The 288,358-nt window shown below is 39.9% G+C and overlaps 6 protein-coding genes and 1 non-coding gene across 52 annotated transcripts; 2 read left to right on the forward strand and 5 right to left on the reverse strand.

Annotated features, from left to right (window-relative positions):
• Positions 1 to 828: 828 nt before the first annotated feature.
• On the reverse strand, positions 829 to 83,035 carry GKAP1 (G kinase anchoring protein 1). 3 transcript variants are annotated; one of them, XM_015117971.3, is made up of 13 exons: positions 82,481 to 82,783; positions 82,245 to 82,376; positions 71,341 to 71,599; positions 65,967 to 66,110; positions 55,379 to 55,456; positions 51,226 to 51,349; positions 46,930 to 46,952; positions 30,356 to 30,508; positions 14,602 to 14,703; positions 9,691 to 9,754; positions 3,935 to 4,005; positions 3,352 to 3,429; positions 829 to 1,151 (listed from the first exon to the last, which is right to left on the reverse strand). In XM_015117971.3, the coding sequence occupies exons 3-13, from the start codon at positions 71,554 to 71,556 to the stop codon at positions 1,104 to 1,106; spliced, it is 1,101 nt and encodes a 366-aa protein (XP_014973457.1). In that variant the 5' UTR covers positions 71,557 to 71,599; positions 82,245 to 82,376; positions 82,481 to 82,783; the 3' UTR covers positions 829 to 1,103. The 3 variants fall into 3 exon arrangements, with proteins under 3 accessions (XP_014973457.1, XP_014973458.1, NP_001253388.1); NM_001266459.1 differs by having other exon boundaries at positions 913 to 1,151; positions 82,783 to 82,827; XM_015117972.3 differs by lacking the exon at positions 30,356 to 30,508 and having other exon boundaries at positions 82,783 to 83,035.
• An 87-nt stretch (positions 83,036 to 83,122) lies between these two features.
• Positions 83,123 to 111,595, forward strand: LOC114672829 (uncharacterized). 17 transcript variants are annotated; one of them, XR_013404912.1, is made up of 7 exons: positions 83,157 to 85,121; positions 85,559 to 85,687; positions 96,190 to 96,239; positions 96,352 to 96,473; positions 105,841 to 105,918; positions 107,378 to 107,905; positions 109,154 to 111,595. XR_013404912.1 is itself a non-coding variant. In XM_077966280.1 (6 exons), the coding sequence occupies exons 1-6, from the start codon at positions 83,535 to 83,537 to the stop codon at positions 109,194 to 109,196; spliced, it is 435 nt and encodes a 144-aa protein (XP_077822406.1). In that variant the 5' UTR covers positions 83,299 to 83,534; the 3' UTR covers positions 109,197 to 111,595. The 17 variants fall into 17 exon arrangements, 2 of the variants coding, with proteins under 2 accessions (XP_077822406.1, XP_077822407.1); XR_013404905.1 differs by having other exon boundaries at positions 83,294 to 83,582; positions 107,216 to 107,905; XR_013404906.1 differs by having other exon boundaries at positions 83,299 to 83,582.
• KIF27 (kinesin family member 27) lies at positions 98,522 to 185,569 on the reverse strand. 2 transcript variants are annotated; one of them, XM_015118008.3, is made up of 18 exons: positions 185,369 to 185,569; positions 178,134 to 178,514; positions 170,340 to 170,540; positions 166,715 to 167,673; positions 160,677 to 160,820; positions 151,423 to 151,629; positions 149,169 to 149,338; positions 148,570 to 148,673; positions 146,545 to 146,700; positions 143,373 to 143,578; positions 139,988 to 140,185; positions 130,133 to 130,246; positions 127,327 to 127,503; positions 122,169 to 122,384; positions 116,396 to 116,602; positions 113,156 to 113,354; positions 106,970 to 107,134; positions 98,522 to 101,896 (listed from the first exon to the last, which is right to left on the reverse strand). In XM_015118008.3, the coding sequence occupies exons 2-18, from the start codon at positions 178,429 to 178,431 to the stop codon at positions 101,412 to 101,414; spliced, it is 4,206 nt and encodes a 1,401-aa protein (XP_014973494.3). In that variant the 5' UTR covers positions 178,432 to 178,514; positions 185,369 to 185,569; the 3' UTR covers positions 98,522 to 101,411. The 2 variants fall into 2 exon arrangements, with proteins under 2 accessions (XP_014973494.3, XP_077822405.1); XM_077966279.1 differs by having other exon boundaries at positions 101,298 to 101,896; positions 167,587 to 167,673; positions 185,369 to 185,512.
• A 17,068-nt stretch (positions 185,570 to 202,637) lies between these two features.
• Positions 202,638 to 218,465, reverse strand: QNG1 (Q-nucleotide N-glycosylase 1). Its single transcript, NM_001260888.1, is given in 4 exon segments — positions 202,638 to 203,044; positions 208,004 to 208,199; positions 217,246 to 217,505; positions 218,027 to 218,465. Coding segments are annotated over 4 exon segments (1,026 nt in total). The 5' UTR covers positions 218,364 to 218,465; the 3' UTR covers positions 202,638 to 202,811.
• A 12,347-nt stretch (positions 218,466 to 230,812) lies between these two features.
• On the reverse strand, positions 230,813 to 243,395 carry HNRNPK (heterogeneous nuclear ribonucleoprotein K). Of its 24 annotated transcripts, none has more exons than XM_028834331.2 (17): positions 243,299 to 243,395; positions 241,179 to 241,258; positions 240,996 to 241,080; positions 240,506 to 240,603; positions 239,800 to 239,856; positions 238,269 to 238,312; positions 237,323 to 237,395; positions 236,718 to 236,789; positions 236,102 to 236,215; positions 235,667 to 235,795; positions 234,708 to 235,015; positions 234,517 to 234,571; positions 233,998 to 234,081; positions 233,617 to 233,632; positions 233,457 to 233,524; positions 232,892 to 233,061; positions 230,813 to 232,110 (listed from the first exon to the last, which is right to left on the reverse strand). In XM_028834331.2, exons 3-17 carry the CDS (start codon positions 241,051 to 241,053, stop codon positions 232,080 to 232,082), a joined length of 1,377 nt encoding a protein of 458 aa, XP_028690164.1. In that variant the 5' UTR covers positions 241,054 to 241,080; positions 241,179 to 241,258; positions 243,299 to 243,395; the 3' UTR covers positions 230,813 to 232,079. The 24 variants fall into 24 exon arrangements, with proteins under 24 accessions (XP_028690164.1, XP_077821419.1, XP_014973462.1 ...); XM_077965293.1 differs by having other exon boundaries at positions 230,813 to 232,170; XM_015117976.3 differs by having other exon boundaries at positions 233,457 to 233,539.
• MIR7-1 (microRNA mir-7-1) lies at positions 232,478 to 232,587 on the reverse strand. Its single transcript, NR_032363.1, has one exon. It is a non-coding gene; the product is annotated as a microRNA mir-7-1 (primary transcript).
• A 92-nt stretch (positions 243,396 to 243,487) lies between the features above and the next one.
• Positions 243,488 to 267,649, forward strand: RMI1 (RecQ mediated genome instability 1). Of its 4 annotated transcripts, XM_077965441.1 has the most exons (4): positions 243,537 to 243,687; positions 250,793 to 250,826; positions 262,978 to 263,066; positions 264,546 to 267,649. In XM_077965441.1, exon 4 carries the CDS (start codon positions 264,582 to 264,584, stop codon positions 266,457 to 266,459), a length of 1,878 nt encoding a protein of 625 aa, XP_077821567.1. In that variant the 5' UTR covers positions 243,537 to 243,687; positions 250,793 to 250,826; positions 262,978 to 263,066; positions 264,546 to 264,581; the 3' UTR covers positions 266,460 to 267,649.
• Positions 267,650 to 288,358: the final 20,709 nt, after the last annotated feature.

Genomic DNA, 288,358 nt, shown 5'->3' on the forward strand with positions numbered 1-288,358 from the left:
GTGCATAGCTGGGGCTACAGGCATGTGCCACCATGCCTGGCTAATTTTGTCTTTAGAGACAGGATCTTACCATGTTGCCCAGGCTTGTCTCGAACTCCTCGGCTCAAGAGATCCTCATACCTCTGCCTCCTAAAGTGCTGGGATTACAGACATGAGCCACCATTCCCAGCCCACAGACTGTTTTTCATTCTGCCTGCCTGGAATGCCTGTCAATAAATTTACAGAAAAAGTATCTACCCTCTAAAAGTTATTTCATGCAAGTTTTTTCAATCTCCAAACAATGTGATTTCATACTCTAGTATCTATGGTAATTATTTTTTGCTCTTGTTTTACCCACCCCCACCTTTTTTTTTTTTTTTTTTTTTTTTTTTGAGACAGATCCTCTCTGTGTCGCCCAGCTCACTATAACCTCCGCCTCCCAGGTTCAAGCAATTCTCCTGCCTCAGCCTCCCGAGTAGCTGGGATTACAGGCGTGCACCACCATGCCTGGTTAATTTTTATATTTTTAGTAGAGATGGGGTTTCACCATGTTGGCCAGGCTGGCCTAAAACTCCTGGCCTCAAGTGATCTGCCCACCAAGGCCTCCCAAAGCGCTGGGATTACAGATGTTAGCCACTGCACCTGGCCTACCCACTCCCACCTTCTATTTCCCCTAAGCATAAGCTACTTGAGGGTATCAGCCATATTTCCTCTTGCATGTCCTGTAGGGTTTAGTGTGCAGAAAGTGCTGAGAAAATATTCACTAAACTGAAAGGACCCAACTGACTGGCTATGCTATAAGCAAAAATACTTTCATGTTTCTGAAACTTAACAAATCAAACGTATTAGTGGAAGAGTAAATTAATTTTATTGATTGATGAAAAACTAAAGTGATAAGAAGTATGGATAGTAAACAATAACCACTGAATTCTGCTGGAATTCTCTATTTCTTCTTTTTCACTTTAAGCCAAAAGAAATAAAATTATAGACCATTAGTGAGCTAGTTGCTTTTAGTTCCTTCAACAAAAACTGCATAGTTTAGCAGTTGCACGGCATTAAATATATACAATTTTGCAAAATCCTGAAAGTTTTAAACTTTGTGTTGACTTCAAAGGCTAATTTAATCACCTACACTGGTCGGATTCAGAGTTTCTTTTCCCTTTTCTGCCACCCTGTAAAAAAAAAAAAAAATAGGGCAAATTATTTACGACATACCATTTTGGGGCCACTTCATTTTAAAAATATAGACCAAAGGCATCTTGGGGTACGAGAAGGAAGCAATTTCTTTTTTGATTTTGTTGTAAATTTGAGTCTACATACCGCTACATTATTTTAATATAGTTATTTTTTATAAATGGTTAAAGTCGGTTTTAGAAAAGTTACTTCTATTTGAATAAGAGTTGTGCCTTAGTAAGGTCACCGATATTTTATTTTTTTAGAACTCATTTTGACTATTCCAGAATTAAAGTTTTTGATCAATACTAAAATAAATGATACACTTAATTTGTTCCATATGATCAGTAAATTTAGTAATTCAGTTCATTACCTTTTGGGTAATTCAATTTATAGTTCAAGTTCTGTTGAGTTTTGCTCATATTAGCATTAGAAATTTGATTGTGTTCATTAGTGGATTGAAATCTAGGTTATGGTTTTCATATTGCTCAGTTGCATATATAAATTTATATTTAATTTGCTCCATATGAAACATCACTTATGGTATCTGACTTGAGCCAAGGAAAAGGAAAGGCAGCATAAAGGACAAGAAGAGTTTTACATAAATATTTTAACATAACATAAACATAGTATTTTCTGTTTTATTCTGATTTAAAAAGCAAATGCTCATTGTAGGAATATGGAAAGTACAAACATGCAAAGAATAAAATTAAAATCATCAATGGCTACTCTACCCCCTTCAATTTAACCATAAATAATGGTTTGATGTATTTACCTTATCATAGTTGTATGTACAGTTTTTCCCATTTTTATAAACTATGGCAATGGTATCCAAACTTAGTTGATCATCAGAATTACCTAAGCAGTAATATTTTTAGAATTCTGACATCTAGGCTTTGTCCCACACCTATTTAATTGGCTAACAATCTTTAATTCAAAGTTTCCAAGTGATCCCAATGATCAGCCAAGTTCGGGAACTATTTTTTCTGTGGAAGTGCATCTCTGAAAGAGAGGTGGTTGTATCAGGGGCATATGGAGCCCAGGCTCATTTGATAATGATGGCAGTTTCTCTTTATTTCTTTCATTCTTTTTCTGACTATAACTATTTCTACATCAACATTATAAAACAAAATGAAACAATACTCGAGCATAAGAATGCTGTCATTCACTCGTGACCACATAAAAAGTTTGCAAAGATTTTATTCAGAGAAAAACAGTATGAATAGGTTTTTTGGAACATGAGATGTGTAATGACAAGTATCAAAAACAAGATTTATTTCCTGTTAGCAGAAAAATGAAAATAAATTTAGCAAAAATATTTTTTGAAGTAGATACCCACTATACATAAAACTCCTACCATGCTTCTCGATGAGATTTCTTAAAAATCCAAAACAGCAAACACACAAGAATCCTTGTCAAGGTCTCCCAGGTAAAGGGAATTCTCCTTCTGGTACTGATTCAATTTTAAAGCCAGGGCTAATCAACTGCTATGTTCTCCACACCATCAGTGGCTTTTGAGCTTTTTTGGCTATGATTCCAGTTAATGTATTTTATATTATGATTTAGAAGCACACATATATATATACACACAAATATATATCACACACACACACACACACACACACACACACACAAGAAGTACTGGTATTTTTAATTGCTTCATCCTGGAACAAACTGCTCAATGCTAGCTTGTAAATGCAGAAGAAATGACAGAATTAGAAAATCACTATTTTGCAATCATAAAAAAAAGACACAAATATCAATGGATGCTAAAGCCACTAGGTGAAAAGGACAGTCATACAATCTCAAAGTATCACCTCACATATTAATTATAAAAGGGAAAATATATATTTACAATGGAGATATCTGGAAGATATCGCTGTACCCAAGTGATCAACCTTATAAACAGGACAACTGTCCTTTTGTGCCTTTCCCCAGTATGATTCAATGGCATGCATGCTGTATCATCTATGTAGTCCCAAGGATTTTCCTGAATTATGCTAGTTATTGCTGTATATACCAATGTGCAGAATAACGTTAACATCTTCTACATTGTAAATTATATGACCAATGACAAAATTGTCAATATATTTAGTGAATAAATTTTGGCCTATGAACAAAATACTGCATTTATTCTACACAGTATCTACTCCAAATGTATTATTTGTGATAAAAACCCTTATAAATATAAAAGCATACCTGGTATTTGGCTAATTCTGCTTGTAATACTTTCACTTTAGATCTTTCTTGTTCTAATGCAGCATGAAGTGAAGTCACCTGTAACCAAATATTCAATAAGAAAAAGACATTTTGGGGTTTTTGGCAAATACTCTAATTCTTAACATATTCACAATGATAGGTTTTTGACAACTAAATGGATGAGTAACAGAGGAGAAACTCCCCCCATAATTTCCATTTGGTATTGTACACAGCTCTATATTAAAGATGGGGCAAAGTGTCCTGAGAGAAGAAGACAATAACGATGTGAAGGGGAGAAAAATCAAGCCCAGATACAGGGTAAGTTCTATCTGTCCTTTCTGTCTCTAAATTCATGGTTCATTAAAATACAACCTCATCATCCCCCATTCTTCAGTGGGAAGGACATACCTACCTCCTTTAGTGTTGTAAACAGAATCTTCATTCATGTGCTATTACATAATAATAAAGTACAATTTACACTTCCTTACAGTGCTGATGGGCTGTATTTGTTTAGTCAAGTTTAATAACTCAAGACTAAAGACAGCTTAAGAAAACCAGTCATGTATGCTCCACAGTTCCTTACCTGAATAGTGAGCTCATTCTTGATACTTTGTGATTCATCAACTTGAAGAAGTATTTCTGCCTTATCTTTCACTGACAAAAAAGGAAAAACAGCAGTATAGATTTCCCAGTCACTCAAATACTTTAACAATACTTCAGGGAACTAAGACATAGTAGTGCAATTAGAACAATGATTTCTTGTCATACTTAAAGAATGTACTTCTTGACCTTGCATAGCTCTTACTTTTCACTGGTAAATTCTTTTTTGTTTGTTTGTTTTACATTTTCACCAGTAAATTCTGATCATTATCACCACAGCATTTTTTTCTTAGAAATTTTACATTTTCTGTGGTGTTAAAATATTTATTGCTGGGCATGGTGGCTCACACCTATAATCCCAGCACTTTGGGAGGCCGAGGTGGGCAGATCACTTGCCAGGAGTTGGAGACCAACCTGGCCAACATGGCGAAACCCTGTCTCTACTAAAAAATATTATACAAAAATTAGCCAGGTGTGGTGGCACATGACTGTAATCCCAGCTACCTGGGAGGCTGAGGCATAAGGATCCCTTGAACTGGGGATGTGGTGGTTGCTGTGAGCTGAGATGGTGCCACTGCACTCCAGCCTGGGCGACAGAGTGAGACTCTGTCAATAAAAAAAAAATATATTTTTTTAACTGCACAAATATGGTGCAAGATTAATTTTTACATCTACTCTAAATAGGACAAGGATACAAGAAAAAAAATTCACACATGGAAAAAATTTTAAATACCTTGACTAATTTTAAAGCAAGATTTTAAAAACAATTACGGTAGCTCACGCCTGTAATCCTAGCACTTTGGGAGGCTGAGGCAGGCGGATCACCTGAGGTCAGGGGTTCGAAATCAGCCTGGCAAACATGGTGAAATCCTGTCTCTAGTAAAAATACAAAAATTAGCCGGGCATGGTGGTGCATTCCCGTAATCCCAGCTACTCAGGAGGCTGAGGCAGGAGAATCACTTGAACCCATGAGGCGGAGGTTGCAGTAAGCCAAGATCGTGCCACTGCACTCCAGCCTGCGTGACAGAGTGAGACTTGTCTCAAAATAAATAAAAACAACATAGAGTGCTTTTTTGTTGGATTGTTGGGGTGAGCATACTATAATGCCAACAAAATTATTATTCTCTGACTTTTCATACCAATAAAGCAATGTCAACTAAATGTAGCTCATATGATCACAAATGATCATATGACATGTGTGGTCTCTTAGAACTATTCATTATTTTTTAGGGGCTTTTCTCTCTTGGTGGAAGCAAGAGAGCTATAGTTTGGCCCTGTGTTTCCTAAGCTTCAGAAAGTTTCACATGGCTGAGAACTTCCTTAACTCATGGTAATGGCTAACATATGAAAAACTAACTCCTCACTTTGAAAACAAACTATGAGAGACTAGAGAGGTAAAATTGTAGTAAAATTAGCAAAGGAGGAAATGTTCAAATATATGAGTACTGATATCACCACAGCTCTGCCAATGTAAGATTGTAGTTCAAATTTATTTTCATAGTTTAATATGATAAGATGAAACAACCTATCAAGAATCAATTCAGTCTCTCAAGAATCAACTTGGGAACTTTTACAAATTATGCTTTCTACTCCTCCATCCCCAGGATTATAAACACTTGCTGAAAACTAGTGATTTTAAATAGTTATGTAACATTTCAATTACAGTCAGTCATCCTATAATGCTTGTTTTGAAAACACAAATTTGTTTCAATGAGGTTGATGTATTAGGTAACAACCTGAACATATCACAAATTTTCAATCCACTTAAGTACAATTTTATGAACAGAGAAAACCACACCCACATGTACTCCTTGAATATCTACCAGCTACCTTGGTTCACTGTGTGTTAGGAATCACACCCATCTGGCCTGACAACTTTCCATCCTTCCACCATGTAGCAGTAACACACAAGCTGTAACCCTTCTGAGACCTATTTCCCCACAAGCAAACTTTAGGTTTTCTTCAAGGTAAAGTGCTGTATTTATGTTAATATTTATGTATTTAACCATTTTAGCATGTGTAAAACTGTGTTACTGTTTTTAGTTTCCCATGTTTTTTTCATGTGTCACTGACAACGTTTTTAAGTGTTGTGCTTCTAACCTCCCTTTTTCTCATAAGTATTGTGGGTTTTTTTGTTTTTTTGAGACGGGTGTATTAGTTCATTCTCACACTACTATAAACAACTGCCTGAGAATGGGTAATTTATAAAGAAAAGGTTTAATTGACTAATAGTTCCACATGGCTGGGGAGGCCTCAGGAAACTTATAACCATAGAAGAAGGCACCGCTTCACAGGGTGGCAGGAGAGAGAATAAGTGCTGAGCGAAGGCAGAAGCCTCTTATAACACCATCAGATCTTGTGAGAACTCACTATCATGAGAATAGCATGGGGGAAAGCACCCCCATGATTCAATTATCTCCATCTCGTCCCACTCTTGACATGCGAGGATTATTACAATTCAAGGCGAGATTTGGGTGGAGACACAGAGCCAAACCTTATCAACAGGGTCTCACTCTGTTGCCCAGGCTGGAGTGCAGCGGCATGATTACAGCAGTCTCAGCCTCCTGGGCTCATGCAATCCTCCCACCTTAGCCTCCTAAGTAGCTGGGACCACAGGCATGCACCACCATGCCAGGCTAATTTTTTTTCTTTTTTTTTTTTTTTGAGACAAAGTTTTGCCATGTTGCCCAGGCTGGTCTCAAACTCTTGGGCTCAAGCGATCCACCTGTCTCAACCTCCCAAAGCTGGGATTACAGGTGTGAGCCACCGTGCCTGGCTATCTCGTGTGATTTTGCAGAGACTAGTGATTTTTAGGAACACATGCTGCATTATTACAGAATGACCATATTTACATTTACATTATAAGTGTTACAAGTATTTTCATGTAGTGATCCTATATAAAATTCTACCTGGATTACTTATACTATGGACACTGTTGTTACTGATAGAGATTCTTAATCTATTTTTGAGAGCAAGTTTTTATCAGTTAACTTTCTCAATTTCCACAGTATTTTATGAGGAAATATTATTTTATTTTTACATATTTAGAATTTATACATCCAATACACAATGATACTCTTCATTTCTGCACTTAGAAATACATCTTCTAAATAACTTACTTTTTTATTTTCATAATTTTGTTCTTTAAAAGACCCACATGGAGATCAATAACATGCACAGGTCTAAATTAATCTCAGGATGTAGACATTTAAATGTCCAAATAATGTCTTTCCCCATAATTTTTTTTTTTGAGACAAAGTCTCACTCTGTCAGCCAGGATGGAGTGCAGTGGCATGATCTTGGCTTACTGCAACCTCTGCCTCCTGTGTTCAAGTGATTCTTGTGCCTCAGCCTCCCAAGTAGCTGGGATTATAGGCACGCACCACCACACCTGGCTAATTTTTGTATTTTTAGTAGAAACAGGGTTTCACCATGTTGGCCAGGGTAGTTTCAAACTCCTAACCTCAGATGAGGAACACCTCTGCCTCCTAAAGTGCTGAGATTACAGGCATAAGCCACTGCGCCTGGCCTCCCCCTATAATTCTTTAACTTCTATTTGTATAATAATTAAGTTATAAAAAACATAAGGTTGAATCTCCTTCAAGAGTATTCATGTTCTGTTCAACTGGACATGATTTCTGATTTTTACTCATTGTTTGACAACTATTTTGTAATACAGTTTAAATTTTGTTTGGACAGTTCTATTCCAAGTATAGTCATCCCTTGGTAAACAATTGCTTTCAAGACCTCCCAAGGATACCAAAATCTAAAGATGCTCAAGTCCCTGATATAAAATGGTATATATCTGCATAAAACCTATGAATAGCCTCCCATATCCTTTGAATCATCTCCAGATTACCGGCCGGGTGCGGTGGCTCACGCCTGTAATCCCAGCACTTTGGAAGGCCAAGGCAGGTGGATCACGAGTTCAGGAGATCAAGACCATCCTGGCCAACATGGTGAAACCCCATCTCTACTAAAAATACAAAAAAATTAGCCGGGTGTGGTGGTGGGCTCCTGTAGTCCCAGCTACTCTGGAGGCTGAGGCAGGAGAAGGGCGTGAACCCGGGAAGCGGAGCTTGCAGTGAGCTGAGATCGCGCCACTGTGCTCCAGTCTGGGCGACAGAGCGAGACTCCATCTCAAAACAATAAATAAATAAAAATAAAACAAATCATCTCTAGATTACCTATAATACCTAATATGGCATAAATGCTATGTAAATAGCTGTTACACTGTATTGTTTAGGGAGTAATGTCAAGAAAAAAGTCTGCACATGTACAATTTCAAAAAATATATTTTTGATCCACAACTGACTGATCCACAGATAGGGAACCCACGGATATGGAGGGCTGACTGTACCTTCACAGCTGAAAACAATTTTTGGTATTTTTTCATTTTTCAAGGTGAATTTCACAATTTCTTAAGAGCTACACAATATTCACAGGAGCTATCTTTGGAGTTTCATTAGCATTTATTAATAGGAAAATTGTTGATTACATTTCATTTTGTCTATTCAGAGAAAGATTTTCTCCTTTATGTCTTAATCTCTGTTTCTTTTATGGTTTATAATTTCCTTTGCCTAAGTCTCATATTTAAAAATTAACACATATTTCCTTTTTTATTATGAATGGAAAATTTTCATAAAACTTTCAGGATAAATGTCACTAGGTATATGCATAGTGAGAAATGCAACTGATTTGGTGGGCTTTTGTATATCAGCTTCACTAGTCTTATAATCTGTAATCATTTTTTGGATTGATTTCCTTGGCTTCCTGCCGGTAACCTCTTGTCAAAAGTTTACAGAGTAGCAGCAAAAGTATGAAGAGCAGTGGCGAGGGGAGAAGGAAAGAAGAAAACAAAAAAGAAAACCTAAAGTGATGACAGGCTGCCTCCTTCAAGAGCTGAAAAGCAGAATCCTAAGCAAATGTTAGGCTTGTTTTCCCTCTAAATATAGTTCAGTAAGCTATAAGAATTGAATTTTAAGAGTTTCTTTTACCCGAATAGTTATAAACTGGTATAAAAGTAAGGTGCTGTAAGAGTGATCTAATAATAACTTTATGAGCAGCTATCCAGCTTCTTTTTTTTTTTTTCTTTTTAGACAGTCTCGCTCTGCTCCCCAGGCTGCAAGTACAGCAGTGCAATCTCGACTCACTGCAACCTCTGCCTCCCGGGTTCACAATTCTCGTGCCTCAGTTTCCCAAGTAGCTGGGATTATAGATGTGCACCACCACGTCTGGCTACTTTTTGTATTTTTAGTAGAGATGGGGGTTCACCATGTTGGCCAGTCTGGTCTCAAACTCTTGGCCTCAAGTGATCTGCCCACCTTGGCCTCCCAAAGTGCTAGGATTACAGATGAGCCACCATTCCTGGCCAACTCTCTATCTTGTATCATTCTGTGAAGCCTTTCTACTTTGTTGAGTCCCTTTTTCAATTTTTTTTATTGGCACATAATAATCATATATATTTATGGGGTGCATGTGATATTTTGATACAGGTATACAAAGTGTACTGATCAAATAGGTATTTAAGATATCCAGTAATTCAAACATTTATCATTTCTTTGTGTTGGGGGCACTTCAAATCTTCTAGGCATTTTGAAATATACAAATTATTAACTATAGTAACCCTATTGTGCTACCAAACACTTTTGTTCAGTTGGTAAATCACACATTTGAAAAAGTACCTTCAGATATTATTTAAGATAAACTTTTAATTACAAAAACATAAAATCCACTTACTTTCACCTTCCTGAAGCATTTTCAATAATTGTGCATTTCTTGCCTTTACTTCCTTATACTTTGCCTAATAGTCAAAGAAAAAAGATTTAGTTTTTTTTTTTAAGTAAGTGATATAATAATTACTTACTGTCAACTTACAGAGCTCTGAATTCTAGGCTTGCTCAAAGATATAATTATTTTTGAAACAAACAGGATGGAGGAAAATGTATTCGGAACTATCTACAACTTAAATTAAATCCCTGGCACAATTAAATCCCTGGCACAATAATATATATCAATATTATATGTGATTGAAAATTAAAGAAGAGAAGGATAAAAGTGGAGAAAACTCAATTTTCCTAAAGAATCTTCTTTTCTTCCTCAGATAAAACCCTTATACAATTCAAAATAATTTAAATGAAAACCAAAAGGAAAATGAGCCACAGTTCTAAAGCAGTACTGTCCGGCAATACACTAGGACTTTCTACATCTGCTCTGTATTTGCCGCTGTCCAATACGCGACTACTGAAAGAACACTAGCAATGTGGCTGGTGTGACTGAGAAAAATTAATTTTTAAACTTTAAATTTAACATGCAATAGACTTGTAGTGGATACTGAATTTTATAGGGCAGTTCTATACCTTCTCAGTTGAGGATTCACTAATCATTTGTTACTTCACTGACTAAATAATCACTGTTACAATTTTTGGTTGACATGAATTAGTACTTTATCCAAATATCTTTCAACTCTTTTTCAATTTCTTTTTCCAGATGGCTTCTTCTCACATTACATGATGATACAAGTATACATTTATGAACAAGAAGGATTGTGTTCCCACATTCGCATCCATATTTTAGGCAATTTTACCCCATGCTACCCTTATTCAACACATCTTATAACACTCTCTGTATCACTTATTTACTTTTTTTTTTTTTTTTTTGAGATGGAGTCTTGCTTTGCCGCCCACGATGGAGTGCAATAGCGCTATCTCGGCTCACTGCAACCTTTGCCTCCTGGGTTCAAGTGATTTTCCTGCCTCAGCCTCCCTAGCAGCTGGTACTACAGGTATGCACCACCATGTCTGGCTGATTTTTGTATTTTTAGTAGAGATGGGGTTTCACCATGTAGGCCAGGCTGGTCTTGAACTCCTGGCCTCAAGTGATCCACCCACCTTGGTCTCCCAAAGTGCTGGGATTACAGGCATGAGGCCACTGCGCCCAGGCCTGAATCATTTATAAAGATTTAATACATTAATACATTAGAGAAAACAATGCATTTAACATATATAGAAAAACAAAAACCTAAAGAAAACATTAATATAAGAAAAATCATTTTTTCCTCTCAACATATACATAGATATGTATAGTAGTTACCAGATTCAAATCTTTGTTAAAAAACAAATTAAAAAGTGTTTTAAGTCCAATAAAGATGGCTTTTACTAAATATTACTCTGTCCATTAAATCGCTGATAAGTAAATAATGTTTACTGAATAATACTACAGTCAATACAATAAAACAAAGTAAGCGCTGTACTGAATATAAAGGTAGGAGGACTGCTGAGAAGCTCAGAAATGAACAAGGGAGGCCAGTCAAATGGAAACATAAAAATATAACGGGGGAAAACACATATACTCAACTACAACTATATTCGCTATGAATATAGAAATAGTCATTGTGAATATGAAACTACACTCACTACGAAATTCCCAGCCTCAGGGCTTCAACCTATGTTAGTATTTCACCAAACTATCTCTGGCTCAAGCCTTTGTTCAAGGTCCAGATCAGTCTTCATGGAGGTACCTCTTACTCAAGGTTTAGGGTCTAAAATATCTCACAAAGCAAAAATTGCAAATCAGCATGATTACCTGTGACAATTGTTTGCACTGCTTAAAAACTGCATATATAAAAATATAAATGTATAAAATACCACTAACATGCAGCTTATAAGAAAGAGCACATATGAAATACATAACATTTTTGCTAGTATATTTAATTTCATGACAGAAAGCATACAAAGATGATAAAATTAAATACACATGTATTGTTGCTGCGCTGTGTCTAAAAAAAGTAGCCATTTAAAACGCAACATGTCCAAAATGAAATCTATTAGTTCCCATTCCCCAAACCAGTTAAAGATGTGCTCCTCCTCTTACACTCTATACTTATCCATTGTTTTAGCAGGCTGTCTTCACTCCAAGCCTCAGCAACATGCATTATCATCCCAAGTATCTTCCCAATACCATCCCACAGCAGCTGCGTCATTTTACATTCCCACCAGCAGTGAACAGGTTCCAATTTCTTGACATCCTTGCCAGCACTTGTTATGTATACATTTTATTTTAAACCACAAATCTTAACTCCTCCCTTAGGCTTTTTAAAAAATCGATTTTTAAATCTATTATTCATCTCAAGTATTCTTTTTTGACTAATATTAACTCACATAAAAATTACTTATTCAATGCCTGTAACGTGCCAGGTACCTAATAATCATCATGTCACTTCCCTTCTAAAGATCTTTAATGCTATTTTATTTTATTTTATTTTATTTTATTGAGATGGAGTCTTGCTCTGTCACGCAGGCTGCAGTGCATGGCGTTATCTTAGCTCACTGCAACCTCCGCCTTCCAGGTTCAAGCAATTCTTCTGCCTCAGCCTTCCAAGTAGCTGGGACTACAGGTGCGCGCCACCACGTCCGGCTAATGTTTTGCATTTTTAGTAGAGACGAGGTTTCACCGTGTTAACCAGGATGGTCTCGATCTCCTGACCTCGTGATCTGCCCGCCCCGGCCTCCCAAAGTGCTGGAATTACAGGTGTGAGCCACCGTGCTCGGCCTAATAACCTCTCTAAAATCCAAATGCCTTCGAATTCTGACCCCAACTCATACCTGCAATCTCAACTTCTAGTTTCCCATTTCTCTGAATGTCAGCCACAATGTACTTTCCATCATATTCCCATACTTTTGTACACACAATTCTCTCTACCTGGAAAAATCATCTTTTCTATGAGATCCTTACCAATTTTTGATAGCAGCAACTCATTCACTCCTCTGTCTGTTCTTCTGGAGCACTCTGTCATATCCTACACTGTACTGCAACTATTTACATGTTTATCTTCCCCCATTAATCTATAAGCTTCTTGTTAACTCATCTTTGTATTCCCTGTGCCTAGTACAACAAAAACGAAGAGAAATGTAAATGAAAAGCTAAGGTAAATGAGTGGGTGCAGTCAAAAAAAGTTTTAGTAGGGATGATTCTTAAAGGCATGAGTAGAAGGAGGAGGTAAATTTAAGAACCATCAGGGCTGGAACTTGATTTATTTTTTTTCACTACCACATACACAGGGTGCAAAAAGTATCTGGCACATTATAGGCACTCAATAAATAATTGTTGAGTGAATTCATATTAGTCAAAAAAGAATGATACTTGATATGAATAACAGATTTAAAAAAATTGTTTTTTTAAAAAAAACCTAAGGAGAGAGGTAAGATTTGTAGTTAAAAATACATTGTATACATCACAAGTGCTGGAAAGGATGTGGAGAAACTGGAACCCTCGTTCACTCCTGGTGGGAAGGTAAAATGACGCGGGTGCCATGGAAAAGTTTGGCAGTTCCTCGAAAAGTTAAATGTGGAATTATATAGTCCAGCAATTCCACTCTTAGGTGTGTACATACCCAAAAGAACTGAAAGCAAGGACTCAGATACTTATGCACCAGTAAACAAAATATATACACACAATGAAAAATTATTCAGCTATAATAAGGGATGAAATTCTGACACATGCTACAACGTGGATGAACCTTAAAAACATTATGCTAGGCCAGGTACGGTGGCTCACACCTGTAATCCCAACACCTTGAGAGGCCGAGGCGAGCGGATCACGAGGTCAGGAGTTTGAGACCAGCCTGGTCAACATAGTGAAACCCCGTCTCTACTGAAAATGCAAAAATTAGCCAGGCATGGTGGTGCATGTCTGTAGTCCCAGCTACTCAGGAGGCTGAGGCAGGAGAATTGCTTGAACCTGGGAGGCGGAGGTTGTGGTGAGCCAAGATTGTGCCACTGCACTCCAGCCTGGGCAGCAGAGCAAGACTGTCTCACAAAACAAACAAACAAACACACACATTATGCTAAGTGAATATGCCACACATAAGAGGATAAACACTGTATGATTCCACTTACATGAGGTACCTAGAATGGGCAAATTCATAGAAATTAGAGGTTACCGGGGTGTGGAAAATGAGAATGGGGAGTTCTCTGTGGGTAAGAGTTTCTGCCTGGGATGATGAAAAAGTTCTGGAAATAGACAGTGGTGATGATTAACAATGCTGTGTAAAGATACTTAATGCCCCACTGAATTATACAGTTTAAATGGTTATATGTATTTTACAACAACAAAAATACATTTTATACTATGTGTAAACTATACCACAATAAAGTTGATTTTTAAAAAACAAAATACGACCAGGCATGGTGGCTCATGCCTGTAATCCCAGCACTTTAGGAAGCTGGAGTGGGCGGATCTCTTGAGGCCAGGAGTTCGTGGATAGACTGGCCAACACGGTGAAACCCTGTCTCTACTAAAAACACAAAAATTAGCCAGGTATGGCGGCTCATGCCTATAATCCTAGCTACTCAGGAGCCTGAGGCAGGAGAATCGCTTGAACCAAGGCAGAGGTTGTACTGAGCTGAGATCATGCCATTGCACTCCAGCCTGGGCAACAGAATGAGACTCAAAAAACAACAACAACAACAACAATAAATAAATAAATAATCAATCATTCAGATTTTAAACCATTAATCAAAGAGTTTAAGAACATAAAAAATAGAATGACTATTCCCATGAATTGCATATTAAACATATTTACATATAAGAAAAACAAAATGTGAAAATGTATAGAATTATTTTTTTTAGCAACAGTAAATGGACACAAACCTCCCACTGAGTGATTACATTTTTCAGCTTCTGGATTTCAGCATCTTTCCTTTCTAGCTCTAACTTTAGTCTTTCAATTCTTCCATCTTTCAGAACCACTTCCTGAAAAGAGAGAAACAACATTTTAGGACTTTGATTATTCTGCTAATCCTGGTTTATAATATCCTTTGTGAAAAGTTTAAGAGGAAAAATTCTGACCTTAATTTTCTGAGGCCATCTTATGCTGTTGACTACATTTCCATTTTCACTCAATTATATAATCTTAATACATACAATGCAAGCAAGGAAGTATTTATAATTAACCCAAACATACTGACAAACAATATCAGGGCTTTCAAAGGATATTTCCATCCTGGAACAAACATATTAAAAAGTGCTCTGTGACAAGTTGTTGTTATTAGTCTATCTTAAAAATTCAAAAATTCAAAAAAATGACTAAAAATACAAAATAAATAAAAAATATAAAAACTAAAATAAATAGCTTTTCTCTGTATTAGCAATTAACAGGTAGAAGACATAACTAGAAAAATAATTTCCTCACAACAGCAAGAAAACCTAACCAGAAGAATAACACTAAGAAGTGATTAGGACCAACACTAAGAAAATTATAAAATCTTGAAAATGACACAAAGTATGGTTTGTAAATAGGAAGGCTACAGGTTACTTTGTAAGTTCAATTAACATTTGAATAGAAATTCCAATAGGATGTTGTTCTTTGGAACTTATAAAGATAGTAAAGACTTCATCTGGGAGAATTCAGGATGGAAGCAAAACAAAAAGTTAATCTGATGAAGAAAGATTTGCCTATCAATTATATAAGGCAAAATAAATAAAATCATGGCACCTAGGTTGACAGAACAATGTACCAGAAAACAAAGTCCAGAAAGAGACTTGAGATATAAGAATTTATTGTAAGGATGATACTTTTAAAAAGTGAGAAAATGCTGAATTACAGAATAATGGTAGGTTATAGGACAAATGGCTAACTGGGAAAAATCAGGTTAAATCGCTGTCATCTTGCACCATATACCAAAATAAACAAATTTAGTGTAAAAAAAAATCACCCCAAAGTCATATTTTTGATGAGAATATAAATGGTTCTGTTTATCTAAGGAGTAATGTGGCAACATCAACGTAGTACTCTACAAATACTCACTGAGCATCTAACTTCTAGGAGCTGGGTACACCATGGTGAACCGAACCGAAAAGATTCTGTGCTTCTTTTCTAGATTAGTAAAGCTCTTTAAAGTGGTGACACTTAAATTGAACCTTGTGTGATGGGTAGGAATTGGCTAAGTAAAAAGGGGAAGTGAGAGCTTTCCAGGTAGAAAGAACAGTATGTTTAAAGGCCTTGCAGGAAGGAAGGGCCTGGAGAATTTGAAGAAAAAAATAAGCCAGTATGGTAAGATAGTGAGGGGGAAGATGGTCCAAGATGACTTTGGAAAAGCCAGTAGAGACCTGATCCTGGAGGACCTTGTAAGCCATAAGAACAGTCTGCACATTATTCTGAATAAAACAGAAAGCAGTGAAGGACTGCTAGGTTAGATTTGATTGTGTGAGACTTATGTTTGTAAAGGATCCCTTTTCATGCTGTGTGGAAATGAAATGGAGTGAGGTAAGACAGGTAGAAAGATCCTTTAATAGCTACTATAACCCCAGGTCAAATAAGATTATACTTTGGATTAGGGTGAAAGCAGTATAAATACAGAGAAGTATATTTGAGAAATAATTTGGAGGTAGCATTTGATGAAAGGTTGAAAGAATGTGGCAGGTGAGGAAGAAGATGGACACTACAATCTAAGTTTCTAGTTTAAGTAATGAGGTGAGTAGGTCAAAATTAGAAATATACTACTATTAAGTTCCAGAATCTCACTTTTAGGAATTTATCTCCAAAAGATAAATGAGGTAGCGAAGTATCTATGAAAAGTGTTCATTGTAGATTTATCACAACACAAAACTGGACATCAATTTAAATGTCAAATAATAGAATATAGGTTAAATATATAGTAAATTCAAAAACTGAAAACTAAGTCACTAAAAATGCTGATATAGAGCTATAAAATAATATCTGCATGATTCCAAAATTGTAGTGTGTGCAAAGAAAAAATTCTGGAAGAACATACACCAAAACTTTAAATTATAACTGTGTGAACATGGGATTATGATTTTACTTTATTTTTAAAAATTTCCTTTTATCAAAATTATTTTATACTGAGTAAATAATCATGGAATAATACTGTTTTACTTTTGAATAAAAATAAACCATTATGTATTTTTAGAAATCTTGATGAATATGATTATCTTTGAATAAGAAGCCCTTCTGAAACTGACATAAAAAAAGAGGAAAAATGGAAAAGATTCATAGATGTGATTTGATGAAAGATCTCAGAAAAAAATAAAACACTGTAACAAAATAAAAAGGTAAAGGAAAAACAGAAAATGCCACCAATATGATAGACATATGACCAACAAACATGAAAAAAAGTACAATCTCGCTAGTAAGCAAAGCCAGGTTTTATCAAACTAGTACTTTTTTTTTTCCTTCTTCTTGAGACAAAGTTCTCGATCTTATCTCCCAGGGTAGAGTACAGTGGTGTGATCTCAGCTCACTGCAACCTCGCCTCCCAGGTTCAAGCAATTCTCCTGCCTCAGTCTCCCAAGTAGCTGGGATTACAGGTGCCTGCCACCACTCCTGGCTAATTTTTGTATTTTTAGTAGAGACAGGGTTTCACCATGTTGGCCAGGCTGGTCTTGAACTCCTGATCTCAGGCGATCCACCTGCCTCGGCCTCCCAAAGTGCTGGGATTACAGGCGTGACCCACCGCACCAGGCCAAACTGGTACATTAAAAAAATTTTTTTTCTTAGTATAAGTAATTGGAGGCAATTTATCTATAAACTGAATTATTCCATGTATAAGAATTAATGTCCCAGGCACAGTGGCTCACGCCTGTAATCTCAGCACTTTGGGAGGCAGAGGTGAGCAGATCACCTGAGGTCGGGAGTTCGAGACCAGCGTGGCCAACATGGTGACCCTCTACTAAAAATACAGAAACTAGCTGGGAGTGGTGGCACATGCCTGTAATCCCAGCTACTCGAGAGGCTGAGGCACAGGGATGGCTTGAACCTGAAGGGCAAAAGTTGCAGTGCGCTGAGATTTCGCCACTGCACTCCACCCTGGGTGACAGAGTGAGACTCCATCTCAAAAAAAAAAAATTAAAAAAAAAAAAATCAATGTCCTGAAATGCTCACCATTTGCGTTTAACTGAAAAAGTGGTCCATCTAACAGTTTCTGCATTGATGAGGGAAAAAGTATATATCCATAGAAAAGTAAGACCACACCAAAATATCAGTACCCTAGCTGTTTTCTCTAGGTGAATGAGATTAGGGTCATTTTTCTCCCACTACAACTGAAAATTGGGGATGATAATGATATCTACCAACTTCATAGTTAGTTGTTAATAATCAAATGAGATCATACATTTTAAGTACTTAACACAGTGCCTGGCATATACATAGCAAACCCTCAAATATTTATTTTTGCCATTATCATTTCTTCATTTTACTTGTCGGTAGTTCCCAAAATTTCTACAAGAGATACTACTTTTTAAAGCAAAGTCGTATTGTTTTAATGTATACTCATTTTTAATGAAGTCCTACATTTCAATAAAAACCTTTTAAAAAGTATCTTCTAAGTAAAAAATATTATACTAAAATGAGGATGAAAAGATGTACAAGATAAAGCCTATGCCTACAAGGGATCTGTAATCTATTAAAAATGACAGGGAAAATGTGTGATGTGAAATGTGCCATAAGAAAAACAAAATGCTATGGGGTATAGAAAAAGGAAAATTATATCCAGGTTTTCTGTGTCTCGGGTTTGGGGTTCGGCTGAGGCAGTGAGAGAGAGCTTCTGGGAGGAGATGGCATGTGAAATGAATGAAATGAACCTTGAATAAAGCTGGGACGCACCCAGCATTCTGTGACAGGAGTGGTCTGCTCCAGCTAGAAGAAAAATTGGAAGAGTACAAACAGCTAAAGATAATTAAGGATATCCTGTATAAGAAGGTTTTCAAACTTATTTGACAGTGCCCTATGATAGGAATGTTTTACATAGACACACAGACACATGCACACATAGAAACAACTTTCACAAAATATAAATAGGTGTCACATACTCTGACATTTTCTCCTTTCCCATTTTTTGGTAGCAACCTACTAAACTGATTTTAGGACCTACTGAATGGGTTGGGAAACTCAGTTTGAAAAGCATAGCGGCCGGGCGCAGTGGCTCAAGCCTGTAATCCCAGCACTTTGGGAGGCCGAGACGGGCGGATCACGAGGTCAGGAGTTTGAGACCATCCTGGCTAACACGGTGAAACCCCGTCTCTACTAAAAAATACAAAAAAAAAACTAGCCGGGCGAGGTGGCGGGCGCCTGTAGTCCTGGCTACTCGGGAGGCTGAGGCAGGAGAATGGCGTAAAAACCCGGGAGGCAGAGCTTGCAGTGAGCTGAGATCCGGCCACTGCACTCCAGCCTGGGCGACACAGCGAGACTCCGTCTCAAAAAAAAAAAAAAAAAAAAAGAAAAGAAAAGCATAGCCTAAGGACTTTAGGTGTCAGGTCAAGGACACTGTACTTAATTCAACAGACACTGAAGTTTAAGGGCACAGCATGGCATGATGGAAGTAATGATTTATAAAAAGGCATTTGTTAGCAGGGTGTAACACATTATCTGGCATTAAAGGCAAGAAGCATGAAGATTGGTTAGATTACTGAAATAATGCCAGTAAGAGATAATGAGAGGCTAAATTAGAGAATGTTGGTAAGAATGGAAACAAAGACAGATCTGAAAAACATTTCAAAGATTTAAAACTCTAAAAATCTTGAAAAACAGAAAAGTGAAAACAACAACAACAACAACAACAACAACAAACACACACTGTAGAATCTGGATACCTAGGTAAAATGAGGAAACCAAAAACTGAAATGACAGAAGTCAAGCCAAATGCTCGGTGTGGAGAGGAAGATGATGAGCCCGGGTTTGAACACAGTGAGAGTAAGGTATGCATCAAACAACAGGATGGAATATGCCACAAAGATAATTAATAAAACAGAGCCCCGAAGGCCACAAGAGGGGATGGGATCAGGGATGACTGATCTACCTAGTGCTGGTGCCGTTGTGGAGAAATTAGTAAGCTCACATCCTGCTGCTAGAAGACAGTATGTTGAATGCACCAAGAGCAACACAGAGGCTTATATCCTTTGATTCAATTACTATCTAAAACAATCTACTCCAAGGAAACAATTCACCAAAAAATTAAATGTATGATCAGTGAATATCAAGCCATCAATTCTAAACAATGTTCAATAATAGGGCAAGTACTAAGCAACTTACAGCATGTTGATTTGGCAGGATATAACACCTGGTTTACAAAAGGGGTTAGAAAACTAGATTCATTATTGTTATAATTATTTTAAAATACCTATGCATCTAGGCATTTTCCTAGAAAAACACTATTAACAAATGAAACTAGGCTGGGCATGGTGGCTCATGCCTATAATCTCAGTAATTTGTGAGGCTGAGGTGGGCAGATCACTTGAGGTCAGGAGTTCGAGACCAGCCTGGCCAACATAGCAAAACCCTGTCTCTAGTTAAAAAAAAAAAAAATACAAAAATTAGCTGGGTGTGGTGGTGCACGCCAGTAATCCCAGCTACTTGGGAGGGTGAGGCAGAAGCATTGCTTGAACCCAGGAGGTGAAGGTTGTACTGAGCCAAAATAGTGCTACAGAACTCCCGCCAGGTGACAGAGTGAGACTCCGTCTCCAAAAAAAAAAAAAAAAAAGAAACTAAATGTCATGTTAAGAATGACAGACTTAGGGTTGATTTACTTTTCACCTTTAAAAATGCCTAGTATATCAATGTATACACAGTTAAAAAGGATTTTAACCTTGGAAAGTGGAAGAGTTTTCTTTCTCTGAGAAAGAAGCACAATGGGTAGAGGAAAGAGGTATACACAGAAAGAGAAGTGGATAATTCTTTAAATGGCATGAATCCTCTTTTCTCTCCTTTACACTTAATGAAATGCTATGAAAAATTCTAATTTTTTCACTTAGGAAAAACTTCACATATGCAAAAGAATTTTATGTATGACACATTAGGTAAAAAGAAAAATAAACCAAAAAGCAGATTAAGAATTTGAACATTACCAATACCTTACCAATACCATATGCCTCTCTCCAATTATACCCCTTTTCCCTCCTCTCCTGAGGATATCCATGATTACAGATTATGTCATTCTTTTCCTTTGTTAAAGTCTTTTACTACACGTATATGAAGCCCTGAATAATGTATTACATTTCTATTTTTAATTTTTATTTATTTGAGACAGGGTCTTGCTTCAATGACCAGGTTGAAAGACAGTGGCATGATCACAGCTCCCTGCAGCCTTGACTTAACAGGTTCAATCAATCCTCCCACGTCAGTCTTCTGAGTAGCTGAGACTACAGGTGCATGCCAACACACCTGGATAATTTTTTTTTTTGTAGAGACAGGGCTATTTAAAAAAATTTATATGAATGTCATCAAATTATTATTTGGTGACCTGTGTTTTTCATTAAATGCTATGCTCTTGATATGCATCCATGTTGCTATGTATAACTACAACTTACTCACTTCTCTTATTCTTTTGCTATTACAAACAACTGAGTTTTGAACACTTTTTTTGGACATGTCTTCAAGGTTTAATCTAGGCATAGAATTTCTAGACCATAACGTCATGCCCATTATCTTCAACTTTAAAAGTGAATATCAAATTGTTTTCCAAAATGGTTATACCAATTTACATTCCCACTAGTGGTATGTTAATGCTGTTCTATATCCTTACTAATAATTAGTAGTCTTTACCTTCCTTCGGTTTTTTCCTAGGCACTGCAGTGAAATTAATATTACTGTAATAAACTTTGCTTTCTGCTCAAAAACCTTCAAAAATTCTTTAATGTCTGCTGACTAAATTATAAATCAGCCTTTAAATTCGCTACAATCTTTTCCAACTTAACTTACCAAATTTATATTACATTCCTCTATAAACCTTCTATTTTAATGAAACTGGTTTATACTTCATTACCTCCATACTTTTACTCAAGGCATCCCAGTTTCTTCTTCATCTCTGCATGTTCAAATTCTATTGTCTTTATAGAATGGCTGAATGGATTAAGAAATAAGACCCAATGATCTGTTGCCTATAAGAAACACATTTCACCTATGAAGACATACATAGACAGAAAATAAAGGGAAGAAAAAAGATATTCCGTGCCAAGGGAAACCAAAAAAGAGCAGAAGTAGCTATATTAACATCAGACAAAATAGATTTCAAGACAAGAACTATAATAAGAAACAAAGAAGGTCACTATATAAAGATAAAGGGGTCAGTTCAGCAAGAGGACGTAACAATTTTAAATACATATACACCCAACACTGGAGCACTCAGATAAATAAAGCAAATATTATTAGAGCTAAAGAGAGAGATGGGCCCCAATACAATAATAGCTGGTGATTTCAACACTCCACTTTCAGCACTGGACAGATCTTCTAGAAACAAAATCAGCAAAGAAACACTGGACTTAATCTGCACTATAAACCAAAAGGACCAACAGATATTGACAGAACTTTTCATCCAACAGCTGCAGAACACACATTCTTTTCTTCAACACACAGATAATTCTGAAGGATAGACCCTATGTTAGGTCACAAAACAAGTCCTAAAACATTTAAAAAATTGAAATAATATCAAGCATCTTTTCTGACCGCAATGTAATAAAACTACAAATCAAGGACAAAAGGAATTTTAGAAACTATACAAATACATGGAAATTAAACAATATCCTCCTGAATGATCAGTGGCTCAACAAAGAAATTAGGAAGGAAACTGAAACATTTCTTGAAACAAATGATAATGGAAAAAACACACCAAAAGCTATGGGACACAATAAAGGCAATACTAAGAGGAAAATTTATAGCTATAAGTGCCTACATCAAAAAAGAAGAAAAACTTCAAATAACCTAACAATTAATGTTAAAGAACTAGAAAAGCAAGAGCAAACCAAACACAAAATTTGAAGAAAAGAAATAATAAACATCAGAGCAGAAATAAATGAAACTAAAATGAAATCAATATAAAAGAAATAAATGAAACTGAAATGAAGAATACAAAAGTTGATTTTTTGAAAAATTAAACAAAATTGAAAAAAATTTAAAAATTAAAACAAAAAACAAAAGAAAAATTAAAATTGACAAACCTTTAACCACATCAAGAAAAAGAGAAGTTCCAAATAAAACACAGATTAAAAAAAGGGACATTACAACTAACACTACAGAAATTCAAAGGATCATTAGTGGCTACTATGAGCAACTATATGCCAATAAATTGAAAAATCTAGAGGAAATGGACAAATTCCTAGACACATACAACCTAAAAAGATTGAACCATGAAGAAACCCAAAATCTGAACAGACCAATAATAAGATTGAAGCCATAATAAAAAGTCTTCCAATAAAGAAAAGCCCAGGATCCAATGGCTTTACTGCTGAGTTCTACCAAACACTTAAGGAATTAATACCAATCCTACTCAAACTATTTTGAGAAAAGACGAGGAGGGAATACTTCCAAACTCCTTCTATGAGGCCCTGATACCAAAACCAGACAAAGAAACATCAAAAAAAGAAAACTAGAGGTCAATATCTGATGAATATCGATGCAAAAAACCCTGAAAAAAATACTGAATTCAACAACAGATTGAAACAGAATGAAGGGCAAAAACCACATGATCATTTCAATTGATGCTGAAAAAGCATTTGATAAAATTCAACATCCCTTCATGATAAAAACCGTCAAAAAACTGGGTATAGAAGGAACATACCTCAACATAAAAAAAGCCATACACAATAAACTCACAGCAAGTAATATACTGGATGGGGAAAAACTGAAAGCCTTTCCTCTAAGATCTAGAACAAGACAAGGATGCCCACTTTCACCCTGTTATTCATTGTAGTACAGGAAGTCCTAGCTAGAGCAATCAGACAAGAGAAAGAAATAAAGGGCATCTGAAATAGAAAGGAAGAAGTCAAATTATCCTTGTTTGCAGATGATATCACTTTATATTTGGAAAAATCTAAAGGCTCCACAAAAAAACTATTAGAACTGATCAACTTAGTAAAGTGGCAGGATACAAAATCAACCTTGAAAAATCAGCAGCATTTCTACAGGCCACAGAGAACAATCCGAAAAAAATCAAAAAATGTAATCCCATTTACAATAGCCATAAATAAAAGTAAATACCTAGGAATTAACCAAACAAGATCTCTATAATGAAATCTATAAAACACCGATGAACGAAACTGAAGAAGAGATGACAAAATGGAAAGATATTCCATGTTCATGGGTTAGAAGAATCAATATTGTTAAAATGTCCATACCACCCAAAGCAATCTACAGATTCAATGTAATCCCTATCAAAATACCAATGACATTCTTCACAGAAATAGAAAAAACAACCCTAAAATATACATGAAACCACAAAAGACATAGAATAGCCAAAGATACCCTAAGCAAAAAGAAGAAAACTGAAAGAATCATGTTACCTGACTTCAAATTACACTACAGAGTTATAGTAACCAAATACCAAGGTACTGGCATAAACACACACACACACACATAGACCACTGGAACAGAACAGAGAACCCAGAAACAAATCCACACACCTACAGTGAACTCATTTTTGGCAAAGGTGTCAAGAACATACACTGGGGGAAAATGTCTATTCAATAAACGGCACTAGGAAAATTGGATATCCATATGCAGAAGAATGAAACTAGACACCTATCTCTTCCAAAAACCAAATAAAGCTGGAGTTGCCACATGATCCCACAATCCTGCTGGGTATATACTCAAAGGAAATCAGTATACTGAAGAGGTATCTGCACTCCCATGTTTATCACAGCACTGTTTATAATAGCCAAGATTTGGAAGCAACCTAAGTGTACATCAACACATGAATGAATAAAGAAAATGTGGTATTTATACATGATGGAGTACTCTTTATCCATAAAAAAATTGTTATCTGCAACAACATGGGTGGAACTGGAGGTCATACGCTAAGTGAAATAAGCCAGGCACAGAAAGGCAAACATCACATGTTTTCACTTACTTGTGAGATCTAAAATTCAGAACAACTGAACCAATGGAATTACAAAGTAGAAGGATGGTTACTAGAGGCTGGGAAAGGCAGCGAGGGGGTGGGCAGGAGGTGAGGATAGTTAATCTGTACCAAAAAATTAGAAAGAATGAATAAGACCTAATATGTGATAGCACAACAGGGTGACTATAGTCAATAATTTAATTGTACATTTAAAAATAACTAAAATAGCATAATTGGATTGTTTGTAACACAAAGGATAAATGCTTACAAGATGTGCTTATGTAAGCATTGCATGCCTGTATCAAAATATCTCCTGGAACCCATAAATATATATACCTACTATGTAGCCACAAAAAATAATTAAAAAAAAAAAACAAAACGCAAAGAAAACCCAAATCCTACTCTAAGTTCCTAATTCAAATGCTATTTTCTCCTCACAAAGCCATCTCTGATCCCCTTTCCTGTGAATTACTATAGCATTTTAACAGTGTATCTTTTCTGGGGCTTACCATTTTTTGCCTGTACAAAAATAATTATCTATTAAGTACATACTGGTGGAAAACATGTTCTGCTAAACATTTTAAATCATAATCTATAACTTCCCTAATAGTGTAAGAATGGCAGGTAATTTCATCCCAATGTAATACAATTGATAAAACTGTTTGATTTCAAAGTTTGTTCTCTTTCCACTATGTCACACTATCACTTTGGTTTTATATCATACTGCTACTTAAGTATTTAAACGCGTTAATATCAAGTTATATACCCAACTTCTTTCTATAAAGGCCTTGAGGAACCTAATTATGTGCTGAAATATACAAATATCATTCCTTCTATCCAAAAATGATCTCAGGTGGCTTTAAAATTTAAGAAGATACTACAAAGGGGAAAATCATAATGAAAAAGGAAAACCATAATCAATGAAAAAGGAAGAAGTGAATACACTAACCGTAAATGTTAATTAACATGGTTGCTTGGTGATATGGTTTGGCTCTGCCCCCACCCAAATCTCATCTTGAATTATAATAATCCCCAAGTGTCAAGGTGGAATCAGGTGGAGAGGGCGGTTTCCCCCATACTGTTCTTCGGTTAGTGAGTGAGTTCTCATGAGATCTGATGGTTTTATAAGGGGCTTCCCCTCTTTGCTCAGCACTCATTCTCTCTTCTGCCATCCTGTGAAGAGGTGCCTCACACCATGATTGTAAGCCTCCTGAGGCCTCCCTAGCCACACAGAACTTTGAGTCAAACCTCTTTTCTTTATAAATTACCCAATCTCGGGTATTTCTTCACAGCAGTATGTGAACGGACTAATACAGTAAATTGGTACCACAGAGAGTCAGGGGCTGCTATAAAGATACCTGAAAATGTGGATGTGACTTTGGAACTGGGTAACAGGCAGAGGCTGGAACATTTTGGAGGGTTTAGAAGACAGGAAAATGTGGGAAAATCTGGAACTTCCTAGAGACTTCTTGAATAACAATGAAGTCCAGGCTGAGGTGATCTCAGATGGAGATGAGGAACTTGTTGGGAACTGGAGTAAAGGTCATTCTTGCTACGCTTTAGCAAAGAAACTGGTGGCTTTTTGCTGCTGCCCTAGAGATCCGTGTAACTTTGAGCTTCAGAGAGGTGATTTAGGGTACCTGGTGAAAGAAATTTCTAAGCAGCAGAGCATTCAAGAGGTGTCAGAGCATAAAAGTTCAGAAAATTTGCAGCCTGACAATGCAGTAGAAAAGAAAAATCTATTTTCTGGGTAGAAATTCAAATCCACTGCACAAGTAAGGAGGAGCCAAATGCTCATCACCAAGACAATGGGGAAAATTTCTCCAGGGCATGTCAGAGACCTTCACAGAAGCCCCTCCCATCACAGGCCTGGAAGCCTAGGAGGGAAAATTGGTTTTCTGGGCTGGGTCCAGGGCCCCTATGCTGTGTGCAGCCTACAGACTTGGTGCCGTGTGTCCCAGCTGCTCCAGCCGTGGCTAAATGGGGACAAGGTACAGCTCAGGCTTTTGCTTCAGAAGGTGCAAGCCCTAAATCTTGGCAGCTTCTACATGATGTTGGTCCTGTGGGTGCACAGAAGAACTGAGGTTTGGGAACCGCTGCCTAGATTTCAAAGGATGTATGGAAACTCCTGGATGTCCAGGTAGAGGTGTGCTACAGGGGCAGAGCCCTCATGGAGAACCTCTGCTAGGGCAGTGTGGAAGGGAAATGTGGGGTCAGAGCCCCCACACAGAGCCCCTACTGGGGCACTGCCTAGCAGAGCTATGAGAAGAGGGCCACTGTCCTCCAGACCCCAGAATGGTAGATCCGTCGACGGTTTGCACTGGAAAAACCGCAGGCACTCAATGCCATCCGTGAAAGCAGTCAGTTAGTGGGGGTTGTACCCTGCAAAGCCATAGGGACAGAGCTACCCAACGCCGTGGGAGCCTATCTCTTGCATCAGCAAGACCTGGATGTGAGATGTGGAGTCAAAGGAGATCATTTTAGAACTTTAAGATTTAATGACTGCCCTATTGGATTCCAGACTTGCATGGGGCCTGTAGCCCATTTTGGCCAGTTTCTCCAATTTGGAATGGGCGTATTTACCCAATGCCCGTACTCCCACTATATCTAGGAAATAACTAACTTACTTTTGACTTTACAGGCTCAGAGGCAGAAGGGACTTGCCTTGTCTCAGATGAAACTTTAGAGTTGGACTTTTGGGTTAATCCTGGAATGAGTTAAGACTTTGGAAGACTTTTGGGAAGGCATGATTGTGTTTTGAAATGTGAGGACATGAGACTTGGGAGGGGCCTGGGGCAGAATGATATGGTTGGCTGGGCCCATGTGTCAAAGGCGGGACCAGGTGGGAGATAACTGAATTACGGGGATGGTTTCCCCCATACTGTTCTTGTGATAGTGAGTGAATACTCATGAGATCTAATGGTCTATAAGGGGCTTCCCCCTTCACTTGGCACTCATTCTCTCTCCTACCACCCTGTGAAGAGGTGCTTTCCACCATGATTGTAAGTTTCCTCAGGCCTCCCCAGCCAAGTGAACTGTGAGTCAATTAAACCTCTTTCCTTTATAAATTACCCAGTCTTGGCTATTTCTTCATAGCAGCATGAGAATGGACTAACATGTTTGGATTGCACATAAAATTTGGAAGTCAAGGAAAGATAAGAAAACATTAAATTTAATTCAGTGCCAGAAAGAACCTCATGAGTACATCAGGGTAGGCAAGGATTTCCCACTACTAAGTTGAGAATAGATTTTCCATAAGAAATAGTGTTATTTATAAACAAATCTTATTGCTGCTTTAGAGTAAAAAGTTCTTAAAGCTTCTCCTGTATACCATATAACACAAACATTAATAGATGGTGTTAATTTGCTATATGACTGAATTTACCAGTCTTTGCGGTAAACAAAGAGGTAACATCCATTGAAGAGAGGAAAAGATGGAAAACAGATGGGAACCAGATTCCGAATTTGGAATGGCTATTGTAGGAATTTGTCAAAGTTAGAAAGAGATCAATCAAAGGACCATTAAGAAGAAATGAGACTATGGCAAAAGTTACATAGCACTGATTTTCAGATAACATTAGCAGTGTTTTAAAAAATACTTTTTAAACACCTGGTGGCCGGAGAATTAAAATAGGCAAGGTAGACAATATTGTGAGAGCCAATGCTACATACTGGCAAGAAAAGAATCACAGAAAAATTAAGGAAGTAAGGGTAAAGTGTTCATGGGGACATTACTGAAATTACTACAAGTTTCAAGCTGGGAGAAATGATGGATTGGAGGTCAATATAGGGTAAAGAACAGGTTCACAGTTAAGACGAAGTAAGAGACTAGTGGTTATGGTGAGAAAAATAAATGCAGACATAGAGGTCTGAGAGGTAACACACTTTCTCTGTATGATGGAATTTAAGATGTGGCAGTGAGGATCTTGGAGTACGTCTCACCTCTTCCTGGTCCCATATAACCAGGACCAGGGTATGAGGAGAGAAAGCATTTTTTTCTCCTTCAGATAATATATTTTGGGTAACACTGGCATGTAGCAGAGGCTGGCAACTTTTTCTGTAAAGGGTCCAACAACAAACATCTTAGACTTTATGGGTTTTATACAGTCTCTGTCACATATTTTTTGTTGTTGTTGTTGGAGTCTTGCTCTGTTATTCAGGCTAGAGCGCAGCGGTGTGATCATGGCTCACTGCAATCTCCACCTCCTGGGTTCAAATGATTCTCCTGCCTCAGCCTTCCAAGTAGCTGGGACTACAGGCGCCCACAACACTCGATTATTTTTTTTTATTTTTAGTACAGACAGGGTTTCACCACGCTGGCCAGGCTGGTCTCGAACTCCTGACCTCAAGTGATCCGCCTGCCTCAGTCTCCCAAAAGTGCTGGGATTACAGGCATGAGCCACAGCACCCAGCCATATTCTCTCTTTTCTAATTTTTAAAATTATTTAATTTTGAAACACAGTCTTGCTCTGTCACTCAGGCTGGAGTCCAGAGGCACGATCTTGGCTCACTGCAACCCCACCTCCTGGGTTCAAGCAATTGTCATGTCTCAGCCTACCAAGTAGCTGAGATTATAGGCATGTGCCACCATGCCTGGTTAATTTTTGTATTTTTAGTGGAGATGAGGTTTTGCTGTGTTGGCCAGGTTGGTCTTGAACTCCTGGTCTCAAGTGATCTGTCTGCTTCAGCCTCCCAAGCTGCTGGGATTACAGGTATGAGCCACTGTGCCAGGCTCTTTTCTCTTTTTAAAATACTATTTTGAAAATATGAATGCCATTCTTAGCTTACAGTCCTTGTAATAACAGACCACTGACCAGGTTTGATTCATGGGCTATAGCTTACTCTGTTGTATAGGATAAAATTCTAACTTCTTAGTTTCACAGAAAAGACATTTCTGACATAAATCCAATCTATTTCTCCAGTCATGTCATCCCAGACTTGCTTAACCGTAAACTTTTTAGTTGCAGAATTTTTCAGTTTCCTAAATATTTAGTCTAGGGCCTTTTATATTTCAGGACGTCTGTTCTTGCAGCTCCCTTAGACCCAAAGTCTTTCTCTATTTCTCAGCTTATACAGTTCCTCACTATCCATACTCCATCCCAAATGTCACTTTTTATATAACCATCACAATTCACCCAAGCAGTGATCAATTACCTTCAGTATTCAAAACCTCTTTTTTATTGTTCATATCTCCCTTAAAGTCTTCATTTGTGCTGAATGATGATCCTTTTACAGGTCTACCTCTCCATATCCCCACAACTCTGAGTATCTAAGGGAAGAAAGGTCTTATCCATCTTCACGTTTCCACTCACTCCTATGAGTGCCTAACAGTACATGGCTTATGGCACATGCTCAGCAAATAGTCATCAACGAATGAACTAGTTCATATAGTATAAGTATACTTCATACTTTCTAATATAAATATTTGAGTGATAATTACTAAGATCATATCCTAAACTACTACTTTACACAATAATTTGATTCCACTGCTTACTTGTTTAAAAAATAAAAATTACATTTCAATTTACTGTGATTTTAAGAGAATTTTCTACTTTACATGCCTGGTTGTGTTCATGAGCTGTACAATTATCTGTTCCATTATATTCTGTAAGCTGTTCTCTTCGTTTTTCTCTAATAAGAATTTTATGAACATCATCTTCCAGTCTATTGAAGAATCCTCCATCATGTGATAAAGTCTGAGAAGAACTCAATTCCTGTCAAAAATGAATTATGATTTACTATCATTCAACATGCATTGTTATGCATTTAATACACCTAGTCAACCACTAGAAGGGATACGCATTTGGTACACCTAGTCAAGCACTAGAAGGATTAAAAAAAAGAAAGAAAAATGACAGCTACGAGACAATCAACCACTTGGTCCTTCTCCATCTCCAGAAGATAAAACAGTAGAGACACATTTGGAAATTTCCTTTCATCGTATTTTTTGGACTTAGATATTGCTTTTTAAATTTCTGTTATATACTGAACAACTCACCCACTTAATGGGTACAAGACAGTGGTTTTTTAATATATTCAGAGTTGTACAACCATCACCCCAATCAACTGTATGACAATTCCATCACCCCAAAAAGAAACTGTACCCATTAGCAGTCACTCCCCATTTCCTCCTAATACCTGCTGCCTGCCCCAGGCAACACTAATCTATTTACTGTCTCTATAGATTCGCCTATTATGGACATTTTGTATATATGGAATAACCCAATATGTGAACCTTTGACTGGCTCTGACTTAGCAAAATATTTTCAAGATTCATTCATATTATGGCTTGTAGCAGCACTTCATTCCTTTTTATTGCCAAATATCTCATCCTACATTTTATTTCTCCATTCACTGGTTGATAGACATACAGGTTGTTGCTACTTTTTGGTTATTATGAATTATGCTGCTATAATATTCATGCACAAGATTTTGCATGGACATATTTTCAGTTCTCTCGGGTATATACCTAAGAGTAGAACTGCTGGTGACTCTATGTTTAACCTTTTGAGATATCACTAGATAATTTTCCAAAGCAGTCCATCATTTTACAATCCCATCAGCAGTCTAGCGGGTTGCAATTTATCCGCATTCTTATCAACACTTGTTCTGCCTTTTTCATGATAGCCACTGGGTGAGAAGTGCTGTCTCACTGGGGTTTTCAGTTGCATTTCCCTGACAGCGAATGGTGCTGAACATCCCTTTTGTGTGCTTATTGGAAATTTGTATATATTTTTGGAGAAATGTCTTCTTAGATCCTTTGCCCATTTTTAACTGGGTTACTTGTTTTTTTGAGTTGTAACAGTTCTTTATATATTCTACATGTCTATATCTTATTGAATATGATCTGCAATCATTTACTCTCATTTCGTGGGTTGTCTTGGCATATTCTTGATGGTATTCTTTGTATCACAGAAGTTTTTAAAGTTGATGAAATCCAATTTTATCCAAGAAACCACTGCCTAACTCAAAAATTTACTTCTATATTTTCTTCTAAAAGTTTTATAGATTTAGCTCATGTGTTTAGTTCTGTGATCCATTTTGAGTTAATTTTTGTACACGGTGTGAAGAAAGGGTCGAAATTCACTCTTCTGCATGACGATATCTAGCATCATGCGTTGAGAAGACTATTCTTTTGCCCTTTTAACTGTGTTGGGACTCTTGTCCAAAATCAATAGTTTGTTTCTGAACTCCTAATCTTATTCTACCAATCTGTAAATGTCTATTCTTATGCCAGTACCACACTGTCTTGATTATCATAGCTTTATGTTGCTCAATCTTTTACACTGCTTTTTTTTTTTTTGAGACGGATTTTCACTCTTGTTGCCCAGGCTAGAGAGCAATGGCATGATCTTGGCTCACTGCAACCTCTACCTCCTGGGTTCAAGCAATTCTCCCACCTCAGCCTCCTGAGTAGCTGGTATCACAGGCATGTACGTCCAGCTAATTTGTATTTTTAGTAGAGACGGGGTTTCACCATGTTGGCCAGGCTGGTCTCGAACTCCTGACCTCAGGTGATCTGCCCGCCTTGGCCTCCCAAAGTGCTGGGATTACAGGCATGAGTCACTATGCCCAGCCTTACATTGCATTTTAAAATAATTTTTATATAAATTCTACATGCCAATAGAAGATTTGTAAAAGATAAGATTTTTTTATCACTGTCTATCCAATTATATAATAGAAATTTTACATTCTCCAAGAGAAGGAGCATTTCCTCTTCGACATCCTGTTATGAAGACAGAGATTGAAGAAAATATTCCTTTCACTCATTGGTTTCACCTATGTCCCACATTCTCTCTCCCGATCTCGGCTCACTACAACCTTCACCACTCAGGTTCAAGCGATTCTTGTGCCTCAGCCTCCCAAGTAGCTGGGATTACAGGCACATGCCACCACTCCTGGCTATTTTTTTTTTCCAGTAGAGATGGGGTTTCACCCCATTGGCCAGTGGGTCTCAAATTCCCGACCTCAGATGATCCACCCACCTCAGCCTCCCAAAGTGCTGGGATTACAGGTGTAAGCCACCATGCCTGACCCCACATTCTTGAGCTACAGTTATTCACAATTTCACAATTTTACCCATCTCAATTGTATTTGTGGGCAAATGACACCAAGGTTCAATAATTGTTCATACTTGTCACTTCATATTATCTTAGAAAGTAAAGTGTTTGAAAAAAACTTTATTTGTATATCAGTGCTTACTATATGAATGACATTAAAAATGATTGTACAACACTTTATATTTTGCAAAGCACTTAAACAAACATTACCTTATTTGAATTTCATAAACATCATGAGAAGTTGATAGAGCAAGTATTATTTCCCCACCAAGTAATTATGGCCTTAAGAATGCATGTGCAATTGCTAAGGGATACAGGTATAACTCTAAGATTACTGCTTCATAAAATAGTTCCAGTATATTCTTGTAATATTCTATTTTACAGCAATAAATACAGAAATGCTAAAAACACTGCTGAGCTTCTGTGGAAGGAATAACATACTGCTACCAACTAATCAGCCTCTGGATTTCATATCACTAGAGATTATAATTCTAGCCAATGTCCCTGTTTGTTGATAGTTGCTCCTATTACCATCATGCCTATCACAAAGGGTATTCTGTCTCTTAAGTATTTTTGAGTGAGGCATGAAGTTTCTTTCTGATCTAGAGATGGGATTTTTTTCAAAAGATTTACTGATAAAAAAAACTATAGGGGGGAGAAAAGCAAAAATAAATCAACTACTACATCCCACACATATCAGAAAAAAGATAAAAATATGGCAAACATAAGAATATGAAATATTTAACTTAATAAGTCTAGTCAAATTCAATTTCAGTTTAATTCAAATTCTGCACACCTATTTGGTACCAAGCATACAATGAATAAGACACTACGGTGCTTATATAAGTATAGACATACAGATCAATGGAACGGAATTGAGGATCTAGATATAAGCCTTCATATCTATGATCAAATTTACTTTTTAAAAAGATGTCAAGGTATTTTATTAAGGATATAAGAGTGTTGTGCTGGGAGAAGTGTCTATGCATATGCCAAAAGGTAAATTTGGACTTTCTTCACAATTCACAAAAATTAACTCAAAATATGGATCACAGACTTTAAAGGAAGAACTAAAACCATAAAGCCTCTAGAATAAATCATCATGGCTTGTGTTAGGCAAAGATTTATTTATTGAACACAAAAGGCACAATCCATAAAGTGACAAACTAGACTTGATAACAATTTAAAATTTTTGTGCTTCAAAACACACAATTAAAAAACCAAAAAGACATCCCCAAAATATGTACGTCTATTATGTATCAATAAAAAATTAAAAAGAAAAGGCAAGGCACAGCCTGGAAGAAAGTATTTGCAAATCATGTATCTAACAGCGGATTTGTTTCCAGACACATAAGGAAATCATACAAATCAATAAGAAAACACACAAAAATGAACAAAAAATTTGAATAGATATTTCAAGAAGATGTAAGAATGGCTGATAAGCATATGAAAAGATGTCTGAAATCACCAGTTATTAGGAACATGTAAATTAAAACTACAATGAAATACATTACATACCCACTAGAACGGCTATAATCAAAACAAGAGATAATACCAAGTGTTGACAAGGATGCACAGGAACTAGAACTCTCATATATTGCTGGGGGAAGTGAAAAATGGTAGTCATTTTGAAAAACAATTTGACAGACTCTTCAAAAGTTAGACATAAATTCACCATACAACCCAGCCATTTCACTCCTAAGTAACCACCTAAGAGAAATGAAAACATATCCACACACAGACATATGTCAAATGTTCACAGCAAGCCTATAACCGGTGAATAAACAACATTTATACAATGAGATACTATTCAGTGGTATACTGCTGCTGCATGCTACAACATGGATATACCTCAGAAACATTATGCTAAGTGAAAGAAGCCAAACACAAAGACTACACATTCTATGAGTCCATTATAGGTTACAAGAAACTGCAAATCTCTAGAGACAGAAAGTAGATCAGTGGTTGCCAGGGGCTGAAGGTGGGAGTAGGAATTGACTACAAATGGTTATGAGGGAACTTTCTGAGATTATGGATACGTTCCAAAACTAGACTGTGTTTATGGCTGCACAACTATGAGCAAATTACATACTTGCAATGGGTGAATTTTATAGTACTTAAATTATAACTCAATACAGCTGTTAAAAAAAAAAAAAACAAAAAACACCCTTGATCCCACACCATTCTACTTAAAAACTAGAATAATACCTATAGACCTTCTGGCCCATCCATATACTCTTTCCTTAGTCTCATCTTCGTGCCTCCAGGAGGAACCATTACCTCAACTTAGTGTTGATCATTTCCATGTTTCTGTTGTTTTACAGATGCACCACTAAATAATAAAATTTCATTTTGTTTGGTTTCTTAACTTCTTATTATGAAAATTTTCACCCATATATTCTACACTTAGATTTAAGGATTTTCTATATTTGAACCTCCTTTTTGCGCCTAGGTACTTTATACTAAAGTACAGTTATTATGATAGTTCATCTAGAAATTCTTTCACATGCAGCTATAAAACAATTGTCCAATTTAACCATATTATCATTATCATACCTAACAAAAATCATATTTGTTAACATCACCTTATTCCTACTTATTATTATTATTTTGTAGACAGTTTTGCTCTAGGCACGTGCCATCACACCTGGCTAATTTTTCTATTTTTAGTAGAGATGGGGTTTCACCACGTTGGCCAGGCTGGCCTCTGACTTCCTGGCCTCAAGTGATCCACCTACCTCGGCCTCCTGAAGTGCTGGGGAACTGCGCCTGGTCTATACCTAATTTACGTTTAAATTTCAATTGTATAAAAGTCTTTTATTGCTAATCTAATAAAAGCCTACACATATTGCATTTGATATCTCTTTTTCTTTTTGAGACGGTGTCTCGCTCTGTCACCCAGGCTGGAGTGCAGTGGCATGATCCACTGCAAGCTCTGCCTCCCGGGTTCACGCCATTCTCCTGCCTCAGCCTCCTGAGTAGCTGGGACTACAGATGCCTGCCACCACGCCCAGCTAATTTTTTTTTTTTTTTTTTTTTTTTTTTTTTTTTTAGTAGCAACAGGGTTTCACTGTGTTAGCCAGGATGGTCTTGATCTCCTGACTTCGTGATCCACCCACCTCGGCCTCCCAAAGTGCCGGGATTACAGGTGCTACCCACTGCGCACGGCCTGCATTTGATATCTCTTAAATCTTCCTCAATCTAGAGAACCTCATCCACACCCAAACTTTTCTTCTCCGTAACAGTTTCTTGTTGAAGAGACCAGGTCAGTTGTCCTACAAAGTTATCTATCTTCTAAATTTGCCTGATTGTTCCCTTTAGGTATCACTTAACTTGCACTTCTAACTTCTACATCTCCTGTAAAACGGAAATCAGATCTTAAGGTTTGATTTACATATAGATTAAACATTTTTAGCAGGAATACTTAGTTCTGCTGAATTTTAAGTTTTATAAAATTGGTATCACTCTGATGCATTCCTCTGAGACTGGTTCTTCACTCAACATTCTCTTTCGGATTCATCCATGTTGTTACCTTAATATTCATTTGCTTTCACTACTACGTAATCCATTGTGTGATTATACTAAAATTTATCCATTCTACTGAAGATAAACATTTGAATTTTTTTGAATTTGTTTCCTGAGTAGTATGGAGATCATGATGCTGGGCCATTGCACACATAAATATTTCTGTACATGGTTCCTAGGAAATACATGCAATCTTCTCTAAGGCATGTGTACCTACAAGTGAACTGCTAAATCATAATCTGTATCAGAGGTGAACACACTACAGCCCAAAATGCTGCCTCTTTTTCACAAATGAAGTTTTATTGGAACACAGCCATGCATGCTCATTCATTTAAGTATTGTCTATAGCTGTTTTTATACTACAGTGGTAGAACTAAGTAGTTGTGGCAGAGACTGGATGTACCTCAAAGCCTAAAATATTTGCTACCTAGTCCTTCACAGAAAAAAAACTGCTGACTCCTGGGCCATAACGAATATTTGACTTTATATGAACACCAAACTCATGCAAAATATTTGTACTAATTTGCATTCCCACCAATATAAACTGATCCAAAACTCGATTGATCTATAATCTCTGAATCTTTTTGTCTGTACACTTTGTAATTTCTGCCTGCCTGCTGAGTGGAAAAAAACCAGTATCTCAGTGTGATCATAACTGCATTTCTCTGGTTAGCAGCAAAATCGAATATTTTGTATGTTTTTGCTATTCATATTTCCTATTTTGTGAAATGCATAATGTCACTTGTCTATTTTTTATATTTTTATGAGACAGTAATCATTTGATTGGAGTTCTTTATTTGAATACTAATGCTTTATCAGTTCTGTTTTGAAAATAGCTTTTTCGCATTTGTGCCTTGTCTTTTTATATCCATTCTGGTATGTTGAGGAAAATAAGTTATTCATTTTGAGTGACATCTACTTTATCAACCTTTTGTTTTATGGTTAGTGTTTTTGCTAAGTATTCCCCTAACCATATGCCACAAATATATTTTACTGTATTTTATAGTTCTAAAAGTTATAAAATTTGCCTTTCATATATGCATTCAATTTATATAGAACTGATTTTAATGTGTGATAGAAGGCAGAGTTCCAATTCGGATTTTTTTCTAATATGGCTAAGAAAGAGTCCCTTGCTTTTTCATATATAAGACATTACGATGTTAGAATATTTAACACAGTGTAGTATCAGCACAGGAATAAACTCACCAGCAGAACAAAATAGCTCAAAAACAAACACATGCATATATGGAATACTGATAAATGACAGAGTGACATTATATATGGTTCTTCTTTAGGAGTTCTTAGCTACTTTTTGGCAATTGCTTTTCCATATTAGTAACTTGTTGAGTTTTTTTTTTTCTTTTTGACACTCCTGCCTCAACCTCCCGAGTAGCTGGGATTACAGGTGCCTGCCACCAGGCCCAGGTAATTTTTTTTTTATATTTTCAGTAGAGACAGGGTTTAACTGTTAGCCAGGATGGTCTTGATCTCCTGACCTTGTGATCCACCTGCCTCGGCCTCCCAAAGTGCTGGGATTACAGGCGTGAGCCACTGCGCCCGGCCAACTTGTTGAGTTCTTAAAACTCCAGGATTTTCACTGCAACTGCAAAGACCCTATATATCAATTTGAGAAAAACTGTCACTTTCATTACAATACTTTCATATTTCCAAGGGCTCCAAAGTCACCTTCTCAAGGACTAGCCTCTCAGCTTTACAGTTTTAAGATACCTTAATATACAGTAACATGCAAACTTCAAAACGGTCCATGTATATGTGCTATTTCTCTTTTACCACTCTTGAGTGCTTTTAACTTATTTCAAGAGGGAATCCAAATAATGATGTTCTGGCCAGGTATAATAGCTCACACCTATAATCCCAGCACTGTGGAAAGCAGGAGAGTTGCTTAAGTCTAGGAGTTCAAGATCAGCCTGGGCAACATAGCAAGACCCCATCTCTACGAAAAGTAGAAAATATTAGCTGGGTATGGTGGTGTGCACCAGTAGTCCTAGCTACTCAGGAGGATGAGGCAGGAGGATCACTTGAGCTCAGGAGATTGAGGCTGCAGTGAGCTTTGATCACACCACTGCCCTCCAGCCTGAGTGTGACAGAGCAAGACCCTGTCTCAAAAGAAAATGGTATTCTTCCAGTCAGAATGGCTATTATTAAAAATAAAAAAATAACAGATGCTGATGAGGTTGTGGAGAAAAGGCTTTTACACTTTTGGTGGGAGTGTAAATTATTTATTTCAAAGACCTAGAGGCAGAAATATGATTCAACCCAGCAATCCCATTACTGGATAGATACCCAAAGGAATATAAATCATTCTATTATAAAGATACATGCATGCATATGTTCACTGCAGCACTATTCACAATAGCAAAGACATGAGATCAACCCAAATGCCCATCAATGATAGACTAGATAAAGAAAATGTGGTACATATATGCCATGGAATACTGTGCAGCCATGCACAAGGATGGAGCTGGAAGCTATTATCCTCAGAAACTAATTCAGGAACAGAAAACCAAATACTGTTGTGTTCTCACTTATAAGTGGGAACTGAATGGATGAGAACATATAAACACAAGGTGGGGGGGAACAAAACACACTGGGGCCTGTGGAAGAGCGGGGGATGGGGGAAGGGAGAACATCAGGAAACACAGCTAATGGATGCTGGGCTTAATACTTAGGTGATGGGATGATCTGTGCAGCAAATTGCCATGGCACACATTTACCTATGTAACGAACCTGCAAATCTTGCACATGTACCCCTGAACTTAAAAGTTGGAAATTAAAAAAAAAAGAAAGAACACAGTGTTCTTCAATGAGCTATTACATTAAGTATGACATTATATACAAGTTAAGCTTACTTTTTCTCACCCCTAAGATGAACCTGATGGACTCAAATTTTGAACTTGACTTGAAATAATTATTATTAAACTCTTGTTATGCAAATAATACTATGCTCTGCATGGGCTACTCTCATGGAATTCACAGTGTACTGAGAGAGACAACTAGTACATGAAATAGTAACAGACCCAATAATTAAGCACTCTTCTGTACATCAGGGATGGCAAGAATCTGTAAAATATGCACCAACTTCTTCTTTTGTAAATGGCAATATAATTAACTGATAATTGTACTTTTTCTTGCTGAGCAACAACAGTATCAGAATTCTTAACGCAAAGCTCCATAAAAGCCCTAACAATATACTTCAACTGGCAGACAAAATGAAACCTACTATATGCCTGTTATAAATATCATTAAAGGCCGGGCATGGTGGCTCAAGCCTGTAATCCCAGCACTTTGGGAGGCCGAGACGGGCCGATCACGAGGTCAGGAGATTGAGACCATCCTGGCTAACACAGTGAAACCCCGTCTCTACTGAAAAATACAAAAAACTAGCCGGGCAAGGTGGTGGGCGCCTGTAGTCCCAGCTACTCGGGAGGCTGAGGCAGGAGACTGGCGTAAACCCGGGAGGCGGAGCTTGCAGTGAGCTGAGATCCGGCCACTGCACTCCAGCCTGGGCGACAGAGTGAGACTCCGTCTCAAAAAAAAAAAAAAATAAATAAATAAATAAATATCATTAAAATGTACAGGAGAGACAGACCAAACAAGTCTAGGGAAGGTTTTGGTGAGAAGGTAGAACATTTATTCATCAACAACATTCATTTACATTACCTACTATATGCCAGAAATGAGGACTACTGGGGACAAAGTTAACAAAAATAGGCAGTAAGGAAAAGGACTCTCTATTCGATAAAATGTTCAAGGATCGCTGGCTAACCAAATGCAGAAGATTGAACTGGACCCCTACCTATCACCATATACAAAGATTAACTCGAGATGGATTCAAAACTTAAATGTAAGACCTAAAACTACAAGAATCCTAAAATAAAATCTAGGAAATACCAATGCAGACACTGGCCTCGCGAAAGAGTTTATGAACAACTCCTCAAAAGCAACTGCAGGTCGGGCACGGTGGCTCATGCCTGTAGTCCCAGCACTTTGGGAGGTCAAGGTAGGCGGATCACTGGAGCCCCGGAGTTTGAGACCAGCCTGGACAACATGGCGAAACCCTGTCTCTACCAAAAATACAAAAAATTAGCTGGGAGTGGTGGCATGTGCCTGTAGTCCCAGCTACTCAGGAGGCTGTGGTGGGAGGATTGCTTGAGCCTCAGAGGCAGAGGTTGCAGTATGCCGAGACCGTGCCGTTGCACTCCAGCCTGGGTGACAGAGCAAGACCCTGTCTCAAAAAAAAAAAAAGCCAATTGTAACAAAAACAAAAACTGACAAATGGGACCTAGTTAAACTAAAAAGCTTCTGCACAGCAAAAGAAACTATCCACAGAGTAAACAGACAACCCAGACAATTCTTTTTTTTTTTTTTTTTTTTGAGACGGAGTCTCGCTCTGTCGCCCGGGCTGGAGTGCAGTGACCGGATCTCAGCTCACTGTAAGCTCTGCCTCCCGGGTTTACGCCATTCTCCTGCCTCAGCCTCCCGAGTAGCTGGGACTACAGGCACCCGCCACCTCGCCCGGCTAGTTTTTTGTATTTTTTAGTAGAGACAAGGTTTCACTGGGTTAGACAGGATGGTCTCGATCTCCTGACCTCGTGATCCGCCCGTCTCGGCCTCCCAAAGTGCTGGGATTACAGGCTTGAGCCACCACGCCCGGCCTCTTTTTTTTTTTTTTTTTTTTTTGAGAGAGAGTCTTGCTCTCGCTGTGTGGCCAGGTTGGAATTTTTTTTTTTTTTTGAGACAGAGTCTGGCTCTGTTGTCAGGTTGTAGTGCAGTGGCGTGATCTCGGCTCACTGCAACCTGCACCTCCCGGGTTCAGGCGATTCTCCTGCCTCAGCTCCCAAGTAGCTGGGACTACAGGTACACATCACCACACCCAGATAATTTTTGTACTTTTAGTAGAGACGGGATTTCACCATGTTGGTCAGGATGGTCTCGATCTCTTGACCTCATGATCTGCCCACCTCAGCTTCCCAAAGTACTGGGATTACAGGAGTGACCCACCACGCCCAGCCCCCCCTTTTATTTTTAAGTCATGGGGTCTCACTCTGTCGCCCATGCTAGAGTGCAGTGGTGCTATCATAGCTCATCCTGGAATTCCTGGGCTCAAACAATCTTCCTGCCTCAGCATCCAGAGTAGCTGGGACTACAGGTGTGCACCACTGAGCCTAATGTTTTTTACAAAACTTTTTTTTTTTTTTTTTTTTTTTTTGAGATGGAGTCTCGCTCTGTCGCCCAGGCTGGAGTGCGGTGGCCGGATCTCAGCTCACTGCAAGCTCCGCCTCCCGGGTTTGCGCCATTCTCCTGCCTCAGCCTCCCGAGTAGCTGGGACTACAGGCGCCCGCCACCTCGCCCGGCTAGTTTTTTGTATTTTTTTAGTAGAGACGGGGTTTTACCGTGTTAGCCAGGATGGTCTCGATCTCCTGACCTCGTGATCTGCCCGTCTCGGCCTCCCAAAGTGCTGGGATTACAGGCTTGAGCCACCGCGCCCGCCTACAAAACTTTTTAAGAGATGGGATCTCACTATGTTGCCTAGGCTGGTCTGGATCTCCTGGCCTCGAGCATTCCTCTTACCTCAGCCTCTGGAGTAGCTGGCATTACAGGCGAGAGCCACCATGCCTGGCTCTGGGCTCATCTTGTGTACTCCCTGTCATCACCCTAGATACAGCTATTTCTCCAAGGAGTCCTGGTTCCTTTTATTGGAGAATGGTTTTAGAACCAGTAATCAATTTAACATCACAAAAATAACCTCACATTCTATGGCCCCTGATGTGATATGATAGGAAATATATCACACCATCTAGGAAATACTCTTGCCTCTTGACTCAACTCAAGAAAACAACTTGATGGATGACAGAGCCTTGGCAGATGATAAAAAAGGAAAAAAAATTCTTTTTTTTAAAGAAAACAACTTGAGTCAGGCACAGTGGCTCACTCTTGAAATCCCAACACTATGGGAGGCTAAGGCCGGTAGACCACTTGAGGCCAGGAGTTTCAGACTAGCATGGGCAACCCAGCGAAACCCCGTCTCTACTAAAAAGAAAAAATTAACTGGGTGTGGTGGTGGGCGCCTGTAATCCCAGCTACTCGGGAAGCTGAGGCACAAGAATTGCTTGAACCCAGGAGGCAGAGGTTGCAGTGAGCCAAGATCGCGCCACTGCATTCCAGCAAGGACAACACAGAGAGACTCTGTCTCAAAAACAAAACAAAACAAAAAAAAAAGAAACAGAAAAGAAAAAACAGAAAACAGAAAAGAAAACAGAAAAGAAAAAAAAAAAAAAGAAATAAATCTGTCAAATCTCAACAGCTAATTAACGGTTTGTAAGAAATTCTGTAAAGCTATAACCCCAAGATCCCCAAGTAATCATGTGATCTCACTTGCAGTGAAGGAACAGATAGCAGATGAGAGTAGGGAGTGAAATGGAGAGTCCTAAAGCTGTCTAAATGCTTGGATCCAGTCAACTATGAGGTCAACTCTCCCCCTATTCTTCCATGATGTGGTTATATGAACCAAATAACTGTCTCTGTTTTGTTTATGCTGAATTGAGTTGGCCTTCTGTTGCTTACAACCAAAGAGAGCTAACAAATGTAACACACACAAACAAGGAAAGGCTTAGTAACAAGAATGAGCTCAATACACTGAGAAGAATAGAAAATAGGTTGAATCTTTAGGTAAAACCAGATTCTAGGTGAGATTTATTTAAAGCTAGATTAAATTTATTTGCTTTTAAAATTTAACAGTCTAAAAAAAAAACAAGAAACAAAATTAAAAATTTAGGCCAGGTGCAGTGGCTCACACCTGTAATCCTGACACTTTGGGAGGCTGAGGCGGGTGGATCACGAGGTCAAGAGATGGAGACCATCCTGGCCAACATGGTAAAACGCCAACTCTATTAAAATTACAAAAATTAGCTAGGCATGGTGGTGCACGCCTGTAGACCCAGCTACTCAGGAGGCTGAGGCACGAGAATCGCTTGAACCCGGGAGACAGAGGTTGCAGTGAGCACTCCAGCTTAGCAACGGAGCAAGACTCCATCTCAAAAAGAAAAAAAAAAAATTAATAGTCTAATTTTATTACTGCCACACTCCTGTGTGTTGGTAGCATTAACTACAGGGTTCACTATTTGGTGTATTTTTCTTTATTCTTTATTTTCAATCGCACTCTGATCATTTATCATAATTTTAGAAATCAACAGATCCAACATTACTCTTCATAATATAACTAGGGCCTAAAGTGAATAAATTATTTGTCCACACTCATAATCAGCTAAAGGTAGACATGTGGAGCATAGTGCTAAAGCACAGTGCTATAAGAAGGAAGTAGGTTGTAGAGACAGATAGGACTGGGTTTGTCCCCTGGTTCCTTTCTTCACACAGTCCTTTTCATTTTTCATATAATTTTTACATAAGTAGTACATGGACATGAGAGAAAATTCAGAAGCTTATACTATAAAAAGCAGACTATTTCTTGTATCCCTCTGTCTGATATCTACCCCACCGTCGCCTTTGACAACCACTGTTACAGTTTCTTGGGTACTCTTCCAATGATAATGCATTCAAGCATATTGAAGACTTGATCATTTAGACTTCAAGACACATGATGGTCACTACGATTTTTAAAACTAAAACTATACTAGAAGGACCAGAGTTTGGAAGGCCAGAAAAAAGTAGGACTAGAGAGAAATGAGGATCTATGAGATTCCCTTCCTAACAGTTCTGGCATTTAAAAAGCAACATATTAAAACAAAACAACTTCAGTCCAACAGAAAAAGACTAAGAATCAAATACAACTCCTGAAAAGGCATGATTTGTTGAGATTTTATAAAGAGGTATGTACAAGCACCTACTCTAGACAGAAGAAAAAAGAAATAATGAAATTAACCTGAGAACAAGTTTAGTTAACAGTTAGAGGAATATATATGCAGTTCAAGTACACCTCATCAACCCTCAATAAAGTAAAATCTTTTCCCTCCTGAATTTATCCAATAAATATCTGATTTAAGAGGAGGTAGGTAAGAAGAATATTATTCTCCACAGATGTTAAGAACTTTAGAGTAGCCATGAAAAAAAATCCCTTGGCCTAAGTAATATATTAAAGATGGAATGAATTAAGTCAATCATTCAGCATACAATGTTAACAAAACCAGTACATTTGTAGGAGCAAATAACATTTTATTTAAGAGTTCAAATGAAAGTTTCTTTAGGGTTTTTTGGATTCTCTGTGGAAAAAAAAAGATCTTCTAAATTCCTAGATCAATGGTATAACCATTGTAACATTTAAATATTTAAGTCCCAGAAAGTAATACCTCTAATGGAAATGGAACATAATTTTGGCATGCTTTTAACAAGTATCAAAAGGTACACCAGTCAGAATAGCTATTATTAAAAAGTCAAAAAATAACAGATACTGACAGTGTTACAGAGAAAGAAATGCTTATACACCCTTGGTGGGAGTGTAAATTAGTTCAACCATTGTGGAAAGCAGTGTGGCGATTCCTCAAAGAACCAAAAACAGAAATACCATTTGATTCAGCAATCCTATTACTGGGTATACACCCAGAGGAATATAAATGGTTCTGTTATAAAGACACATGCACGTGTATGTTCACTGAAGCATTGTTCACAATAGCAGACACAGAATCAACCTAAATGCCCATCAGTGGTAGACTGGATAAAGAAAATGTGGTACATATACACCATGGAATACTATGCAGCCATAAAAAAGAATGAGATTGTGTCCTCTGCAGGGACATGGATAGAGCTGGATACCATTATCCTTAACAAACTAATGCAGAAACAAAAACCAAATACTGCATGTTCTCACTTATAAGTGGGAACTAAATAATGAAAACACATGGACACACAGAGGGGAACAAGACACACTGGGGCTTACCAGAGGGTGAATGAAGGGTGGAAGGAGGGAGAGGATCAGGAAAAATAACTAATGGGTACTAGACAAAATACCTGGGTGACAAAACAAACCACTGTGACACAAGTTTACCTATATAACAAACCTACACATGTACCCCTGAACTTAAAAGTTAAAAAACAAAAACAAAAAAAAAGGTAATGTGAATTACGTATTATTATAACCAATTTCTTAATTTAGTTATAAGGGAAATAAATTATAATTAGACTGTATTAACAAATGTGGAACTTAATCATCAGAAATCTTCAAAATGAATGTTATGTATCAGGTAATTTAACAAGACAGAACACAGTTCTAAAATTATAAGGAAATACAAAATATATTATTCTACATACAGAAGCTTGTTTAAATACAACTCATCTTTAATAATTAAATAGGATCTTGTCAGTTTGCATTTTTTGTCTTCTTTCAAATCAGGAAAGAAGAAAAGGCAAGCATCAAACAGTTTATAGAGTTATCTTGCACTATTGTAGAATAATGCATTACACAATGTATACCTGCTTTCTTATTTGTGTAACACTATCCCCCAAATAAATCAATGGACAAAAATAAATTGGAATCAGTTCAAAAGTATGTTTGCCACTTTCAAACATGGAATTAATATTCAGTCCATATATGTAGTCATTTAAATTTTAATCTAAGAAATGACGACAATGGTTTGCAAATAACTTTAAAAAAAATCAACCATCTGTTTTAACAACAAATCAATTCTGTGTTTGCATGCATAGTAGTTAGGAACTAAATTAATAATATAATCACAGAATTATTTAGATGTGATTTTTTTAAGAGAGAGATTTCATTTTCCTAGCCTGTCAAGCAAATGTCTGAAATAAACAAAAAAATGGTCAGAAGCCATATATATAAGTGAAATCAAGGACCATCTGACCATAAAAAAAAATTAAACAATGGAATTACTAATAAGAACACATATATAATAGAAGAATAAAACTTTGAAATTATTACCTTAAAAGATAAAAATAATTTCAACATTTTGTTAGTATCTTCCTCAATGTTAGAGGATTTTTAAAATAGCAGAATTTCCCAACTAAAAGATTTGGAGAGGCTGTACTACAGTATTTAAATAACAGAAACAAAAAACCCCAAATCCCCAACACCAGGAAGTGTAGGCGACACTGGCAGTGGATGGTAAGAGAAGTATATAATCAGGTTACTCTACCCATGAGTACATTTAAAGAATCACAGTTCATTTCAAATTTCCATAATTCCAAAATACTATGAGACATCTTCTCAGGATAAGTTTTTAATAAAGATTAAAATACAAAGTGGGAGATTAAACCACTTTTCTCTGAGATTTTAAGCTTGGCACACACAAAGTAACCTTTGGCTCATACACACATATACACAAATTAGGATGATAAAGCCAAATGATATTATGCTTCATGCAAATAATCTTGTTTTTATTCTCTAGTAATGCATTTTACATCTTTATATAATGGCAGAAACATGATTGGGTTCACTCAAGACAAACCTATGGGTTGTCCTTTAAATGATCATGTCTCCAAAAAGACTTACTGCTAAATAGTAAAAGTATTATTCTTAAAATCATCAGTGTTTTCTACAAGATGGCTACAATAAGACTTACCTCAGTCTTTTTACTAATGTGATCTGTAAATGAAAAAGAAATAAAGATGAAACTTTATTGAAGGAATTTAACATATAAAAATGTTTTAACATGTAAAAAAAAAAACAAAAAAAACACCAAACGGACAGAATTTCAAAATTATCTCATATGAGTTACAGAATTCATTTAAGAGTTTTCTGATTCTCATCTGATTTACTTTTCTAGGTTTAAGATGTTAAAATTCAGTATATAATTACTAATTTACTCAGCTTAAGGATCAAGTCTTATTATCCTAGTAAATGACACCCATATCAAGGCATATTATTGCATTTTAAGCATATGAGTTCCACAGTTCCACATAATTTAGTTTTTTGATCCACATAATTTGGGAGGTGGCGGGAGCAAGTTAAGGGGACACAAATATGTCCGAAATCAAATTACAGGCTACTACAACTACAAAAAATGTTCAGATTGCTGCTTTTGTGTAACGAAAAGGTAGAATAGTAATTTATGTCCTTTAAAACTATTAGCTATTTTATTTTAAAAACATACATCAAGGTGATTTAATAGTACTATAAAAAAACCTAAAACTTGATATATATTTATACAATTAACACAAAAAATAACCCATAACAAATATATCTAGATGAAAGAAATTACTGGCCTAGAAACAACACAGCATTTCTGGAAAGCAATTACCAAGAGCAGAATGAGGAAAGCGTAAGGGAATTTAAAGTACAAATAAGGCCAGGGGCGATGGCTCACACCTGTAATCCCAGCACTTTGGGAGGTCCAAGCAGGCGGACCACCTGAGGCCAGGAGTTTGAGACCAGGCTGGCCAACATGGTGAAACTCTATCTCTACTAAAAATACAAAAAATTAGCTAGGCACGGTGGTACATGCTTGTAATCCCAACTACTTGGGAGACTGAGGCATGAGAATCGCTTAAACACAGGAGGCAGAAGCTGCACAGAGCCAGGATCGTGCTATTGCACTCCGGCCTGAGCGACAGAGCAAGACTCTGTCTCTAAATAAAGTACAAATAGTGAGCAAGTATTCTTATTTAAATTGGAGATGATCAGGATATCTAATACTTAACAATGCTTCTTGTCTACAGCAGAACTTTTCTATTCTCAAGGACCAAAAATAATACAACTTTCTTACGACTCAGAATCTAAAAGTTGGTCCAGTTCTCTAAAGAATTTCTTGATCAGAACAGTGTCCATAAACACAGTAAATGCCAAAATCACCAACTTCAGATCAAACTACCAAATCTTGGTAAGTTACACAGTCACTCTTCTAGCATGTTCTATTTAGCATACAATGTGAAGCCAGAACCTAAGGAAGAACCTCAACTGTGTTAATCATGACTTGAAAAAGCTGTGTAGCTTCCCTTTAATAACATATTGATAACTCGGGAGGCTGAGGCAGGAGAATGGCGTAAACCCGGGAGGCGGAGCTTGCAACGAGCTGAGATCCAGCCACTGCACTCCAGTCTCGGCGACAGAGCGAGACTGTCTCAAAAAGAAAAAAAAAAAAAAAGAACAACAACAACAAAAAACATACTGATATTTTTCTTTTTTTTTTTTTTTTTTTGAGATAGAGTCTCGCTCTGTCCCCCAGCCTGGAGTGCAGTGGCACAATCTAGGCTCACTGCAAGCTCCACCTCCCGGGTTCACGCCATTCTCCTGCCTCAGTCACCCGAGTAGCTGGGACTACAGGCGCCCACCATCCCCAGCTAATTTTTTGTAGTTTTAGTAGATACGGGGTTTCACCGTGTTAGTCAGGATGGTCTCGATCCCCTGACCTCGTGATCCGCCCACCTCGGCCTCCCAAAGTGGTGAGATTACAGGCGTGAGCCACCGTGCCTGGCCATACTGATGTTTTTCTAAAATTCACATACTACCTAAGAAATTAAATATGGAAAACAGGAGTTTTAGAAAGCATTAGTTGCATGTTTCTGCCTAGTTTTTAATAAAATGTCTTTTTTTTTTTTTCTGAGACAGAGTCTCCCTCTGTCGCCCAGGCTGGAGTGCAGTGGCGCGATCTCAGCTCACTGCAACCTCTGCCTCCCGGGTTCAAGCGATTCTCCTTTCTCAGCTTCCCGAGTAGCTGGAGCTACAGGCACATGCCACCATGCCCCGCTAATTTTTTGTATTCTTAGTAGAGATAGGGTTTCACTGTGTTAGCTAGGATGGTCTTGAACTCCTAACCTCGTGATCCGCCCACCTTGGCCTCCCAAAGTGCTGGGATTACAGGTGTGAGCCACCGCGCCCGGCCATATTTGTTTTTTTAACTCCCAAAGCAAAGCAACTTAATCACTGGCAGCCTACAGGGAAAAACTTTCTTGATCCTCAAAGGAAAACAATACAATCTTCTAAATATATTCTCTGATTTTCAAAGAAAGGCTTATTTCTGAAAGCAGTATTTTAGGTTTTCTCTTTTTGAAATTATTGCTAAGGTAGGCCGGGCGCAGTGGCTCAAGCCTGTAATCCCAGCACTTTGGGAGGCCGAGACGGGCGGATCATGAGGTCAGGAGATCGAGACCATCCTGGCTAACACGGTGAAACCCCATCTCTACTAAAAAGTACAAAAAACTAGCCGGGCGAGGTGGCGGGTGCCTGTAGTCCCAGCTACTTGGGAGGCTGAGGCAGGAGAATGGTGTAAACCCGGGAGGTGGAGCTTGCAGTGAGCTGAGATCCGGCCACTGCACTCCAGCCTGGGCGACAGAGCGAGACTCCGTCTCAAAAAAAAAAAAAAAAAAAATTATTGCTAAGGTAATATTTATCCTCACAGAACAATGCCCAATGTACTAAGGCTGAATTCATATGAATCAAATAAAATGCTCTGTCAATGAACAAACAGCTGTCCATACGGTGAGCAACTATTCTGACTGGTATAGACAAAGCGCTGTTCAATAAAATTTTCTGTGATGATAGTAATGTTCTATAGCTGGACTAACATGGAAGCCACTAGTCATATGTGACTACTGAGCACTTGAAATATGGCTAGTGCAATTAAGAAGCTACATTTTCATTTTAATTTTTACTTAAATTGCCACACATGAATAGCAGCTACCATACTGTACGGCACAGGCTAAGTATTTTTTAACATTTCCCACATTAAAAATAATGTGCTTTGTGGTTTTTCTTCAAAAGTTTAGTGGATAGTAAAATTCCTTCTGTCTTCTCCATTTGCTAAAAAATACAAATGATATTATAAACACTTTTCTGGTAATAAGTCTTGTCCTAAAATTTGTATTTTAATTTTTTAAGATGCAGTTCCAGATAACTTGAAGACATTGACCAATAATGGCTGAAATATGAAAACATTATTCCTGGCTTAGTGTAAGCAAAATCAGTTCATGTATAAGGAAAATAATATGTTTCAAGATGACTCAAACTACAAATGTCAATTTTTATTTTCAGTAAGTTTTAGAACAGAGACAAACTCAAAAATACAAAAAGATAAATTCTTACTAAAGTTTTATGGGGTTTTAATGACTGATTTTAAATTACTTTAAAACCCCAAATGGTTTTAGTTTATTTCCCAACAGTTTTGTCCCTTCCAAAACTCATGTTGAAATTTAATTGCCACCAGGTGTGGTGGTTCACGCCTGTAATCCCAGCACTTTGGGAGGCCAAGGCGGGCAGATCTCCTGAGCTGAGGAGTTTGAGACCACTCTGTGCAAGATGGTGAAACCTCGTCTCTACTAAAAAATACAAAAGACTAGCTGGGCGTGGTGGCACAGGCCTGTAGTCCCAGCTACTCAGGAGACTGAGGCATAAGAATTGCTTGAGTCACAGAAGCAGAGGTTACAGTGAGCCACAATTGCACCACTGCACTCCAGCTTGGGCTACAGAGTGAGAATCCATCTAAAAAAAAAGAAGAAATTTAATTGCCATTGTAACAATATTAAGAGGTGGGATCTTTAACAGGTAATTAGGCCATCAGAGCTCCACCCTCACAGGTGGGATTGGTTATAAAAGGGCAAATTTGGCCCCCTTTTGCTCTCACTCTTGCCATGTGATGACTTGTCAAGAAGGCCCTCACCCGATGCTGGCATCTTGATACTGGACTTCCCAGCTTCCAGAACTGTGAGCCAATAAACTTCCTTTCATTATAAATGACCCACTCTCAGGTACTCTGTTACAGCAGTACAAAACAAACTAAGACACAGGTTTACATTTTTTACATTCTACATGATACATGAACAACTTTTACTTATTGTTTAAAAATTATAAAGATATTTACAACTGAAATATAAAATAGATGTAGAATAGTTCTTTTAGCATAATAGCATTGTATATATATTACCTTCCGAATGAAAATCTTTTAGTGATACTGTGAGAGGTTTGTCTTTTCCCTGATGATTCTTTCTTTTATCTTTTTTATTCATAACTTTGGACTGAGTTGAAGTATTTTCAGCATTTTCATACTCCTAAAAAGAATTACCAACAATAATTAAGTTCAGTTTACAAACTGTAAAATAAACTCACCAATAGGTAATATGTTTCTTAAAGTTTATTTTTTTAAAAAATAAAAGGCAAATAACCAAAATTTAGGCCAGCCAAATTGTATAAAAGGATACCTCTTTATTCATTTACTCAATCCCTTACATCTTAAACATTAAAATGAAAACAAAAAAAGTTACACCTTGGTCTATAACCCCCTCCTCGTTGCTACCTTCCTCCTTTCAAGACCAAATTTAAGACAATAATCAGCAATTTCCTGCCTCATCCCACTGAAATCTGGCTTCTGCTGGTCTCTGACACTAAAATTAAAGTCAACCTCCTCTTTATCGCCAAATCCAAAACACATTTTTTTTCAAGCATCTCTTGGTTTTCTTAATACATTTCTGACTACTGCTAAGCTTCCTTTGCTGGCTTCTTTTCTCAACCGTCTCAAAAGCGTAGCAGGTGTTCACATTATCCCACTCTTAACCTATTTAACCTTTATACCCACTGCTCTTCAATCTCAAAGTTTAAAGTTCTACCAATAAACTAATTATTTCTCTATAGACAGACAACTGAACTGGAATGTTCAATAAGCATCTCCACATGAAATATATTCTATCTTTCCATCTCACCACCCTGCCTTCCCCACTCGATCCTTTATGAAGTACCTTGTTATGCCGCCACCATCTGCACATCTGTCTAAGTTGGAAACCTCAGAGTATCCTTGCCTACTCTCCTACACACCTTACAGCCAATTAATTACTAGGTCTTGTTTAACTTATCTCCTGAAGATCTCTTAAATTCATTCTCTGTTCTTTGTACATTCAGTCATTTCCCCAACTCCCTTTTGCTTGGATACTGCAACAGTCTCTAATTTTAGCTCCTCAATCCATCTTCTACACTGCTACACATGAGTTTCTAAAATGAAAACCCAAAATCAATCTAAAAGTTAAAATGATTAGGGCCGGGCATGGTGGCTCACGCCTGTAACCCCAGCACTTTGGGAGGCCGAAGTCGGTGGGTCACAAGGTCAGGAGATCAAGACCATCCTGGCTAACATAGTGAAACCCCATCTCTACCAAAAATACAAAAAATTAGCCAGGCGCGATGGCAGGCGCCTGTAGTCCCAGCTACGGGGGAAGCTGAGGCAGGAGAATGGCGTGAACCCGGGAGGCGGAGCTTGCAGTGAGCCAAGATCACACCACTGCACTCCAGCCTGGGCAATAGAGTGAGACTACGTCTCAAAAAAAAACGATTAAACAGCTTTCTGCCAATGGATGTATAAAACCCAGTCTCCTTGCCTAGTACATGAAGTAATTTATGTCCTATCCTTCTGGCTGTATCTCCAGAAGTTCTAGGTCCTTACATGACAGTTTTTCAAATATGCTATATTCTTTCACATGTATACTTCTTATATACTTGCCACTCCTTCCTTCAGAATGCCTACTTTCCTCTTGTCTACCTCATGAACTTCTAATACATCTAATAAGACTCTTTTTAAAGAATCCTTGCCTAAAACCCATCCCCATTAAAGGCACTGAAAAACCTTCTAGTTTTCTGAGTTTCCACTGCACTGAGAACATACATCTTTCAATACTATACACTATGTCTCCCTCCACTACACTCAAGGGGCACATTTTGGCTATTCAATAATTATTTGGTGAATAACTGACAGAACAGAACAGAAAATGCCATCTCAGTCAGGCATGGTGGCTCACTCCTGTAATCCGAGCACTTTGGGAGGCAGAGGTGGGCAGATCACCTGAGGTCAGGAGTTCAAGACCAGCCTGACCAACATGGAGAAACCCCGTCTCTACTAAAAATACAAAGTTAGCCAGGGTGGTGGCGCATGCCTGTAATCCCAGCTACTCAGGAGGCTGAGGCAGAAGAATCGCTTGAACACGGGAGGCGGAGGTTGTAGTGAGCCGAGATTGCGCCATTGCACTCCAGCCTGGGCAACAAGAGTGAAACTCTGTCTCAAAAAAAAAAAAAAAAAAAAGAAAAGAAAAGAAAATGCCATCCTAAACTTTAGTTATCTGTTATAAAAATCCTTAGGCTAAAACAATTGTATTAAGAGTTGTTTTATTGAATATTGACTTTTATCTCAATGACTACACATCAATACAATCCCATCGAACTACCCATTGCATACAAAAGAAGTTCCTCCCTTCTCTTAGTCATTATTATCTGCTAAAACCAGTGATTTTGAGTATTACACCTATGACTGTGCAAAGAACACTGGCTGGGAGTATGACATTTTATCAACACTATTTACTCTATTTCTCCTCTAGGATACAGGTAATCCTTCTAGCTTTAGAATCTAGACATATATCCATAAATCTAACAGCAAGAAGTCACCTTTGTATAATATTCTATTTGATAAATTTTATCTCCTAATTGAGCAAAACAGGATTACTTCTCCAGTGTAACCTGATAGTCCATTTAAATGATTAAATCATAGTAAAACTAGCTGTATCAATTTTTGTAATTTTCCTGCTTTGTGTCTAAATGGCTATGTAACAATAATGGTTATAGTTCATTCTTCGTCATTTGGGGTAACGGAAAGAGGGATATGGAAATGAAACACATATAATATACACAGCCCACTTTATTAGCAACTTTTTTCCTTTTCCCTGGAACTAAGTTCAATAACTAGCAAAAGCAATGCTGTGAATTTTTTTGTTAAGATGGGATCTCCCTTTGTTGCCCAGGCAGGAGGAGTACAGTGGGATGATCATAGCTCACTGCATCCTCTAACTCCTGGGCTCAAGGGGTTCTTCCACCTCAGCCTCCCAAGTGGCTGGGAATACAGGTTCACACCACCATGCCTAGCTAATTTTAAAAAACCATATATTTAGAGACAGGGTCTTGCTGTGTTAACCCAAGCTAGTCTCAAACTCCTGGCCTCAAGCAATCCTCCTGTCTCAGCCTCCTGAGTAGCTGCTGTGAATTTTAATTATTTGATTGTTTTCATTTTGGATGAAGACACTAATGTACAAGGACATGGCCAAAATGTCTTAAGGATGACCAGAGACCATTTAAGATCAACCACTGAGTAATCACAGCTTGAACAAATTTTATAAACCAAAAAATAATCCCAATAAATGTTAAAGAATAAAATGTTAAATGATATTAATATAATGAATACTCACACAACTTAGGAAACCAACACTTCTTTTTACTCAAATCCTCCTACAATAACAAGCTATAGAATGCATTTCAGCACACAACCTAATATCAAAGTTCAGTGACAAATGCTGAGCTTTCAAGGCCAAAATTTCAGAAATGGCCTCCTACTTTATTTGATTGTAGTGCATCTCTGGCAGAGGTCTCTTAAAGAATGCCCGTGTACTATAGTAGCCCATATTAAAATTTTAAATCCACTTATTTTCTATGTTCATTTAAAATTAAAATAATCAGCCAGGCACGGTGGCTCACGCCTGTATTCCCAGCACTTTGGGAGGCCAAGGCAGGTGGATCAGCAGAGCTCAGGAGTTCGAGACCAGCCTGGCCAACATGGTGAAATCCCATCTCTACTAAAAAACAAAATTTAGCTGGGTGTGGTGGCTCACGCCTGTAGTCCCAGCTACTCAGGAGGCTGAGGCGGGATAATTGCTTGAACCTGGGAGGCGGAGGTCGCAGTGAGGTGAGATCATGCCACTGCACTCCAGCCTGGGCAACAGACTGAGACTCGGTCCCAAGAAAAAATAATAATAAAAATAAATTAAAATCATCTGTTGTGAATTTTATTCTCTCTTCCCTTCATCTTGGGTGGGGAAATTCCTTAACTAAACGTTCCAAGTCGCCAGACAAAGCTTTAGTCCAACTGTTTCTGTTCTATCTCAAAAGTTGAGAAGGAATCCTATTATAAACACTTCTTGGTAATATTTTATTACGGTAATGAATTTTTGAATAAACTTTATAGAAGAAATTTTATGTAAAATTCAAATAGGATGATTTTAACTTCACCACTTAAACTTCTAAAATATCTAAATCATTAAGTATGTAAATACCTTTTTGTGTTCTTCATATTCTAATTTACTTAGTAATAATGCCTTCTCAAGATCTGCTTCAAACATTTCAGATGTCAGCTAAAAAAAAAAAAAGTTTCACAATAAACAGACAGTATCATTACATCACACGAGCAAAATAACCACACACATTACTATATATAGAGGAAAAGAAAGCAAACATGTTAAAAAACAATATAGATTCTCCAAAGTTATATAACCATGCCAAACTAGGAAGCCTATACTCTATAGAAGACATCAAAATACAAACTTCCAATTTTGAGATTTTCATTTCTCCTCTTCATTGTTAATTATCTGTTGTATATGATATAATCTTACTTTTTACCTTAATAAAAAAAATCTTACCAAATTATTGGCACTATAATAGATGTCAAAGGCAACATTCAGTTTAGGACACCAAAAATTATGAGTGATTATTACTCAAAAATATAAGAATACAAAAAAAAACTCAATAAGCATTATTGAACACAGTATACCACTTCCTGGATATAGAAAAAACCACAGGTACAGAATAAGGTTGCCAAATGTCCTGGTATATGCCAGGTGTTACAGAATAATTGTTCATAGTGCATCTTTTTACTCTCAAAATGATAAACTATATGGTTGCTTTAAGTCATCTAATAATGATTCTTTGCGATATACATTTGTTCCTCTTTTTCACTAATCAATGTCACTTAACTTTGTTTTTTTTCTGAGACGGAGTCTCGCTCAGTCACCCAGGCTGGAGTGCTGTGGCACGATCTCGTCTCACTGCAAGCTCCGCCTCCTGGGTTCACGCCATTCTCCTGCCTCAGCCTCCCGAGTAGCTGGGACTACAGGCTCCCGCCACCACGCCTGGCTAATTTTTTTTTTTGCATTTTTAGTATAGACGGGGTTTCACCGTGTTAGCCAGGATGGTCTTGATCTCCTGACCTCGTGATCCACCCGCCTCAGCCTCTCAAAGTGCTGGGATTACAGGCGTGAGCCACCGTGCCCGGCTCACCTAACTTTTTAAAATCTAGCTTTCACCATCCTCCAATCCAATTAATCTCTACAGGACTTACTTTTCCTAATTGCCAAACAGAATGCTGCAGTAGTTGGATGGAACTTTGGGTTGTCCACTGCTGGGCATAGGTGAGTGTGTTTGCAGCTGTATATAAGACAGTTGCAACATGACATGTGTAAACATCCTGGATTTGTTTACATGTATGTGTCCATGTGTACAGGGTAACAAAAGCATAAATTTAGTGGGCATCTCTTTTTTTTTTAATCAATCCAGAATCCCTTCCTCCATTCCTTTAAATAACTGCAATTCATTCCAAAGTCCCATGGTCTCAGCAGGACAGCCAGTCACACAATTCTGTACACTAAGCACTGCCATACCACACAAACACCCAAGCTATCATCACCAATGACAAAAGGTGGGGGCAAGTGATCCAATTCCTTTTTCTTCTCCCAGGAATTTTGAGAACAAAGAAAAAGCAGGTGGAGTTTAATTATCTGATGATAACCGTCAAAAAATGACATCTACTAGCTCATGCCTTTGAGCACTCCCAAATTCCTTGGTTTCCAGCTTTCCCAAGACCTAATTATTTAGTTTTTAATTCAAATCTGAGAATCACTCAGTATCCTTCAAAAAAGTTTTCTTTTTACCTAAGTTAATCATAATTATTTCTGTTGCTTAATAATTTTTAAAAATCTAAACTAAAATAGAAACCAACTCCAAAAAGAAGTGATCTGTTTCAAAGAGACACCTTAAAAACTAGAAAAATATTAATACTGGACACTATGAACTAAACATTTCTAAACAAAGTCATCCCTTTGAAAGCATCTCATCTAATCCTATGCTGATACAATAAAAAGAGAGGAAAAATGATTAAGCTTACACAGAAAAACAATCTAACTCAGAAAAATACAATTAGAATTAAAATGGTAAGTAAGGATATATAGGACTAGAAAATCAGATTAAGCCCAGTGTAAATTACACATACTTTATGGAATAACTTAAAAGAAGTGAAAAATTAATCTAAACTAGAAATTAGCAAGAAAAAGTAATAAATTAATCTTTTAGGCTTATTATATACACTTATGTATATGGGTATTCAATGGTTATAAGATAAAAGGAAATTTACATCAATTTCTCCACCTAACCTCATGGCAAACTGATACAAAATGTTTCACTACAGTTAAAGGACAGTAATCATCCTAACAGAAAAAGTAACAAAACTAGGCACAGTGGCTCATGCCTGTAATCCCAGTACTTTAGGAGGTCAAGGTGGGGGGATCACCTGAGGTCAGGAGTTTGAGACAGCCTGGCCAACAGGGTGAAACTCTGTCTCTACTAAAAAAAAAAAAAAAAAAAATCAGCCTGGCATGGTGGTGCATGCCTGTAGTTCCAGCTACTCAGGAGGCTGAGGCAGGAGAATCGCTTGAACCCAGAGGTGGAGGTTGCAGTGGGCTGAGATCGCACCACTGCACTCCAGACTGGGTGGCAGAGTGGGACTCTATCTCAAAAAAAGAAAAAGTAACAAAACTACTTGTTTATTCTGAACAAAGTTGGTTCAATTTGCCAATAAACTTTTAATCCCTATTGATGGCATTTAATTAATATAGAAAGGGCATTTGAGATTATTTTTAATATGTCACATAGTCTGACGATATTCCAGAAATAAGGTAGTGGGCAGAACAGGTTAGGAAGTGGAAGTCTTGTTAGACGTCATTTTTATTTTTCATATTAACTCACAGAATTTAAATATTAAGGCAGCTCATTCTAATAGCTTGATAAAAACTGAACGACATCGAAATTTTAAAGTAAAAAAATATGGCCCTCCCAGCAACTGATTCTAATAGTAGTTCGGACTTTAAATTTACCTTTTAATTGTTAACATAAACTAGTATACGAGAAAATGCAGGTAGACAAAAATGATTTAAATTTAAATTTTTAAAAACTAGAACAAATCTTCCAAAAATTTCACTGTATGATCAATCAGCCACTAAGGATTCATTTAGAGTTTTCTAGGGGCTGTGCCCTCCCTGCCTATGGGGCTTAATTTAAAGAAGCAGCTTAAATTTGGTTGCCCTTGAAGAATTCCTACCCAGTTGAGGATGTAAGATTAACGTGTATGAGCTACAGGAAATAGAATAAGACATTAAAAGAGCTACAGAAGTTGAGAAAAAGATCAACAACAAACGTAATTTTACGTTGGTATTTAAATGTAGATACAATTTGGATAGGCAGAAACAGAATTGCACAAAGAGCCACATTATGTTAATGTTACAATATTAAGGATATACTATGCGATACTAAGGAAAGTCATTCTGACAAAAAGTGAATTTTAAACATTACAAGAAAAAGACGTGGAAAAAACACAGGCTTTGGGAGATCACAGAAATGGATAATTTAAATTCCTATTCCACCCATGCTAATTGTGACTTTGAACAAGTTATATTAACTTCTGTGAATCTCAGAATACTTAAAAAGAACATTGGAATATCAACTGTACAAGGCAGTTTTGAGGATTTAAACTTGTAATACGTATGAAGTACCTAGCACAGTTTCTGGCATAAGAGCAGTACCAAATGAATTAGAATTACCCTCCCATGTTGCAGAATAGTAGAAAATAAGATTGCTTAGTTAGGGCAGCATTAGGTTCCAGACACTTCCTAAAATTTAAGGATATAGGGCAGATAAAAGAGGAATGCTAACATTAAATAAAAGTAATTTTTAAGACATAAACTGGAATATTAGAAGAGCGAGAACCTAGAATCAATGTGTCTGACTAAGCCATTGTAATCTCAGACAGTATATGGGCACCTGGACCAAAATGTAGCAGTGCAGAAAATAAAGAAGAGACTGATCAAGTTTTGGAACACTGACAATATAAAGTGTGAAAGAATCAAAGATAAGGTTTTTGACCTTAGATAATAGGGAGAATGGTAGCACAAGACCAACACATATCAGAAAAGAGAAAGAAAACATGATTTGAAATTCTCTAAACATATCTTTATTCTCTGTCAAAGACTGCTATAAATATAGCTGACAATCTACTTAATCAGTAAATGTACAAGTAAAAGAGAGAGAGAGACAGAGACAGAGACTGGGCCTATAAGACAGGCTCCAGGCAATAAAATGCAAATAAAAACATACTTTTAAAAAAGTACCTTGTTTAAGTTTGCAAATGGTAAGTTCCTTATTATTTTCTTTTTATTTATGGGAGGAGGAGGAAAGGAAGAAAAAGAGGAAACAGTAGGCCTAAAATGCCTACAGAATTCAAGAAGATACTTACATGTGCCCAAGATGGAGTACTTCAGATCCCCTTCCTCTTGACTTCCTCAATGCTTCCTACTCCCCATCTAGTAGTAAAACATTTTTTTTTTCTATTTAAGCAAACCTATAGCTCAATCAGTTAAAGAGTATGAAGAACCAATGAAAAACCTAAAGGACAGTAAATATTTTGGTGCTAACATTTTTTAAAAATTAATTTGTAAGTCTAAGTACCATTACAATTTTACCCATTTAAATCCAAACAAAATAAATTCCAAATGAACAGTCTTCAATTATCATAGGCAACATGGAAATATAGTTATTATAAAACAAAAAAGATCCTCATTCTGAAGATATCTAATACTTACAGCCAACTGATTACACTTAATAGCAGTAGTGCATAGTGGTCCTCTAACCCGTTAGATTTTCAAATTGTAGACTACATATCTTTCAGTAATTTGGAAGGCAAGATTATTTTCCCAGAAATCTTACAGTAGTCTTATTGAACATAATTATTCCAAAGGTTGTCAGAGTTCTACAAAAATGACATGTATCATTCACATTCATGACCACATTCAGTTCATCTCAGCTAATGTATTTTTATGTCTTCTGAGTGCTGTTTGTATTTACTAAGTCTGCATTTTTGTTGTATGCTTTATCGTACCCCCAAGCAATAAAAATGGTTCATGAGTCATGAAAGAATTAAAAGTAGTAATGAAAATAGAACCATAAATAATGCAACTTATAAAAACACAATAAATTTTGAAATTAACAGGACTCCAATACAGTGAATATAGAATATAAATGTGTATGTGTAAGGACAAGAGTGATGTCACAAAAGGAGCAGAAATTTACATTTAAGAGTGATGTCACAAAAGGAGCAGAAATTTACAAATTAAATTGTAAATTTACATTTACATTTAAAGTTATAAATAGAAAATTAAGATAATGAATAAATTTTTCATTTGAGTCATCAATTTTTTGCTTTCAGCTACCTGTCAAGAAATCTGGTCAGAAGACTGGGTGTGGTGGCTCACACCTATAATCCTAGCACCTTGGGAAGCTGTGGTAGGTGGACTGCTTGAGACCAGGAGTTCAAGACCAGCCTGGGCAACATGGCAAAACCCCATCTCTACTAAAAATACAAAAAATTAGCCAGCCGTGGTGCAGTGTGCCTGTAGTCCCAGCTACTTGGGAGGCTGAGGCGGGAGAATCATCTGAGCCTGGGAGTCGAGGCTGCAGTTAGCCATGATTGCACCACTGCATTCCAGCCTGGGCGATGGGAGTGAGACCCCGTCTCAAAAAATACACGAAAATTTTTAAAAAAGAGAGAAAGAAACTTGGGGAGACCAGTGGCCTGAAGATATCACAGTTTTTCTTTCAAACAAAGCCTAGGGACCTGTAGGAGTCTTTCCAGAACAACTACTAAGTAATGCTTTCTAGCATAAAAGTGATTAATTTTGTTGCTAAAGAGCCAAACATACAATGGATTAATTTGAATTTATACCCCTTATAAGGAAACCAGGTAGTCAAACTACTGCCAAGGGATTTATTACACCAGTCACACAGTTAATGATAAATATTACACTCACAAACAAACAAAACCAGAACAAGTTATTGGAAAAAAACCTTTATCAAATGAACTGAAGGATGTCACATAAGAGAGAACTTGCTATTGTGGACATACTAACAGACATTTCACATCAGAGTGAGAAAAATACCAGTCACGTGTAGACTTTGAATCAATACAGTAACAGAAGAAATACACAATAAAATTCGGTCTGTTAATCACTGAAACCCTTAAGAGATTTTTCTACTTATTTTTTAAGTCATGACTTTTTAAAAAAGGTACACTGGAATCAATAATATCAGTGCATCATGAATAAAACAGATTATACCTAAAAAAATCTACACAGAGATTTATTCATAGACAATAGCTGTTGGTGAACAGTATGTTTCTTGATCTTGATTTAATCATTTTAAAAAACAGTGGCTGCGCATGGTGGCTCACACCTGTAATCCCAGCACTTTGGGAGGCTGAGGCCAGGGATCACCTGAGGTCAGGAGTTCAAGACCAGCCTGGCCAAGATAGTAAAATCCTGCCTCTACTAAAAAAAAAAAAAAATACAAAAAATTAGCCAGGCGTGGTGGCACATGCCTGTAATCCCAGCTACTTGGGAGGCTGAGGCAGGAGAATCGCTTGAACCTGGGAGGTGGAGGTTGTAGTGAGCCAAGATCGTGCCACTGCACTCCAGCCTGGGTGACAAGAGCGAAACTCTGTCTCAAAAAAAAAATTTTTTTTTAAGTGAAAATTATGCATACAACCAAGTCAAAACCATGACTTACATGTTTTTTTGAAAAACAGCTTTACTGGGATATAATTTACATATCATTTTATACATCATATATCATATGATACCCATTTCAATTAAGAAACATAAACACCTTTTGATATATACATCTAAGCAAATAAATGGGTAGCGAATATAAGACCACTCTTCCACAATGAAGTGTGCTGGGATAGATACAAGTTAGCTACTACTTAGAGTTAATTATTTATTGAACCAGCTTACTCACCATTAGTGTTTTAATTGTACTCTTCATTTAGATTTCCTTTTTAATTGGCAAGAGCACATCTCAGAAAAATTTGCAGAAAGGATAATGGTGGTATACTCTCTCAGTTATTGTTATGTCTGAGAGTGTCTTTTTTCTTTTTTTTTTTGAGATAGGGTCTCGCTCTGTCACCCAGGCTGAAGTGCACTGGCGTGATCACGGCTCACTGTAGCCTGAGTAGCTGGGACTACAGGCATGCGCTACCACATCCAGTGAATTTTTGCATTTTTTTTGTAGAGATGGGGATTTGCCATATTGCCTAGACTGGTCTCGAGCTCCTGGGCTCAAGTGATCTGCCTACCTTGGTCTCCTAAAGTGCTGGGATTACAGGCATGACCTGCTGCACTGGGCCTGAGTGTGTTTCTTTCACATTCACACAAATGACTTCTAAGCTAGATGTGGAATTCTTGGTCCTAACATTTTGGTTCTAGTATTTAAAGTAGCCAGCCTGATTCTTCATCCTGTGTAGGCAACCAGTTTTCTCCTGTGCATATATTTATACTACTATTTCCTTATTCCTCATTCTTAAAATTAGAATCTAATTCTTAAAAGACTTAAATTTGGTGTTCTTTTCAAGCTTAGATTCAAGTCTTAAGCTTAGGGAAATTTTTATCAAAATAATCTTTTTTCTTTTTTGTAGAGCTGGGGTCTCACTATGTTGCCCAGGCCAGTCTCAAACTCCTGGCCTCAAGCAATATTCCTGCCTCAACCTCCCAAAGTGCTGGGATTATAGGAATGAGCCACTGCACTCGGCCTATCAACATAATCTTTAATACTTGCCTCTGTTCTATTTGTTTCAGGGACATTAATTATGCCTCTGTTGGATTTAAATTCAGTGTTCCAATCTATCATGTCAATTTTATCAGAAAAACTTATCTCCAATTTCCCTTCACACAATTGGCTCAGCTTTGTAGATACTCTGGTCCTTCTAATTAAGTTTTTAATCTGCTATGAGTTTATTTTGCTAAATTTTAAAATTCACCCATATCACTTTTGTTTTGTTTTGTTTGAGACGGAGTTTCACTCTTGTTGCCCAGGCTGGAGTGCAATGGCATGATCTTGGCTCACCACAACCTCCACCTCCCGGGTTCAAGATAGTCTCCTGCCTCAGTCTCCCCCAAGTAGCTGGGATTACAGGCATGCAGCACCACGCCTGGTTAATTTTGTATTTTTAGTACAGACAGGGCTTCTCCATGTTGGTCAGGCTGGTCTCGAACTCCTGACCTCAGGTGATCCACCCACCTAGGCCTCCCTCCCAAAGTGCTGGGATTACAGGTGTGAGCCACTGTGCCCGGTCCTGTCTCAGTTTTAATTCACCCATTTCCCTTTTAATTTCTCTCAGTCACTTTTTCATTTTAGTCCATTATTTTATCTTACCTTGTTATATAACATTACTATCCCCTTGACTTTTATAAAATGTTCTAGCCTCTTGATTTTTATTAAAGCAAAACACAGGTGCTATCTAAAATTGACTTCCGTTTCCTGCAGCAAATCTTTTTCAAGGTGTGCTTTCACTCCAGACACTAAGTACAATGTTCTTTTCCTTCATGTGGCAGAAACTTTTCTTCCATTGACATGAGATCAACTGAGATCTAGTGTTTGCTCATAAATAGGCGAACTGGGTGCTTTCCTACTGTCCATCTGGTTGGGTGTTTAATTCTAGCTCTCAGATTGTATGCTGAGACTTAGTTGATGTAAATTTGCATTATCAATATGGTGATTTAGGATTAGGAAACTTTGTTCCTAGCATAATTTCTATTTTGTGTTTGACATAAGCAGCCAAATAACAGCTAAGTTTTCCACGTCCAGCTTTCTGTCTGGCTCAGCCCTCCATCCCGGAAATTTCTCATACTGTGTCAGGAAGAACACCCACCACACTGTATGCTTTCTGCCTAGTATATAGTCATTGCCTGATCCCTCTAAATGTAGCTACTTTTGAAATCTATTATTAATTTATTAGTAATAATAAAATAGATTCCAAACAGTATATTGTCCATCAGTTGCAAGGCTTGCCCTTATCTCTTCCTCACCTCTCAGCGTAATTATCCCAAGATCTACTCTACTTCCACACATTATTTTCTTCCAAGTGAGGCTCCCACATAAGGTTCTAAGTCTTCCTAAGTGATCCATCAGTAGTATACTCAGCAGAAATTCATCAAAGTTCCTGGGCCTTCAATGGCATCCTTATATAGGATCAGGGCCAAGTTAGACTATTTCCTTTTCATCATTACCTGCTCATTTCAGCAGCAATCAGTAGGAGCAGAAGAAAAGGCAATCAGATATCTGTGATCAAGTTCCCATGTTGCATGGAATTTATTTTGGTGCAAATTTGAGTAGTTTTCCTCCATTAGTTCTCCAGTGCACTTTAGACCACTGGGAGAAATTCTCTCCAATGAAGACACTGGCAAATTCTATTACTGGCTAAACAAGTAGATCATTAAAACATTTATCTTTGTAAACAAGAATCGGTTATAATGAATATTTTATAAGGAAAAAAAGAATCAACCCCTAGAAACAGTACAAGATGATTTATCCAGTATACCAGTGCCTGGAACTGCCATTTGAACAGCACTACTGCATGGCTCTACAGTAATAACTGATGCTCATAATGATGAGCCTGAGGCACTGCAAAATCCTAAAGAAAATGTTATAATTAGCATAGTTTGTGTTAAGAGAATAACTTAGTATAGTCTATTTATTTTAAAACTGATAACCCAAGAATGACAGAAATAGCCACTCTACTAGACCTAATATCTGCTAGAACGATACTCATTCTGAATGTATCAAATGATAGTCTGACAGGCAAATAAATAACTCATCACTTACTATATACATACAGCATCTCCTAGAGTACATTCCACGCTTAGTATGTTATTTTCCTAGACTCCACACACAAAAAAAGATATGTATTGGTCTTAATGAGTTATCTATTTTATTTGGTTTTTAATGACATTTAATAGAGACATAGAAGAACAAAGTATCATGTAAACAGGTTAAAGAAACAACGGTAAAGTTTCCCAAAAGCTTTCTTTTTTAAGCAAAACTGTCACTATTATTTGTTTTGTTTTTTGTTTTGAGACAGGGTCTCATTCTGCTGCCTAGGCTGGAGTGCAGTGACAAAATCACGGCTCACTGCAGCCTCCACCTCCTGAGCTCTGGTGATCTTCCCACCTCAGCCACCTGAGTAGTTGGGATCACAAGTGTGCGCCTCCCTGCCCAGCTAATTTTTCTATTTTTTGCAGACAAAGCGTTTTGCTATGTTGCCCAGGGTGGTCTCAAACTCCTAGGCTCAAGTGATCCACCCGCCTCAGCCTCCCAAATTGCTGGGATTACAGGTGCGAGCCACCACTCCCAGCCTAGTCACTGTGTATTTTTAACAAGAGACCTCTGCCCTACAAATGTGATTTTCTTACTTGGAATAATTTAATACTGTTCCCCTACCTTCCCTGTCTCTCCCTGATTTGTAAAAGGCAGATGATTTTTAAAACCACAAAATAACTGCTTTGTATTGCCAAAACTAACATAAACAACAAATGTAACAATTTTGTTTTTGAGTAGATCAAAAACAGAACCCCTTATTAAAAGCAGCAAATGTGAATTAATCCAATATAAACTGCTTCTCAGAACAGTGGTGACATGAATTCAGAGGCACTGCCATCTGAAAAATCCATAAATTCAATGAATAACAAAACAATTTTATTTACGTAGTTGTACCTGCTCATCTCTTTGTCTCCACTCTTGCCAATTTTCTTCTCGTGAATCCTTCTGTACTGGGTTTGACAATGGAAGATCATGTTGAGCATTACAAACAGCATGGGAGGATTTCTGGGGAATTTTCTTAAAAGCAAGATTCCTGAGCTATAATAAAACAAAGAAAAAATATATTAAATTCAGTTTACCAATCCTGGGATACTAATGATTTTTTTAATTAAAAAAAATGGTATTTTTATACTTCTACTCCACTCGTTTTGCTAACTCACACAACTAAAGTTATTATTTGTGTTTTGTATAATCTTTGTAGAATGTTAATTTTGCCAGCATTTGAGATAATATTGGTAGAGAAATGAAATGATTAAGTGAAAAATGTATTATACTCTATTATACCTCCATTTTAATCATTCTTCTTTACTAAAGAGAAGTTTATAGGAGTAGAAAACAGTAAAACAAGTGTGCTCTTAAAATGCAAAACATAGCCGGGCTCAGCAGCTCACCCCTGTAATCTCAGCCCATTGGAAGGCTGAGCAGGTGGACTGCTTGAGCCCAGGAGATTGAGATCAGCCTCAGAAATGTGGCAAAACCCAGTCTTTACAAAAAATACAACAACAAAAAAAAAACTAGCCGGGTGTGGTGACACGCACCTGTGGTCCCAGCTACCCAGGAGGCTGAGGTGAGAGGATCACCTGAGCCTGGGTAGTTGAAGCTGCAGTGAGCAGTGATCATGCCACCACACTCCAGCCTGGGTGACAGAGTAAGACCCTGTCTCAAAAATAAAAATAAAATAAAATGCAAAACAATATAGCTCAGAAGCATACACATTTAAAAGTTTAAATAGTGAGAGATCGCCTAAACAACTCTGACAACTACTTTGCTAGTGCTAAAAAATACAGGGCCTAGTCCACAAAGTAACATAATCAACTAAAACAGTATGGGCCAAGCCACTCCCAACAATAAAAATAATCTGAGACAAAGTAGTTGAAACAAGAGAGAAAAATACTGAGAGGCTGTTATGAACTGAATTTGTTAAATTAAGTTTCGCCAGCAGACTGGGCGTACTGCCTATGAGCTAGCCCTGCTCTGCAGTTTAGTATAAAGCTGCCTCCTTACTTTTTTTTTTTTTTTTTTTTTTTTTTTTTGGCAGAGTCTCGCTCTGTCGCTAGGTTGGAGAGCAGTGGTGCGATCTCACTCACTGTAACCTCCGCCTCCCAGGTTCAAGCAATTCACCTGCCTCAGCCTCCCAAACAGGTGGGATTACAGTTGGATGCCACCACGCCCAGCTACTTTTTGAACTCCTGACTTCAGGTAATCTTCCCACCTCAGCCTCCTAAAGTGTTGGGATTACAGGTATGAGCCACCGCGCCTGGCCCCCACTGCCTCTTTACATATTTTAAGTTCAACTTGAAAGTTTCTCCATACATAGTGAACTATAACCTAACAATATATAAACAAACTGTAAACTACTTTTGTACCAATCACCCAGTTTTAGCCAATCACAGGTGGCTAACTGTCAAACTATGTTCAAATGAGGCAAAGGTGGAGCTGTAACCAGTCCAGCTGTTTCTGTACCTCACTTCTGTTTTCCGTCCATAAATACTACCTGACCATCTGACAGCCCAGGAGTAGCTCTGAACCTATTCTGGTTCTGGGGGCTGCTGAATTGTGAATTGGTCTTTGCGCATTTGAACTGTTCAATTTAATTTATCTGAAGTTTTTAACAAACTGTATCCTCCCTAAAGATACCTTGAAGCCCTAACCCCCAGTGTCCATGAATGTGACCTTATTTGGAATTTGGGTCTTTACAGATGTAATCAAGTTAAGATGAAGTCATGCTGAATTAGGTTGGGCCCTAATCCAATATGACTGGTGTCCTTATACAAAGAGGTGAAGACACAGATACATAGAGAATGCCACATAACAACACAGGTAGAGATTGGGGTGATGACACAGCAAGCCAAAGGAATGCCATGGATTGACAGCTGCCACCCAGAAGCTAGAAGAGGCACGGAGTCTCAGAGAGAGAATGGCCCTGTTGACGTGTGGATTTGAAACTCTACTAGACTTTAGAACTGTGAAAAATAAATTTCTGTTGTTTTTTTTTTTTTTTTTTTTTGAGGCGGAGTCTTCACTCTGTCGCCCAGGCTGGAGTGCAGTGGCACCATCTCGGCTCACTGCAAGCTCCGCCTCCCGGGTTCGCGCCATTCTCCTGCCTCAGCCTCCCGAGTAGCTGGGACTACAGGCGCCCGCCACCGTGCCCGGCTAATTTTTTGTATTTTAGTAGAGACGGGGTTTCACCGTGTTAGCCAGGGTGGTCTCGATCTCCTGACCTCGTGATCCGCCCGCCTCGGCCTCCCAAAGTGCAGGGATTACAGGCGTGAGCCACCGCGCCCGGCAATTTCTGTTGTTTTAAGCCACCAAGTTTGCGGTATTTTTTTATGGCAGCCCTAAGAAACTAATAAAGAGGCTTTCAATTGTGGATTAACAATTTTAACCGGTAATACCAGGTTGGTGCAAAAGTAATTGCGGTTTTTACCAAGTACATTGTTCTATAAAAGGAAATAAGATAGAAACACCACCAGTAGCTGGTTTCTGACTTGGAAAGGACATTCAGGAGGAGATGCTGCTGGAAATGAAGCACTGGTAGGTTGGCTGCTGTTTGCTTTACAGAAAGTAAAGGCTGATAGAACTGCAAATGGCTGAAGTGCAAAGGGAGGATCCTTCACACTCATTGTTTTACATTTTCTCATTCTCTAATATAAACTCCATTATTGCCTTATTTTCTGTTTCCGCAAATCATCTTAATTCCTAAAAGAAAATAGTGGGCAATCAAAAGTTCTGAAAGATCTGACTTCTGAAAGGTTATCATCTAGTGAGGAAAATGTCTTTCCTTTAAAGTAACTGTGTGGATAGCATTGTAAAGAATATTTAGAAAGCAATGGAGATGGAAATTTAATAGAAAAATATAAAGTGAAAATGCTTTTTTCTAAGTCTTGGGACATTACTATGAGAATAAAACACTTTTACTACTTCTTTCATTAAACAATAATAAGGAAGGTCCTTATATACCCAACTGCTCCTTCTATTAAAACAAAACACATACTAGAGTTGTATTTCAGCATTTCTTTTAAAAACAATGGGCACATTAAATGTTGGTCATATAACTAATGCTAAGGATGTCTAGGAAAAAAAGGCCTTCTATACAGTTTTTACTCTGAAGAAAAGAAATGGGCCGGGTGCAGTGGCTCACACCTGTAATCCCAGCACTTTGGGAGGCCAAGGCGGGTGGATCACGAGGTCAGGAGTTCTTTTTTTTTTTTTTTGAGACGGAGTCTCGCTCTGTCGCCCGGGCTGGAGTGCAGTGGCCGGATCTCAGCTCACTACAAGCTGCGCCTCCGGGGTTTACGCCATTCTCCTGCCTCAGCCTCCCAAGTAACTGGGATTACAGGCGCCCGCCATCTTGCCCGGCTAGTTTTTTGTATTTTTTAGTAGAGACGGGGTTTCACCGTGTTCGCCAGGATGGTCTCGATCTCCTGACCTCGTGATCCACCCATCTCGGCCTCCCAAAGTGCTGGGATTACAGGCTTGAGCCACCACGCCCGGCCACGAGGTCAGGAGTTCTAGACCAGCCTGGCCAATACTGTGAAACCCCGTCACTACTAAAAATATAAAAATTAGCCAGGTGTGGTGGCATGCACCTGTAGTTCCAGCTACTTGGGAGGCGGAGGCAGAAGAATCACTTGAACCCGGGAGGTGGAGGTTGCAGTGAGCTGAGATCATGGCACTGTACTCTAGCTTGGGTGACAATGCAAGACTCCATCTCAGAAAAAAAAAATGACCATCGAATGCATAAAAATGTACATTCAAGGCGAGTCACAGAGGGTCAGAAAGAGAGTTGCACACCTGTAATCTCAGCACTTTGGGAAGCTGAGGCAGATGGATTGCTTGAGGCCGGGAATTTGAGAACAGCCTGGGCAATGTACTGTGACCCTGTCTCTACAAAAAAAAAAAAATTAGCCTAGCTACTTGGGAGGCTGAGGCAAGAGGACTGCTTGAACCCAGGAGTTGGAGGGTACAGTGAGCTTGAGCTATATGCCACTGAACTCCAGTCTGGGCAACAGAGAGAGGCCGGCACGGTGGCTCACACCTATAATCCCAGCACTTTGGGAGGCCAAGGTGGGTGGATCACCTGAGCAACATGATGAACCCTGTCTCTACCAAAAATACAAAAAATTAGCCTGGTGTAGTGGCGTGTGCCTGTGGTCCCAGTTGCTTGGGAGGCTGAGGTGGGAGGATCACTTGAGCCTGGGAGGCAGAGGTTGTAGTGAGCCGAGATCGCACCACTGCATTCCAATCTGGGTAACAACAATGAGACCCCGTCTCAAAAAAACAAAAACAACTAGTCATATGATTTTTGCCTATAACGGTAGAAAACAGGAAACAACCCAAATGCTTATCATGAGTTCAATTAAATAAAGTATGAAATAACCACATAATTAAATATTGTAAACTGTGGATTCATTTAAAATAACAGAGATCTGTATTTACTAATACGGAAAACCGCTCGTGGCTAATATTTTTTAAAAGCCAGTTATGAAAGTCTATTAAATAATCCCATCTTCATTTAAGTATAACACAGATATATATATACATGTATATGAATATACATGAATATGAATATATTATGAATATGAATATGAATATAATACATATGAATATGAATATATTCATATACATGTATATATGTGTACAGAAAACACATACCAAAATATTAATTGGTTATATTTCTGGTCATATCTGTAAGTCACCTTTGCTTCCTTTTAAGACTTTCCTAAACTTTATGCAATGAACACACAAACTTCCAAAGTCAGAAAAAAATGTATTTTAAAAATGTTCAGGCAGGGTGTGGTGGCTCACGCCTGTAATCCCAGCCCTTTGGGAGGCTGAGGCAAGCAGACTGCTTGAGCCCAGGAGTTCAAGACCAGCCTATGCAACATGGCAAAACTCCATCTCTACAAAAAATGCAAAAATTAGCCAGGCATGGCAGTGTGTGCCTGTGGTCCCGGCTACTCAGGAAGCTAAGGTGTGAGGACACCTTGAGCCTAGGAGGTTGAGGCTACAGTGAAGTGTGATCATCCCACTGCACTCCAGCCTAGGTGACAGAGTGAGAGCTTGTCTCAAAAAAAAAAAAAAAAAAAAAAGATCATTACATTTTATTTTAAATATACACAAATTCACATCCATTCATTGAAGTAATATTTACAGAATACCTGCGTAACAAGTACTATGAATACATAGGTGAACAAGCTAGTATCTGTTCTCAGGATGATTATCGTCTATTGGGAAAGCAGACAACACAAATAATTTGAAGTGTTACCTCATTTGCTTCACTCTGTTGCTGTTCCTTCTTTTTTCTTCTTTTCTCTCTTTTTTTCTCATTTGTAGTTGACTTGCTTCCTAAAGTTTGAGACTTTCCAGTATTTCGACCTTTACCTTTTCCAGGTTCTGAATCAGAACCACTGCCACTATCCACTTGTAACAGGGCAAAACGAGAAGCGGTAGTGGGAACAGAACTAAGTACTGCTGAGGCCATTGTAAAGATTTTTCTTTTAAAATACTTCTGTCAAGAACAATTTCTGTGGGGAGGGAGAAGAATAGGCAGATGGGTAAACAAACACTCAGTAAAATCTGTTGTAGATGCTAAAACAACCATATGTATATAAAGTAAATTTCTTCTGACACTGGCTTTAGTAAATTTGGATTAATACCCACAGCACTATTAGCAGTAACATACTTTTATATTTAAGCAAGCAATGTAACATTTTACAATAGAAAAATGACATAAGATTTCACAGATATAATGTGCTCATTTTTCCATGTATACTTTAAAAATGCATGGTTTTCCTCTCTCAATAATTCTGTAATATATACATATTTATAAAGAACATTCTAAATCAATATGGTTTACAGTGGAAAAGAGTATCATTGTTTCATTATACACAAAAAAAGATCTTTAGTCCAACTACATGTTAACTCCCAACTTCCAATAAAAGAAAAAAAGGAGTAAAGACAGAATACCATTTTTATCATATATAAAATACTACCATAAGTTTGATTCCGGAGACTGTGATTTAGAACTGACAGCAAAAATAAAGAGCTTAAATTCTCTCAACCAAAGGAAACTTTTCAAAATGCCTTCTGCATTATGTTTTAGTTCACTAGCTTCCATGCAAGCATAGGTGAGTGTAGCTTCATGTCATGTGCTGTCAGCTTTTCCACAACCGTTTAGACTTAGAAGGGATCTTAGAAGTCCCCCAGTAGCTCCTAATCCAAATCCTTTAGTTATACAGCTAAGGTAAGTGGAGTTTAAGTTGGTTATGTGACTTCCCTTAGTTCTTTCTGGAAGTTAGTGGCTGAGTCTCCACTTGGACCTAGATTTGCTGAACCTTAATCTGAAAGTCCAAATTAAGAAGCCCCGTAACAACCAGAAGACTAAGTACTCTTCCAATTAAAAAAGACACAGACTGTCTTAACAGAACGGCAACTCAGAAATTTGTATTTTGAAATGTTTCAGGTACACAGAAACTGAACAAAGTATTCGGTTTGAAAAAATTAAGATGAACACTCCAAGTAGCCAGCACAAAGGTTAACAAAACGTTAACTGACTCCTATGCTTCTCTCCAATTGCATTCCCCCACTGCACCAGCCAGAGGTAACAAGTATCCCGATTTCTGTATAACTTACTCCTTTGCTTTTCTTTATAGTTTTATCCTATGTCTTGATTCACAGTGCTCATATCTGAATGAACTGCTGTCATTTCCACAATATCCCACTGGTTACATATATATTTCTTACTACATCACATTATCACACAGGTCCACCCTATTCATTGTGGGAAAGGGCTATGTAAAGGTGAATACTAAGAAGTAAGGATCATTAAGATCCATTCTGAAAGCCAACCACACGCTATCGTTTGTATGTTTTCAGGAGGGAAGAAAAGTGAGAAGTACATATTCAATCTTCCACCTTAAGTAACCAGAAAAACATTTGGAAATCTTTCAAGTTTCTGGTACACAACGAAGAAAAATCACAGTGAACTGAGGTCTGAAGATGCTGTCTAGCTGTCATTAAATTATAGCATTTTTTTTTTTTTTTTTTTTTTGAGACGGAGTCTTGCTCTGTGCCCCAGGCTGGAGTGCAGTGGCGCGATCTCGGCTCACTGCAAGCTCCGCCCCGCCGGGTTCACGCCATTCTCCTGCCTCAGCCTCCCGAGTAGCTGGGACTACAGGCGCCCGCCACCTCGCCCGGCTAATTTTCTTGTATTTTTAGTAGAGACAGGGTTTCACCATGTTAGCCAGGATGGTCTCGATCTCCTGACCTCGTGATCCGCCCGTCTCGGCCTCCCAAAGTGCTGGGATTACAGGCTTGAGCCACCGCGCCCGGCCAATTATAGCATTTTTATTACAATATCATGTTAAGACAAATTGCTTCTGTGTCTAGAAATATGCAAATCAAGACAAAATATGACAATGTACAGAGATGATACCACATGATAAATTGTGACAGATTTTTGCTTCCAATCTTTCCTGCAAGCATGGGAATGAAAGTTTCATAAGTTATGACAAAGGAGAAAATGTTTCAAAATGGAAAAGAAATTCCAGAAATATTATGGAAAAGATGAATTCTGCTTCAACCTCAACATGTTTTATTAAAATAATCCTATAGGCCGGGTGCAGTGGCTCACACCTGTAATCCCAGCACTCTGGGAGGCTGAGGTGGGTAGGTCACTGGAGGCCAGGAGTTTGAGACCAGCCTGGGCAACATAGTGAGACCCTGTCCCTACTAAAAATACAAAAAATTAGCTGGGCATGGTGATGCGCACCTGTAATCCCAGCTATTCCAGAGGCTGAGGCATGAGAATCTCTTGAACCCAGGAGGTGGAGGTTGCAGTGAACTGAGATTGCACCACTGACTACAGCCTGAGCAACGGAGTCAGACTCTCTCTCAAAAAAATAGTAACAATCCTATATAAAATGTTACTTTCTTGAGCACTCAAGGTACAATAATCCTATATAATTGTTCAACTATCATTATATTCGATTTTAAATGCTGGGGCTATTAATTGGAAGTGGCAGCTGTATTACTGTTCACAAATATTCACTGTCCCTCCCTGAAGGGGAATTACACTATACATCACTTCTCTGTTGAAGGCAGGCATAACTAGGTAACTTACTATGGCCAGTGAAATATAAACTTTAAAAAGCTTTACAAGTCAGTGTGTGGTTCAACGTGTCCTCTTTTCCTTGCCTCTGTGATTGCAGAAGCATATACTGAGATGGAATCTCTATCAGCCAGATCTAATAAAGTCTGCAACCACAGTGAACAAAGCCCCCTCACTAACCTGTGATGGACAAACAGCTTGAGCAAGAAAGCAACTTTGCTGCTTTCAGCTGCTGAGATTTTCAGATTGCTTATTGAAGCCTTATCATGACTTATAACTTACACAAAGAAATCTCTTTCCATTCTAGGACTGATATGAAAACTGTGAATTTCATATATGGATTATTTGCATGCATTAAATGTTCATAAATTTCTATTCTGAAACATCTCTCCAAGGCTCATAGAAATTTTATTTCTGTAGCATAAGACAGAGCTATCTTACCAGGGTATCCTTAGACAGTTTCCCTTAGGCCTTGGGGCAGCCAGAAACCCCTGAAAAAGTAAGAGCCTCTGTTCCAGTCACTTCCAGATAGAAGCAACCTCATCCGGTGCTCCTCAGTGGGTAGCTCCTGCACATGCCACTCTGGAGTTATGTCAACTATGAAAAGGGAAGTGCTCCAAGTCCTAGTAATCTACCTCATCAGACAACTGCAGAATGCACTGTTACCCATTATTATAGAGAGGCTTGTAAAACTGTTGGAAGATTATGTTCAAGGTGCCTCAACAGCAAGGCACGCAGTAGAATAAGCAGGAAGTCAAGAACGGGGGAGCCCAAAATCTAGGGAGCAAGGTTTCCTTAAAGCAACAGCCTTAAATCTCTGTATTGATTATATTTTTCCCCATTTGCCAGTGACATCCATTTTCAGCAACATCAAATCTAGCTGCAAGGTGACTGCTCAAACAATGCATATGCTTTCTGTCACCTAGAACTTTGTCATTACTTTTAAACACTTGAAATTAGAAAGTCCAATTGAATCTGAAATCTTGTCATTCACTGATTTATTCATTTGTTTATTTTTGAGACAGGGTCTCGCTCTGTCACCCAGGCTGGAGTGCAGCAGCCTGATTATGGCTCACTGCAGCCTTGACTTCCTGGGCTGAAATGATTCTCCCACATCAGCCTCCTGAGTAGCTAGGACTACAGGTGTGTGCCACCATGCCTGGCTAATTTTTTCTACTTTTTATAGAGATGGGGATCTTCCTATGTTGCCTAAGCTGGTCTCAAACTCCTGGGCTCAAGTGATCCTACTGCCTTGGCCTCACAAAGTGCTGGGACATGAGACATGAGCCACCGCAACTGCCCCAAATCCTTTCATATTTATCACAAGAAATTTTCTATTACATTTTTGATGAAAAGAGCTGTTAGATCATTTAAAAATAATTCCAATTGTTGCAAATTACTGAATGCTTAGATAAAAATTGCTTGTTTTTATTACCTCCTCATACAAATGAAGTTTTAATGGACACTCAATCCTAAGAAATCATTATTTAAAAGTCTAGATCAGGAACTGAATATTTTCATTGGTGGATAAACTGATTTTAAAAATGAAAAGTTAATGTTCACAGAAGCAAGTACAATTATCTCATTAGAAACCCTGAAAAGAGTCTGAAGTTTTATAGAAATTCAACATTTAGTATCTTTCCTATTAATTTATATTGTTTTACTTATCCTAATCATATACTATAACAAAAACGTTTTTCACATTTTTTTCCATCTAGTTCAATACAGACACCTTTAAATCTCTTTCCAGTTTTGGGAGAATGAGATGCCTCTGGTTCTTTGTGTCAGTAATGCAAAAAGCAAATGGCAGGGAGCACCAGCACAAGACCACTGACCTGGAGCCAGAATGCCCATCACACCCAACCTGCTACTTACTGTAAGTCCTTGAGCAACCTACTTGATCTCTCTGAGTTGTTGTAAAGACTGAAGAAGTTAATATATGTAAAGTACTTAGAACAGTAGCCAGAAGCACTCAATATAGTCATGCATCACTTAATGATGGGGATACGTTGTGAGAAATGCATCATTAGGTGATTTCATCACCGTGTGAGTATCACACAGTGTACTTACACAAACCTAACTGGTACAGCCTACTATCCACCTAGGCTAGATGGTATGGCCTATTGCTCCTAAGCTACAAATCTGTATAGCATGTGACTGTATCAGAGGCAACTGTAACACAATGGTAAGTATTTGTGTATCTAAAGAAAAAGTACAATAAAAATACTGCTTTGTATGTCCATCATTGACCAAAACAAAACATAGTTAATGCAGCACATGACTATATATGCATTTACGGGTGTTACTATTATTATTAGACTGAAATGTGCCATGAGACACTATGAGACATAGGAGAATTGGTACAAACTATTTAAAAATTTGACTAAGCATGCCTGACTCCACTGCAAAGTGTTTTGAAACTTAAACAACATGTGGCCCCTATACAAGCTAAGGCTTTAATCTTTGAAATGAAAGAAAAATGTTTTTAGGCATTGAGTAGTAGGTGAGTGGTCAGCCAGTGAAAAGAGTTAAAGACCTAAAGATTACACATAACATACTACAGAAGGAAAACACCTATCTACCAGAAACCCAAGAGTCACATTTGAGACTATATCTTAAATAGTGGGCATATAATAGATACTAAATGTTTCTTGAATGAATGAAAAGTAACAAAAGAAAGACAAAGCAAAAAGAAAGTATTATGACAAATACTGTTAATCAAGAAAAAAACCAATGACAAACACTCAAAAGACAAAATTATTTTTCTGGTAAAGCAGCTACCTATGCTACGTCACATCAGCAACTTACGTGTTAACATGTCTTAACTTCCGAAAGGGTAAAATGGAAAGGGGGAAATGCTCCTTTAATGATCCCTTGTTTGATCAGGGTAAGGTGCAAAAAAAAGAGTAAGATAGTGGCAGCCACTTGCCATTATATTATACTTTACCTAACAGTAAATATTAAAGACAAAAAATAATACTACTTAATCTGCAGCTAAGGGGATAGGAGATGAAACAACTGGAAGGGCTCAATCATCTGTGCTATGTTATACTTAAAAAAAAAATAGCCAACGTATCAACACATCATCTACCTCAACAGCCTTGACAGAAATCTACATACTATGTCAAAAGGTATGCTGAGCAGTACTTCAGAAGTGGAAGAGAAGGAAATGTAATTTTAAATGAAAGAAGGGACTAAAACTTAATATGAAAATAATCCCCAATTTCTACATATGTCTATTATTTATACACATACCAAAAAGAAGAAATACATGGGATTACTCACTAATTTTCCTTTCTATAGTTTTTACTATTTCCCCAAATGTTCTATAATGACTATATATATACACACACACACACACACACACACATATATATATATATATATTTTTTTTTTTTTTTTTAACTGAGACAGGGTCTTACTCCCACACCAAGGCTGGAACAGTGGTGTGATCATGGCTCACAGCAGCCTCGACTTCCTGGTCTCAGGTGATTCTCCCACCTCTGCCTCCCGAGTAGCTGAGACTACAAGCATGTGACACCATGCCTGGCTAATTTTTTGCAGAGTCAGGGTTTTGCCATGTTGCCCAGACTGGTCTTGAACTCCTAGGCTCAAGCAATCCCCCTACCTCAGCTTCCCAAAGTGCTGGGATTACAGGAATGAGCCACCATGCCCAGCTCTACAATGATCGTATTACTTCCAAAAAAAAAAAAAAAAAAAACCCAGAAAGAACAAATGGTTATCTATACACAAGTTGAAAAAGTTAAGCATAATGTAATCAATACAATATTGATTTTTTTTGCCCTGTGTCAAAATTTAGAAAGGGCAACTACAGGTCAGAATTGACAATGAGACGCCTTTGGCCATTCATATCAGTGATGCAGAAGTCAAATGACAGACAGCAACTATCGAAGACTAATACGTTGCATACTTTTAAGAGAACATTACTCTCATTAACTAATTTTTCAGAATTTTCAAAAAGATAGTCATGTTATGCAATCCAGGAATTCCTCTGTAACTTTTTTTTTAACCTTGATGAGAAAGAAATAAATAGGGAGACTATGAAAACATTAGGCTTTTAAAAGATACTGTATTTCAGGTCATGGCTAGGTAACGTTAGTATTCCTTCAGTCTTGTGTCCTAAACTTCTGCATCTCCACATACAGCCACATCTAAGAGATGTTAGAATAAACAGATTCAAACACAGCTCTTCTCCCCCCCTCTCTATACTTCTTCAAATACATTTGGTCTTTAAAAGTTAGACGCTTCTATGCTCAGTCATTTATATACACATAATAATTAAGGCATACAATGCAAATGAAAATACACTGGACTGCCAATTAAGTTACATACATTAGTCTATGAATATGGTGGCTAATACTGTATATTAAACATTTGCATATTATTAAAATACTACACAAATCAGGTTTTTGGTGCAGAACTCTAATGATTATTTTATTTATATATTTCCCCTCTTCCCTTGGAGCTCCTTTTAAAAACAATTTCAGGGATATCTGGGCTCAGTGGTGCACACCTGTAATTTCAGCAACTTGGGAGACTGAGGCAGGAGATCACTTAAGTTCAGGAGTTTGGGACAGCCCAGGCAACATAGCAAAACCCTATCTCATAAAATAAATGATAAAACTAATTTCAAGAATAATGTATAGTTGAAGGAAGACAAAATAAATTTACAAGATAATTTTAAAAACAGAAACGCTTCAGGGCAAAATGTGAAATAAACACACATTCTCAATATGCAGGCAGTTCACCATTTATAAATATATATTCTATCTTCCACAATGTAAAGACTACCACTACTAAAAACTATTAATTTATACTTAAGATGGCAGCAGGCCAGGCGTGGTGGTTCATGCCTGTAATCCTGGTACTCTAGAAGGGCTGAGGTGGGCAGACTGCTTGAGCCCAGGAGTTCAAGATCAGTCATGGAAACATGGCAAAACTCCTTCTCTACAAAATGTACAACAGTTAGCAGGCATAGCAGTGCATGACTGTGGTCCCAGGTACTTGGGAGGCTAAGGTGGGAGGATCACCTGAGCCTAGGGGTCGAGGCTGTAGTGAGCAGTGATTGTGCCACTGCACTACAGCTTGGGTGACAACCTGAGACCCTTTGTCAAAAAAGAAAAAAAAAAAAAAAAGATGACAGCAATGTCAAAAGTATAACAAAGTCTCTATTTTACAAATACTTCATACCCAAAAAGCCAATTATTTGACTTATTAAATGTAACAGCATGTTAGCGCTTTCTACGGCAACCCCCCTCTTTCTTCAGATTTTGCATGTACTCCAAGAAAAAACAACTTGAAATTTCTTGAACACACAATTAGTTTACTTGTTCATATCTTTAACTATGCTGTTCTCTTTTGTCTACGATGCCATCTATCTCTTAAACGAAAAACTTCCATTTATTCCTCAAAATCATGCTCAGGTGCTAGCATATCTATGAAGCGTTCTCTGACCTGTTCTAGAAGTCAAACATTCCGCCTCTGTAATATTTCCATATTTTAAACTTACTATTATTGAATGGACTCCAAAAAATTATCTCTTTATTGTTGTGCCTAGTCCCTAAAATCCTGGTTTCAAGATCCTGAAAGACAAAGAGTTTCTATCCCTTACAAACACCACAGGACCTGACACACAGAAGACACATTTATTGAACTTAGTGTTTTCTTCATGTTTACATTCTTCAAGTACACAGCTATCTATGCAGTGAAAGATGTGCTCTACAAGTAGAAAAAGAAAAACATGAAGTACACAATAGACAATCCTCAAGTCCCATAATGCAGATGTGCATGAGCAATTATTAGCAGTTCAAAGTTGTTTCATTATGGTAAGTGCCATTCTAACTAATCACCACAACCAATTTTGTCTAGGAAGCATATCCTGGTTTTAAAGTGTTGATTTAAGCCAGGTGGGCTTGGTGGCTCACGCGTGTAATCCCAGCACTTTGGGAGGCCAAGGTGGGTGGATCACGAGGTCAAGAGATCGAGACCATCCTGGCCAACGCAATGAAACCCCATCTCTACTAAAAATACAAAAACTAGCTGGGCGTGGTGGTGCGTGCCTGTAGTCCGAGCTACTTGGGAGGCTGAGGCAGGAGAATCGCTTGAACCTGGGAGGCAGAGGTTGCAGTGAGCTGAGATTGCGCCACTGTACTCCAGCCTGGCAACAGAGCGACAGACTGTCTCAAAAAAACAAAAAACAAAAGTGTTAATTTAAAAGAATTAGGATGCATTGGTTGCTTAAGTAAACTGCTTCTAAAAATGAATAGCCTAAGCTACAAGCAAGAGAATTTCTTTTTTTTTTTTTCCTCTTTCCGTATACATTGGGTCTCACTATGTTGCCCAGGCTGATCTCGAACTCAAGTAATCCTCCAGCCTCGGCCTTCCATAGTGCTGGGATTACAGGCATGCACCACCACGCCGACCTAAGCAGAAGAATTCCTAAGTAGCTGGTAGTCTTGGCCTCTATCAAGGTTTGGAGGCACACTGCCATTATGACCTTATCCCTCTCCACTATGACCTCACTAGAATCAAGACAGACAGCAGCAGCCATATCTCAGTCCAGAAGACCACAATTAGGGAACTTCAGCACACACACACACACACACACACACATTATATATATAAACTCCTTAAGAACCACAAAATATATCACTTTTTATAAGATGAATGATAGCCATCTTATATTAACACTACCAATTAGCCTGACCAAAAAGGTATCAATGTAGATGCCAATTAGTGTGGCCTCACTGAAACATAACTTAGATCTAAATTAACTGAGCGTAATACGAAATAGTATAACTTAGATCTAAATTAACTGAGCGTAATATGAAATGGCACCAAGTATCACTGATTTAACACCTGGTGAAATAAAAAATTGTGTTATTTCATGTTCTGTTCTTCAAATAACCAGACAGTATCTTTCACTTTGGCTTCTTAAAAATTAGGGTTCACAGGCCGGGTGTGGTGGCTCACACTTGTAATCCCAGCACTTTGGGAGGCCCAGGTGGGCGGATCACGAGGTCAGGAGTTCGAGACCAGCCTGGCCAGCAAGGCGAAATCCTGTCTCTACTACACACACACACACACACACAATTAGCCGGGCGTCTGTAATCCCAGCTACTCAGGAGGCTGAGGCAGGAGAGTTGCTTGAACCTGGAAGGCAGAAGGTGCTGTGAGCCGAGATAGCGCCATTGCACTCCAGCCTGGGCAACAAGAACAAAACTCCGCCTCAGGGAGGAAAAAAAAGGGTTCACAATCAGCAAATGTGAAGTGCATACTAAAACTCTGCTCCAAACACACTGTAAATAAAGTAAACCCAATGGGTATGCCCCAAACTCCATTTTTTCCTCATAGTTAAGTACTGCCATCCCTCTCCAATCTGCAGTTCCCACTTTCTGCACGCCAAGAAAGTTAAAAAATACAAGCAGGTACTGAGTGAGGACCTGAGGGATTCTCCCACGAGTAAAGTACATGTATTTTCATTTGCCCACAATGTTCTTTTGGTCAGCTTCTGGATTTTGCTCTTACTCCAGAATTGAAGCTACTGTAGTGTTATAAATCTGTTGAGAAAAGAAATCTAGATTTCTATGAAGATTTTTAATATTTTAATTAGCCAAAAAGCTTCTCAAATATTTTTATAACTACAAGTCACATTTATTAAATGATTCCAGTTACAATCCCAGGCACATTTACTACACAACAGACAATGCTAAATGGTGAAGACAAGTGTCTCTGGCTTTTTAGTATAAGACAGATGATCTTTCATTAGTCCTTCCAATTAAAGCATTAGCATCAACTCTGAAAAATCTGGTGAAAGAGTGAAAAAGAGGATGAAGAGAAAAGGCAATCAGACAATTTGATAAACTATTTTTGTCATTAGTGTTCAATATTTATGAAGCACCCTAATGCTCGAGATCTGACAAAAATTCGGAAAGGCTGTTCCAAACAATAACAGAAGAAAATAAATCAAGTTCGTTTAGTTTTCAATAGCTGGCGGGGGAGGAGGAGGAGCACTATATTCAAAAAGTAATTCACTATACCTCATTCATGAATGAAAGCCAAATTTCACCCATAGGCTGTTAACCGATGCTCCGAAACTTATTCGCAAAGTACATAGAGAAAGAAATTGCGCTGGGCGAAACCTAACTCGGGCAGAGAAGCGGCTTCAAAACCTGAAAGGGAGAAAACGAGTCAGGTCGTTGCTCCAGAAATTTCCGAGCGCCCAGCTCCCCGGGAGGGAGCGCGGGCGCCAGCGGCGGGGAGGGGACGGTGGCACCTGTCACTCGAGCGGCCCCCGCGGGGTCTCAGGAGGCTCAGCGGCCGCCGGCCTGGGAGTCTGCTGCGAGTCCCTCTCCGCCGCCCGGAGCCTTGCGCCCAGCGTCGGGCCGCGGCCCTTTCCGCGGAGCGGCCCTCCCGTGCCCTCTGCCCAGCGGCTCCGGCCAGTGGGGCCCGTCGCCTCAGGCCGAGTCCCCGCCACCCGAGCCCCGGGGCGCCGAGGGGAGCGCTGTCGAGCCGCTGCCTACGCCTCCGGGGCGCCGAGCGGACCCCCGCGAGGCGGGCCCGCCTCCGCGTACTCACCGGGCCTCCCGGGCCGCCGGCTCGGCCCTCCTCTCCCTCCTCCCCCCGCCGCCGCCTCTCCCGCGGCTCCCCGGGCGGCCACACTGGGCGTTGAGACTGGTCTGGGTCAAGTGTCGGCAGGGCTGGGGGCAGGCTCGCGCCGGGCTGGGGTCGCGGTCGGCCCGCGGGCTGGGCACTAACGGGTCCCGGGGCGCCGGGGCGGACCGCGGCGGTGAGCGCGGCTGCAGGCTGCGGTGAGGGGCGGGGAGAGCGCGGCTGCGAGCAGGCGGGCGGGCGGAGGGTGGAGGGAAGCCCGGGCGGAGGGGGCGGCGTGAGAGCCTCGGGGCGGGGGCGGGGGCGGGGGCGGGGCCTGGCGCGTCCGCCGTGCGCGGGGGTTTGTTTATTTTCGCGGTTGGTGGCGGCGCTGGCGCTGGTTAGAGGTTCGCCGGTGACGTGCGCGCCCGAGTTGGGGGAGAGGACCAGAACCACCTGCTGGAGAAGGGGAGCTACGGGGGCCGGGCAGGGTCCAAACGCCTCACGTAGGCGGCGGCACCACGGTCTTCGGGGTCACAGGGAAGAGAAGGGCTCTCGAGCGGGTGGAAGGAGGGAGGCCTCCCGAGGGAATGAGACTCCAGGCCACTCCCCCGCAGCAAGGCAAGATCACCTGCGTCTCGGAGAGCAGTTAGAGGGCCCTGGAGTGGAAAAGGGCGGTGGGACCTGGTAGCCCGGGTTCCCTGCAACGTGGGGTTCGACCTCCAGGCAGTGAAGTAGGGATGGTCCTACAAGTCAAGATTCCAGTAGCAAGACTGCATCAGCTCTCTGTAAGGAAAATAACTAACATTTCTCCGTTCCCTGTAGAGTTGCAGGGCGCTTTAACGTTATCTCCATCAGGTAGTACTGGTCTACGGGCGAAGTTAAGTGACTTAGCCAAAGCCTCACAGCTAATAAACGGGAGAGCCGGCACCCAGCCGTACTGGCTTCCAATTCTGTGAGCTTACCAGCGCATCACATTATCTCCATAAATCCCCCTGATTCAACTAATAGTAGACGCCCCACAGGTAAGATGCTGCAGAGTTACAGAGGGGAGTTGAAGATATCTTTGCCTTCAAATAACTAAGGAATAAAACAAAGATAAAATAGACAATAAAAGACAAACCATGATAGGTTCCATGTGAAAAGTGGTAGAGTACTGCTGGGAATCAAAGAACCGTGTATATCTGTCTTGGGGATAAAGAAAGAAAGGCAGCATGAAGGAGTAGGCATTTGGGATTGACCTTGAAGGAGACAGAGTTTTACAGCAAGAAGGGATAGCATGAGTATATATACGAAGGCGATTCAGTGAAAGTTGTGTTGGGGAAAGAGCAAAGACTCCAGGGTATGTTGAGAAGTGGCAGAGACAAAGGAGTATGGGGCCTAAGATACCAAATGGATGAATTTGTATTTAATTCAGCATTTTGAGTTTTCATGGTTTAGAAGTTTGGGGGAAGAAAAGGAGGTTTTTTTTCTTTGCAATGTTGATTTATCTGTGAGGGGAAGCAGAAATTAGAGGTGGAAAAACTGACAGTTCTACTGTAGGCCAGGTAAAAGGTAATGATGAGTCTGACCTAAAGGGACAGCCAGGGGAATTTAAAAGAGCATGGTTGAGAGATGATGTGCATGCAGAATCTATAGAATTTGGCAACTGATTGATTAATTGTGGGTGGGAAGAGAGAAATCAAAGAAAGTGGAGGTTTTGAGTTTGTAGATAATTGCAAGATTGAAAAGAGACAATTACAAACAAAGGAAAGGAGGAGCTACTTCTTGAGAGAAGATCAGTTTAGATTTGGACATTTTAAGAATTCAAAGGGTTGTCAAGACAGCCAGAGAGCCATGGACACTAATATGTTAGAAATAAAGGTTTTGTAGTATGAGAAAGAGGACCGAACTAGAAAATAGACTCATTAATAATCAGCCTAGCAGTGATATTGCTGTGAGATAAAAGAAGAAGACAACGGTCAGAATCTTGGAAAACACCCTCTTTAGAGTCTCACTCCTCAAAACGTGGTCAGTGGCCCAGCAGCACTGACATGAGGACGTTAGTTAGAAACTCAGAATCTCAGGGCCCGCCCCAGACCTGCTGAACCAGCATCTTCAACTGAACGAGAATCCGAAGAGATTTGTGCCACATCAAAAAGTTTGAGAAGCTCTGATCTAGGTGAGCGAAGCCAGCAAAGAAAGGGTGTAGAACAGAAAGTGGGAGGAGAATAGGGTAATGCAGAATCATCAGCAAGGTAAATTGGAGTTTCACAAAAGCAGGACTGAAAGGAGTGTTGATCAACAATATCCAAAACCACAGAGGTTGAAAAGCACAAGGAAAGAAGGTATGTTTGCATTTTGTGATTAGGTAGTAGGGTCTTTAAGACCACATGGTTCTCATTGAAAGCCTGGAAAGAAAGATCCCCTTTCTGGTCGAGGTTGGTCTAGGGATCCCATCTTCCTCAGTTCCCACATATATGGGACATACCGAGATACGTAGATAGATTTGACAGTGGGAGAAAGTAGTTTCCCTTCCCATTGCTTCTATTTTCTCAGCAAAATGAGGAACAAGATCATTTCGGCAGACTGCTAATTGTCCATCACAATTTAGTCTCCCCTTCTCCCTGAAAACACAGACTGCTTTTCTCAGCCTGTCTTCCAGTTGCATATGGTCAAGTATTAAGTTATAGGACGTGAGCAGATGTTATGTCTGCCACTGTCAGGCCAAGGCGTTTACTTTGAGAGTACTTGTGCCTCTTTCATGCATTTTCCTTTCTGCCAGCTGGACCGTGGACACAGTGACTCTACTTCAGTTATACAGATGACCACAAGCCTCCGGAGTTGGCAGAGCCACAAGAAAGAAGGTGCCTGGATGAAGGAGAGCTACCCACTGACCTGGACACCCAATTATGTGAGCAAGATATATTTCTATTGAGTTGGAGCCATAACATTTTGCAGTCTATTTGTTATAGTAGTTTAGCCTACTCTAGGTAATGTAGTCCTTAATGGGAAGTAATGAGAAAAGAAGAGAGAAGAAGGGAGGTGAAATCAGAGTTTGAGTGAGGGAGAATGAACTGACTAAAGAACATGGTAAAGTTTCCAGGCATTACTAAGAGCCCCATTGAATAAGTGGTCATGAATTTAGAGTGAGGCTAGCCACTTGGTTATGCAATTTTCTCCAGCCATAATCAGTTGCTTATGTGCAGGCACTGAGTAGGCAGTTTTGGCAGTAACCAGGACTGAGATTTGACCAGGCAAGCATAATGAGGAGCTAAGGGCAGAGTTGGTGATGGTAGAAGCAAAGGAGGCCTTATAATTTCAGAAGTGGTAAGAAGTAAAGTTACGAGAGGAGTGAAGAATGGTAGAAAGATGGTAGAGTGACTGAATTGGTGTTTTTGATTAGGTTGAAGAATTGTTGAAGTTTAGTTACTATATGGAATGACCTTGGAACAATAAGAGATGGTTGGAGAGTGGAGGCTTGAATTAAATTAGAGGAGGGGCTGTAGTTACCCGTAATATTGGAGTGTAAGGAATGCATTTGAGAATGGATAATTGAGGTACCAGAGGGTACAAGATCCTCTGAAGGGAGGTCAAGGAATTGAGATGCAGTAAGGATTTTGAGTGAACATCCACATAGTTATATATATCTATTCTACATACGTACATACATATATACACATACCCCTCACAAAGAATTACCGCAAGAGTAATACCACAATAGTGTTGTAGTAGTGTGTAGTTTTGGAGAGAGTGATAGTAGCCCTAGTACTAAAATCTTTCATCTATGAGTGAGGGGTTGAATTCTCCAAATTAGGCTGCACAGGGACATCAGTGGTTTAATATGTTAAACTCTTACAAATATCACATTTCATTAAACAGATGCTTTCACGTTTTATGTTGCTAAAGTAAGATTTCTAATTGCTTCTCTCCGACCTCTCAAATTACAATGGTAACTGCCTTCTTTTACAGGAAATGCCCATCTGTCTGTATTATAAACCAGACACATGCCAGGTTTTCCAATTTAAATGACAGTGCTTTAAAACTTGTCATAGACTACTCTGTCCTACCTCCAACGTGTATTTCAAGTAGATACATCTACAGTGATGCTAGCTCTGCCACATCAAACAATGCACAGTAAATGTTCAAAATCTACATTAAAAACCTCAGTTATAAAGAGCTAGATACCCTGTTTTACATGATGTGATTATTATTCATTGCATAATCAGAACATCTGTATCAGAACATCTCATATACCCCATAAATATATACACCTGCTGTGTATGCACAAAAATTAAAATTACTATTATTTTTGAGATGGAGTCTTGCTCTGTCAACCAGGCCAGAGTGCAGTGGTGCAGTCTCAGCTCACTGCAACTTCCGCCTCCTGGGTTCAAGCAATTATCCTGCCTCAGCCTCCCAAGTAGCTGGGACTACAGGTGCATGCCACCATGCCTGGCTATTTTTTGTATTTTTAGTAGAGACAGGATTTCACCATGTTGCCAGGCTAGTTACAAACTCTTAATCTCAAGTCATCCACCCACCTCAGCCTTCCAAAGTGCTGAGATTACAGGCATGAGCGACAGCACCTGGGCCAAAACTTAAAATTAAAAATTAAAAAATTAAAATTTCAGTTATAGCTTAAGTTAACAATAAGTGGGGATTGACTAAAGACCTGATAAATTGAAAATAAGATTACTCGTAGCTTGGGAAATGATGTACTATGTTATATAACGTAGGGGCTTTGGACTCAGACTGCTAGGGGTAGAATTATGAGGTTATTGTGAGGATAAGACACGTTACACACACACACACACACACAACCATTCTAAAGACTACAAGTACATATAAGCATTAAGTTAGGTATGGTTATTCTATTATCATACTTATTTCTAATTATTATGGAATTGCTTTGACTGTACATGGACTTTCCCTACTTAGAAAATGTTCATTACATCTGTACATGTTAAAACCCAGTGGCAAGTGGACTTCTGGTTAAGCATAGTTCATTGAACACAAGTTTGTCTCCACTTACTCCAGAGACCTCATTAAAATGACAGTAAAGGAATAAAAAAGATATAAATCTATAAAGAAAAAGCAAACAGGGAAAGAGCTCCCCGCTGAATAAAATGCCAACAAAACTTAGGAACGTGGAAAACAGATGGATGAGTGATCACTGACTTACCAAAGCCTCCAAAGTGACTACTTAAGCTTTTGGGAGGAGGCAGAACCAGCCGTTAAGTGAACCTATCCATGTCACAGCACCCTGGAAAGGCTCTAAAACTAGAGCTGCCTTCTCTTCGAAAGTAGAGGGAGAGCAGGGCTGAAAAGGAGAATTCACTGTGAATGTTTTCTAAAGAGAATGAGATCCTGCCTCCCCTATATTCCCTACTCTATTCCATGCTGCCCAAATTCACCAGAAGATGGGTGGTTTACTTTCTGGAGAGGTTGATTCAGAGCTCTCCTGGGCACCAGGCAGAGCTGAAGATAGGGATGACTCACTACACAGAAAAGCAGAATTAAGTGAACTTGTGCATATTAAATTATAAGGCAGACCCCTTTCCCCCAGCTTCATTCACAAATTCAGATCCTAGAATACTGGGATCCTGTCAAGAGACTAGAAGCTTCCTCTTAGGGGAAAACCAGCTGCTCCAAGAGAAGAGGTCTCCAAATACTGAGGTTTGGGGATCCCATGGTGAAGAGTGTGGCTTGTTGCCTGTCTCCTACGGTCAGCCCAACAGTCAGCAATCCCTGATTGTACCTACAAGGGCTCTCATCAACATTTGATTGCCTCATTCTTTTATTTGAAAAATTTTGGCTGGGCGCACGGGCTAACACCTGTAATCGCAACACTTTAGGAGGCTGAGGTGGGAGGATCACTTGAGCCCAGGAGTTCAAGACCAGCTTGGGCAACATAGTGAGATGCCATCTCTACAGAAAATAATAAAAAATTAGATGGGTCTAGTGGTACACACCTGTAGTCCTAGCTACTTGGGAGGCTGAGGCTTGGAGGAGCATTTGAGCCAGGAGTTTGAGGCTGCAGTGAACTGTGATTGCACCACTGTACTCCGGCCTGGTTGACAGAGTGAGACTCTCTAAAATAATAATACAAATTTTAAAGGTTTTTTAGAGATAGGGTATCTCTGTGTTGCCCAGGCTGGCCTGAAAGTCCTGGCTTCAAATGATCCTCCTGCCTGTATAAATTAGTTCAACCATTGTGGAAGACAATGTGGCAATTCCTCAAGGATCTAGAACTAAATACACTATTTGACTCAGCAATCCCATTACTGGGTCTATATCGAAAGGATTATAAATCATGCTACTATAAAGATACATGCACATGTATGTTTATTGTGGCACTATTCACAATAGCAAAGACTGGGAACCAACCCAAATGTCCATCAGTGACAGACTGGATTAAGAAAATGTGGCACATATACACCATGGAATACTATGCAGCCATAAAAAAGGATGAGTTCATGTCCTTTGCAGGGACATGGGTGAAGCTGGAAACCATTATTCTCTGCAAACTGTCACAAGGACAGAAAACCAAACACCACATGTTCTCACTCATAGGTGGGAATTGAACAATGAGAACACTTGGACACAGGGCGGGGAACATCACACACCGGGGCCTGTTGGGGAGTGGGGGCTGGGGGAGGGATAGCATTAGGAGAAATACCTAATGTAAATGACGAATTGATGGGTGCAGCAGACCAGCATGGCACATGTATACATATGTAACAAACCTGCACGTTGTACACATGTACCCTAGAACTTAAAGTATAATAATAATAACAAAAAAGATCCTCCTGCCTCAGCCTTCCACGTAGCTGGGACTACAGGCATGAGCTACCATGCCCAGCTATCACCTTATTCTTAAATGTGGTGAACAGCTGATTATCTCCATTTATTTGAAGAAACCTCCTTACATGAAAGACATAACCTACAATGAACAAACAAGAAAAGAAAAAAAAAAAAAGAGCTTCAGTGGCCAGGTTTGGTGGCTGACACCTATAATCCCTGCACTTTGGGAGGCCGAGGTGGTTGGATCACTAGAGGTCAAAGGAGGGTGGATCACTAGAGGTCAGGAGTTCGAGACCAGCCTGGCCAACATGGTGAAACACCATCTCTACTAAAGATACAAAAAAGTAGCTGGGCATGGTGGCACACACCTATAATCCCAGCTACTTGGGAGGCTGAGGCAGGAGAATTGCTTGAACCCAGGAGGCAGAGGTTGCAATGAGCTGAGGACAAGCTACTACACTGCAGCCTGGGCAATGAAAGCAAAACTCAGTCTCAAAAAAGAAAGAAAAAAAAAAGGGCTTGGAGGAAATAAAAGCAGTGCAGAAAGCGAGAAAACATGTCAAAATCAAGAAATTCTCAAAAATTTTAGCTTCCATATACTCTTCTCCCTCAGGAAACTGCTGGAAAGAGCACTCCATCCAAGTAAAGGTGTATATCAAGAAACAGAAAAATGTGGCTGGGCACAGTGGCTCACACCTGTAATCTCAGAACTTTGGGAGGCTGAGGCGGGTGGATCACTTTAGGCCAGAAGTTTGAGACCAGGCTGGCCAATATGGTGAAACCACATCTCTACCAAAAATAAATAAAAAAATTAAAAAAAAAAAACAACAAAAACCGATGTGGTGGCACATGCCTGTAATAACAACTACTTGAGAGGCTGAGACAGGAGAATCACTTCAACCTGAGAGGCAGAGGCTGCAGTGAGCTGAGATTATGCCACTATACTCCAGCCTGGGTGACAGAGTGACAGTCTGTCTCAAAAAAGAAAAAGAAACAGAAAAACGTGGGATCTGGTAAACCGGAACTCCAGCAAAGCAGAAAACAAAGAGAATTCCCTAGATCAAGCTTTTCCAACCCGTGGTGTGTGGCCCAGGATGACTTTGAATGTGGCCCAACACAAATTTGTAAACTTTCTTAAAACATACTTTTTTGTGATTTTTTATTTTATTTTTTAGCTCATCAGCTATTGTTAGTGTATTTTATGTGTGGCCCAAGACAATTCATTTTCTTCCAATGTGGTCCAAGAAAGCCAAAAGATTGGACACCCCTGCCCTAGATGAAGGTGAAGAGAGGTTCCAGGAGGTCAGCTGTGTAGCAGGCCTGGAGAGCACACTAGAGGATGGAAGCCTCTAGAAGGGATGTCTCCAAGAAAAGAAAATGGAAATGATGGATTACCTAATATGTCTGAACCTTTTGAACAAAATTTCACAACTCTGGTGGAAAATACGGAGATGTAATTGTGATAGGTATAGAGAAAACTAAGCAACCAGCAGGTGTGGTGGCTCACATCTGTAATCCCAACATTTTGGGAGCTGAGGCGGGAGGATGGCTTGAGCTCAGGAGTTTTAAGACTAGGCCAGGCAACATTTTGAGACTTTGTCTCTACCTTAAAAAAAAAAAAAAAAAAAAAAAAAAGCCAGGCGTACTGGTACACATCTGTAGTCCCAGCTACTCAGGAGGCTGAGGTGGGAGCCTAGGAGATTGAGGCTGCAATGGGCTATCATTGCGTCACTGCACTCCAGCCTTGGTGAAAGAATGAGATCCAGTCTCAAAAAAAGAGAGAGAAAGAGAGAGAGAGAGATAAAACTAAGCTACTTAAGAAAAAGGGAATAGCCAGACACAGTGGCTCACGCCTGTAATCCCAGCACTTTGGGAGGCCTAGGCGGGCAGATCAGGAGTCAGGAGATCGAGACCATCCTGGCTAGCATGGTGAAACCCCGTCTCTACTAAAAATACAAAAAATTAGCTGGGTGTGGTGGCGGGTGCCTGTAGTCCCAGCTACTCAGGAGGCTGAGGCAGGAGAATGGCGTGAACCCGGGAGGCGGAGCTTGCAGTGAGCCAAGATCACACCACTGCACTCCAGCCTGGGCAACAGAGCCAGACTCCGTCAGAAGAAAGAAGAAAGAAGAAGAAAGAAGAAGAAGGAAGAAGGAAGAAGGAAGAAGGAAGAAGGAAGAAGAAGAAGAAGAAGCAGAAGCAGAAGCAGAAGCAGCAGCAGCAGCAGCAGAAGCAGCAGAAGCAGCAGCGGAAGAAGAGGAGAAGAAAAGAAAAGAAGGAGTGGGAGGGGGGAGGAAAGAGAAGGAGGAAGAAGGAGAAAGAAGGAAGGAGGAAGAAGAAGAAAATAATAAACTCCAAGAAAAACAAAATAGTCACAGCCATAAAAAACAACGAAATCATGTCCTTTGCAACAACATGGATGCAGCTGGAGGCCAATTATCCTAAACGAATTAGTGCAGGAACCAGAAAACCAAATACCATGTATTCTCACCCCTAAAAGTTAGATGCCCTTCCTCCATACTCCCACAGTACCCTCTATATTTTTACCAGAGTCATTATATTCCTCTTTACTTTGTGAGCCCTTAAAAGCAGAGACCTGGTCTGTTTTACTCATTGGTATGTCACTACAGTGCCGGGCTCATTGTTTGCATTCAAATGGTTGTTGCATGAACAAATTCAAATGTAACTGCCTGTTTACTTGTCTTTCCTCAACAGGCTGTATGTTCCTTGGCAGATGGATCTGTGGTTTATTAAGCTTTGTTTCTTTTAGCATTTAGCACTCAGCATGAAGACCTAGCGCATAGAAGTTTATTGAATAAATTAACTTTGTCAGCAGTATAATCTTTAAAATACAGTAAATAGCATTGAGGAATATATAGAAAGTATTCTCAAGATACAGAGAGACATGGGTTGCTCAGGATTGTTCCTTTGTGTTTCACTTATAGGAAAAATACATATGAAAGATCTCATACTATAGACTACAAATGCCAAATGACCTACTGTGCTCTTACCACCCTTAGCCTAGAAATAAAATAGAAACAATTCCTAAAGAAATAGTCTTTAAAATAAACAGCTAAAATTTTATCAACAACAACAAAAAAGTAGTTGGGGTTTCTGCTCATTAAATTAGTTTGTATGGTAAGCACCATCTAAGTTTCTTGATTCATGGCATGTGTTCTTAAACCAATTTACTATCCACTAAAAATAAATAGTGATCAATATATAAAAAGCAGTTGTATTTCTTGACACTAGCAATGAACCTTCTGAAAATGAAATTAAGAACACAATTCCACTTACAGTAGCATCAAAAAGAATATTTAGAAATAAATTTAACCAAAGAAGTGTAAGATATGTGCACTGAAAACTAAAAAACATGGTTAAAAGAATGGAAAGACAGCTCAAGTTCATGGATTGGAAGACTGAATATTGCTAAAATGGCAGTACTCCCCAAATTGATCTATAGATTCAATGTAATTCCTATCAAAATTCCATGTCCCTTTTTGTAGAAATCGACAACTGGTCCTCAAATTCATATGGAAACTTAAGGGACCCCAAATAACCAACAAATATTGGAAAAGAAGACAAAGTTCATGGATTCACACTTTGACTTCAGAATTTACTACATAATCAAGATAGTGTGGTTCTTTCATAGGACAGACATATAGACCAGTGGAATAAAATTGAGTGCAGAAATAAACCTGTATGGTCAATTGGTTTTCAACAAATGTATGAAGACAATTTAATGAGGAAAGAATAGTTTTTTTCAACCAATTATATTGACACAACTGGATATCTGCATGCAAAATAATGAAGTTGGACCCCTACCTCATACCATGTACAAAAACTAATTCAAAATTGATCAAAGACCCAAATGTAAGACTTAAAACTGTAAAGTGCTCTTCTTCTTCCATCAAAGCTGGTTGGATGTGATTTCCATGTTCAGATACAATTTATGATACTTGCTCCTTTTGAGCATGCATACATTACAGAAGCATTTTTTGATCAGTATGTTTACATGTAGTTCTTACAGCTTTATGTATATATGAGCTCAGAAACATTATTACCATCTGAAAAAGCACCCCTAATTTTCTATTTCCTTACCCTGATTTACTCTCTCCATAAGTAGTATCACTGGACTATAAGTTCCTTGAGGGATAGGGCTTTTAGTTTTCAACTCTATCAGCAAAAATATAAAGGTTGATAGAAAATATAAAGCAGGGAAATGCCTATAAATTAAAAGCCTGTAGAAATTCCCATCTTTACATTTTAGCATTTACATATAGATGCCATTTTTTAATGTTTTCAGAAAATAAATAACTTTAGCTACCAGCCCACCCTTTGGAAGAGGTACAGATTATTTCCCATGTAAGAACTTAACCCCACAGTGCTGGCCCATGTGTTGAAGGGTGAAGGGCCAACTAAACTCACATAATCAAATGCTTAAACCTAGCTTCCTTTCTCATGGGAGATACTGAATTTTGTAATAAACCTTACTAAGAATACCTCATACCACTTAAGGTAACTCAGGAAAACTGTATGTTAGTATTCTTCTTTTCTGATTTATGTGTTCACAATCAACTAGAATACTTATGATTGTAGGTTCCATTACCCTTAAAGTCTTGACCTTCTCTTTACTTGGCTGCTCAGGTCATAGGTGCTGTGATCTAGAGAAAAAGTATTCCTTACACTGGCAAATACTTGCAAACTAAGGGGAATGAGTTTCCCTCTGAATGTTTATGAAGGACAGGCCACTATGGTAATGTTAAATTTAATTATAATACACTTCTTGTATTTAGGAGCTAAAAGTCTCAGATGCTAAATGAAGACTGATTTGCTTTTTATTTGATCATATACCTATACTTGTGCAAAAAAATTAACTTCTTGTTTTATAGTTTCTTTGGGGGAAAATAGGGTTTAAAATTCATATCAGTTTTAAGAAAAGTTATTTTTCTAGACATAGTTCAACAACTTACAAATGTAACTGTTACTAAAAAAATAATTAATAAATAGCCAAAAACTGGTGGTCAAAGATCCAGTAGAAAACATCCTCTTTCAAACAAAACTCGTAAATCAAAGAAATAGTCATGAAGCATTTCTATGCCTATAAAAATAGATTCAGCAAGTCTTTAAAATATTTTTGCTAGAATTCACATGAATCTTCCCAGAGAATACTCTTATTTATACTGTTGAAACATATATAACTAAAATTGAGAATTTGTTTAGAAGATATATATAACTAAAACTGAGAATTTGTTTAGAAGATGTCTTATGATTTGCATATATATAAAATAAACATCCATGTGTGCCAGTTATCCCATTTTGACATCCAACTGTATAGAAAACCTACTTATAATTTAATCTTAAACATATATGACGCTTCAATTTTCAAAGTGCTTTCATTTGATAAAGCATTTATTTGATAAAGCAAGACTATTTACTATGTAGCAAAAATAGTAATTTCCCTCCTAATTACTGTGTTGCATTTGAAAAATATGATTTTGATTTTAGATGTGGGGTAGTGATTCATAAATAGATTTTTTTTAAAGACTGGTTTAGAAAATATCATTTAATGTACTCTATTAATAAAATTACAGCCTGTGTCATTCTAGTCATGTCTAACAGCTGGTGACACCTGGTGCTAGCCAGGAAAGTATCTGGTGAAACAGATGGGCTTAGCCCCAGGCCTTGAATGGAACAATTCAGATGCTGCCCAACCCTCCCAGGTGATGGAAATTTCAAAAGGAGATTAACTCCTCAGTATTAAAATACCTTGCCCTGTTCTCATTATTCCCATCTAGAAAAAGCATGCTAGAAAGTAACGACAACACTTTGACTTTAATAGTTATAAATTATGAAAATGATCAATTAGTTGAACTCAGATAACTCCTCACTGCTTTTCACTCCTAGAGGATAGGACGGTGAAGTTCAACTACAGCCCACATATGAAAATGAGTAATGTTAATCCAGCCTCTCAAGGCAGGCCAGTAGCTGCTGGCTTGTAATCTTGAATTAAAGTTTTTTATACACAGGTTTTTCGGTAGACAAATTCAGGGATATTTTAGCAGAGGGAAAAAATAAGCAAAATAGTTGAGATATCATTGTTTTGCAAAAATAAATCCCATTTTGCCTACAGCAGTTTTTTGTTTGTTTGTTTTGGCATATCGTTCATGGTTCTTCAAAGGTAAGATCACTTAAGTCCTAACTGCCTTCCTTCAGTGTATGTTGTTAGGTGATTGGAATTTACCACAAACTGCTATTTCTTGTAATTCTCTATTGAATGGCTCCACAATTTATATTCAAATATGATCTAGGATGGCTTCTTTTCATAATATCCTGAGTGAATAGTAAATATAGGAAAAGGAACCAGTATAAAAATATACCAGTATAAAAAATAAAAACCAGTATAAAAAATAGTTGTCTATTTTTAAAGGGCAAAGCCAGTACTAATCAAGAGTATTCTTTAGTGTCTAGAGATAGCCAAAGGTTGAATTTAAGTTTCAGTCCTTATGCCAGAGAAATATATTCTCTCAAAATATTTTTTGAAAATCCTTTGCTTGTCTATGGAATGCTTTCAAATAAACCTCTTTCCCTCCTGTCTCCCTCCCACTCCAGTCATCTGTCTTAGAGCTATTAGAATCCTGGATCATTGTGGGAAATGAAAGGTAAGTACATGCCTATAATTTGTTGTTGGTAAGTGTGGAGTGGGGTCCAAGGAATGGTTCGTTTAAAAATAAGACACTTCAGACCACATAACTTTTTTTTTTTTTTTTTGAGACGGAGTCTGCCTCTGTTGCCTAGTCTGGAGTGCAATGGTGTGATCTTGGCTCACTGCAATGTCTGCCTCATGGGTACAAGCAATTCTCCTGCCTCAGCCTCCCGAGTAGCTGGGACTACAGGTGTGTGCCACCACACTTGGTTAATTTTGTATTTTTAGTAGAGATGGGGTTTCACCATGGCCAGGCTGGTCTTGAACTCCTGACTTCATGATCTGCCTGCCTCGGCCTCCCAAAGTGCTGGGATTACAGGTGTGAGCCATTGTGCCCAGCCAATCACATAACTTCTAACAACATTTACCATATTGGACTTGAAAAATTGTACCTTGCTTTGTATATGTACTGTAGTAAGCTTGAAAACACAATAATACAGTATACAAATAAGGTTTAAAAATACTTCCTTTTGGTCTACTTTAATTATATAATTATTAATAATTTCAAATTTCCAAGAATCATTAAGTATACATTTTAAAAATATATTGAATTTTATCTTTTCTTTTGTGAATGATTTTGTTCCTTAGGCATATAGGGATCTTGCTCTTTATAACAGACTGTAAGATTGTTGTGTTTTTCTTTTTTTTTTTTTGAGACGGAGTCTAGCTCTGTTGCCCAGGCTGGAGTGCAGTGGCACGATTTCAGCTCACTGCAAGCTCCGCCTCCCAGGTTCACGTCCTTCTCTTGCCTCAGCCTTCCGAGTAACTGGGACTACAGGTGCCCGCCACCATGCCCAGCTAATTTTTTGTGTTTTGAGTAAAGACAGGGTTTCACCGTGTTAGCTAGGATGGTCTCGATCTCCTGACCTCATGATCCACCCACCTTGGCCTCCCAAAGTGCTGGGATTACACGCGTGAGCCACAGGGCTGGGCCCTGTATTTTTCTCTTAAAGTACTGTAGATAACTGAATAGAGTTGTGTGTTATAATTAACCAGTAGAACATAATATGTAAGTCTAATTCAATATATTTGGTTTCAATCAAATTACAGTTAGCATTTCAAATAGTGCCAATTCTGTTGACTTACTGTAGAAATTCCTGAAGGAAACATAAAAACAGACAAATGAGAACTATGCAAAATATCAAAAGCTATCATTGTAACATCAACTTTTTCTGAGATTTCTTTTCATAATTTCTTTTGTTCTGATTACCTCCATGTTGAAGTCATGTTGGGGTAGACATGAAAGCCATTATAAAAATCAAACACTATTCCAGTATTTGATGCTTTATCTTTGTATGCTGTACAGTCCAAGGAATGGAAGGAATCGCAGCAGTCAACCTTGGTGTAGGCAATAAGGGATGCATTATTTACAGATAATTTAAAAACAAAAAAACCTATGAAAAGTGAGCCTGCTTTTATCAGCAGCAATGACAGTGATAAAATACTTCTCCTTATTGGGCAGAGGCTCCCCAGTACCCTACCCTTGGTGTACGTCTGCCAACATAAGCTCAAAAGTACTATATGCCCAATGCTTTTGAGATGCTTATTGCAGATGGATCTCATTCTCGCCTTTATTTTCAATTTTTGAAAATATAAATGTAGAAGAATATATTATCAGTGTTAAGGCAGCCTACAATCTGTTATAACTTTAAATGTAAAATATACATAATGAATTTTTTAAAAAAAATTCCAATGAAGTTGAGAGAGGAATTGTGGACATAAGTAACTTTCTACCTGAACTTTTAAATACTGATACCCCACTGTTTGAAAGTCACGACTAGGTGCCTAAGGAAATAAGTGAAAAATCAAAATATGTCATACTTGCATTTAATGTATGAGAATTTGTTTTGACCACAGAACCCAACTCCCACTGAGGATTTTACTCCCTGATAGTCATTCTAAAACTAAGACTTTTATTTTTTTCTATATAAGGAATTTAGTCTCAAATAAGCATTCCTCACTTTATTGGCCTAGACTGAACAAGGCAATGGCTAGTGGCAATCTAGTCCACAATTAATGAAGATCATATTTTTGCTGGCTCCTTGGACCCTGAGTTCATGAAGATATGAAGCACTGAGGCAACAATAAAAAAATACATTAACAAAAATAAAGCACACATTAAAGCACAAAAGCACCTTCATCAATGTTCTCACCACCTGTGGTTCCCACCTTACAGAATTTTCCATCTGTTAGCTATAACACTCTAGAGTTAGGAAAGTAACTAGTACTTTACAAATATTTTTCCTTTCAAATGCTTTATTACTGTTAGAGAAAAAAAGAACGTAATAAAAAAAAGAAAACCACAAACATTTTATATACATGCAAAAAGGCAATAAAGTGACAAAATGTTTAGACAAAGCATGTGAAAAAGAGTAAAATCATTATTAGTAAATGTAAAACAATAATTTTACTTGCCTTGTGTAGGTGTCTGATTTTTTCTTTCCTTTGTGAGAACGCTGACTAAACTAGAATGACCAGAGGTTCATTTCCAGAATATATTATTCATGACATTATTTATATGTGTGTTTGCATATGTGGCATGAAATCTGTCATACTATATAAAGGATGTATGTTTCACCAAAAGGCAGGAAAAACCCATACCTTTGTTATTTAGAAATCAACTCACAGTTGCATAATCAAACCTAATCATTGTTGTTTTCATATAAATTTTGCTTTATTAGTGAGTTGGCTTTGAGGAAATGTGTATTTCCACGGTAAAACAAGTATGTGTTAATTTCTTGAGCAAGTAGGATTCCAGTATCAGAATACATTCTTAAATACATTATTTCTAAATAAGGCATAGCACATTACTTAATCTTACAAGGAACTTATAATTAGGATCTTCATTAATAAATACATATTTATAAATATTGCTATGCTTGTTAAAGGCACTGACCGTTGACCATTATATATTATTTCTATATGTATATATACAAAGTGTATCTATATATAACTATGTATCATTATATGATATGAAATATATAACGAAATAATGTATAATGTATACCCTATATATACAAGTATATATATACTATATATATACACACAAGTGTTTATATACAAGTGTGTATATATATAGACAATGGTAAAAGGTCAGTGCCTTCAACAAAGCACTGCAATAATATATTTAAATAAATATGTATTTATTAATGAAGGTCCTAATGATAAATTCCTTGTAAGATTAAGTAATGTGCTATGCCTTAATTAGAAATAATTAATTTACATATACTTGTTTTACCTGTGGAAATACACATTTCCTTATATACTTGTATATATACAAGTGTGTATATACATATATAAAATATATATATATAAAAAAATGGCAAAAGGTCAGTGCATTTATACATATTTATAATGTGTATGTTTTACTTTTGGTTTATATGACTTATATTTATATATATGAATATACATAAATTTATAAAAATGGAAGACTAGCTGGAAACCAGAATCTGACTTCAATCTGGTAAAAATAAAATTTCCCAGTTAGTTTGTAAATTAGTTTTTTGAAATTTAGAAAATAGTATCTCATTGGACCAATATTAAAAATTGTTTCATTCCCAGGTAAGTCCACAGAAATCTATTTAATTTAAATAAATTTTAGTACCATGCTTAAAAGAGAAACTATTTTCCTTTTTATAAGCTGGTTTTGTTTTGATTTGTTTCCTAAAGGAACTGGTTTTTAGCAAGGAGACCGAGAAACTCTACTCCCTAGGGGCTAGCAATGAGAGAAAGGAAGCCTTAAGTCTTTGAGCACAGGGTGACAGTTTGGGTCCTATGTGAGGTGATCAAGTCCATAGCAACAGAGGGAAGGACAAAAGGAAAAGGTCTGTAGCAGCACTACATCAGAAAAAATGGATTCAGCAAGGAAGTGGGTGACTCTGAGTAAGCATCCATGTCAGAATGGTTTTGCTACAGCCCCCACCCAAACATTAATTTAAGTTTAAGAAACTCAACCTTGGTTGACAAGTGAAAGTTTGGAAAAGTAACAAAGAACAACTTAAGTAACAAAATAATTTCTCAGGTCATTACAATGGATGTTTCCTATAACTGAAAAATATGATTAAAAAGTACAAGCTACATTTGGTGGGTAAACTGTTTAGTTCTTAATTCCAAACTAAATTGTACATTATATAGTAAAATTTTGGCCAGAAAAACTAGGAGATTTTAGTAAAAATTTCATTGACATATTTACAGCCCCAATGTAGTTTGGCCAGTTTGCAAAGCCTGACTAAGGAGGTTGTAGAGAAAAATATCAGACTTAAGCCCATCAGATCATTAAAGATGCTTTGGCGAGACTTCAGGCTTTACAGACATACTCCGTATGACCGGAGATGTCATAACCAGTGTTCTTTCTCTTGAAATGTTACAATGCTTTAGTTTTATTCTATCATTTCCCTATTCCATGGAACAGCATCCACTTCTCCCAATTTTAGTAGCACAGTGAGAGATATATTGAGTGTATAGATCAGGAAAGGCATGAAAACTTATATTGCATAATATTAGTAAACAAAAAATATAACATTATAAATTTTTAAAAATCCAAAAAAATTCCAGAAACAGAATAGTGAGCATGTTTAAAAAGTCAAGACTGACCATTTCTGTGAGCTCTGAGGACTGTAAATGAACCTCAATCTATAAAGCTGCGAGGTTGTCTTAGCCCACATATGCAGCAGGTGACTCCCTCTGACAAAAGCAATATTTAGCTGGATCTTTTAAAAATAACAATATACTTGTATTTGAGAATAACAATAATATAGTTATATTGTAAAATACTTTTATAATATAATGTACATTTATATTATATAATAATACATACTTGATAGATATTTTAGTCTATTATTAGTTTTATTCTTCAAATATGCCTGGAAAAACATTTAAGTGTATTTACAAATGTAAATATTTAAATGTTACCAAGTATTGGAAAACATATTTACTATGGAAATATAAATTAAACTTCCCAAGTATTCTATAGAAGATGTACACATCTATAGTATATAAAAGAATTAGAGATTCCTTCCTCCCCTTCTTCCTTTATTCTGAGGAAAGAGGTGAAATTGAGCTTTAGTTTTTAACAGGTTAGAAAAAGGAATCTTTTTACATATCTACTGAAAGTTCTATTATTAAATATCTAAGTTTTTAAGTCACTTGGTTTCCTAGATACTTCGATGGAATCAGCAGCCATTGATCCAACCCCAACTCCAAGACTGGAACGTCGCAATGATAGTTCTAAGGCGGAAATTTGACGTAATTCTTTTCGACACAGTTTTACCGGTGTAATACCATGAAGTTGTCCCACATTTCCCGCAACCAGAATTTGAGATGATAGTCGACTGTGAGATTTTGTAAACTGATTATCACCTATTTCTGTTTTATCCTCATTACTTAACATATGCCCACTGGGGGGTGCTAAAGAACTATGAATTGGAGGTAATTCTGGGATATCTTCCCAGAGCTTCTGAGGATTTGGCTGTGTTCTTAAGCTGCTTGCTGAACTGTCCATTTCTCTTTCTCTTCCACTTAATTTCATACTTTCAGGTCTGGATGCCCATTTTAATTCTTCTGAAAGCATGCCTCCTTCTTCTGGCTTCAGGACTCCATCTCCAGCCTCATGATCTAAAAATAATCCCCAAACCAAAAAATTAGATATTATTTCCTCAAAATTAGGTGTTTTAATCAAAACATCTTAACATAAATACATTATTATCACCCAATATGCATAATGTTTTTCAACTTTTTTGTTAAATGACTTATTTTAGATGAACAGATGTGTGAATATATTTTTATTTCACTTATAGGCATCTTGCATGTGAATAACTCACAACTTTAATTCATGGAACAAAGTTGAGAAATAGTCTTTCGGGGGTTTGGTACTCCCTGGAAACATAAGAGTGCTTTGGGCGCCTCTTGTGCCTTTCCATGCTTGCCTTCTCTGCTGGTCTTGCTACTAGTGAATTCTAAATCATGGCCAAGTGATGCCAGCACTGGATAATATTGGCTCTGCCCCGTATCTCAAGGGAAAACTCTGGGACTTGGCATTATATGTGTGGAAATCTGGTCTTGGTTGGCACTCCCAGCATGATAGCAGCGTTCTGCTGTCTGAATGTACTATGGGGTGTGCGCCACAATTTCTGTCATCAAAATGGAAATGAGAGAATACGCCCTAGGTGGGGACACCCCACTGGAATTAGAGTGAAGAGATCAAAGCTAGAGGTTCTTAAAGAATATCTGCTATCAAAGACAAAAACTTGCTTAAGGGAAATGCATTATAGGTACTAGACCTAATATGATGAAAAATGCCAACTTTAACATATTGATGCATGCTTAGTATACTTTTCATCCTGCGAAGACGTTTTTCTTTTCTTTTTTTTTTTTTTTTTTTGAGATGGAGTCTCGCTCTGTCGCCCAGGCTGGAGTGCAGTGGCACGATCTCAGCTCACTGCAAGCTCCGCCTCCCGGGTTCACACCATTCTCCTGCCTCAGCCTGCTGAGTAGCCAGGACTACAGGCGCCCACCACCACGCCCGGCTAATTTTTTGTATTTTTAGTAGAGACGGGGTTTCACCGTGTTAGGCAGGATGGTCTCGATCTCCTGACCTCAGGTGATCTGCCCACCTTGGCCTCCCAAAGTGCTGGGATTAAGGCATGAGCCACCGTGCCTGGCCCAGTCCTGCAAAGACAAAGTTTTAAAACACAGGTTGCACATTGGCAGCTCCCAAGACAAATCTGGCCCAGAGACATGTTTTGCTCGGCCTATAATGTTAGTAATACTTGACCCAAAATTTAAAAATTGAAAAGTTTCTTACAAAAATAGAGATTCACAGCTTTTCTAGAAAAACTGTAAGAGTTAACAGTTTCTAAATTGCAACAGCAGCTGGAACACAGTTGCCACTGACCATTTAGATGACTGCTGCAGTCCCCACTGCTCACTCTGGCTTCCCTGGCTCAGGTAAGCATTCTAGTTTGTAACCCCTGGTTTAAAACATAACTGACTCTCTAGTTCTTAAAATTACCTCAAAATCAAATAACCTAAAATAGCAAATGATCTAGATCCTCGTACATGGAACTCATACAAAGTTGACCACAGACAGTGGCTCCCAGACTTTGCTGTACTTCAGAGTCACTGGGAAGCTTTTAAAAATGTTGCACCCTAGCTGGATGCAGTGGTTCATACCTGTAGCCCCAGCTACTCGAGAGGCTGAGGTGGGAGGATTGCTCAAGCCCAGGAGTTTGAGGCTGCAGTGAGCCATGATTGTACCACTACACTCCAGCCTGGGCAACAGAGCAAGACCCCAACTCTTAAAAAAAAACAAAAAAAATTCGTGCTCCCCAGATGACAGTATCTGGGGGAAGGAGTAAGACATCTTATTTTCAAAAGATGATAAGAGGCTCATTGCTGAGGCTCACTCCAAAGCCCAGTTGGATTCTTCACAAGAAAGTTTCCCTTTTCCAGAATTTTATAATTGAGGGAACCAACTAGGGAAAGATTAATTTGCCCAAGGTCAGATGATTAGTGAAAGAAGTAAGGATTCCACCCCAGATCTTTTGACTCTATTATCCTTACACATAGTTTTATAGTGATTTAAATTGATACGAGGATAGGTTTAAATATAAGTAGAGAGAATGCAGGTTCATATAAAACTGATTTTATCCTGTTAGAAAACGTATACACTGTAACATAGGATGACCATCAAGTGACCCAAGATATTTTAGTCAAAAGATGAATTTTTCTGCAATATGAAAATGCCAAAAATATTCAAAGAAAATATAAGTCTTGTAGACAGTCTTCTATCAAAACCCACTGAACCGCCAGGCACGGCGGCTCACGCCTGTAATCCCAGCACTTTGGGAGGCCGAGGTTGGTAGATCACCTGAGGTCAGGGGTTCGAGACCAGCCTGGCCGAAATGGTCTCTACTAAAAATACAAAAAATTAGCCGGGCCTGGTGGTGGCACCTGCAATCCCAGTTACTCGGGGGGCTGAGGCAGGAGAATCGCTTGAACCCAGGAGGTGGAGGTTGCAGTGAGCTGAGATAGCGCCACTGTACTCCAGCCTGGGTAACAAGAATGAAACTCCATCTCACAAACAAAAAATAAACAAACAAAAAAACACTGCACCAAATACCAAGATAGTTATTTATTAACTAGGATACTGATTATTAAGCATGTAAAACATTTTCTGGAACTCAGTTTGATATAAATTGCTACATTTTATAATTCAAACAAACCTTGTTTCATGTCATTATATTAGAGTAGCATTATGAGATAGGATATAGTGTAAACTATATCCCCAATATAGTTGCAACTGTATATTTTAAAGCATGGGGAAAATATGAAAAGAATTATGCTCAAATGTGGGTAGGATTATAACTGATTTGTTTTCTTCATTTTCAGATTTTTCTTTTTTTTTAATTTTAATTTTTTAATTTTTTTGAGACGGAGTCTGGCTCTGTCGCCCAGGCTGGAGTGCGGTGGCCGGATCTCAGCTCACTGCAAGCTCCGCCTCCCGGGTTTACGCCATTCTCCTGCCTCAGCCTCCCGAGTAGCTGGGACTACAGGCGCCGCCACCTCGCCCGGCTAGTTTTTTGTATTTTTTAGTAGAGACGGGGTTTCACCGTGTTAGCCAGGATGGTCTCGATCTCCTGACCTCGTGATCCGCCCGCCTCGGCCTCCCAAAGTGCTGGGATTACAGGCTTGAGCCACCGCGCCCGGCCCAGATTTTTCTATAATGACTATACATTACTTTTTATAGCCAAAAATAGAAGTATTTTAAATGTTTCTAAGTAGAATAGCAAATTAGCTGAAATAGTATCTCCAACGTTATTATCAAGACTAGACTCCTTGGGTTAGTTGGTCAGAACAGTGTTATTCTCATTGTACACTTCTCCAAAATTAACTGTGTTTTAGATTTGTGTGTTTGGTTAAAGAGCAGGATGAAGATCCTGATTTCTTAAACCTGTATATCACATTGTCATTTTAAAGAAATGTCTAGTAGACTCAGTGGCATAAACATGGGCCATTTACAAACTAGATGTCTAATATCAGATACCTCAAATTTGACAGTAGACTTTTTTTAAAAGCTAAAGTGGTCTTATGTTGATTATTCTGTTTCTTACTTGATACCTGTTTACTTTTTAATTTTTGGCAAGTAATGTTTCAAGTTAAAGTGTTAGCTATATATAGCCAGCAGTATTTCAAGTAAATGAGTTTATCGGTAAGTACCTCTGTATTACTATACTGAGAATCAGAAAGTGTCATCTCTTTGGCAGGATTTGTATGTTTGTATCACATCTTTATCCTAAGGCAACTTTTATCCTGGAATACTGAACCAGCAGTAAGAAGATGAGGGACAACATTGACTATGTTATAGTTATTGTTCTGTCCATACGTCACTTGCCTTCTCTAAGCGTCAATGGCCTCATCTGAAAATGCAGTTAGCAGACCTCAGCCTATCCTGAGTTTGGGGGCTAAAGGGAATTATTTTTGAAAATGTCTATACATGATAAATGTCACAAATATAAGTTAGCATTTTTTTGAGACAGACTTTCGCTCTTGTTGCCCAGGTTGGAGTGCAATGGCATGATCTCGGCTCACTGCAACCTCAGCCTCCCAGGTTCAAGTGATTCTCCTGCCTCAGCCTCGTAAGTAGCTGGGATTACAAGCATACACCACCACACCCAGCTAATTCTGTATGTTTTAATAGAGACGGGGTTTCACCATGTTGGTCAGGTTGGTCTTGAACTCCTGACCTCCAGTGATCCGCCCGCCTTGGCCTCCCAAAGTGCTGGGATTACAGGCGTGAGCCACTGCACCTGACCAATTCTACTTCTATTACATATTCAGCATGTATCACTTCATTGCTCATCCATATTATTTTTCACTGGTCTTCTTACATCTTGTGTGCCCATCTTTAAGTAGTTTTCTTTCCAGGTAAAAAATCAGTGTGTGCCTAAAAGATTTTAAAGTCAACTTTTCATAAACCATACTTAAATTACTGAAGTTATTACAATTAAGTTATTAGAATTATTAGCTAATTCTTTTATACAATGTAGACTTTATTATTTTAGAAATATTCATTCCTATATATTCAGCTATCTTAAAGAGGGTATATTTTAATCATAGCAATATATTACCTTCATAGTATTTTTTACTTTTGCAAAGTATAATATTTTGTCATATGTTATCATTTCATTTAGGAATGCGCTAAATCTACGTATCTACATATAATTATACAAGGAAACATCTTTGTCTTAAAAATAGGTTCTATTATATTTTTTAATTTCCAGGGATCATGATATATAAAAAGACCTGATTTATCTTAAAAATACATACTTTTACTCTTATCTACCTTACACCGTTTTAAATGATAATCAGAAGGCTTAATTTACTATAAAATTGAAATACAACAGCTATGTTAGATTATAGAGTTAATTTAGGGATTAAATGAGTTAAGGTCAACAAGCCCCTGGCACATGGCAGACAATCAATAATTGATCATTTCCTTTGAATCTATAAATTTGTTCATTCATCTACTTCTCATGTGGTTCTATCTTAGACAACGATTTTTGTTTACAGAGACAAACAGAAGTACCAATCCTAAGTAACCCAATCAATTGGTAAAGGCTACACTACAAAGCTGGCATGACTTCACCAAATGCTAGAGAAACAGAGTGACAACACTAAAAGTCTTACACTCTGATGGTGCTAGTTGCCGCCGGATTGCTTCCCCTACCAGTTCCTTAAGTTTCTTCTTAAGATCCCGGCTGGTTTTCTTATAGAAATAAAGATCTTTTTCCAACTGCTGGATTTTATCTTCATATGTTTTGAAAGTTTCCATAATGCCTTCTTCATCTTGTTCTATACAACAAAAATTTGCATTTAAAATCAGTTTTAAATAAATGATGCAAAATTATGTTTTTGTTTGTTTGTTTGAGACAGAGTTTCACACTGTTGCCCAAGCTGGAGTGCAGTGGCGCGAGCTGCTCGGCTCACTGCCAGTTCCGCCTCCTGGGTTCACACCATTCTCCTACCTCAGCCTCCCGAGTAGCTGGGACTACAGGTGCCTGGCACCACACCCAGCTAATTTTTTTGTATTTTTAGTAGAGACAGGGTTTCATCGTGTTAGCCAGGATCGTCTCGATCTCCTGACCTCGTGATCCACCTGCCTCGGCTTCCCAAAGTGCTGGGATTACAGACATGAGCCACCATGCCCAGCTGCAAAATTATGTTTTTAACACAGCCCCTGGACTATATAAGCATGTTACACATATCTGTTACCTGAATGGGTTTGTTTTCAGCCACAATTTGGATGTCAGGTATTGATGCCAAGTATTGACTGTGTCTGTGAGGGTGTTGCCAAAGGAGGTTAACATTTGAGTCAGTGGGCTGGGGAAGACACACCCACCCTTAATCTGGTGGGAACCATCTAATCAGCTGCCAGTGAATATAAAGCAGGCAGAAAAACATAAAAAGGCGAGGCTGACCTAGCCTCCCAGCCTACATCTTTCTCCATGCTGGATGCTTCCTGTCCTTGAACATCAGACTCCAGGCTCTTCAGTTTCGAGACTCAGACTGGCTCTTCTTGCTCCTCAAGCTTGCAGACAGCCTACCATGGGACCTTGTGATTGTGTAAGTTAATAATAAACTCCCCTTTATATATATATGTAGACAGATATATTTATATATAGATATATTTATATAGATATCTATATATATTTATATAGTTATCTATATATATATTTATATATATATATGTCTTCTATTAGTTCTGTCCCTTGTCCCTCTAGAGAACCCTGACTAATATAGGTTTTGGTACCAGGAGTGGTTCTAGAGGAACAGAATATTAAGGATGGAGTTCTTTTGTTGGTTTTGGGGTTTCTGGAGTTGGCTGCTTAATCTGATTAGACCCAAAAATGCTAAGGACTCTACTTCTAATAGTGTGGAGAACACTGATAGTCCTTGGCATGAACTGTTTAGGGAATTATGCAAAATAAATGCATTTGACACTCCTGATTCACTGCTCATGAGAGGCAAGGAGTTTAGTGACTCTATACGTAATAAATTTGACCATATGTGGAGAACCACGGAACATAATGAAGCTGGTTGGTTGCTCCTAAGTTCAGTGGACAAAGTGATGAAAGAAAATGATGAACTCTTCTACCTCAGTAAAATTTCTAGGGGTCCAGTGGTGTGGGGCCTGTCGAGATATTCCTTCTAAGGTGAAGGATAAGTTTCTGCATTTGGCCCTTCTACAACCAAGAAAAGAGGCACAACGCCTAGTGGGCCTATTTGGATTTTGAAGGCAGCACATTCCTCATTTGGGTGTGTTACTCTGGCCCATTTATCGAGTGACCTGAAAGGCTGCCAGTTTTGAATGGTGTGCAGAAGAGGAGAAGGCTCTGCAGTAGGTCCAGGCTGCTGTGCAAGCTCCCTGCCCCTTGGGCCATATGACCCAGCAGATCCAATGGTGCTTGAGGTGTCAGTGGCACACAGGGATGCTGTTTGGAGCCTCTGGCTGGTCCCCAAAGGTGAATCACAGCAGAGGCTTCTAGGATTTTGGAGCAAGGCCCTGCCATCTTCTGTAGATAACTACTCTTCTTTTGAGAGACAGCTCTTGGCCTGTTACTGGGCTTTGGTGGAAACTGAATGTTTGACTATGGGTCATCAAGTCACCATGTGACCTGAACTGCCCATCATGAACAGGGTGCTTTCTGACCCATCTAGCTATAAAGTGGGTCGTGCACAGCAGCATTCCATCATCAAATAGAAATGCTATATATGTGATCAGGCTCAAGCAGGTCCTGAAGGCATAAGTTACATGAGGAAGTGGCACAAATGCCCATGGTCTCCACTCACCACCCTGCCTTCTCTCCCCAGCCTGCACCAATGGCCTCATGGGCAGTTTCCTATGACCAGTTGACAGAGGAAGAGAAGACTAGGGCCTGGTTCACAGATGGTTCTGCACGATATGCAGGCACCACCTGAAAGTGGACAGCTGTGGCACTACAGCCCCTTTCTAGGATATACCTGAAGGACACCAGTGAAGGGAGATCTTCCCAGTGGGCAGAAATTCGAGCAGTGCACCTGGTTGTCCACTTTGCATGGAAGAAGAAATGGCCAGATATGCGGTTACATACTGATTCATGGGCTGTAGCCAGTGGTTTCGCTGGATGGTCAGAGACTTGGAAGAAGCATGATTGGAAAACTGGTGACAAAGAATTTTGGGGAAGAGATATGTGGATGGACCTCTCTGAGTAGTCAAAAACTGTGAAGATATTTGTATCCCATGTGAGTGTTCACCAACAGATGACCTCAGCAGACGAGGATTTTAATAATCAAGCGGATACGATAACCCGTTTTGTGGACACCACTCAGCCTCTTTCCTCAGCCACCCCTTTCATTGCCCAATGGGCCCACGAACAAAGTGGCCATGGTGGCAGGGATGTGGGCTCAGCAACATGGATTTCCACTCACCAAGGCTGACCTGACTACAGCCACTGCTGAGTGCCCAATTTGCCAGCAGCAGAGACCATCACTGAGCCCTCAATATGGCACCATTCCTCAGGGTGATCAGCCAGCTACCTGGTGGCAGGTTGATTATATTGGACCTCTTCTGTCATGGAAAGGGCAGAGGTTTGTCCTCACTGGAATAGACACTTAACTCCGGATGTGGGTTTGCCTATCCTGCATGCAGTACTTCTGCCAAGATTACCATCCGTGGACTCACAGAATGCCTTATCCACTGTCATGGTATTCCACACAGCATTGCCTCTGACGAAGTCACTCACTTCATGGCTAAAGAAGTGCGGCAGTGGGCTCATGCTCATGGGATTCACTGGTCATTCACAGGATGAAGGTCCCTATCACCCTGAAGCAGCTAGATTGATAGAACAGTGGAATGGCCTTTTGAAGTCACAATTACAACGCCAACTAGATGATAATACTTTGCAGGGCTGGGACAAAGTTCTCCAGAAGGCCATATATGCTCTGCATCAGCATCCAATACATGATACTGTTTCTCCCATAGCCAGGATTCACGGGTCCAGGGACCAAGGGGTGGAAGTGGAAGTGGCACCACCCACCATCACCCCTAGTGATCCAGTAGCAACATTTTTGCTTTCTGTTCCCGCAGCATTACGTTCTGCTGGCCTAGAGGTCTTTGTTCCAGAGGAAGGAACACAGCCACCAGGAGACACACAATTAAAAGTTAAGATTGCCACCTGGACACTTTGGGCTCCACCTACCTTTAAGTCAACAGGCTAAGAAGGGAGTTACAGTGTTGGCTGGGTGACCTGGACTATCAAGATGAAATCAGTCTACTCCTCCATAACAGAAGTAAGGAAGAGTATGCACGAAATACAGGAGATCCATTAGGGCGTCGCTTAATATTACCATGCTTTGTGATTAAGGTCAATGGGAAACTACAACAGCCCAATCCAGTCAGGACTACAAATGGTCCAGACCCTTCAGGAATGAAGGTTTGAAAGGTCACTCCACTAGGAAAAAAGCCCACAACCTGCTGAGGTGTTTGCTGAAGGCAAAGGGAATACAGAATGGGTAGCAGAAGAAGGTAGTCATCAATACCAGCTATGACCACGTGACCAGCTGCAGAAACGAGGACTGTAACTGTCATATTTCCTCCTTATTTTGTTAAAAACATGTTTGTGCATGTATACACTCGTACAAAGAAAATATCTTCATTTTATTTCCTTTTCCTTTATCACGTGACACAAGATTTATTGACTTCACATCAGCATTTAAGTATTGTTAACTTTCTGTATTAGCGTTTGGGTTGGGGATTGGTGCATTTCCGGTTGTACAAAGGACAGCTGTATTATGTTAGGTGTAATTATAACCTATTATCTTTATTTGAAGATTATGTATTATCTCAGGAGATGTGTATACATGAGTTCAAGTTGACAAGGGATGGACTTGTGATGGTTAATACTGAGTGTCAACTTGATTGGATTGAAGGATGCAAAGTATTGATCCTGGGTGTGTCTGTGAGGGTGTGGCCAAAGGAGGTTAACATTTGAGTCAGTAGGCTGGGGAAGGCAGATCCAACCTTAATCTGGTGCACCATCTAATCAGCTGCCAATGAATATAAAGCAGGCAAAAAACATAAGAAGGTGAGACTGGCCTAGCCTCCCAGCCTATATCTTTCTCCCATGCTGAGTGCTTCCTGTCCTCGAACATCAGACTCCAAGTTCTTTAGTTTTGAGACTTGGGCTGGCTTCCTTGCTCCTCAAGCTTGCAGACAGCCTATTGTGGGACCTTGTGATCGTGTAAGTCAATACAATAAACTCCCCTTTATATTTATATATATATGTCCGATATATATCCTATATATTTTATATATCTCGTGTGTGTGTGTGTGTGTGTGTGTGTGTGTGTATATATCATATTAGTTCTGTACCTTTAGAGATCCTTGATTAATACAGATGGGGTCCTACTATGGTGCCCAGGCTGCTTTCAAGTAAGCCTCCCACCACAACCTTCCAAAATGCTGGGACTATAGGCATGAGCCACTGCACCCAGCCACAACTTTGTTATGAACAATTTGTACAGCTATAGAAATGAATGACTTTTTTACTTTTTTTTTTTTTTTTTTTGAGACAGGGTCTTACTCTGTCACCCAGGCTGGAGTGCAGTGGTGTGACCACAGCCACTGCAGGCTCAACCTCTGGGACTCAGGTGATCCTCCCATCTCAGCCTCCCAAGTAGCTGGGACTACAGGCGCGTGCCACCACGCTTGGCTAGTTTTTTGTATTTTTTGTAGAGATGGGGTTTCACCATGTTGTCCAGGATGGTCTCGAATTTCTGGGCTCAAACGATCCTCTTCACTCAGCCTCCCAAAGTGCTGGGATTACAGGGATGAGCCACCGTGTTTGGCCAAGTTTTTATATATTCTTATTTGGCCATAGCATGAACTTTTGTGGTATAATCCCAGTCACTTAAAAAAATATTAAAACATCAGTTTCAGAACTAAACTAAGGTAAGGAGAGCATGTTTGAATGTAATGATGTGTGAGATCTTGCAAGGAAATCGTCATTAGGCAACTGGTTGCTAATTAACCAGTGACAGAATTAACTTAGAGGCAAATTGCCTCAACACTCAAATTCACAGATTTTTCCAGTTTTCTGCTTACTCAGGTTGCTTCTTCCAGATCCCTTTTGATCTATTTTCAGTTATGGGTTTATGAGAATCAAGACTAAGCAGCTTGAATTGAAGGAGTAACAGTATCACCTAACAATGATTTTGCTGCCATAGTAGCTGTCTGTATACTGGCCATATGCTTAGGTAAAATGAGGCCAGATCACTCTGAGAGTTTTCTATCAGAGTTGGTGGTGAACTACTGCTCACTGATAATGGTACGTGCCCATCAATGGCAGTATAATTTTGACCCAAGATATAACTTTAATGCAGAAAATTTTATAATCAACTGACAATTATAACCAGAAATATAACTAGGAATATGACAGAACCTATCACTTTAATTTTGTGAGTGGAAAATAACTTAAATATAATAGTATTATATCCCTGGGAAATAAAAAAAAATTCAACTGTATACCAAAAAGCCTGAATTAATCCCACATTTCTACATAAAGACTAGACCAACAACAAGCTGACAGGATTGTAGCAGTTCTTATGTGCATACTGGAGGCAGGCAGAAGGGATGGCATTCCAAGCACGAATAGCCCTACAACAAAGTCAACTGTCCCAAAATGCAGCAACCAAAGCATGTAAAGCCCAAAAACTTAGACAAGTAGCAACTATTTAAACATGTTGAGCTTTTAAGTGATCAAATTCTGTCCTGTCTTCCTTCAGTACCCCCACCTACACATCGACTTTACCTAACTGTCAAAAAGGGGAAGTTACCTTTGAAATGATGTAATAGCAACTGCATCTTTTGTTCATGTTCCTTTTGCTGGAGGGTCAGTCTCCGGTCACACTGTAATTTTAGATGGTCCAGTGCAGATTCTAATTCACGAACCATATTATCCCGTTCCAGAACTTTCATTTTCATTTCTTCATTATATAACTGTTGTTTCCGTTCAGCTTCTCGCAAATTCACCACCTAGCAAATACATATTTTGACCTCTTAAGTGTGTCTTAGATAAGCTAATATAATAATCTACTTTTCTTAGGCTACTTAAAGATCAATTTCCTTAATCTCCATAGTGTAAATGATTCCTGCCAGGTATTGGGTCCTTAGGCAAATGCTTTGCAACATATTCACAAAACAACCTAACAGCCTTTTGAATTTGTTGGAATTCAGGCTAGGCACGGTGGCTCATGCCTGTAATCCCAGCACTTTGGGAGGCTGAGGTGGGAGTTTGAGACCAACCTGACCAACATGGTAAAACCCCATCTCTACTAAAAAAAAAAAAATACAAAATTAGCTGGGTGTGGTGGTGCATGCCTGTAATCCCAACTACTTGGGAGGCTGAAGCAGGAGAATGGCTTAAACCCGGGAGGCGGAGGTTGCAGTGGGGCCAAGATCGCCCCATTGCACTCCAGCCTGGGCGACAAGAGCAAAACTCCATCTCGGAAAAACAAAACAAAACAAAACAAAACAAAACAAAAAACAGAATTTGTTGGAATTCTGAATTGATGACACTTTCTATTACTTTTTTTTTTTTTTTTTTTTTTTTGAGACGGAGTTCGCTCTATTGCCCAGGCTGGAGTGCAGTGGCGCGATCTCGGCTCACTGTAAGCTCCACCTCCCAGGTTCACGCTATTCTCCTGCCTCAGTCTCCCAAGTAGCTGGGACTATAGGCGCCCACCACCACGCCCAGCTAATTTTTTGTATTTTTAGTAGAGATGGGGTTTCACCGTGTTAGCCAGGATAGTCTCAATCTCCTGGCCTTGTAATCCACCCGCCTCAGCCTCCCAAAGTGTTGGGATTACAGGCGTGAGCCACCGCGCCCGGCCAACCCTTTCATTTTTAATGTACTGTTGCTCTAATAATCACCCTTCCATAATTTCTTAAATGTAATCTATGTGGTTTATATTTAATAATTCTGTAACTTTATTTCTCTAGTCTAAGTGGATAGTGAGAGGGTAAAGATTCTTGAAACATCTAGACAATTCCAAGTTTAAACTCCAGAATAGATGTTATAAATACGTGACAGTTTGGGTGTTTTGTTGTTGTTGTTGTTAAGATGGAGTCTCACTCTGTCACCTCAGGTTGGAGTGCAGTGGTGTAATCATAGTTCACTGCAGCTTCCAACTCCTGAGATCAAGTGATCCTCCCACCTCAGCCTCCCACATAGCTGGGAGCACAGGTACATGCCATCATGCCTGGCTAATTTTTTTAAAAAATTTTTTCATAGAGACAGGGTCTCACTATGTTGCCCAAGCTAGTCTTGAATTCCTGGCCTCAAGTGATCCTCCTGCCTCAGTGTCCCAAAGCACTGGGATCCTCCTACCTCAGTGTCCCAAAGCCACCACACCCAGCCATGTTATGCATTTTGTCTATTGGATTCTTCCCTGCTGATGTAAAGTAAAAATACTTCAGATAATGTCTACATCACAGAACTTGTTAATAATCTAATGACCTCTCCAGAAAAATAATCATTAATACAAGGGTTCCCAGGATCAGAAAATCCACTGACCTTAATCAGGTTGCCTTGCTTTAAGAGTAGCACAAGGGCCAGGTGGGGTGGCTCACACCTATAATCCCAGCACTTTGGGAGGCTGAGGCAGGAGGGTCACGAGGTCAGGAGTTTGAGACCAGCCTGGCCAACATGGTGAAACCCCATCTCTACTAAAAATACAAACATTAGCCGGGCATGGTAGCACATGCCTGTAATCCTAGCTACTCAGGAGGCTGAGGCAGGAGAATTGCTTGAACCTGGAGGGCGGAGGTTGCAGTGAGCCGAGATCACACCAGCCTGGACAACAGAGTGAGACTCCGTCTCGGGGAAAAAAAAAAAGAGCAGCATAAAGAGTTATCTACATCAAAGGACTCCACCATCTTTCTACCCTCCAAACATGCAACAATAGGATGCACTCTCATCAATAACAGTAACAGCAGCTTACTACTGATGACGATTATCCAAGAGGAGGCTGTGCATAACATTTTTCATTTTTTCTCCTTATTTTACAGAATTATAATTTTATTTAATTTTTTTGAGACAGGCTGTTGCTCTGTTGCCCCAGGCTGAAGTGCAGTAATGATCATAGCTCACTACAAACTCAAATTCCTGGGCTCATGTGATCCTCCTGCCTCAGCCTCCCAACTATCTAGGACTACAAGTGTATGCTACCATACCCGGCTAATTCTGGTATTTTTTGTAGAGACAGGATCTCAAATTCTGGGCTCAAATGATTCTCTTGACTCAGCCTCCCAAAGTGCTGGGATTACAAGCATGAGCCACTGCGCCTGGCCTTAGGACTTAATTTTAAAATATCAGTGTTTCATTTTTCATTAATTGTCAGATATTCCCATAAATTGAATGTACTTTTCAGAGAAAGGGTTATCTCATTGTTTAACACTTCATAATATGTATCTTAAGTGGAAAAGACATTAGAGAAAAGATGGATATAGTTCTCAATGCTATGAAACATCTCTGGATTAGAAAATGGTTTAATCTGTAAAAAATACAACATTTTAATTGATTTAGGCACATTCAGGTTAATAAAATCTATTATTATCTTTGCCACTGATACACCACTTCATCTTCATTTCAACTAATACATTACAAGAAAGTACAGATTCCTCTACCCTATAGCAATGAAGGAAAGGGAATCAAAACTTGGAGGGCCTTTGATTTTTCATGAGTGCCAGGTAGCAACATCCAAATCTAGAAATCATCCAAGAAATAATGAGCAAGGAATATAACTTAAATTCTTTGGTTTTAAAAACTTTCAAAAAGGACTTCTTTTGAAAGACCCTCTAACTTTAAGAACCTCACAAAGTTAGGCCTACATATTTGGATAATCACAAAGCTTTCAGATGACAACATTTAGTTCTATAAAGAGAAATCATGCTTAAATTTGTAGTTACACCATCAAATCTTTGAGTCTTTCAATTTCTTTAAAAATTCAAAATGTAGGATGTAAGCATCTTGACCCATCTGTATAAGAAAAATATTCTGACCCTCAAAAACAAACCTTATTGAAATATCTGAAAAGAATAGCTCTAATCTCAACAGGACTCAGGCAAGCTATTTGTTCCAAGACATTTGCTTCACTACGAGAGAGGTTATGGAATGATGCTCTAAGTGAGTTCCGGCGACGCTGGATACTTTCATTCTTATATTCAATTGCAGCTTCCAAAGCTTCAATCCCTTCTTCAAGTTGGAAAAGAACATGTTCTTCCTAGATATAACAGAAATCACTCATTTTAAATGAAATAGTATAACTTTGACTTTGTCATATACTCAGATCCTACTAAACTATTTGAGTCTAATGGACATTACCACTCTTTTACTAGATTTTAAGAAAATGTTTTTTGAGTGCTTGCTATACCACATAATGCAGAGGTTATGTGTATACACACATGTATACACACACATACACACACACACAACATATTAACATAATCATTAAGCCCTCACAATAAACCTGATGGAATGAAATGGAAAAGACAGAAGTTTAGGTGAGTTCTGAAATGTTCCAAGGTCATACTACAAATGCTGATCATCTAATCCAAGGAATATACTTGAACAAAGCCTAAGCCCACAGGATTAGCAGTATTGTCATGCATCTCCTCCATAGTCCCTAAAGTGCATATTATGTGTCAATATTTCCACTAGTGAGATCCAGAGATTTACTGTTGTCCCTTCAATGATCTATCAAAACAATATACTGCCTAGAGGGAATAACTTACTCTAAATATTTAGAATAAGTTATTAAGAACTAGTAATAAAAAAAGCACAATATGGCATTAAAAAGTAGTGAGGATTTAAGTATCTGACATATTTCATAAGATTCCTATGAAATGTTATTAGAAGGAAAATGTAGGCGTTATAAAATAGGGCAGCGTAGTATTTTTTCACATACCAGAGAAGATCAATGAATCCCTGTCGGAAAACCTACAAGTTTTTTTCTTTTCTTTTTTTTTTTGGACACAGGGTCTCACTATGTTGCCCAGGCTGAACTCAAACTCTTGGCTCAAGCGAACCTCCTACCTTGCCCTCCTGAGTAGCTGGGACTACAGGCACACACTACCATGCCCAGCTCTTCCAGTTCATTGAACTATCCAAATACATGTTATGTTGGTGATACAAATCTCTGGCAAGGAATTACCTCAGATTGGTGAGACTTGGATATATGTTTCCATAGACCTATACCTATTGTGGAGGCCACCTCAATAAGTTCCTGTGGCAGACTGACTTGTCCATCTCCACACCCTTATTGCCCAGCACAGTACCTATCATATAGTTTGAACTCAGTATCTGTTAAGAAAGAGGAGAAAAAAATTTTTCATGTGTCCTTGGTTACAGGACCCATGTTATTTCTCTCCACTCCTCCCCCTAACACCCCAAAGGAAAATAATGTGAATATTTCTTTCTTTCTTTTTTTTTTTTTTTCTTTCTGAGACAGGGTCGTGGTGGGATCTCAGCTCACTGCAACCTCCACCTCTTGGGTTTAAGGATTTAAGCAATTCTCCTGCCTCAGCCTCCCAAGTAGCTGGGATTATAGGTGCATGCCATCACGCCTAGCTAATTTTTGTATTTTTAGTTGAGAAGGGGTTTCGCCACATTGGCCAGGCTGGTCTTGGAACTCCTGACTTCAGGTGATCTGCCTGCCTCAGCCTCCCAACGTGATGGGATTATAGGTGTGAGCCACCATGCCTGGCCAAGAGTGTGAATATTTCTGATCTACCTAAAGAAAAATGCTCATCAGCCATTCTTTTTCTCTGTGCAATCACTAACCATATGGAATTTGATAGTTTGATCACTGCTTCATAAGGAATAAAATAATATTCACCTTTTCAAGAAAAAAAATCCTTAAATACTAAAATGTACTTAGGTGAACAAGTAAGAGGAGCCACAAATAAAAGTGAATTATCCAAAATAGAGTAAGTCCTTATCATCAATAGGTTCTTGGAAACTGTGACTTTAAGAGAAACAATATATAATACAACAGTTTTTTTTTTCCTATTAACTTCATAACAAAAGCAACTATGTTGAAGGAAAACAATGTAATTTGAGGACCTGATGTACATGGTGTCTCTTAAAGTCACAATTTCCAAGAACCTATCCACAATGTTCAGTGAGGACTTTACTGTACTTGACTTTTGAATTCATACTGTGACTATATTTTATCAAAAACAAATGTGAAGAGTTTGCCTTTATACGTGGCTGAGGACAATTTCATATAAATTCAGTTTCTATGGTTTTGGATCTAAGTTAAGGAAGTACTGAGATCATATAAGGTAGTATGAATATAGAAACCCAAGGACAGCCCACTCCAGTGAGGATGCAGCATATCAATGTTTGTAGTTCCCTCTAACTCAGCAATAGGTATAGGTTGACAAGATACGTGGCAATGGGAAACTATCCTGGGATGAAAAATTTGTCACAATACATACCACAGGTTATCAAGAGTTGACTGTTTTATGATCGAGCACTGCTTTTCAACTTTAATGTGTACCGAGGAGCTCACTAGAATTCAGATTCTGATCCAGCAAGTCCAATTGGGGCCTGAGGATCTGCATTTCTAACAAGATCCCAAGTGATGCTGTTGCTGCTGGTCCAGAGACCAAGTAAAATGAAACAAAAAACTAATGATAACTTTTAAGCAAGCACTGCATAGATTTCTCTATAAATTATATGTTCTCAGCAGGGTGCGGTGGCTCATGCCTGTAAACCCAGCACTTTGGGAGGCTGAGGCGGGTGGATCACTTGAGGTCAGGAGTTCGAGACCAGCCTGACCAACATAGCGAAACCTCATCTCTACTAAAAATGCAAAAATTAGGCTGGGCGCGGTGGCTCACGCCTGTAATCCCAGCACTTTGGGAGGCCAAGGTGGGCGGATCACGAGGTCAGGAGATCGAGACCATCTTGGTCAACATGATGAAACCCCATCTCTACTAAAATACAAAAAATTAGCCAGGCGTGATGGCACGTGCCTGTAATCCCAGCTACTTGGGAGATTGCAACAGGGGAATCGCTTGAACCGGGGAGGTGGAGGTTGCAATGAGCTGGGATCATGCCACTGCACTCTAGCCTGGTGACAGAGCAAGACTCTGTCTCGGGAAAAAAAAAAAAAATTAGCTGGGCATGGTGGCGCACGTCTGTAATCCCAGCTACTCGGGAGGCTGAGGCAGGAGAATTGCTTGAACCCAGGAGGCAGAGGCAGTGAGCCGAGATCGCACCACTACACTTCAGCCTGAGCGACAGAGACTCCATTTCCAAAAAAAAATTGTATGTTCTCATAAAATGCGAAATTGAAAGTTTAAAAGATTTTTTTTTTTTTTTTTTTTTTGAGACGGAGTCTCACGCTGTTGCCCAGGCTGGAGTGCAGTGGCGCGATCTCGGCTCACTGCAAGCTCCGCCTCCCAGGTTCCCGCCATTCTCCTGCCTCAGCCTCCTGAGTAGCTGGGACTACAGGCGCCCGCCACCGCGCCCGGCTAATTTTTTGTATTTTTAGTAGAGACGGGGTTTCACTGTGGTCTCGATCTCCTGACCTTGTGATCCGCCCGCCTCGGCCTCCCAAAGTGCTGGGATTACAGGCTTGAGCCACCGCGCCCGGCCCGAAAGTTTAAAAGATTAAATAAAGATAATAGTTCTTATATTTTCCTCCCTACTAAGCAACTACTCTGTATTATTAGAAACCTAAGGTTCAAGTATTCTTTAATTTTAGTTTCTGAATTTTACCAAAAAAAAAAAAAAAAAGAGCAGTGTGACTTGTCTGTAGTAAATTGTTGAGTAATCTTCTATTAGTGTAACGATCTAAAATCTATCAATTTCCATAAAGTAATAAAATTAGGAAAAATATTTTAATTTACTGTGGAAAGAGAAAATAATCCTAAACAAGTTTAAAGACATTAAGATAGCAAACCATTCCAACTAGATTTTATTGATACCTTGTGTCACATCAGAATCTCATGCTCTTGATCATCTGCTAGTGACAGATCTATTTGGGAATATTAACCTTGGCTTTAAAATTGTGGTAAGAGCAGAGCCTCACTTGAGAGCTACACTAAGAAGAACCAACCATGTGGAAGAAAGGGACATAGAAGCTCATGTGACTAATTAGAACTCTACCAGTTGTAGGAGGCTCATCCTTCCCTCAAACCCCAGTCCGGAATAGCTGCAAAATAGGTATCATGCATCATACTATATTTTCACCACAAATCTGTAAATGCTTTTTGTTACAGGATCCCACATGAAATAGAAACCTAAATGTTTCTTGATATTAATGGAACTCTACCCTACTGCAAACGTAATTTGTTAATTCTCATCTCTGTGCCTTATTCAAAGATGTTCTATCTAAAATGGACTTCTCATATCTGCCACTGCATATCATGTTTTTCATAATCTAGCTCAAGATTCTGATCTACTGAGGCTGCCTTGATGAATCTTCCCCCAAATGATCACTTCATTGCTTTGAATAAATAATGTAAGAGGTATAGCTGTAAATACATTATCCACAACTTGATTTTCAATGTCCTTCAGAGTTTAGAGTTTTCTTATATTTTTACCTGTTTTCCCAAATAGAATATTAATTTCTCAAGGGAAACATAATACTTTGGTTTTTTTTGTTTTTTGTTTTTGCTTCTTCTATAGAGCTTAGTTATAGTCACAGGCAGAATTCCTTAAATATTTGAATTCTGCTGTATCTTAGGCTCTCATGTCTTCAAATCTATAAGCCTTGGACTCCAATTTAACACCTTGGGAGGACAACCTGGCTCTCTGTTCCTCTGCACATTTACCCAGCTTAAATTATAAAACAGGGCAATAGAGGTCTATAATGTTCCTTTCAACTGCCACTTAGCCCCCAGTCAAGGATTGATTTGTAAATCAATCCTTTCATCAATTCTCAATGAGCAACAATCTAACGTTATCCTTGCTCCTATTTCTTAACTAGCCCCCTTAACTTCCTGTCACTTGCTCCAAACTAAAACACTACAAGATTCACCAATGTGTGTGATTCTCAGCTATTCACCTTCTCTGAGCAACTTTCCCTTGCTTTGGTAATGATAAGACACCAACAATAAATACCTGGGGAGGCAGTTCCGATTCAAAAATTCATCTTTCTCTGATGAAGTAAGGTACAGGTACCACTGCCAACTGACTGAAAATTTTGAAAAAAGACAAAGTCTGGGGCAATTTGACAGCCTGTAAATGAATCATCTTCTACATAGTTTTTAAAAACTAGAACTAAAACTATAGTTTTAAAAAACTGTAACTGTAACTAAAAGGTCTTTTACTGGGATTGGAATTTTATGCATCTATTTGGCTGGACATAGTATGGACACTGGGCCTTCTCAACCAAGGTTTCATGGAAAGAATTAACCCCTAATTCCTTAGGCATCTGCTGTATGTAATAAATTACCTAGTATCATTCACGAAATATGTATAGAGAAAAGTCAGGTGCCCTCCAAAAGAGTCCCTCAAATCATTTTCTATGTTCTATGATTTCAGACGAGAAACCCCAGCTGAGGAGGCAAATATACTCAAGGAAAGTAATAGTTTCCAAATGCCTGGCAATGCCAGGAAGGGGCCATGTCCATGGACCACTATGTAAGGATATCTCAGTCTCTAGTCAAGCATGGTTTATGGTGCCAAATAAGTGCCAGGTGAATTCACTACATCTGACAAAATCTCAAAACCAAGTTTAACGGATAATATTTATGATTATGTGAAAAAGACTGAGGAAATCACTCAAGTGATCCATCATACAGCACCTCCAGTTCCAAAGAATACTGACTTACTTCAGGTGATAACACTCTGCCATTTTTAAGTTTTTCATCCACACTGTTTCTTCGTTTCTGGAGCTGATCCTTTTCTTTCTGGAGGACTTCAACTTGTTCTGAAATCTTTATTTTCTCCTCAGCTGTGCTAGTCTGGAGCTGCACATTCTTTTCAGACAACTCTTGTTCCAGTAAGTTCAGGCGAGTTGATATTTTCAAATTATCTGTGTTTAAGGCCTAAAAGATACAACCCACCAGACACCAGAAACAGTTACTAGAAATCTAGACTGCATAAAAATTAGGAAAAACAGAGAGAAAATTGCTAAATGAATATATTTTTAGTTTTTACATTATTGAGGGAGGGGGTATTCATTTTCTTTTTTTTGTTTTTGAGATGGAGTTTTGCTCTTGTTCCCCAGGGTAGAGTGCAATGGTGCGACCTCAGCTGACTGCAATCTCCGCTTCCCAGGTTCAAGCGATTTTCCTGCTTCAGCCTCCCGAGTTGCTGGGATTACAGGCGCTTGCCACCTCGCACAGTTAATTTTTTGTATTTTCAGTAGAGACAGGGTTTTACCATGTTGGCCAGGCTGGTCTTGAACTCCTGACCTCAGGTAATCCACCCGCCTCAGCCCCCAAAGTTCTAAGATTACAGACGTGAGACACCGCGCCCACCCGGGGTGTTCATTTTCTAAAATCTTAAGTTGAATGCCTTTTTAAAAAAAACGTTTATTTAAACTCTGAGTTTACTACCAAGAATTGCCTTGACTAGGTTTTCAGAGGCAGTATTTTTCTTTTTTCTTATTTTCTAAACTGAACTTTTCTTTCTTCGCTTACATTCTACATTGTAGAATTATGTTACAATTTACTAGGGGTTGAGCTTTGGTGTGTTTAAACATATGATTGGTTGGCTTAAACATATAATTTGTTTTTACTCTTAATTCATTCTGATCAGAAAATATGGCCAGATTTATGGAGATGTTCATTATGGTCAAATTTCAGGTAATTTGTAAAATATTTTTCACAGTAATTATCTGCATATACTACTATAAGGTTTATTATATAGACACATACTATCATAAGGTTTATAATTTTTTTTTTTTTTTTTTTTTTTTGAGATGGAGTCTCGCTCTGTCGCCCAGGCTGGAGTGCAGTGGCGCAATCTCGGCTCACTGCAAGCTCCGCCTCCCGGGTTCACGCCATTCTCCTGCCTCAGCCTCCCGAGTAGCTGGGACTACAGGCGCCCGCCCCTGCGCCCGGCTAATTTTTTCTATTTTTAGTAGAGACGGGGTTTCACCATGGTCTCGATCTCCTGACCTTGTGATCCGCCCACCTCGGCCTCCCAAAGTGCTGGGATTACAGGCGTGAGCCACCACGCCCGGCCAAGGTTTATAATTTTAAAAAAGCATTCCCCTCCCCCAAGCTTTTAATTGAATCCTACTCCCAGACAGCCACCTTCAGCCTTTTCAGTTGGTTCTTCTGGTGTTTATGTCTATGTTTCTGAATGACATTATCAATTTTAGACATTGTCTATTGACTGTGTATTATGGGAGATAAGGATTTAGCACTCTTATAGCTACTCTACTTCCCAATCTCCTCCATTCTCCCAATATAAGTTACATTACAGTTTTTAGTTCAATCAATATTCATTTTCATTATTATAACTTTGTTATTCATAGGTGAACTATCTAGTGTGAAATGATCATGCTTCTGTTTTGATACAACTTTTTATTGCACCTTATAGCTAATTCTTCTCCAACAGAACTATAAAATTCCTCAACACTTTTTCATTTGATCAAACTTATCAGGAAATCTTTTCAATCTATTCTTTTCTGGAAACATTTTGCCTGGAGCGTCCATCCTGCTCCACCCTGGACCAGTTGTCCTGGGTCTTCCCTTTGGTATTTCCTGAGAATTTCCATGTTGCAGCACATTTTCAGAATCCCGAGTCCTCCTTTTTCATAGTTTGTGCCATTATTTTTGTGGAGCACATTCTCTAGTAGTTTCCTTGGACAGGCTTAATGGGAGATTTTTGGTTTTGTTTTTTATACCTGAAAATGCTTATTATAGCTTCACATTTGATTGACAGTTTGGCTAAGAAGAAAATTATTTATTAGACTTAATTTTCCTCATGAGTTTAAAGATTGCTTCAGATCTTAAACTTGTCATGAGGAAAGCTGAGAAGTCCAATGCCATTCTGATTCTTGCAATTTATAAGTAGTCTTTTTTGTCTAGATGCTTTCAGGACCTTCTTTTTTCCTCAGTGTATCCAAACCTTCACAATGCTATGTTTTGGGTACTCATTTTGCTGGGCCCTTGATGGGCTATTTCAGTCTAGAGTCTCATATTACTGGTGTTGAGAAAAAAAATTTTTTTTTTTTTGAGACGGAGTCTCGCTCTGTCACCCAGGTTAGAGTGCAGTGGCGTGATCTCGGCTCACTGCAAGCTCCGCCTCCCAGATTCACGCCATTCTCCTGCCTCAGCCTCCCGAGTAGCTGGGACTACAGGCACCTGCCACCACGCCTGGCTAATTTTTTTGTAGTTTTAGTAGAGACAGGGTTTCACCGTGTTAGCCAGGATGGTCTCCATCTCCTGACCTCGTGATCTGCCCACCTCAGCCTCCCAAAGTGCTGGGATTACAGGCGTGAGCCACCGTGCCTGGCCAAGAAAATTTTTTATATGATGTCTTTGATAATCTCTTCTGTTTCCTCTGTTGTATCTTTCTGGAATTCCCATTACTTGGATCTTGGGCTTCCTGGATTTATCTGCCAATTAAATTTTTTTCTCTCCTACTTTCTATTGTATTTTTACTTACTTTTGGGGATATTTCCTCAACTTTATCCTCTGACCCTATTTTTTGAGATGGAGTTTTGCTCTTGTTGCCCAGACTGGAGTGCAATGGCACGGTCTTGGCTCATTACAACCTCTGCCTCTCAGGTTCAAGCGATTCTTCTGCCTCACCTCCCAAGTACCTGGGATTACAGGTGCCCACAACCACGCCTGGCTAATTTTTGTATTTTTAGAAGAGACAGGGTTTCACCATGTTGGTCAGGCTGGTGTCGAACTCCTGACCTCCAGTGATCCACCTACCTTGGCCTCCCAAAGTGCTGGGATTACAGCCATGAGCCACCGCACCCTGCCTATCCTCCAACGCTTTTAATTTCCAAGAGTTCATGTTTTTAATAACTTGCAGTTCTTTATAGTCATCTTTTGCCACACTGAGGATATTAAGATTTCTGTGAAGTTTTTTCCGCTTCTTGCTCTATCTCTAATGTCTGTGAGTTTATTTTTTCCTTTTGTTTTGTTTTCTGTCTTTAATAGTGGCATTCCTAAAATGTCCATCATATTTCAGATTCAGGTATCAAAAAGCTGCTAAGATTTGTGGTGATAGCATACATGTGTAGCCACTTAGTTGGCAGCTTCCAAATTTAAGTGTTTTTATATCTTTTTAGATGTTTCAGAAAATATGCTAATCTCCTGCTAGGAAGTATAAATCTGGGCCAGCATTCTTGGATCCAAGTAGAGATTAGGAAATAGATGTTTCACAATTCATATGCAGACTTGCATTCATTCCCTATTTGGAGTTTTTTGACTTATCACAACCTTTGCAGTGCCTGGTTCAATCTTCGGAAAAGAAATCAGTCCCAGAGTGAGAAAAAATAGTTTCATGACTATGCCCTGTTTTCATCTTTATGCTACTCCTGCCTTCTGAAAATCTTGGTCCCTTCATTTCTGAATCTTTTTGATGTTCTATGTGAATTTTATCTCTCTAAAGCTGTTATTTTTTTTAAAAGGAAAACATCTAAAGCATTCCTAAAATGCCCATCACATTTCAGAGTCAGATATTAAAAAGCTGATAAGATGTATGGTGACAGCATATATGTAGGATCTTGGCCTGGTTCTCATTTGTGTCCCTCTAGGTACTTGGACTGCAGCATCTTCTGTTCTGCTAAGTTAATAAGCTCTCATCTATTTGCTTTCCATCTTTTCTTTTTTTGGTAATCTTTTGTCCTCTGTTATCTCCTCTACTGTCTTTTCCTTTTTATGGCTTTTCAAAAAACATAATAGCTTTAATGAGATATAATCTACATACCATACAATTCACCAATTTAAAGTATATAATTCAAATCTGGGCATGGTGGCTCACGCCTGTAATCCCAGCACTTTGGGAGGCCAAGACGGGCTGATCACAAGGTCAGGAGTTTGAGACCAACCTGACCAACATGGTGAAACCCCTCTCTACTAAAAATACAAAAATTAGCTGGGCGTGGTGGCACGCGTCTGCAATCCCAGCTACTTGGGAGGCTGAGGCAGAAGAATCTCTTGAACCGGGAGGCAGAGGTTGCAGTGAGCAGAGATCGTGCCACTGCACTCTAGCCTGGGCGACAGAGCGAGACTCCATCTCAAAAAACAAAAAATAACAATAAAGTATATAATTCAATGGTTTTTTGTATATTCACAGTTATATAACCATCACCACAATCAATTTTACATTTTCATCACCCCCCCAAAAAAAGAAACCCCACACCTATTAGTAGGCATTCTATTTCCTCCCCAGTCCCCCACCAACCCTAGGTAACTACTATTCTACTTTTTTGTCTCTGGACAGAAATGGAATTGCCTATTCTAGAGACTTCATATAAATGGTATTATACAAAGGTGGTCTTTTGTGACTAGTTTCTTTCACTTAACATAGGTTTTCAAGGCTCATCCATGTTGCAGCATATATCAGTACTTCATTCCCTTCTATTGTCAAATAATATGCTATTGTATAGATAATCAGTTTATCCATTCATCACTTGATGAACATTTGTGTTGTTTTCAGTTTTTAGCTATTATGAATAATGTTACTATAAATGTTCATGTTCAAGTTTTTGTGTGGAAACATGCTTTCATTTCTCATGGAGACATACATATAGAAATAGATCTATCTATCCATCCATCCCTAGGAGTGAGATTACTGGGTCACATAGTATGTCTAAGTTGAGCCTTCTGAGGAACTACAAGATGGTTATCCAAAGCAATTACACCATTTTCCAATTTCACAGCAGTGTATGAAGGTCCCAATTTCCCCACCTCCTTCCCCACATTTCTTATTATCTGTTTTTCTGATTATAGTCATCCCAGTGGGGAGTGTAGAGTGGTTTACAACCAGAATCAAATAGTGTATTAAACAGAATACCTGACTAGATCTCAATTTCTTATTTTCCAGGTGACTCTTCTCCTGTAATAGAGCCTCCTTCTTAGAAACTATGGCCTCCCGTTTCTTTAAGTCTTCTTCCAGCTCCTCTAATTCTTGGCGTTGGTTCAGAACTTTCTCTACTTCTTCATCTAACCATTTCTTTTGCTCATCCAATTTCTACATTAAAATTCAAAAAAAGTTACTTGTTTTTCCTTCTGCCATAAAAATTACATGGTAACAATATAATTTCAGATTGGCTGAAATCTCTTAAATGAACATTTAAAAACTATCACTCAGAGTAACTCAGGTTCCCATCTGAAATCCTAAAGACATCAGTGGTTCTAGTCAAGATGTAGCTATGTTGTTTTATAAAGAATTAAAATTTACTCCCCAGATACGTTAAACAGTCTAGGATTTTTTAGCCTGACAAATAAGGGACTGATAATTTTCTATGCCTATATTAAGAACATGCTGGAGTCTTTTACTCTGTTGTAGTGGTGCATATTTCCATCACAGCACTTACACTGGTGGTTGCTCTACTTATCTGTCTCCCCAACTTGAGCTCCTTGATTGACTGCAGGGGCTGTAGTTTTTAACTGTCTATCCACATGGCTGGCATATTGCCTGGGCCACAGTAGGCATTCAGTAAAATGTTAAATGAATGAGTGAATCATTGCCTGATTCAGTCAATCAATGAAGTGAATAAATGAATACACACAGTGGGAGATACAGATGATGGAGTTTGGAAGGAAACCCAATTTGCATTGTAGCTTGTCAACCTCAAATAATTCTTTTTAAAAAAAGAAAAAACAAAAATAAAAAATTGCTGAAAAGATCTCCAAAACAAACATCTGAGTACTCTCTTGAATTAAGGATACCCAGAAACAAATACAAACATAAATATAGATGGAATGTGACTGTTTAAAAGGAACTCTATCAAGTGGACACGGTAATGAAGCACTGCCACCAAAACAATAAATAAATAGGAAAAGAAATCAATATAGTATTATTTCCTAGTCCTTCATGAACCTTCTAGAAACGGTTCCTAGAAATCTATAATACAATGAGACAGTGAATATATATTTAAAAAAGAGCAAAATGGCCAAGGCAAAGAAGATGCATAGCTATTGAGTCTTCCAATAATACCAAGATATAAGCACTATCATGTCCAGATAACACTGGAGCCTAAAATGTCATAGTAGCTCTACAATTATTAGGAACAGAAAGAGCAACTATAAAAATGTTAGTTTTGTCATATCCTTAAATAATCCAGTAGGAGATCCTAGGAAGTCTAGCAAGTAACTTAAATATATTCTACAAACATTCTTAAACTGTGAGTGGGGTTTGAAAGATGAATAAGAGATTCTTTTTAAGCTCCACTTAAAAGTAAAAAACCTAAAAAATTACGACTGGTGATGACATTTCTGGGTGGAATGGGTACACACCCATGTCAGAATGCACTCATGTCACTATTAAATGTCACTAATAAAATGTAATATAAAATTTATGAAGAGAGAATAAATTTAAAGGTAGAGATAATTGCATTCTGGGTATTTTAAATACAGTATTTTTTTCTTACAGAAAATTTAAAATTTCAATTTCTTTGAACTTCAAAATGAGTTTGTGGATTATGACTTTCTTTTTAAAAGATGGCACTAAAATAATGGCTTTTTAATATATAGAGTACATATACAATTTGGCTTTCTTTGAATGTAGAGTTCTGATTTTTAGAAATATACTCGTCTTTGGCCGGGTGCAGTGGCTCACACCTGTAATCCCAGCACTTTGGGAGGCCAAGGCAGGTGGATCACAAGGTCAGGAGATGAAGACCATCCTGGCTAACACAGTGAAACCCCATCTCTACTAAAAATACAAAAAATTAGCCGGACATGGTGGTGGGCGCCTGTAGTCCCCAGACTCAGGAGGCTGAGGCAGGAGAATGGTGTGAACACAGGAGGTGGAGCTTGCAGTGAGCTGAGATCACGCCACTGCACTCTAGCCTGAGCGACAGAGAGAGACTCAGTCTCAAAAAAAAAAAAAAGAAAAAAAAAAAAAAGAAATATACTCATCTTCATGAGATGGGAATAAATACAATCCAGTGAACACAGATTTCATGTTTATATTCTACAACATTCAAATAAACTCATTTCTACTGAAATAAGAATATATTGATTCTGCTGAGAGTAAGATAAAACAAAAATACAGTACATTTCTGGATGAGAAAATAATTTTGTAATAATAAAAGTTTCACTACTTGGGCAATAGGATTATTAGAAGCCCAAATCTTAGCATCACACAATATACCCATATAACAAACCTGAACATGTATCCCTGAATCTAAAATTTAAGAAAATAAAAATAATAAAGTTTCAAAACAAATACTAGAAATTTTGCATTCGGGTGGCATCTAGTGTTTGAAGGTTTTATTCAGAGTCCACCAGTTTTTACATCTATCTATCTATCTATTTGTTGAGAGGGAGTTTCGCTCTTGTTGCCCAGGCTGGAGTGCAGTGGCGTGGTCTCGGCTCACTGCAGCCTCCACCTCCAGGGTTCAAGCGATTCTCCTGCCTCAGCCTCCCAAGTAGCTGGGATTACAGGCACCCGCCACCAAGCCCGGCTAATTTTTGTATTTTTAGTAGAGACGGGGTTTTACCATGTTGAGCAGGCTGGTCTCGAACTCCTGACCTCAGGTGATCCACCCACCTTGGCGTCCCAAATTGCTAGGATTACAGGTGTGAGTTTACCTCTATTTAGACAACCATCAGATTGAAGAGAAACGAGGAAACACTAAATAGAATTGACAAACCTGGAGTTGGTCTATACTTCCAAACGAACCTTTTCTCCTTTTCAAGTTACATGCATCGAGATCCTCAGCTTTTGGTTTTAGACCTTCTTCCTGTCCTGTTTTTAATTGTAATTCCTGTAGAAAAAGAAATTGAAAACACCTTATTGCATTTACACCTGACCATTAAGTATGTTGATGATAATTATTTTCTTTTTTTGGAAACAAGGTCTCGCTCTGTCACCCAGGCTGAAGTGCAGTGGCACAATCACAGCCTCAAACTCCTGGGCTCAAGCCATCCAGTGACATTTTCTTAACATTTACTTCCTTAGTCACAGAAAGAGAAAATGAGTAGATGACAGCTGGGGCTCTATTTGAGAAGAAAATAATGTGGGGATTTTTTTGTTTAAAAAATTTGTTTAGAGATAGCGTCTCACTCTGTAACCTAGACTAGAGTGCAATGGCGTGATCATAGCTCACTGTAAGCTCAAGCTCCTGGGCTCAAGTAATCCTCTCACCTATCTCAGCCTCCCAAGTAGCTAGGACTATAGGTGTGCACCACCACATCCAGCTAATTTTTTTTTTTTAGAGATGGGGTCTTGCTGTGTTGCCCAGGTTGGTCTCCAGTGATCTTCCTGGCCTCCAGTGATCCTCCAGCCCCAATTTCCTGAAGTTCTGGGATTAAAGGCATGAGTCACCATGCTCAGCCTTAATTTTTAATTGACAAATAATAATTGTACATATTCGTGAAGTACATAGTGATTATTTCAATACATATAATGTATAGTGATCAAACCAGGGTAATTAGCATATCTAAGAAGAAAGGAATGTTAGCTCTTACTGAGGCAATAAAATATAACTGCAAAAATTAAGATTTACTAACAAAACTGAGTGTTTTTTTCATTCTTCATGAGTGTTACACATTAGCATAACAAGGATAAGACTCTGAAATTTGTAAGTGGGTTTTTCTCTTCTGCCTTTCTGAGCTCATTACCTTCATAGTTACTCCACCCAAGACATCCATCTGCTGTGAGTATATTAAAATTTATTATAGTAAAAATGCAAAAAAAAAAAAGTAATGTTCAATTTCTGGTGTTCAAAAATGGGAGTTGCAATATAAGAATAGACTTGGAAGACAGATCATGGTCTTATGAAGCGTATTTTCTAAATTTCTTTAGTTTCCATCCACATCTTTTTTTTTTAGACGAAGTCTCACTCTGTCACCCAGGCTGGATGCAATGGCACAATCTCGGCTCACTGCAGCCTCCGTCTCCCAGGTTTCAAGCAATTCTCAAGCCTCAGTCTCCTGAGTAGCGGGTATTATAGGCGTGTGCCCCCACACCTGGCTAATTTTTGTATTTTCTTTTTTTATTTTTGGAGAGATAGGGTTTTACCACGTTGGCCAAGCTGGTCTTGAACTCCTGACCTCAGGTGATCCGCCTGCCTCAACCTCTCAACGTGCTGGGATTACAGGCATGAGCCACCACGCCCAGCCTCCATCCACATCTTAAGGGTCAAGTCAAGAGGTGCGATGTTGGCCAGGCGTGGTGGCTCATGCCTGTAATCCAGCAGTTTGGGAGGCCGAGGCAGGCTGATCACCTGAGGTTAGAAGTTCAAGACAGCCTGGCCAACATGGTGAAACCCCGTCTCTACTAAAAATACAAAAATTAGCTGGGCATGTGCCTGTATTCCGAGCTACTCAGGAGGCTGAGCACAAGAATCGCTTCAACTTGAGAGGCGGAGATTACAGTGAGCTGAGATCGCATCACTGCACTCCAGCCTCGGTGACAGAGTGAGACTCCATCTTAAAACAAAACAAAACAAAACAAAACAAAAGGCACAATGTTCACGGTGCCCTCCAGGGGTTTAGAAATGACGTTGTTCATCACTAAAGCTTCGCAGGACAGGAAGGAGGACATGAGTCAAAGTGGGCCAGTCCACATACTCTCTATTACTGGTCTATGATGGATAAGCATGCAATTGAAAGTGCTGAGATACTTTTATAGCAATTTGACAAAATAATTTTATGTTTGATGACTCTTAACAATTTTTAAAATGGACTTTTATTTGTGTATTTTAAATTTCACTTTGCTACTAATTCATGTTATAAAAGTGTTAGGCTGTGACAAATTTATAACAAAATAAAAACTATACCTTCTCCACAAGTAATTTCAGAAGCACTGATAGAAAGGAAGTAAAAGAAAAGCCTAGGCCGGGCGCAGTGGCTTAGGCCTGTAAGCCCAGCACTTTGGGAGGCCGAAGCGGGCAGATCACGAGGTCAGAAGATCGAGACCATTCTGGCTAACATGGTGATACCCTGTCTCTACTAAAAAATAAAAATAATTAGCTGGGTGTGGTGGCGGGCACCTGTAGTCCCAGCTACTCGGAGGGCTGAGGCAGAAGAATGGTGTGAACCCAGGAAACGGAGTTTGCAGTGAGCCAAGATCGTGCCACTGCACTCCAGCCTGGGCGAGAGAGCGAGACTCTGTCTCAAAAAAAAAAAAAAGAAAAGCCTAGTGCTCTCCAGCCCTGGGAATGGCAGAAAGGAGAAAAGAGACAGTAAGAAAGACTTGTTTCCCAATTGTGCTCTGAGTTTTGGTCCAGAAAGGGGGATGATAAGTAAAGGTATCAGTGGGGACAGAGGGGCCCTTAACCTATTCAGGAGAGAAAATGCAGACTGCAGTGCAGAAGCCCCACACCCATATACAACTGCCCAGCCTTGCTGAAAGAGCAGAGAGGTACAATTAGGAAAGAGACCCTAATTGGACTCCTTGGTCTCATGTGGCATGGATCCTGAGTTGAGAGCTAATGTAGGTACTCATTATGGGGAACTGGCTCCCAAACTAGGTATAAGGACAGGCCACTGGGCTAGCAAGCTAGACAGAATGCCTAGTAGCCTCAGTAGGGGCTAATAATGCTAGTGGGAGATGAGATGAAGGGAAAGCACCCCCATGCTCTAAACCAGAAGCAAGACCAAACTGTGAGTTATACCAGCCAGGGGTTTCATCATCAGGGGCCAGCAGATTAGACAGGGTAAGGTGGACAAGGGAGAACAATTTCCAGCGGCTCACAATCCTCAACTCCAAGGCATAGGATAAAAGAAAGCTATACACCCAACCACAACATACACTGGATGCCATCTTAGGGAGAGAAGCCTAGGGAACAGGAGGCTAAGAGACTAAGCATTCTTATTCAAGAGACCTGAGAATTATTTAAAGGAAGTGTTTACATTTTTAGAACAAGGTTTGAACAGAGAGAACATCTGATTAGTTTCCACCATATTTCCAGCAATAATCATGACATGGATAGAAGAAGAGAGGGGCACTCACAAAGAAGACAGGTGCTATAGACTAAATAAAGAAAAATGTTACACCCATCTGGGTTATGAGTGAATTTAGACCCTATTTTTTTTTTTTACCACCCATAGTTCTTGATACTTCCCTAGCTCTAGTTCATAGCTATAATTTAGCCCTGTCATAGTCCTAGAAATTTCAGGATGATGAAATAAAGCTACCTTAAATAAAGAGACCTTATACTTGGAGTTGACTCTCTACTATTTGTTTGTCCACATACACTTTAAAAGTATACTGAACCTGTAATCCCAGCACTTTGGGAGGTTGAGGTGGGTGGATCACGAGGTCAGGAGATTGAGACCATCCTGGCTAACACAGTGAAACACCGTGTCTACTAAAAAGACAAAAAAAATTAGCCAGGCGTGGTGGCGGGTGCCTGTAGTCCCAGCTACTCAGGCGGCTGAGGCAGGAGAATGGTGTGAACCTGGGAGGTGGAGCTTGCAGTGAGACGAGACCTCACCACTGCACTCCAACCTGGGCGACAGAGAGAGCCTCCATCTCAAAAAAAAAATACTGCAGTAGTTCTAATTCCCTCTTCCACATGTTGCTCCAGACAATGCCTTTTTTCTTATATTGTAATCTTTGTTATACATATTAAAATAACTGTGTACCAGGCACTGTGCTAGGCTTTTTATATCTATTTAGTTATCCCATTTAGCCCTCACAACAATCTTATGATATAGGGGCTATTATAAAATCCATTTTATAGATGAGGAAATGGGTGGTTAAAAAGCTTAAAATCACACCACCACCCACAATTTCAGGAGTTCTCATATCTTTTCTTCAAAGCCTATCCATGGACCTCAGTTAAGAACTGCTGCTCTGAAGAGAACCTACGCAAAAGTTGTACTATTCTTTAGAAATGCTTTAGTCAAGTAGAAAGAGACAGACAGGAGTGTCAGAAAGTTAGCTCCAAGCAGACGACAAATATTCTTTAGGACTGTAAGCAGGTTTTCTGTTTTTGCATTAAGTAGAGGATACATCAACAACATATCTTTGGGAAAGTCTGTTCCTTTTTCTGGAATACCTGCTATCCCCCATAAATGGGTCATTTCACTAGAATTAGAGATCTGGCAAGATGGAATAAAAGTGCCCTAGGTGGCAAGGTGTGGTGGCTTGTGCCTGTAATCCCAGCATTTTGGGAGGCTGAGGCATAAGGACCTCTTGAGCCTAGGAGTTCGAGATCAGCCTGGGCAACATAGTAAGACCTCATCTCTACAAAAAGTTAAAAAATTTGTGAGGTACGCTGGCATGTGCCTGCAGTCCTAGCTACTTGGGAGGCTGAGGGGAGAATTGCTTGAGCCCAGGAGGCCAAGGCTGCAGTGAGCTGTGATCACATCACTGCACTCAAGCCCGATGACAGAGCAAGACCTTGTCTCAAAAAAAAAAAAAAAAAAAAAAAAAAAGTGCCCTAGATAAGAAGGTAAACAGTTTGAGTTACAAGCAGAGTTGCACTTCAGCAGACTTCTACTCTTTGAAGAAGAGAGTGTCTTCTTTTCCCTAAGCATGGATTTACAGAGTGCTGTGTCTTGCTGGTTTAAGCCATGGCCTATGAGAGATGAGGAGTTAAAACTCAAAGACCACAACACCAAACAGGTGCGCCTGATCTTCACATTGGAAGAAGAGCTAAAACAAAACAGACTAAGTTGTTGGCAGCAGAAATGAAAATTGGACAGATTCATGGTGTTTTAAAGATATACTCTGAAGGGCTTTAGTGGTTCATTGGATATGCATAAGAAAGAGGCAAGAGCCAATGATGATGCCTCAATTTCTAGCTCACCCAACTGATGTATCATGTAAGGCACATTGGAGAACTACATTTTTTCACCCATGAAGGGAGCAGGGAGTGGGGAATCATGGAAAGGTAAGTAAGGAAGATCATGAATTCATCTATAAGACAACCTAGGGAAGAGGCTGGAGCTCAAATAACAGACTTGGGATTAAGCATTAAATTTGGAAACCTTCAGTTTAATTGCAGCTATGGAAAAGTATCCTATACTCACCTAGGATAGAGTATAGAAGAGGGCAGAGACCAGAACCATGAGGAACTCCCATATTTAAAAGGACTGGTAGAGTGGGATGAGCTAGCCAAGACGGAGAACAAACAATCAGAAAGAGAGGAAAAAACGAGGAAAGTATAATGTCACAAAGGCAAGGGGAAAATACTACAAGATGGAAGGAGTGCTGAACTGTGCTGGATGCACAGTATTAAGATAAGGACTTTAGTGACAGAGAGAGCACTAGTCAACTTCTCAAGAGCTGTGAAGTGGGTGATAGAGCCAGAAGCCATCTGGAGAGGATAAGAGAATGAATGAAAGCAGAAGTAACAGAAAGAAATGCAGTCAACTTTTCCAAGAAGTTTGCTTACAAAGGGGAGGTAAGAAAGGGAAGGGAAAAAGGTTGAAGGAGGATAATTTTAGGATGAAAAAAACTAAGATATTTAAAGACAAATCCAGAAGAAAAAAAAAGTTGAAAATAAGAAAAAAGGATAAAAGATGACACATACATGCTTAGCACAGTATTGCTTGAATATAAATCTCAATAAATGTTAACTACTGCTATAATTATTATTATTACCATTATTATGAACTTCATTATTACCAGTTCTTTTAAATATGGGAGTTCCTCATGGCTCTGATTTTTGCCCCCTTAACTTCTATACTCCATCCTAGGTGAGTATAGAATACTTTTCCATGGCTGTAATTAAACTCATACTCTTCACTGGGTTGTCTCACAGTGTCAAGGAAATTTAAAAAGCAATTCCATTTATAATAGCATCTAAAAGAGCATCTAGGAACAAGTTTAAGTAAAGAGGTAAAATACTACTAGTACACTAAAAATTAGAAGACATTGCTGAAAGAAATTAATGAAGACCTAAAAAATGGAAAGACTTCCCATGCTTGTGGATAAGAAAATTTAATATTGTCAAGATGTCAGTACTACTCAGTGCAATCTAGAGATTCAACAATCTCTATCAAAATTCCAATGGTCTTTTTTGCAGAAATGGAAAAGCCCATCCTCAAATTCACATGGAAAATTGTAGGGGCCCTAAATAGCCAAAATAATCTTGAAAAAGAAGAGCAAGGTGGAAGGACTTACTTCCCGATTTCAAGACTTAATACAAAGCTACAGTAATCAAAATAGTGTGATACTAGCATGAGGATAGACATATAGACCTATGGAATAGAAATGAGAGTCTAGTAACCATACATCTATGGCCAGTTGATTTTTTTTTTTTTTTTTTAATAAAAATTGGGGCCAAGCATGGTGGCTCAGGCCTGTAATCCCAACACTTTGAGAGGCCAAGACCGGAGGATCACTTGAAGCCAGGAGTTCAAGACCAGCCTGGGAAATACAGCAAGACACTCTCTACAAAAAGTAGAAAAAAAAAAATTAGCCAGGTGTGGTGGTGCACATCTGTAGTCCCAACTGCTTAGGAGGCTAAGGCAGGGGGATCACTTGAGCCCAGGAATTGGAGGCTGCAGTGGGCTATGATCATGCCACTGCACTTCAGCCTGGGTGACAGAGACCCTGTCTCAAAAAAACAAAACTGTACATATGTAAGGTATACAACATGATATTTTGATATACATAGTGAAATGATTAGTCAAGCTAACATATTTATCTGTTCATATAGTTAGCATTTGTGTGTGTGTGTGTGTGTGTGTGTGTGTGTGTGTGTGTGTGGTAAGAGTACCTGAAATCCACTCTCTTAGCAAATTTCCAGTATACAGTAGTCATCATGCTGCACATTAACTCTCTAGATTTATTTATTCTACACAACTGCAACTTTGCACCACTTGACCAACATCTCCCCATTTCTCTATTTCCCCCTCCAAATGATTTTTGATAAGGGTGCCAAATCCATTCAGTGGAGGAAAGAACAGTCTCTTCAACAGATGGTACTGGTACAACTGGAGTTCCACATGCAAAAGAATAAATCTGGACCACTACTTCACACCATATACAAAAACTGACCCCAAATGGACCAATGACCTAAATATAAAAGCAAAAACCATAAAACTCTTAGCAGAAAACATAGGGGTAAATCTTCTTGACCTTGGATTTAGGCAATGGATTTTTAGACATGACACCAAAAAGCACAGGCAACGAAAGAAAAAAAATAGATAAATCGGACTTCAACGAAACTAAAAATTTTTGCATATCAAAGGATATTATCAAAGTATAAAGAAAACCTACAGAATAGGAAAAAATATTTGGAAATCATGTATCTGATAGGATTTAATGTCAAGAATATATAAAGAACTCATACAACTCAACAACAAAGACAAAGAACCAAATTAAAATGTGGACAAAGAACTTGAACAGACATTTCTCCAAAGAAGATATATGAACAGCCAATAAGCACACGAAAAGATGCTCAACATCATTAGTCATTAGGGAAATGCAAACCAAAACCACAATGAGATACAACTTCATACCTACTTGGATGACTATAATAAAAAGAAAGAAAACAGGTGCTGACAAAAGTGTAGAGAAATTAGAACATTCACACATTGCTGGTGGAAATGTAAAATGGTGCTGCTGCTTTGGAGAACAGTGGTTTCTCAAAAAGCTAAGCACAGATTTACCATATAACCCAGAAATTCTACTCCTAGGTACATACTCCTAGGTACATACCCAAAGGAATTGAAAACAGAGACTTACTTGTATGCCAGTGTTCGTTGCAACATTATTCACAATAACCAAATGGTAGAAACAACTCAAGTGTCCACTGATGGAAGAATTGATAAAGAAACTGTAGCATATCCATACAATGGAATATTATTTGGCAACAAAAGGGAATGAAGTTCTTGTACATGCTGCAATGTAGACAAACCTTGAAAATATTATCTAAGGGAAATGAGCCTGACACAGAAGGTAAAATATTATATAATTCTACTTATATGAAGTATCTAGAATAAGCAAATTCATAGAGAAAGTAGATTAGAGATTACCAGGGGCTGGGGGAAGGGGAAAATGAGGAGCTGCTATTCCATAATAGTTACAGAGTATCTGTCTAGGGTGAAGAAAATGTTTTGGAAATAAATAGTGGGGATGGTTGCACAAGATTGTGAATGTAATTAATGCCACTGAATTATACACTTAAAAATAGTTAAAATGGGCCTGGCATGGTGGCTCACGCCTGTAATCCCAGCACTTTGGGAGGCTGAGGCGGGCAAATCACCTGAGGTCGGGAGTTCAAGACCAGCCTGAACTGGTAGAGAAACCCCGTCTCTACTAAAAATACAAAATTAGCCGGGCATGGTGGCGCACGCCTGTAATCCCAACTACTCAGGAGACTGAGGCAGGAGAATCACTTGAACCTGGGAGGCAGAGGTTGCGTTGAGCCAAGATCACACAATTGCACTTCAGCCTGGGCAACAAGAGTGAAACTCCATCTCAAAAAAAAGAAAAAAAAAAAGTTAAAGCGGTAAAATTTATGTTATATATATTTTACCACAACTTAAAAATTAATAATAAATAATGAGTAACTTGGTTTAAATGTTCTTTAAGGTCCCTTCCATTGCTGAATTCTATGATTTTTTTTTAAGGTTGGAAAATAGGTTATATCCATTGTTGAAAATCTAGGAAATCTGGGGCATACTGATAATGGGAGAGGCTAAACATGTGCAGGGACAGGGAGTATGTGGCGTATCTCTGTACCTTCCTTTCAATTTTGCTGTGAACCTAAAACTGCTCTAAAAAAAATAAAACCTTAATTTTTAAAATATCTAGGAAATCTCCAATTATGTCCCACGCCCTGGGTTCAGCTTAACATTTCAACGGAACAGAGCCTGGCACATAGTGCTAGATAAGTGTCTGTTACTATGATCATCATCATCTTTTTCAAAAAAGCCCTGTGGGACAAGTAGGATTAAGGCCATTTTAGATAAGAATAAACAGAGAGGGTAAAATTTTTGAGAAATTTGAGAAAATTTACTTTCTCAATAAATCTCTCAGCCAGCAACTGAGCGAGCTACTGAGTGAGCTAGGATTTGAACCCATGATAGCCTGGTCCAAGAGCCTAGGCTGACACCACTTAAGTTCCTCCCCAGCCCAATCTATTCTAAAACTGCTGTGCATACAGATCTGATCATTTTTCTGCTCACTGTGAATGAAATGGTACCACTTTACCTGGTACTTTTTCTATGTAGCCACATAGACAATGCATGTCAAAGCACTTTGAAAACAGAAAATCCTATTCAAATGGTAGGTATTATTTAGAAAGTTGGCTTTATAAATGTATGTTTTTGACAGCTTCAATTAAAGTTAAGATCCTACTAAGAGAAATTACCATTGTACCTTCTTTTGTGAAGTCAAAGCCTTCAAGACAGTACTCAGAATTCAATAAATAGGTTTTACTATGTAGCTGAACAAAGCTTTAAAGTGAATAAGGACAGCAGTAAAGAACAGGTCAAGGGTAGATACTTCACAAGCCAACTGAATGAAGACCATGGTTTCGTTAGCTCTGAGTCGTTTAACATTTCATATTATACTTAGCAGGAATGTATGACAATATTACTTTGATTTTTTGCTGGTCCCGCTTAATTACTGCATCCAGTTGCTTCCTTTTTTCATTTTCTTCTCGAAGTTTTCTTTGTAGCTGTATCTTTTGATACTTCATGTGATCTACACTCTGCTCTAGTTCATTAGCGCGTTTCTCATTTTGGATTGACAGTGATGCCAGTTTCTTACTATCTTGTTGCTTCTTCTGTAAGACCTGAGATCATATGGAATATTTCAAAATGAAAAACTGAATCTCTCACATTCCTCAACTAAATTTAATCTTTTCATTTGATGGTAAAGGAAGAAATTTTCCCTAGATTTTCATTTATTTTTGACAGGTTCACAAACAACCGCTTACTCTCATACATTTCCATTTTTGCAATTAGGGAAACCATCATAATTTTCATCACATATGTAAAAGTATAAAGAATGATGAGACTTCCTGATGTGGACAACAAACAAAATGAAACAGATGATTTGCTTTTTATTAATAAGTATTTTAATTTAAAAAATAGTTAAAACATTATAAAACTGAATTTATATTTTAAAAGAGTCACTCTTATACACCCCTAATCTACCTGTCCTGCTTCCCAATGCAAAATTACCAATTTGTTAAATATTCTTCCAGGAAAAAAGTATGCATATGCATGCAAATAGCTTCATATATATTCTATATAGACTACTGTCTCCCTTTTTTCCTACTTATCTCAGGGATCTTTTCATATAGATTTGTTCTGGGTGGCTGCCTAGCATTCCACTGTGCTGTTATTTTTATAGCTACAGCTATAGCCTAAATCGTTAATCCCTGAGTTAGGATGATCAGAGCTGATAATATCTTCCCTGAGAGTGACCAACCATTATAATTACTATTTTAACATTTATCTTAAATTCCTTCTCATCTAACTAAAATTACGTATAGATAGATTAGACTTTCAAAGTGCTCACACCACTAATATAAACTACTTGTGTTACAATTTAGTCCTGACCAAACATATATTAGACTTGTATTATGTGATTAGCATTGCACTAAGTACCAATTAGGTGGTATAAAAAAGGTAAAGGGATGTCATTCATAAATTATGCAAACCACAATTAAATTATTTCCTTTATCTTGGCAATAAAGTGTTAGCATAGGCAAGTTTTGTTTTAATTAAACTAAGTATCCAAGAGGCATTGCTGCTTAGAGCAGTGCTACTCAAAATGTGATCTGTTGACCAGTGCTAGTTCACATTGTTGTCAATTTGCACCCCTCAGCATACTATTAGATTCGATTGATGTTTTCATGCAAGACTTTTTTGATCAAGAAAGCTGTGCAATGATTGACATTTATCTCATCGCAGAAGAAGAACAATCTGCAGATGAACTACTTTGGGTACCACTGGCTTGGAGGCCACAGGCCTTTGCCGTTTCCAGTACCTAAATCTGGACACTGGCTTTGCCACTTACAATTGACAGTAATTACAATACTGCAGCAAAAATTATAATACCAGCATTTTAGTGTCTTTTTCACATAATAATAAAAATATCAGTGTAAATCCTGAAAGTCTTAAGAGTGAGATACTGTTGCCATTGTCTTTTGCACTTATTCCATAGTTGCTCAAAAGTGCATCTGTCAGCATTAAACTATTAATGCAGCACGTAATGCTCTACATATACCTAAAGCCATTAAAAACACAGGTTTTTGAAGTCCTTAATTTAAAAATGTTGTTTTAAAAATTGAAACAACTTTTTTATACCAATAAAAATATTAGTATTTCAATATTTTAAAACAGCATGATATGGCTGGGTGCGGTGACTCACACCTGTAAGCCCAGCACTTTTGGAGGCCGAGACAGGCAGATCACTTGAGGTCAGGAGTTTGAGACTAGCCTGGCCAACGTGGTGAAACCCGTCTCTACTAAAAATAAAAAAAGTTGCGGGCATGGTGGTGGACACCTGTAGTCCCAGCTATTTGAGAGCCTGAGGCAAGAGGATCATTTGAGTCTGGGAGGAGGCAGTTGCAGTGGGCTGAGATATATGCCAGTATGATATGTTAAGAGTACTGAAAACTGGTATTGTCATCACCACTATGGGACTCTGACTGAGTTATTTTGCCTTTCTAAACCTTTGTTTCCACATTTGTAAAATGACTAAAAATGCCCACTTCAAAGGATTAAATAATGCATATAAACCATTTGGTATGTATCCTCCTTATCCCCATGAGTAGTGCATGGATATGTCAAAGGTACAAAATTTCTAAAACTATGTCTTGTTTCTGTCCTCTGCTGTATCAGATGTTTCTTTTGAGGTAAAGTTCTACACCTTTCATTTCCTTTCCTTATCAGTACTCTTAGCAGAAAAGGATATACAGCCGGAAGCAAAGCATGGAAAGGTGAATTCCAAAGTAGAAATAACTATTCTGAAGGAAAATGGAAGGTGTGACATAGATAACCACCGTATGTCCTCCTTTAAGCAGTTCAAACATTCAAGTCATATTATTTTAACTTGATGTTGACTTGAGAAGCTATTTAGGTAACAACTTTTAGTGGAAATATCCAGATGTTTGAGGTGGCATTAGAAACCCCAGGAGGGACTTTTCTGGCCTGTCACATGAGAATATCCCGGTATATTACAATATACCAGGCACACCAGAGGTATATTGTAAACACCTATTTTGTTGAAAGCAAATAACTGTGGCATAGTTCAGCAATAATAATAATGCTGTGAATAGATTAATTACAACTCTACCTATAATGGAAAAATATAAATATAACACGAAAGCAGTAGATCATGAGAGGTAAAGAAATAGAGGAGGCATCCTAGAAAGTTCATTATGATCAGACTAACAAAGCACTGTGACTATCTCCAAAGCACCTGGAAATGGCTTCTTCACACAAAATCTCTATGTGATGGAATATTTCTCACAGAATAGAATGTTTAACTGTAGCTATTTCTAAAGTTAAAGCTAAAACCAGGCATTAGGAAGTTAAGGATGAGTCACAGTACACAAAGTTATTAAGCCTTCTTAAGCCAATCAGTTATGGTTTCAGAAAACCATATCTCGAAATAGTTCTCAATTGTTGAGTGTCTACAAAGTGTCATATATGTACCAGCTGTTTTATTTGTATTATTTAACCATTATTTAATCCTTTGTCCTTCAGGAAAAAAACACTATTTTGTGGTTATCTTTATTTCTTACCATGTGGTTTTTTGATATGAAGATTGAAAGAATATACTTCTTGAATGAAGAAATATACTACCCAGATTATAAAATATGTAAATCGACCAGCACACTAGAAAAGTTGACACCCAGTTTCTCTTGCTGGTATAAACTGAATCCCACTTCTTTCCCAACTCAGTATAAGAACCCTCAGAAGCAAGAAAGCTTAAATAAGTTTTCTCAATTACATTTTTTAAATTACCTGAACTCTCAGCTTTGCAGCATCCATCTTTTTACGGAACTCTTTCTGTAATTTTACCTTCATTGCAACATCAGAAAGATCTTTGTTTTCCAGCTCCTGTAGCTGCTTTTGTGTTTCAGTTAGTTCGACTTTTGCCTGTTCTGCGTCATGCTCTAGCTTTGTTACTTTCAAAGAATACTGCTTGCTTACAGACTTGGCATCGTTACCTTAACCATAATAATAATAATTATTAGTATAAATTATGTAAAAAGAAGTTAAACATCAAAAACATAAAAATACTCTACTCTAAAATCCAGCCAGGCAGTGATATTATTTAAGGCATAGCATTAAAAACCCAGTTGTCCCCACCCACCCCCATCAAACACAGCTTGCCATCAGGCCTCTTAATGATTAATTCCTTAATGATTGTTTCCATCTGCGGCCAGTCTCACTGGTTCAATCTTTGGCGTTTAGAGTGACATTTCTGGTCCTCTGAATTTGTAGTTGAGCTTTGCTGGCATCAAACTCAGTTAAGAAGGATATTTGGAGTGACTGTCCTCTTGCTTAGTATACTCCAGCCTCCTGCTACCAATAATCTGTCTCCTTGAATTCCTTTTTTAAATTACTATGAAAATTTTTAAATATAACAAAAGAAATAATAAAATGAATCCCCACCATCCAGATTTAAAAGTTATCAAGATTTTGTCACAGCTGCTTCAAATATGCCTTTTGTTTTACTTTGCTTACATATTATAAAGCAATCCCAGATGTCATTTCATCTAACCTATACATACTTCATTTTGTTAAATTCCTTTTACTTATACATACTGCAATCAGCATTCATACAAAATATGGACATAACCAAAAAGTCATTATCACACTAACAATATTAATACCAATCAGCCCATATTCAGACTTTCCCAATTGTCTCAAAATGTATTTCACAATTGGTTTAACCAGGATCTAAACAAAGTCCACAATACATTTGATTGTTATATCTCTTAAGAATCTTTTCATCCAAAGCTGACTCTCCTTTTTCACTAACCTCAACTTATTCAATATTAATTCCTTTTACATTCTTTTCTTATTAATATATACAACAGAAAAAATAGAATATAGATATTTCTATATCTCTTTTTATTCTAAGTCCAGCTAGTGACCCTAAAAGCTTGGTTTTGATTTGCTCTGAATAGGCAACTGTCCCTGAACTAGACTGGCAAACTCGTGGCAGTAAAAAATAGGAGTCTAAAGCTCAGGGGATGAATAATCACCAGAGACAGTTAATTACACTATATATTTATTTAGAAAGAGTCTCGCTCTGTCACCCAGGCTAGAGTGCAGTGGTGCAATCTCCTCTCACTGCCACCTCCGCCTCCTGGCTTCCAGCAATTCTCCTGCCTCCCAAGTAGCTGGGACTATAGGCACATGCCACCATGCCCAGCTAATTTTTGTATTTTTAGTAGAGACAGGGTTTCACCATGTTGGCCAGGTTGGTCTCGAACTCCTGATCTCAAATGATCCGCCCACCTCGGCCTCCCAAAGTGCTGGGATTACAGGCGTGAACCACTATACCCAGCCTATTATACTATTTATATAGCTGGTTATACTGCTATCCAAAAATACTCATCATTTTTTGATAAAAGTTATTTGACTAAATGCATTGTGAACTGTCCTCTGACTCTAATTTACGATTACTTGACTAACTTTAAAATACATACAACTACTATATTTTAACAAATCATTTTGGACTATTCATTAATTGTTCAACACACCAATATTTTATGAACCACTAAAAAAATACAGTGCCAATTACAACATGTTTATTTTATTTTTTTGAGACGGGGTCTTGCTCTGTCACCTAGGCTGGAGTGCAGTGGTGCAATCATGACTCACTGCAGCCTTGACCTCTGGGGCTCAACCAGTCCTCCTACCTCAGCCTCCCAAGTAGCTGCAACTACAGGCATGTGCCACCAAGCCCAGTACACACCTGTAGTTTTTATAAAATTTCTTTGCAGTGTATTAGACTTGATAAAATATAGTATAGATGTCCTGTTATTACTTACTGCCAACTACTGAGTTGGCAGAAGTAGCTGCTATTCAAGAGAAATCTTCAGTGAGAGAGCATTAAGGGCATTAAGTTTTTTGTGTTTTGGTTTTTTTTTTTTTTTTTTTTGACATTTTTTAAGAAGCATCCTCTGCTTAGCTACTTTCCCAAAGCTTTCTCCTATCTCATTCCTAGTGACATGTGTGCTATGCATCATTCTAGCTCCAGTTACCCAGATGTTTAAATTAGTTTGACCATGCTGCTTCCTCACAGGCAGGATCAAACCCCAGTTGACCCCTCTTAGGAGTATCTAGGAGCTGATCTAGAATCAGGGTACTGCCTGTGGAAGTTGAGGATATTTACCCACTAGAATCAACGACTTTCTTTCAGAAAGGTTATCTTACTATGTATCTCACTAAACAAGCATGTTTTTGTAGCCTGGTATACCCAATGTGGTTGCATTAAAATAGAGGATACCAGAGCTTACACAGAGAAGACCCTTTTCTTGCTCATTAGAACCAAGGGCAATTTGGAGCTTTCCTAAAAATCCTCAGAGATGGTGACTATCAAAAGTGTCAGTGAGTGCTTACTTTTCAATGCCCTCTCACTGAAGACTTCTCTTGAATAGCAGCTGCTTCTGCCAACTAATAACAACAGGACATCTATACTATATTTTATCAATTCTAATACACTGCAAAAAAAATTTTATAAAACTACTGGTGCGTACTGGGCATGGTGCCACATGCCTGTAGTCCCAGCTACTTGGGAGGCTGAGGCAGGAGGACTGGTTGAGCCCCAGAGGTCAAGGCTGCAGTAAGTCATGACTGCACCACTGCACTCCAGCCTAGGTGACAGAGCAAGACCCTGTCTCAAAAAAATGAACATGTTGTCATTGGCACATTAAGTGCCACAGAATTTCAGCACAATGCAGAGTTCACACTGGTTAGAACAATTCAGAGGTGAAATCCCAAAAGAACAAAATTCTTTTGATAACTAACCTCCACACATTGGCCTAAAAACTCACCTTCTTACACCAATCCAAGCTAAGTGGATAGATCTGAGCTTCAAAAACTAAAGTAACTGTTACACATCAGAAGCAATTTTAGAAGTTTTCTTTCCCATATAAGCTGGTTCACAAGATACTATTACCTGTTTTTATTAATTCTTTAATCAGATCTTCCTTCATCTTGATGTTAATTGTAAGTTCTCTCATTTTTTGTTTAGCTTCAGTAAGTATGCGTTCTGAATTCTTTAATTTTTGCAAATTCAATTCTTGACTCTCCTGGAGATAATCAATCTTTAAATCTTAAAAAAAAAAACACAGAAATAAAACTATCTGCTGGTAAAATATTCAACAGAAGTAGAGTTAAAAAAAGAAAAGCAGACACAAAAGCAATTTAGAGGTGGCAGTGGAAGAGACAAAAAAGAAGGGAAGGAAAAAGGGGAAAAAATACACAGCAATTGGGACTCTAGCATTACAGCTTATAGTAAGAGTTTTTATTTTCTTACAAATTAATACATATATGTATATATTCTTTCATAATATTCCATAGGTTCAGACACACAGTTTCTCACTGCCTTTAACATGAGTTATTTGAGACAGGTGTAAAATTTCCAGATGGATAGAGGGGTGAATTTGTTTCCTATCAACTTCTACTTTTATTGTAATTGGAGAATGCAGACTATACCAGGCTACTCAGAGTGTGGTCTAGCACTGTTTGTTACTGCCTGCACCAGAATGTAAATCAACTATGTCACTAGGTATACTGCTGTAGTTCAGGTGACATTTTTTTCATAGCCAGACTTTCTCAAGGAAGAAACTAATGTAAGCTCATTTACATTCCAACGTAAGTTTTTTTCCTGGTTGCAGAGCAGTAACAAACAGCTCAAGCATGGCTGCTTGAGTAGCATTTACCTTTATTATTTCCACATTTTTATATTTATTTTAGTTATACTTAAATTTTTGGCTCATAAAGCCACGTATAGGTTCTTAAAGAGATGCTCTACATTTTCAAAGTGTAGCACTTACGTTATTTATATTCCCAATTCCCTTATTTTTTGTGGGTCAATCACACATTGACCAAGAGAGATGAGTTAATAAAATCTACTACTACCAGCTGGGCACAGTGGCTCATGCCTGTAATCCCAGCACTTTGGGAGGTCAAGGTGTGCAGATCACAAGGTCAGAAGTTTGAGCCAGCCTGGCCAACACAGTGAAACCCCATCTCTACTAAAAACACAAAAATTAACTGGGTGTGGCGGCACACACCTGTAGTCCCAGCTACTTGGGAGGCTGAGGCAGGAGAATCGCTTGAACCTGGGAGGCGGAGGCTGCAGTGAGCCGACACCACACCACTGCACTCCAGCCTGGGTGACAGAGAGAGACTCCATCTAAAAAAAAAAAAAAGTTGTGAAAACTATAGGTGATTTTTTTTTTTTTTTTGAGGTAGGGTCTTGCTCTGTTGCCTAGACTAGAGTGCAGCGGTGTGATCTCGGCTCACAATAGCCTCGAACTCCTGGGCTCAAGCGATTCTCCCACCTCAGCCTCCCTCCTGAGTAGGTACGCACTACCACGCTCAGCTAATTTTCTGTAGAGAGACGATCTCACTATGTTGCTCAGGCTGGCCTCAAACTCCTGGCCTTAAGCAATTCTCCCGTTTCAGCCTCTCAAAGCACTGGGATTATAGGCATAAGCTACTATATGTGGCTCGTAAATGTTTTTGATGTTGTTATTGATGCATAAAAATTCTTAGCAGTTGTGTACTAAAACATTACCAGCACCCAGTACACTAATTGGGCTCTAATGCCACATACATAATTGATGTTAGGCACAAGTCCCAGTGAAGGAGTAGACACCTAGTACAATTACTTATACTGTACTTTAACATCATTAGGAATACAAAGCGTATCAATTGAAGTCTGAATATAAAAATCCTTATTCTGAGGGAGTAAGCCTATATCTCTAGCCATAATTAATTGATAGAAAATCTTTTTTATTAAGGAGTAAAAGAGGTAAAACAGAGAACATAAAAGAAGTTCTACCAACCAGAAAAGCATTTGTACCAAGTTCTGGTCTTTGAGAATTCCTGGATGTTTCTTAGAAACTATCAACTGAGGAAAAAGATAAGTGTCCTATAACCATTAGGTCTACATTATTTAAGAAAATCTATGTACCTTCATTCTCCAAATTTGACTTTTGTGTTTCATCCTGAGTATCATTCAGTTCAACAAGGGAACAAACAGAGTCTGGCTTCTGAATCCATGAACGACTTCTACATCTAAAAAAAAAAAAACAGAAAGTTAACTCATTTGTTAGCGTTTTCTAATCTGCCCTCAAATTAGTTTTCCCAGAAAGTGACAGTAATGTTAAAAAATTATTAATTACATTTAAAAACAGAATGTCACTAATATTGCTTAAAATAAAAGGATGCCCCCCCACCCATGTTGAATCAGTAGAAAAGTCATGTTTGTTGCCACCGTGGCAGCAGAATAAGGAAATCCAAAAAAAAAAAAAAAAAATTCCCTCTGAAAATTAGAATCTAATTATTATAAAAGCTCTAAAAGCAAAATTATTTTTCAGTTAGTTTATAAGACTGATGATTTGTGTTCAAATACTATTTTCATAACACATTAGATGATAGTACATTTAGCAAAAGTTACCTACTGTTATATTAAACATAAAAGATATACTCCAATGGAAAAAACCTACACTTCTATATTTATTGCAGCATATAATTCTAAATATTTATTAAATCAGTGTATATTTAACATACCTAGTTCCAGATTTCTCTTGGCCTTCCGATTCTTCATCATCACTGTTATCAGAAAATTGGCAGTGGAGGACCTCATCTTGTTCTTCTATGTGACCCAACAGCATCCGACTTCGTGTTCGAAACCCAGCAAATATTCGATCCAGAGAGTACACAGGCGGACTTGTGTGGACCTTCCGAGTGATTCCCCCACCCAACAACAAAAAAGTGATATTTTAAAAGTCTAATTTTATCCTATTATTCTCGATGCTGTTAAAGGAGTTATTAGGTTGGCACTCTTAAAATAGCCAATCACTGGAAAATGCTCCCCTCAAACAAAAGTCAAAATTAATTTAACGATACTTTGTGCCTCACAGACAAATACTTCTTTCAGAGTATACACAGCTCCTCCTCTTCTGGACAACTCTTCTATCTTCACTTATGGAAAACAGTATTCAAAAATGAAACGAAAAGCACGCATGGAAAACATTCCAGCTCTTAAACACAGCACAGACACACCCCAACAAATGTGCCCGCTTCCCCATCTTCCCAGTTCAGAACACCTGGAGAACTGTGGTGCTCCAATCCAAATCCCGCCACAGGAAGAAACCCAGAGCCATCTCCACTCCCTCTGCCAGGGCAATATTCCTAATTTGAATACCACAATGTATATACTTATTCTTTATATATGGTGGTTAGGTATAGCTGAATTAAGGCTCTAGGAAAAATATTTAATATATGTCATAGGATAAATAAAATTGTATGGCTAGCCTGGGAATTTTCTATAGTATAACATTCTTCTATTGGAAATGCACTTTAAATTCTCAAAAAAAAAAAAAAGACCTTGGAAAACAACAACAACAAATTAGAAATTGCCTTTATACCTTTGTTCTGGTTTCTATTACAAAATATTTCCTTTTCATCACCTCTGTAACCAAACCTCCTCGAGATGACTTCTCACAAAAGGCAATAAAATCTTAGAGGAGACAGTCCATTTATCAATATAAATTATTATAAGCTGTTAAATTGTAACATATAGTGGAATATGAGTATCACACGGTGTTTAGGATTCAATCACTTGACAACAGGCCCCCGTCATGAATTGTCTCCTAAAAAATCCTACCTGATTCTGAAAATCATCTTATATCTGATTTTTGTGCTTCTGCTGTCAGTCACCTAATTAGATCATCTGTCACATCGGCATCATGATAGACAGGGGTAAAGTTTTTCAGGTGGCCTCCCAGTGGGAAATGAGGGAGGGGAATTATTTAAGGAAAAACCAACTCAACAAGTACTGATCTAACGAGTACAACATACTAGACATGGCTATTTTATCCCATAACTGGCAGGCATCTAGTTTTCTCTTCTGAGAGTGTGGGAATTATTTAAGGAGCAAATAATAAAACCTTTTGTTCAGAAACTTCATTCTCTGGGATTGTAATTTCCTTTTAAAATTTCTTTTTACAAAGAAAACCAAATGTCCAGAGCTATTATAGTATTCATACCACCCAAGGCTGCTATTATAGTATTCACACCACCCAAGGCTGCTATTATAGTATTCATACAACCCAAGGTTGCCTGATGCAAAGTCCATGGCACTGCTCATATATCACTTGCCTTTCATTTCTTATCCCTCTGACTGTAACAACCAGAAGGATCTTCACGTAAACAAATCATTTCCCTTCATAAAATGAGCAAATAGAAAGCAGAATTCATGAACCTGCTAAACCAAAACTTATGAATCTGCTAATTAAATCTTTTCCATAATAGAGACTCCTTAATAATTCTTAAAACTGTGTGTGTATATATTTACCAACCACACATACTAAAATTCATATTGATATTTATACTGTCTTGATTATGTCTACTTGGTAAGACTGAATAACATATAAATATTATTTCAAAAATAATGACAGACCAAATAAGTTGAAATAAATACCCTCTAACATCTCAATTTTGTGTGGTTAAAGGAAGAAATAAATTCATGTAGATATTAAACTTGGTCATGTCTGAAGATATCATGGCAAAGGATACCTTTTTGACATTGATGAGGTATAGAGATTATCTCCATCCAACTATTCCCTCCAAATGTAACTATGTATTCTCTTGTTTATTCGTTTTTTTATTAAAAGAAGTATGCTTAAAAGAAAAGGTATACACAAAATTCCATAAAACCTAACAAAAAAAAATCTGCTGAGACTGTACAAATACACTGTGATATTATAGCTAAAATTTTTTTAATCTCAAAATAAGAAAAAGATTAATGTTTGGACTTTACCTTCCTGGAATCTTGTCTTGATGGGATATAAATATAATGCCCCAAACGAGTATCAAATGGTACAGTATATGGTCTCTTTTCAGGGATCCTGGCATCTGGCCCATCTCCACAATTTTCTTTAGCTGAAGAAGTCACTGACAGGTTAAGTTTTGTTAGTTCTTCACTCAGTTGATCCACAAGAAGTTGTTGTTCTATTATTTTTTCATTCTTTGTAGAAAAGAGATGAAAAATTTTAAAATACAGCACTTCAGTACATTTAGATTATGATTAAAAATGAATTTTACGGCCGGGCGCGGTGGCTCAAGCCTGTAATCCCAGCACTTTGGGAGGCTGAGACGGGTGGATCACGAGGTCAGGAGATCGAGACCATCCTGGCTAACACGGTGAAACCCCGTCTCTACTAAAAAATACAAAAAACTAGCCGGGCGAGGTGGCGGGCGCCTGTAGTCCCAGCTACTCGGGAGGCTGAGGCAGGAGAATGGCGTAAACCCGGGAGGCGGAGCTTGCAGTGAGCTGAGATCCGGCCACTGCACTCCAGCCCGGGCGACAGAGCCAGACTCCGTCTCAAAAAAAAAAAATGAATTTTACATTGACCAAAATCACAACTATTTTAATAATACAGTCAATTCTCATTTATCCAGAGACTAGCCTTCTGGTGTTCACAAGTAATTAACATTGTTCTAAGTGGTAAAACCTTTTTAATACTAAGGAGCAACAAACACAGCCAAACAAGTTAAATACTCAAAGATAACTCCCCATCCACTGTGACTGGTTGCTTTGCCAACCTGAAGCACTTTGATTAGCTATTTTTATTAAAGCATGGACTTTCTGAGTGAAATCCAAGAAGTAAAAAGAAACAAAAAAGTTGAAAAAGTGGAGAAAGAATTGTAGACAGCAGAGTTTGCAGCAAAGGAGGCAGAAGGAGGTAACAAGCACAGGAAGTGAAAGCCTCAGTGAAAAAGGAAGCCAAAAGCACAGAGACAGAAGATAGCCAACTGACAGTCCTGAGAGGAAGAAGAAACTGGAAATCAAAGGCAGAACAAATTGTATATCAGGAATGTGTGTGTGTGTTTGTGTGTGTATGTGGTTTAGTTTTGTGTATCCTCTAAAGAAAATTTTTGAAGTGTATCAAATCCAGAAAGCTCTAATGTCAATCTTTGTTTTATAAGCACAAATTTATGTAAATAAGAAACAGTCATTCATCTTAATACTTCACATGCACTACAATATTTAAATAGGAAAAAAACCCCTTACATTTTCATTGTATAAATGCTAAGCAATAAAAATGCAACCTTACTTAAAAATCATATATTCAGATAATTGAAATATACAACATCAATGGCATATAAATTGGAAAGGATTCAATGGAGTTCTTACATTGTCTGGGAAAAGGATAAAAGTACCAATTAATATTAGAGTACACGGTATACTCTCTAGGATAACCACTAAAAAAAAGAGTAAAACTATAACTTCTAAGTTAGTGGAGAAAAACAACAGAAAAGGAAAAAATAACCAACGATTCAAAAGAGGGAAAAAGGAACACAGAGGAGGAAGGATAAATAAAAGGCACAATGGTGGATTTTTACCAAAACAATAATTATGTTAAATTAATAAATGAATTAAATAATGAAATTAAAAGATAAAGACTATCAGAAAGGATTTTAAAATTATCTAACCATATGGTGCTTACAAGAAACATATCTAAAATAGACACAGAAAGATTAAAAATAAGATAGAAAAAGAGATACCATGTAAATATTAATCAAAAGAAAGCTGGTGTAGCTGTAGTAATGTCAGGGTGGACTTTAAGGCAAAACTCATTAGAAGAGATAAGAAGAGGTAAAAAGGATTAAAAGAGCAATTCACCAGGATGGTATAACAATTCTACATTTGTATGCACTTAATAACACAGCTTCAATATTTATAATGCAAAAACTATCAGCACTTCATGAAGAAATAAGACAAATCCAAAATTATAGTAGGGCTGGGCACAGTGGTTCACACCTGTAATCCCAGCATGTTGGGAGGCCAAGGCCAGTAGATCACTTGAGCCCGAGAGTTTGAGAGCAGCCTGGATGACATGGCGAAGAACCCCTTGTCTACAAAAAATACAAAAATTAGCAGGGCATTGTGGTATGCACCTGTGGTCCCAGCTACTCAGGAGGCTGAAGTGGGATTGCTTGAGCTCAGGAGGTTGCGGCTGCAATGACTCATGATCGTGCCACTGTGTCCCAGCCTGGGTGACAGAGTGGAGATCTGTCATAGTGGGAGATTTCAACATCACTTTATAAATTACTGATATAACAAAAAGACTTCCATGGTGAGTAAAAAATGTAGATTTGAATAATAGGATTAATAGTACCCAATGATTACAGAATGCATATACTTCTCAAGTACCTCTGTAACATTTAGAAAAATTTGCTTTATTCTGAGCCAAAAAGCAAGTTTCAATACATTCAAAGGACTGAAATCAGAGATAGTATGTTATCTGATCACAATGCAATAAAAATTGATAAAACAAAAATAAATCCCATATGTCCTATAAATAAAATAACTAGGTTATTCACAAGTCAAAAAACAAAAAGTCACAATGAAAATTAGGAAACATTTTGAGCTCAATGTGGAGGGCAAGTCAAGATGAACTTAGAAATATATAATGTTAGGCCAGGCGCAGTGACTCAAGCCTGTAATCCCAGCACTTTGGGAGACTGAGACGGGCACATCACAAGGTCAGGAGATTGAGACCATCCTGGCTAACACGATGAAACCCTGTCTCTACTAAAAAACACAAAAATTAGCCGGACGCAGTGGCGGGTGCCTGTAGTCCCAGCTACTCGGGAGGCTGAGGCAGGAGAACGGCGTGAACCCAGGAGGCGGAGCTTGCAGTGAGCTGAGATCCGGCCACTGCACTCCAGCCTGGGCGACAGAGTAAGACTCCGTCTCAAAAAAAAAAAAAAAAAGAAATATATAATGTTAAATGCATATGTCAAAGAAGAGAAGCTAAAATTTAATATACTAAATATTCATCTAAAGATGTTAAAAAGATAGCAGAAGGTTACCCCAAAAGTAGAAGGAATTAAATAATAAAGGGCAGAAATTAGTGAAATAGTGAACAAACTAATGAAATAATAAACAAACATACACTAGTGAGGATTAACAAAGCCAAAAATTGTCTCTTGAAGAGACTAATGAATTGGTAATTTTACTAGTGAAACTGCAAGAAAAAAAAGTGAGAGAAGGCACAAATAATCAGGAATGAAAAAGGGGACATGTGACTACACAGCTAAAGATATTAACGAATAAAAGACTATCATAAACAAACTTATGCCAATACATTCGAAAATTAGATACAATGGTCAAATTCCTAGAAAAATAAACCTTATCAAAACTGGAGGAAAAGAAAATACTAATATGATTTAATTCATAAAACATACCCCCAAAGAAAATTTCAAGTCCCAAATGCCTCACAGGCTAATTCAACCAAACATTTAAGAAAGAAATAGCTAACCTGGTGAAACCCCGTCTCTACTAAAAAATACAAAAAACTAGCTGGGCGAGGTGGCGGGCGCCTGTAGTCCCAGCTACTCCGGAGGCTGAGGCAGGAGAATGGCGTGAACCCGGGAGGCGGAGCTTGCAGTGAGCTGAAATCCGGCCACTGCACTCCAGCCTGGGTGACAGAGCGAGACTCCGTCTCAAAAAAAAAAAAAAAAAAAAAAGAAAGAAAGAAATAATACCAATTTTTCACACACCCTTCCAGGTATAGGGGGACATTAAATAATCCATATTATGAGGCCAGCATAACTTGTTATAATATCTGACAAGAATATTATGAGAAAGAAAAATATAGGACAAGCTCACTGACAAATATAAACATCACACTAGCAAACAAAATCTAGGTCAATCGTACAGAAGAGTTAACATAGCAGACCCGACTGCTATCTTTTAGAAGACCTGCTATGAGGTTGTCAGATGTCTGAGAACTTGGATTTTGGGAGTGTTCCTAAACGCTCTGGTAATACTGACTCACTGTGCTCAACTATTTGCACAATCAATGTGGTTTATGCTGTACTCCTGCTTTCCTTCAGGTAGTCTGGGACTTTGGTTCATGCTAGGCAAAGGGTGCCTTCACGACCCATCCATCCTCAATATAACCCATAGGCACCAAGTCTACTTAGTTTCCCTGGCAGATAACATTTTATAGGTGTTGTCACCACTCATTGCTGGGGGATTAAGCACATCCTCTGTGACTCTGCTGAGAGACAAGTCTTAGAAGTTTGTGCCTGGTTTCCTCCAGACTTTGTTCCATGTGTCTTTTTCCTTTGCTGATCTTGCTCTGCATTTTTTCACTGTAATAAATCCTTGCCAGGAGAATGAATATATATTGAGTTCTCCTAGTACGTCATCCAATGTGAGGGTGGTTTTGGGGAACCTCCAATACAACAGTACATCACAATATCAACAACAAAAAGGGTTTATTCCAGGAATAAAAGATTGGTTAAAAATCAGATCAATCAGTGTAATTCACCATATTAGCAGAATAAGGAAGAAAAATCATATGATAAAGAAAAACCATTTGATAAAAATCAATATCCATTCATAATAAAAATTCTCAGTAATTTTCTTAGTTTGGGAAACGGTAAATTAAAAATACCTATAGAAAATATAATACTTCAGAGTGAAAGTCTGAGCTTTTCCTCTATCATTGGAAACAAGACAAGGATGCCTTTTTTTTTTTTTGAGTCTTGCTCTGTCGCCCAGGCTAGAGTGCAGTGGCGCAATCTCAGCTCACTGCAAGCTCCGCCTCCTGGGTTCACACCATTCTCCTGCCTTAGCCTCCCTAGCAGCTGGGACTACAGGTGCCTGCCACAACGCCCGGCTAATTTTTTTTGTATTTTTTAGTAGAGATGGGTTTTCACCCTGTTAGCCAGGATGGTCTCGACTCCTGACCTCATGATCCGCCCACCTCAGCCTCCCAAAGTGCTGGGATTACAGGCGTGAGCCACGGGGCCCGGCCAAGACAAGGATGCCTTCTATCACCACTTGTATTCAACACTGCATTGGAGATCCCAGCAAATACAAGAAGGTATTTTTATAACAATTTTATTGAGACAAAATTCACATACTATAGAAACCAACTATTTAAAGTATACAATATAGAAGATACAGAAGAAGAAAAAGATACAGAAGGTGAAAGGATTATAAAGGAAGAAATGAAACTTTTATTATTTGCAGATGACATAATTATAAATGAAAATCCAAAAGAATTTACAGATTTAGGATTAAAAAGCAAGTATAGGCCGGGTGCGGTGGCTAACGCCTGTAATCCCAGCACTTTGGGAGGCCAAGGTAGGTAGATCATTTGAGGTCAGGAGTTCAAGACCAGACTGACTGACATGGTTGAAACCCTGTCTCTACTAAAAATACAAAAAAATTAGCTGGGCATGGTGGTGCATGCCTGTAATTACACCCAGCTACTCGGGAGGCTGAGGCAGGAGAAGCACTTGAACCCAGGAGGCAGAGGTTGCAGTGAGCCGAGATCATGCCACTGCACTCCAGCCTGGGTGACAGAGTAGAACTCTGTCTCAAAAAAAAAAAAAAAAGCAAGTTTATAGCCAGGCGTCGTGGCAGGTGCCTGTAATCCCAGCTACGCAGGAAACTGAAGCAGGAGAATCGCTTGAGTCCGGGAGGCAGAGGTTGTAGTGAGCGGAGACTGTGCCACTGCACTCCATCCTGGGTGACACAGTGAGACTCCGTCTCAAAAAAAAAAAAGAAGAAATTACTTCCAAAATGTTTGGATCCTTTCCATTTATCTTGGGAATTTTGAAGGTTCCCCACCTGATGGTAACTGTAGGCACTCCTGATCAAAAACTGAGTTTAGTCAGGTTGCTGGATATATAAGGTATTAATATCTAAAAATTAGTACAGTTCCACATACCAACAATTAGGGAATTTGAAAAATAAAATTTTTTAAAGATTCTATTTATAGTGACAGAAAAAAAATCAAGTACCTACAAAGAAATCTATAAATTATTTGCAATATTTCTGCACAAAAAAATGTAGGCCATTACTGAGAAAAACCAAAGGAAATCTAAGTAAATAGAGAACTATACCATGCTTATGGATTAGGAGACTCAATCAAAACATGTTCATTAATTCTAAACAGATATATAAATGTCATTCAATGTTAATTAATTAATGTTAACCAACTTGATTGAATCTTTCCGTAATGTATACATTACACTGTATTAGGAGACTCAATCAAAACATGTTCATTAATTCTAAACAGATATATAAATGTCATTCAATGTTAATTAATTAATGTTAACCAACTTGATTGAATATTTCCGTAATGTATACATTACACTGTATCCCAGAAACACACAAAATTATTATTTGACCATGAAAAATAAATAAATGAAAATAACATTTTCATCTAAGTGAAAGAAGTCATACACAAAGGCCACTTACTGTATGATTCCAGTTATATGAAATGTTTAGAATAGGCAAATCCATAGAAGTAGAAAGTAAAGTGGTTTTTGCCGGGGGCTGAGGAAAGGAGGAAAGTGAGTAGTGACTGCTAATGGATACAATATTTTCATTTTGGGTGATAAAAATATTCTAAAATTAGACGGTGTGATGGTTAGACAACTCTGTAAATACATTAAAAAATGACTGAATTGTATATTTGAAGGGCTGAATTCTATAGTATGTGAATTATATCTCAATAAAGTAGTTATTTAAAAAATTTAAAAATTCAAATAAAATTTATATGGAACAACCAAGACATCTGGGGAGTGGGGAGGGAAGGAGAACAGCAGAAGGCCTTGATCTACAAAATATCTAGACTTATTATAAACCTACAATAAATAAGAAATGTGATCTTGGCTCAAGGATATACAAATCAACCAACAGAATAAAAGGCCAAGAAATAGACAAGAGATTCATGCACAAATGGACCATGATTTATGATAAAGATAGCACTCAAAACAGTTGCCAAAAGATGGTTTCCAATAAATGATGCTAGGACAAATGAGTATCTATATGTTTAAAAAATGAAATTTGATCTTTACTTTATTCCACACACAGAAATCAATTCCTGGGGGACTATACAGCTAAATGTGGAAGGCAAAACAATAAAGCTTCTGGAAGATAATACAGAAAGTATCCTCAGAGGAGACAATTGGGGAAAGGAAAAACTTATTAAATAGAGAACAAATATCATTAACCATAAAGAAAAAGATTGACGAATTTGATTACAACAAGAACTCTTCATCAAAGATACCACTGAGAGTAAAAGGCAAGTCACAGAAAAATTATTTGCAATCATATAAGTGACAAAGCACTCATACCCAGAATATACAACAAACTTCTACAAATTAATCTAGAAGACAGGTAACTCAGTAGAAAAACAAGCAAGAGACTTGAATGAGTACTTCACAAAAGAGGATATCCAAATAGCCAAAAATATATGAATAAAATGCTCAACCTCACTAGTCATCAGGAAATGCAAACTAAAGCCACAATAAAATACTACATACCTACCAGATTGGCTGAGATTTAAAAATTAATAACAAATGTTGAGAAGCATATGGAACAGTGGGAATGCTCACATAGTGCTGGGTGGGAGTGTAAAATGGAAAACAATCTGGTATCACCTACAAAAGTTGAAGATACACCTATCCTATGGCCTAGCAATTCAACTCCTAGGCACAAATCTCCAAGAAATGTATGTGCATGTGCACTGAGAGACACTGAAAATTCACAAGAAAATTTCACAGAAAACCACAAATGTCCATCAAACAGTAGAACAGAAAATAAATTGTGGTATAGTCATACAATAAAATCCTATGTAGCTATAAAACTAAACAAACCACAGCCACACATTACAGATAAAATATTAGAATTTACAGAAAAAATATTACAATTAAAAAGTGGATGAATCATAATAATGTTCAACAAAGCAGCCAGATACTGAATAAGCTATACTGAATAAATTAATAAAAATTCCAAAACCTAAACTGGAGTGTTGAAGGATACATATTTAGATAGTAAAACCGTAAGAAAAGCAAAGAAATGATTACCATGGAAGTCAAGAGAGTGGTTGCCTTTGAGGAAGAGGCACTAAGAATTTTGAGGTGCTGGCAGTTAGCAATTTCTTGACCTGGTGGTGGTTACCCAGCTGTTCTCTTTGTGATAAATCACTGATTAATACGTATTGTTTTGTATATACTTTAGTTTTATGTTTTTAAATTATTATACAATTAGGGCCAGGCATGGTGACTCATGCCTGCAATCAATCTCAGCACTTTGGGAAGCTGAGGTGGTACGATCACTGAGCCCAGGAGTTCGAGACCAGCTTGAGCAACACAGTGAGACCCCATCTCCACAAAAAAATCAGAAAATTAGCTGGGCATGGTGGCATGCACCTGTGGTTGCAGCTACTTAGGAGGCTGAGGTGGGAGGATCACTTCAGCCCGGGAGGTCGAGGCTGCAGTGAGCTGTGATTATGCCAGTGCACACCAGCCTGAGCAACAGAATGAGATCCTGTCTCAAAACAACAACAACAAACAACAACAAAATACAATTAGAAGGGTTAAAAAAGAAAACAAAAATCAAACAACGTGAAAATCAAAATCTGATGTGTGCTAGATTAGATTATTTCTCTGGGCATTAGTTTTTCCCTCATAGGAAGCTAAAGGCTTTAAATGATATTAACTATTTGGGGTGATGGGAGAAGTCACAGCCAGGGAGTACAATAATATTTAGAGGCATGCTATGTTATACTGTAGACATATCCATGTTAATATAATAGGAAAGTTAAGATAGAAAATTTGAAAGATGTTTAACCAAAGTTAAAAAGCAAATCACTCACGAGGTGTAAGAGGATAATTTAATACATTTCAAAGTTTAAATTATGTATTTACCTTCCAACTCCTAACAATATTGCATTTCCTAATACCTTGGCAAACAACAGGAGGGAAAAGTATGGAAAAAATAACCATGATATGATTTATAAATTAATTTCCTGGGTATTATCTTTATATTTCTAAAACCAAGTCAAGCTAACAATAAAAATGTTTCCATTTAAGCAGATTTAAGGGAAAAACTAATAATTCTTTCAGGTGCCTACGTTCAGAACTCTTCAAATGAACATCCTCTTTTTAAGTTCCCATTTATCATTTAAAATGCTACTGTGTTTAATTAGGTACTATTTCAAGAAACTATACAGAGTTAGATGCATTAAGAAACTCTACCTGCAATCTATTCACTTTTTGCGCTTCTTTCAAAGATACCGCATGCCCTTTGTTTTCCTGTACCATCATCTGCACTTGATTCTTCAGTTCCTTCACCTCCAGTTCCTTCTGATTAAATACTACTTCATCAGCAGCAAGCGCACACTAGTGGGGAAAGAAGGCACAAGTGACATTCACCACTGAAAATAATCAAGAAACCTCATATGATAACACAAAATGGTGATTAGATTATAGCTTGATGACGTCTCATGAATTTTTTTTTTCATTTTCAACTTTTTCTGATTTCTTTCTAAGGAAGGCAGAGTTGAGAGAACCTATCATTGCTATAACATAGGAATTCATTACCATGAAGACAGAAGATTTTCCTGATTTTTCCTTCCTGTATATAAAAACTAGTTGTTTTGGTTCTAGAGTACCTTCACTAAGATTTTTACAAGTTTGCTAGAACTACTACGAGATTTTAATGTGGATCACTCAAAGAGCTCACATTTCCCAAACTGACATATAGGGTTATAAGAATACATTTGGGCATTTGAAGTAAGTAGATTTGCTGATTTTGTACACTTTCGTCATGAAGAGATATATTCTGAAGATGTCGAAAAATGATTAAACAGTTTTACTTCTTGGTTTCTAATAAATTTGCCTATTTTTAAGAACACTTGGGATATGTAAACAATAAAGTAGTTTTTAAATTAAGTAAACAGAAAATTATTTGTCAAGTGCCTCATTCCACATGTTGGCTTGGCATTTAAAAAATCTCACTAAATAAGATGTTGGCATAGATGCGGTGATCAGGGAACACTTCTACACTGCTAGTGGGAATGTAAACTAGTACAGCCACTATGAAAAACAGTGTGGAGATTCCTTGAAGAACTAAAAGTAGAACTACCATTTGGTCCAGCAATCCCACTACTGGGTATCTACCCAGAAGAACAGAAGTCATTATACAAAAAAGATACTTGTACACGCATGTTTATAGCAGCACAATTCACAATTGCAAAATTGTGGAACCAACCCAAATGCCCATCAATCAACGAGTGGATAAAGAAACTGTGATATATATATGTATCTGAGAGTAAAAGGCAAGCCACAGAAAAATTATTTGCAATCATATAAGTGACAAAGCACTCATACCCAGAATATACAACAAACTTCTACAAATCAATCTAGAAGACAGGTAACTCAGTAGAAAAACAAGCAAGAGACTTGAATGAGTACTTCACAAAGGAGGATATCCAAATAGCCAAAAATATATGAAAAAAATGCTCAACCTCACTAGTCATCAGGGAAATGCAAACTAAAGCCACAATGAAATGTGGCTTTCCTGGCAACAACAGCAAAACTCTGTCTCCAAAAAAAAAAAAAAAAAAAAAAAAAGAGCATTTATCTGTTCAATGTATTTGTGTTCATGTATTTTTTTATGTGTTCAAAACTTGGAATAAAAAGGGCAATAAAGTCCCTTAAGAGATACTTTAAGAGATACTTATGAGCAGGTAGAATGTTCCAAACATTGACTCATGGTGAAAAATCAAGGTTGCAACACTATCTGGCAGCTTCTAAAAATAAGATGGTAACTTCAAAATGACACTTAACTTCCCTAGCAACAATCCAGCTGTTACTCCATCTGCCAGACGGCCCACGATCTTACCTTGGCTAAGAATTTTTAAAATGTGTACTGACCTGCTTGCCTAATAGGCTCAAGGATAACAGGGATTGAGAAAAGGATATCCTTGCTTGTCACACAGACCTGCTGGTCACCTTGCCCAGCAATCCCCCTAAGCAGCTGAGTTTACCAAGCTGCCTTCACAGTAACCCCTGGGATGTAACCCTACCTACAACTACTGAGTCCAATCGCTTAGCTGCCACTGATGTATATCGTAGGCACGGGCAGGTGAAAAATAAATGAGAGGTATATATAGTAATAAGCTAACATACATTATGTCTTAGAACAGACCAGGCATCCTCATTGCTTTATGGGAATAAATGCTTTAATATTCGCACAACCATATAAAGTGGGTATTACTGTTTCTATTTTACAGATGGGGAAACTGAAGCACAAAGGTCAACTATTTGCCCCAGGTCATACAGCTAGTAAGCAAAGGAGGCAGGATTCAAACTTAGGGAGTTTGGTATCCATATTCTTAACCAGTATGTTATTCTGCCTGTCATAGAAGAACAGAAAAGAAAGTTTTAAAAATGATTTTCTAGTCAGGTGCAGTGGCACACACCTGTAGTCCCAAGATACTCATGAGGCTGAGGTGAAAAGCTATGTCCCGAGTGGCTGGGACTACAGATGCATGCCACCACACCCAGCTACTTTTTTTTTTTTTTTAATTTTTGTAAAGACAGGGTCTCACTCTGTTGCCCAAGCTGGTCTCGAATTCCTGGGCTCATACGATCCATCCACTTCAGCTTTCCAAAGTGCTGGGAATACAGGGGTAAGCCACCATGCTGGCCAAAACAATTTTTTAAAGAGATATATGCTGGGCACAGTAGCTCAAGCCTGTATCCCAGGACTTTGGGAAGCAGAGGCGGGCAGATAACTTGAGGTTAGGAGTTTGAGACCAGCCTGGCCAACATGGTGAAACACTGTCTCTACTAAAAATACAAAATATAGCCAGGCATGGTGGCAGTGCTTGTAATCCCAGCTGCTCAGGAGGCTGAGGCAGGAGAATCCCTTGAACCTGGGAGGTGGAAGTTGAGCTACATGGCAACATCCTGTCTCTGCAAAAAATACAAAAATTAGCCTTGTGGCCGGGCGTGGTAGCTCACGCCTGTAATCCCAGCACTTTGGGAGGCCAAGGCAGGCAGATCACCTGAGGTTGGGAGTTTGAGACCAGCGCGACTAACATGGAGAAACCCTGCGTCTACTAAAAATACAAAAAATTAGCCTGGCATGGTGGCGCATGCCTGTAATTCCAGCTACTCGGGAGGCTGAGGCAGGAGAATCGCTTGAACCCAGGAGGCGGAGCTGGCGGTAAGCTGAGATCACGCCATTGCACTCCAACCTGGGCAACAAGAACAAAACTCTGTCTCAAAAAAAAAAAAAATTAGCCTTGCATGGTGGCCTGTGCTCCCAGCTACTCAGGAGGCTGAGGTGGAAGGACTGCTTGAGCCCTGGACGTCAAGGCTGCAGTGAGCCATGATCATGCCACTGCACTCCAACCTCAGTGACACAGGGAGACCCTGTCTCCAAAAAAAAAAAAAAGAAAGAAAGAAAAAGAAACCCATTTGCTTTTTGCAATCTACTATTTCCCAAAATAATCTGATCATGGTACTTTTTTCAACAAAACTGTTAATATCTTTAGGATGTAATAATCTAGAGAACATAATCGAGGGCAAACTTAAATTTATTTTCCAACACGTGGAAAGAGGAACTTACTACCTACCTTACCCCCAAGCAATCGGTTTGATGGGCTTCCAATTTCAGCCACCTTAGAAGCATGACAGAAAAGTGCTTCCTATTACCAACTCCTATATATGTCCCAACATTCAAGCTTCCAATTACCAGTACTTCCTGTTCCACCTCATTCTACTAATGAGGAAGGGCCTGCTCTACCTACGCAGAATTACTACATTTCAGAAAAAGAAAAAAGAACTAAAAAAAAAATGATTTAAAAAGTATTACATGTTTCTATGTCATTATTTATTTATTCATTTATGTTTAGAGACAGGGTCTCACTCTGACCCCAGGCTGGAGTGCAGTGGTGCAATCACAGCTCACTGCAGCCTTGAACTCCTGGGCTCAAGTAATCCTCCCACCTAAGTCACCTGAGTAGGTGGGACCACAGGCATGTGCCACCATGTCTGACTAGTTTTTTCATTTTTTGTAGAGACAGGGGTCTCATTTTGTTTCCCAGACTGGTCTCAAACTCCTGGGCTCAAAACAACCCTCCAGCCTCAGTCTGTGATTACAGGCATAAGCCACTGTGCTGGCTGAGACTAGTACATTAATGTAACAAGATAGTTTCAAATCTCATATTTCAAATAACGAGAAATTTCCGCTTGTTGAGTTTGGTGTAATAGGAAAGAAGAACATCCACAATTATCTGAAAATTCAGTGAAATACTTCTCCCGGCCGGGCGCGGTGGCTCACGCTTGTAATCCCAGCACTTTGGGAGGCCGAGGTGGGCGGATCACGAGGTCAGGATATCGAGACCACGGTGAAACCCCGTCTCTACTAAAAATACAAAAAATTAGCCGGGCGCGGTGGCGGGCGCCTGTAGTCCCAGCTACTCAGGAGGCTGAGGCAGGAGAATGGCGTGAACCCGGGAGGCGGAGCTTGCAGTGAGCCGAGGTCGAGATCGCGCCACTGCACTCCAGCCTGGGCTACAGAGCCAGACTCTGTCTTAAAACAAAACAAAACAAAACAAACTCCTCCCTTCAAACTATACAACTATGAGGCTGAATTTTCTTCACAAACTTCAACGAAAACAACATATTGCAACAAACTGAATACTGAAGCAGATATGAAAATCCAACTGTCTGTTATTAGATCAGATGTTAAAGACATTTGCAAAAATGTAAAGGAATTCTACTCTTACTAAAATTTTTGTGTGTGTTGGCTGGGTACAGTGGCTCACACCTATAATCCCAGCACTCTGGTAGGCCAAGGCGGGCAGATCATGAGGTCAAGAGATGGAGACCATCCTGGCCAACATGGTGAAACCTCGTCTCTACTAAAAATACAAAAATTAGCTGGGCATGGTGGCGTGCACCTGTAGTCCCGGCTACTTGGGAGGCTGAGGCAGGAGAATTGCTTCAACCTGGGAGGCAGAGGCTGCAGTGAGCCGACATCATGCCATTGTACTCCAGCCTGGTGAGAGAGCAAGATTCCATCTTTAAAAAAAAAAAAAATTGTATTAGAAAATATTTTTCATTAAAAGTGCTCTTTATATTAACATGTAATTGGGTTACCGTTAGTTTTGAATGAATAAATAGCTTAGATTTTTTCCAGTTTTAATTCTAACACACTAAATATCAATAGATATAACCCACATGAACAAAAGCTCTTTGAGGGATCTCACTTTAAAAGTGTAAAGAAGAAGAAGTCCTGTGGTCAAAAAGTTGGAGAACTTGAGAACTGCTCTAACAGAGGATAATACAAATGCCTTCTTTATAATATTACATGTAAAAAGGCTTTGAGGAAATATTTCTAGCTAGAGAAATAAGCTTAGCGCTTTAAAAAAAAAAAGGAAATATACTTAAACCATATTTCCTTTTTAAGTAAAAAGCTATCTTTTCAAGTTTTCCTATTTTGAAAAATGGACAGAACGATGGAATCTGGGAGCCATGTTATCTCAGGAACAACTGAAGGACCATTCATTTGCTCACTAGATTGCAAACTCCATCCAAGCAAGCAGTAACTAGGTGTGTCTGTCCTCTACCATTCCCACAACATACAATCTTCACACAATAAATAATTTCTGAATGAAAAGTGGGGAAATGCAAATCTGAACTCAATAAATGTACATATAACATGTATACATGTACATACCTACATTCCTTAAACATTAATAAATATGCTAATTTGTTAGGTTTTTTTTTTTTAAACCTATACTCCAAACACAAGAGATGAAGTATTTCTTTTCTTTCAAGAACTACTGACCCACAGAGGGAAAAAAACTCAGTAAAAGATAACTTAATTTTATTTCTCAAATAAGTTTATTTTCAGTCTCTAAATTGACAACCAGGTCCACAAAGTTCTATTTAATAAATATAACAAATTAAAATACACTTTAACCAAAGGAGAAAGGAGGAGGAGTCAAGAAGAGTATGAACTGTGAGGAGGAAGCAATAGGAAAGGGGAGGGTAGAAAGAACAAAGTGAGAGAGGCAAGTGGGATTCTATATATAAATCATTTTTTAAAAAACCTAAAATTCCAAAATGACTCTTAGAATTTACTTGCCCAAATAAATTTAGTCCTTAAAAGAGTTATCCATAATAATGTCTAAATATGTTAACACACACACACCCAAAATATGTACATCTATTATGTATCAATAAAATAAATAAATAAATAAGTGATGTCTAAGTACCTGGCATTTCTTAAGCTCTCTCTTCAGCTGGAGAACTGTAACATGCTCTGGTCCTTCTTCCAGACTTGCAGTGCCTCCGATTCCTCGAAATGAGGTGACCACAGCCTTCCTGACCTCTTGGATCATGTTAAACCACTCCTGCAGTTTGTATTGCTGCTTTTGGTTTAGTCTGACAGTATCTTTTAAGTCAACCAGGAAGGTAAAGGCTTCTTCTACACAACATTGGTAACCCAGACATTCTCCTTGAAGCTGAGCTACTTGCTCCTCAAGAGAATGAATCCTATTTGTATCAGGACTCCCTTCTCGATTGATCTGGCTAGTTTGGCTGACATTAGCCTGCTGGCTTTGCAAAGCTTCTCGAAGCAATTTAATCTCAAATTCCATTTCATCTATACGGTCTGACTCGGGGCTGAAGTTTACAGTGGGTTTGTTTCTAATGTTCCGTGCTCTGTTGGCATATTTGAGAGAATTTAATGACTCATCAAAATTCGAGGAGGAGGGGCTGACACATGTGATCATGACAGTCTTAGCACTGCCTCCCAGAGAATCTTTCAGAAGCCGGGTAATTTTAGCATCCCTATATGGAATATGTGAACTCTTCCTGCGTGGGTCCCCAAGAGCGCTTATTACATTTCCTAACGCCAGCAATCCACTATTGATTTGAATGGATTCTTTGAACCGTTCACCAGTATTCCCCGTTTTGGTTACTCTTTCTGATCCTGCCAAATCCACAAAGTGGAACTTTGAGACAATATGCCGAGGGGAATACCATGATCCATCTTCAGCTGCCTCCACATTTTTATGAACTTGACAAATGCTGATTGTAAAAATTGCATGTGATCTGCTGGAGTGCTCATTCATTTGGGTGGTACCTGTATGTCTGGCTGCATTCCCCGTCTCCAAAAGGCTCATCACTTCATCTGCACTCTCCACATGGCATTCCTTGGCCCCAACAATCACTTAAAATAGCAAAAACATGTTTTTAAGCCAAGTTTTCATCAAAACCTAGTATAGTTAACAGTTACCATTTGCTAAACAGTCTGGCCAAGATAGTCCCTTTTTAAAAAAGTCAACAGCATTTCAAATAACAATAGTAACATCAGCAACATCATCAAATAATTTTAGATAATCTCCCAAAGAAACTATTTTAACAGACAGCACTCATTTTGATGTTTAAATTCTAAAAGCTATAATTTTTTGAAAAAACAATCTAGTTTGTCGAGTCATGAGTCACACTCAATTCCTTAAAATGAATGACAAAAGAAAAACTCTTCATTCCAGTCTTTTGATTTGTAAAGCCTAATAGATTAATCTTTTTTTTTTTTTTTTTTTCTTGAGACGGAGTCTCTGCCTGTCACCCAAGCTAGAGTGCAGTGGTGCAATCTTGGCTCACTGCAACCTCCACCTCAGGTTCAAGTGATTCTCCTGCCTTAGCCTCCCGAGTAGCTGGATCACAGGCATGCACTACCACACCTGGCTAATTTTTTTAATATTTTTAGGAGAGACGGGGTTTCACCACATTGGCCAGGCTGGTCTCGAACTCCTGACCTCAGGTGATCCACCTGCCTTGGCCTCCCAAAGTGCTGGGATAACAGGTGTGAGCCACCGCACCCGGCCTAGGTTAATCTTTTATAAATTAATCAAATATATAATTCAAAAGAGTTAATCTAATCAGTAGATTAGAAGAATTAATTAGTATCAATTAAAAGGCATTAGTTGGCCGGGCGCGGTGGGTCAAGCCTGTAATCCCAGCACTTTGGGAGGCCGAGATGGGCGGATCACGAGGTCAGGAGATCGAGACCATCCTGGCTAACACGGGGAAACCCCGTCTCTACTAAAAAAATACAAAAGACTAGCCGGGCACAGTGGCGGGTACCTGTAGTCCCAGCTACTTGGGAGGCTGAGGCAGGAGAATGGCGTAAACCCGGGAGGTAGAGCTTGCAGTGAGCTGAGATCCGGCCACTGCACTCCAGCCTGGGCAACAGAGCAAGACTCCGTCTCAAAAAAAAAAAAAAAAAAAAAGGCATTAGTTTTTTTTTTTTTCAGCTTTATTAATAATCAAGCCATCCTTGGCTTTTAAGTTTTTTTGTATTGTGAGGTCATAATCAATGATGAGTAAAAAATTCAATACAAATAAAGTTGGTTATTCATTTTAAAAACAAGTATGGTTTATATAGTATCAGAATGCAAGGTAGACAGATGAGATGGCAATTAAAAGAAAATACTTTGAATACCATAATGTACTATACTCAAAAAAGAAAAAAAGTTTTTATTTCAATCACAGAATGAACTAAAAATAACCTACATTTACTACCTGCATTATTTGTTTATATCCAAAAATACTGCAAAGAGAAGTAGGTGGACTTAGGAATTGAATCAGAGAAGGAAAGCTCCTGATTTCATGCTCAAATTATATTGCCATAATTCATCTTTACTCAGATACTGTCACATCACTATTTCTTTAAAAAATAATCATTTCACTTTCATTATTTCCATCATGACACTTTTTAAACAACCCAGTTCCTGTAAGTCATAGTAAAACTTTCATTAAATTTTTCATTAAATTTTTCCAATGTTAGGCTATAAGTGAGCACTACGGTTCTCAAACCCAGACGCAAATCACCTGGTAGCTTTATAAAAAGGAAAGTGCCAACGCCCAGGCACCATCTCAGACCAATTAAATCAGAACCCCTGAGAAGTAGGACCCAGAAATCAGTATTTTTAAAAAGCTTCCCACATGTACTAATTGTGCAGCAGCCAGCATGGACATTACTGCTTTACACCGAGACTCTAAAGAAATATGTCAAACAAATGCACTTTACTTGTGAGTGGGACATTATGTAAGACATACTGTAATTTAAGATCATTTGTAACATCCTTCCAAAATTTTTTCAACATTGGTATCAGATATGAAATATTTTCATCAAGTTTATCAAGAGTGATAGTGAAGTGTATATACTTCTGTCCTGCTTGATATTTTACAAAGAAGCATGTATTATTTTTGTAACTGTTTGATAAAAGATAAAAACAATCAATAATTGTATTCCATAAGGTAAAGGAGCTCAAAACATTAGTCTGAATTATATCCAGAAGAGAGAAACTGTACTGAATTATCTAATAAGACCATAAGCTACCATATGTAGTTTCTTCTCAAAAACCAAAAACAGGTCTGGCGCGGTGGCTCACGCCTGTAATCCCAGCACTTTGGGAGGCCGAGGCGGGCGGATCACGAGGTCAGGAGTTTGAGACCAGCCTGACAAACATGGTGAAATCCGTCTCTACTAAAAATACAAAAATTAGCCGGGCATGGTGGCACGCACCTGTAATCCCAGCTACTCGGGAGGCTGAGGCAGCAGAATCACTTGAACCCAGGAGGCAGGGGTTGCAGTGAGCCAAGATTGCACCACTACATTCTAGCCTGGGTGACCTGGGTGATGGAGCGAGATGCCATCTCAAAAAAAAAAAAAAGAGAGATTAATAATCAATAAAGCTGTTCAAGTTAAAAGTGAAACTAAATTCATTTTGCTTCTGTATGTTTTTAAAGATTCCTTGGAATATATCCAGAAACTGAATTAAAGCATATCTGTTTGCTAATGAAGGCAACTGATTAAGCGGGCTACTTTACCTGTATTTCCTTTCTCATCTTCTCGGATGTGAAGATCCTTCATGGATGTCTCCAATTCTAGAAGATCTCTTAGGTCTTCCTTGTACACTTCTATATAAGATACTTTCACATTAAACTCAATGCTAGGATGTTCAGAGATGCTTTGAAATATTTCTTGAATAGCTCGAGGAATGATACCCTTTTGGCCCTCCACAACCGAAGCTGAAAATTTAGAAAAAGAAAGCACATCTGGAACTTAAAACAAAAGAAAAGCGACAACCCCAATTTTATAGTTATTTTATTATATTTCTCTCTATTATAACTGTATTTTTTTTTTGAGACGGAGTCTTGCTCTGTTGCCCAGGCTGGAGTGTCGTGGTGCAATCTCAGCTCACTGTAACCTCCGCCTATCAAATTCAGGTGATTCTCCTGCCTCAGCCTCCTGAGTGGCTGGGATTACAGATGCCCACCACCGGGCTATTATAACTTTTTTAAACCACAACTATAAAATTCACAAGTAAAAGTTTTCACATGTATCCCCTTACCAAGAATTCATTCAAGCATTCATTAAACAAGTATTTATTTAGTATCTACTATGTGCCAGGCACTATTCTAGGACTCTGCAATCCACCAGTAAACAAAACAGGGAGAAAAGAAACCCCTTCCCTGGTGAGATTCTGCTGACAAAAGACTGACAATAGCAAAAAAGAATAACTGATAAGTGAATTATATGGCATATTAAAAAGTATTAATTGTACCTGGAGGAAAAAAATACAGCAGGGTAAGGGGACTAGAAGGGTAACTAACTACCAGCCAGGAGATGCTTGCAACTTTAAACAGGAAGGTCATGGTGGGCATCATTCAGAAGGTGACATCTGAGAAAAGACTTGAAACAGGCCATGCGTGGTGGCTCACGCCTGTAATCCCAGACTTTGGGAGGCTGAGGCGGGCAGATCACTTGAGCCCAGGAGTTCAAGACCAGCTTGGGCAACGTGGTGAAACCCTGTCTCTACTAAAAATACAAAAATTAGCTAGCTAGGTGTGGTGGCTCATGCCTGTAATCCCAACTATTTGGGTGGCTAAGGCACGAGAATCACTTGAAGCTGGGAGGTGGAGGTTGCAGTGAGCTGAGATAGCGCCACTGCACTCCAGCCTGGGCGACAGAGGGAAACTGTCTCAAAAAAAAAAAAAAAAAAATTAATAAGAAAATATATTTGAAAAGTCCCAGGAATGAAACAGACATTAAGTGGCACAGGCGAATTTCAAAGCAATGTGGTAGAAATGTACATTTTAATATAAATGATAAAACTATATGGAGTGGCATTTTATTCCATAAATAGGCCATACTGTGGTGGCTCACACCTGTAATCCTAGCACATGGGGAGGCCAAGGTGGGTGGATCGCTTGAGCTAAGAAGTTTGAGACCAGCCTGGGCAACATGGCAAGATCCCTTCTCTACAAAAAATACAAAAAAATTTCGTGTTGCATGCCTATGGTCTCAGCTGCTTGGGAGGCTGAGAAGGGAGGATTACTTGAGCTTGGGAGCCAGAGGTTGCAGTGAGTCAGGAGACAGAGCCTCGGTAACAGAGCAAGACCCTTTCTCAAAATAAATAAATAAATAAATAAATAAATAAATAAATAAATAAATAAATACTTTATCTTTCCCAATTCACTGTTCATTAAATACCAGATCCAGAGAGGTGGCCCTTGGCTCATAAAACATCATTCTACACAAAGGGCTTCCCCTGCCTAAAGCCACTCCACCTCTCGGATATTCACTACTACTAGTAGGAGCCACGTTATAAAAACGTTGGTGTTTTTGGCCAGGCACGGTGGCTCATGCCTGTAATCCCAGCTCTCTGGGAGGCCGAGGCAGGTGGATCACGAGGTCAGGAGATCGAGACCATCCTGGCTAACACGGTGAAACCCCATTTCTACTAAAAATACAAAAAATTAGCCAGGTGTGGTGGCGGGCGCCTGTAGTCCCAGCTACTCGGGAGGCTGAGGCAGGAGAATGGTGTGAACCCGTGAGGCGGAGCTTGCAGTGAGCCGACATCATGCCACTGCACTCTAGCCTGGGCGACAGAGTGAGACTCTGTCTCAAAAAAAAAAAAAAAAAGTTGGTGCTTTTAGATGACATATAATTTCTAAAGCAGAAAATAGCTGTAAAAAGCAGGAAACTGACCCTAGGTAAGACCAATCTATTTCATAGTCTTTTGCACTAAAATATCTTTCTCTTTAGATCATTTATTATGGTCTGGGTGGAATCCCAATCACTGGAGCACAATTCATTTATGTTGGCAAGATTTTTTTTTTTTTTTTTTGGTGAGACAGAGTCTCACTCTGTCGCCCAGGCTGGGGTGCGGTGGTGCAATCTCGGCTCACTGCAACCTCCGCCTCCCAGGTTCAAGTGATTCTCCTGCCTCAGCCTCCCAAGTAGCTGGGACTACAGCCGTGTGCCACCATGTCCAGCTAATTTTTTGTGTTTTCAGTTGAGACGGGGTTTCACCGCGTTAGCCAGGATGGTCTCCATCTCCTCACCTCACAATCTGCCCGCCTCGGCCTCCCAAACTGCTGGGATTATAGGGATGAGCCACCACGCCCGGCCAAGAATGCTTTTTTAAAAAAATTCTTATATTTCTTTACACGTCACCAAGTGTATCTGTTCTGAGATTTCTGGATGGGGTGAAAAGGTGCAAGGAGCTTGAGAGTAGAAAGGGATAACGAGAAAAGATGGAGAAGCAAGCCAAAGTTGATGGCGACAGAGAATGTGTGCACAAGCAGGTGCAGAAAGGCCAGTTATGCCCAGGCCTAGACCCTCAGTTCAAGAATGAGAAAGGGAACATCTCTATACCTCTTCTCCTCCAACACTATCTAAGCCCACAGCTTCTACAACCCAGAACACAGACCAGTACAGTAACATTATGAGTAAACACTTATTTCTGTTCCCCCTTGTTTCAAAAAGGAGTTAAAGCAGGTTTACAAATAGGCGTAGGAGGGGCTCAAACAGATACTTCTACATCAGTGTTCACAGTAACATTATTTACAGGAGCTACAACGGGGAAGCAAACCAAATGTCCATCAAAAGAAGAATGGATAAATAAAACATAGTATATATATACAACTGAATGTTCTTGGAAAAAGGAATGACGTTCTGATAGGTGACATAACATGCTAAGTGAGAGAAGCTAGACACAGGAGGAAAAATACTGTATGATTCCACTTCTTTTTTCTTTTCTTTTTCTTTTTTTTTTTTTTTTTTTTTTTTGAGACAGGGTTTCACTGTGTCGCCCAAGCTGGAGTGCAGTGGCACAATCATGGCTCACTGCGGCCTTAACCTCCTGGGCTCAGGTGATCTTCCCACCTAAGCCTCTGAAGTAGCTGGGACTACAGGCATGTGCCACCACATCCAGCTAATTTTTTTTGTTGTTTTTTGTAGTGACAAGCTCTCACTATGTTGCCCAGGCTGGAGTGCAGTGGCGCAATCTCAGCTCACTGCAACCTCCACTTCCTGGGTTCAAGCGATTCTCCTGCCTCAGCCTCCTGAGTAGCTGGGACTACAGGCACCCACCACCACACCCAGCTAATTTTTGTATTTTTGGAAGAGATGGGGTTTCACCATGTTGGCCAGGACAGTCTCGATTTTCTGACCTCATGATCCACCTGCCTTAGCCTCCCAAAGTGCTGAGATTACAGGTGTGAGCCACTGCGCCTGGCCCACTTTTATGCGTTTTGTTTTGTTTTGTGAGACAGAGTCTTGCTCTGTTGCCCATACTGGAGTGCAGTGGCGCGATCTCAGCTCACTGCAACCTCTGCCTCCCAGGTTCAAGTGATTCTCCTGCCTCAGCCTCCAGTAGCTGGGATTACAGGTGCACACCACCACGCCTAACTAATTTTTTTGTATTTTTAGTAGAGATGGGGTTTCATCATGTTGCCCAGGTTGATCTCAAACTCCTGAGCTCAGATGATCCTCCCAAAGTGATGGGATTACAGACGTGAGCCACCACACCCGACCTCCACTTATATGAAATATCTAGAATAGGCAAATTAAAAGAGCCAGAAAGTCAATCAGGGATTATCAGAGAATGCCGGGAGAGCTACTGCTTAATGGGTACATAGCTACTGTTTGGGTGATGAAAATTTTGAAAATACTGGTTATTACTGCATTAACAATTAGTATATTTGATGCTGCAGAACTCTACACTTGAAAGTAGCTAAAATGATAAGTTTGGTTATCTTTATATTTATATTTACATGTACTTTATCACAATTGTAATAGTAAAAAAAAAAGTGTATAAAATTTAAAATAAGTGGAGGGAAAAACTGAGACTTTAAAAGTTTCTGTCGGCTAATTTAGAAAACCACCCATCATTTTTAGCATTGTTCCATGGAAAATGTATTCCAAGCAACAAACAGTTGACTTACAAATGAAACTTAAAAACAACTTGCTTCCAAGTTGAAGATTACCAAAATTTAGGTTTTTGGCAACAATCATGCTGAAAATCTAAGTTTCTACCAACTTCAATGGCTGCCTTTCCCCTCATTTAAGAGGCAAGACTGCCATCATGTGGTAAGTAAAGTAAGTAATGGGTTTTCTTCTAATACAGTACAAATGAAGATTCCCTTTTAAGAGCTTGTAGGAACTAGCCTGTAGGAAAGATCTAAACCTTTCAAACTGTAGCATAGATAAGCAATCTTGATTATCCAGAATAAATAATTGACCAGAAATAGTTCAGTTATTCCCCACATCAATAGATAACAAAGCACAATTTAAAAGACGTATCAAAAAGCTTAATTTCAAATATTTATAATAAAGCTCCAATATGTATTTTGATAACTTAAATATAAAATTTGCAATGTTAGTCTTATATTCCTGAAATAAACCATTTCCAAGAGAAAACCTGCGAAGTTTTATAACTCAACAACTATCATTTAGCTATTATATGGTATTTAAAGAGTACACAAAAGTTTTTGGAAAAGGCTATTCCTTGTAAAGGTAATTCCAAAGTTCTGAAAAGCAGGAAAATGAATATTAGCTAAATAAGCATCATATTTAAAAATAAAGCCAGGCGTGGTGATTCACGCCTGTAATCCCAGCACTTTGGGAGACTGAGGCAGGGCAGATCACTTGATCTCAGATGTTAGAGACCAGCCTGGACAACATGGCAAAACCCTGTCTCTGCAAAAATAAAAAATAAAAAATTAGTCGGGAGTGGTGATATGCCCCTGTAGTCCCAGATACTCAGGAAGCCGAGGTGGAAGAATTTCTTGAGCCCAGAAGGTTGAGGCTGCAGTTAGCTGTGATTGTGCCACTGCACTCCAGCCAGGGCAACAGAGCAAGGCTCTGTCTCAAAGCAAAATCAAAACCAAAAAAAACCAGTGAGACCCCCATCTCTACAAAAAAGTTTTAAAAATAAAGTAAAATACATTTTAAAATAAGAGAGTTTCATTCTGCCCTAGTGCCCAGCATGGTAACCTAGATACTGCAGATGCTCAATAAATATTCACTGGGGGATGTGGGGGGACGGGGCAGGGAAGCATTATTTGCATGGTCAGTAACCAAAAAGCAGATAACTGACCCAGAATTGGTGCCCTATAGAGACATTCTGGGAAACAGAAAATCCTCACTAATACACCAAAAAATAAATCCAACTTTTTTTGACACAGAGTCTTGGTCTGTTGCCCAGACTGGAGTGCAGTGGCATGATCTTGGCTCACCGTAGCCTCCGCCTCCCAGGTTCAAGCGAATTCTCTGCTTCAGCCTCCCGAGTAGCTAGGATTAGAGGCGTGTGCCATGACGCCCAGCTAATTTTTGTATTTGTAGTAGAGACAGGGTTTCGCCATGTTGACCAGGCTGGTCTCAAACTCCTGGCCTCAAGTGATCTGCCTGCCTTGACCTCCCAAAGTGCTGGGATTACAGGTGTGAGCCACCGCGCCTGGACTGAAATGATATTTTACATTGTTAAATGCAAAAAGAAAGTTACAGAATCACAGGCATAAACAAACAAAAACCAAAATCTCATTAAACAAACAAAAACCAAAATAACTACATAAGTGAGTAATATGCATCAAACTTATTTCTTTGGGATGAGAGGAGTTGTCACTTGTTTAATTTCTTATGCATCACTTGCAGTCCTTCTTATAATAAATATTTCTTTAATTTAAAAAAAGTAGAAAGAAAACACCATCCAAAATGTTCTTTTTTTTTTTTTTTTGAGACGGAGTCTCGCTGTGTCGCCCAGGCTGGAGTGCAGTGGCCGGATCTCAGTTCACTGCAAGCTCCGCCTCCCAGGTTCATGCCGTTCTCCTGCCTCAGCCTCCTGAGTAGCTAGGACTACAGGCGCCCGCCACCTCTCCTGGCTAGTTTTTTGCATTTTTTAGTAGAGACGGGGTTTCACCGTGTTACCCAGGATGGTCTCGATCTCCTGACCTCGTGATCCGCCCATCTCAGCCTCCCAGAGTGCTGGGATTACAGGCTTGAGCCACCGCGCCCGGCCCCAAAATGTTCTTAATGGTGGTCTATTTCTTCTGATAGAGAGAATTTTAGAGCAATTAAAATATGTTAGAATAGATAACTTTAATAACTTTTTCCCTTACAAAATTAAAATAGTACTCATGGTCTCCTAATAAAAAAAAAAGTATAGCTATAATTAAGTCACCAGCTTCTGAACATGTATAACTCCTATTGGTATAAAGCACATAATGGGTCATTAGGATTATAAAACATTTGCCAATCAAAAAAAACAAAAATCCCTACAATCCTAAAGAAAAGCCACAATTTATACTAGAAAAACTGAATTATTTTTTATTGTAAGACCCTGAAACAATCTAGTATCTGTGATCTCCTAATCCTGCAGAATATACAGATGTTTTTCTTTTAGTTGGGGAATATTGGCCTCTTGAAGCTCCTCCATTTTAATCTTTGGAATAAAGATTTCCTCAAACTACACAACCACTCTCTGAGCCACTACCCATCCATGCATGTAATGAGAGAAGTTTCTTTTTTAATTTTTTTAATTTTTTTTGTTTCAGCTTGTATCTGAACAGCTAGAGAAAGAAGTTTCTGAAAGCCATGTATTTTACATTTGTGAAATATGAAAATAGAAAAATATTGAGAGCCACTATTCATACAGAGAATACTAACTAAAACTTTAGACAATGATGCATATGTGCACTATTCAGAAGTTTGTTCTTAGTAGAAAACTATCAATACAGTAAACAATCTTAACAGAAGACTTGGCTGTCAGTTCCCCCACTCTATTACCAGACACTCAACTAAAATGATTTCCAAGGTTCCCTCCAGCTCTACATGAGATCCTATGATTCTATCTTTTCCAAACTATAATTACAAGCAGGAGAAATTATGTCCTAAAGTATTCAGAATTTAAAAAAGAAATCTGGCTAGAATATGAAAAAAGCTACTCTACATAGTAAATTTTTCCTACGGTCCCTAAGTCCTGACTGTGGGACTCTTAATATTTACAACTGGCTTGTTAAAGAACGCAAAATCTGATCATGTTAACTCATTTATCTCTATTTTAAATTCTGTTCAAAATAACAAGGGCTGACCACTGAAAATTATCTTAAACTTCTTTCCTCAAGCAAATATAATCCTAAGTTAGATTGCTTAATGAAACTTCAATATTTAGAAACAAACCTTTCAAAGATGATGATCTTATGATAACATTTGATTACATTATTCATTCCTTCACTATTCAATTAATATGCTAAGCACCTACCACGTATCAGGTATTGGTCATGTTTTAGCTTCTTTCTAGCGTCACAAATAAAAGTCAGAGAGTATGAGAATCTTACCAATATGGCCTCCTCCAATGGTGTATGTCTTCCCAGATCCAGTTTGTCCATAGGCAAAAACAGTTGCATTATAGCCCTCAATGAGTGACAACACTAGGGGCTTTATACATGTATTATAAACTTCATCTTGAGTGGAATTTTTGCCAAAAACAAAATCAAAAGTGAAGACTCTGTCTCTCCCAATGATAACTTGCTGGCTGTTTGGAATAACTCTCACACAAACTTGATGATTATGAAGAACTTCTTTGCAAAGCAGAGGTCTAATTCTTACAGCAACTTTTACTGGTATTTCTTCCATGGCAACTTAGATTTTACTAGATTTTCTACTTAATGTTCAGTATCTAGTGTGAGAAACTTCCATCTTATGTAAGATCTGGATTCCTGTGTATCAAAAATAAAAAACAAATTTTAATTACTGATTCCTTTTATCCCAATAAACTAACCACCTTCTAAAGCAAAGTCAGTTAGAACAGGTTTTGTTTCAACACAACACAGTTACAAAAAGTAAACCTGTCTTGTAAAATACATTGTAAATTTGTAGACAAAATAGTACGTCTTGGGTTTGCTTCAAAATAATCTAGAGTATGGGGTCCATGAGTTAATAAATGACGAAGCTAAGTGGTAAGTACATGGGATTTCATTGTGCCTTTATTTCTACAGTAATAATATTTCCCAGTTCATTAATCTAAATATTAAATAGCCAGGGAGTTAGAAAATTAAGGCAAGGAGATAAGTAAGGAACTGTACACATGTTTTTTTGTTTGTTTTTTGAGATGGAGTCTCGCTCTATCGTCTAGGGTGGAATGCAGTGGTGTGATCTCTGCTCTCTATAACCTCTGCCTTCCAGGTTCAAGTGATTCTCCTGCCTCAGGCCTCTTGAGTAGCTGGGATTACAGGTGCCCGCCACTACATCCGGCTAATTTTTGTATTTTTAGTAGAGACGGGGTTTCACCATATTGGCCAGGCTGGTCTCAAACTCCGAACCTCAAGTGACCTACCCGCCTCGGCCTCCCAAAGTGCTGGGATTACAGGCATGAGCCACCGCGCCCAGCCTGTACATGTGTTAAAAACAAACATTAGTACCAGATTTTATAGCTATGCATTGAAAAATAGCATTTCCTCTTTGTCATAATTATTAGAAATAAATTCATGAAAATAGTTCTAAGAATTTCATAAGTCAATATAAATTTAAAACTAAATTTTTACCGGCCGGGCGCGGTGGCTCAAGCCTGTAATCCCAGCACTTTGGGAGGCCGAGACGGGTGGATCACGAGGTCAGGAGATCGAGACCATCCTGGTGAACACAGTGAAACCCCGTCTCTACTAAAACTACAAAAAACTAGCCGGGCGAGGTGGCGGGCGCCTGTAGTCCCAGCTACTCGGGAGGCTGAGGCAGGAGAATGGCGTGAACCCGGGAGGCGGAGCTTGCAGTGAGCTGAGATCAGGCCACTGCACTCCAGTCTGGGCGACAGAGCAAGACTCCGTCTCAAAAAAAAAAAAAAAAAAAAAAAAAAAAAAAAAACACTAAATTTTTATTCAAAAATAATCAAAACTAACAGAAAAACTGCTTTTTCTGCTTCTAAATATTATGTTGTACTTACTTCTGAAGATCTCTGCTAGAATTAATACATTAAAAATTAAATTGTTGGCTGTAGTTTCCCGGCTAAAAATATATATAAATAAATAATTGATAACCACATTTACAATGAACACTCTGGCTTTTTTTTTTTTTTTTTGAGACAGAGTCTTGCTCTGTCGCCCAGGCTGAAGTACAGTGGCGCAATCTCAGCTTGCTGCAAGCTCTGCCTCCCGGGTTCACGCCCTTCTCCTGCCTCAGCCTCCCAAGTAGCTGGGACTACAGGCGCCTGCCACCATGCCCAGCTAATTTTTTGTATTTTTAGTAGAGATGGCGTTTCACCCTGTTAGCCAGGATGGTCTTGATCTCCTGACCTTGTGATCCACCCGCCTCAGGCTTCCAAAGTGCTGGGATTACAGGCGTGAACCATCGTGTCCAGCCTAACACTTAAAAATACATTCAAACAACAATTCCATTTACAATAGCATCAAAAAGAATAAAATATTTAGAAATAAATTTAACAAAAGATGTGTAAAACATATACTCCGAAAACTATAAAATACTGTTAGAAGAAAGCACAAGATGTACATAAATGAAAAAAATCTCATGTTTATGAATTGAAAGATATATTAATACGTCAGTATTCCCCAAATTGATCTACAGACTCAATGCAATACCTGTCAAAATCTCAGCTGACTTATTTGCAGAAATTGACAAGTTGATCCTGAAATCACAGAACTCAAGAGACACAGAATAACCAAAACGATATTGAAAAAGAACAAAGTAAGAGGACTCACACTTTCCTAATTTCAAAACCAAGCAACAGTCATCATGATAGTGTAGTACTGGCATAAGGATAGACACATAGATCAACAGAATAGAATTGAGAATCCAGAAATAAACCCTCACATTTATGGGCAATTGATTTTCAACAAAGGTGCGAAGACAATTCAACTGAAGTCTAAGAATAGTCTTTTCAACAAATGGCTATGGGACAATGGATAAAATAATGAAGTTGGACTCCCTACCTCACATCATATACAAAAGTTAACCAAAAATGGACCATAGACCTAAACATAAGAACTAAAACTACAAAACTCTTAAAAGACAGGAGTAACTCTTCATGACCTTGAATTTGGCAATAATTTCTCAGATATGACACCAAAAGCAGTAAAATTAAAAATACCAATTTGGACATTACACATTGTATACAGGTACTGAAAAATCACACTGTACCCCATAAACATGTGCAATGATTGTGTCAATCAAAAATAATAAAAGCAAAAAAATAAAGATGAAGTATAGATTAAAAAATAAGTAAGACCCAGCCTGGGCAACAAAGTGAGACGTCATGTCTACAAAGAAATTTTTTTTTTCAATCAGCTCAGCATGATAGTGCACACCTGCGGTCCCAGCTACTTCGGAAGCTAAGGCGGGAGGTTGGCTTGAACCCAGCAGCCAGAGGTTACAGTGAGCTGTATTTGCGCCACTGCGCTATAACCTGGACAACAGAGCAAGAACTTGTCTGAGAGAGAGAGAGAGAGAGAGAGAGAGAGAGAGAGAGAGAGAGAGAGAGAGAACAAGAGAAATGTTGGGGGTGGGGGAGGGAGAGGAAGGAGGGAGGGAAGGAAAAACTGGACATCGAAATTAAAAACTTTGTGCTTCAAAGGAAACTACCAAGAAAGTGAAAAGACGGCTGGGCGCGGTGGCTTATGCCTGTAATCCCTTGGGCACTTGGGGAGGCCGAGGTGGGTGGATCACGAGGTCAGGAGATGAGACCATTCTGGCTAACAAGATGAAATCCCATCTCTACTAAAAACACAAAAAAATTAGCCAGGCGTGTTGGCGGGCACCTGTAGTCCCAGCTACCCGGGAGCCTGAAGCAGGAGAATAGCATGAACCCTGGAGGTGGAGCTTGCAGTGAGCGGAGATTGCACCACTGCACTCCAGCCTGGGGGAGACGGCAAGACTCCGCCTCAAAAAAAAAAAAAAAAAGTGAAAAGACAACTCACTGAATGGGAGAAAATATTTGCAAGACATGAATCTAACAAAGAACTTGCAACTACAATATATAAATATTACAACTCAAAAAGTTTTTAAAAAATTTTAAAAACAGGCAAAGCATCTGAAAAGGCACTTCTTCAAAGAAGATATACAAATGAATAACGAGCACATGAAAAGATGCTCAACATCATTAGCTATCAGGAAAATGCAATCAAAACCACAGTGAGAGTCCAGGTGCGCAGTGGCTCACGCCTGTAATCCCAGAATTTTAGGAAACTGAGGTGGGAGGATCACCTGAGGTCAGGAGTTCAAGACCAGCCTGGACAACATGGTGAAACCCCATCTCTACCTAAAATACAAAAATTAGCCAGGCACAGTGGCTCAAGCCTGTAATCCCAGCACTCTGGGAGGCCAACGTGGGAGGATCACCTGAGGTCAGGAGTTCGAGACCAGCCTGAACAACACGGTGAAACTCTGTCTCTACTAAAAAATACAAAAATTAGACGGGCATGGTGATGGGCGCCTATAATCCTAGCTACTCAGGAAGCTGAGGCAGGAGAATCGCTTGAACCCAGGAGGCAGAGGTTACAGTGAGCTGAGATCAAACCACTGCACTCCAGCCTGGGTGATACACCAAGACTGTCTCAAACAAACAAACAAACAACCACCACAATGAGATACCAATCCACATCCACTCGCACTGCTATAATAACAAAGACAGACCATAAGTGTTAGCAGGGTGTAAAGAAATTAGAACCCTCATACACTACTGGTGGGAAGGTAAAATGGTACAGCCACTTTGGAAAACAGATTGACATTTCCGCAAAAAGTTAAACATACAGTTATCACTTGACCCAGCTCCCAAGAGAAATGAAAACTCCCAAGAGAAATGAAAACTCCCAAGAGAAATGAAAACACTGTGTTTGCATAAAAACTTATATACAAATGTTCAGTTTTGGAAGGATAAAGCTTATACTAAATTTAACAAGTAATCTATGACAATGTTTAAGTGCAGATGATGAAAAGTAATGAGTTTGAGGTGAGGCTAGGTTCTTTGGAGAAGCTGCTGAGTCTTGAAGATTACCATTAAGTAACAGAGACAACTAGACTGAAATAACATTTTATTAATAACACTAATAACAGTGAATTGATAATATTAATATTCACTACCCTTGAAAAAAAAAACCGTGGCCCAGCACAGTGGTTCACATCTGTAATCCCAGCACTTTGGGAGGCCAGGGTGGGTGGATCACTTGAGCCCAGGAGTTCGAGACCAGTCGGGGCAACACGGAGAAACCCTGTTTCTACAAAAAATCAAAAAATTAGGCAGGCATGGTGGCGCACGCGCCTATAGTCCCAGCTACTCAGGAGGTTGAAGCGAGAGGGTCCCTTGATCCCAAAAGGGTCGCGACCCTGTCAAAAACAAAACAAAATAAAACAAAACTCTGCAATGGTACTCTGCATTTGTAATTCTGTGAGTAGATGGCATGAAGAGGATCACAACAAAAAAAAATTAACATCACTCTTCTAAAAGTCCCCTGAGAATAAAAAAAATATCAGGTCCCTTGGGCTGTAAAATCCCAAAAGAGAGTCAACAAACTATCTGTAATGGCTGAAACAAAGAGATACACCTAACCTTAGCAGTTTTAAAATCATTCTAATGAATTTTACACTGGAAAAAAAAAAATGCTCATGTGTTTGATAAATCCTTTCTTGGATCTTAAAGAACTCTACAATCATTTGGTACTGGAAACTTTTCCAGTTGCAGGAATGCTGAGTTAATTCTTCCAAATGTCTCTGAAAACCAACATTTGAAGTCACCATACAGATTAGTTTATTTCTTTGTATGCCATCAAATTAAAGCAAAACTCATGGACGATGTTAAGCCAAACCTAACTGCTTCCAATGAAGTTGCTAATAAAAAATGCCAAATTGGGATATTTTCATTTCTTGGGTTTTTGTTTTGTTTTGTTTTTGAGACAAGGTCTGGCTCTGTCATCCAGGCTGGAGCACAGCGGCACCATCTCGGCTCACTGCAACCTCAGCCTCCTGGTTCAAGCGATTCTCGTGCCTCAGCGTCCAAAGTAGCTGGGATTACAGGCACCACGCCAGGCTAATTCTTGTATTTTTAGTAGAAACGGGGTTTCACCATGTTGCCCAGGCTGGTCTCGACCTCCTGGGCTGAAGAGATCCACCCGCCTCAGCCTCCCAAGGTACTGGGATTCCAGATATGAGCCACCATGCCCAGCCTCATTTCTTGGGGTTTTTAATGGTAATATCTATAAACAATTTGGTTATAAAGGCAACTGAAACTTATTCTAAGCATTAAAAAAAATAATAACGGGGCCAGGCACGGTGGCTCATGCCTGTAATCCCAGCACTTTGGGAGGCCAAGGCAGGTGGATCACTTCAGCCCACGAGTTACAGACCAGCCTGGGCAACAGGGTGAAACTCTGTCTCTACTAAAAATACAAGAATGGGCCAGGCAGTGGTGACGCACCTGTAGTCCCAGCTACTTGGAAGGCTGAGGTTGGAGGATTGCTTGAGCCCGGAAGGTTGAGGCTGCAATGTGCCACTGCACTCTAGCCTGAGTAACAGAGCGAGACCCTGTCTCAAAACAAAACAAACAATAATAAGGGTCCACAAACATAGGGCTTGTAAAACATCAATATACAAGAAACAAAGTTTTTCCACAATCCATAGCACTTATACTTCTTCAGATTCTGATCAATTATAGTCATCAGAAACATACGTATTATGTCACCAATAAATGAAAAAAGGCGAAATCTGATTGGCTGGTCGTATTTAAGTATACTCAATGGGTTTTTGAAATCTGAGGAAAGGCAAGAGAAATATTTAATCCCTCATGTCATGTCACTGGTCAGGAATGAGTGTCTCCAAAAACCGCTGCCATCCCGTCCCCTTGATTTCCCAGAAAGCAGTGGTTGTCTGAAATGTGTGGTTTGTTAATTATTTTCATAAGAAACTTCCCAGTAGATGGATAGTAAATCGCATGAGGAGCTCAGAAAAGGCCCCAAATGCGTAAAGACAAAGGAGTAAAGAAAAGCAAACAACAAAGATTTTCAACACTGGAGACGGCGGTGTTACTTAAAAGGTGTTTCAAAGAAAGAATCGGGGCGCTTTGCTCTTTACAGCACCTGCCTCCGAGGGAGGGAGCTCTCGAGCTTGAATGCGCCGAAGTTTCAACCTCTACAGTGGGAAAAAGACGCCTGCGACAAAACAAAGCGCTCGGTGGTGGTGGCCCTCGCGTCGCACCTCACGCCGTGCAGCTACACGAGACGAACACGGGGTGCGCTCCGGGGGGCCGAGTCCCGCGTTGGGGTCGATCCCCGTTCCCCAGGCCCCGCTCCTCAGGGCTGAGCCAGCTTTCTCCGGAAGGGGCGCTCTGCCTCCAGTCGTTCGCCGGGCTCCCATTCCTGACCCCAGACCCCTCGGGCACCCCCATAGGCCTCGCTGGCGCCCCTACCGCCCACCCTCTGGCTCCCACCCCGCGACGGCCCAGACCCCAAGCCGGCGCCTACTAGTCCCAACGGCGGGCTGGGAGCGCGGGCGCGGCGGGCTGGAGGGCGGGTGCCGCGAAAGGGAGGGCGCCCCACTTCCCCGCACCGCCCGGCCAGGCCCGCCGCGCACTGACCGGCTCGGGACAGCCCAGGGCCCTGGCGGCGAGGGCTGGACTCCTCAGCTTCGCTCTGCCACGCCGCGCCGCCGCCGCCCGCGTCTTTTGTTGTCGCGGGTTCTCCTGGCAACCGGCGAAGCCCGCCTCCCGCCGCGTCCTCCCCGGGTCGCGGCGTCCTGGCCCCGCCCCCGAACCTGGGCACGTCCCCAAGCCCGTGCGCAAGAGTCCTGCGTCCCCAGGAAGTCCGCAAAAGGCCAGCTCTCGGGCTTCCCTGCAAACCCGAGTTGTGTCCCACTAACGCGCTGGGACCGGTCTGTGAGGCCTGAGCGGAAGCATCTTTCCACGGGTTCGTGAAATGAATGAGAACGATTCCACACTGTGTTTCAATATCTTAGCTACCAATTCAGTTTATTTTTATTTTTATTGAGTAAAACTTGCATAACATAAACCATCTTAAAACTTACAATTCAGTGGCGTTTAATGCCTTCACAGTGCATTAAACTATCACCTCTGTATATAGTTCAGAAACATTTTCATAACCCCAAAAGAAAATCTCCAAACCAGTTAGTCATTCCTTCCAGTTCCCCTCTCCCCACAACCCCAGCCAGCCACTAATCTACTTTCTGACTCTATGATAGATTTACCTATTCTGGGCATTTCATTATTGATGGAAGCATTCAGTATATGACCTTTTGTGTCTAGCTTCTTTTGCTTAATGTTTTCAAGCTACAGTCATGTTGTAACAACTATCAGGACTTCTTTTTTTTTTTTGAGACGGCGTCGCGCTCTGTCGCCCAGGTTGGAATGTAGTGGCATGATCGCGGATCACTGCAAGCTCCGCCTCCCGGGTTCAAGCGATTCTCCTGCCTCAGCCTCCCGAGTAGTTGGGACCACAGGCGCGTGCCACCACACCCGGCTAATTTTTTGTATTTTTAGTAGAGATGGGGTTTCACTGTGTTAGCCAGGATGGTCTTGATCTCCACTGACCTTGTGATCCATCCGCCTCGGCCTCTCAAAGTGCTGGGATTACAGCCGTGAGCCACCGCGCCCGGCCCTTTAGATGGAGTTCCACTCTTATTGCCCAGGCTGGAATGCAATTGCGCTATCTAGGCTCAACGCAACCTCCACCTCATGGGTTCAAGCCATTCTCCTGCCTCAGCCCCCGGAGTAGCTGGGATTACAGGCATGTGCCACCACGCCCGGCTAAGTTTTCTGTATTTTTAGTAGAGACGGGGTTTCACCATGTTGGGCAGGCTGGTCTCGAACTCCTGACCTCGGGTGATGCGCCCACCTCGGCCTCCCAAAGTGCTGGGATTATAGGCGTGAGCCACCCCGCCGGGCCTGTTTTCAGGTTTTTTAGGTATGGACCTAAGAGTGGAATTGCTGGGTTGCATCGTAGTATTTAACTTTACCAATTTAGCTTTAAAAGCTTTAGTGCCTCCTGTTTTTAGTAGCACAATCTAAGCATCTTCAAAAATACTTCCTTCTCTCATGAAATATACGAATGAAGGTGGGGAAAAAAGCTGACTATTTATGGTTTTTTTTTTTTCTTTTAACTGAATTATTTAAATTTTTAAAAATTCAGGCTGGGCACAGTGGCTCACACCTATAATCTCAGCACTTTGGGAGGCTGAACTGGGAGGATCACTTGAGCCCAGGAGTTCGAGACCAGCCTGGGCAACATAATGAGACCCCCCCCCCCAATCCCTACAAAAAATCAAAACTTAGTCGGGTGTGGCCGAGCATGCCTGCAGTTCCAGCTACTCTGGAGGCGGAGGTAGGAGGATCGTTTGAGCCTGGGTGGTCAAGGCTGCAGTGAGCCATCGTTGCACCACTGCATTCCAGCCTGGGTGACAGAATGAGACTCTACCTCAAAAAAATAATAAATAATACATAATTTTTAAAATTCTAAGATTTGAATTGATTATGCTGCATTTTTAGAACTCTTTTTGAAAACAAACTCACATCATGACTGTGAATTGCTGAGTCAAACTGGTCTGCTGACAAAGCTTCAATGATTAATAGTACGTAACAATTTAAGTCTGGGAATACCCGGAAGTCTCAACAGAAGTTCTCAAGAGGCCACACAATTGCAGAGAGGAGGTCAGCAAATGCCTAACAGCATTAGAATGGGGCATTTTCCTTTGTCCCCAAATTGATGTCTTGAGTCCAGAGTTAGAGAAAAGGAGTTAAGTACTTAAGTTCCCCACACTGTAAAGTGAATGCCAGTCATTGCCAACCCTTCCTCCCTAGGATTTATAGCAGGACTAAGCTAATTCCATTCAAATTCCAATCCTATCTCTTTTTTAAGTGTCTGTAAGAAAGACTGGGCAGTGGAGTCAAGGGGTCTTGGGCCTTGCGGGTTGGAGAGTAAGCAGCCTCCCACCTAAGTCAAAGGAGGCTCTAAGAGTGACGGGCAAACCCTGTGTGATGTGCAAGAATAGGAAACCTGGCCTTCTGGTGGGAGCAACTATGGGAAGAAGTAAGCTGATCTGCTTCTCGAGAATGGAGCGAAGCAACTGAGAAGGCGCTGTAGTAGGGCAGCCTGTGTTCCTACAGTTTAGGAGGGGAGAACCTGTGATTTGCTCATGGTCCAGGGTATCCTTTGGAGGGTACCCAAGCTTGAGCCCCATGAAGATTGTCTTGAGGACTGTCTCCTGCAGATGAGTCCCAATCAGTAAGAGGCAGTGGGAGGAGCTGGGCTTGGGATTAACAGAAGTAATTGAGCCAGTGCTGGATCTTTGTACAGGAACTATGTCTTCTCCTTAAGGGAACTGTATCTTTCAGGTCCACTGAAGAACGCTGCATACGTCCCATGGGAGACCAGCTTTGGGATGCTTATCCTACAGAGAAAAACATCCATGCCCAGTCCACTTTACTAAAAGCAGTAACAAATGGAAGATTTGGCCAAATTAAATAAAGAAACACGTGCCCTTTTCCCCTAAATCATCTTCCCTCACCCGCATTTTGAGAAAAGCTGGGTCCAGGAAAGAAAGGAAGTATTAAAGGAAGTATTAAGGAAACCACAGATCGTACCTCTTCTCCCACTTTAAATTATTTTAATGTTGCTATAATGTTTGACGGTTTCACTTAATTTCTCTGGCAGAGAGAAAAGAAGCTTTATACTTTAAAAAATGGGATTTCTGGCAGGGCACGGTGGCACACACCTGTAATCCCAGCACTTTGGGAGGCTGAGGCGGGCGGATCATAAGGTCAGGAGTTCGAGACAAGCCTGGTTAACATAGTGAAACCCCGTCTCTACTAAAAATACAAAAATTAGCCAGGTGTGGTGGCATGTGCCTGTAGTCCCAGCTACTCAGGAGGCTGAGGCGGGAGAATCACTTGAACCCAGGAGGCAGAGGTTGGACTGACCCGAGACTGCGTCATTGCTCTCCAGCCTGCGTAACAGAGTGAGGCTTTCTGTGCCATCATTTGCCTTTGGCTCCTTAATTTAGTAGAGAGAATGTTAGCTTTCCTAAGGAAACATACTGCTTGGGTCCTGTCAACCCATGCCAGGTGGATTTGCTTGGCCTAATGGTCAAACTGGGCAGCTACAATCTCCACCATTCATGAGGGGAACCTTGGGAGACTAGGAAAGAATCCATCACCCCAACCTGAAAAGCAAGCCTAGGACAGTGGCTTTCGAATTTGATTGATACTGAGCCACTATCAGAAATTCACTTGACATCATGACTCAATACACAGGTATGTGTACAAATGAAAACAAGGCCAGGCATGGTGGCTCATGCCTGTAATCCCAGCACTTTGGGAGGCCAAGGTGGGCGGATCACAAGGCCAGGAGACCATCCTGGCCAACATGGTGAAACTCCGTCTCTACTAAAAATACAAAAATTAGCTGGGTGAGGTGGCATGTGCCTGTAATCCCAGCTACTAGGGAGGCTGAGGCAGGAGAATTGCTTGAACCCTGGAGGCAGATGTTGCAGTGAGCCAAGATTGCGCCATTGTACTCCAGCCTGGAGACAGAGCGAGACTCCATCTCAATAAATAAGTAAATAATAAGTGAAAACAAAAGTTTTGGGAAACAATACTTACCTTTACTAAGTGCAATGTTCTATGTATTTTATTTTATTCTATTCTCCTTTTCTTTTTCTTAGAGACAGGGTCTTGCTATGTTGACCAGGCGGGTCTCAAATGCCTGGCTTCAAGTGATCCTCCCATCTCAGCCTCCCAAAGTGCTGGAATTACAGGAGTAAGCCACCATGCCTGGCCCTATTCTACTTCAATTTTTTTTTTTTTTTTTTGAGACAGGGTCTCACTCTGTCTCCCAGGCTGAGTACAGTGGTGCAATCATGACTCACTGCAGCCTCAACCTCCCAGGCTCAAGCAATCCTCCCACCTCAGTCTCCCAAGTAGCTGGGAATACAGGCACTGGCCACAACGCTCAGCAAATTTTTTATTTTTTTGTAGAGATGGATTCTTTCTGTGTTGCCCAGGCCAGTCTTGAACTCCTAGCCTCAAGTGATCCTGTGCCCTGGCCTCCCAAAATGCTGAGATTACAGGCATGAACCACCATACCCAGCCCAATTTTTCTTAATGTTGATTACAACCCTTTAAATTGATTTCATGACCTACTAATGATTGCAGTCTGCAATTTGAAATATTCTGGTCTAAGGTAACAGTCTGGCTGACAATGGATCAAAAATGACATTTTCAACAACTAAGCACTATTATACACCTATTCTCTTATTTATCTATTGCTGAACTATTTCCCCAAATCTTAGTGGCTTAAAACAAATTTCTTGGCTGGGCTCGTTGGCTCACGCCTGTAACCTCAGCACTTTGGGAGGCCGAGGTGGGCGGATGACGAGGTCAGGAATTCGAAACCATCCTGGCCAACATGGTGAAACCCTGTCTCTACCAGAAATATAAAAATTAGCTGGGCATGGTGGCAGACGATTGTAATCCCAGCTACTCGGGAGGCTGAGGCAGAGAATTGCTTGAACCCCGGAGGCGGAGGTTTCAGTGAGCCAAGATTGTGCCACTGCACTCCAGCCTGGTGACATAGCAGGACTCTGTCTCAAAAAAAAAAAAAAAAAAAAAAATTCTTATGTCGTAGCTTCTATAGGTCAGAAATCCGAGCATGGGTTAGCTAGATTCTCTGCTTCAGGGCTCTCACGAGGGTGCAATCAAGGTATCAGTCAGGGCCATGATCATTTCAGGGCCAACTGGGGCAGAATCTGTTTCCAAGCTTCTGTAGTGTTTGGTGGTAGTTCTTTTTTTTTTTTTTTTTTTGAGATGGAGTCTCGCTGTGTTGCCCAGACTGGAGTGCAGTGGCGCAATCTCGGCTCACTGCAAGCTCTGCCTCCCTGGTTCACACCATTCTCCTGCCTCAGCCTCCCGAGTAGCTGGGACTACAGGCGCCCACCACCACGCCCGGCTCATTTTTTGTATTTTTAGTAGAGATGGGGTTTCACTGTGTTAGCCAGGATGGTCTCGATTTCCTGACCTCGTGATCCACCCACCTCGGCCTCCCAAAGTGCTGGGATTACAGGCATGAGCCACCACGCCCAGCCTGTTTGGTGGTAGTTCTTGAGTGCTGTTGGACTGAGGGACGCATTCCTGCTGGCTGTTACTCAGACGCTGCCTAAGCTCCTTCCCCTTAGCTCCTTGAACAGGTGGCCCTCTGGATCACATTGGGCATGTAAGACGAGCCCTGGAAAGCAAACCAGCAAGAGAGAAGTCAGAGTCACTTATAACTTGATTGTAGACAGGATATCCCATCACCTTTGCCACATTCTGTTCATTAGAAGCAAGTCACTGGGTCTATCCCACATTCAGGGGACGGGATTGCATGAGAGTATGACTACTAGGAGGCAGGACTTATTGGAGGCAACCTTTATTTCCTCCCCCGCTCCACCCCCTGCCCTATTCTGATCACCAAATTCTGCTTGTTTTATATCTGAATATTTCAAATCCTTTCTACTCTAGTTCAAGATCTCACAATCACTCACCTAGACTACTGCAACAGCCTACTAACTAGTCCCCCTGTCTCCAGTCTTGCTCTTACATATCCACCCTCCACACCTTCTACACTGATCTATCTATGACATGAATCTCACTGTCTGTCCTTGACCTAAAACCTTTCTGTGATGGCATGGAGAATACCATTCCTTAACAGCTGGAACGGGAAATCCGTGTGTGGACAGACAAGTTTTGCTGAGAAGATGCTTTGCTAGCCTGTCCCTAGGTGGAAGATAAGCCTCCTAAGCCTGATTTGGTTAGTACCCAAGCTTCGGAGAGGAGGGTGGTGTTGCTCATATGAGACAAGGGGAAGAAAATTTGACTGTTCTTGAGAAGGAATGAGGAAGATGGGGAAAGGGGGTGGTGTTGGGAGAAGTTGAACAGAGAGGAGGCAGAGGATAACTGATAGGGGAATCCCAGGGACGCTGGGAATGGCTAATGGTGGCATTTATTGATTGATTGATTGAGTCTTGCTCTGTCACCCAGGCTGGAGTGCAATGGCACAATCTTGGCTCACTGCAACCTCCACCTCCCGGGTTCAAGCAATTCTCCCGCCTCAGCCTCCTGAGTAGCTGGGATTACAGGCACGCGCCACCACGCCCGGCTAATTTTTGTATTTTTAGTAGAGACAACGTATCACCACGTTGGTCAGGCTAGTCTCAAACCCCTGACCTCGTGATCTGCCCGCCTCAGCCTCCCAAAGTGCTGGGATTCCAGGCGTAAGCCACCACGCCCAGCCAGTTGTGGCCTTTATGTTCCTGCTGTGAAGTGTGCAATTCAACCCCCTTCCTCTCTCTCTCCTGCAAAATCTTCAATGATGTCTGCATTGCTAACTGACACATTTGTCCAGTCTGGTGCTGGACAAAACCAGAGGTTGACCATGTGGACCTAGAAGGCAGAAGATTAGAAGAAAGCCAAAGGTGTAGTGGGTCATTTCTGCAATCCCAGCACTTTGGGAGGCTGAGGCAGTAGGATCAGTTGAAGACAGGAGTTCAAGACCAGCCTGGGCAACACAGTAAGAACCCCTTCTCTAAAAAAAAAAAAAAAAAAGAAGAAAGAAAGAAAAAAAAATTAGTTCGGCATGGTGGCATGCACCTGTAGTGCCAGCTACCTAGGAGGCTAAGGCAGTAGAATTGCTTGAGTCCAAGAGTTGGAGGCTGCTGTGAGCTATGATTGAGCCACTGCACTCCAGTCTGAGTGACAGAGCAAGACCCTGTCTGTAAAGTAAAATAATTTTTAAAACTAAAATGAAAAAAATAAGATGTAAAAATGTTCAACAAAATTCACTAAAATGATAACCACCATCATCTCTGGATGGTGGAGTTAAAGGTTGCGATTTTTTTTAAAGGACAGGGTCTTACTCTATTGCCCAGGCTGGAGTGTAGTGATTTGATCACAGGTCATTGTAACCTTGAACTCCTGGGTGCAAATGGCCCTCCCACCTCAGCCTCCAGAGTAGCTAGGATACAGGTGCACACCACCATGCCTGGCTAATATTTTAAATTTTTTTTTGTATTTGTTTTTTTTGTTTGTTTGTTTTGAGACGGAGTTTCACTCTTGTCACCCAAGCTGGAATGCAATGGCATGATCTCGGCTCACTGCAACCTCCACCTCCTGGGTTCAGGCAATTCTCCTGCCTCAGCCTCCTGAGTAGCTGGGATTACAGACATACACCACCATGCCCAGTATTTTTAGTAGAGACGGGGTTTTGGCATGTTGGCCAGGCTGGTCTCAAACTCCTGACCTCAGGATACACCTGCCTCGGCCTCCCAGAGTTCTGGGATTACAGGCATGAGCCACCAAGCCTGGGCTAATTTAATTTTTTGTAGAGATAGGGTCACCCTATGTTGTCTGGGCTGGTATTGAACTCCTGGTCTCAAACCTTCCTTCCCATGTTGGCCTCCCAAAGTGCTGGGATTAGAGGTGTGATTCACTGTGCCTAACCTGTCATTTATCTTTATGTCTCTATTTTTGAGCACAGTCCATGTCTAATACATAATAGATAATTAGCACATCCCAGAGAGTCAGTGAATGTTTATGGAAATAAAAAAAATAAAAAACAGAAAACAATTAACTTGCTCAAGCCTACATGGTTAAGTGGCAAAGGCAAGACTGAAGCTTCCATCTGTCAGATGACAAAGTCAACGCACCTCCCCAGAGGCTGAGCTGAGCAGAGCTGCAGTTTTCTATATAATGCATCTCAAGTTTTGTTGTTTGTTTTACAGCTCATTGGCTCCAAACATGGACTCCAAACATGGCTCCAAACACGGACTGTATATGGCATTTGATTGATATGTACCTTAGTTCTCTTTTAATCAATAACAATTACCCTCACCTTTTAAAAAATTGTGGTAAAATGTACATAACATAAAATTGACTATCTTAACACTACTGAGCTGTACACTTTAAAATGGTTAAGTACTTGCCAGGCGCGGTGGCTCACACCTGTAATCCCAGTACTTTGGGAGGCCGAGGCAGGAGGATTACCTGAGGTCAGGAGTTCAAGACTATATGGCCAAAATTGCAAAACCCCATCTCTACTAAAAATACAAAATTAGCTGGACATGGTGGTGTATATCTGTAATCCCAGCTACTCGTGAGGCTGAGGCAGGAGACTTGCTTGAACCCGGGAGACAGAGGTTGCAGTGAGCCGAGATCGCACCACTGCACTCCAGCCTGGGCAACAGAGCAAGACTCCATCTCAAAAATAAATACATACGTACATACATAAAATGGTTAAGTACCTTCACACTGTTGTACAGCCAATATCCAGAACTCATTTCATCTTGGAGAACTGAAACTGTACACCCGTTAAACAATAACTCACTATTTCCTTCTTTCCCTAACCCCTGGCAGCCACCATGCTACTTTCTGTCTCTATGGATTTGACTACTCTAGGTTATAGAAGTGGAGTCATAGAGTATTAGTCCTTTTGTGACTATTTCACATACTATGATGTCCTCAAGTTTCATCCATGTTGTGCATATATCAGAATTTCCTTCCTTTTTAAGGTTGAATTAATATTCCATTGTATGTATGTGTCACAATTTATTTATCCATTCATCCACCGATGGCCACTTGGGCTGCTTCCACCTTTTGGCTATTGTTAATTATGCTGCTATGAACATGTATGCATAAATATCTCTTTGAGAGCCTTTCAGTTTTGGGGAGTATTGCTGTGGATTGAATGCTTGTATTCCCCAAAATTCATATGTTGAAACCCTAACCCCCAACGTGATAGTATTTGCAGGTAGGGGCTTTAGGAGGTAATTAGATTTAGATGAGGTCATGGGGGTTGAACCCCATGATGGAATTAGTGTCCTTTTAAGAAGAGGAAGAGGCCAGGTGTGGTGGCTCTCGCCTGTAATCCCAGCACTTTGGGAGGCTGAGGCGGGAAGATGGCTTGAGGCCAGGAGTTTGAGATAAGCCTGGGCAACAAGGGGAGACCCTGTCTCTACAAAATATTTACAAATTGGCTGGTTGTGGTAGCATGTGCCTGTAGTCCTAGCTACTTGGGAGGCTGAGGGTGGGAGGATCAATTGAGCCCAGAAGGGTGAGGCCGCAGTGAACTGTGACCATGCCACTGTATTCCAGCCTGGGTGACAGAGTGAGACCCAGTCTTAAAAGAAGAAAGAGACAGAGAGAAGGAAAGGAAGGGAAGGGAAGGGGAGGGGAGGGGAGGGGAGGGGAGGGAAGGGAAAAAAGGAGCTGCTATTTGTCCTATAGGATTTCTCACACTTTAGAATTGGCTGATCATATACTGTATTTTCATTTAACTTGTTCCTCTGTTTCCCACATTTCCTGTAAACCAGTAAGTTAGATCTAGATTCTTGATTAGATTCAGGTTCAATTCTTCTGGCAAGAATAATTCATAGATGGGAATAGGTACTTCCTGTTGCAACACACCAGGAGACATGTAATGTTTGCATATCCTGCTTTTGGTGATGTTAAGATTATAGATGAGTACAGATATTTTTCAGTGTAATTCATCCATTAAAAAGTTCCTCATCGGCTGAGCATGGTGGCTTATGCCTGTAATCCCAGCACTTTGGGAGGCCAAGGCGGGTGGATAACCTGATAGAGGAAAAGCTCTTCTTTATAGAACAATACCAGCTAATGAATGCAAAAAGGAATATTAGAACATTACCATTGTGCAACCCCTAACGAAATAATAGATATGGGAAATGATCCTCAGTGGCTTCTAGGTAAAATGTTGATGAGGAACTTTTTAAAATTTTTTTCCCCAGTCTCCTTCTGTTGCCCAGGCTGGAAGTGCAGTGGTGCCATCTTGGCTCACTGCAACCTCTGCCTCCTGGGTTTAAGCGATTCTCTTGCTTCAGTCTCCTGAGTAGCTGGGACTACAGACATGTGCCACCACACCTGGCTAATTTTTGTATTTTTAGTATAGATGGGGTTTCACCATATTGGCCAGCCTGGTTTCAAACTCCTGACCTCAAGTGATCTGCCCGCCTTGGCCTCCCAAAGTGCTGGGATTACAGGCGTGAGCCATGGCATCTGGCCTAGGATTAGTGCTTTCTTAGGACCAACTTAGAAAATAGCCTTTCCCTGGCTCTTTTTCAACAGCTCCCAATCCAAAATGATCCCCCACTGCTGAAGAGTTCTGAACACATGAAGGTATTGAAGGCAAAGTTGTCTTGGGTGCCTACCATCCCTTTCCTTTCTACTAGCAGCCTTTTTTTTTTCATTAAGAACTAACCCTGATCTGCCTGGTAGGCCAGGCAATCATGAGTGGCCCTTGCTTCCAGACCAGGGTCGGGGACCTAGGACCCAAACCAGACTCCTCAGTCAAGTCTCTGATTTTTGCTTGGGTTATTGACAACAACTTGTACTGTTTCCTGGAATCACCAGACGTTACAATCATCTCTTTCAAGGAGCAAAAAGAAATATGAAGTATATGGCTGGAAGCGGTGGCTCAGGCCTGTATTCTCAGCACTGTGGGAGGCTGAGGCAGGCAGATCACCTGAGGTCAGGAGTTTGAGACCAGCCTGGCTAACATGGAGAAACCCCGTTTCTACTAAAAATACAAAAAATTAGCCGGGTGTGGTGGTGTGCGCCTGTAGTCCCAGCTACTCAGGAGGCTGAAGCAGGAGAATTGCTTGAACCCAGGAGGTGGAGGCTGCAGTGAGCCAAGATTGTGCCATTGCACTCCAGCCTGGGCAACAAGAGTGACACTCTGTCTCAAAAAAAAAAAAAAAAAAAGAAAAAAAAGAAAAGAAGTATGAGATATGGTCTTTGTGCATTTTAATCCCTAGACTGTAGTTACATAATCATAGCTAAGGCCAGGTCTATCCCTGGGCTTATTTTGTTGATCCCTATAATTACTTTTTCACTATGCTAGTTTTAGTTTGATTTATTTCATTTAAAACTAAAATATCGTTAACCCAAAGGGCTAAAAGAAAGGAAAAGATACACAGTGTATGGAAAAAAGAGAAATTTAGCTGAATGGCACAATAATATGTTTCTCCAAACTTCCAATTGTTTAGTCAATAAATTGTATACCTGCAAGGAATTTTACAAATTACAGGCATGCATCACATAACAATGTTTTGGTCACCCATGAACTGCATACACCATGGTATTATATGGTATCCCATGAGATTATCCCATCCCAGTGGGACAAGACCAGACACAGAACCTTCAATTCCTTATTCTTTGTTACAATTTTTTTTTTTTTTCCCATAGAGACAGGGTCTTGCTATGTTGCCTAGGCTGGTCTTGAACTCCTGGGCTCAAGTGATCCTCCTGTGTGGGCCTCCCAAAGTGGTGGGATTACAGATGTGTGTCACCATGCCCAGCCTAATTCCCCATTCTTTGTCTCTCTACTAGAACTTTTTGTCCACCTAAAACCAGCGTGACACAGAGATAAATATTTCCTGTTTGGCAATTGACTGAGACTTCTGATTGCAAAACAATCCCACATGGAAGTCCTCCACCTGTAACTTGTATACTCCTCCCTATAAAAGTCTAAGGCAAAACCACCCTGCTAAGAGACTCTGATCTTAGGATTTGGAGTGCTTTTCCTATTGTAATAGCCTGAATAGATCATTCCCTTACTTGTTTAGGTTTTGTATTTGACTATAGCATCCACCAAAAAGCTGGAAATTTTAAACTAAAGCAAAAAATAAAAAATAAAAAAAAAGTTCAAGCACACCTAAAGAAAGATGGGTCACAGAGTTGCAAGGAAAAGGAAGATCTAGTTGCCTCAAAGCTGATCCCCTAAGTCATATACAGTCATTAAATCTGCATCTGGGGCAGACTGGGGTGCCAACCAGATTATTAAGCCATTATCCATTCAGCTTCAGGGGAGGGGACACTGTGAGGAAGCTCAATACATGATTTCTGAATTGAATGAAATGAAATCTGTTAATTTGCCTTGGTGCTAATTAGGGGGAAGTTTAAGGTTGATAAAGGAAGAAAAGCAGCCCCTGACAAAAAGCTGGCCTGGCACCCACAGCTATACCATGTTAGTCTTCTGTTGGACATAATCTCACAGAATACTAATATCAGAAAGGTTACTCAGAGACCATGATAAAGTAAAACTAAATAAGACTACTTCAGAATTTTGCGTAACCACAAATACAACGGCACCGTGCCATGCAAAGTACCTAAACATCCTATCTCCACTAATACGAGTGACTGCCAACCTTTTTTTTTTTTTTTTTTTTTTTTTTACCAATGAGAGCTTTATCCTTGCTCTTGTCTGCCCTCCCTATAGACAAAATTTGAGGCTGTCAATGGTAGAGCAGCTGATAGTATAACTGATCCTGCTTTCTGACAGTATCCAATCTCAACAGAACAGTTTCCTTAGACCCTGCCCCAAATAATCCTCCTACTGAGACATCCCATGCTACAAGTAATAAATCTACCCTGTTTACTTTGGTTGGAAGGCATTGACAAGGTGCCTTGGCTAAACAACTTGAGTTTGTAGAGCTAGGCAAATCATGAGGATGCCTCTGAAGAAAAATAATAGAAATTTGTATATAAAACAAAATATTTTATAACTGATGGCAAATCAAAGGCTACTATAGGAAACTGAGTCACCAAGGAATTAGAAAAGACTTCTCTGAAGGGAGGGCTGTGCCAAGGAGTTTCAGGAGGCTGTGCACATTTTCATTATCTTTAAAAGGGTGTGCAGAATGAATTAACACAACTGAAAACACTTTCAGAACTTAATTCTACATTCCATTCTCTTCTGGAACGTCAGGAGCTATGCCCATGTTAATTATGTTCCCCCAGACTACCCTGAAATCCAAGAGGGATGTTATCTCCACACAAATTCCCAAACACCAAAGATGTTAGAACTAGAACATTACCATTTTGCAATCCCTGATGAAATAATAGATCTGAAAAATGATCATCAATGGCTGTTAAAGCCATTAGGTAAAATGTTATTTTAATGCTCTTAGTCTGTATCAGGTAAGAAAATAATAAAATCCAAGTAATGGGTGGCAAAAACTTCTTGCTGTTTCCCAGTATCCACCCATACTTTTTTTTTTTTTTTTTTTGAGACTGGGGTCTCACTCCGTTGCCCAGGTTGAAGTGCAGTGGTGATCATTGCTCACTGCAGCCTGGACCTCCCGGGCTAAAGCGATCATCCTGCCTTTGGCTTCTCAAAGTGCTGGGATTATAGGAATGAGCCACTATGCCCAGGCCCATCTGTACTCTTTACACAGTTTAGCTGGTACCCAGTGCCCATAATACATGCCACTTTCCTAGCCTTCTTGGCAGTTAGTTGTGGTCACATGACTAAATTCTAGTAAGATGAAACCAAAATGGAATGTGGTGGCTACCAGAGCCTTTCTTATCAACCCTTTTTGTTTGTTTTCTTTTTCTTTTTCTTTTTTTTTTTTTTTTTTTTTTGAGACGGAGTCTTGCTCTGTCCCCCAGGCTGGAGTGCAGTGGTGCGATCTCGGCTCACTGCAAGCTCCGCCTCCTGGGTTTACGCCCTTCTCCTGCCTCAGCCTCCCGAGTAGCTGGGACTACAGGCGCCCGCCACCTCGCCTGGCTAGTTTTTTTTGTTTTTAGTAGAAACGGAGTTTCACCGTGTTAGCCAGGATGGTCTCGATCTCCTGACCTTGTGATCCGCCCACCTTGGCCTCCCAAAGTGCTGGGATTACAAGCTTGAGCCACCGCGCCCGGCCTCTTTTTCCTTTTTTTTTAAGTGATTGGATTTTGCTACATTGCCCAGGCTGGACATGAACTCCTACCTCAGTCCCTCCCCACCACCCAGTGGCTGAGACCGTAGGAGCGAGCCATTGCACCTGGCTTCAGCCCTTTGTTTGTACTCTTCTTTATTGCTTCTTCAATCCTGCTACCTAGATTAGAATGCAGGCATCCAGGATTGTGATTCCAGGTTATGCTCAGTGTCAGAAGAGAAAAGGCAGCTGGGTGTGGGAAACCACAGCTCACAGCTGTAAACTCAGTGCTTTGGGAAGCCAATGGCAGGAGGATTGCTTGAGCCAAGGAGTTTGAGACCAGCTTGAGCAACATAGTGATACCCCATCTCTACAAAAAATTTAAAAATTAGCCAGATGTAGTGGCATGTCCCTGTGGTCCCAGCACTTTGGGAGGATTGAGTCCAGGAGTTCACGGTTACAGTGAGCTATGATCTCACGACTATATTCTAGCCTGGGTGACAGTGAGACCATCTCTAAAAAAATAAAAAATAAAAAAAAAGAGAGTGGAGGAGAGGAAAAAGGGGGGAGGGGAAAGAAGGGAAGAAAGAGGATGGCAGAGAAGTAAAGGGGAGAAGAGGGAAAGGGGGAAGGGAGGACAGGGAGAAGTGCCAGAAGGGTGGCAGGAGCAGAGGCCCAAAGATTACACTGGAAACTGTTACGATGCTTTCTGGTACAAGTTACAGAATACTAATTCAAGATGCTGGAAATAATAAGGTAATGTGTTTATTATCTCACATATGAAGTCCATGGATAGGATGGGCTCAGGAATGAAAGGTATAGCTGGGCTCTAGCTCCACAAAATGGCTACCTGCATGATAGCAGGTATCATGCTAAAAGCTTTGCTCAGAGGAAGAAAAGGGACCTTTGTCCTGTATCTCTTTCTTAAAAGTGAAGAATCCTTTTCTAAAAGCTTCCCAGCAGACTTGTCATCCAGTATCACTGTCCAGAACTAGATTATATACCCGTTATCAAAACAATCACAGGCAAGGAGAGTAAAGTGACTAGGAATAGTGAACCATTCATACAAGATCTGTCTGCAGAACTGGCGGTGGGATCACCATCCCCTGAGTCACACAGGACAGGGATAGACAGAGGACCACTACTATGGTTGTGCAGAGGACCACAACTATGGTTGTGCAAGCTGTGTACTGCACAACTCCAAGAGGCCTCACTCGTAGCCAGTCATTTGTAAGGTTATTATGACAAATTTCCAGTAGATGGCAGTAAAGTGCTTGGGAAAAGGGCATCTTTTTCTGACTTCTGAAGTCACAGCAAGCAGACAAGGTAGATACCTAACACAATCAAGATTCTGTTAGAGCCGGGCGCGGTGGCTCAAGCCTGTAATCCCAGCACTTTGGGAGGCCGAGACGGGCGGATCACGAGGTCAGGAGCTCAAGACCATCCTGGCTAACACGATGAAACCCCGTCTCTACTAAAAACTACAAAAATCTAGCCGGGCGAGGTGGCGGGCGCCTGTAGTCCCAGCTACTCGGGAGGCTGAGGCAGGAGAATGGCGTGAACCCGGGAGGCGGAGCTTGCAGTGAGCTGAGATCCGGCCACTGCACTCCAGCCTGGGCGACAGAGCGAAACTCCGTCTCAAAAAAAAAAAAACAAAAAAAAAAAAGAAGATTCTGTTAGAAAGAACGTGGCGGGGGTGGTGCGAAATGAGTACTTGACAGGTAATGAGAGTTCTGCAACAGAAAGTAAATAATCTAACTTACAGTGAATCTTTTAAAATTATATATGGTAAATTCTATTTTAATGAAATAATCCATTCCAGGTTTAAGAAAAATTTTGAATATTTTTATTCAATTCCAATATAGTTACTCTGCAAAAACAAATTAGACAGACAGATATCCTAAATTGAAAATCATGATGTACAAAACCCACTATCATTACCAATAAAAAGTTTAAAATAAAGTGTCAAGATTGATTTTTATAAGAACAGCATTCATACATCAAAAACCTCTTTTATACCAAACGATTAAGGTATACTGAAAATTACTATACCTCAAGAAAATATATCAATAGATGAAATATTATCACTGAAGATTAGTCACATAAGGCATGATTAGTTTTAAGAAATTTAAATAAAATATTAAAGTTCCTTCACTATTTCTGTCAAATGCATGTCCACAGAAAAAAAAAAAAAAGTAAGTCAAAACTAAACAGGCAGACAAATGATAAAGTTGGGAATATACAGTGATATGTCAGGAATTTTTTTTTTTGAGACAAGGTCTCCATCTGTTGCCCAGGGTAGAATGCAGTGGCATGACTGTGGCTCACTGCAGCCTCAAACTCCTAGGCTCAAGCAATCCACCCTCTTCAGCCTCAGCCTACGACGTATTTGGGATTACACAGCATGCCACCACGCTAGGCTAATTTTTAAATTTTTGTAGAGATGAGGGTCTCCCTATGTTGCCTAGGCTGGTCTTGAACTCCTCGCCTCAAGTAATCCTCCCGCCTTGGCCTCCCAAAGTGCTAAGATTATACATGTGAGCCACTACATCTGGCCTAGGAAGTTTCTTTTTTTTTTTTTTTTTGAGAGGAAGTTTTGCTCTTGTTGCTCAGGCTGGAGTGCAATGGCACAATCTCGCCTCACTGCAACCTCCACCACCTGAGTTCAAGCAATTCTCTTGCCTCAGCCTCCCAAGTAACTGGGATTACAGGTTATGTGCCACCACGCCCAGCTAATTTTGTATTTTTAGTAGAGATGGGGTTTCACCATGTTGGCCAGGCGGTCTCCAACTCCTGACCTCAGGTGATCCACCCGCCTCAGCCTCCCACAGAGCTGGGATTATAGGCATAAGCCACTGTGCCCGGCCTAGGAAGTATTTTTTTTTTTTTTGAGACGGAGTCTCGCTCTCTCTCCCGAGCTGGAGTGCAGTGGCCAGATCTCAGCTCACTGCAAGCTCTGCCTCCCGGGTTCACACCATTCTCCTGCCTCAGCCTCCCGAGTAGCTGGGACTATAGGCACCCGCCACCTCGCCCGGCTAGTTTTTTGTATTTTCTTTTTTTAGTAGAGACGGGGTTTCACCATGTTCGCCAGGATGGTCTCGATATCCTGACCTCGTGATCCGCCCATCTCGGCCTCCCAAAGTGCTGAGATTACAGGCTTGAGCCACCGCGCCCGGCCGGAAGTATTTTTTAAAGTGAGAATAGGTAATCAATTTCCTCATTCCTATAACCTCGATCATGTTCTCTAAATATCAAAGCAAAACTGTACAGATGATATGATATAAAATGCAGGGGGTTTTCTTTGCATCAGTCTACACTTGAGGTCAATAATATATGCAACGTGTGCGATGAAACGGAATTCCTTTCATATCTTCCCTATGGTCACGGGCATAGTCCCATAAGTAATAATCCAGAAGAATGGAATTGATCTCTCCACTAGGTTTTTCACCCTTTTGTTCAATAAGCTCCAGAAGACAATCCCGGATCAGCTCAACACACCAAAGCGAGCACCCTCTGATTTCCACCTCTTGCCTGTCTCCATATGAGAGCATTTCTCCTGCAAGGGGGAAAAACAGTAAGAAAAAGTAATAGTCAATGATACAAAATCTACTCAGAACTTTACTGTAGAACAAAACATAGTATTTAAATGGTACTCACTTTAAAACTGTAAACCTCAGACTTTATTTTTGGTAATTTAAATCATTTCAAAACGTAGGCACTGATTTTAAATTACAAGTTAAATTCCACAAAGATAGGGGCCACATCTGGCTTGTCTCAATATTCCCAGGACCTAGCATAGCACCTTGCACATACTAGCTCCCCAATAAATATTTGATAAATGAATAAGTGGTGACCATAAATTTAAAAATATGACTGCTAGTTATTAAAAAGATGGTATTTAAAATTAGGTTTGATACCAGAAAAAAAATATTATTGCAGGCTGGGTGCAGTGCCTCACACCTGTAATGCTAGCAATTTGGGAGGCTGAGGTGGGAGGATTACTTGAGCTCAGGAGTTCGACCAGCCTGGGCAACATGACAAAACCCTGTCTCTACAAAAAATACAAAAATTAGCCAGGCATGGTGGTATGTGCCTGTAGTCCCAGCTACTCGGGAGGTTGAGGTGGGAGGGTCACTTGAGTCCAGAAGACAGAGGTTGCAGTGAGCCAAGATCAGGCCATTGCACTCCAGTCTAGGCAACAGAGCCAACCCTATCTCCAAAATAAATAAATAGTTATTTGGGGAATATCTGATCTTGCAAGGCAGGTACTGGCTGTGCCTTGCCACTGAGACTAGAGTAGGACTCATGGAGCCACGTCTATATGCAGCAGTCAGAGGCAAACTGTAGTGAGCTAGGTAGTGAACGTAGTACTATACAAAGGTACTGTATGTTTCCATATTTTTCTTATGAGAGAAGTCAGGAAGTTTGATTTTTATGGGAAATCTCCTAATTTTCAAGAGTTGGAAACTAATTAAAAATTGCTAACATCATTTTTCAGGCCAAACATAACACAACTGCAAGCTGTATTTGGCCTCTGGCCACCAAACTGCACCCCTGCACAAAGCCTCACAGTACCCAGGAGATCTTGTGATCTTAAGTAGTGTTACTTATGCCCCCCTCCATCCAACTCTCCCATGGGCTTAGGCACTGGTCAGTGGAACAGATGGGAAAACAGCGATTAACCAGGTTCCTCCACTTCCTTACTTTGAACCAGGTGCTAGTATAGAAGCCCATACCTTCCCTCTTCAGTTTTGCTGTTAATCACTTCCTCCAAATTTGACTATCAACTTGCTAAAACTGCCAAATCAACCAACAGAGTGGTCAAGGAGGCAGATGCTCCCACCCAAGTAGAGCTATTAGATAAGACCACTGCTCCACTTGGCGGCTGGACTGTAACCTTGAGGCAGAAGTACTCAGTTAAGCGGCACTCAGGTTCCTGACCCAGGGTCATAAATGTCTGTTGTTTTAACCACTAAATTTTAGCGTAATTTGTTACACAGCAATAGATAATAGTAGTGGGTTGAACTGTGGCTCACAAAAAGATACATTCAAGTCATAACTCCTGGTACCTGTGAATTTGACTTTGTTTGGAAATAGGGACTTTGCAGATGTAATCAGGTGAAGATGAGGTCATACTGGATTAGGATCAACCTTAAATCCAATGAAGGAAAGGTGAGATCCTGTCTCTACAAAAAATGGAAAAAGTAGCCAGGCATGGTGGTATGCACCTCTAGTAGCCCCAGCTAATCAGGAGGCTAAGGCTGAGAAGGGAAGATCGCTTGAGCCCAGGAGTTTGAAGCCGCAGTGAGTTATGATCATGCCACTGCACTCTAACCTTGGTGACAGAGTAAGACCCTGTTTCTTCTTTTTTTTTTTTTGAGACGGAGTCTGGCTCTGTTGCCCGGGCTAGAGTGCAGTGGCCGGATCTCAGCTCACTGCAAGCTCCGCCCCCCGGGTTTACGCCATTCTCCTGCCTCAGCCTCCCGAGTAGCTAGGACTACAGGCGCCCGCCGCCTCGCCCGGCTAGTTTTTCGTATTTTTTTTTAGTAGAGACGGGGTTTCACCGTGTTCGCCAGGATGGTCTCGATCTCCTGACCTAGTGATCCGCCCGTCTCGGCCTCCCAAAGTGCTGGGATTACAGGCTTGAGCCACCGCGCCTGGCCAAGACCCTGTTTCTAAACAAAAAAGAAAGCAAGCAAGAAAAGAAGAGGATACAGGTGGGCGCAGTGGCTCATGTCTGTAATCTAAGCACTTTGGGAGGCTGAGGTGGGTGGATCACCTGAGGTCAGGAATTCGAGAGCAGCCTGGCCAACATGGTGAAACCCTGTCTCTACTAAAAATACAAAAATTAGCCAGGCGTGGTGGTGGGCATCTGTAATCCCAACTACTCAGGAGGCTGAGGTAGGAGAATCACTTGAACTCAGGAGAAGGAGGCTGCAGTGAGCCGAGATGGCACCATTGCACTGGGCGACAAAAGCAAAACTCCGTCTCAAAAAAAGAAAGAAAAAAAAAAGAGGATACGAAGAGACAGGAGACACAAGGATAAGAAGGCCATGATTGGTGTGATGCAGCTACAAACCAACGAATGCCAAGGACTGCTGGAGCCACAAAGTCCTGGGGAGAGGCAAGGAGAATTATTCCCAAGAGCCTTTAGAGGAAGGATGGTCCTGCCAACATCTTCATCTTGATTTCAGACTTCCATCCTCCAGAACTGTGACACAATACATTTCTGTTGCTTGAAGCCATCTAGTTTGTGGTAATTTGTTATGTCAGCCCTAGGAAACTAATGTAATAACTAATACGGCAACTTACAGTATGGGGTAGAACATGGACTTCAGACAGAAAAAGACATTTGAGTGGACTGACAGAGATTAGAGTCAGGGAAGGTAATATGGCCCAGGTATTTGGTCTAAAAGCTGGCCCTAGAATCACAGTGAAAAGCTAAATTTAGTCAAATTGCATTGTTAGTTTTTTATAATTGGCCAAGTACTATGTCTTCGGTGAAGAGATGGGTTAAAGACAGTGGACAGAAATCTAGGTGGCACTTCCAAGGGCTGTCCCTGAGATACCCAGATGAGGGGAGAAGGGAAGGAATACCAGTGTAGCAAATCCTCAAGTTTAGAAGTACCATTGGAAGCCAGTTAAGGAAGGTCCTACCTCGCCTGGTCAAACTAAGCTGGTCCTAGATTCCACTTAAGGTAGTTTTTAAAAATGAGTACACTATACTTATGTCTGTTACATTACATTTACAGTTTGTTTATTTTTGGTCTCGTTTTGCAGTAAAATACTTTTTGGAAAACAAAATCCAAATTTTACTTAAATGCACTAAGTGGCAAAAGAATTTGTCCACCCTATATCAAACTGGCTAAGGATAGGAGAGTACCCTTTTAGAAGCAAGGCATAAATGGAGGCAGTAATGACTGCCAATGGATATTGGAAAAGAGCCTCTGGAGTTGAAATGGATGGGAGAAGAAAATTCTGACATCTCTATACAACTATGCTGGATGATCCCTTCTCACTACGGTTTTTCTCATAGTAGCAGAGACAATTAAGTGCTATAAAAACTGAGAAGGAGATGGACAAATCACTATGAGCAAGGACAGCATTTAAGTGAAGACTCTGTATAGGGTTTGAATTGAAAAAAAGCTGGGCGCGGTGGCTCACGCCTGCAATCCCAGCACTTTGGGAGGCCGAGGCAGGCGGGTCACGAGGTCAGGAGATCGAGACCATCCTGGCTAACACAGTGAAACCCCATTTCTACTAAAAATACAAAAAATTAGCCGGGCATGGTGGCAGGTGCCTGTAGTCCCAGCTACTCGGGAGGCTGAGGCAGGAGAATGGCGTGAACCTGGGAGGCGGAGCTTGCAGTGAGCTGAGATCATGCCACTGCACTCCAGCCTGGGCAACAGAGCAAGACTCTGTCTTAAAAAAAAAAAAAAGAAAAGAAAAAATATATAAAGAGGCCAGGTGCAGTGGCTCATGCCTGTAATCCCAGCACATTGGAAGGCTGAAGTGAGAAGATTGCTTAAGCCCAGGAATTTGAGCACATATATTAAAATAAAATAAAAAAGAAAAAAGTAGCAGAAAATTTTGCACCTAAAAGGGAAATTAACATGAAAATCATATAATTATTTTCCTCATACAAGGAAATGTTATAAGCTAATTTTCACACAAACTTTTCAACCCAATTTACCTATGCTTATTTATCATAAAGCTCCTAGTCTTGATATCAATAATCATATCCAATAATGGTGAATAAGCCAAGAGAAGTGAGTGACTTGTGCAAGATATCCCAGTGCAGACTTTGGAGTCTCTTCACTCAAAAGTCAGTTCATATTACCTATCTTTCAGCCTACCCTTCATATCACCATGTAGTGTGCTCTTCAGCTTAATTAACACTTTTCAAATACTATACTTGATGAACTGGCAGTGTTACATACTTTAATGTAACATAAATTTAGGTGTCATTAGGCTATGAAATTATAATGTTCAAAGAGCACAATTTTCTACAATATCCACATTTCACAGTGCAAACAAAAAGAAAAATCATTTTGTCTACATTTTATCTTTGCATTCTCCTTTACATATACTATGAACAATAAATAGTACTCTCTTTTTTTTAAAGCAAAGGAGATCTTTTGCAAAAAAAACTAAACCGCCGGGTGTGGTGGCTCACGCCTGTAATCCCAGCACTTTGGGAGGCCGAGGCGGGCAGATCACGAGGTCAGGAGATCGAGACCATCCTGGCTAACACGGTGAAACCCCGTCTCTACCAAAAATACAAAAAAATCAGCCAGGCGTGGTGGCGGGTGCCTGTAGTCCCAGCTACTAGGGAAGCTGAGGCAGGAGAATGGCTGAACCCAGGAGGCGGAGCTTGCAGTGAGCCGAGATTGCGCCACTGCATTCCAGCCTGGGCGATGGAGCGAGACTCCGTCTCAAAAAAAAAAAAAAAAAAACAACTAAACCAAGATCCAACAATTCATAGTATAACAAAGAATGACTTAAAGTTGCAAACCTTTGAGAAGCTTCTTCAGTAGTTCATCAGAGTATTTCAGGGCTCCAAGATGAGCAAGAACCTGAGGTAATCTATAATCAGCAAACATGGTGATACTGGAGATGTCCTTAAAGCAGCCATCTCCTTTTCCTTCCAATACACTCCACGTATCTGCTACAAGGATTTGGGCTCGTTTGTAAAAAGAAACTCTTTTCCCCTGATGAATGAAGAGAATATGAACGTTATCTGGGTATCTGAAAGTTTTATATATGCTATTTTTTAAAGGTGAAGGTTGAAACATTTTTTAAAAGGCAGAATAATCTTACTTTGTTGGTAAGAATTTATAGATCGGCTGGGCACATGGCTCCCGCCCGTAATCCCAGCACTTTGGGAGGCTGAAGTGGGCAGATTGCTTGAGCCCAGGAGTTCAACCAGTCTGTGAAACATGGCATAACTCCATCTCTACAAAAACCAAAAAATTAGCTGGGCATGGTGGCACATATCTATGGTCCCAGATAGGAGGTAAGGTGGGAGAATCGCCTGAGCCTGGGAGGTCAAGGCTGCAGTGAACCGTGATCACACCACTGCACTCCAGTCTGGGTGACACAGGGAGACCCAGTCTCAAAAAAAACAAGAATTCATAGATCTTTTACAGGAAACAAAAGGATTTAATAAACATTAAATTTTCTATCACTCCAAACTCACTTCCCATTTTTCAAGGCACATAAAATACAATTTATGTAATCTTGATACTACTTAGTATTATTTTTCAATGGCAAAACTTCATATACACATTCCTGCAATATAATCCAAGGGCTTATTATTTTAAATGTGTAGATAGCATTCCTTTTGAAAGTTTCTTAAATTAAAACACGTCTGTTTTTCTGATTGCAATATAATTGACATTAATTGTATAATATACAGCAAAGTATAGGCCAGGAGTGGTGGCTCATGCCTGTAATCCCAGCACTTTGAGAGGCGAGGTGGCAGGATCACGAGGTCAGGAGTTCGAGACCAGCCTGGCCAATATGGTAAAACCCCGTCTCTACTAAAAATACAGAAATTAGCTGGGTGTGGTGGCAAGCACCTGTAGTCCCAGCTACTCAGGGGGCTGAGGCAGAAGAATTGCTTGAACTCGGGTGGTGAAGGTTGCAGTGAGTCAAGATCGTACCATTGCACTCCAGCCTGGGCGACAGAGCAAGGCTCTGTCTCAAAAAAAAAAAAAAAGCAACATATAAAGAACAATCATCCATAAGCTCAGGTCTGAAGAGAACTACAACATTCATTTTTAACTGTTTCCTTTCAGATAATATGATTAACTTATTTTATAAAGACATTAATTGATCAACAGCTAGAAAATGATAATATTTACCAACTTTGGAAATGGTCAAAGTTGATATGTAAGTCCAAATATGAAAATAAAATAGCCAATTATATTTATACATAGAAAAGACAAAATTTTTTTTTTTTTTTTTTTTGAGACGGAGTCTCGCTCTGCCGCCCAGGCTGGAGTGCAGTGGCCGGATCTCAGCTCACTGCAAGCTCCGCCTCCCAGGTTCACGCCATTCTCCTGCCTCAGCCTCCCGAGTAGTTGGGACTACAGGCGTCCGCCACCGCGCCTGGCTAGTTTTTTGTATTTTTTAGTAGAGACGGGGTTTCACCGTGTTAGCCAGGATGGTCTCGATCTCCTGACCTCGTGATCCGCCCGTCTCGGCCTCCCAAAGTGCTGGGATTACAGGCTTGAGCCACCGCGCCCGGCCAGAAAAGACAAATTTAACCAAGCATTAGTGGGTTATAATTTAACTCAAAAATTCTAGTTAAGTGTGGTGGCTTACACTTGTAATCCCATCAATTTGGGAAGCCGAAGCAGGAGGATTGTTTGAAGCCAGAAGTTCAAGACCAGCCTGGGCAACGATGAAACTCCATCTCTACAAAACATGGCGAAACCCTGTCTCTACAACCACCACACCTGGCTAATTTTCGTATTTTAGTAGAGACGGGGTTTCACCATGTTGGCCAGGCTGGTCTCAAACTCCTGACCGCAGGCAATCTGCCTGCCTTGGCCTCCCAAAGTGCTGGGATTACAGGTGTGAGCCACTATGCCCAGCCTACAAAAAAATACATATTTTTTTAATTAGCCAGGTGTGGTGGCACGTGCCTGTAGTCTCAGCTACTCACCAGGCTGAGGCAGGGGGATTGCTTGAGACTGGGAGGTAGAGGCTGCAGTGAGCTGTGATCACATCACTGAACTCCAGCCTGGGCAACTGACTGAGACACTATCTCAAAAAAAAAACAAACCCAAAAAAACTCTGTAAATCTGCAAATGCAAATCAGCCTAAACTATGGAAAAACATAGATAATTACAATCGACTACGAGTCCTAATACCAATAGTAATAACCTTAAATCATGTTTTATAAATGTTTGTTTATCAATATTACTAGCTCCCAAAATGTATCCTGACCACCTTGGAGGAGAATATTTTAACTTGTAACCGACATAAACAAATAAATACGAGATTAAAAGTTTAAGGAAAGGCTCTATACAAAAATTCCTTAAGATGATACTACAGATTCTTTTATTTACTAACAAAACGCCAATGATGTGCTATCATAACAAGAAATAACCTAATATTGCTTAACCTTAAGGTATGCCTATTGTAACAGATCCAGACCTATTTTTATTATACTAAATAAATTAAAACTTCTAAAGCTACATTTAACAAAGTCAGAATTTGTTTTCCAGAGCAAACACACATGTTCATTTTCTGACATGGCATAATGTCTCTAAATTAAATTGAGGGGCTGAAGGAACAAATCACAATTTAAAACATTCCTACATGACACTATCACCCTACATTCCTAAACCTATCTAAATATGACAACTTGGCAATTGTTCCTCTATATAAACTAGATTTATATATGGCAACCAGGTTTCTAGTTCAAGTCTAGTTTATAAAACAGCACAAGACATGGCTGGCACAGTGGCTCATGCCTGTAATCCCAGCACTTTGGGAGGCCAAGGCGGGCAGATCACTTGAGGTTGGGAGCACGGGACCAGCTGACTAACATGGAGAAACCCCGTCCCTACTTAAAAAAAAATATACAAAATTAGCCGGGCATGGTGGCACATGCCTGTAATCCCAGTCACTCGGGAGGCTGAGGTAGGATAATCACTTGAATCCGGGAGGCAGAGGCTGTGGTGAGCCGAGATCACACCATTGCATTCCAGCCTGGGCAACAGGAGTGAAACTCCGTCTCAAGGAAAAAAAAACATAAAAAACTGCAAGACTTAAGACTTAATTTATAAAAATGTCTGTCAAACACAATTACTACACCATAAAGTTTATTATAATAGAAGCCACTATCTGCTATTTTTAACAAGATTCATAGAGCAAAATGGAAAAAACTAGGAATCAAACTTACGTAACAACCCACAGGGAAAAAAACAAAAAATAAAAATAACAAAATCAGTGCTAGCATCTAAGAAAACATATAAATTATCATGTCACTGCTGCTTCCATGGTAGCAGACTAGTATATATAAAGCATAGATTATAATAGATATAATAATATATTAAGATAAAAAAAGGACAAAAAGATTTAAGGGAGGAATCAAAAATAAATTCAAGCAATCTGTAAAACATTTTCCTTTTTTTTTCTTTTTTGGAAACGGAGTCTTGATCTGTTGCCCAGGCTGGAGTGCAATGGTACAATCTCGGCTCACTGCAACCTCCACCTCCCGGGTTCAAGCCATTCTCCTGCCTTAGCCTCCTGAGTAGCTGGGATTACAGGCATGAGCCACCACGCCTGGCTAATTTTTGTATTTTTAGTAGAGATGGGGTTTCACCATGTGTTCCAGGCTAGTCTCGAACTCCTGACCTTGTGATCCACCCGCCTCGGCCTCCCAAAGTGCAGGGATTACAGGCATGAGCCACCACGCCCGGCCATCTATAAAACATTTTCTTAGTAAGATCATTATGGTTTTAGAAATCAAATGATTTTGTAATCAAATTCTGGATCTCTAAAATATTAACTGGTATCACTAAAAATACTAGTAAATCTCCAAATAACAATTGCTTACATATTTCATGATATTGTTTTGTGATTTTAAGTATTTTTTAAATAGTACCTTTATAAAATAATTGTCAATAAAAAGCTCTATGACCATGAGTTAATTTTTTTCTTTTCTTTCTCTCTCTCTCTTTTTTTTTTTTTTTTTTTTTGAGACAGGGCCTCACTGCTGCCCAGGTTGTGGCTCGATTCAGTGGCTCGATCACAGCTCATTGCAGCCTTGACCTCCCCGGGCTCAAGCAATCCTCCCACCTCAGCCTCCTGAATAGCTGGGACTATAGGTGTTCACCACCAAGGCCAGTTAATTTTTTTGTTATTTTACAGAGATGAGGTTTCCCCATGTTGCCCAGGCTGGTCTTGAACTCCTGGGCTCAAGTGATCTACCCACCTTGGCCTCCCAAGGGTCTAGGATTACAGACAAGAGCCATCACACCAGGATAGTTAAGTTTTTTGAAAAAATTCTTCCATAATTTTATCATGAATAAATAGAAAGTTCAAGGATTACCAATACTTAAGAACAACATAGGCCAAGAGCGGTGGCTCACGCCTGTAATCCCAGCACTTTGGGAGGCTGAGGTGGGCAGATCACCCGAGGTCAGGAATTCAAGACCAGCCTGGCCAACATGGTGAAACCCCGCCTCTACAAAAATATAAAAATTGACCGGGCATGATGGCAGGTGCCTGTAATCCCAGCTACTCGGGAGCTGAGGCGGGAGAATCGCTTCAACCCAGGAGGCGGAGGTTGCAATGAACTGAGATTGCGCCATTGCACACCAGCAAGACTCCATCTCAAAAAAAAACCAAAAAAAAACAAAGGCTGGCGCGGTGGGTGGATCACCTGAGGTCAGGAGTTCGAGACCAGCCTGGCCAACATGGTGAAACCCCATCTCTACTAATATACAAAAATTAGCCTGGCGTGGTGGTGTGTGCCTCTAATCCCAGCTAACTCAGGAGGCTGAGGCAGGAGAATTGCTAGAACCCGGGAGGCGGAGGTTGCTGTGAGCAGAGATGATGCCATTGCACTCCAGCCTGGGCGAAAGAGCGAGACTCTGTCTCAAAAAACAACAACAACAATACCACTAAAAATAAAAAATAAAATGTTATCTATTGAAACATCAAAAAGCTGTTTTTTATATTTATCAGTATGTCACAGTAACAATTTGTTCATTAGAACTTTTACAAAGTACTGCATTACTCTAAATCAGAGTAACTTGAAGAGCTTAAAAAATAGCTCTTCTTTCACCTATTCATCAGGATCTTTGAGGGTGGTGTTTTGGAAATATATCTGAATTTTAAGGCTCCTAAGTGATTCTGGGGCACAGCCAGGTTGGGAAATCACTGATCTAAATCTGTCTAAGTTAAAAATTGTTAACTTTATTCATCTGTTCATGTCTAAAAATGAATGATAATCTCAGTAAATAGGTATACATTAAAAACACATGACTAGTTTGTGCAAATTGTTTATTTTTATTTATTTTTTTGGGGGGGACAAGGTCTTGCTCTTCCAGGCTGGAGGAAAGTGGAACTATCATAGCTCACTGCAGCCTCCACCTCCTGGGCTCAAGCAATCCTCCTGCCTCGGCCTCCTGAGTAGCTAGAACCACAAGCATGCCACCACGCCTGGCTAGTTTTTAAATTTTTTGTAGAAATGGAGTCTCACGTGTTGCCCAGGCTGGTCTCGAACTCCTGGGCTCAAGCAATCCACTTACCTCAGTCACCCAATGTGTTAGGATTATGGGCTTGAGCCACCATGGCTAGCCCATTTTGGGGATTTTTCTGTAAAACTGTATTTTAGAAACAAGTACTCATGAAAAATGGTTTCTGTACCAATTTTCATTTAAAAATGTATCAGCCGGGCGCGGTGGCTCAAGCCTGTAATCCCAGCACTTTGGGAGGCCGAGACGGGCGGATCACGAGGTCAGGAGATCGAGACCATCCTGGTTAACACGGTGAAACCCCGTCTCTACTAAAAAATACAAAAAACTAGCCGGCCGAGGTGGCGGACGCCTGTAGTCCCAGCTACTCGGGAGGCGGAGGCAGGAGAATGGCGTGAACCCGGGAGGCGGAGCTTGCAGTGAGCTGAGATCCGGCCACTGCACTCCAGCCTGGGTGACAGCGCGAGACTCCGTCTCAAAAAAAATAAAAATAAAAAATAAAAAAAATAAAAATGTATCAGATTGGGTTGGGCGCTGTGGCTCACGCCTGTAATCCTAGCACTTGGGGAGGCCAAGGCAGGTGGATCACAGGGTCAGGAGTTCAAGATCAGCTTGGTCAACGTGGTGAAACCCCGTCTCTACTAAAAATACAAAAATTAGCCGTGCATGGTAGTGGGTGCCTGGAATCCCAGCTACTCTGGAGGCTGAGGCAGAGAACTGCTTGAACCCAGGAGGTGGAGGTTGCAGTGAGCAGAGATGGTGCCACTGCACTCCAGCCTGGGTGACAGAGTAAGACTCCATCTCAAAAAAAAAAAAAAAAAAAAAAAGTATCAGATTGGCTGGGCATGGTGGCTCAAGCCTGTAATTCCAGCACTTTAGGAAGCTGAGGCAGGCGGATCACTTGAGGTCAGGAGTTCAAGACCAGCCTGGCCAACACGGTGAAACCCTGTTTCTACCAAAAATACAAAATTAGCCGGGCATGGTAGCGGGTGCCTGTAATCCCAGCTACTTGGGAGACTGACGCAGGAGAATCGTTTGAACCCAGGAGGTGGAGGTTGTAGTGAGCCAAGATACTGTCACTTTCTGGTACATTTTTAAAAAATTGAACTTTTCAGCAAAGCAAAACCAAAGCACTATGCTATAAATGAAATGCAGTTCTTTATAGCAGTATGAGAACAGACTAATACAATTGTATTCTTTTTTTTTTTTCCTTGAGATGGGAGTCTTGCTCCTGTCCTCCAGGCTGGAGTGCAGTGAGTGGTATGATCTCAGCTCATTACAACCTCCGGCTCCTGGGTTCAAGCGATTCTCCACCTCAGCCCCCTGAGTAGCTGGGATTACAGGCACCCACCACTACACCCAGCTAATTTCTGTATTTTTAGTAGAGACGGGGTTTCACTATGTTGGCCAGGCTGGTCTTGAACTCCTGACCTTGTGATCCACCCGCCTCGGTCCCCCAGAGTGCTGGGATTACAGGTGTGAGCCACTACGCCTGGCGAATTTATTTTATTTTTTATTTTATTTTTCTGAAATGGAGTCCAGCTCTGTCGCCCAAGCTGGAGTGTGGTGGCATAATCTCAGCTCACTGCAACCTCCACCTCCCAGGTTCAAAAGATTCCAAAAGAATTTTACAAAAACAAAATCCAGGTGCAGCCTGTGAGGGTCCAACAAAATGATCATCATTTGTTCAAGTACACTGTGTATGAAAAAGAAAACATAAAATATATATACAGTACACTGAACTTTGCAAGAATACTTCTGTTGTGTGAGATAGAGTCTAATTCTATCTCGCCCAGGCTGGAGTGCAGTGGTGCAATCTGGGCTCACTGCAGCCTCCACCTCCTGGGTTCAAGCGATTCTCCTGCCTCAGCCTCCTAAGTAGCTGGGACTACAGGTGCATGCAACCACACCCAGCTAACTTTTGTATTTTTAGTAGAGATGGGGTTTCTCCATGTTGGCAGGCTGATCTTGAGCTCCTGACTTCAGGTGATCCACCCACCTCGGCCTCCCAAAAGTGCTGGGATTACAGGTGTGAGCCACTGAGCCCAGCCAGAAATACTTTTTATTAGGGAGAGGTTAGTATACATTCTGATCTTTATCCAATAAAGTAACCTTCTTGAAGTACTAAAAATACCTAATTTTCCATAAAGAGAACATTACATGGAGGGTTCCATGTTTTTTAGGTTTGAAACATTTTAAAAGGAAAAAAAAAGACAAAAGTAAAGAATGAAATACTGATTAGAAAATATAAGAAAGGAGATGAAACCCTGTCTCTACTAAAAAGACAAAAAAAATTCGCCAGGTGTGGTGGCATGCGCCTGTAGTCCCAGCTATTCAGCAGGTGCAGGCAGGAGAATAGCTTGAACTGGGAGGCGGAGGTTGCAGTGAGCTGAGATCATGCCACTGCACTCCAGCCTAGGAGTCAAAGCAAGACTCAGTCTTGGGGTGGGGGAGGGAAGGCCGGGCACGGTGGCTCACACCTGTAATCCCAGCACTTTGGGAGGCCGAGACTGGTGGATCATGAGGTCAGGAATTCAAGACCAGCCTGGCCAACATGGTGAAACCCCGTCTCTACTAAAAATACAAAAATTAGCCAGGGCCAGGCACGGTGGCTCAACCCTGTAATCCCAGCACTTTTGGAGGCCGAGACGGGCGGATCACGAGGTCAGGAGATCGAGACCATCCTGGCCTACAAGGTGAAACCCCGTCTCTACTAAAAAATACAAAAAACTAGCCGGGCGAGGTAGCGGGCGCCTGTAGTCCCAGCTACTCGGGAGGCTGAGGCAGGAGAATGGCGTAAACCCGGGAGGCGGAGCTTGCAGTGAGCTGCGATCTGGTCACTGCACTGCAGCCTGGGCGACAGAGCGAGACTCCGTCTCAAAAAAAAAAAAAAAAAAAAAAAAATTAGCCAGATGCGGTGGCAGGCGCCTGTATTCCCAGCTACTTGGGAGACTGAGGCAGGTGAATCGCCTGAACCCGGGAGGCAGTTAGAAGTGAGCCGAGATCGCGCCACTGCACTCTAGCTTGGGTGACAAGTGAGACTCCATCTCAAAAAAAAAAAAAAAAAAAGAAAGAAATGACGCCAGACATGGTGGCTCATGCCTGTAATCACAATACTTTGGGAGGCTAAGGCAGGCGGATCACCTGAGGTTGGGAGTTTGAGACCAGCCTGGCCAACATAGTGAAACCCCATCGCTACTAAAAATACAAAAAATTAGCCGGGCATGGTGGCGCATCCGTGTAATCCCAGCTACTGGGGAGGCTGAGGCAGGAGAATCGCTTGAACCCGGGAGGTAGAAGTTGCAGTGAACCAAGATCACGCCATTGCACTCCAGCCTGGGCAACAAGAGCAAAACTCTGTCTCAAACAAACAAACAAACAAAAAGAAAACATAAGAAATGACTTTGAAACACTACTTAATTTTGTTAGTTTCTTCCACAAGGAATTTAAGTTTTTATTCTCCAAATGAGTTCTGGAAGTAAAAGAGTTAACTCTGAGATGATTAAGACTTCTTAAATCCCCAACAGAAGCAACTCACCTCAAACAGAGTCACATCTCTGTAGGAAGGAAAACTTTCAACCACCAGGTGCATTAACTTCTGCGCACTATTCTCACTTTCTCGGACGCAGTTGAGAAAAGAGCCTCCAAACTTCTCCAGCAGAATTTTCCCGGTTTCATTAAGAATCCGATGCCTCTCTTCTACTAAAGGCATGGACACTTCTGTGTCAGAACGAAGTATATTCCGAACCTGATCCAGGGTCACTGTCGCGTAGTACGAGGCACTAGTTATTGGTATCCCTTTAGTGAAAAAAATAAAATTCAGAGGACCAATGTCATACTTTTATATTCATCAAACCCTTGCTTTTACAACATGGAATTAATATGAAACCAAATGAATGTTATAGGAATGCACCAAAAGTGGATGAATAAAAAATCTAAAGCAAAACTCTCATTTTCTACTTGTTCATCTGTGCTTATTCACCCATTTCTAACTACTGCAATATTACATCAGATGTATTTTGAGTAAATTGCTTTATAACATCGGTCCTTTTGTTCTTCAGGTGTCATTCAAATGGCATTCTTTATAAAACTGACTTATGCTACTGTAACTTTTATGCTGCAATGATAAATATTAACATCATTTCCCACTAAAATACGCCCCTTTTCATACTTCTATTTTAAGCAGGACTTGCAACGAACTTCAGGTTCGCTTCCCATTATTCCATCTCCCAACCCGCTCCTTGGAATCCCGCTACACGCTCCCCAAGTAAATGGAAACCTCAAAGGCTATAAGGTCCGACAGCGAGTATGGCACCAACCTTCGTCGAGGGCTCTGTTGACGGCGGCGCACAGGGACCAGTACCCACTGTACGTTCTCCCTCTGTGCCTCACCACACACTTGTGCTCGTCCTGCTCCGACCAAAAGGAGAAGTTGAGTGTGTCTGTCACGAACACCCAGTTGACCGCGGCCTCGTCGGCCGCCCTGGGGTTCAGTTCATGAAGGGCTTTCCACCCCTCCACGCGCAGCTCTGGCCCCGCCGCCTTGGCCAGCAGCAGCTCTGCCACCCTCCGTACGCCTCCGCTGTCAATAAACACATCCCGACTGTTTTCTGCGATAAATTTAGAGGATTCCCTGGGATTTAGGAGCCCGTCCATTCTGTTCTTTGGGACCGGGCGGGTCAAACTCTTTTCCCGCCCTAGGCAGGTCAAGGTCCACTCTGCGCCTTGCGCTACTACGGGATCACAGGGCCTAAACAACCGCGGGATCACAGGGCCTAAACAAGGTCCCGCCCTGCTAGGGAGTGGCACTGAGAACTTAGTGTAGTCAAGGTAAAGTTCTCTCCCGCGGCGCTGCCCCGATTAGGAAACGAAGGACCGCGGGACAGCTCGCTGGGCCGAGGCCGCAAGCACTTCCGGGAAAGCGGTCCCGTTCACGCCCTCTCGGGCGCGCTCCCAGGCTCCGCTTCCGGTTCCGAAGGTCTGGAAACTGCCAAGGTCTGACGTTCACCGGCAGTGAGTTGCCCACCGTGGGAGGTGCATGGCGTTGCCATGTTGTGCCTTTTCCCACCTTGCGTCTAACAGGAGAGACTCGAAGAGGGCGAATTGCCGCCGTAGCCTGGATCGCGTTGCCCCCACCCGGCTCCCGCCCCTCTCCTTTCCCGCAGCCTGGGCAAGACACCCTTGGCAACGCCCCGCATCCGGGCTCCTTGGCCTGGAGGAGCATTATGGCCGTAGTTCTGGTTGCTGAGGACTGAGCCACCCCCAGACTGCGACATGGGGCGGCGGTGCCTCCTTCCCCAAGCCCCAGGGAGTCGGTTTTTTTTTTTTTTTTTTAAGTGAATTCCTGGCGCATTTGGCTGAACGAACGTTAGGATTAGTTGGAAGGTTTGGAGAAATGGATGAGGAAACAAATGTATTAAATTGTTAAATTAACCTTGTGTGCCTGGCAGTGTACTCAAGTACTAAATCTCACCTAGTCTGGGTCATGACAAAAGCGGCAATTGTGATCCCGCTTTTGCAAGTGAAGCTGAATGATTCCTTGATTAGCCCCCATCACAGCAATAGTTTGGGGTAAGTTTTAAACCTTTGATAACTGAGCCCCCTAAATCGAGGGCACTTTATGAGCCAATCACCAGTGCCAGTTTCTGGTCAAATAGTGACTGTATCAGTGGCCCTACTGAGAAGACATTAAAAAACAGGAAATAAGTGTCTCACAACTGCAAACTTATACAAGTACGTTATATTAGGAGAGAGGTGTAGAAGCCAGTTTAGTCATGATCCAAATTTGCCTGGTGATGAAGTTTTAGTATAAAGGTATGCAGTTTTATTTCCTTTTGGAGACTTAAATCTCCATGGGTAACAAAATGTTCACACCTTTGAAAATCACCTATTAAAAATAATCATCAGTACTCATCTCTAGTTACGGACAGGAAAATCTCTTCCTTGGTTATTTTTGGAGGATTTGGAGCTTTTAAATTTGTTTGTTTGTTTGAGACAGAGTCTCGCCCTGTTTCCCAGGCTGGAGTGCAATGGCATGATCTCAGCTCACTGCAACCTCCACCTCCCAGGTTCAATTGATTCTCCTGCCTCAGCCTCCCAAGTAGCTGGGATTATAGGCGCCCCCAAACACACCTGACTAATTTTTGTATTTTTGGTAGACATGGGGTTTCCCCATGTTGGCCAGGCTGGTCTCCAACTCCTGACCTCAGATGATCCGCCTTCCTGGGCCTCCCAAATGGAGCTTTTTTTTTTTTTTTTTTTGAGACGGAGTCTTGCTCTGTCGCCCAGACTGGAGTGCAGTGGCACAATCTCAGCTCACTGCAATCTCTGCCTCCTGGGTTCAAGCAATTCTCCTGCCTCAGCCTCCCGAGTAGCTGGGATTACAGGCGCCCGCCACCACGCCCAGCTAATTTTTGTATTTTTAGTAGGACAGGGTTTCACCGTGTTGGCTGGGCTGGTCTCGAACTCCTGATCTCAGGTGATCCGCCCGTCTTGGCATCCCAAAATGCTGGGATTACAGGCGTGAGCCACTGCACCTGGCCCCAGATGGAGCTTTTAAATTTGACAGCTGTTACCCTAGAAAAGCAGATCTTCATCCTTCCAGTTTCTTCATTTTGGTAAGAAAAAAGAACTTTAAGGACTCCACTATGATACGTTTTCCAGAAAAAGTCACTAGTACATTAATACAGTTGTTAAGGAAATGTAAGTCTGTTGGCTTGGGATTTTTCCTTTCTACCACAGCACCTAAGTCTTGGAAGACAAATTGATTTAGCAAGGAAATCTAGCCATCTGCAAAAGAATCCAGAAGGGTAAATAACTTAGACCCTTTTCTTTCACTGAGGTTTATTGATAGAAAAAAGTCAAATGCTGGCCAGGTGTGGTGAGTCACGCCTGTAATCCCAGCTCTTTGGGAGGCCAAGACGGGTGGATCACTTGAGTGCAGGAGTTCGAGGCCAGCCTGAGCAACATGGGGAAACCTTGTCTCACAAAAAATTAGATGGGTGTGGTGGCATGCGCCAGTGGTCCCAGCTTCTAGGGAGACTGAGGCGGGAGGATCATCTGAGCCCGGGTGGCAGAGAGATTCCAGTGAGCTGAGATCGTGCCACTGCACTCCAGCCTGTGAGAAAAAGTGACATGCCTGTTCCCCCTCCCACCCAAAAAGTCAAATTCCTACCTATGTTCAAGATATTTAAACTCTAAAAGTAGTACACAAGAATAAAACATGAAGCCGGGCGCGGTGGCTCAAGCCTGTAATCCCAGGACTTTGGGAGGCCGAGACGGGCGGATCACGAGGTCAGGAGATCGAGACCATCCTGGCGAACACCGTGAAACCCCGTCTCTACTAAAAAATACAAAAAACTAGCCGGGCGCGGTGGCGGGCGCCTGTAGTCCCAGCTACTCGGGAGGCTGAGGCAGGAGAATGGCGTAAACCCGGGAGGCGGAGCTTGCAGTGAGCTGAGATCCGGCCACTGCACTCCAGCCCGGGCTACAGAGCGAGACTCCGTCTCAAAAAAAAAAAAAAAAAAAAAAATGCTTCCTTCAGTCAACGTTGAGATAAATCAAAACTCTGTGTGTCGGCCGGGCGCGGTGGCTCAAGCCTGTAATCCCAGCACTTTGGGAGGCCGAGGCGGGCGGATCACAAGGTCAGGAGATCGAGACCACAGTGAAACCCCGTCTCTACTAAAAATACAAAAAATTAGCCGGGCGCGGTGGCGGGCGCCTGTAGTCCTAGCTACTCAGGAGGCTGAGGCAGGAGAATGGCGTGAACCCAGGAGGCGGAGCTTGCAGTGAGCCGAGATCGCGCCACTGCACTCCAGCCTGGGTAACAGCGTGAGACTCCGTCTCAAAAAAAAAAAAAAACTCTGTGTGTCAAGGATTTTTGTTTTTGTTTTTTTAAGCGTGTCTACAAGATTCCGAGAATACAAAAAGTAAGTTGGGCTGGCCGTAGTGACTCAGGCCTGTAATCCCAGCACTTTGGCAGGCCGAGGATCACTTGAGCCCAGGAGTCGAGACCAGCCTGGGCAACATGGCAAACCCTATCTCTACAAAAAAAAAAGAGAGAGAAAAAAATTAGCCAGGTGGCTGGAGCCTGTAGTCCCAGCTACTCCCAGAGGCTGAGGTGGGTCGATCCCTTGAGCCTGGGAGGTGGAGGTTGCAGTGAGCTGAAATCACACCACCGCACTCCAGCCTGGGCAACACACTGTCTCAAAAAAAAAAAAAAGTGAGTTATTCACCTACTTAACATGGTTTTCCTGCTTTTTCCTTCCTAACAGATACTGTGATACTGTTTAGGAATCACTCAACCACAGTCCCTTGTAGCTTAGTTTAGCATTCTCTGACTCAGTAGTAGTCTGGACTGGTAATATCACCCTCTTGCCAGCAACTGGATTAGGTTTATGCATATTTCCCAGTTCACCTCAGTGAGTTGTTAAGATTTGCAAAATGCTTACAGAAAAGCTTTTCCTCACTCTTCCAGGAGAACTTCCAGCAGTGATTCAGGCTCCCTCTGGACCTGATTGAACTTGGATGTAAGGCCTGGAATTGCTGCAGTCCTTTTGATGGCAACTTGAGTTGTTTTTGTTTTGTTTTGTTTTGTTTGTTTTTTTTGTTTTTTTGTTTTTTTTTTGAGACGGAGTCTCGCTCTGTTGCCTAGGCTGGGGTGCAATGGCGCAATCTCCACTCACTGCAACCCCTGCCTCCCGGGTTCACGCCATTCTCCTGCCTCAGTCTCCCGAGTAGCTGGGATTACAGGCACCCACCACCACGCCTGGCTAATTTTTTTGTATTTTTTTTAGTAGAGACGGGGGTTTCACTGTGTTAGCCAGGATGGTCTCTATCTCCTGACCTCGTGATCCACCCGCCTCAGCCTCCTGGCAACCTGAGTTTGAAGTCAACACATGGGGAAGGGCAAGGCCAAAAAAAAAAAACAGAAATAAATGGACTTCAGTAATGGGATTACATCAATTTTTCAATCTGTCCTACTTTTGGATTTTTTGTTTTGTTTTGTTTTTTGAGATGGAGTCTCGCTCTGTCACCAGGCTGGAGTGCAGTGGTGGGATCTGGGCTCACTGCAACATCCGCCTCCTGGGTTCAAGCAATTCTCCTGCCTCAGCCTCCTGAGTAGCTGGGACTACAGGTGCGTGCCACCATGCGCAGCTGCTAATTTTTGTGTTTTTAGTAGAGACGGGATTTCACCCTGTTGGCCAGGATGGTCTTGATCTCTTGACCTTGTGATCTGCCCGCGTTGACCTCCCAAAGTGCTGGGATTACAGGCGTGAACCACCGTGCCCAGCCCCCCAGTTACTTTTGAATCTTTAGTTGTGTGAGTTAATAAACTTCCTTCCAAGGCCAGGCACGGTAGCTCACACCTGTAATCCCAGCACTTTGGGAGGCCAAGGTGGCAGATCATCTGAGGTCAGGAGTTCGAGAGCAGCCTGGCCTATGTGGTAAAACCCTGTCTCTACTAAAAATACATTAAAAAGTTAGCCAGGCGTGGTGGCATGCACCTGTAATCCCAGCTACTTATGAGGCTGATGCAGGAGAATCGCTTGAACCAGGAGGTGGAGGTTGCAGTGAACCAAGATCATGCCATTGCACTGCAGTCTGGGCAACAAGAGTGAGACTCCATCTCAAAAAAATAAATAAAATAAATAAATAAATAAATAAATAAATAAATAAACTTCCTTCTAGTTTAAAGCAGTTTTAAGTTGGGTTTTCTGTTATTTCACATGAAAGTAATCTTACACAATCTTATACAGGGAGCAAAGACAGACATGATATCTGACATCTTATGATCGGGTGGGTAAGGTAAACAATCAAGTATCTAGGTAGGACTGTACTTGAAGCAACACAAAGCCAGAATATAATGACTAAACAAAAAAGTGATTGTTTTTCTCACAATAAGAAGTCCAGAGGTAGGTACCACAGGGCTGGTGAGAATGTCAGCAAAGATCTAGGCTCTTCACTTTCCTGCCTCACCATCCCTATCATGTGGCTTCTGTCTTTATGGTTGTGAAATGGCTATATGCTTAAGAAAGTGAAAGCAGCAAAGGGCCAGAGCAACATGTCAGCTGAGTATGTTTCTTTTGAAAATCTGTGGCAGAAGCTCTACCCTGTAGGCATAGGCTTTATTTATTTGAAACAGGGTCTCACTCTGTCACACAGACTGGAGTGCAGTGGTGCTCCAGTCTAGCTCACTGCAGTCATAGCTCACTGCAGCCTTGACCTCCCCAGCTCAAGTGATCCTCCTGAGTAGCTGGGACTACAGGCATTTACCACTGCACTTGGCTAATTTTTAAATTTTTTGTAGAGATGGGGTCTGCTGTGTTGCCCAGGTTGGTTTCGAACTCCTGGGCTCAAGCAGTCCGCCTGCCTCGGCCTCACAAAGTGCTGGGATTACAGGCGTGAGCTACTATGCCCTGCGGGGATAGGCTTTTGAAGAGAGAGTGATGACCTCTAAATAACCTCTAAGCTTGCATTTTAAAGGTTAACAAAGGAGGAAGACATGATCAATGATGTGTCCATATAACATCCCCCCCTTGAACAGTATCCAAGTTAGATTATTCCAGTCATCAAGAGAGTCATCATTTTTGATTAGCTAAATTACATGTCAAGCTCTTGGGAATGATTATTGCTATATCTTTTATTTTCTATGATAGGCTATATAGCATTAAAGAAATGGAGGGTTGACTAGGTGTGGTGGCTCTTGCCTGTAATCCCAGCACTTTGGGAGGCCGAAGCGGGCTGATCACTTGAGCTCAGGAGTTTGAGAACAACCTCGACAACACGGTGAGACCCCGTCTCTACAAGAAATAATTTAAAAAAAATTATCTAGGTATGGTGGCATGTGCCTGTAGTCTCAGCTTCTTACGCATCTGAGGCAAGAGGATCGCTTGAGCCCAAGAGGTCGAGGCTGCAGTGAGCTGTGTTCGTGCCACTGCACGCCAGTCTGAGCAACAAAGGAAGTTGCAAAAGTTGCCTAGAGCAGTGGATGGACAATAGACATCGCTAGTGGGGAGGACATAGTTTCTTATATCTGCTGAAAGAGTTATGCATAGAAGTGAAATGGATTTTGTGGAGATAAGACACCTCTTATTTTCTTTTCTCCTTGTATGCACAAAATGACAGACTGAATCCCCAAGAAGCCATAGCAGAAAGAGATATGGCTCACTACACTGTAATTTTTCTGTTCCTTTTCTTTTTGATGTATCCATATTTAACATTTAAGATTGAGCACTTCCTTGAAATTCTCCCTTGGCTTGCAGGGCATTTATATTATCCTAGTTTTCTTAGTGTCATTGAAAGCTCTTCCTACTCTCTCCTTACTGAGTTTGGAACGTTTCATATTTATAGGATATGACTTAGGGATAGAATGGAATCTTTCTGTGAAAACCATGCCTATTAAATACTTCAATTTCTGATTTAAAATATTAAATTATAACGGAATAAATCTATTATTTCCCATTATATATCATTAACATTATTACTACAGTTCAAAACCAGTTAGTTTTTTGAACCATATTTTGCTTTTTTTTTGAGACAGAGTCTCACTCTGTCGCCCAGGTTGGAGTGCAGTGGCGTGATCTTGGCTCACTGCAACCTCCACCTCCTGAGTTCAAGCAATTCTCCTGCCTCAGCCTCCTGAGTAGCTTGGGATTACACATGTGCGCCACCACGCCCACCTAATTTTTGTATTTTTAGTAGAGACGGGGTTTCACCATGTTGGTCAGGCTGGTCTCGAACTCCTGACCTCATGATCCGCCCACCTTGGCCTCCCAAAGTGCTGGTATTACAGACGTGAGCCACTGTGCCTGGCCCATATTTTGCTTTTAATTCGTGAAGTTAATATTTCCTACTTAGGAGGAAGAGCTAAGTATTATTTAAAAACAGTACAAAAATAAACAGGTACAAAGGATTATTTAACTTGGATTCCCTTGAAAACAGAATCTGGGGCAGGTGTTAAGTGCTGATATTTAATCTATGAGGTGCAATATTTCGGCGTGGACACTGAGGGGGACACTGTATTGTCCTGCCACTGCTTCATGGTGAGCTCAGACACAGCTAGTCACTCAGTAGGAGTGCTGTCACTGGGGAAGTCTCTCGACAAACTATATGGAGAAACTGCCTCAGGGCAGTTTTTGGGAGGAAGGAAGGAGAACAAATTCCCCTTGGTTAGAGTTTGCCCCACAGGGAGTTATCTCCTCCATAATTCCAGGCTGCATCATCCAGCTCCTTTGGTGGCTACTCAGGAAGTCATGTCCCTGTGAGGTGTGGCATGTTTTCCAAGTCTGAAAGTGAAGGAAAAGCCAGAAACCCTAGGTATGGGCTGGGCATGGTGGCTCACACCTGTAATCCCAGCACTATGCGAGGCCAAGGCTGGCAAATCGCCTTGAGTCCATCAGTTCAACACCAGCCCTGGGCAATGTGGTGAAACCCCATCTCTACAAAAAATTTTAAAAAGTTAGCTGGGCGTGGTGGCATGCGCCTCTAGTCCCTGCTACTCAGGAGTCTGAGGGCAGGAGGATGGCCTGAGCCTGGGAGATGAAGGTTGCAATGAGCAGAGATCCCACCACTGTACTCCAGCCTGGGCAACAAAGAGATCCTATCTCAAAAAAAAAAAAAAGCCCAGGTATGTTACTCATTGTCCTGCCTGTTCAACCTTGAGGCACTTTCTAGGAAATGACTGATCAGCCCCAGACTTGGCATAACTATGATCTAGTGAAACTCGCTGGCAGCAGTGGTAGCTGAGGTGGAGTAAGAGCTGTCATCCATATTTTGTTGCTGTCCTCCCTGAAATTAGCAGTGCTGCCTGTATAAGATAAACCTATGATTGCAGGGCTGCATGTAACAGCAACTGAATGGCTAAACAAAATTTAAAAAAAAAAAATTTTAAGGCCAGGTGTGGTGGCTCACACCTGTAATCTCAGCACTTTGGGAGGCCGAGGTGGGTGGATCACGAGGTCAGGAGATGTGAGACCATCCTGGCTAACATGGTGAAACCCTGTCTCCACTAAATATACAAAAAAATTAGCCGGGCGCGGTGGCGGGCGCCTGTAGTCCTAGCTACTCCGGAGGCTGTTGAGAACCCGGGAGGCGGAGCTTGCAGTGAGCCAAGACCCCACACTCCAGCCTGGGTGACCCAGCGAGGCTCTGTCTCAAAAAAAAAAAAAAAAAAAAAAAAAAATTAGCTGGGTGTGGCGGCGCGCGCCTGTAGTTCCTGTAGTCCCAGCTACTCCGGAGGCTGAGGCAGGCGAATCGCTTGAACCCAGCGGGCAGAGGTTGCAGTGAGCCGAGATTGCGCCACTGTACTCCAGCCTGGGTGACAGTGAGAGACTCTGTCTCAAAAAACAAAAAACCCAAAAAACCTATAAGCATTACAGCTTGCTTGCATCATTCTCCTCAAGATTGAAAATCCCAGGAGAGAGTCTGGTTGGGCAAGCCTAAATCAAATGCCCATCCTCCAAGGTGACAAAAGAACCTGTAAGGACCAGGATTTCTTTCTCATCAAGCCTATGTACAATGGAGAGAGAAAAACTCCACAAGGAAAACTGTTCAATTAGAAAGGGGAAACTGATGTGGTATTAACAAGATGTCCATTATAATTCACCCTTTAGCTGTTCAGCATTCAAGAAGTTTTTCTCATGTACTTCCAGAAATAATAGTATAACATGGTTATCTTCATACGTTTCTCACCCCCTCTTCTGAGGGAGACAACCCAGTCTCATTATTTGCTGCATCACAATCTAAGTCCAGGATATGTGAATGACGTACATTTCTGCTTTAGCTTCAGCTTAACTGTGTTAGATCAAGTCCTAGAAGCTGAGCCACAGCCAGAGATTTTTGTGCAATTGATTCACTTGGAGAATGCTCTCACGTGAAGCAGAATGAGGAAAGAAGCACAGGGCAAGGAAAACTGGTCAAACCATGATGCAGTCTCAGCAGTGTCAGCCTGATACCATGAGTTCCGGAATCTGAACTATACACAGACTTGGTACCAGTTTGAGGCACAAAGTATGAATAAATGATCTGAAGGTCCATCCCAAGAGAGACCACCTCCACCCAGAATTTATGATTTGATAGCATTAGTCTTAACTCTCCTGTTTCTTGGGAATTTCAGGGTCTGTAAATTCCTAGATATGCCTTCTTTGACTGAGTTTTCTCATAAATTCCCATTCCCACTGATAGCAGAAAAAACTGGTCTTCCATTTTTTTTTTTTGAGACCAAGTTTTGCTCTTGTTGCCCAGGCTGGAGTGCAGTGGCACGATTTCAGCTCACTGCAACCTCCGCCTCCCAGGTTCAAGTGATTCTCTTGTCTCAGCCTCCTGAGTAGCTGGGATTACAGGCGTGTGCCACCATGTCCAGCTAATTTTTTTATTTTTAGTAGAGACGGGGTTTCACGTTATTGGCCAGGCTGGTCTCGAAGTTCTGACCTCATGATCCGCCTATGTAGGCCTCCCAAAGTGCTGGGATTACAGACGTTGAGCCACTGGTCTTCCAGTTGTAAATAATCTCACTTACGGGAACTAGTTAAAGGTCAACCCCTTATTAGGGCCATTTGTTTTCTCTCCAAGGTCTTTCTTTGCCTCCACTTCTGGGTACAAAGGGAGGTTTAGATGTTATTTTGATTTAGGATACAGGTGTTTTCTTTGTCAGCAGTCTCTGATCTCTAGCTGTGGTATAGTATAGTCTGTCAGGTGTCCGAATTTTGGCTTCTGCCCTCAGCAAAGCTACTACTGAATGACCAAAGCTAGTGTAACTGGCACTCAATTCAGTGGTCTATCCTTGACTATCTCGCCTTGGCTCTCACTGGTACTGCAAATTTTTTGCTAATTCTGCCATCTCCATCCAGCCACTAGCTGGTCTCTGTTACAGCTGCTGCTATGCAGTAACCATATCCCTCACCACAATGACCCCATCACAAGCCCCATTGGCTCTCAAGTGATGTGCCTCTTACGACACCTGGGAATCAAAGGAAATTCTGTGGGGTGTTTGTATCTGTAATCTCAGATCATCTCTGCCAAACATTGTGTATCTGTCTTGTGTTTTCTATCCCATGTGGTCATACGAACACTTTGCAGGGTTTCAAATTAGAAGTGAGGCCAGTGCCTTGTTTTTGTGCTTTTGCCATCCTTTTCAACCCATCTGGAGCGTCTGCTCTCATTAATCATCTCCCACTGGTCTTGCCCCAGGCTGAAATATAGGAAGGTCTCTGGGGATGGCCTGAGCCAGGAGCCAAGATAGCACCACTGCACTCCAGCCTGGGTGACACAGCCAGACCATCTTAAAAAAAAAAAAAAGTACTACTTCTTTTTTTGGTTCCCTTTAACATAAAAACTTACTGGATTGAGACAGGGTCTGTCACCCAGGCTGTAGTGCAGTAGTGCCATCAAGGCTCACTGCAGCCTCCACTTCCCAGGCTGAGGAGATACTCCCACCTCAAGCCTCCTAAATGGGACTACAGGTGTGCACCACCATGCTTGGCTTATTTTTTGTAGCAATAGGGTTTCACCATGTTGCCCAGGCTGTCTCAAACTCTTGGGCTCAAGCCATCTGTCCACCTTGGCCCCCAAAATGTTGGGGTTACAACTATGAGCCACTGCACGGGGCTGATTAAACTTACTTTGAACCACAGCAATCTGAAGCAATTCATTACCTAATTCATATGGAACAATAAAAAAACTTAAAACCAATGAAAGTTTTTAAAAACTTTGCTGTTTCTTGATTTTCTTTGCTATTTGAATGGTATCAGTGATCAGATTTAGCATTTTACATTATATTGTCTTGGTACAATAGAACATAATTAAAGGCAAACAAAATTTGAATTCATTAATAGTAGAGAAAGGTTTTAAATTCTTGAGATAACTAGTGCAACTTGGTTTCCATCTGTTGGCATTTTGGTAATTAACTTTCAAAAATTACGCTAAATTTTTGAAACTAAGTCGGCGTTATGTACCAGTATTTCTTACAAAATTGGCTCAATATTCCATTTAATTAAAGAGCTTATGTTCCCTTTTCCCACTCTTTGTGAAAATTCTCCCAACCTGTACCAATTCTCACCCAAATTTTAAATACCATTTACCAATCAATAGTAGTGGCCTTGCAAAACACCCCTCTCCCTCCCAAAGCTATGTATTGAAGATATCAATGCCAGATTTTCAATCCGTTAAGTCTTCAGTAGAATGTGTTTGTCTCAAATTATTGTAAAACGCAAAAGTGAAAACATTTCCAGCTAATAGTCCATGTGTTACATAACTCATTTATAGACAACAGATAAAAGCTTTGAAAGCCAGTGTTCTCTCCAAGGATGCTTTCCTCCAGTAGGAGTAACAATTTGACTAAAATGTCCTTACAAATTTTTCTTTAGGGGTAAGGGCTCATTTCACCCTAAGCAACCCCACTCACCCACACTGGGAAAACCATACCACAGGTAGCATTCACTAGTTTTAAGTGACATTTTGACGTTTACTTCATGTTCTTCGTAAATCAAAAGAACACTCTATGCCCCTCCCCAAACTAAATGTCACTCAACTCTAATTCCCTTAAAAGGCATTATTCTGTGCCCAACGATATTCTTTTACTATATACAAGCCTCTTACCTAAATTCAATAATTACATTCCTGACTCCTTTTCTATATAGTTGTTCATGTTCTGAGACAGGAGTACTGCTTGTGCCCATAAGATGGAGGATGCAGTGAGCCAAGATCATGCTACTGCACTCAAGCCTGGGAAGAAGAGCAAGACTCTGTCTCAAAACAAAAAAGTTTTCAAGTTTTCTGGACAGTTGGAGGTTAATAAGCAGTATTTCAGGAATATGAGCTAGGAATCATACTCTGCAGTGATTTTACATTGTCTCCGATATTCTCAAACATCAAACGAAAGCTATTTTAGAGAAAGGAACAAAGTAACTCATTCAAAATTTCTCATAGGTAATGAGGAAAGCTGACTATAAGGAAAAACAAAACAAAAAAAACCTGATGACTAGGCTCTCATTTTGCTAAATTACCACTTTAATAAATTATGAGCCCAACTACTGAACTTTGCATCTACCACCCCTGCCAGCTTTCACTTATAAATGCTAGAAAAACACTCCACACACACAAAAATATATATATAAGATTACTATATTTCCTTTTAAGAGGAACGTTTCAACAAATTTTACAGGTGTCAATCAACCCTTGTTCAAATTGGGCACACATCAAATCTAGCATCATGGGTGTTTTATTTATTTGGAAGTGAATTTTAACTATCAATACAAATGCCAAGATACTACACAAAACATCCACAGGAACTTTTTTCATCTTTTTTTTTTTTTTGAATTGTACACAAACATTTCCTACATAATCCAACATACAACAGAGAAATGGTACATCTTTTTCTTTCAATTTGCATACAATGGAAAAACAAGTATATATATATTTTACAAAGTTTAACTAATAAGACACTAGAGCAAGTTGACAGTATAAGTCTATAGGTGAGAAATTATCTAATAAAAATAATCAATTTTTTCAGCATTAGTCACTTCCATAACCAAGTGTTATTCCGATTAATAAAACTTGCTGCCAATCAGAATTCTGGTATATACTAATACCATTACTCAACTTGTAGTACTGCTCCCCACCTTAGTTCTTCACAACTACTAACATAGAAAATGTTGAAAAGTAGGGGCAAGCATTTGCAAAAACAAAAAATCCCCAGCTTATTATAAGCATGAATATGTATGATGGAATTTCTTCCCAGCAATAGACTTCCAAACCATCAAGAAATCACCAGAACTAAGTTTGCCAAGTTATTTTGCCTATGTCCAACAAGAGATGCACTTATATGTCCAACAGAGGAGCTGAAAATCAAACTTAGTGTTTAGTTTGGGGGTGGGTTGGGAAATTCAGCCACCATTTTAAAATGACTGTCTTAAAAAAAAAAATGACCACCAAAAATAGGTTCACTAAATTTATTTTAAAAATCATAAAACGTTTCTTACAAAAGAGCATTACATTCTGCACACTGCTCTGAACAGATGCCAGGGACATGTGGACTATTGTTACTTTTCCTCCCTGTCCCACCCCCCAAATGTTACAGTGACCACAAAGCAGGTGTTCACAATTACATGGGGGGAATTTTTTTAAACCACCAACAATAACAAAAAATAAAATCCACTCACTCTGCTGCTGTTTCAAAATTTCAATGTTAGTTTTTGCACGCCCTTCCCCCCCCCAACCCTGTTTGTAAGGAACTAAAACATTACATCTGGTGAACAGCAAAGATTTCACTACACCTCAAATGCAGAACACCTATGAAGCAGAGGAATGTTGGCTTTTTAAACAGAAGCAGATAAAAAAAAAAAGATGCAGGACTCCTTCAGTTCTTCACTAGTCTTAGAAAAACTTTCCAGAATACTGCTTCACACTATAAAAAAGAAAAAATATCTTGCATTAGAATCCTTCAACATCTGCATACTGCTTCACACTATAAAAGAAAAGAAAAAAAAGTGCGAATTAGAATTTTTGCTCGTAACATCTTAATCAACATCAAGACAATTTCAATGCTAAATTAAAATGATAAACATGTCCATTACAATTAGAAGAGTTCAAAAACCATAAGCAATTACAAATTAAAGCAATGTTAAATGTCAAGAAAAATGATGAGCGGTAAATCAGACATTAGTAGAACAGAATTAAGAAAACGGAATTGAAAGTTGTTAATATTTGGTAGAAAAGACAAAGAATGCTAGTAAGGTGTGAAATGCTGCATTTTACAGCACCAATCATTTGTCCTGTAGAGGCATGGCCTGTGCCATATGGCAGACTGTGATTTGTTGTCAATTTAGTTATCTAAAAACAACAAAATCACTAGTCTTCCACACAGAACTAGGCCAACATCCAATGAATCTTCTATATTGTCTACAGGCTCTGTACAATTTTGTAACAAGTGGTTTTGGCAGCAGTTTTCACCAGAGAAATGAGAAGTTTGCTTGGTTAAGGCTTCTTCCAGCAAGATTAGTATTGAATGTCTTCGTTTTTAGTAAGAAAGCAGAAGAAAATCAAGGCAAACTATTAGAATGTTTAGAAGTTAGGTCCCCAAAAGGTTGAGACACCATGGCTTCTAAAAGAAAAAAATCAATTGAGAAGAAAAGCTCTTTAAAGGTTTTAGTATGTATAAGCTAACACAAAGCTAAACTTAAACTGACCTGTTCTGCAGCAAATACTGTGCATTCTGTATCTGGTCCTGTGTTCCTGTAATGGTAATGATCCGATCTTCGGATCCTTCTAAAGGCTCATCAATTTTGATCGAAGCTCCCGACTCATGACGGATTTGTTTAATCCGCTGACCACCTTTGCCAATAATAGATCCAGCCAACTGAAAAGATTTTTTAAAAGTATGTGTTTACGATATACTTTTAACATTTACTACCTGTATTTTCAAGGAGCATGAAGTGTATTAATTTTATTCATTCAGACTCTTAACTATCCCTAAACCTGTCAAAGTTTGAGTTACAATGCATTTATGTCACACTCACTAATGTTTCCCTTAATTAGCTAATTAAGGGCTCAACACCCTCTTAACTATTTTTATTAACAGCACTGATCACTTAACAAGGCTCAAACAGCAGAAAACCTAGCTCACTAAAGCCTATGAACATAACCTCATTCCTAAATGTGTATTTTTGTTAAAGCCTTCTGAATTAAAAAAACAGAAAGGAGGAATAATCATAAAAGTGATAAAGTGCTCCTCATAGTATTAAAGATACTTACATCTTTGGGAATAGTTACTTGTGTAGTAATAATAGGTCCACCAAGATCACCATATGAGCCACGACCCCCTGCATAGGAATAATCTGATTTAAATAATGAGCAGTAAGTTCATTTAAAAAGTATGAAATTAATGTTTGATTTCACAAAGGAGAAAACTTACCATATCCGGAGCCACCCTAAAAACAGAAAGAAAAAAATAGAAAATTACTTTGCCGTTGTAGTTACTACCAGTACTTAAAATAAAAAATTCATTCAATAAAAATGGAGTCTCGCTATGTTGCCCAGGCTGGTCTCAAACTCTCGGGCTGAAGTGATCCTCCTGCCTCAGACTCTTTTGTAGTTGGGGTTGAGTGAGTACCACTGCACCCAGCTTCACTATTCAAGTATTTTAATACTCATAAAATCCCTCTATTCAGGAAACCAAAGTCATCCTGTATCCTATTTTCAGTGAGTATCCTCTGGGGAATAATAAACTTACTGGAGAGCAGGTAAACATCTTAAATTATCACTGATATACACACGAACAACCATGATACTCAACCTGTGGTTCATAAGCCATCTGCCATTCCGATGGGCTCCATGTATCTATTGCAGAGTCCCAAGTTTCATCAGCACTGAAACCAACCTGTTAGCGATAAAAATATTAACATGAACCCACATTGTATTTTGTTATAGAGCTGTTTTTATATGCCTAATTTGCATGTTACATTAAAACAAAAGAGGGTACATATATAGGAAGCAATTATGTAATCGAGGGGAACAAAGCTCAGTAAAGTCATAATCCTCCAGCAGCAAATAACAGAAATAATGATTTAACTAGTAATTCAAACAAAATTTACTTGTAAGAAAAGCTTTTTTTTTTTTTTTTTTTTTGAGACGGAGTCTCGCTCTGTCGCCCAGGCTGGAGTGCAGTGGCGCGATCTCGGCTCACTGCAAGCTCCGCCTCCCGGGTTCACGCCAAAGAAAAGCTTTTTAATTACTATAACCTTCAACAAAACGTGAACTATATTGTTACAACCCTCACATACACAAAACACTGGTAATAAACCAAAGTTCTTACCATGCCGTCGTAACGGTCTCCAGGTCTCCCTCTTCTGTCATAGGCCATGAGGTCTCTGCAAGCACAGTACTTGTTGTAATCTAAACTTGTTTACATGCCACACATATCAAATCAAAGTCTACCTTGTCTACCACTAAGCGCAGTCTCTTGTAGGTTAATAATTCATAGATAAAAAAAAACCAAAAACTTACCCCCCTCTAGGTGGTGGTGGTGGAGGAAGAGGAAGATTCCGAGCTCTGCTACCACCCCGGCCACCTCGTCCAGGAGGAGGGGGAGGTGGTCCTCGACGAGGGCTCATATCATCATAATCTCTTCTAGATGGAGGCATGGGACGCCCACCCCGACCAGGAGGCATTCTGTCAAAACCACCTCTTCCCCGCATTGGAAATCCCACTGGGCGTCCACGGCGGTCATCAAACATCATTGTAAAACCACCATAATCATAGGTTTCGTCGTAAAAATTTGGATCATAAGGCTGTGCACGTCCTTTGATGGGAGACTAAAAACAGAGATAGAACAAACTTACAGACTGAAGAAAAAGAGACCCGCTTCAAACCAACCCTTCTCTCATCATCAACAAAATACAAGTCATTCCCCCATCAGGAGGTGCTAGAGACAGAAACAGGAATTATGTCAACACTAACAGTAGCAAAGTAAAGATTCCCAAGAACTCCAAAACTTTTGGCAAGTGCTAAACACAAGTGAGTTCTATTGCCTGTGCAGGGAGAAGTAACAGCTTGCTCTTACACTTAAATCTTAAGAAACCACAAAGTCCTCCCATTTTACACATAACAAACTACAATGCATATTTCACAACAAGGGCTGAAGAGATCAGTATCTTGGCAAGCCTGTAATCCATACTGAGGCACCCGAGATAGGAAGCCCTGCAGCGTAGTTACAAAGACACAAGCAACACTATTGGAAATTCATTCGAAGGATCAAAGGCTAAAGAAATACCACCAACAAATTACCACTCTCCACTTTTTCAAAACCATTTCTAAATTAAAGTGATGGCTGAAGTCAGGTGATAGAAAATTGCTAGGGAAAGGGCAAATAAAGACTATTACACTAAATGATCTGAAGCTACTTTTGCAAAAGGTTATCACTTTGTTTCATAAAACCAAATGCAAACAAATGTGTTCAGAAGTACCTCAGATATAAGATCAAGGATGATCTTTATGCACTCTACAACCCTATCGGGTTTTCCTCCAATAAGAACAACTCTGTCAGTGGAATGAGGACAGCATTCCTGGAAAAGCTTGATGGTGGTTTGAGTGTTCTGTAGTAAGATCATAAAAAAAAAATAATTAGAAGAAAATTAGGTTTCCTAGGTTCAGTGAAAATTGCATTTGAATTCAACAATTATCCCCCCATAATATAAAAACTTCATTAATTATCACACGACTTTGCAATGGTATAAAAATTTTGACAAAATATAATAGCAATGCCAGACATTTTTTGTCGTTTGTGATACGCAATCTTCGGAGGGAACTCAGAAGGGAAGTGAGAGAAGCTCACAGAAACAAGTCTATATGAAAATTTACTTTCCAGCAAGAAATATGGCAGAATTTTTTTTTTTTTTTACCTCTCGAAGTTCTTTGATTTTAGCACCTTTGACCCCAATAATTCCTCCTGCTAGACTCTGATGAATCAACAGCCTCAACTCGCAGTCAAAGTCACTTCCTTTATAGTGTTGGTACTGTGGAGGGAGAGTTATAAAATTTTAGTCTCAAATCAACAATTCCCCAAAACACACTTATCTGCTATAAGCATAACAATAATATACTGTTGCAGTGAGCAACCTGAATTTATATTTCAATAACTTTACCAGTTATGTGCTTATTATCCTCAATAGCCAGGCCCAAAAAGGACATTCTGCACCACCTTAAAAAACTATTTTATTTTCAGGTCCTGCAACACCATACCCACACTGCAGCCATTTAGCATGTCGCTGTTACCACAAAATTATTATTAACATTCAAATAACACCATAATAAAAATGACTGCAAAGCACTTTGCAAATGTAGTTAATTCCCACTGCAGCATGGAGCAGGGTCAACAGTGAGTTGTAAGACCATTCATGTATCATGTTTTTAAGCCTTTTTCTATAGAGATGGGAAAAGCACACTATGTTAAAAATATAATCGATCCTATGGGCCAGGCTCCATACTTCAGTGGGGTTCAATGGCACTATGACATACATTTAAGCATTCCACAGCATCAGATTCGAGCGGGAGCTGGCTGGTTGCAGTGGGTGATGGCAACTGCAGGCCCTGAAAGTAGAAAAATAAGAGTAATAGGTTAAGTGTCTAGCGTGATCAGGCTATTGTCGCATATATTGGTAAAGCTACTACAACATATTTTAAACCTATATTATTAAATGAGAAACTGCTTTACTCAACATTAAGATGATATAAAACATAAAATACTTTTCTCTATATACCTAAGTGAATTACGTAGAGTCGTAAAATCCTAAATCTAAGTAATTCTCCTTTTCAACACATTCCCATAAATACTCTAATTTAAAAAATCTCTTTTCTAAAACTAAAGCCCATAAAATACACACTAAATCCATGAAAGCACATGACCACAGATAAGTTCACATTTACTCCAGGAGTGGTCAGCCTGTTTGTTTTTTTAAAAAAACAAATTATGTATGTACAAAATTACGTAGCACATTGAGATACTCCTGCAAACTGTTATATCCATTGTCTCTCCACCTCCCCCATCATACCCCAATACAATGCACTTTAAACATTCCCCCCTCATGTTGTCAAATATATTTTTAAAAAAATAATGAGCCTACCTCTTCCAAGGTAGGGATGATTTTCTTCAGAATTTCTCCAATTGTTTCAATATCAGCACTGATACTCAATATGCTGTCAAACACCACAAATACCAGATAATACAAAAAAGGCGGAAAAGAAAAATGAGTTTTGTGTTTGTTACCAAAGTCATACAAACTTTTACAGAGATGTAACATACAATTATTTAATATTCCCCATTTAAAGTAGCCTATTTATAGATTTCTCACATGCATTTTGTTTTATACCCAATACAGACATGATAACAATATTAGGAGACTTGCAGAGAGACAGAGAGAACGGGCTTTTGGAAGGGCTCAGATTAAGTGGGCAATAAACTGACCAGAACTGAAGCAGAGTTGAATATTTATGTTCCCCGCCACCACTAAGTTAAGGATACCCTCGCTGTTACATTGGTAAAACTGGCACACCTTCTCTTAGGCAAAGTGGGGGAATATGCGAGTGGTGAACATTGTATCTGGAGTAAGGTTATGAATACCAGTTAGAAATTAGATCACTAATGGGCTCTGCAAGAAAACAAATACAAATGCAAGACAAAACAAAGACAACACAAATGAGAAGTGAAGGAAAGTGAACCAGAGTTAGCATTTCATCAGAAAAAATTATGAACAGGCAATGTTGGGAAGCAAGGTGGGCCACAAAGACAGAGCGAGAGACTATCTTGGTAACAATTTGATTTACAATGCGGCAAATATGCAACACTTGAAGCTGTGCTCCTTCCATCGAAATAAAATTAGTGGATCGTTTGGGTGGGCAACTCACGGTAAAAGTTCAGTGACAAAAAGACTTAATGGGGAAAATAAGACAGAAACTTGAAAAACAATACACCGTCTAAAGGGGATACTATTTAATTATATAAAAGGCAGGTAATAAAATACATTTCTCTCTTTCTAATCAGGCAGTGAGGCATAAACTGTTGGGACATACCGCTCGGGGCCACTGCTGTCTGGGACTGAAACACTGGCATTGTACTGCATTGGTCATTGGCGTTCGTGGATGTTGGCATTGGGCATGGGCATTCAATCAGAAGTTGTCAAGTATGGTACCCGTTTGGCAACGAGCACATTTTTGGGCATAGCCAACCAGGGTTTTCACATGGGCGTTCAGGGGCGGATGGGCCAACGTCATGGTGGGCAACGCAGGGGTAAGTCGATCCAGTACATGGGCAACGGAGATATATGGCCAAAAAAACAAGGAGAGGGAAAAGGGGGAAAAGCAATAAATTTTAATTTAATACAAACTATACTCATACTCTCAATTAATGAAACAAGCTTAAGTTGTTCTGAAGACTAACACAATAATGGACTTCTCTAAATCTGACTGTGGCTTAACATTAAGGACCTCAAATGATGGTTCTAGCCGTTTTTATTTTTTTAAGAAAAACAAACGATGTTTCAGTAGCAGGCTGGCTCATGAGGGTAGACACAAAACCTGACTCAAAGTTTACTGAAATTCTTGAGGAAATGGGGAAATAACCCAGATAATTATACAGAACATCTGGATTAAGAGGAGAGAGGTTTTATAAAAGACAAAACAAAAATTCCCACACCACCAAAAACCCTAACTAATAAGACTGGTTTGGTTGTCTGGAGGTTTTAAAACGCATTCCTAGATCCTAACAGGCAAGTTTGTAAAATTTTAAACAAAATTTCAAGTTCAGTTTACAGTAATCAAGAGGAACATACAAAGATCTGCGACCAAGAGAGAAATGAAATACTGTCAAATAAGTACTCGACACAAAGTTATTTGCCTCATTTTTAGCAAGAAAAACATTAAGAAATGTGTACACTATGAGAAAAAAAATTTAGAAATTTTGGTGTAGCCAAGTCCTATAAACGTGCTCACTTCTGGCACTGCCAACATTTAATGTGTCTAATCACAAGAGTCAACCCACTGTAAAATGAAGACTCAAACAAATCATAGGCATTGACGAACAGTTTCCCAATTATAAGATTAAGTGCCTACTCTATTCTTTACCCATATTTAAATCATGCAACCTCAACATTAAATTCTTTGTGCTCCATGTGCAAGCCATTAAAGAACAGATGGACATTTTTCTTCCGAGAAAACAAAAAAAATTTTTCTGGATTTAACCAGCCACCTGCAATGGTTTTCAGTAATACTGTAATTGATTCACACACAGGATGGTGCAATCAAGGATTTTTACACTTTGTTGCTATTTCTAATTAAGATGTTATCTTGCTTGATGAAGTGAATAGTTTGGTGGACTCTTATTAGAATGTGAAGAGGTTTAATAGAAACCACCCCCCAACCCTGCTCAATCTGGGCTTTTGTTAAAACAGGAATGGATAACTTTGAAATCAATTCTGTAATAATAAATTGTTACAAATGTCTTGTAGCTAAACTATGAAATGATTTCTAGGATGTAAATCTTTAAATTTCTATAGACATATAAACTGAAGCTGCTCGTGTACTAGTTTAATATCTTAATACTTACGTCTGTACGGAGAGCCTTAATATTCTTGCCTCCTTTTCCAATCACTGCCCCAGCATTCTGGAGAAGATACAAAGACAAAAAATTATTTTGCCTTTCCCTAAAATTAATGTCTACCTATACTCTTAAGATTTTGCTAAAAAATCCTCTAACCTGTTTGTTATAAGAATAAAAATCTACTTGGGGATGTAAAAACGACCAGGCCAAAAACAAATCAAAAATCAAAATATAATTCTAAGTGCTTTGAGGACTAAATAGTTTGGAGTACTTAACATGAGAAATACACCAAGTATAAAATAAAACTAAGCACAGATTTTATAGCACCTTTTGGTAAAATAAATCAATTAATTTAGTATTAGTAGGTACCTTCATATTGTGACCCGTGATAAAACAATAAACTGCCAACTAAGCAGTTTCCTAAGGAGTCCACACATAATTAAGATTTAATCTATTAATACTTTAAGAATCACACTCTCCTCCTAGCTTGACCTGTAGCGGTGGTTCACTACAGCAAAGGCTTTAATCTTAATTATAAGTGGAGTAACAAAACCACCAGAGCCTTCAAGTGTGTTTAGAAAGAACCACAAACAAATGTTTTATATTCTTCAATCTGTAAAACTTTTGACTTTCGAGAAAGCCAAACCAGACCTTATCTTAATTTCCACTTGAGTATGAACCCCCTTCAAAATTTCAAGAATAAAATGCATACCTTGCTTTGAAGCAGAATGCGTAATTCAACCATCTCATCAGTGTTTCTAGATCTTTTAAATGCTTGTTCCTCTTCCATATCTTCTGCAGGGCGTTTACCTAAAAATTAACAGTTCAGATTTCAAAGAAAGCAGCGAAGTCTCCAAAGCAACTCCATTCTGTTTCAAGAGACTTGTTGCTAATCTTAGGCATGTTTTAGAAAGGCCAAAGGCATTGCTATAGACTTGAACCTTATGCTTCCATCTAGTAAAACGTACCAAACACAAAATACTGTGACAAAATACTTCAAAGGACTTGAAATCCCAAAATGCAAGGAAAATTTTTTATATGCAAATCAGTTACTTCAACTTCATAAATAAAAAGCTAAAATGTAACTGATAAATCGCTGAATTAAAATTACCTAAACAGAAATACCAAAATTTCACCACACACTTCTAGGCAATAATTAACAGAATAAAAAAAATACTGTTAAAATTAAAATTTATTCTCACCAAATTCACCATTGGTTTCAGTGTTAGGGAAGGTTTCTTCTGGCTGTTCAGTTTCCATATTCTTTTATTAAATGGGCACACCAATCTGTTGAAAAATAAAGACGCTAGTACATTTGGCTTATTGCAAAGCAAGCTGTAAAAAAACCAAAAAACAAAAAAAACCACACTGCTTCTAGAACGTACCAGTTATTATATATCCTTGCAGAGCAGAACTGAAGCGTTCTGGGTCGGACCAACAACTGACACCCCAGTGCTGCAGTAGCCTATAAGAACCAACAGAAATCAGTTTTGCTTTTGTTTATTCCTATTACTGAATATTTGTTTCTGATCACAGTCAACACTGATTTGAACCCAAAAAACTAGCTGCTTCTAAAACTTGACTCATTTTAGGGTTTCACAATTCAAATGACTGCCTAAAAAATACAAAATTCAACGGAGCCTGGTTTGATTTTTTGCTAAGTTAGAACAATAACTTTTAGCCACTGAATTAACTCCCAACACAGCAATGAATTGTTTTATACGGCACATTCACAAAAGCCTGAAAAGATAAATGTCATCCACAAAGCATACATTTATGAAAACTTACAATGCATCTTATTCACTGGAAAAACTAATTTTATATTAAAACTTCTAATTGCTTTTCTATTTCTTTCGACTCATGCTTGAAGCGATCTTATGTGACACCCCGAAAGTTTACAAATACAACGGCCACTGCGAACACATCCATCAACAATCTACCGGAGGGATAAATCCAAAAATCTAATACAGGACCAGATCCAAACTATCACACTACCAGTCTACTAATCAGCGAAGCTAATGGAGCCCTTGAAAACTAACAGTCACTAGCGGACTATTTTAAATTAGGCTTGAGAGAGTACAACCCGACAATTATGCCTGTAATATGAAAACTAAAGTGTCTACGCGCCAGAACGGTCGACAGGCCTGCAAACAGCCTTTTTAAGCTTCCCTCTTCTCGGGACTAGGAGTTGACAAGCGGCCTCTACTAGAAGGTTGGCTAGACAGCAAAGAGCCAACAATCGAGGCACTTTTATGCCTCCCATTCTCCCATACCGTTGGTGGACTTATCGCTCTTCTAACGACTAACTGAAACGACATTCTCCTGGCCCAGCACTCAATTTCTGAGGTGGGGTGTGAGAAATTTGGATGAGAAAGTTTAAGCAAAAACAGCAGGGCTTATCTGTAAGAATAACGCTGCCGCGTGCCGTTCACCCTTCGGGTCCTGCAGTCACTAGTCCCCAGGCCCCGAAAATCCGCTAAGTATGTGCTCGACTGGCCGAGCGCCAACGCGCCCTCCCCTCCCCGCCTCCCGGTACCGGGATCGGAAACAGCCCGGTAACAGGACTGGAAAAAGCGAGAGTCGATAGCAAAAGCGCCGCCACCTCTCCTCACCCGGATCCGACAGGAAATGGCGGCCCGCGTAATGGCGACTACGTGCTACTAGGCGGAGCCGAGCGCCGACCCCCTCCCCCACCCACCACGCGGTCCCGAGGTCTCATCCCCCGCATCCTCCCCCCATCGCCCGAGACAAAGCCACCGAGGCAGCCCCGACTGTTCCATCCCCGCCGCTCCAGCTCCGACCCCGGGCCGGGAGACCCAAGGTGAGGCGGGGCTCACACAAAGAGAGCGGCAGCGCGACCTTCTCCCCCAGCCGGGCTCCTTTCCTCCACGAGGTTCCTAGTTCCTAGTGCCACATAGCTCCAGCTCATTCTAAAGGCACATGCCTCACGAATCCCCGAAGTCTCTAGGACCACAACGCGGACTGCGGATACACGCTCAGGGAAATGGCGGAGGTGGGGGAGGGGACGCCGGGCAACGTTCCCACTCGGAGAAGCGGCCGAACACCAAAGCGGCCCCCAGAATGCCTCCCTCAAGCGGAAAAACTGGGCTCCGACCCTCACCTCCACGAGCCGCTCCCCCAACCCGGCTTCTCACCGCGCGAGGCCGCCGTCTCTCTGCAGCAGCGCCGCCTCAGCCGGTCGGAGCTAGACAGAAAACGAGCGCAGGCTCCCCTCCCCCGCCTTCTCGCGTCCTCCCCGCCGTCGCGCCCTATTGGCTGCCAGGGCTTCGGCGATGGTGCGAGGGCGAAGCAATTGGCCCGAGGCCACGTCAATCAAGGCGACGGGGGAGGCGACAACCCCGCCTCCCGCCAGCGCCTCCCTTCGGGCTGTGAGGCCACTAAGGGCTCGAGAAAACCCGGGCTTGGGAAAAGTCAACGCAGCCTTTCAGGGAGGCCAAACCCGTGCCCGAATCAGCAATACCCAAGCTCCAATAACTCCAATTACCTATAGGCCGCGAACAAGTGGGACACAGGCAAGACGTCGAGGTCGGTGCAGCAGAGAAACAGAGGATAATGGCGTCTGCAGTGCTGTCGCCTGGAGCGCCCTCCTCCTTTCTCGTTCGCGCACTCACTAGCTGGGGGGAGGAGCGACTAGGGGGCGAACCTCTCGCGAGATCTAACAACTGCCTAGTTCACGCGCACAGGGAGGGGCCGGGGAAGGGGCGTTTTCCAGGCCTGAAGGAGTCCTTTGGGGTTGGAGGAGGGGCGCGAGCGCGCGACAAATCGGGCGGGAAGAGGCAAAAAGGGATCTGGGAGAGTGCTGCGGCGGTTCCTGTTCTTACAGTTGCGCGGCCCAGGGACCGCTGTTGCGCGAGGGAAATGCGGGACGCCCAGGTCGGTGCTTGGCCCAGACTTATGCCCCTGTTTCCGCAGCCCACACTTGCGCCCGAAGCCCCTTAGCCCGCCACGGGCTGTGGGCTGTGGGCTGCGGGACTAGCTGCGCGGCGGTAAGTGCGGGCCGCCTGCGTTCGCTGTTCTCGGCCCACGCTTCGGAAACCCGCTGTTTGTAACGGTCCGGGGCCTCAGTCAGCCAAGGCTGGGCCCGGAGGCGCAGCTGGCGGTTCTCGGCCCGCTTTGCGCTGGGGCGGGAGCCGGGGAAACGCGGGGCGAGCCTGGGAGTCCTGGAGAACTTCTCGCCGAGAAGAGCACAGGCGGTTTCACAGGGCTCTCCGTTCTGATGAGACTTTCCTCTTGGGTAATGGCGCCTGAGATGGTGGAAGTATTTTGTAGTGTCGTCGCTGTAGTTTATTCCGATAAAATTTTTAGGCAATAAATATTGCACTCGTCTCCTAAGATGAATGCATATCGCTAAATACGTTGTAGACCTCCACGTTCCATTCAAAGCGCCTGCCTTGTTGTGGCAGTGATGAAAACAGACAAAAACCCCAAAACCCTCTCCCGCAAACGTGCTCCTGTTCTAGCGGGTTCAGTTCACAGTTGCATTGTATTCGGTTCCTTACTTCTAAGGCTCCTGTGCCAAGCCTTCATGACTTACTTTGTTAAGGCACATAAGGTCACTTTCAATCGGTGACAACCCTGGGAAATCTCCAGCCCTGGTAGTACCCGCTTTCCACATCCTTACTCGTCAACCTTCCGGCCTCCGCCCACAATCCCAAACTCATTTTGAAGCATAAAGATGTTATAATCTGCACATGAAGCGAAATCCACCATTGACCGAATACATTCATATATATTTTAGTGGTGATGAATTTGTGCTGATTCATTCCTGTTATGTTTCCTTCTTGGGTAATTTGCAAAATATATATACCAGCATTCTTTTTAATGGCCATGATTGCATCCACCCAGCATCTTTTACTTGCCTGATTAGAGGAAAACTTGTTAAGGTACACTGAGGATTTCATGATGAACACCGGTATTTACATTCTGGGAGGATACGTTAACACATACTGTTAGAACATAATGTCCGGGATTGTGGAGTTTATAAAAGTTCTCTTTAAGTGGTAATATAGTTTTTAAAATGGTCCCCACCATGAAGAGTGTATAGTCTTGTTGGGTAGGTAAAACTTAACTCACATTTCAGCTCTAAAACACAAAGTTCAGAATTTTATTAAATATTCAGCTTTGATGAGATTATGTAGGGGCTGGGAATACTTGGATCATAGAGATTTAATCCGCCAGTTAGGATTTGCAACATTTAATTTTGTCATTGAAAACTTGAGACATGTCATTGACACTAATATGCACAAAGAGCGGTACGGTAATAATGATGCTGTACTTTCTTTAAAGTTAGTATGTATGTTGCGGTCATCATTTTCTTGATAAGCAGTGATGAGTGGGAATCACAAGTTAAGCAGCCCTATATAAGAACTTCTTCCTCCCAATTTCATTGCCAGACCGGACCCTGACTGGTGTAAATTATTCATCCTCTCTAGATGCCATTGTGGGATGGTTGCTGTTTTTCCCCCATTTGATTTCCTCTTTACTTCTTTTAATATTTAGGTTTGCTATTTAAATAACAGGAAAGTCTGTTTTTTCTCCATCCTTTTATTCTCTGTTTGAAATTAAGACTTTTCAACCCACTAATTTTATACCTGTGTTCATTCAAGAACTTACCAATAAATTCATTGACTCCAGTTTTGTGTAATTGGTTCTATGGTGTAATAGTGTAGTGATCATTTTGGACTCAGTGATTTAGACCCAATGTTACTTAGATGTGAGATTTACTTCAGATGGGCTGATACAATTGAGATTGTACACTATCCAGCTGGATTATTGTTTAAAATAGTATTTATAACTACTGTTTCTTGAGTTCCCCACTGTGTGCTAAACATTGTGCTGGCAGTTTAATACTTTTTAGAGTTCTTTAAGTTGTTAGTTATCTTTGTTTTATGGATGAACGAACTAATACTAAGAAGCTAAGAAACATATCCAAGGTCACATAGCAAAATTGGGTTCCAGATTCTCTTTTCTGTCTTTTCCTTACCTTAGGTTATGGAGGATCCACAAAAATCTCCTCTGATTATTTCTTTTAATTTCCGTCATACACAGTATAAATTTTTCCTCCCTAATTTTTGGAGTATCTTCTCAAAAATTCCAGGATTACCTTGAACTCATCCTCAATGAATTAAAATGTAGACTTACCTTTATTGTTTAGATGAAGATAATGGAAATGTGGAGTAGATTTAAATATTCGTTAGTGCTGTTAAGTCTCAGCTGCTGTCGGAATGGCACACGTAATGTCTAAAAGGATGACACTCCTGCCTCACTTTTTATTAAAAAAAAAAATTGGAATATATGAGGCTGACTGAAAATTAATCTAGAAATCAATTAATCTAGAAATCACCTAGACCTTCGTGGTAGGTGATAAAATTTTCCCACTTTATTCTCTTTTGTTTAGTTCCTGGCAGTCCAGATCTAGAATGTAGATTAGTGTGGTCAGCCAAGTTTGTCATTCACACAATGCTAATCATCTTTCTTAAAAATGTTTTTTTCCTGATTATAAAATTAATGGGGATTAAGCTATATGTAATTTTATATGTGTTCTTTTCCTCAAAAAAAGTAAATAAATGTATTTCTATGTCATTAAATTATTCCTAAAAATGGCTTCTTTAAAGATTTCATAGCTTTTGATTTCATGGTGGCGGTGAAATATATTTAACTTTTTTCCCATTTTGAACATTTTGTTTGTTTTTTTCAAACTATAAAAACTCACTGGTAAACACTCTGCCACATAAATCTTTGTCTTTATTTTGTTACTTATTGATGCATAAAAGTTGTGCATGGTTTTGGAATGTATGTGATAATATATTCAATTAATTTGTAAAGCTCAAATCACAGTACTTGGGATAGTGTCTCCTTAATATATATGGCTTTTTTCTTTTTGGTCCTTTTTTATGATTGTGTCCTTTATTCTGGAAAGTAAAAGAAGTGGATAATATGGTATGAACATACTTTTTTTTTTTTCCTGAGACCGGAGTTTCACTCTTGTTGCCTAGGCTGGAGTGCAGTGGTGCAATCTTCGCTCACTGCAACCTCTGCCTCCTGGGTTCAAACAATTCTCCTGCCTCAGCCTCCCTAGTAGCTGGAATTACAGGCATGCACCACCACGCTCGGCTAATTTTTTTGTATTTTTAGTAGAGACGAGGTTTCCCCATGTTGGTCAGGCTGGTCTGGAACTCCTGACCTCAGGTGATCCATCCGCCTTCGCCTCCCATACTGCTGGGATTACCAGCTTTGAACATATCTTTTTTATTATTTATTTATTTATTTATTTCTGAAACAAAGTTTCGTTATTGTCGCCCAGACTGGAGTGCAATGGCACAATCTAGGCTCACTGCACCCTCTGCCTCCTGGGTTCAGACGATTCTTCTGTCTCAGCCTCCCCAGGAGCTGGGATCACAGGCATGCGCCACCAGGCTCGGCTAATTTTTTTGTGTTTTTAGTAGAGACGGGGCTTCTCCATGTTGGTCAGGCTGGTCTTGAACTCCTGACCTCAGGTGATCCTCCCAAAATGCTGGGATTACAGGCATGAGCCACCACGCCTGGCCCGAACATATCTTAATGTATAATGTAAAAGACATTTTTTCCAAATTTATTATTTTCTTGGACAGTGGAGTTCTTTAGGATCAGGAGCTGTTCTTTGTACATTAGCACACGGGAATTTGTGCTGCCCTTGCTAATCTCCACCTCTGAGCTGCTTCTGCCTGCTTGTGACTATGGTTACCCAATTTCCTAAGCAAAGGAAGAATGAAAACCTTAGGAATTTTCTGAAGGACTAGATGCCATTAATATAATTTACCAAATTATTAAAGGTCTCAATTATTAATATCCAGTCTAAACTTTATAATATAGATCTTATTTAATATTTTTCCATTTGATTAAACATTTTAATAAGCTTTTCTGTAGGAAAAATAACCTATTATACATCATCTTTTTATTATAATTAAGACATGCAGTTGTAGGAATTGTATGAGTATCCTAGATCAATCCTACTTTCTACTTTACTGTTAGGTGAAGAAATCTGTGTAACAGATGTACTTTAGCAGTTATTTTTTTTTCCTCAAGTTCTTGACTTTTTGATAAAATATTTGAGAATAGTTGTGTTGGAATGCTTGTACAGTGTTAAGTATCTCATCACATTTGCTTGTGTTTTACAGGTGTCTTGGTTATCTTTTGGGTGTTCAGTCACTGGAATTTTTTTTCTTTGCCTAGTTATGATAACGTTACTGTAAATTTATAGTATGTTGGCTTCAGAAGTTGAGGGTAGTACTTAGAGTTATGAATTAGCACTGACACATATTTAATGGAATACTTTAGTTGTTGGGGTTTTCTGAGCAGTGTTTTTCAGAATTCGTCCCAACTTCTGGCTGAAAGGAGTTTTGCCACTTGCGGTGTTCAATAGCACATACAACCGGGCGCGGTGGCTCACGCCTGTAATCCCAGCACTTTGGGAGGCCAAGGTGGGCAGATCACGAGGTCAGGAGATCGAGACCATCTGGCTAACACGGTGAAACCCCATCTCTACTAAAAATACCAAAAAATTAGCTGGGCGTGGTGGCGGGCGCTTGTAGTCCCAGCTACTCGGGAGGCTGAGGCAGCAGAAGAATGGCGGAAACCGGGGAGGCGGAGTGTGCCGTGAGCCGAGATTGTGCCACTGCACTCCAGCCTGGGCGACAGAGCGAGACTCTGTCTCAGAAACAAACAAACAAAAAATAGCACATACAAGGAAGAGCAAGTTTGAAATTAAAAAAAAAATGAATTAAAAAATAAACTGATACATAAGCCTTAGAATATCAGTTTGTAATATTCAAAAAATGTAAAAATTACGTGCTATGTTAGTAGAGTTATAGCAAAAGGAAAAGCAGTACTTAACTGCAGCGCTATGTTGAAGCTATCACAAAGATAAATATAGTAGGTGTAGGTGATATTTTTAAGTTTTTCTTTATTTGATTTTGTAAATGAAACAATTTAGAATGCATTAGATGAACTTGTTATTTACGTGAGACCTGAGAAGTTTGTTCGTTATTGTAGCAGCAAACCACTCTTATAGAAAGGCCGTTTATATGTGGATTTTATACATAAGTGGGTTTTGAATTGAGGGACTGATTTTACTTCCTCTTTCCACTTAAGTTGACAGAAAAGTAGGAATGGAGATTAGCAGAAAATTTATGTTTTAGTTCTGGGTCTGCTGTTGGGTATGATATTTATGCCTTAATCTTCATGTCTCAGTTTCATCATTGTCAAATAGATAATACTCTATCAAAAAATTACTGTTTTGAGGTTTAGATAACATTGTAGATGTAGAAGTACATTTTTCATTGATATCTTTAAAAAAATTTTAAAGTCTTACAAAATAGGTTTTAATTTATTTTCAGCGAAGTCTTCAATTCTCTGTTTATACATCTGTACCTGGTGGGAAATAGAGGATTACTATCTCTGAAATTCATTCTTGTTCATTTTCTGTTCAACCTTGACCTTTTCAGTTCATAACCAATCAGTCTTTCTTCTTTTCTTACTGATTCATTTCTTTTGAAGTTTCAAAGTCAACTGAAAGTACACTTTGTCCTCATTTCAGTTTACCTAATCTAATGTCTGTCATCACATTTTTACAACACCTTTGAAAATTATACTAGGTCCATTTGCCAGCACTGTGTTACTTAAATTTTACTGGAGGAAATAGGCACCTTATTGAATTGGTGCAACTAAGAGCCATGATTTTATTTATTTGTTTGTTTGTTTGTTTGAGATGGAGTCTCACTCTGTCACCCAGGCTGTAGTGCAGTGGTGCGATCTTGGCTCACTGCAACCTCTGCCTTCTGGATTCAAGCGATTTTCCGCCTCAGCCTCCTGAGTAGCTGGGATTACAAGCATGCACCACCACACCCAGCTAATTTTTGTATTTTTAGTAGAGATGGGGTTTCACCATGTTGACTCACACTCCTGACCTCAGGTGATCCACCCACCTCGGCCTCCCAAAGTGCTGGGATTACAGGCTTGAGCCACCGTGCCCGGCCTGCCTTCTTATTGTTTTTATTTTTATCATTTTTCTGCTCCTTTTATGTCTTCTGTTAGATTGTTTTCTTTATTCTGTGTTTTCCTCAGCTAGTTTGAAAGTTGTTACATTTCTATTCTTTTGGTGTTTACCTTAAGTTTTTTAATTGGAGTATAATTTACCTTCAGTAAAATTCATATTTTTTGGTGTATAGTTCTGAGTTTTGATAAACAGATACAGTCATGTAACCACCAACCACCACCACTATTGTCATGTTATAGAACAGTTCCATCACCTCCAAAATTTTCTTTTGCCCCTTGTTGTCAACCTCTTTCCACAGTTCCAGCGTTTGGCAACCACTGAACTGTTTTCTGTTTGTATAGTGTTGCGTTTTTCCTGAATGTCATATAAATGGAATTATTCCTTCACTTATCATACTGAATTTGACATTCATGCATATCATTCCTTGTGTCCATAGTTTATTTTTATTATTAAATAGTATTCCATTGTATGGATATTATCACAGTTTATCCATTGACCAAATTAAGGACATGTGGGTGGGTTTTTTTTGAGACAGAGTCTCAGTCTGTCACTCAGGCTGGAGTGCAGTAGTGCAAACATGGCTCACTGCAGCCTCAACCTCCTGGGCTCAAGTGATCCTCCTACCTCTGCCTCCCGGGGAGCTAGGACTACAGGCATGCGCCACCACATTCAGTTTTTTAATTTTTTGTGAGAGATAGAGTCTCGCCATATTGTCCAGGCTGATTTTAAACTCCTGGCCTCAAGTGACCCTCCCACCTTAGTTTCCCCAAGTGTTGGGATTACGGGTGTGTGCCACCACACCTGGCCACATACAGGATTTTAATGGATGTCAAAATTATTTACTCTCTTGAGTAAATACCTTGTGCATTGCTGGGTTGTATGGTAAGTGTATGTTTTGATTTCTAAGAAAATGTTTTCCTTTTGTTTTGTTTTGTTTTGCTACAGGGTCTTGCTCTATCGCCCAGGCTGGAGAACAGAGGTATGATCACAGCTCACTGCAGCCTTGTCCTCCTGGACTTAGGTGGTCCTCCTCCCTTAGGCTTCTGAGTAGCTGGGACTACAGGCATGCACCACAATGTCTGGCTAATTTTCTCATTTTTGTTAGAGACAGGGTTTTGCTGTGTTGCTCAGGCAGGTATCGAACTCCCCGGCTCAAGCAGTTTGCCCTTCTCAGCCTCTCAAAGTGCTGGGATTACAGGCATGAGCCACTGCACCTGGCCCAACTGTTCTCCTTTGTAGAAACCTGCCAAGCTCTTTTCCACAGTGGCTGTGCCATTTTGCATTCTCACTAGCAATGAGAATTCTAGTACTTGGTATTGTCAGTTATTTTTTATTTTACGTGTGTAGTGATATCACCTTTGATTTTAATTTTGCATTTCCCTAATGTCTAATAATATTGAACATGTTTTCCTGTGTTTATTTTCCATCTGCGTATTTTCTTTGGTGAAGTATCCATATCATTTTTCTTTTTGCCTTCTGTTTGTTTTTTTGTTGAGACACGGTCTTGCTCTGTTACCCAGGCTGAATGCAGTGGTGTGACCTTGGCTTACTGCAGCCTTGACCTCCCAGACTCAAGTGATCCTCCATCTCAACCTCCTGAGTAGTTGAGACCACAGGCACATGCCACCATGCCCACCTAATTTTGTTTATATTTTTGTAGCGACAAGATCTCAATATGTTTTCCAGGCTGGTCTTTAATTCCTGGGCTCAAGTAATCCTCCTGCCTTGGTCTCCCAAAGTGCCAGGCTTATGGGTGTGAGCCACTATGCCTGGACTGAAGTATCCTTTCAAATCTCTTTCTCATTTTATGGATTAAATACTTAAATGTAAGACCTGAAACCATGAAACTACTAGGCAAAAACATTGTGGAAATGCTTCAGGACACTGTTCTGGGCAAAGTTTTTTTGGGGTAAAAACTTAAAAGCACAGGCAGTCAGGTGCGGTGACTCACGCCTGTAATCCTGGCACTTTGGGAGACTGAGGCAGGCAGATCACGAGGTCAGGAGATCGAGACCATCCTGGCTAACACAGTGAAACCCCGTCTCTACTAAAAATACAAAAATTGGCCGGGCGCGGTGGCTCAAGCCTGTAATCCCAGCACTTTGGGAGGCCGAGACGGGCGGATCACGAGGTCAGGAGATCGAGACCATCCTGGCTAACATGGTGAAACCCCGTCTCTACTAAAAAATACAAAAAACTAGCCGGGCGAGGTGGCGGGCGCCTGTAGTCCCAGCTACTCGGGAGGCTGAGTCAGGAGAATGGCGTAAACCCGGGAGGTGGGGCTTGCGGTGAGCTGAGATCCGGCCACTGTACTCTAGCCTGGGCGACACAGCGAGACTCCGTCTCAAAAAAAAAAAAAAAAAAAAAAATTAGCTGGGCATGGTGGCGGGCGCCTGTAGTCCCAGCTACTTGGGAGGCTGAGGCAGGAGAATGGCGTGAACCCAGGAGGCGGAGTTTGCAATGAGCCGAGATTGAGCCATTGCACTCCAGCCTCGGTGATAGAGTGAGACTCCATCTCTTAAAAAAAAAAAAAAGCACAGGCAATAAAAGCAAAAATAGACAGATGGAATTATATTAAACTAAAAAGCTTCTGTACAGCAAAGGAAATAACCAACAAAGAGACAACCTATTGAATCAGAGAAAATATTCACAAAATATCCATCTGACAAGGAATTAATAACAAGAATATATAAGGAGCTGAAACAATAGCAAAGAGCCAAATAATCTGATTTTTAAAATGGGCAAATGGTCTGAATAGGAATTTCACAAAAGAAGATGTGCAGGTGGCCAACAGGTACATGAAAAAAATATTCAACATCGTGAATCAGGGAAATGCAAATCAAAACCACAATGAGATTTCATCTCACCCCAGTTAAAATTGCCATCAAAAAGACAAAAAAAAAAAAAAAAAAAAAAGATGCTTGTGAGGATAGAGAGAAAGGGGAATGGTAGGACAGTTTAATTGGGAATATAAATTAATGTAGCCTCTGTAAAAAACAGTATGGAGGTTCCTCAAAAGAATAAAAATAGATCTGCCATATGATCCAGCAATTTCACTGTAAGGTATAAACTAAAAGGAAATGAATGTATTGAAGAGATATCTGCATTCCAGTGTTTATTACAGTACTATTTACAGTTTCCGTGATATGGAAAAGCCTGAATCCATCAGCAGATGAATGGATAAAGAAAATGTGGTTATATATACAATGGAATATTATTCAGCCATAAAAAAGAATGATCCTATCATTTGCAGCAACATGGATGTAACTGGAGAACATTATGTTCAGTGAAATAAGCCAAGCACAGACACATATTGTATGTTCTCACTCATGTGGGATCTAAAAAAAGTTGATCTCAAGAAGGTAGAGAGTAGAACAATGGTTACCAGAGGCTGGGAAGGATAGTGGGGGCAAAAGGTATGAAGACAGATTGGTTAATGGGTATAAAAATACAGTTAGAGGCCGGGCCCAGTGGCTTATGCCTGTAATCCCAGCATTTTGGGAGGCCGAAGCTGACAGATCATGGGGTCAAGAGTTCGAGACCAGCCTGTCTAATGTAGTGAAACCCCGTCTCTACTAAAAATACAAAAATTAGCCAGGCGTGGTGGTACGTGACTGTAGTCCCAGCTACTTGGGAGGCTGAGGCAGGAGAATCACTTGAACTCAGGAGGCAGAGGTTGTAGTGAGCCGAGAGAGTGCCACTGCACTCCAGCCTGGGCGACAGAGCTAGACGTTGTCTTAAAACAAAAAAAAATACAATTAGAAGGAATAAGTTCTAGTGTTTGACAGCACTGCATTGTGGCTATAGTTAACAGTAATTTAGTATTTCTTTCAAAATAGAAGAGAAGGTTTGGAATGTTCTCAACAGAAGGAAAGAAATGTTTGAAGTGGTAGATATCCTAATTACCCTGATTTGATCATTACACACTGTATGCATGTATTGGAATATCACATGTACTCCATATATATGTACATTATTATGTATCAATAAAAAGTATTTTGTTCATTTCAATATTTGTTTTCTTTCTTTCTTTTTTTTTTTTTTTTTGAGACGGAGTTTTGCTCTTGTTGCCCAGGCTGGCGTGCAATGGCACGATCTCGGCTTACCACAACCTCTGCCTCCTGGGTTCAAGCAATTATGTTGCCTCAGCCTCCAGAGTAGCTAGGACTACAGGCATGCGCCACCATACCCAACTAATTTTGTATATTTAGTAGAGACGGGGTTTCTGCATGTTGCTGAGGCTGATCTCTAACTCCCAGCCTCAGGTGATCCACCTGCCTCGGCCTCCCAAAGGGCTGAGAATGTAGGCGTGAGCCACTGTGCCCAGACAATATCTGTTTTCTTACTGAATTTTAAAAATTATTTGGATATTCAAGATATTTCTTTTGTCAATTAGATGTTTCTTCTAGACTGATATGCATGTGTGTGTGTCTTGTCTTTTTATATTCCTAACAGTGTCTTTCATAGAGCAGATGTTTTAAATTCTTTTCATTTATGTATCATGCTTTTGATGTCATTTTTAAAAAATTTGTGTGTGTGTATATATATATATACACATATATATATACACACACATATATATACACATATATATATACACATATATATACACATATATATATATACACACATATATATATACACATATATATATATATATACACACACACATATATATATATATATATTTTTTTTTTGAGACAGAGTCTCACTCTGTCACCCGGGCTGGAGTGCAGTGGCGCAGTCTCAGCTCACTGCAAGCTCCGCCTCCTGGGTTCACGCCATTCTCCTGCCTCAGCTTCCCCAGCAGCTGGGACTACAGGCGCCCGCCACCACGCCCGGCTAATTTTTTTGTATTTTTAGTAGAGTAGAGACAGGGTTTCATGTGTTAGCCGGGATGGTCTCCATCTCCTGACCTCGTGATCCACCCGCCTCGGCCTCCCAAAGTGCTGGCATTACAGGCGTGAGCCACCGCGCCTGACCTTAATTAATATTTTTTAGAGACAGGTTCTCACTTTGTGTCCAGGGTAGGGTACTGCAGCACAAACATGGCTGACTACAGCCTCAACCTCCTGGGCTCAAGCAATCCTCCCATCTTAGCCTCCGAAGTTACTAGAGCTACAAATGTGTGCCACCACACCCCAGCTTGTTTTAAAATTTTTTTGTAGAAGTGGGGTCTTGCTCTGTTGCCCATGTTGGTCTTGAACTTCTGTCCTCAAGTGATGCTCCCACCTTGGCCTCCCAAAGTGCTAGGATTATAGGCGTGAGCCACCATGTCCAACCCTGGTGTCATTTTTCTAAGAAAACTTTTAGGAAACCAAGGTCACAAAGATTTTTCTGCAAACCTCTTATACATATTTTGTAGTTTTAGTTTTTACATTTAGCTGTGTGATCCATTTTGAATTAATTTTTATACATAGTTTGAGGTGTTGGTTGAGGCTCATAGTTTTTTGCATATGGATATCCAGTTGTTTCAGTGCCATGTGTTCAAATGACTATCCTGTTTTTGTTGAATTACTTTTACAACTTTGTGGAAAATCAATTGATCATATATATGTGTGTCTATTTGTAGACTGTCTTCTCTTCCTATTTTCCAGTATGTTAATCCTTTTGTCAACATCTCACTGTTGATTATTGTAGCTTTCTATGAAGTCTTAATGTTAGATAGTGTGAATCCTCCAACTTTGTTTTTCTTTTCAAAATTGTCTTGGCAATTCTAGTTCCTTTGCCTTTCCATATAAATTTTAGAATCAGCTTGTCATTTTTGTAAAAAGATTGCTGGGGATTTGAATGGAATTGCATTGAATCTATAGAACAATTTGGAGAGAACTGAAACCTTCACCAGATGAAGTCTTCCAATCCATGAACACATCCATATCTCTCCATTTGCTTAGGTTTTTAATTTCTTTAATCTGTAATTTATAGTTTTCAGCATAGTGTTTGCCTTTTAGGTGCTATTATAAAATGTACTGTTTTGTCCATTGCTTGTACAGTTGGTAACCTTATTTGAAGGTTTGAAGACACCTCATTTAATATGTATTATTGAATCATTAACATTGAACTTACACAGCCAATAGTGCTATAACTCATGCCTGAATAAGCTTATCTAAAATACAGATTTTCTCCACAAGGCAGATCATAGCTTCCTTGTGCTTAGGTACACTAGGTAGCACTTGAGCACTGTGCCAGGGGACCGTTTTAAACATCAAAATTACTGGGAAAAAAAAAACAAAAAAAAGCACAAAAACATGGCACTAAGTAGAGCACTAAAAGGAGACTTGTTTATTGTATGAGACCTGAACTAAAAAGACACAGTATCACTTTGACCTCAGCTGGGAATGTGTATGTTGGATGACTCAAATTTTTCACTGCTCTGTACATGTTCATGAATGACCATGAGAGTGCAGTAAATATTGATTTTGGGATTACAGATAAATTTTAGTGAGTAGGCAAATTAGGAATCTGTGAATGAAGATCAACTATATAAAAGTAAAATTGACTTTTGTGCTATATATTGGCCTTATATCCTGGATCTTGCTAACTCAGGTGATAGAGCTTTTTTGTTGATTCTTTGGCATTTTCTTCATCAATATTCATGTCATCGGCAAATAGGGGTACTTTTATTATTCCTTTTTTCTCTCTTTCTCTCTTTTTAAAATTGTAGTAAAAAGCACAGCAAATAAATTTACCCACTGGTCTGGTTGCAGTGATGTTTACAACCAATTATAGATTTCTTTGTTCCTTCTCCATTTCCACTGCCTTACTTGAGTAGCCTAAAAAAAAGAAAAAAAAATACCCTCTTAACAATTTTAAGTACATTTTATGGCATTGTTAATTATGTGCATATTGTTGTTCAATAGTTATCTAGAACTTTTTCACCTGGCATTACTGAAACTACCCATTTAGTGACAGCTCCCCATTTCTCCCTCCCCACAACACTTGATAATCACCATTCTGCTTTCCGTTTCTATGTGCTTGATTACTTTAGGTACCTCATATAAGTGGAATCATGCAGTATTTGTCCTTTTCTGATTGGCTTATTTTACTTAGCATAATGTCCTCAAGGTTAATTTATGCTGTGGCATATGATAGGATTTACTTCTTTTATAATACTGAACATTCCATGGTATGTATATGTTGTATTTTCTGTATCCATCTATCAGTGGACATTTCGGTTGTGTCTATATGCTTAATGTTAGCAATGCTGCAATGAACGTGGATTGTGCAGGTATCTCTTCAAGATCCTGTTTTCAGTTCATTTGGATATACACCTAGAAGTGGGATCATATGGTAGTTCTAGTTTTAATTTTTTGAGGAAGCTCTATACTGTTTTCCATAGTAGCTTCACCATTTTACAGTCGTACTAACAGTGCACAGGGGTTTCAGTTTTCCCACATCCTCTCCAATACTTGTTATTTTCTTGTTTTTTGATACTGGCAATTCTAACAGGTATGAGGGTGAGATCTCATTGTGGTTTTGATTTTTATTTCTTTTATGATTAGTGATGTTGAGCATCTTTTCATATGCTTGTTGACCATTGTATATCTTTTTTTTTTTTTTTTTTAAGATAGGGTCTTGCTTTGTTGCCCAGACTGGGGTGCAGTCGCACGCTTATGGCTCACTGCAGCCTTGACCTCAAGCAGTCCTCTCACCTCAGCCTCATGAGTAGCTGGGACTACAGGCGTGCGCCACCATGCCCAGCTAATTTTTGTATTTTTTCGTAGAGGTGGGATTTCACCATGTTGTCCAGGCTGGTCTTGAACTCTTGGGCTTAAGTGATCCACCTGCCTCTGCCCCCCAAAATGCTGGGATTACAAGTGTGAGCCACTGTTACCAGCTCATTGTATATCTTTGGAGAAATGTCTATTCAAGCTGTTTGCCCATTTTCAAATTGGATTATTTTTTGTTGTTAAAGTTGAGAAGTTCTTTACCTATTCTGGGTAATAACCCCTTATCTGATATGTGGTTTGCAAATATTTTCTCCCATTCCGTAGATTGTCTTTTTACTCTGTTGATTGTGTCGTTTGGTGCACACAAGTTTTTCAGTTTGATGCAGTGCCATTTGTCTATTTTTGCTTTTGTTACCTGTACTTTTGGTGTCATATCCAAGAAATCATAGCCCATTTCAATGTCATGAAGCTTTTTCCTTATGTTTTCTTCTAGGAGTTTTATAGTTTCAGGTGCTACCTTTGTACCTGTAATCGATTTTGAGTTAGTTTTTGTGTATGATGTGAGATAAAGTCCATCTTTAATCTTTTGCATGGGCATGTCCAGTTTTCTCAACACCATTTGCTGAAGAGAGAATCGTTTTTCCATTGTGGAGTCTTGGCACCATTATCAAAGATTATTTGACACGATACCTCCTGGGATCAAGTGATCCTCCCACCTCAGCCCCCCAAGTGACTGGGACCACCAGAAGGTGACACCACACCTGGCTGATTTTTGTATGTTTTGTGGAGACGGGGTTTTGTCATGTTGCCCAGGCTGGTCTTGAACTCCTGAGCTCAAGCGATCTGCCCACCTAGGCCTCCCTAGTGTTGTGATTACAGGCATAAGCCACCATGTCTAGCTCCCACATTTTTGTTATATTTTAGATCCAGCTTGTTAGGTCTTTTGATACTTTTCTTTATCCTTAATGTTTTGTATTTTGCCATATTACTGTGTATAAGTGTAGATTTTACTATTGATTAGCAGTAGAGAGTTTTTTCAACCTAGAAAATAATATCTTGCAAAAATTTCAACCATTATTTATTTATTTATTTTGAGATGAAGTCTCACTCTATCACCCAGGCTGGAGTGCAGTGGCGAGATCTCGGCTCATCACAACCTTCGCCTCCCGGGTTCAAGCCATTCTCCTACCTCAGCCTCCTGAGTAGCTGGGATTACAGGTGCATGCCACCATGCCCAGCTAATTTTTGTATTTTGAGTAGAGACAGGGTTTCATCATGTTGGCTAGGGTGGTCTTAAACTCCTGACCTTGTGATTCACCTGCCTTGGCCTCCCAAAATGCTGGGATTACAGGCATGAGCCACCACGCCTGGCCTCAACCATTATTTTTTAAAAAAACATTTCCTTCACCTCTTCTATTTTTTCCTTCTGAAACTGCAATTATTTCACTGTTGGAACCTATGTTCCCTATTTCTTAGTTCTTTTTTCCTCACTGTGTAATATCTTAATCTTTTCTTTATACTGTGTTCTAGGTAATTTCTAATACATAAGTTATCTCTTCATTTGTTGTTAGCCAGATATTTATCCCATCTATTGATTTTAATTTTAAAGACCATTTTCTATTTCCGAGATTTACAATAGATTCTTTTTATAAATGTCTGTGATCATTTAATTATCTTCTATTCTTCTTTTAGGATGTTAGTCCCACTTAAGTATATTTAGTATGCTCAAAGAGATTAAAAAAATTAAGATTCTTCATTTAAAAAACTGTCTTCAGGTGTAAATTCTATTTGCTGTGTCTGCTTATTGGTAGTAATTTTCCTAAAGTATATTATAATTTTGGTTTGTGGGCTCACGTTGGATTTTTTTTTCCTGTGTGTGTTTTACCCCTTTTGTGTGGCTTTGGAGTGTACTCCACCTGTCCCTCTGGCTGACATAGCTCTAGGTCAGCTGTTTCATTAGGAATTTGGGTTTTTACTTTGGGAATAGCCTAGTTCTGGACGACACTACATTTGTTATATGTGTTACGCAGGCCCAGTGTCTATTCTCAGGGTAGCTCTGTTCCTGCCACAGTTGGGTGGAACTTTTTGTGGCCCAGTTCCAGCAAGGAGTCTGTTTCTGGTCTTCTGTTCCATGCATGGCATGCTGGACTTCTGGAGCGTCACAGCTTTAGCTACACTGTTTTTAGTTAAAAGCCCTTTTCCTGGGGGCTGCATGGCTTTAGTGCCCACTTAACCACTCTAAATTTGTCAACCACGAAGATCTTACTTACACTCTTATTGAGTGTAGCTAAATATTTAAAGTTTTATCTAGTTTCTTGTATATCCTTCTAGAGGTACTTTATGTTTATATAAGTAATAATGTGCTTATTTTCCTTTGTATACAGAAGTTAGCATACTATATATCGTATTATATTAGTTCATTCTCGTTCTGCTATAAAGAAATACCCGAGACTGGGTAATTTATAAAGAGAAGAGATTTAAATTGGCTCATGGTTCTGCAGGCTGTATAGGAACCAGGCTGGGGAGGCCTCAGGAAACTTAAAATCATGGAAAAAGTGAAGGGGGAGCAGGCGCATCTTACCGGGCCAGAGCAAGGGGAGGGCAGAGAGGGAGAAGGTGCCACACGCTTTTTTTTTTTTTTTTAAATCAGGCATTTAGAAACAAAGCATACATTAATTACATAAAAATAGTTTTTGAATAACAGAGTAAGCATCATATTGTCATTAGCAACAACATAGGACATGGGGTGGGATGCAGGACTCTGGGTGGTTTTAAAGATAGAGGTGGGTGGGTTTTTTCCCCCCCTTTTTTTTTGTAGGGCTCTGGGTGGTTTTAAAGATAGAGGTGGGTGGGTTTTTTCCCCTCCTTTTTTTTTTTTGCAGGGCTCTGGATGGTTTTAAAGGTAGAGGGCGGTTCCCACCCCCTCCCTTTTTTTTTGAGATGAAATTTTGCTCTTGTTGTCCAGGCTGGAGTGCAATGGCACAATCTCAGCTCACCACAACCTCTGCCTCACAGGTTCAGGCGATTCTCCTGCCTCAGCCTCCTGAGTAGCTGAGATTATAGGCATGCGCCACCACACCTGGTTAATTTTGTATTTTTAGTAGAGACAGGGTTTCTCCATGTTGGTTAGGCTAGTCTCGAACTCCCAACCTCAGGTGATCCGTCTGCCTTGGCCTCCCAAAGTGCTGGGATTACAGGCATGAGCTACTGTGTTCGACCCTTTTTTTCCCTTAATTGGGGGGAAAAAAAAGTTATTTGTTATTCCTGACTTAAAGCAAGAACAAATGCCTCCCTGGACCCTGGTGGGCTGTGTAACAGGGAGGGTCAGGGAGGAGTGAGAAGGGCTCTGCACCTACTGGGAGGATGGTGTCATATGGAAAACTGGCACAGGGGCTTCTTCTCCTCCTCTTTGCCACACACATTTTTGAACAACCGGATCTCAGGAGCACTCACTATCACGAGAGCAGCACGGAGGGGGAAATCCACCCCCATAATTCAGTCACCTCCCACCAGGTCCTACCTCCAACACTGGGGATTTGGGTGGGGCCACAGACCCAAACCATATCACCTATACTTTGCTTTTCTTAATAAGATAGGGAGTATTTTTTTTTTTTTTTTGAGAGACAGAATCTTGCTCTGTCTCCCAGGTGGAGTGCAGTGGCGCAGTCATAGCTCACTGTAGCTTCAACCTCTGGGCTCAAGCAATCCTCCCACTTCAGTCTCCCTAGTAGCTGGGACTACAGGCATGCACCACCATGCTCAGCTAATTAAAAAAAATAAATAAATAAATAAATTAAAGATGGGATCTTGCTTTGTTGCCCAGGCTGGTCTTGAACTCCTGGGCTCAAGTGATCTTCCCACCTTGGCCTCCCAGAGTGCTGGGTTTACAGGCGTGAGCTACCACGCCCAGCCAAGATAGGAAGTATTTCCATTTGGTAAATCAGAGGGCTGGCATGGAGATTTGGTTTCTTTGTTAAGGAGACCTGCTGATTTGACCTGCATAGTTTATCTTCATCACAATGGGTAGAGACTTTTCCTATTTTTGAATTTTTACATTGTTTTTTACATATAGTTTAAAAAATGTTTATCCTCTCATTTTCTTTAATATAAAGATTAATCAGTTCTCTAATTGTGACCTTCCCCATGTCCTTTGAATTTTCATCATCCATTAAATTAAATTAATAATGTACCTACTGTTTATAGGTTCCTGAGAACTATGTGCTTCTATGTCTTCTTTTATGGGATATTTAAAAAATATTAATGGTAACAAGCACTTACATACATTCACTATGTGTTAGCACAGAAGTATAGAACAAAAGAGGAGAAATTGTTTGGAGGCAGTGATAAGGAGTCTATGTCACTGAGAAATATGAAAAGATGTTCAACCACTAGTATTAGAATCAGCAATAAACTGAAGTTTTAGTTCCTTCCATTTCTCATGCACGTGCTACATTTCTTTCGGCTGTTTTTGGGGATGCAATGTAAAATAGTTTTGTTACAGCAGTAGCTTAAGGTGAGCTGTATTAGCATTTTCAGGGTTTAAACCCCTAAAATCTCAGGTAGGTATATATTATTTTCTTGAGAACCTACAAAAAAATCTCATTCCACTAATTTCAGAGCAGTGTAGGACTTATCCAATGTAGGAATTGCTTGTTCAGTCTAAAATAATGGCCGGGCACGGTGGCTCACACCTATAATCCCAGCACTTTGGGAGGCTGAGGCGGCCAGATCAATTGAGGTCAGGAGTTTGAGACCAGCCTGGCCAACATGGTGAAACCCTGTTTCTCCTAAAAATATAGAAATTAGCCAGGTGTGATGGCGCACACCTGTAGTCCCAGCTACTGGGGATGCTGAGGCAGGAGAATCGCTTGAACCTGGGAGGCAGAGGTTGCAGTGAACCGAGATCGCGCCACTGCAGTCCACTCTGGGTGACAGAGCAATACTCTGTCTCAAAGAAATAAAATAATATAAAATAAAATAAAATAAGTATAGTTTTTAAGTGGCTGCTTTTTGTCAGTTGCTGTAGTAAGTACTATAAGTCTAATAGTATACATTTACTGAGTTCTTGCTATGTGCCAGGTGCTGCTTTTTCCATATTAATCTAATCTTAATAACAAGCCCGTGAGGAAAATCCTGTTATTCTTGTTTTACAAATAAGATAAGTAGGATATCGTGAAGTTGAGTAACTTGTTTAGAGTCACAGAGTTTATGAGTTTGTAAGTCTAGCACCAGAGATGTATTCAACATCAAATATTATACCTCCTATCTTCTTTAATTTTCACAGTAAGCCTATGAGGTAAGTATATAGAAAAGGAAACAGAGAGAGTGTGTAACTGTCTCATGGTCACTTGTTTCTGATCCCCATGAACCATACCATCAAACTCTTGCACTTAAGAAAATAGTCCAGTTTTTATACAACTTCATCTTACAACTCTTACTGCTTCTTGTCTTATCTCCCAGGGCCATTTCTGAGCAGTAGAGGTTTCAAGTAATCCACTAACAACCAGTTCCAAATTCTGTGGTCAAATCCTGTGCTGCTGTTCCAAGTGGTAAGTTTTCTTATGGACATAGTAAAACTTTAATATATTCTATTCATAAGTATCTTCATCTGTAAAAGGAACAAAGTATACTTTTGTGAACACATGATTGATTAGGCTTTATTGTTTTGCTACTGCTTTATCATACTGAGAAAGTCAGAAGTTAAATATTAATATATTTGCCTGGCACAACTTTTGAAAATATTTAGCCCAACAAATAAGATGCTTTACGTCTATCAGCTCGGTCTACTGTTATTTGTTATAATTCTATCTTGGCCGGGCGCGGTGGCTCACTCCTATAATCCCAGCACTTTGGGAGGCCGAGGCGGGTGGATCACGAGGTCGGGAGATCGAGACCATCCTGGCTAACACGGTGAAACCCCGTCTCTACTAAAAATGCAAAAAATTAGCCGGGCGTGGCGGTGGGCCCCTGTAGTCCCAGCTACTTGGGATGCTGAGGCAGGAGAATGGCGTGATCCCGGGAGGCGGAGCTTGCAGTGAGCCAAGATCGTGCCACTGCACTCCAGCCTGGGCGACTGAGTGAGACTCCGTCTCAAAAAAAATAATAATAATAATAATTGTATCTTTAGACCACATATTCAAGTGCTAAATGGACAAACACAGTGGTATGTTTTAATAGAGTTAAATTAGAACTATTATACATACATGAAGAACATTAGTGAACATTGTTTCTTAACTAAATTTTAAGTGATTACAATCTGATTATTAGATCAATTATAATATATTATACACTAGTCTCCCTTTCTCCATGGTTTTGCTTTCCATGGTTTCAGTTATCTGCAGTCAACCAAGGTCTGAAAATATTTAGTGGAAAATTCTAGAAGTAATTTATAAGTTTTAAATTTAGTGCTGTTCCAAATAGTGTGATGAACTCATACCCTGGACTTCAATCATCCCTTTGTCCAGCATATCTATGCTGTTTATGTTACCCACCCTTTAGTCACTTAGTAGCTGGTTGGAAATCAGATTTAAAAAAATAGTGTATATTAAATTTGGTAATATTTAGAGTTCCAGACATCCACTGGGGGTATTGGAGCATATTCCCCACAGATAAGGGAGGCTACTGTAACTACTGTTTACTGAGTATCCTTCATAGGTCTGACATTATGCTTTACAAATATAATTTGTGTGATCCTGTTAACAGTCCTATAAGATAGATGGTAGTGTTGCCATTTTATATAGGAAAAAACTGGTTACAGAAGTTCAGAATTTTATATTAGGTCACATAACTTGTAACTTGACAGAGCCAGCTTTCAAACCTAGGTATAACTGTCTCAAACCTTTTGATTTTCTCATTATACCATCTGATTATGTGTAGTGTTTGAATTTTGATCACGTAAAAAGTAAAGATTTTTAAGATGCTGAAGAGTGAAAAATCTAAAGGGTGTGCCTGTCTGTACATTTTAGAGAATTACAGAAGCTGTATTCAAATATACTGAATTACCTAATTTTTTTGTTTGTTGTTTTCAGGTAATAGATGCATATTATTTCTTTTATTTAAAAGAAATGAATGTGACTAGTATTGCATTAAGAGCTGAAACCTGGCTTTTAGCTACATGGCATGTTAAAGTACCTCCGATGTGGCTGGAAGCTTGTATTAACTGGATTCAAGAAGAAAATAATAATGTTAACTTGAGTCAGGCCCAAATGAATAAACAAGTGTTTGAGCAGTGGCTCCTTACTGATCTGAGGGATTTGGAGCATCCTCTTTTACCTGATGGCATTTTAGAAATTCCAAAAGGAGAACTAAATGGATTTTATGCTCTGCAGATCAATTCCTTGGTTGATGTAAGTCAGCCTGCATATTGCCAGATACAGAAGTTGAGAGGAAAGAATACAACAAATGATCTAGTTACAGCTGAAACACAAGTAACCCCAAAACCTTGGGAAGCAAAGCCTTCACGAATGTTGATGCTGCAGCTAACTGATGGAATTGTACAAATACAGGGAATGGAATATCAGCCTATTCCAATTCTTCATAGTGATCTTCCTCCAGGTACAAAAATTTTGATTTTTGGAAATATATCTTTCCGTCTTGGTGTTCTCTTATTGAAACCAGAAAATGTGAAAGTATTAGGAGGTGAAGTAGATGCTCTTTTAGAAGAATATGCCCAAGAAAAAGTACTTGCAAGATTAATAGGGGAACCTGATCCTGTACTTTCAGTCATACCAAACAATTCTAACGAAAACATTCCCAGAGTTACAGATGTTCTAGATCCTGCATTAGGTCCTTCTGATGAAGAACTCTTGGCAAGTCTTGATGAAAATGATGAGCTTACAGCAAATAATGACACTTCCTCAGAAAGGTGTTTCACCATGGGTAGTTCCTCAAATACCATTCCCACAAGACAGTCAAGTTTTGAGCCAGAATTTGTTATTTCTCCAAGACCAAAAGAGGAACCATCAAACCTATCTATGCATTTCACGGATGGGGAATTAGATGACTTTTCATTGGAGGAGGCCTTGCTTTTAGAAGAAACTGTCCAGAAAGAACAGATGGAAACTAAAGAATTGCAGCCATTGACTTTTAACAGAAATGCCGATCGAAGTACAGAGAGATTTTCACATAATCCTAATACTATGAATACTTTTTCTTTGACTTGCAAAAATGGAAACAATAATTGGAGTGAAAAAAATGTATCTGAACAAATGACTAATGAAGACAAATCATTTGATTGTCCATCTGTTAGAGACCAAAACAGGAGTATTTTTTCAGTTCATCGTAATGTACCCTTAGCCCATGATTTTACAAATAAAGATAAGAACTTAGAGATAGATAATAAAATAAAACAAACCAGCAGTTCAGATGGACATTCCTTAAATAGTAAAATATTAGATAGAGAGGTGGTCAATTATGTACAGAAAAGGAGTTCACAAATTTCTAATGAAAATGATCGTCATTTACAGACTTGTTCTTTAAGATTACCAGAGAATAGCATTAATTTTTCTATTGCCATGGATTTGTATTCTCCACCCTTTATCTATTTGTCTGTTCTACTGGCCAGCAAACCAAAGGAAGTTACAACAGTGAAAGTGAAAGCATTTATTGTAACCTTAACTGGAAATCTCTCAAGTTCCGGTGGCATTTGGAGTATAACTGCAAAGGTGTCTGATGGTACTGCGTATCTAGATGTAGACTTCGTGGATGAAATACTGACTAGCCTGATAGGGTTCTCTGTACCAGAAATGAAACAGTTAAAAAAGGATCCTCTTCAATACCAAAAGTTCCTGGAAGGTTTGCAGAAATGTCAGAGAGATCTAATAGATTTGTGCTGTATAATGACTATTTCATTTAATCCTTCCTTGTCTAAAGCAATGGTACTGGCATTACAAAATGTTAATACGGAACACCTTGAGAATCTAAAGAAGCGGTTAAATAAATAAGTTAACTAAAATAGTATTAGGAACAATTAAAAACAACAAGGAAATATTTAGAATTTGTTCACAATTTTACTTGTGAGACTTTGTGTAAAAAGGAAAGATGAAATTACATAACTTAGTTTAATTTTAAAGTGTTTAATCATGTTTGTTATATGTGGAGCTTTTTAACATAAGTTAATCTTTTTTTTTTTTTTTAAAGACAGGGTCTTGCTTTGTTGCCCAGGCTGGAGTGCAGTGGCATGATCATAGTTATTGCACTGACCTCCTGAGCTCAAGCAATCCTCCTGCCTTAGCCTCTTGAGTTGCTGGGACTCTAGGCATATACCACCATGCCCAGCTAATTTATTATAATTATTATTTTGTAGGGACAGAGTTTTGCTCTGTTGCCCAGGTTGGTCTCAAACTCCTGGCCTCTCAATCCTCCTGTCTTGGCCTCCAAAGGTTAATTTTTTAAAAAGTAACTGTTAGATGGAGGAATATGGTGACCCACTATTGTTGAGAAATTTGTTTTCCACTTGTCACATAAGATGAATGCTGAAGTATCAATACTGGTGTTCAGTGGTGAGTCATATTGTTGAAAGTTAATAATTATAAAGAGGTAATTTTCCTTCTAATGTGTTGTCTATGGCCATACCAACCAGAACATGCCTGAGCTGTCATAATATGTTGAGTACCCAAAAGATTTGTTTATATTGTTAATCTTAGGAAAAAATAAATAAAATCCAGTTAGATCAGAACATCAAGCTTTCAGATGCAAATTGATTTACTGGTTTTTATTTTGCTGATTATAATATTTGGTATATTTAAGGTAATCTAGTTAATTAGATGCTATTTCATAGATTATATTGAATGATTTAAAACTTTATTTTCAAGGATAGTTTATTTTAAACGGCATATTGAAAACATCATTAACAAGATCCAGTAGGTAGGACATTTATTGGATTAAAATAAGGCATTTATCTATGTCTTTAGGTGTCATTGTTCCCTTTCTGAATTAGCTGTACATATAAGCCTTCCTTTGGTTTTAAGTGCTGATTTTTTTTATTTTTTAAGAGGGGCTGTTTACCATTCTTCCACTGTGCTGTTATAAAGTTGTATTTGAAAGGTAATGTCGTTTTTATTAATCTTTTGTCTTAAAATAATTTAAAGTGCTTTGAGTTTTAAAACATTAAACAAATCCTTAAATAACAAAATACATTGGTGTTTTATTTTAATGAAAATAATGTAACAGGAAATATCAGGAAGTAAGATAAATACATGTATGAAAATATGATAATAGAAGTAGAAGAGAAAGATTTTTAAAATATTTCCATTGTTATATCAGGGTTCAAAGCACCAGGACACAGATATTGCTGGTATGTGCCCTAGTAATAATCTTGTCTATATACTTGCATAGCTTTTTAATAAGTGATCTGAATGGGATAGCCTTATCTTTCATTATCTTTTCATTAAATGCTGTGCTCTTAGACTCTTTATCTCTGTGAATGGGGCTTGAAAATTGGGATTAGAACTTCTTTTCATATTGTCATTAAAGACTGGCTATCGTACTTTTTATCAATCTATGCTACTATATTGGTTCTTGGTGCGTTGATTCTGTTTCTAGTCTTCTCTGGCCTGGATTATTGCAGTGGTTTACTAATTGGTCTTTTATCTTATTTTGCCCTCAAACCATGCTCCATAATGTTACCAGAGTGATCTTCCGAAAATAAATTTCTTCTTGTTTTCTCTTCATTAACCTTTAATACCAACCTCCTTCCACCCCATTACTTACAGGGTGAAGTCCAAACTCCTCACTGAGTATGTAAGGCCTTTCGTGATCTGGCCCCTGACTTCTTTTTTAGCCTATCTTGCCACATTACTCTTTGCCCCTGAGTTTTAGGGGTACCAAGTTATTTGTAGTACACTAAACATGTGGAAGAATATACCTCTTACTTTCATACTCATGCTTTTTTTTTTTTTTTTTTTTTTTGAGACGGAGTCTCGCTCTGTCGCCCAGGCTGGAGTGCAGCGGCCGGATCTCTGCTCACTGCAAGCTCCGCCTCCCGGGTTCACGCCATTCTCCTGCCTCAGCCTCCCGAGTAGCTGGGACTACAGGCGCCCACCACCTCGCCCGGCTAGTTTTTTGTATTTTTTAGTAGAGAGGGGGTTTCACCGTGTTAGCCAGGATGGTCTCGATCCCCTGACCTCGTGATCCGCCCGTCTTGGCCTCCCAAAGTGCTGGGATTACAGGCTTGAGCCACCGCGCCCGGCCTCATACTCATGCTTATAGTGCCTCACCCCCCTGCCTTCCTAAATCATTTCCAATTCAGTTTAAGCTTTAGCTGCCTGTTACAGTGTTTCATGAATTCCCCTGCCCACTTGCATGCTCTCCTGTACATTATACAGACTAATATGTGTGTTTTTACTGTGCTTGTTTCTCTGTTATTCTATTGCTACCTTTTTGGTAGGATAAGTCTTACGGGGCTGTCCTGTGTGCATTGTAGGATATTTAGCAATATCTTTGGCCTCTGCCCACTGGATGTGAGCAGCATCCTTCCAGTTGTGATAACCAAAAATCTCTCCAGACATTGCCAGATATTCCCTGGAGCTGGAGATGCCCCTAGTTGAGAACCATTGTTCTGTTGGAATATAAGCTGCTTAACAGTATGGTTGAGGGGTTTACCTTGTTGCTCCAGTAAGCATTTCATCAAGTCTGATAATCTTCTGTTGCCTAATATCTTTTGTGATTTCCCATCATCCATTCCAATAGCATGGTACTTAAAGCCCTGACACCTGTGCATACACAGCATGTCAAAGAGCTGCCCTCTTTAGTGAAAGAATAGATTAGAAAAATCTAGCCTGTAGTAAAGAGTGACTATGAAAAAACTTGGATGACTTGGTTTAGATTCTGGTTGGGTAGGGGAAAAAATGTTCTTTTCCCTGAGAATTTGTAGCTGTAGGTCTGTGCTCATGTGGGGCTAACCAGACACTTAAAAGTTACCTGCACGATAACCTCCAGACTAATAACTGGACACCAACAAGAATGATCCTAAGAGTTCCTGGCAGTAGCAAATGAGAAGAAAAAAACAAGCATAATCAGATGAGCTCTCTCTTTCTCTTGGGAGTGACTCTGCTTTCAGAGTACAGTTGTCCTTTGGTATCCATGGGGGATTGGTTTCAGAACCTTCCACGGATACCAACATCCAGATGCTCAAGTTTCTGATATAAAATGGTACCTTATTTGCATATAACCTAGTCACATACTCCCATATACTTTAAATAATTTAATTTCTAGGTTACTTATAATTCTTTTTTTTTTTTTTTGAGACAGGATCTTGTTCTGTCGCCCTGGCTGGAGTGCAGTGACACAATTACTGCTTACTTCAGCCTTGACCTCCTGGGCTCAAGTGATCCTCTTGCGTCAGCCTGCCGGGTAGCTGGGGCCACAGGTGTATGCCTCCATGCCCAGCTAATTACACTTTTTTTGTAGAGATAGTGTCTTGCCATGTTGGCCAGGCTGGTCTCCAACTCCTGTCCTCAAGCCATTGTCCTGCCTCTGCCTCCTAAAGTGCTTAATACAATGTAACTGCTAGGTAAATAGTTGTATTGTTTAGAGAATAATGACAAGGAAAAAAAGTCTGTACACGTTCAGTATAGATGCATTTTTATTTTGAATATTTCTGATCCATGGCTGGTTGAATCCATGGGTGTGAGGGTTGACCATATATGTTTTTTGCTTGTTCATTCTTAAGTCTTACTGGTTGGCTCCTGCCCTGGGTCCAGTACTGCTTGTGACTTGGTGGGTTAGTCTACCCAATTCTGGAGTTAGTAGGCACCACATGAAGCTCTCAGACATCAACTATTTTTAGACTTAAAAATAACAACGTAATATGCTTGAAAAAAGACAAGATTGAAAGTTTTAGTTGACTGGGAACTAAAAACTAAATTGATTTTTTTTTTTTTTTGAGACAGGGTCTCACTTTTTCACCCAGGCCGGAGTGCAGTGGTGCAATTGTGGCTCACTGCAACCTCGACCTCCTGGGCTCAAGCGATCCTCCTACCATAGTCTCTGGGCAGCTGGGACTACAGGCATGCACCACCAGGCCCAGATAATTTTTTTGTGTTTTTAGTAGAGATGGGATTTTGCCATTTCTACCTAGGCTGGTCTCAAACTCCTGAGCTCAAGCAATCCACCTACCTTGGCCTCCCAAAGTGCTGGGATTACAGTGTGAGCCACTGTGCCTAGCCTAAATGGAAATTCTAACAACAACAAAAAAGCAAGAGCTGGAATTAAGAATTTGATGAGGCTGGGTGCGGTGGCTCGTGCCTGTAATCCCAGCACTTTGGGAGGCCAAGGCAGGCGGATCACCTGAAGTCGGGAGTTCAAGACCAGCCTGACCAACATGGAGAAATCCCATCTCTACTAAAAATACAAAATTAGCCAGGGGTGGTGGTGCATGCCTGTAATCCCAGCTACTCAGAAGGCTGAGGCAGGAGAATCACTTGAACTCAGGAGGTGGAGGTTGTGGTAAGCTGAGATCGTGCCATTGCACTCCAGCCTGGGTAACGAGCAAAACTCTGTTTCCCCCACTAAAAAAATTTTTTTTGATGAGTGAGTTTCAAACCAGATGAAACAAAGCTGAGGATAAATAGTGAAATGAGTTGGGTCAGAAGAAAAAAATTCTGAATGATACATACAGAGACAAAAGGATGGAAAAGAACCAGAAAGCAACGTAACAGAAGGGCTAACATTAAGCAACAGGAGTTCTAGAAAGAGCAAAGTAGAGAATATTTGGAGTTAATGCTTAAGAATTTCGTAAAACCCATGAAGATCTTCAAGCTATAGATTTCGAAAGTTCTGGAAACCTCAGGCAAAATAAATTTTTAAAATACACATACAAATATTACTAATACAGTTGAAAAGTAAAGAAAAAATGTACGGCAGTGACAAAAATAAGATATATTACCTTCTAAGGACCAAAATATGACAACTGACTTCTCTCTACAAACAATGGGAATCAGAAGATAATGGAATGACATTTTCAAAGTGATGACATAACTGCCAACCTGGAGTCTATAATAAGCAAAACTGTCCTTAAAAATAGGGTGCAATAGGAAAAATTAAGAACGTTTCCACCAGGTGTGCTGACTCACGCCTGTAATCCCAACACTTTGGGAGGCTGAGGCCCATGGATCACTTGAGGTCAGGAGTTTGCGACCCGCCTGGCCAACATGGTGAAACTGTGTCTCTACTAAAGGTACAAAAATTAGTCGGATGTGGTGGTGTGCACGTGTAATCCCAGCTACTTGGGATACTCAGGAAGCTGAGGCAGGAGAAATGCTTGAACCTGGGAGGCAGAAGTTGCAGTTGACTGAGATCGTGTCACTACACTCAGCCTGGGCGACAGAGTGAGACTGTCTCAAAAAACAAAAAGCAAAAAACCCAAAACATTTCACATGAAAAATGAGAATTTCCCCCTAACAAATCCTGCACACACACAAAAATTGTCTTTAAGCAGAGGGAGAACATTATCAGATAGAAGCTTGGAGATGCAAGAAGGAATATGAATTAAGAGGGTAAATATATGAATTAAATGCATAGTGATTTTACTTTTTTTTTGGAGTCAGGGTTTTACTCTGTCACTCAGGCTGGAATACAGTGGAGATCATGTCTCACTGCAGCTTTGAACTCTTGGGTTCAAAAAATCCTCCTGCTTCAGCCTCCTTAGTAGGTGGGACTAGAGGTGCATAACACCATACCTAGCTAAGTTAAAAAAATTATAGAGACAAGGTCTTACCATATTGCCCAGGCTGATAATGAACTGGCCTTGAGTGATCCTTCTGTCTCAGCCTCCCAAGTTGCTGAGATTACAGGCATGAGTCACTGCACCCAGTATAAATGAATAGTGATTTTAAAACAGGCCGGGCTCAGTGGCTCACACCTGTAATCCTAGCACTTTGGGAAACGAAGGTGGGCCGATTGCTTGAGGCCAGGAGTTCCAGACCAGCCTGGCCAACATGGTGAAACCCTGTTTCTACTAAAATACAAAAATCAACTGGGTATGGTGGTGCATGCCAGTAATCCCAGCTACTTGGGAGGCTTGAGGCATGAGGATTGCTTGAACTCAGGAGGTGGAGGTTGCAGTGAGCCACACACCACTGCAGCCCAGCCTGGGTGACAGAGTGAGAATCTGAATTTAAAAAAGAAAAAGCACATAACTTGGGAGAGGGATAAATCAAGTTAAAATGTTTTAATGGCCTTGTTTTCTGAGAAAAGATTAAGCTATAGTTTTATATTAAACTTTTTTCTTTTTAAAAATTTTTATTTTTCATTTTCAACCCTGGCCTACAGATATATTAAGCTCAAATATTCAAAGTTGGTTTTATAATACTCAGCGTAACCACTCTAAAAGATTTTTAAGATCTTAAAATATTGCCACCAAGCTAATGGGACAAAAACATGATAATACAGAACAAATTGCACTCAACCCAAAGGAATGCAGGAAAGGAAATAACAAAGAAAGAGTGGCATATGGGGAAAAGCAATTGGTGAGGTGGTAAGTTTAAATCCAAATCTATTAGAAATTGCATTACATGTAAATAGGCTAAATCCTCTAATAAAAGAGGAGTAAGATAATAATACAGCCAAATTATAAGATGCATAAAATGCAAAGATAGAGAAAGATGAAAGGGAAAGGTTATAAAAAGATGTCTAAACACCAAAAGAAAGCTGCTGTGTCTATAGTAATATCAAACAGTAGAATTTCAGTCAAAAGACTTAGTAAAGAGAAGCAGTTGCTAATGATAAAAGGGCTAATTCACAAGGAAGGTTTAACAATTCTAGACTTACATAATTCAATAATAGCTTCTAAATTTGCCAGAGAATTATAAGGAGAAATAAAAAATCCACAACCAAAAGGAAGATTACACACTCAATAAAAAATGTTGGCAGAGATACAGAAAATACAATTAAAGTTGACCTAGTCAACATTCATAGAAAACAAATGCATAGTTCTTTTTTTTTTTTTTTTTTTTTTCTGAGACAGAGTCTCACTCTGTTGCCCAGGCTAGAGTGCAATGGCACAGTCTTGGCTCACTGCAACCTCTGCCTCCCAGGTTCAGGCGATTGTCTGCCTCAGCCTCCTGAGTAGCTAGGATTACAGGTGCCTGCCACCACATCCAGCTAATTTTTGTATTTTTAGTGGAGATGGGGTTTCACCATGTTGGTCAGGCTGGTCTCAAATTCCTGACCCCAAGTGATCCACCCACCTCGGCCTTCCAAAGTGCTGGTATTACAGGCGTTAGCTACCGCACCCAGCCCTATAGTACACATTTTTAATATGCATGTGGAACATTTACAAAAACTGACCATATGCTATACCATAATACAAGTCTAAGTAAGATTCAAAAGATTATAACAATACAGAGTATATTCTCTGATCATAATTAAATCAGCATAAACAGCAATTAATAAGTCATTAGCCAAAAAAAAAAAAAGCAAAAAGTGCCCATTAAAATGATATATAACAGGCTAGGCACAGTGGCTCAAGCCTGTAATCCCAGCACTTTAGGAGGCTGAGACGGACGGATCACGAGGTCAGGAGATCGAGACCATCCTGGCTAACACGGTGAAACCCCGTCTCTACTAAAAAAATACAAAAAACTAGCCGGGCGTGGTGGCGGGCGCCTGTAGTCCCAGCTACTTGGGAGGCTGAGGCAGGAGAATGGTGTAAACCCGGGAGTTGGAGCTTCCAGTGAGCTGAGATCTGGCCACTGCACTCCAGCCTGGGTGACAGAGCGAGACTCCGTCTCAGAAAAATAAAATAAAATAAAATGATACATAACATAGCCACATTTATTTAAGATCTATTCCAGTATCAAATGGCAAATTCCAACAATGCAGAAACCACAATTATTTTTGCACCACATAATTAGAAACTATAAAACATACTCCAAAGGAACTTTGGGTTAACGGAAAAAACACAATGAAATTTAGAAAATATTTTAATTATAATAATAAAACATCACAATTTGTGGAGTATCACTGAAGTTGTCCTTGGAACTTTGTATCTTAACATATTAGAAAACAATAAAGGGTAAACATCAATAAGCTGAGCATTTATCCCAGTAAGTTATAAAAACTGCAAATTAAGCACAAAGAAGGAAGGAAAACATAAAGAGCTGAAGTTATTTGAGACAGCTGGGTAACTACATGCAGAGGAATGAAGTTGAATTTATATCTCATACTATATACAAAAATAAGCTACAAATGGAATAAAGACCTAAATGTAAGAACTATAACTATAAAACTCTTTACAAGAAAATAGATGTGAATCTGTGACCATGGGTGATGCAATGGTTTCTTAGGTATAACGTGTATAGCACAAGCAATCAAAGAAAAACAAATTGGAGATCATCAAAATTTTTAAAAATTGTGATCAAAGAGCACCATCAAGAAAATGAAATGACAACGCTCTCAGAATGGAAGACTATATTTGCAAATCATGTATATGATAAGGGATTTGTATCCAGAATAGAAAAAAGTCTACACCTCAGGAATAAAAAGACAAATAGGCCGGGTGCGGTGGCTTACGCCTGTAATCCCAGCACTGGGAGGCCGAGGCGGGCGGATCACGAAGTCAGGAGATGGAGACCATCCTGGCTAACACGGTGAAGCCCCGTCTCTACTAAAAATACGAAAAATTAGCCGGTCGTGGTGGCGGGCACCTGTAGTCCCAGCTACTTGGGAGGCTGAGGCAGGAGAATGGCTTGAACCCGGGAGGCAGAGCTTGCAGTGAGCCGAGATCGCGCCACTGCACTCCAGTCTGGGTGACAGAACGAGACTCCATTTGGAAAAAAAAAAAAAAAAAAAAAGGACAAATAGCTCAATTAAAAAATGGGCAAAGTATTTGAATAGCTATATCTTCAAAGATACACAAATGGCTGGTAAGCACATGAATAGATGCTGAGGATTATTGGTCGTTAGGGAAATGTCGTTAGGGAAAAGCCGTAATGGGATACTACTTCATATTCACTAGGATGGCTATCATTGAAAAGAAGACAATGACAATTATGATGAGGATGTGGAAAAATTGGGACCCTCATATAATGCTAATGGGAATGTGAAATAGTACAGCCACTTTGGAAAATAGTGTGGCAGTTCCTCACAAAGTTAAACAGAGTTACCACGTGATCCAGCAATTTCATTCTTACCTAAAAGAATCGAAAGGGTATGCTCACACAATAACTTGTATGTGAATGTTCATAGCAATTTTATTCATAATTGCCAAAACATGGAAAGGAAACGATCTAAATGTCTAACTGATGAATGGATAAATTTAAGTATATACATACAATGGAATATTATTCAGCCATAAGAAAATGAAATACTGATACATGCTACAACATAGATGAATCTTGGAAACATTCTAAGTGAAAGAAGCAACAGAAAATACCACATAGTGTATAATTCAACCAGAAATATCCACAATAGTTAATCACTGTGTTAATCACTAGTATAAGATTAACTCGAAATATCCACAAGAGTTAAATTCACAGAGACAGAAAGCAGATTAGTGGTTGCCACGGACAGGGGAGCAGAGGCATGGGGATGAATGGTGAGTGGTCCTCAACCCTTTTGCCACCAGGAACCAGTTTTGTGGAAGACATTTTTCCACCGACTGGGGGCGAGGGGCAGATGGTTTTGGGATGAAATTGTTTCACCCAGATCATCAGGCTTTAATTAGATTATCATAAGGAGCATGCAGCCTAGATCCCTTGCATGCACAGTTCACAATAGGATTTCAGCTCCCATGAGAATTCAATGCTGCTGCGAATCTGCAGGAGGTGGAGCTCAGGTGGTAATGCTTGCTCTCCCACCTTTCACCTCCTGCTGTGCTGCTGGGTTCCTAACAGGCCACAGACCTCTACTGGTCTGTGACCTGGGGGTTGAGGACCCCTGTGCAAATGGATATGGATATGGATATGGAGTTCCTTTTTGGGATGATTTAAGTGTTCTAGAGTTAGATAGTGGTGATGGTTGCACAACTTTGTGAATGTACAAAAAAACTACTCATTTGTATACTTTAAAAGGGTTATTTTTATGGTGTGTGATTTAATATATTTCTAAAATTTAAAAACTAATAGAATCTGTGGTTTAAAGACTTTCCAAGAATTCCCGCCCCTCATGACATCCCCACTGAATTCTTTCAAAATATTAAGAATAACATTACTCTACATAAACTCTTCCACAGAATTAATATTATAATTCATAGTCACTAGCTAATCAAAATGCACTACTCAGCACCAAAGGCAAATACTTTTATCTGTTAGGTAAGGACAAGTCTATACCAACAATTCTGAATTAACTGATGAAGTGGAGCCAACACAAACCATTTAGAAATTCTGTGTCTGTCTCTCCTACTACTACTTCCATCTTACTTCATATCATCACACTGGCTGATAAAAAGCCTAATATGGGGTTATTTCTCTTCTTTTTTTAATTAATTAAATATATGTATTTAATATACTTTTTAGAGATGGGATTTCACTCTGTTGCCCAGGCTGGAGTGCAAGTGCAGTGATATAATCATAACTCATTATCATAACTCACTGCAGACTCCAATTCCTGGGCTCAAGCAATCCTCCCACCTCAGCCTCCTGAGTAGCTGGGACTACAGGCACACACCACCACACCTGGCTAATTTATTTTTATTTTTTGTAGAGATGGGGTCTCCCTATGCCAGGCTGGTCATAAAGCGATCCTCTCACCTTGGCCTCCCAAAGTATTGGGATTACAGGCATTAATCAAAGAGAAGGCCGGGTGCAGTGGCTCACATTGATAATCCCAGCACTTTGAGATGCCAAGGCAGGAGAATTGCTTGATGCCAGGAGTTCGAGAGCAGCCTGGGCAACATGGTGAGACCCCGTCTCTACGAAATTTTTAAAAACCTATGAACAAGGCAAGAGTTGTTTTGCATTGCTATCAGTTATCTACAATTAATAGAGTTGTAAAATAACTCACATAAGTGTCCTTTTTTATTCGTAAGGAGCCTCTTTTGAATACATCTGAGTTTATGCTAATGAAGTGTCTTAGGGTGAGGCCCCAAAAAGACCTCAGGATTAAGTTGGTCACCAGAAAGTCCAAGTAATTAGAAGGTGGAAGCTTTCTGCACCACCCACTCACCTCTGTATACAAACTTGAATAATGAGATCTGATGAGCTTCCAGGTGAATACATCAAAGTGCTGAGAGGGTGGCACAGCTGGAGAGGGCATGGAAGCTCTGACCCCTCCTACATTGAATTGTTTGCTTTATAATAAACTTGTAAATGTAAGCATTGTTTTTCTGAGTTTTATGAGAGGTTCTAATAAATTATTGAACCCAAGGAGTGGCTTGTGGGAACCCCTGATTTATACCCATTTGCTCATAAGTACAGGTGCCTGGACTTGGATGTGGGGAGCAGTCTTGTGAGACTCAGCTCTTAACCTCTGGGGTCCGCTTTAACTCCGGGTAGTTAGTATTGAATTGAATTGAATTGAATTCAGTATTGAGTTGAATTATTGGACACCCAGTTTGTGTCCACAGAATCAGAGAATTGGTTGCTGGTGTTGTAAAAACATTCTAGAATTGGTGCTAGAAGTGGGATGTGAGTAGAGAAATGGTGTTCTTTGTTTACTGTTTTTACCAAAGTAGAATTTGAAGCTTTTGTGCCATACATGGATCCAAGAATCTTTGCCAAGGCTGTGAGCTCCTTGCTGAGTATCAGACACTGTGCTAAACGCTTTACAAAGAATGTTTCTTTAGAAAGTTAAAATCTTTTTATCAAAGCAATACATAAACATAATTGTGAAATTAAATAGTATAGAAAGACCCGTGATAAAAAGTAGCAATCCTGACTTTTTCACTGTTTCCCACGTCCCACTCCCATTCTGCTCCTCAGGGAGACCACTGTTGCCTATTAAGGTCTGTTTTTAGTGTATCTATTGATTGTCCTCATTCTTTAAATAATATGGGAATGTCCATTATTTAGACTTCTACCTGTCAAATTAGCTCTGATAAAGCTTTAACTCACTCGATTCCTGCATCTCTTCTTTCCATCTGTTACAAAACTCTTTTTGGTTTTCTTTATTGGTTATTATTAAAATATGAAATGATAGGCTGGGCGTGGTGGCTCATGCCTGTAATCCCAACACTTTGGGAGGCCAAGGTGGGCAGATTACCTGAGGTCAGGAGTTTGAGAACAGCCTGGCCAACATGGTGAAACCCCGTATCTACTAAAAATACAAAAATTAGCTGGGCGTGGTGGCACACACCTGTAATCCCAGCTACTTGGGAGGCTGAGGCAGAATCGCTTGAGCCAAGGAGACAGAGGTTGCAGTGAGCCGAGATCGTGTCACTGCGCTCCAGCCTGGCCAACAGAGCGAGACTCTGTGCCAAAAATAAACAAACAAAACCACAAAATGATGAACTTACACTTTGATTTCTTATTAAAACTATAGGCCATTTCTCCTGACTACTCATATTACAAAATAGTCTAATTAGTACTCCTGACTTTCCTTTCTACTTAATGTCTTCTTATACTTCAACATTATCAGACTAAGTTTGCATTCTGTTAATCAGATTTATGACATCTATTTCCTCTATAAGCTTATTCTAAAGGTTAAACGTCAAGCAGTGATCACATTATTACAACTATTTAAATATTGGTGATTGCATTCGTTGTTATAGTATATTGGAATTACCAGTGTTTTTGTAGAGATTTTTTTGGGCAACAGGGAGGTTATTTGCCTATCCATTTTGGGGGTAATTTCCCACCTTTTTCTCATCCTTAAGTTCTTCCAACTTCTTAAGGATAATATCAAATATCTTGTATCTCTTACTTTTCTAGATACCTCCTTTAAAAAAAAAAAAAAAGCCTTTTTAGATTTGCAGAAATTTTGAGATGATAGTAGAGAGTTCTTATATACCCCACACCCAGTTTGCTCTATCATGAACATCTTACGTTAGTATGGTACGTTTGTTACAACTGATGGTCCAGTATTGTTACATTATTAACCAAAGTTATATTGTACACAGGTTTCCTTGGTTTTACCTAATGTCTTTCTCTTCCAGGATCCCATCCAGAATACTATATTACCTTTAGTTGTCATGTCTCCTTACACTCCTCTTGGTTGTGACAGGTTCCCAGACTCTTCTTGTTTTTGATGACCTTGACTGCTTTGAGGCGTATTGGTCAAATACTTTGTAGGAAGCCCCTCTATTGGAATTTGTGTGATGCTTTCCTCATTATGATACTGGCTAATTGGTTTCTGGGAGGAAGACCACACAGGTAAAGTGTCATTTTTATTATATCATATCAAGGGTACATACTATCAACATCTTCCATCACTGTTCATGTTGACCTTGAGCACCTGGATGAGGTAGTGTTTGTAGTTTTTCTACTGTAAAGTTATTCTTCCACTCTCCCACAACCTTTCCACAGTGAATGCTTTGGAAGGAAGTAACTGTGTGTAATCTATACTTAAGGAGTGAAGATTTGTGTTCCATTTGTGTTCCTCCTTCCTTGAGGACAGAGTATCTACATAAGTTATTTGAAATTGTTCTGAAACAGAGATTTGTTTCTTTTCCCTCATGTATGTATTTATTCAATCATTTATATGAATATACACTCATGGATATATATTTTATAATTTGGGTTATAATTCAGTAGTACTTTTTAAATTGTTGTTCAAATTGTTCCAGCTTTGGCAATTGGGATCTTCTTTCCCTTGGTTCTTGTTTCCCTTTGATATACTCCCGTCATTTATTTATTTTTCTTTTTTTCTTTTTGAGACAGAGCCTTGCTCTGTTGCCCAGGCTGGAGTGCAGTGGCACAATCTCAGCTCACTGCAACTTCCACCCCCCTGCCACTGGGTTCAAGCAATTCTCGTGTTTCAGCCTCCTGAGTGTCTGGGATTTCAGGCCCCTGCCACCATGCCTGGCTAATTTTTGTATTTTTAGTAGAGAAAGGGTTTTGGCATATTGACCAGGCTGGTTTAGAACTTCTGACCTCAAGTGATCCACCCGCCTCGGCCTCCTAAAGTGCTGGGATTACAGGCGTGAGCCACTACACCCAGCCACTCCCATCATTTTTTAAAGCACTTTACTTTGTGGTATTACAAGATGCTCAAGGCTTATCTTTTATATTTCCTTCTCCAGACCTAGAATCAATAATGTCTTCTTTTATTGGAAAATGGTAGTAGAAAAAAATGTCTGGACATCTGGACACTGGGAATTAAATAACTTTATTGGAGTCAATTTGTTTAATCTATTCTCAATATTTTCTAGCCTGCTGCTCAATGCTCATCTTGACTTCCATTTTTCTTTTAACTTGGATCCACTGTTTCTGGGATTTCCTGCCCTGCCCTGCCCTGTCCTGCCTTGCCTTCCCTTTCCCTTTCCTTTTCCTTTCCCTTTCCTTTCCCTTTCTTTCCCCTCCCCTCCCCTCTCCTCCCCTCTCCTCCCCTCCCCTCTCCTCCCCTCCCCTTCCCTTCCCTTTCTTTCAACAGAGTCTCTCTCTGTCACCCTGGCTAGAGTGCAGCGGTGAGATCTCGGCTCACTGCGAACTCTGCCTCCCAGGTTTAAAGGATTCTCTAGCCTCAGCCTCAAGAGTAGCTGCGATTACAGGAGCATGCCACCGTGCCCAGCTAATTTTTGCATTTTTTAGTAGAGACAGGGTTTCGCCATGCTGGCCAGGCTGATCTCAAACTCATGACCTCAGGTGATCTGCTGGGCCATATGCTTTCATTTTGTAGAAGCACATACTCAGGTAACTTTCTGAAAATGGGGTGTTTGAGATAAATTTTCTAAGTCTTTCGATTTACAAATCTAAATCTACAGGCATGTTTGAAAACTTCTTTTTAAAAATTTGATATATAATATACATATTCTGGGAATTTATGTGGCAATTTTGTACATTGAGATAATTTGTAAAGATCAAATCAGTGTAATTAGGATATCCATCACCTTAAATATTTGTCTTTTCTTTATGCTAGAAACATTCTAATTATTCTCTTCTACCTATTTGAAATATATAATAAATTATCGTAAACTACAGTCACTCTACTAATCTATCAAACGCTAGGTCTTATTTCTTCTATGAAACTGTATATTTCAGCTGGTCACAGTGGTTCACACCTGTAATCCCAGAACTTTGGGAGGCGGAAGTGGGTGGAACACCTGAGGTCAGGAGTTCGAGACCAGCCTGGCCAACATGGTGAAACCCTATCGCTACTAAAAATACAAACTTGACCCAGCGTTGTGGCTCACACCTGTAATCCCAGCACTTTGGGAGGCTGAGGCGGGCAAATCATGAGGTCAGAAGTTTGAGACCAGCCTGGCCAACATGGTGAAAACCGTCTCTACTGGGTGACAGTGCGAGACTCTCTCTCAACAAACAAGCAAACGAACAAACAAACAACAACAACAAAAATCAACACAAAAGTAGCCTTGGTGGTGATGCATGCCTGTAATCCCAGCTACTTGCGGGGGCTGAGGCAGGAGAATGGCTTGAACCTGGGAGGTGGAGGTTGCAGTGAGCCGAGATTGCAGCGCCACTGCATTCCAGCCTGGGCTAAAGAGGGAGACTCCATCAGAAAGAAAGGAAAGAAAGAAAGGAAGGAAGGAAGGAACGAGGGAGGGAGGGAGAGAGGGAAGGAAAAAAGGAAGGAAGGAAGGAAGGAAGGAAAAAAAAGAGTATATTTCTACCCATTAATCAGTCTTTTGTTACCCCCTGCCCCACCAATTCCTGGTAACCACCAAGCAAGTTGTCTATCTTCATGAGATTTACTTTTCAAGCTCTCACATATGAGTGAGAACATGCGATATTTGACTTTCTGTGTTTGGCTTGTTTCACTTAACATAATGACCTTCAGTTCTTTTTTTTTTTTTTGAGACGGAGTCTCGCTCTGCTGCCCAGGCTGGAGTGCAGTGGCCGGATCTCAGCTCACTGCAGGCTCCGCCTCCCCGGGTTCACGCAATTCTCCTGCCTCAGCCTCCCCAGTAGCTGGGACTACAGGCGCCCGCCACCTCACCCGGCTAGTTTTTTTTGTATTTTTTAGTAGAGACGGGGTTTCACCGTGTCAGCCAGGATGGTCTCGATCTCCTGACCTCGTGATCCGCCCGCCTCGGCTGGGATTACAGGCTTGAGTCACCGCGCCCGGCCAATGACCTTCAGTTCTATCCGTGTTGGTACAAATGACATGACTTCATTCCATTGTGTATATATATCACATTTTCTTTATCCATTCATCTGCTGATGGACACTTAGGTTGATTCCATATTATGGCTGTTGTGAATAGTGCTGCGATAAACATGAGACTGTAGCTATCTTTTTGATATATTGATTTTTCTTTCTTTAGGATATATACCCAGTAGTGAAATTGCTGGATCATGGCAGTTCAATTTTTAGTTTTTTGAGGAATGTCCATAGTGTTTTCCATAGTGACTGTACTAATTTTCATTTCCACCAACAGTGTATGAGGGTTCCCCTTTCTCCACATCCTTGCCAGCATCTGTTATTCCCTGTTTTTTCTTTGTCATAAAAGCCATTTAGCTGGGGTGAGATGGTATCTCATTGTGGTTTTGATTTGCATTTCTCTGATGATTAGATGTTGAGCATATTTCTTACACTTGTTTTCCATTTATATGTCATCTTTTGTGAAATGTTTATTCAGATATTTTGCCTGTTTTTAAAATGAATTATTTGTTTTTTGTTTTTTTTTTGCTGTTGAGTTGTTTTAGCTTCTTGTTATTAATTCTGGTTATTAATCCCTTGCCAGATGGCTGGTTTGCAAATATTTTCTTTCATTCTGTGGGTTGTTTCTTCTTTTTGTTGACTGTTTCTTTTACTGTGCAGAAGCTTTTTAGCTTTATGCAATCCCATTTGTCTATTTTTGCTTTTGTTACTTGTGCTTCTGAGGCCTGTTTACACAAAAAATCGTTGCCTGGATCAATATCCTGAAGCATTTCCCCAGTGTTTTCTAGTAGTTTCATAGTTTCAAATTTTAGATTTAAGTCTTTTTTTTTTTTTTTTTTTGAGACAGAGTCTTGCTCTGTCGCCCAGGCTGGAGTGCAGTGGTGCGATCCCGGTTCACTGCAAGCTTCGCCTCCCAGGTTCACGCCATTCGCCTGCCTCAGGCTCCAGAGTAGCTGGGACTACAGGCGCCTGCCACCACTCCCAGCTAATCTTTTGTAATTTTTTTTAGTAGAGACGGGGTTTCACCGTCTTAGCCAGGATGGTCTCAAGCTCCTGATCTCATGATCTGCTCGCCTTAGCCTCCCAAAGTGCTGGGATTACAGGCGTAAGCCACTGTGCCCGGTCTAGATTTAAGTCTTTAATCCATTTTGGTTTGATTTTTGCATATGGTGAGAAATAGGGGTCTGTTTTCATTCTTCTGCTTATGAATATCCAGTTTTCCCAGCACCATTTATTGAAGAACATATCCTTCCCCCAACATATGTTCTTAGCACCTTTGTTGAAAATGAGTAAATATGTGAATTTGTAGCTGGTTTCTCGATTTTGTTTCTTTTGTTTGTGTGTCTGTTTGTATGCCAGTACAATGCTGATTTGGTTACTGTAGCTTTGTAGTAGTATACTTTGAAGCCAGGTAGTGTGATGCCTCCAGCTTTGTTCTTGTTGCTCAGGATTGCTGTGGCTATTTGGGGTCTTTCATGGTTCTACATAAATTTTAGGATTCCTTTTTTTTTGTTTCTTTGAAGAATAGTTACTATAATTTTGATAGGGATTGTATTGAACCTGTAAATTACTTTGGGTAGTATTATCATTTTAACAATATTAAATCTTCCAATCCATGAAAATGGAATACCTTTCCATTTTTTTGTGTGTCTTTATTTATTTAGTTGAGATAGAATCTCGCTCTGTTGCCCAGGCTGGAGTGCAGTGGCACGATCTCAGCTCGCTGCAACCTCTGCCTCCCAGGTTCAAGCAATTCTCCTGCCTCAGCTTCCCAAGTCCAGTCTGTCATTCTGGGAGTTTTTCTGGTACTATTAATTTTAAAATCCTTTCATTTTCTTTTTCTTGAATTATCATTTTAGTTAACTATTGGGCTTCTGGATTGGTCTTCATGTGTATTAACTTTGTTCTTTTTTTTTTTGAGACTGGGTCTCGCTCTGTTGCCCAGGATAGAATGCAGAGGCACAGTCACAGCTCGCTGCAGCTTCAACATCCAGGGCTCAAGTGACCCTCCCACCTCAGCCTCCCAAGCAGCTGGGACTATAGGCATGTGCCACCAAGCTTGGCTAATTTTTAAATTATTTGTAGAGATGGGGGTCTCCCTATGTTGTTCAGGCTGGTCTAACTCCTAGACTCAAGTGATCTCCCACTTTGGCCTCCCAAAGTGCTGATATTACAGGTGTGAGCCACTGTGCTTGGCCTTAACTTTCTTCTTGGTCTACCTTTTTGTCTTGTTTCTTCTTTCTGAAAGACTTTCTTGACTTTACCTTCTAACCTCTATGCTTGTAATTTTTTTTGAGCCATCAAATTGTTAATCTCCCAGAACTCTTTCTGTTATTTAATTGAATTATTATATTTAAAATTTTAATAGCAGCTGGTTCTTGTTTTATAAATGTAGTATCTTCTGTATATTTTTGAGGATACATAAATTTTTTTTTTTTTTTTTTTTTTTTGAGGTGGAGTCATGCACTGTGGCCAGGCCGGAGTTCAGTGGTGAGATCTCGGCTCACTGCAACCTCCGCCTCCTGGGTTCAATCGATTCTCCTGCCTCAGCTCCCAGATAGCTGGGACTACAGGTGCACACCACCATATCCGGCTAATTTTTGTATTTTTTTTTAGTAGAGATGGGGTTTTGCCATGTTGACCGGGCTGGTCTTGAACTCTTGATTGCCTTAGGTGATCCGCCCACCTCAGCCCCCCAAAGTGCTGGGATTACAGACGTGAGCCACCGTGCCTGGCCTAATCTTTTTTTAAAAGAGTTTTTTATTTTTTATAAATTGTCTTATGAAATTATTTTTAGTTCTCTTAATTCATTCCTCTCTTTTCTTTTGTGTTTCTCATTCACATTACAGATTTTCCTTAAAAGTCTGGCAATCTTTGATAATCTATCCACTTTTAAGAATGAGGCAATAGTCTGGGTGCAGTGGCTCATGCCTGTAATCCCAGCACTTTGGAAGGCCGAGGCAGCGGATCATGAGGTCAAGAAATCGAGACCATCCTGGCCAACATGATGAAACCCTGTCTCTACTAAAAATACAAAAATTAGCTGGGCGTTGTGGCACGCGTCTGTAGTCCCAGCGACTCGGGAGGCTAAGGCAGGAGAATCTCTTGAACCCAGGAGGTGGAGGCTGCAGTGAGTTGAGATCACACCACTGCACTCCAGCCTGGTGACAGAGCCAGACTCTGTCTCAGGAAAAAAAAAAAAAAAGAATGAGCCAATAGAAGGATTGACTTTGAACTTTTCATACTTGAATGGGCTTGTTGGCCAACAGTGCCCCGTTTAGCTGCCCTAATTCTCTTCCTAGATGGTTCAATAAACTTCTTTATAGAAAATCGCTTTCAGGGTTTTTTGTTTGTTTGTTTTTTTGAGACGGAGTCTCACTCTGTCACCCCGGCTGGAGTGCGGTGGTGCAGTCTCGGCTCACTGCAAGCTCCGCCTCCTGGGTTCACGCCATTCTCTTGCCTCAGCCTCCAGAGTAGCTGGGACTACAGAGACCCGCCACCACACCTGGCTAATATTTTGTATTTTTAGTAGAGATGGGGTTTCACCATGTTAGCCAGGATGATCTCCATCTCCTGACCTCATGATCCACCCGCCTCGGCCTCCCAAAGTGTTGGGATTATAGGCGTGAACCACAGTGCCCGGCCTATTACTATTATTTTCTGCCTGGAGAACAATCACCTTGATGGATGTTTTGCTTACTGGTTTGTGGGAGTGGAGTGGGTGCTTTTTATATACTCTATATTATTCAGGCTGTTTTAGTCCATTTTCTATTGATATAACAGAATACCACAGACTGGGTAATTTGTAAAGAAAAGAAGTTTATTCATCTCACAATTCTGGAGGCTAGGGAGTCCAAGAGCTTGGCTCTGGCATCTGGTGAGGACCATCTCGCGGCAGAAGGGTGGAAGGCAGAAGTGAGCACGCAAGACAGAGAAAGGAAATCTGGCCAAACCCCCTCATTCTAATTAAGAATCTACTCCTGAGACAGCAAATTCGCTCCCATGATAATAGTGGTAGTCCATTCATGAAGGTGGAGCCCTCAAGACCTAATCATCTCTTAAAGTTTCACCTCTTAATACTGTTACATGGACAATTAAATTTCTTTCTCTCTCTCTCTCTTTTTTTTAGACAGAGTCTTGTTCTGTCACCCAGGCTGGAGCTGGAGTGCGGTGGCATGATCTTGGCTCACTGCAAACTCTGCCTCCTGGGTTCAAGCAATTCTCCTGCCTCAGCCTCCCGAGAAGTTGAGATTACGGGCATGCACCACCATGCCCAGCTAATGTTAGTATTTTTAGTAAAGACAGGGTTTCTCCATGGTGACCAGGCTGCTCTTGAACTCCTAACCTCAAGTGATCCACCTACCTCAGCCTCCCAAAGTGCTGGAATTACAGGTGTGAGTCACCGCACACAGTTGGACAATTAAATTTCAACATGTGTTTTGTGGGGACATTCAAACCATAGCACATGCTTTAAATAATAACCCTGCTTTCATTCCCAGGTCTCATTCCTCTTGACCATCCTAACTGAATTTTCTGAATCTAAGCATTTGAAGTTTCTCCAGATAAGATTGGTGTGCTCTTCCACTGGGGAGCCTTTTCCACTTTTACACACCGTCACACAGGCTGGAGTACAGTGCTTTGATTGTAGCTCATTGCAGCCTCTAACTCCTGGGCTCAAAGGGTCCTCCTGCCTCAGTCTCCTGGGTACCATGCCCGGCTGCTTTTTATTATTATTATTTTTTTCTTCTTGATACAAAGTCTTGCTCTGTTGCTCAGGCTGGAGTGCAGTGGCGCGATTTCAGCTCACTGCAACCTCCGTCTCAAGGGTTCAAGCAATTCTCCTGTCTCAGCCACCTGACTAGTTGAGTTTACAGGCATGCGACACCATGCCCAGCTATTTTTTTTTTTTTTTTTGTATTTTTAGTAGACACGGGCTTTTGCCATGTTGGCCAGGCTGGTCTCGAATTCTGGCCTTAAGTGATCCTCCCTCTTTAGCCTTCCAAATAGCTGGGATTATAGGCACTGCTCCTGGCTATGCACTCATTTTCTAAGTAGTGGTTCCTTCTTTATCAGTGCTTTATCAGTGATCAGTCCTCCAAACTCAGTGTTTTCCAAAAGCTTGATAAAAATCACTTGTTTGCTGATGGCTTTCCTTTCTTTCTCTTCAATATTGCACTTTTATACCCTGAACTGTCATTTTAATAAAGTTTCAGGAGGGACTAACAAAAAGCTTGTAGCTCTTCCATCATCTTAAACAGGAAAAAATCTCATTTAATTTTTAGAACAATCCGCTGGGCGTGGTGGCTCACGCCTGTAATCCCAGCACTTTGGGAGGCCAAGGCGGGCGGATCACGAGGTCGGGAGATCAAGACCGTCCTGGCTAACACGGTGAAACCCTGTCTCTACTAAAAATACAAAAAATAGCCAGGCGTGGTGGCGGGCGCCTGTAGTCCCAGCTACTTGGGAGGCGGAGGCAGGAGAATGGCGTGAACCTGGGAGGCAGAGCTTGCAGTGAGCAGAGATCACGCCCATTGCACTCCAGCCTGGGCACAGAGCAAGACTCTGTCTCAAAATAAGATAAAATAAATTTTTAGAACAATCCTATATCATGTTATTTTACAGAGTTGGGAACATTGGCCCAAGGAAACTAAATATTAATAGATATCTGTAAACCAAGTAAGTTATTC

The sequence above is a fragment of the Macaca mulatta genome, chromosome 15, assembly GCF_049350105.2.
Source record: "Macaca mulatta isolate MMU2019108-1 chromosome 15, T2T-MMU8v2.0, whole genome shotgun sequence".
Taxonomy (NCBI): Eukaryota; Metazoa; Chordata; class Mammalia; order Primates; family Cercopithecidae; genus Macaca; species Macaca mulatta.

Bases quoted from the DNA above. Each gene is read 5' to 3' on its own strand.
- HNRNPK (XM_015117974.3), bottom strand. From the start codon at position 241,053: ATGGAAACTGAACAGCCAGAAGAAACCTTCCCTAACACTGAAACCAAT. The intron at 234,082-234,516 runs GTAAGAACTTTG...TATCGCTAACAG, and splicing joins GAGACCGTTACGACGGCATG to GTTGGTTTCAGTGCTGATGA. The intron at 233,062-233,456 runs GTAAGTATCTTT...AAATCTTTTCAG, and splicing joins AAGTAACTATTCCCAAAGAT to TTGGCTGGATCTATTATTGG.
- GKAP1 (XM_015117971.3), bottom strand. From the start codon at position 71,556: ATGGCCTCAGCAGTACTTAGTTCTGTTCCCACTACCGCTTCTCGTTTT. The intron at 55,457-65,966 runs GTACAACTACGT...TTTTTTTTTTAG, and splicing joins GGAGACAAAGAGATGAGCAG to CTGACATCTGAAATGTTTGA. The intron at 4,006-9,690 runs GTAAGTGGATTT...CTTTTTTGTCAG, and splicing joins AATGCTTCAGGAAGGTGAAA to TGAAAGATAAGGCAGAAATA.
- RMI1 (XM_015117994.3), top strand. From the start codon at position 264,582: ATGAATGTGACTAGTATTGCATTAAGAGCTGAAACCTGGCTTTTAGCT.
- LOC114672829 (XM_077966280.1), top strand. From the start codon at position 83,535: ATGGTCCTACAAGTCAAGATTCCAGTAGCAAGACTGCATCAGCTCTCT. The intron at 83,583-85,558 runs GTAAGGAAAATA...CCTTTCTGCCAG, and splicing joins CAAGACTGCATCAGCTCTCT to CTGGACCGTGGACACAGTGA. The intron at 105,919-107,818 runs GTAAGTAGCTGG...CTTGAACATCAG, and splicing joins GATTCTCCTGCCTCAGCCTC to ACTCCAGGCTCTTCAGTTTC.
- KIF27 (XM_015118008.3), bottom strand. From the start codon at position 178,431: ATGGAAGAAATACCAGTAAAAGTTGCTGTAAGAATTAGACCTCTGCTT. The intron at 143,579-146,544 runs GTAATAGTATCT...ATTATGGTTAAG, and splicing joins TAAAGAATTAATAAAAACAG to GTAACGATGCCAAGTCTGTA. The intron at 113,355-116,395 runs GTTTGTTTTTGA...TGTATTTGCTAG, and splicing joins TTTTCAGATATTTCAATAAG to GTGGTGAATTTGCGAGAAGC.